Source organism: Pelophylax lessonae (assembly GCF_965119305.1).
Source record: "Pelophylax lessonae genome assembly, chromosome: 4".
Classification (NCBI taxonomy): Eukaryota; Metazoa; Chordata; class Amphibia; order Anura; family Ranidae; genus Pelophylax; species Pelophylax lessonae.
Window position 1 is genome coordinate 77,329,427 of NC_138771.1, and position 275,667 is coordinate 77,605,093.

The window sequence follows — 275,667 nt, forward strand, 5'->3', positions numbered from 1 at the left end:
TTTTTTCTCTGAGCTCAAAGTCCCCAACATGTCCAAAAGAGTCCTGTTAAATCTTTCTGGCTGGGGATCCCCTTCTGGATGGTAGGGAGTAGTTCTAGTCTTTTGGATGCCTAACAGATCTAACAGTCTCTTGATCAGTCTGCTTTCAAAGTCTCTTCCCTGATCTGAATGGAGGCGTTGTGGTAACCCATAGTGTACAAAGAACTTTTCTACAAGAACTTTGGCTACTGTAGAGGCCTTCTGATCCCTTGTTGGGAATGCTTGGGCGTATCTGGTAAAATGGTCTGTTACCACAAGGACACTCCCTTGGCCACTCAGATCAGGCTCTAGGCAAAGGAAATCAATGCACACCAGTTCCATGGGTCCCTGGCTTTGCAGATGGCCCATTGGGGCTGCTTGACGTGGCAGAGTCTTCCTTTGTATACATCGGACACAAGAATGACAGTATCCTTCAACTTCGGCCCTCATACAGGGCCAGTAGAACCTGTCTCTGACAAGCTGAAAAGTTCTTTCAGGTCCCAGATGGCCATGATTATCATGAAGAGCAGCCAGAACTCTCTCCCTGTATTTAGCTGGTAAGAACAGTTGCCACTTCTCCTCCAGATCTTCAGATGGGCCTCTTCGGTAGGCCACCCCTTCTCGGATCTGTAACCGGGTCCACTCTCTATGCAACAGACGGGCCCCCTGAGGAGAGTCGGTGAGAAGCAACTCAGGGCGCTGGATCTCCAAGGCTTCCAAAAGAAGTTTTCCCAGAGGGTCTTCCAGCTGCTCCTTCCTCAAGTCCCTTTTGGACAGCCGGGGTAAATCTTCCCCTTCAACCTGGGTCACCCTGCAATAGTATTTGGGTACTCCGACAGCCGAAACCCCAATCTCTTCGGCTCTTGATCCTCCTCTGGATCGAAGTTCAGTTCCCTGATATAGGGCACGCACCCCTTCTGGAGCCAAATGGGTCCATTCTTCATCAGGTTCGTGTGGTGCATGCAACCTTCTGGATAGGGCATCTGCATCCCTGTTCCCGATTCCTGGCCGATACTTCAGGCTGAAGTTGAAGCTAGAGAGGGCAGCCAACCATCTGTGTCCTGTGGCATCCAGCTTGGCTGTAGTCAACAGATAGGTAAGGGGATTATTATCCGTCTTGACAATGAATTCAGCTCCGTACAGGTAATCTTTCAATTTGTCAACCACTGCCCACTTCAAGGCCAAGAATTCAAGTTTGTGGGTAGGATAATTCCTTTCAGCAGGTAGTAGACTCCTGCTCACGTAGGCTACGGGTCGCAGGTGGCCCTCATGTTCCTGGTAGAGTACCCCACCCAGCCCATCTCGGCTGGCATCGACATGTAGTTCATATGGTTTCGTGGGGTCTGCGTAGGCCAACACAGGGGCAGTGGTTAGATTCTTTTTCAACTGAATGAAAGCCCCTTCACATTCTGGGGTCCACTGATCCTGGATGGACTCCTTGGCCTTCCGGGTCCCATGGTGGACTTCATTGGCTTGACCAGTTCAGGAACGTCATCTTCTTCGTTCTTTAGTAACTCATTGAGGGGTCGGGCAATCTTGGCGAACCCCTCTACAAACCTCCTGTAATAGGAGCAAAAACCCAGGAACGACCGAAGTTCGGTCACATTTGTAGGTCTCGGCCAGGAGGCGACAGCATCCAGCTTGTCCGGGTCGGTGGCCACCCCTTCTTCAGACACGATGTGGCCCAGGTAATGGACCGAGGACTGATAGAATTGGCACTTCTCAGGAGAAAGTTTCAGGCCTTCTTCATGTAGCCTCTTCAGGACCTTTTCCAACCTCTCCTCGTGTTCTTCCAAAGTTCTGCCAAACACGATAACATCATCCAAGTATACCAGTACCTCTATCAAATTCATATCTCCAACGGTCCTTTCCATCAGCCTTTGGAAGGTAGCAGGGGCCCCTGACAACCCCTGAGGCATGCGATTGAACTCAAAGAACCCCACAGGGGTGATGAAGGCTGTCTTCTCCCGATCTTCAGGGTGCATGGGGATCTGATAATACCCACTCTTTAAGTCCATCACACTGAAACACTTCGCCCCTGACAGGCTCTGTAGGGCGTCTTCGATTCGAGGAGTGGTATACTGGTCTGGGATGGTTCTTCTGTTCAGGGTTCGGTAGTCGATACAAAGCCTCAGAGATCCGTTTTTCTTCCGGACTACCACTATCGGAGAAGCATATGGGCTCCTGGATTCTCGAATAACCCCAGTCTTCTTGAGTTCCGCCAGCTGCTGACGTAGATCTTCTAAGTCACCTAAGGGAACTCGCCGGACTCTTTCTCGGAAAGGTTTGTCCTCACTCAGGCGGATCTTATGAGTGGCACTCCTGGCGCATCCCACGTCGAACTCATCCCTAGAAAATATTCCTCGCCATCGAGCAAGTTGTGCCTTGGCCCTCTTCACCCATTCTGGTGGGAGGGCAGCGTTTCCAGAGCAGAGCTCTTCTATAACATCTTCACCCCTTTCCTCCTCTTTAAGATCAGATGGGACAACTGGGGTAGCCGGGTTAACTTGGCCCAACAGCACTCTGGCCGGTACCTTCACCGGTGTAGTAGAGGTGTTTCTGACACTCACTAAAACCCTTCCATGGTTTTTCTGTAACACCTTCAAAGGGATCACTTCAGGGATTACTTCTATCCCTCTCTCCTCTTCCTGTGGACCTGATTCAAAGATGATAAAAGGGCCCGGCTGTTTCCATGTGAGTTTAACGGAAGCTTTCAGACAAGCCACCTCTCCTGGCTGCAAGACCTTTTCCGTTCTGTCCAACTTCCAGAGTCTTCCAACTCCTTCTGCAGGAGTCTCTTGCTCCAATACTAATCGTTGATAGGCCTGCCGTAGCATGGGGTGAATCCTTGGCGCTGGAGCATCCTGTCCCTGGACCAGTTGTGTCAGGAGGCGCCTTACTAGGTCAGTGTTGGTCCCTACGATGAGAGAGCTTTTGTTGGCCCCTGGCGGACGAGGACAGACCACCGCTAGGGTGTCGAAGGTTTCAGCTTCACCAGCCACTGATGGGTCAAAGGTCAACTTGATTGGCAGATACCCGTCATAGGGAAAACTTTGAGTCCCGATACCCCATATCTCCAGATCTTCCAACTTCTGCAGAGGTAGATGGGTAAGGTGTTTATCATAGAAGTCTCTATACAGAAGAGTCACTTGGGCCCCAGTGTCAAGGAGGGCTCTTGTGTAAATTCCTTCTACCTGGACAGAGACTACAGGGGAAGGCCCGACCAAGTTAGTTGGGAATTCTCTTGAAGTGGCCTTGTTGTCTGATTCAGTTCTCTGCACCCAGGCTCTTTTCTTTTTTTTTCTTCTGGACTTCAGTCCCCTCTGGGCCCAGTGTGCATTGATTTTCCTTCTCTCAGTAGCCTGGAGTATAGAACTAGGGGCGTTGTACCTGGATCTGACTCCCTGACTCAGATTCCCTGAATCATTGAGTCTCTTGGATTCCCTTGAAACTGGCGGGCACCCGGTCGACTCCTTCACGGGTGCCCTCTGAAGTTTTTCCGCTGGCTTGCGAGGTTCTGAGGCGACATTTCCTGGGCTGGGACATACTCCTCTAACATGTCCTACTCCCCCACAGTTGAAACAAGTTAGCGATCTCCTAGGTCTCGGTTCCGGGTCTACTCTAAGGTTAGAAGGTTTATCCGGCTTCTCTGACACGTTCCCATCAGGTAGAGTAGATGCCTGACTAGTCAGGATGGACACCATTTCTATCAACTGGGACACCTGGGTCTTTAGGAGTTCAACTTGCGAGTCACTTTCTTTTGCACTTATCACTCTGACACGAGCAGTTGAGTCAAACTGCCGACTCTTCCTTTTCTTGTCCAACATGACCTCTTCTTCTCTGACCATTCGGATCAGGTCAGGGTATTCCAGAATGCCACCATCTTGGCGAGTTCGCAACAGTATGGCAATGGGATCTAAGGGTTGAGCCCCTCTCAGCACCTGCCGTGCACGAGTCTCATCTACCTTCCGGGGGTCTATCCCTTTCTTTAACAAGATCTGGTGGATGATCTTATCTAGGCGTCTAATAAATTCGGACAACTTCTCTTCCTCTTCTTGGTAACAGTGGTCTAACTGGTAAAGAAGTTCAGCCACGTTCTCCGTCCGACCAAATACATCTTGTAGAATGTCTAGATAATCCTGTGCAGTACAGTTCTTTTTGCTTAGCTTGAGATTACGTACGGCCTCTAGTGCAGGTCCCTTTAAACTTTCTGTGATTCTCTGTTTCTTGTGCTGTTCTGGTACCTCCCACTCTTCCAAAGCCTGAGTGGCGGTATCTAACCACTCTTCAAACCCATCTTCTGTCGAAGGCACAGGCTGTTTCCCAGAGAATGTCCTGAGCTTCCTATATTCAGTCATCAGATAGTTTGGGGAGTCCTTACTACATTTTGCTACGATTTCCCCGAGAACAGCACACAATTCTGAGCTAAAGGTAGACAAAGGTGGTGACTCTGGACTCCCTTCTTGGACACCTTTTTCTTTGCTGGAGACCCCAGGAGTGGTGGATGAGGGACCTTCAGTAAGGACTTCTGGATGTATTAAGAAAAGTTCTGTTTGGTCAGTAGTCTTTACACTGGTTCCCTTAAAGTAATCAGGGACCCCCTTCCTCCACTCACACAATGCATACGTGTGTGGAACGGTGGTGTCTGTCTTTATGTCAGTCACCCAGAATTTCCTGTCTGTGGACAGTGCCCTTAAAACTGGGAGGAGTTTTTCCTCAGTCCAGACCTCTCCCTTGATTTCAACCACCAGGCCATTTTCCACTACGACATTCTCTTCCCTGCACCACTCGGCTGCAGCGGTAGGATCCATTTCTGCGTTGAGGGGGATTCTGTGGCTGGGAGGGTTGTGTTGCAGGACTGTAGATGATCCCGGACGAGCCCCCACGTGTAGCACCACCCCCGCAGGAGCTGCTGATTAGATTATTGGGTCTACGTCCTGCCTAACAACCCACAGAATTGGCTCGAACCCTCCCTAGGCACAACTGACCCAGAATAGGACTGGAATACCAAATGGCTACACAGATTGGAATATAACACTTCAATAAATAATAATGACCTGTTACCTCTTTCCAGCTGCAGTCCTTCTGGGTAATACAAGGTGACCACACACAAGCTTGCTTTTAAACAGGAAAGTTATTTACTGTAAATCAAATAAACAGTTTCGATACAGTAAAATATGACTTTGTAAAAGGATATACTAATTAATTAATCAAAGATAAGATAAATACTGTGATATCACTCCTCAAGGGCACATTAATTGTTTCAGGAAATGTCTCAGAGCCTATAGGACCACCATCTTAATCACTATTATACTTTTGGAGATAAGGCTCAGCATTCAGTTAGACACAGTATCAGAATGTCAGACCTATCTGAGTCCGCTGTTTCTTCTCTATATCTTCGCTAGCAACGTTGGTGCACTCGCAATTTGTAATCCACATTGAGGATGGGTGATCAATAGAGAGAATGGCAGCAAACAGTTAGTAATCACCGCGGGTTGTCTGTGCAGGATTGCCGGTAAAACTTCTGTGAGAGATGTACTGGGCCACCTGGTATATTGCCTTCTACTACTCTAAGGCTAATCCTGACTAAAGTTACTTCTTTGATAGATAGAGTCAGTTTTTTTGGGCAGGTGCCCTCTCACCAACAGGACTGTCTCCCAGGAAGCCTCCGCTGCTGTCTCAGTCTCCGGCCTCTGTCACCAGCCGCGCTAGGTATTTGGGGTGGATGAGTCTGGTCTCTGTAGAACATCGATGGGACCTCCAGGAGGGATCCTCTACTGGAGATGAAACACTGCAACTTAGTCACTTAAGGCCCAGGAGTTTCGGCCTAGCATACAGCATCAGCCCACAGCACTGGCATCCTGCTTGTCTCACTGTGTCTTTCCCAAGAGAGTGAGCCTGGCTCCTCCCTTCCTTTATAAAGCTTCCCCCAGAAGGCTGTGCGGTGAAGCAGTGCATCCTGGTAGTCCAAGAGCACTATGGATGATGAAGTCTCTCAACTTCCTGAAAGGAAAATCACATCACAAGAAATTCCATAGTAGCTGCAGTGTGTCGTTTTGGCCACTAGATGGAGCCGAGTTCCTCTCAAATGTCAAACAATCATCTTTCAGGCATATTAAACACCGCTACACATAGAAAACCTCCACTCTTTCCATAGCTGAAACTAATTCCAGAATTACCTATTCCTGCAATTATGCTGCATGAGTAAGCAGAAGCCAGGTTGTCTGAAGCAATGCAAAAATATACTTCTATTTAGTACCCCTGGGTTACCTATTTCCTCCCCTCTTGAACTGAGCTGACGCAGGCCTGCTATGCCTTCAAGTTCCATCAATCCCCTCCCCCCCAGGTATCTTACGTGCCGTCATAAATTCCCCCCACCCCTTCTTCGATTGAGCCTGTATCAATAATCTTAACAGTAACAACTAATGTTTAATTATGACCCACTTTTCAGTAGGTTGGATTGCTTCTTTACATTGTGAAATGTTCCAACCACAGAGGTTAGTAAATGAGGGGAAGCTCTGCTGACTTCCATCATCCAATCATGTGCAAACAAAAATTATGTTTTTTATTTTACTTGCACATGATTGGGTATTTATTGCAAAGTGAAACTTCACCACTTTCGCTAAGCTCTCGCTAAACTCTAATTATCGTAATCTCAAAGCCGACCAAAAGGAGCAATGAGTGATAGCATGCATACATACAAAGCTTTTAGGGACAGGGAGGTTATTCATGTTCAGAATAAGCAGCTGTTGTCGTAAAGTGTTGCCAACAGTACCAAGTTTGTGTAAATTTAGATATCTTTTCCTGAGAGATACTACGGAGTTCCATATTGTTGAGTCTATGGACCCATTCTTTTTTTGTTGGAATATTTGGTGAACACCAGTGGCATGGTATGCAGTGTCTAGCCGCATTTATCATAAACATCGCTAATGATTTGAGATATAGTTTCTTTGAAATGTATGTATGATGAAGCAGGTATTGAGCAGGAGAAAATTCAATGTTTTCTGAGGTAAGTTCTAGGATAGTGTCATGTACAGATTTACAGAATGATTGAATTGAGGCAGGACCACCATACATAGAGCATTGACCCATCTGGTGCATCACAGCGCCGGCATCTATTAGGAATCGAGTTGGAGAGGGGTTCTATACCATCTAGTGAGGATTTTGAAACCACATTCTTGTGAACCGACGTTTAGGGAGCCTCTATGTACAGTATCTCACAAAAGTGAGTACACCCCTCACATTTTTGTAAAGATTTTATTATATCTTTTCATGTGACAACACTGAAGAAATGACACTTTGCTACAATGTAAAGTAGTGAGTGTACAGCTTGTATAAATTTGCTGTCCCCTTTAAAATAACTCAAAACACAGAGCCATTAATTTCTAATGTCTAACCCTGCTCTACGGCGCTCCTGAAGAAGCATGTGGCACGAAACAGAGCAAGGTTATATGCCAGAGGTCCAGAAGCCACCATTCTTTTCAGTCTGGTGGATTTATATGTAAGTGCTATATATGTGTTGTTGCACTGTAAGGATCTCCATTTGTTTTTTTGAACATTGTTTTTATTATTTTGGTAATTTTAATAAATACTACACCATGAGGAGATCTTTTTTTCTCTCTTGCCTGTTAATTCGCCATACTGGTTTTCTGGATTTAACATCTGGGGAAAGTATGTCTGGTGAAGTATGTCTGGTGTCTGGAGGAGGGATAAGAAGATCGTTCCCCGCTTGATTTCTCTGGCTTCATCCTACACGCTTTCAGCTGTCCTGATAAGACAGCTAATTGGTCTGGTAAGTTTTCACTTTTTACTTTGGTGGAGGAACCCTAGCTGGTGTCGGTATTGAATTATATTGACACAGAATATCGTCATCCGTTTGGATTTATGGTTCGATTTGACTTTTTTGTTTCATTGATGGACTGGTTTTTCACACACTTTTCATAATATTGTTTTAGCGCTGCAACCTTTATTTTATTATTTTTATGTGATAATAGTAAAATAGTATTTTTGATGTTCTTTTTTGTTAAATTCAAGTTTATAGTTCTATGCTTCTTATGCTTTGGAAAATGCATGGCTTGGGGAGGGGGTGTTTAAATAACTTAACCGCTTGTCGACCGCCGCACGACTATTTACTGCGGCAGTCAGCCCCGTACAGGCAAAACGACGTAGGGCTACGTCGCTCACCCACGAGCCTCTAGGGGGGGAGCGCGCGCCGCCGAAGGTGCGCTCCCGCCCCCCGCTCGTTCCCTGCCTTCCCCGCTCCGATGTCCGCCGATCACTCGCGATCTCCCTCTGGAGAGGGAAAAAGGCAGGCTGCTAATATAAACAAAGCCGCCTGTCATTCTCCCTGGTGTAACAGCAGAGATCATCCGATCCTGCTATGTAGGATCATATGTCTCTGTGGTTACATCACAAGCCACGCCTAGGGATACATTTAACCCACGGGGCTAGTCGGCAAGTGGTTAAAAAGCTGCATTGATGTTCTTTGATGGTTTATATGAAATGTCTGCTATATTAAATGTTTTTTTTTTTTATTTTTATTTTTTTTTAATATACTTTTTTGTGTTGGCACCATTAAAATTCAATCTCCCTTTACTTCTATTTTGAATATCCTTTGAGGCTGTTTCTCTGCTAAAGGTACAGGCTGACTTTGCTGCATTGAGAGGCCAATGGATGGGGCCATGTATTGTAAAATCTTGGATAAGAACCTTCTTCCCTCAGCCTGAACACTGAAGATGAGTCATGCATGGGTCTTCCAGACAATGACCCAAAACATCCCGCCAAGGCAACAAAGGAGTGGCTCGAGATGAAGCACATTAAGGTCATGGAGTGGCCTAGCCAGTCTTTAAGCCTTAATCCTATAGAAAATTTATGTAGGGAGCTGAAACTTAGAATTGCCAAATGACAGCCAAGAAACCATAATGATTTAGAGAAGATCTGTAAAGAATAGTGGACCAAAATCCCTCCTGAGATACTGTATGTGCAAAAAAACATCTTACCTCTGTGCTTGCCAACCAGGGTTTCTCCACCAAGTACTAGGTCATGTTTTGCTTGGAGATCAAATATTTATTTTTCACTACATATCTTATTTTAGACCCAGTAATGTTATCATTGGATCTCCGTGCTCCTCTTTGCAAAGTAGGTTGATTGTGGCTGAAGGAAGGGCCCAGCAGGGCGCTTTCTTAAAACATCACAGCACCCTGACTCAGTACTCTTCTCATCAGCCCTCAACCCTGGTACAAACAGTTGGCTGGCTCTTGGGAGGAGTTATGTATATATCAAAATGCCTTGACGGGTGGATATCAGTTTGGGGGATTGTGTGCTCCTAGGCAGGCTGCATTCAGGACATTTTTCTGCGGCAGGGAGGCAGCTGCAGGCACAGCGATGTACTGGTACATTGTTGAGCTTATGTGCACACTGGCGTGCCACCGATGTGCGTAGTGGCGTGATCCTGTGACTGCTTTGAGCAGCCCGGGGTATTGTGATTGCTATGATTAGTCATAGCGATACCATGATTACAATGTAACCAAAACAGTCATAAATGGCTTTCATTCATGACTGTTTTGCTTACTATTGTGATGCTGTGATTGTCAAACAGCTATCACATGGTACCTGGGCCAATTACAGCACCCTGTACCAGGTGATTAGCTGTAACCAATCACTGATCACAGGCTGTCATGAATGAAAGCCATTTATGACAGCTAAAACTATTGCTTACACAGTGATCCTCCCCTTCCAAGGGCAGTACAGTGCCACTATGGCGACACAGAATAATTCTGATGACAGGATGTAAAACATACATTTTAGATAAAGAAAACAAAATCTTTAAAAAGTTTAAAGTGGTTGTAAACCTCAGTCATATGATTTGAGCAAAGCTCATATAGTTGCAGTGTTTACCTATAGTTACATAGTTACATAGTAGTTGAGGTTGAATAAAGACAATAGTCCATCCAGTTCAACCTGTGTAGGTGTGTGTGGCCGTAATCATCTATCATACCCCGAATGTTCTGATCATTGAGATGTACGTCCAAGAGTCTTTTGAAAGCAACCATACTTCCCGCAGAAACCACCTCCTGTGGTAGAGAATTCCACAATCCTGTAGCCCTAACAGTAAAGAACCCCCTGTGTTGCCTGAGGTTAAAACGCTTCTCCTCTAATTGCATTGTATGCCCTCGAGTCCTCATGCAATCCTTTTCGACTGAATAGCTTTTTTTCTATGCTGAGATCACCATTAAGGTATTTATAAATTGCTATCATGTCCCCTCTCAGGCGTCTCTTCTCCAAGGAGAATAAATCAAGCGATTGCAGACGCTCTTCATACAGTAATTAAGGTCCTCCAATCCCCTAATTAGTTTAGTTGCCCTTCTCTGGACTCTCTCCAGCTCCAACACATCCCTCCTGAGGACTGGCGACCAGAACTGGACAGAATACTCCAGATGCGGTTGGACCAGAGTTTTATAAAGTGGAAGGATTATAGTTTTATCTCTGGAATACATCCCTTTCTTTATGCATGCTAATATTCTGCCGACTTTGGCAGCTGCCGATTGACATTGCATGCTATTGCTTAGTCTATCCTCTACCAAGACTCCCAGATCTTTCTCCATTTTTGATTCCCCCAAAGGTCCCCCCCCCCCCCAAAGTGTATTGTACTTTTATGTTTTTTGTCCCCAAGTGCAAAACCTTACACTTCTCCACATTAAACCTCATTTGCCATGTATTTGCCCACTCTGTTATTTTGTCCAGGTCATTCTGTAGGATATCTGCTTCATGCCGTTCAGTTATTGCCCTGCTCAATTTTGTGTCATCTGCAAAAACTGATATAGAACTACTAATCCCATCCTCAATGCTGTTTTAGAATAAATTGAACAGGGTTGGTCCCAGGACTGAGCCTTGGGGGACCCCACTTACCACCTCAGACAAGCCTGAGTATGCGCTATTTATTACCACCTATCTCTCTCCACAGCTCATTTCTCTTTGGTGCTTCATTCCTGTTTTCAGCATGAATCTCTTCTGAGAAGTTTTCCTGACATACAGTATGAGATAAATTTGTATCGGGAGGGAGAGCTACAAAGGGAGCTTGTCTATTCACAACACTGTTCTTCTGCTGTGTGGAGGGGGGTGTGTTTCTTTCCTCCAATCAGCTCCCACACAGTGTAACTGTGTCTCTCCACCCTCTCCTCTGTGCTGCTGACAGATGAAGAAAGAGTTTTATTACAATCTGCACTTTGGAAAGGGTGAACTGAAGGGAAGAGTGCAGATATACAAGTAAAACTTATGTAGGGAGATTTCTTTCATCTCTGTGTATCATCTGCGGCTGTTCACTTCACTGGGTATATGTGAGGGTTTACAACCACTTTAAAAAACGTAAATAAAACCTACATATATCTATATCTATAGATATATATATATATATATATATATATAGATATAGATATATATATAGATATATAAATATATATATATATAGATATATTTATTTATGAGTTGGGCGGACAGTTTGAGCCAAACAAAAGTTTGGCCCGAACATCCCCTGTTTGCCTGTTTGGTGAACACCTGAATTTGCGGGGCGCTTGGCGGGATGTTCACCCATTGAGTGCCCCACAATGCACTGCGCACTGCACAGTGCATTCTAAGCCCTGATTGGGCAAAGCTTTGAACAATCAGGGCACAGTGAATAGCTGGTTGTTAAGGAACGGGCCTGGAAGCCAGGCTGCTGCATCCTTAACAACAGATGACTGGGGGCTTATCGGAATCTGGAAGTAATGAATGTCATCAGGGTAACCAAGTACCTGTCATCAGAATACCTGTCTTCAGAGTACCTGTCTGCAGCCCATCAGAGTATCTGACTACCTGTCTCCAGCCCATCAGGGTACCTGAGTACCTATCTGCAGACCAATAGAGTACCCGAGTACCTGTCTCCAGCCCATCAGGGTACCTGAGTACCTATCTGCAGCCCAATAGAGTACCCGAGTACCTGTCTCCAGCCCATCATAGTACCTGAGTACCTGTCTACAGCCCATCAAAGTACCCGAGTACTTGTCTACAGCCCATCAAAGTACCCGAGTACCTGTCTCCAGCCCATCAGAGTACCTGAATACCTCTCTGCAGCCCATCAGAGTACCTGAATACCTCTCTTCAGCCCATCATAGTACACGAGTACCTCTCTGTAGCCCATCAGAGTACCTGAGTACCTATCTGCAGCCCAGAGTACCCGAGTACCTATCTGCAAACTATCAGAGTACCAAGTACCTGTCTCTAGCCCATCAAAGTACCCAAGTACATCTCTGCAGCCTATCAGAGTACCCGAGTACCTTTCTGAAGCTGATCAGTGTACTTAACCACTTCTGGACCGGAAGGATTTGCCCCCTTAATGACCAGGCCGTTTTTTACGATTTGGCACTGCTTTACTTTAACGGACAATTGCGCGGTCGTGCGATGCTGTACCCAAATACAATTGATGTCCTTTTCTCCCACAAATAGAGCTTTCTTTTGGTGGTATTTAGTCACCTGTGTGGTTTTTAGATTTTGCACTATAAACAAAAAAAGAGCGACAATTTTGAAAAAAACGCCATATTTTTTTACTTTCTGCTATAAAACATTCCCAATAAAAAAAATTAAAAATTTTTATTTTTTTATCAGTTTAGGCCAATTTGTATTCTGCTACATATTTTTTTTATTAGTAATGGCGGCGATCTGCGATTTCTAGCGGAACTGCGACATTGCGGCGGACAGATCGGATCCCTAACTGACATTTTTGACACTTTTTGGGGTCCAGTGACACTAATACAGTAATCAGTGCTAAATAATATGCACTGTTACTGTATAAATGACAGTGGCAGGGAAGGGGTTAATACTGGGGGTGATCAAAGGGGTTAAATGTATGCCTGTGTGCTTACTGACTGTGTGTGTGTGTGTGTGTGTGTGTGTGTGGGGGGGGGGGGTTCTGTGACAGGCACAGACAGATCGCAGTTTCAGCTTAGCTGAAACTGCTGATCTGTCCCTGCCTGTCTGATCTGAGAGAAGATCCACCTGCTTTGTTTACATAAGCAGGCGGGTCTTCTCTTGGTTTCCTGGACTATCGGGGGAGAGCAGCGGCAATCGCTGCCGCTCCTCCCACGGCCCGCCTCCCGCTTTGTCTAATCACAGCGGGAGCGCGGCTCCGGCGGCGCATTAGCACCGCCGAAACCACAAGCACTCCAGTAACGTTGTACTACGTGACTGGACGAAGCCGAGCCGCCCTGCCGCAGTAAAAATGCGGCGGGCGGTCAGCAAGTGGTTGAGTACCTGTCTGCAGCCCATCAGAGTACCTGAGTACCTATCTGCTGCCCATGCCTCATAGATTATATGTTGGGGTGTTTGCTTTCCAAAATGGAGTAATTTTGAGGGGGTTTCCATTGTCCTGGTGCTCCAGGGCCTTCAAAATTGAGATAGGTTGTAATGAAATTAGATGTATAATTTATGCTCCTAGAACGCCTGAAGGTGCTACTTGGATGTTGGGTCTCTGTATGTGACCAGGCTGTGTAAAAGTCTCACACATGTGGTATCGGCGAGTAGCAGAATGTATTTTGGGGTGCAATTTTTGCTATGTACAAGCTATGTGTTAGAAATCTTATAAAAAAAATCTTATAAAAAAAAGTGTGGAAAAAATGACATGTTCAAAAGACTTAATATGCCTCATAGAATATACATTGGGGTGTTTGCTTTCCAAAATGGGGTCGTTTTGTGGTTAATTCCCTTGTCCTGGTGCTCTAGGGCCTTTAAAACTGTGATAGGTCATTAGGAAATTATATGTGTAAGGGTCCTTTCACACGGAGCAGACCGTTTTTTGATCCGCTCCGGCACTTTTTTTTTGTTTTTTACGGACACGGATGAAACCAAGAGAAGACCCGCCTGCTTATGTGGTATCGCCATACTCAGGAGGAGTAGCAGAATGTATTTTGGGGTGTAATTGCAAGTATGCATATACTGCGTGTGAGAAATAACCTGTTATTTTGACAATTTTGTGTAGAAAAAATAATAATTTCTTAATTTTTGCAAGAATTGTGGGAAAAAAATTACAACTTTAAAAAACTCACCATGCCTCCTACTAAATACCCTGGAATATCTACTTTCCAAAAAGGGCTCATTTGTACTGTCCTGGCATTTCAGGGCCTCAAGAAATGAGATAGGCCGTCGGTACATCAGGTGTGATCAATTTTCATTGATTGGCACCATAGCTTGTAGAGTCTATAACCTTCACACAGACTTAGGCCCCTTTCACACATGCGGACCATTCAGATCCGCCTGTCAGTTTTTCGGGCGGATCTGAACCGATGCCCCATGCATCTCTATGGGGCAGCGGATGTCAGCGGAGACATGTCCGCTGACATCCGATCCAATCCTGTCCGTCAAATCCGGACGGATGGAAACCCTATTTTCCATCCGTCTGGCGGATCGGATCGGATGAGAACGGACAGGCGGTCTGTTCTCATTCGATTCCCCCATAGAGGACAGCGGGGATCTGACACCTCCGTCTCTGCACACAGAGCGGAGACGGAGCTGTCATCCGCCTGCTCAGCGGGGATTGGCGGATCGATCCCCCGTTGAGCAGAAAACGGAACGGACAGGTGTGAAAGGGGCCTAAATAATATCCACTAATTTGGGTTATTTTTACCAAAGAAATGTAGCAGTATAAATTTTGGCCCAAATTTATAAAAAAAAAAAAATGACTCAAAATTTTATAATATAAACTAACACAAAATGTTTTTTTTTTTCAAAACGTTTGCTATTTTTTCACTTTTTTTTTCAAAATTTTTGCTATTTTTTCACTTATATCGCAAAAAATAAAAAACCCAGTGGTGATTAAATACCACCAAAAGAAAGCTCTATTTGTGTGGACAAAAATGATAAAAAAATGTGATTTGATACAGCATTGCATGCCTGAGTAATTATCATTCAAAGTGTGACAGCGCTAAAAGATAAAAATTGGTCTGGGAAGAAAGGGAGTGAAAGTGCCCTGTATCAAAGTGATTAAAGATTGTGCCGCAGTTCCATGCAGTTTGGTGGCTGAAAATTTGCTGTGTTTGTTGAGATGAGTTTGGGGTGCCGTTAACAATTAATGGTACCCGTATACACCTAGCAAGGGCAACCATTTCCTGTGTAATGTGGGAAACATGCATGGAATTGAGCATTTACTGAGCTGGCATGAACAGACCCCAGCTGAGGATCACACTGTAGCGGGTCCAGGAACATATGTAAATCGCAAGCATTCCCCAACCCACAGGCAAAATGTGCTGCTCTTTTGTGGATGCAAGGGGGTGCAAATAGTTCTTAATGGCACCCCTACACATCTAAAACGTGGTGCGTTTTTGGGTGTGTGGCTGCAATACTATGCGGTTCTGTGTGGTTGTACATTTATAACCGGATTGTGGCCTTTTTCCCTGCGTTCTTGGCAGGCACAGCAGCTGCTGTAGCCATAGGACTCGCTGCATTGTGATCCAAGCCTTAGACCGCCCATAGATGGTTTGAATCTAGGCCGGTTCAGCTGGAACCATATATGGGCAGGCTGAATGTACCACCCAAATTGATCAATCAATCAACTTAGGTACAACCAGCCTGTTGGATTTTACATGCATTTATTGCAGCGGCTGTTATAGCCACTAGCAACAACCACTGTGCTCTCCTGGTAGGTGCTAGGTAAATGTATACTGGGCCTTGCCTGCCTAACAGCAGGGCCATGATTTCTGTTAGCTAGGGTGTCATGGGTTCCAGATGTGTTTGCTGAAGGGGAAGTCTCCCCACTGGCTCCTATGGGAGGCTTCTCATAGGGTAGTGGAGGAAGCCCAATCAGGAGACACATTCTAGCTTGTAGCTACCCCAGGAGGCAGATTATGCCACAAAGGATTCTTGGAGTGGATATAAGTTTGGGGAAAGAGCGTGACACGGTGCCTTTGGCGGGAGTAAAGTCCCAGGAGGGAGAGAATGGCTGTCTCTCCTCCTGTCTGAGGAAGGTGGATGTCTCGGGGTGTCGCCTGGGAATCCAGAGAGTGCTGAGTTCAGCTGAGGGGATCCCGTGTGCCAGGAAGCTGCGGAGAGCAAGAGGGGTCCAGTCCCAGGAAAGCCTACACAGGTCGGGAGTACTGAGGATTGCCCCTGGGGGTCTGCCAAGAGTCAGAGGGGATCACTCCGGAAGAGGTTCTAGGATCCAGTGTCAGCTAGCTGAGGAAAGGGGGTACCTAGGTTGAGGACCCTGAAGTTACAGAGGGGGGTACCGAGTCAGTGAACCCCGAAGAGTTCAAGGTTAAAGGGGGCACCTGCAGTTTGGGCCCTGAATTGTACAGAGTGTCAGTTGAGAGTTGCAGCCATACAGGAATCTACATCAATCTACCTCAAGCCAGTGCAAGGCTGGGGGGGGGGGGGGTAGTCATTGACTTTGCAGTACCGCAGTGTCCATAGTTCTACAATCCACAGTCCTGTATCTTCTGGACTTAAAGTCGAGGATTCAGCACTTCTATCAAGTAACAGTGTGTTCTGAGAGTCAGGGAGCGTCGGCTGGCGTCAAAGCAGCATTAACAGACATTTTTGCTGGTTAAAGTCCCAAGTGTATTTAGTTGAGCCTAAGGAGTATCCCGCTCGTTCCCTTCTCCCATCCTCTTAAACAATACAATAAAACCACAAAACCAAGATCCTGGAGTTGTCAATGTCTCAGTCCTCACACCCAGGGTCAGAGCTCACATGGGCTGGAGAGGTAACTGGTAACAATGGCAGACCCACATCTGGCCACAGGCCTAGAAACCTTGCTACAATTAAAAATGAAAAAAATCCCATATACAGTACATAAGTATTAACAGCCTTTGCTCAATACTTTGTTGAAGCACCTTTGGCACCAATTACAGCCTCGAGTATTTTTAAGTATGATGCTACAAGCTTGGCAAACCTATTGTTTTAGCAGTTTCTCCCATTCTTCCTTGCAGGACCTCTTAAGCTCCATCAGGTTGGATGGGAAGCGTCGGTGTACAGCCATTTTCAGATTTCTTAAGAGATGTTTAATTGGGTTCAAGTCTGGGGTCTGGCTGGGCCACTCAAGGATATCCACAGAGCTGTCCTGTAGCCACTCCTTTGTTATCTTGGCTGTGTGCTTAAGGTCGTTGTCCTATTGGAAGATGAACCTTCACCCCAGTGTGAGGTCCAGAGCGCTCTGGAGCAGGTTTTCATCAAGGATGTCTCTGTACATTGCTGCATTCATCTTTGCCTCCATCCTGACTAGTCTCCCAGTTCCCGCCGCTGAAAAAATTCCCACAGCATGATACTGCCACCACCATGCTTCACTGTAGGGATGGTATTGGCCAGGTGATGAGTGGTGCCTGGTTTCCTCCAGACATGACTCTTGCCATTGAAACCAAAGATTTCAATCTTTGTTTTATCAGACCAGAGAATTTTGTTTCTGATGGTTTGAGAATCTTTCAGTTGCCTTTTGGCAAAATCCAGACGGCTGTCATGTGTCTTTTACTAAGGTGTGGCTTCTATCTGGCACTCTACCATACAGGCAGTGGCGTAGCGTGGGGTGTGCAGGGGGGGCCAGCCGCACCGGGCGCAACATCTGGGGGGGCGCATCCGCAGTGTCACTCTGTCTGTCTGACTCTGACATACACAGTTCACACACTGTCTGCGGCTGCCTCCATCTTTAGGCTGGGAGATGTCCAGCGCGGCCGCCCTATGGATGAAAATGGCAGGTCGGGACAGGGCTGGACTGTGCCTCACCTGTCCATTGGTGTAGGGTGGGGTGGCGTTGCAAGCCAAGCCCCGCCTATGCCCCCTCTCCTCACTGCTCAGTCAGTTTAGCAGCGAGTGAGTCAGCAGCCTGGCGCTGTCACAGAGTGTTTTTTTTTTTTTAATCGCCCGATTAGAGCCAGAGGCTCTAATAGGCTTCAAAAAAGGGTGGACCAGTGCGCCCCGAGCCCACCCATTGTGTGACAATAGCAAATTAAAATTTGCTATTGTCACACGGATCCTCCTCCTGGCCAATCAGGAAGCGGGTCCGAGACCCGCTTCCTGATTGGCCGAAAGGCGAACTCATGCCATTGGCCGAGGAGGAGGAGGGAGGACTCGAGGAGACGCGGAGGACTCGAGAAGATGTGGGGAACTGAGGAGAAGCCGCCGCTGCATGTAAGTCTCTCTGCAATGAAAGGGGGCACGCTGGTCTCTCTGCATTGAAGGGGGACACGCTGGTCTGTCTGCATTGAAAGGGGGCACACTGGTCATTCTGCATTGAAAGGGGGCACACTGGTCATTCTGCATTGAAAGGGGGCACGCTGGTCTCTCTGCATTGAAAGGGGGCACGCTGGTCATTCTGCATTGAAAGGGGGCACGCTGGTCATTCTGCATTGAAAGGGGGCACACTGGTCATTCTGCATTGAAAGGGGGCACGCTGGTCTCTCTGCATTGAAAGGGGGCACGCTGGTCATTCTGCATTGAAAGGGGGCACGCTGGTCATTCTGCATTGAAAGGGGGCACGCTGGTCATTCTGCATTGAAAGGGGGCACACTGGTCATTCTGCATTGAAAGGGGGCATGCTGGTCATTCAAACTTGTATTTAGATGCATTTTTACTTTAATTACATAAGTATTTTCATACATGTGCTTAGGGCGTAAGGGTTTCTTTAACTAATCTAGTGGAAGAGACTCGAGTGCTAAAATCCCGCGGCTTAGGGGCGCAAATTACTTGCCTTGCCCTGGGTGCTGACAACCCACACTACACGACACTGCATACAGGCCTGATTGGTGGAGTGCTGCAGAGATGGTTGTTCTTCTGGGAGGTTCTCCTCTCTCCACAGAGAATTGCTGGAGCTCTGTCAGAGTGACCGTCGTGTTCTTGGTCTCCTCCCTGACCAAGGCCCTTCTCCCCCGATCGCTCAGTTTGCCTGGACAGCCCGCTCTAGGAAGAGTCCTGGTGGTTCTAAACTTCTTCTATTAACAAATGATGGAGGCCATTGTGCTTATTGGGACCTTCAATGCTGCAGACATTTTTCTGTACCTTTCCCCAGATCTGTGCCTCCATACAATCCTGTCTTGGAGGTCTACAGACAATTCCTTGGATGTCCTGGCTTGGTTTGTGCTCTGACATGCACTGTTAACCTTATATAGACAGGTGTGCCTTTCCAAATCATGTTCAATCAACGGAATTTACCACAGGTGGACTCCAATCAAGTTGTAGAAACATCTCAAGGATGATCAGTGGAAACGGGATGCACCTGAGCTCAAATTTGAGTGTCATGGCAAAGTCTGTGAATAATTATGTACATGGGATTTTTCGATTTTTATTTTAAATGAATATGCAAATATTTCAAACAAACTTCTTTCACGTTGTCATTATGGGGTTATGTTTGTAGACTTTTTAGGAAAATAATGAATTTATTCCATTTTGGAATAAGGCTGTAACATAACAAAATGTGGAAAAAGTGAAGCGCAGTGAATACTTTGTGGATGCGCTGTAGGCTCCATTCACCCCATTATGTTTTGGGAAATGTGTAAAGAAAAGGCGCCGTAATGCACATTGCAAAAATGCGCAAGGCTCACTACTAAAAACAATACAAGGAACAGGAGCTGGTTTGGTGCCTATGGAGTGCAGAGGTCAGACCATTCATGTCAACTGACCGCTCTATGCTGTTGTGCGATGTAAAAAAAAAAACGCAAAAAAAAAGTTACATTGTGTTGCACAGGTGTGACTGCATCCTTCCTGTCTACACGGCTTTTTTCTTCTTCCCTGCCCTATAGTAATTATGTATGTTGGGGAGAATAGACTGTAAGCTCCATTGTCACAGTTACTGATGTGTTCTGCTGGTACCCTGCGGATGAGCTCTGATGAGGTGTTTATAAGCACCCCTGTTTTGGTTCGTACGTTAAGGAATCTCCGCCAACCAACAGATCCACCAGCAGAGGCAGCGAAGCACCGCGCGCCGTAAGGCTACCTAGCTGGATAGTTAGTGTGCGGTCCCCGCCCGCACCGGTGTAGGGGAAGTCCTGTGTTGTTCCTCGCAGCGCCATAGAGCTGGCGGTCGGTGTGACAGGAGAAGGCGGGGAAGGAGAGGGAGAAGAAGGGGTTTGGTCGGTACAGTGAGGGGGGAAGGGCCTGCGGTGAAGGACACCTCCTGCTTCGTGTAAACGGGGGGCTCTGCTTAGGGGAGTTCATCCGCTGAGGGGCCTTTCTGGTACTCCCGTCCTCCTCTTCCTCCTCCTCCTCCTACATCTCCATCACCATAGCGGCTGCCGCAGGGCGGAAGGTTGGTGTGTCAGGGCTGGACGAGGACACAATGGCTCGGCCCAGGCCCCGGGACTACAAGGCGGGAGAGCTGGTCTTCGCCAAGATGAAGGGTTACCCGCACTGGCCGGCCCGGGTGAGTGTGCCCGCTGAGGGGCGGGGCTCAGGACACACCGGGCACAGGGGGAGGGGCGGCGGGGGACAGGTGAGGGGGAGGGGAGCACTGGCCTTCCATCAGTCAGCATCCTTCCCATCATCATCTTCATCCTCCTCATCATCTTCATCATCATCCTTATCCTCTTCCTTCTCCTTATCGTCTTCATCATCACCATCCTCATCATCTTCATCATCCTTCTTCACCTCCTCATCATCTTCATCATCCTTCTTCACCTCCTCATCATCTTCATCATCCTTCTTCTCATCCTCATCATCTTCATCATCCTTCTTCTCATCATCTTCATCATCCTCCTCCTCATCATCTTCATCATCCTTCTTCTCCTCATCATCTTCATCATCCTTCTTCTCATCCTCATCATCTTCATCATCCTTCTTCTCATCCTCATCGTCTTCATCAACCTTCTTCTCCTCATCATCTTCATTATCCTTCTCCTCACCATCCTTCTTCTACTCATCATCTTCATTATCCTTCTCCTCACCATCCTTCTTCTACTCATCATCTTCATCATCCTCCTCCTCATTATCTTTATCATCCTTCTTCTCCTTCCCATCATCTTCATCCTCCTCACTTTCCTCCTCATCATACTCCTCGCCATCATCATCTTCATCATCATCCCCCTCCTCCAGGGACCCATCCTCCACCTCACATCACCAAGGTACACCCACCATGGGGCCACCATCACATGATACAAGGGCCCCCATCACCAGGGATGACATGATATGAGGGGCCCCTATCACCGGGGTTTACATGACTTGAAGAGTCTCCATCCCCAGAGATCACATGACATGAGGGGCCCCTATCACCGGGATCACATTACATGAGGGGCCCCTATCACTGGGATCACATTACATGAGGGGCCCCTATCACCAGGGATCACATGACATGAGGGGCCCCTATCACCGGGATCACATTACATGAGGGGCCCCTATCACCGGGATCACGTTACATGAGGGGCCCCTATCACCGGGATCACATTACATGAGGGGCCCCTATCACCGGGGATCACATGACATGAGGGGCCCCTATCACCGGGGATCACATGACATGAGGGGCCCCTATCACCGGGGATCACATGACATGAGGGACCCCCATCACCGGGATCACATGACATGAGGGGCCCCCATCACTGGGATCACATGACATGAGGGGCCCCATCACTGGGATCACATGACATAAGGGGCCCCTGTCACCGGGATCACATGACATGAGGGGCCCCCATCACCGGGGATCACATGACATGAAGGACCCCTATCACCTGGGATCACATGATACGAGGGGCCCCATCACGGAGGATCACGTGACACGAGGGGCCCTCATACACTGGAGATCACATGACATGAGGGGCCCCCCATCACCGGGGATCACATAACATGAGTGATTGTTATTGAGCCATTGTTCTCACATTTGTAACCCTCCTCCATGTTATGTATTGGAGGTATTTCTATGTCGGTGTCAGCGGGGTCCTCATTGTCCCGCACAGAGGAAGGTGTTTATGTCCCGGGTGATGGGGGTCTGTGTAGAAATCAGTGTCAGGCTGTAGACGTGTGTCACCTGCTGCTATCAGAGTGTTTACATGAGTAGAGGAGGGATGAGCGGCTCCAGACACAACTCACTAAAGTGACGAGGACACTTTTCTAGCAGAATGGCCCCTTTAACTTCTTTCCGGCCATGGAACTCGGGGAAGGGCTAACACAGCACATACCGTATGTGTCCATGGCGGCCAAGGTGGCCGAGCTGTCACAGACATACATGTCTCTAGTTAAAATCAGAAGCCAGCGGATTGGGCCCCTGATTTTGTGACCGCTGTGACAGCCAATTGCAGTGGTCACATGATCTGGAAGTCTGCCCTGCCCCCCTCCCCTTCTCCCCTTAATTCAGATCTAAAATCTGCGATACTTACCTTAAACCCCCAACGTTCCTGCACAAGTTATTTACCCGCGATGGCAGCTTCTGCTCAGTCTCTCCAGGGTGACGGTTTTCTGCCATCTTGTTTGGCCTGCACAGGATGGCGTAATTCCTGCATTCAATCATTCCAGCAGACAGGCACCAGGCATGGGGGGAAGGAAGGGCTGCCTAATCATATGACCTCTGTAATTGGCTGTCATAGGGGGGTCACATGATTGGGAGCCAGTAACACAGGTTCCCAATCATTAGTATGGGCTGAGAGCTGTCTTGAAGAAATTAATGGTTTTTAATTGTTATTGTAGGTGTATTTTAAGTTTTAGAAACAAAATATCAACCAAAAATCCAGAAAAAACACAATACAAATGTTATTATTGAGTTGCAGTTCAGTGAGTAAAATAAGTATTTGATCCCCTACCAACCAACAATAATTCTGGCTCCCATATACTGGCTACAGTATGTGCTCATGTGGTACACAGATTAGTCCTGTCAATCTAAGAAGGCACACCCAAGGACAACTCCTTATGTGAATAAAAGACACCTGTCTACAGAATCTCTTTCTTCCATTCAAACCTCACCATCATGGGCAAAACCAAAGATTTGTCAAAGGACATCAGGGACAAGATTGTAGACCTGCACAAGGCTGGAATGGACTGCAAGACAATCTGCAAGAAGCTTGGTGAGAAGAAGACAACTGTTGGAGCGATTATTCACAAATGGAAGAAATACAAAATAACCATCAATCGCCCTTGGCCTGAAGCTCCATGAAAGATTTCGCCTCATATGGTAAGGATGATTATGAGAAAAGTGAGGGATCAGCCCAGAACTACGCAGGAGGAGCTTGTGAATGATCTCAAGGCAGTTGGGACCACAGTCACCAAACAAACCATTGGTAACACAATACGCTGCCATGGATTAAAAACCTGCAGCGTCCGCAAGGCCCCCCTCCTTAAGAAGGCACATGTACAGTCATGCCAATGAACATCTAAATGATTCAGAGAGGGATTGGGAGAAAGTGCTGTGGTCAGATGAGACCAAAATTGAGCTCCTTGGCATTAACTCGACTTGCCGTGTTTGGAGGAAGAAAAATGCTGACTATGACCCTAAGAACACCATCTCTACAGTCAAGCACTGAGGTGAAAACATTATATTTTTGGGCTGTTGCTCTGCTAAAAGACCGACTTTGCCGCATTGAGGGGCCTATGGGCAGGGCCATGTATTGTAAAATCTTGGATGAGAACCTTCTTCCCAGAACACTAAAGATGAGTCATGGATAGCTCTTCTAGCATGACAATGACCCAAAACATACCACCAAGGCAACAAAGGAATGGCTCAAGAAGAAGCACATTAAGGTCATGAAGTGGACTAGTCAGACTCCAAAGAAACATGAATTGCCCGATTCTAGGACAATATCCCCCCGGACAATATCCCCCGGACAATATCCCCTGGGAAACCTCCCCCCTGGACAACATCCCCCCGGACAATATCCTCCCTGGACAATATCCCCCCTCTAACCCTATGTCCAGGGGGATGTTTTCCGGGGGATATTGTCCCATGGGATATTGTCCTGATACCGAATTGGCCGTTGGACTTTAGATGAGGCACAACACACTCAATGATAAACTCAATAAAGTAAAGAATTATTGGTAAATACAATTTCCAACAGATCAACAGTGACATAATTGCCATATGATCAGATTGGTCAACATATACATATTACTTCCGTAGCCAGTGTTTCAAAGATCAATCCATAATAGGTGTGAATGTGCATCTATGTAACCTGACATGTTTCGTGTAGGGGTCGACCGATTATCGGAGGGGTCAATAAGCGGAGGCAGATATTCATTTTTTTTTTAAGTATCGGCCACAGACTTGCCGATATGACCGATATCTCTTCAAATGGTTGTACCAGAGTGAGGCCTGCAGCTAGAGTTATAACCCCGGTACCATTGTTTAGAGCCGACGGTCGGCTTTCTGGTAATGACAACCGATGTGGCTGAGCATCCGCTTGATTGTCATTACAAGGAGCGGGAGGGGACGTCTCCCCTCCAGCCGCCTTATACATCTCACCCGGGTCTCCTGTCCCACCGGGAGACCTGACCAACCAGCCGGCACGTCCGCAGGCTGGCCAAAGACCCAAACAAAGCCGCATTCGGCTCTGATCAGGTCTCCGATGAAAAAACCCGGAAGCAATGTCATTACATCACTTCCAGGTACTGAAACCTTAAAGGCACTAGATTTAAAAAACAAAATTACAGCATTCAAAACAGCCAAACTTGGTGTTTTGAATGCAATTAAGTGTAGAGGAGGGGTGTGGTGTCTTTTAGACCCCAGGTCTCTCCATAAAGAGTATCTCTCACTGCCTATTACTGTCACAAGGGATGTTATAAAAAAAATATATATTTTTTTAAAAGGACATTAAAAATAAAAACTTTAAATGTGCAGAATATTGGGACCTAATATTGGCTATCGGCCTGAAGAGTGGCCAGAAAATCGGTATCAGTATCGGCCCTGAAAAAAGATATCGGTCGATTCCTAGTTTTGTGACATAGCGTCACTTCCTCCGGGGGTTGATGCACACACAATTGTCTATAAAGTAGAAATAGTTTAGGAATATATGAGACACATGTATTCTGTTATTGCAAACATTGGGTATCAACCAAAAGGGGGACCCATACTTACAAATCTGCAAGACATCACATGCTCATGACCTAATGGTAAGCCTCGTACACACGTACCGATCGTCGGCCGAACGATCGGCCGTCTTTTGTCCAGGGCTGTCGTGTCTGTTGAAAACTGCAAAAGACTGCACACGAATTTTGTCGGCCAACAACAGCCGACTGCAGAAGTGATGTCATGTGATGGTTAACTTTCCGTGTGTTTTTTCTTTTCTGAGCATGCCCAGTCTTGCTAATCTGCTGTTTTGTCGGCCGAATTCTGTACTGACTGGCGAACAATCGGCCGTTCTGGTGTTGGCCAACAAAAATTTTAATGCTTGCACGACAGATTCTATTCGGCCGAAAATGCGCTGTCGGCTGTCGGAAGCATCATACTAACAAGCCTACAATCGGCCGATCGGTCGTCGGCCGAATATTTACGGCGGACAATCGGTACGTGTGTACGGGGCATTAGTCTCCTGGAAATGTCTGACCCAGGAACTGTGGGTGGGGGATTCGAGGGCCCAGCAGTGCAAACAGGATCTGTTTGTCCTGTTGGAAATTGTATTTACCAATAAATCTTTACGTTATTTAGTTTATCATTGAGTGTGTTGCGCCTCATCTAAAGTCCTACGGGCAATTCATGTTTCTTTGTATATTGTATGAGGATGGAGGCATCTCACGGGGCACATCCAACCATACTTCTTTAGTTAGTCAGTCTCCAGGCCTTAATTCTTTAGAAATTTATGGAGGAAGCTGAAACTTCGAGTTGCCAAGCGACAGCCAAGAAACCTTAAAATGGATGTAAATCCCATTCATGAAACTTGACCTGGGCACATCTATCTGTAGTATTTACCGTATTTTTCGCCATATAAGACACACTTTTTCTTCCCCAAAACTGGGGGGGAAAAGTTGGTGCGTCTTATACGAGAAATACACATTTTGCCTGTCAGTGGCAGAGCCAGAGGGCTAGCTGGGGTGGCAATTGCCACCCCAGACGAAGTCCTTGCCACCCCTGTTGACACCCCGGCCCTGCTCGTGCCTCGCGCTCTCTAAAAATATACGCTCAGTCATAAATAACATTAGCTGCCCTGAAGTTGAACGAGTGGGCGCCTGCAGCGCCTAGTTCTCCTGACTCGGACTGGCTGACTGTGACTGTCTGAGCCGAGCGCGGTGAGCAGCAGCAGCGGGTGGCGCCGTGAGCCGCTGCACAGCTAACCAATCACGCGTGCCTGCACACCTGATTGGTTCGCTGTGCCGCTACTCACAACGTGATTGGTTCGCCTGTGCTCACCGCTCGGTCAAGAGAAGAACTAGCTGCGGGCCAGGGATGGATGTCACTGTGTCAGGCTGTGTTCTTCACTTCATCTTCTACCTGTAACCGTTACCTTAGGTAAGTCTCTCTGCCTCTGGTGGTCTCTGCATGATTGAACTCTTCTAATAGATTAGTCACCAGGTGACTGTCACCTCACACTTCCCAGCTCATGGTTCTGTAGAGCAACTCCCCCCCTAATTTCAATGAAAGGGGTACCTATTTGGTACTGTGGTCCCTACACTCACCAGTGCCCAGCCTGTTCAGAATCTTTTTTTTCTAGTTTTTCCTCCTTTAAAATTGGGTGCGTCTTATACGCCGGTGCGTCTTATACGGCGAAAAATACGGTACTTATCTCTCTTCAAAGCCCTAAGTACCGCTCTCTCCCACTCAGTTCCTCTGTTATCAGCATGGTAACCTCTGACAAGTTCTCTGTCAACTGAGATAAAACCAGGCTGAATTTTGTGTCGGGGTGTGTGCCATAAAAAGATTGGCAGACAGCTGGTCTATTCACAGCACAGCTCTTCATGTTTCTGCCTAGGTGGAGAGGGTGTGTGCCTTTCCTCCAATCGGCTGGCTTACAGTGTATGGCAAACCTTCCCTCCCATTGGTGAATCAGGAAGAGAAAATTCTAACTGGACTCACACTTTCTAAAGAGTGTAGAAAGCTGAAGACAGAACACATATAAGTAAACCTTATATAGGGAGATTTGTTTCATCTCTGTATATCATCAGAGGCGGTTCACTTCACTGGGTATATGTGAGGGTTTACCTCAACTTTAAGGATTTAGAGATCTGTAAAGAAGAGTGGACCAAAATCCCTCCTGAGATGTGAGCCAACCTGGCAACCTACTTCAAGAAACGTCCTACCTCTGTGCTTGTCAACAAGGGATTCTCCACCAAGTATTAAGTTATGTTTTGCTAGGGGATCAAATACTTATTTTACTCACTGAACTGCAACTCAATTTATAACACTTGTATCAGGTTTTTTTCTAGATTTGTGGTTGATATTCTGTCCCTATCATTTATCACCTATAATACAAATTATAGACCCTTTATTTCTTTGTTAGTGGGCAAACTTACACAATTTGCCAAGGATCAAATATTTTTTCCCCACTGTAGGCAGTGTGTGGATTTTAAAGGCCAGCCACTTCTCTGCCCCAAAAATGCATTACATGGGTGGCAAGACGGTAAAGAAGACCGCAAGCAGGCAGGTAGGTTTATTTTATTGCAGAAGAGACAGTTGCATGTCTCTTCTGTTTTTAAACGATTCCTGCTGGCTATATGCATATATGCGGTCTCTCAGCTAGTGGGCTTTAACGCAAAGAGGCCATATATACAGTCAGGTCCATAAATATTGGGACATCGACACAATTCTTTTTTTTTTGGCTCTATACACCACCACAATGGATTTGGAATGAAACAAACAAGATGTGCTTTAACTGCAGACTTTCAGCTTTAATTTGAGGGTATTTACATCCAAATCAGGTGAACGGTGTAGGAATAACAACAGTTTGTATATGTGCCTCCCACTTTTTAGGGGACCAAAAGTAATGGGACAGATTAACAATCATAAATCAAACTTTCACTTTTTAATACTTGGTTGCAAATCCTTTGCAGTGAATTACAGCCTGAAGTCTGGAACGCATAGACATCACCAGACGCTGGGTTTCATCCCTGGTGATGCTCTGCCAGGCCTCTACTTCAACTGTCTTCAGTTCCTGCTTGTTCTTGGGGCATTTTCTCTTCAGTTTTGTCTTCAGCAAGTGAAATGCATGCTCGATCGGATTCAGGTCAGGTGATTGACTTGGCCATTGCATAACATTCCACTTCTTTCTCTTCAAAAACTCTTTGGTTGCTTTCGCAGTGTGCTTCGGGTCATTGTCCATCTGCTCTGTGAAGCACCGTACAATGAGTTCTGAAGCATTTGGCTGAATATGAGCAGATAATATTGCCCGCAACACTTCAGAATTCATCCTGCTGCTCTTGTCAGCAGTCACATCATCAATAAATACAAGAGAACCAGTACCATTGGCAGACATACATGCCCACGCCATGACACCACCATGCTTCACTGATGAGGTGGTATGCTTTGGATCATGAGCCGTTCCTTTCCTTCTCCATACTCTTCTCTTCCCATCGCTCTGGTACAAGTTGATCTTGGTCTCATCTGTCCATAGGATGTTGTTCCAGAACTGTGAAGGCTTTTTTAGATGTTGTTTGGCAAACTCTAATCTGGCCTTCCTGTTTTTGAGGCTCACCAATGGTTTACATCTTGTGGTGAACCCTCTATATTCACTCTGGTGAAATCTTCTCTTGATTGTTGACATTGACACACACATATACCTACCTCCTGGAGAGTGTTCTTGATCTGGCCAACTGTTGTGAAGGGTGTTTTCTTTACCAGGGAAAGAATTCTTCGGCCATCCACCACAGTTGTTTTCCATGGTCTTCCGGGTCTTTTGGTGTTGCTGAGCTCACCGGTGCGTTCTTTCTTTTTAAGGATGTTCCAAACAGTTGATTTGGCCACACCTAATGTTTTTGCTATCTCTCTGATGGGTTTGTTTTGTTTTTTCAGCCTAATGATGGCTTGCTTCACTGATGGTGACAGCTCTTTGGATCTCATCTTGAGAGTTGACAGCAGCAGATTCCAAATGCAAATAGCACACTTGAAATGAACTCTGGACCTTTTATCTGCTCCTTGTAAATGGGATAATGAGGGAATAACACACACCTGGCCATGGAACAACTGAGCAGCCAATTGTCCCATCACTTTTGGTCTTTTAAAAAGTGGGAAGCACATATACAAACTGTTGTAATTCCTACACCGTTCACCTGATTTGGATGTAAATACCCTCAAATTAAAGCTGAAGTCTGCAGTAAAAGCACATCTTGTTTGTTTCATTTCAAATCTATTGTGGTGGTGTATAGAGCCAAAAAGATTAGAATTGTGTCGATGTCCCAATATTTATGGACCTGACTGTATATATATATATGTGTGTGTCCACATGTGTACATCTTTCTGTGCTGAGAGCGCCTGTCCTGCACTTTTCCAGCTCAGAGACCGGCAGGTAATCGAAAGTTATCAATGTCTATTTGTGTTTGGGAGCTTTCCAATCATGTGACAGCCAATCGCTATGGTCAGGTGATCAGATCGTCCGCCTCCTGACATTTAAAACCTCTTAAAGGGCCAGGAGGCGGTGGTAGGAAGGGGTGAAAGTTAGATGTTAGTTTTATTTTAGGATCCAGGACACACCTTCACATTTTAACGTGTGCATTGTAAAGTAATAGGATGTATGTGTCATAAGCTGTGTCCTTCAATGAGGCCATTCCGATCTCGGCAGTGCATTGCTCTGTGATTTCAGAAAATGAGGCTTGTCCCTTTCTTTCTGCTTTTTTATGCACTGAGAGTCCCATCAGATTAATGAAAATGTATGTAAACGCACTACAATGCAATTTAGGAAACCGATAACAGCAGACAGGGATAGATATGAATGTAGCCTGAGACCCAGTAAAAAGGCCACACTGGATAAGAAGGGGTTAACGTGGCCTGTGCCTTATTCATGAAAGTTGTGTGCCGGTTTGGGTACCAGTATCGGTTTGTGCTCCTTATTCTAGTACTTCTTACTATTGCCGCTTTTAGAATATATTGCTATGGCTGCAACACATTTAAAGTGGTTGTAAACCCAATTTAAAGTCTTTTGCCTATCCTATATTAAGGCTTACCTATAGGTGCTATAAATATCTCCTAAACTTGCACAGTTTAGGATATATTTACAGTGCATGCAGCCGATGACATCATCGGCGCATGCGCTCTGAAGGAACGGCCACCCGTGCCATTCCTTCAGAGCCCTGTGCTGTGAACGGCGGCTCCCTCGCACATGCGTGGGAGTGATGTAATCGCACCGCCGACCAATCAAATGGCCGGAGGACGTGAACAATGAAGCAGGACGGCCGGACTTGTCGGTCGTCCTGTCGCTGAACGGGCGGCACTGAGAGGGCTTCGTTTTAAGGTAAGTATTTCATAATGAGCCAGTATGCGATGCATACTAGCTCATTATGTCTTTGTCTTTACAGGTTTTTTTTTTTTTCTCATTTTTTTTTATGAGGGTTTACTTCCTCTTTAAAAAGAATTATGGGCAGTTCACAGATGAGGAAGCTTGTTATGATGATTAGGACCAATCCTGGGTTGGAGTACAGAGACACCAATGCACAGAGTGCGGCATATGTGCTGGGGATCTCCTATAGATGTGACAACTTCCTGCTCGTGGTTTGCTAGGATTCCAGTGGTCGCCGGTGTGATAGCAGCCAGTGATGCATCCCCAGCCACATTCAGCTGACCACAGGAATATGCCTTGGCCAGCAGCTGAAACTAAACAAAGGGGAGAGGAAGATGGCTGACATCATTGTCCAAATGTGGCCATATTTGGGTAATGAGATCCTTTTTGTTTACTTTCAGCTGTCAGCCAGGGATGAGCCATTGGCTGTAATGAAGCTGTCAGTTGCAGAGAAGATGGTGTTCTAGTTGGGATGGGGATGAACATGCACTGAGGATGGAGTGCTTGCATTATGGATACTCTAGAGTCAGTGCCGCGCCCCCTCCGTGCAACAGATTCACAGATGTACCTGTCCCCGACAGCTAAAAAAATGTGTTCCCTACAATGACATTTGTTGTACAGAGGAGTGACAGAATTCTAAAGAGTGTCTAATTTCCCCAGAAACCGTCTGCATCCATCCCTGTACACATGCAAATGCTCAGATGTGAGGTTACCAGCATACAACCACAGCTTGACCAAAAATTGCCATGGTAGGTGAATGACATAATCGGCATCCCAGTCCATTTGCAGCTGCTGAGAATGTTCTGGCCACAGGTCCTGCGGTACTGGGTTTTGGACCAAACCCAGCTCCCCCATGGCTGTCATGCCTTGGTTACATAAACACACACCACTTTAACTGTTTGAATGAGGCCTTACACAGTGCTTTACATATTGTATACATATTTAAATGTCATTTTTATTACAGGTATTTATAGTACTGACAGCTTACACAGAACTTTGCATACTGTACATTCATATAAGGCTCTGCCCTCAAGGAGCTTACAGTCTAAGGTCCTTTCATCTACATTTGGAGGGTGGGAGGAAACCTACATAAGCACATGAAAAACAGGCAAACTCCATGCAGATATTGTCCTGACCAGGATTCAAATCAGGGAACTCAATCCTAATCAATAACCACTATGCTGGCCATCTAAATGAAGAGTGACAACATTAAGGGGTGGCAGTTTTATTTTCTGAAACACTTTTTCTTTTAACCACTTGCCGATTTCCTACCGTACATTTACCGCGGCAGGTCAGCTCTTTTGCGTGAAATCACATACCTGTGCGTCATTTGGTGCAATGGCCACTAGGGGCCGGAGGCGCGATTGCACGCTGATTGGACAGAGGGGGAGCCGGCCACCTGCGACAATTCCTGAGAGAGGCAGAACGGAGGTCTGCCTATGTAAACAAGGCATATCGCTGTTCTGACAGGGGAGAAGATAGAGATCTTGTGTTTCTGCTAAGCAGGAACATGGATCTCTATCTTCCCCCAGTCAGTGCAACCCCCCCACACAGCAAGCACCCCCTAAGGAGACATTTAACCCTTTGATCGTCCCTTATGTTAACCCCTTCTCTGTCAGTATATTAACAATGGATATTTTTTGCACTGATGGCATCTGATTTGTCCGCAATGTCGCAGTCCCACTAAAAATCGCTGATCGACGCCATTACTAGTAAAAAAAAAAATGCCATAAAAATATTCCATAGTTTGTAGACACAATAACTTTTGTGCAAACCAGTCAATATACGTTTATTGGGATTTTTTTTTACCAAAAATTTGTTTTAGAATACATATTGGCCTAAATTGATGTTAGATATAAAACAAAGAAAAGGGCGCACCAGCCTAGCGCATTATCCTCAGCGAGTTTATTTAAAATATCAAGATAAAAATCGGCTACTCACAAACATACGTAGAAAACAAGCATATCAGTTCCATAAAGCCGCCTCATTAAAGGAGTCCAATATCTCATAGAAGCAGAGGGCTGACGCGTTTTGAGGCTGTGCCTCTTCCTCAGAGGCTCTGAGGAAGAGGCACAGCCTCAAAACGCGTCAGCCCTCTGCTTCTATGAGATATTGGACTCCTTTAATGAGGCGGCTTTATGGAACTGATATGCTTGTTTTCTACGTATGTTTGTGAGTAGCCGATTTTTATCTTGATATTTTAAATAAACTCGCTGAGGATAATGCGCTAGGCTGGTGCGCCCTTTTCTTTGTTTTATATCTACAGTGTCTGGTCGACCGCCCCGGTCGTAAGGGGCAGCAAAGCCTAGCCATATTGGATGCCAAGTGTAAGTACGAGTTCCGGGATTGAGGCAGCCTGAGGACCGGGTTCTGAGCGCAGGAGTGAGGTGCTGAATAGCGCTCATTTTCTTTTCTGCTAAATTGATGTTAGATTTAATTTGATTTTTTACATTTTTTTATTCAATGTGTTTTATAGCAGAAAGAAAAAAAAATAGTTTTCTTTTTCAAAATTGTCGTTCTTTTTTTGTTTATAGCGCAAAACTTAAAAAATGCAGAGGTGATCAAATAACGCAGTGCTGTATCGTAAAACATGGCCTGGTTATTAAGGGGGTAAAACCTTCCCGGGGGTGAAGTGGTTAAACCTGCCAAAAGCGTGGGAAATCCTGAGTATGTAATGAAAATATGTATCATCAGTGAACAGCGCACGTCATAACTACCAGCAGCAGCTAAGGATATGCAGTTAGCTGGAAGTGGGCTTTCCATGCCAAACAGAGATTCAGCTTTATTTGCAAGCCTCATGTCCCCTCAACACAAATGCCTTTTAAAAGCCATTTGTAAACAAATTGCCCAGGAACAAGAAAAAAAATGACTTGCAACATTAACAGGAGGAGTGGGAGACACCACTGCCACCTGGGATAGCTGGAAATCCAGTCCAGCTTATCGCATAAAGGGCATTTTCACCATAATTCTGCCTCCCAGCTCTGCACGAAGTTAGGTAACACCACCTGAAAGCCTCAGGGGCCCAGGCCAAGGTGAGTTCTTTTCCCCCTTTGTTCCTTTGTTTACAAAGGTGTAATAAATATATTTTTGATATTGGGGTGCGGGGCAGAGGGCTAGCAAAAATGTGTAACTTTTGTTTGGCATGGAAAGTCTTCTTCAAGGCCCCGTTCATACCAAAACACAGTGTGGAAACCCATATTACTTGCGCAGTTCAAAACGCACTGCAGTTGCGATCTGCAATAGGTGCCCATGTTGAGTTAGGATAGGCTTGGTACGCACCACTCAAGAGGCATCCTGCAAGATTCTATGCTGCTGTGAGCTAGGGATCGACCGATTATCGGCAAAGGTATTTTGAGGGCCGATATGCACTTTTCCCCATATATTGGAATCGGCCCCGGAGGTTACCGATATTGCTAATATTTCGGGAAAGTGCATGTACCTGAGTGATGCCTGCAGCTAGAGGCATCACCCCGGTACCGGCATCCATAGCCGACGGTCGGCTGTCTTGTAATGACAACGGATGCCGCTCGGCTGTCATTACAAGGAGCGGGAGGGGACGTCCCCCTTCCGCGGCTCGCCCGGAACTTCGGTCCCACAGGGAGACCCGGGCAATCAGCCTGCATGTCCGCCGAAGACCCGATCAAAGCCGCATGAGTGACATCACTTCCGGGTACTGTCCGGCGCCAGATTAAAAAAAATGACAGCATTCAAAACAGCCAAACTTGGCGTTTTGAAAGCTTTTAGGTGCAGAGGAGGGGTTTGGGGTCTTCTAGACCCCATGATCCCTCCACAAAAGTACCTGTCAAAATAACAAAATTAAAAACTTTTTTTTTAAATGTACAAAAATATCAGCCAATATCAGCCGATACCGATATGCATTGGCCAAAATATCGGTATCGGAAACAGGAAACTGATATCGGTCGATCACTACTGTAAACACCTGGATGCCGGCCTGGTCCAAGGCCAAATCCATGAATGTATAATAGAAGAAAAGCAGTGGAACTTCCAAAAAAAAAAAAACTTTTCTTTATTGAAAATACGTTAAAAGTGAAGACATGCCGCACGATTAATCCTTAAAAATTTGCAATTTCGATTCCACCCCCCTCACGATCTTAATCCGGCATTTCCAATATTCTTGTAAACAAGTGCACAGCTCTCTGCTCAGAACTGTCAAAAAAAAAAAAAAAGGCAGCCTATAAAGTTTATCACAACATTGGTTAGGGCTTAGAAAATGTAACATTGTATCAATTGTTTTTTCTTTAGATCAAAGGGATGCAAATGAGGGCACTTATCCACTTTAACCTCTTAAAGACTAAGCCTTTTTCGGAAACTTGATGCTTACAAGTACAAAATCTGTATTTTTTGTTAGAAAATTACTTAGAACCCCCAAACATTATAAATATTTTTTTAGCAGAGACCCTAGAAAATAAATTGGCGACCCTGGTATTTTTTACTGGGCGGGCGGGCGGTCTTCTTTCTCACAAGTGGTCCCAGTGGCATATTCGCTGCGGAACCATGCCCCCCCCCCCTCCTGCCGATTCCCGGTCATTTTCCCCGCTTACAGGAGCCGTCGGTAGCAGGGAAAACGATCCGATACTCTCCCCTTCTAGGCAGGAAGTCAAATGAGGGCAAGCTGGCCCCCACTCGACTATATGGTCTTGGAGGACCAGAGCGACGTCATACGTCGCTTGCTCCCAACGCCCTTAACCACTTACATACCGCCCGCCGCAGTTTTACGGCGGTACTTACTATGGCAGATATATTTTTTTTTAAACTGCGCGCTGTCTGCTTGAACATAAAGGTGGTCCCAGTGGCAGATTCGCCACGGGATCCCCCTAATGGGTGGCGGGAGAGGTGCCCCCCACCCTCCTGCCGCTTCGTGGTCCTTTTCCCCGCTTACCGCCACCTGTCGGTAGCAGGGAAAACTATCCGGTCTGCTGTCCCCTCAGGCAGGAAGTCGAGTGAGGGCAATGCCTCTGCTGGGGCTGTGTGGGTGGTCTTGTTTTCCGACTACTGAGGTGGGGGCAGGGGACTGTGCTGGCGATGAGGGCCGGGGGGTGTGCTGCCGCGGGCGACCGGACGATCGGCTGTGCAGGGGCAGGTTGTACCTGATGGGGGCTCCTGCTAGGGCCCCCCGTCCTGCCTGGGTCTGTCCTTGAGGCCTAGGGATCCCTCCTGGGTCCCTGGGAGCCTTGTGGTGTCATGAGGGCCGCCATTTTGCTGTAGCCTGTGTGTTTCTATGCATGGCGAGCATGTTGGTTTAGTCCGGTGGCCATTTTGCGGTGGTTTACCATTGACATGACAGTGGAGCCCTGTGGGTGGCGATTTCGGCGTTGGAAGCCCCTCCCCATCCACTGGTCTTGACTCCTGGATCTTTTCACTTCCTGATCGCCGCACATGGAGTGCAGACTATCCTGGTGGCTGCAGGTGCCTGTTTCTGCTGGGTGGTTAGTCTGGTGGGGTTCTCTCCCTCTCTGCTGAGGATCGCTTAGTGCTTGTTCCTGGTGACCGGGTGGTTCTGCCAGCGCAGGGGGGGCTGTCCCTTTGCAGTGTTTTACACTTTTTGTGGGATCCCCCCCTGGTGACTCATGGAGTGTTTGGAGCACATCTCCCAACCTGACCTCCTCTCTGATGCTGCGGAGCCCTCCGGGTCCCAATTATCCATTGATGCACTGATGGCAGTTCTGGAGTCCTTTTTGTCCCGGGTGGAGGTGGTTTTCGAGCGACAGGCTAGCAAAAAGTGCCCCCCGCCTTCCCCTGCCTCATCTGTCTCATCAGATCCTGAATCTGATTAGACCGCTGCAGGCGTGGGTCACCCTGCTGGGTCTGCGACCACGCACCCAGAATCCTCAGATAGTGGGGATGATTCCTCCACATCTGCAACTGCGCATGAAGAGTCTCTGGTGGAAGCGCTGATTGTATCTGTGCGTGAGACCTTGAGGACGCAGCCGCGGGTACCCTTTGGCACTGGCACTGACAAGCCATCCAGAGCAGCTAAGGTGTTTTTCTTTCCTCGCCTATTTTGACTGCATTGTCGCTAAAGAGTGGGCTGGTTGCCCGGGTCTCCCAGTGGGATGGAAGTGATTTACTAGGCATTACCCCTATGAGGAGAAGTTGACTGTTCCACCTGTGGTGGACTCTCCGGTTTCCAGATTGAGCAAGGCAACCATGATTCCGGTTGAAGAGTCCCCGGCCCTTAAGGATCCGACTGACATGAAGGCAGGGGCTGTGGCCTGCAATGTACACCCTGGCTGGTTCGGCACTGAGGCCGGTATTCACCATTGACCTGGTGTCGCAAACTCTGACGGAGTGGGCTAAGCTTTTACACTGTGACCTAGAGGGAGAACAGCTCCCCCCTGCCTTTGCTGAGCTGACGGACCAGCTGGTCCAGGGGCTGCAGATCTGTGATGCCTCTTTGAATGCGGCTCCCCTAGTGGCTCGGCAGTGGTCCTTCAGTATGTCTTTTAGCTTAAATGCAAGCCTTGAATGATCTCCCCTTTCAAGGGGATCGCCTGTTTGGGGTTACCCTGGATGACATCATTAAAGGTCTCACAGGGGGAAAGATTCCTTTTCTTTCAAAGGCTACTAAGGGCAAGGAACCTCTTCGTAGACCTGGGCCCTCATTCTCAGCTCTTAAGAAGTTTTTTGTTCCTCAGGGTCGACTGACAAGGGCTTATAGCCTTTCAGGGCCTCTTCTGGAGGATCCAAGTGAACCAGGTCTGGCAAGCCGAGGAGAGCGGGCTTCTCCAGACCTGCGGACAAGGCTCCTTCAGCATATGCGTCCTCACCCATATATATATTTGGGGGTGGGTGGTCATCTTCGTTGGTTTCCGGTCCTGGGGACTTCCCTGGTACAAGATAAGTGGGTCCATGAGATCATTCGGTCCAGCTGTAAGATCGAGTTTCACTCTTGTCCCCAGCAAGGTTCTTTCCTTCCAACTTGCGCCTGTCCCCAGACTGCTTACAGGGTCTGTTTGGGGCAGTACAAGACCTGTTGCTTCAAGGAGGGATTTCCAGTTCCCATGAAGGATGGCAAGATGCGTCCAATCCTGGACCTCAAGGCACTGAACTGCTTTGTGCGGGTGCAGAAGTTCAGAATGGAGTCCATTCACATGGTGGTGGCATCCCTTCATCAGGTGGATTTTCTTGCCTCTATCGACATCAAGGATGCTTACCTTCACTTTCCAATATGTGCCGGTCACCAGCGCTTCCTCCGCTTTGCCGTGGGAGGGGAGCATTATCAGTTTGTGGCGTTACACTTTGGTCTCACCTCTGCTCCTTGGGTCTTCACAAAAGTGTTAGCCCCGGTGCTAGCGTTGTTATGCCAATGGGGGATCGCGGTACTGGGCTACTTGGATGACCTCCTTCTGCAAGCGGAGTCCCCTACCGCTTTGGTGGTAAACCTGGAAATCACCAAATGAACTGAAGTCTGCTCTGGTTCCGTCCACAAAAGCTGGATTATCTGGGTCTAACTCTGGACTCGGCCTTAGCCAGAGTGCTCCTTCCTCTGGACAAACTCCAAAATTTGCAGGCTGCAATTCGTCTCCTGCTGTCCAGCAGATGGTCATCCCTTCGGACTTGCATGCAGGTGCTGGGACGGATGGTGTCTACCTTCAAAGGCGGTTCCATTTGCACAGTTCCATACACTGCAAAGGGAAATGCCAACCAAATGGGATAAGAGTCCGCAGTCTCTGGACAATCAGATCCGGCTGAGTCGGGGCACAAAGGAGTCTCTGATATGGTGGCTTCATTCTCTGGCGCTTTGGCTGGGAAGATCCTTCCTCCCCTTGTATTGGATAGTGGTCACCACGGATGCCAGCCTGTCCGGCTGGGGAGGCATCCTCAGCAAGCATTCTGCCCAGGGGATATGAACGCTGGAAGAGTCCAGACTTCCAATCAGTGTCTTGGAACTCCTAGCGATCAGACTGTGTCTGGATCATTTGACGGATATGTCCAATGGGAATTCAATCAGACAATGCCACAGCCGTAGCATATCTCAATCACCAAGAGGGCACAAGAAGTGTTCTGGCAGCTCTGGAGGTAGCCCATTCTAAGGTGGGCAGAATGGTTTGTTCCAGCCCTCTCCACCGTACACATTCCCGGGGTGGAAAATTGGCAGGCGTATTACCTCAGTCAGCAGGCGTTGAACCACGGGGAATGGTGTCTTCATCCGGAGGTGTTTCATCAACTGTGCCTCCGGTGTGGCACCCCGGAGGTGGATCTGTTGGTGTCTCGGCTCAACAGAAAGGTGCAGAGATTTGTGGCTTGGTCAAGGGATCCTCTGGCAGACGCCACAGACGTGCTGGTGGCCCCGTGGGTTCAGTATCGTCTAATTTACGCCTTACCTCCTATTAAGCTTCTGCAAAGACTTCTACACAGGATCAAGGCAGAAGGGATTCCATTCATCTTAGTGGCTCTGGACTGCCCTCGCTGGGCTTGGTACGCTGATCTGGTGGGGCTGGTCGCCAACGTTCCTTGGCAGCTTTCTCTCAGGGAGGATCTGCTGTCCCAAGGACTGATCTTCCATCCTGCTTTACAGTCGCTGGCTTTGACGGCTTTGCTGTTGAACGCCAGAGGCTGAAGGATAGGGGTTTAGTCGATGATTCCTACACTTTAAAAAGCTAGGAAATCTACCTCTAGGAAGATTTACCATCGTACGTGGAAGACGCACATTGCGTGGTGTGAGTCTCTTGGGGTTCTCCCTTGCTTCTTTTTGGTGGCTAGGATTTTGGCTTCCCTCCAACGCGGGGGGGGGGGGGGGGGGGGACGGAGTTGAGCCCCTGGCCTTGAGTACCATCAAATGCCAGGTTTCGGCCTTGGAGGTTTTCTTTCAACGTCCATTGGCCACACATTCCTTGGTGCGCACATTGCGTGGTGTGAGTCTTTTGGGGTTTTTCCTCGCTCCTTCTCTGTGGCCCGGATCTTGACCTTCCTTCATTGGGGGGTTGAACAGAAATTGGCCTTGAGTCCCATCAAGGGCCAGGTGTTGGCTTTGGCGGTCTTCTTACAAAGACCTTTGGCCACACACTCCCTGGTGCGTACCTTTCTTCAGGGTGCTTGACATTTGGTTCCTCCAGTTCGGCCTCCGTTGCTGCCTTGGGATCTAAATTTGGTGCTTTCAACTCTACAGAAGCCTCCCTTTGAGAATCCTCTTGAGATTCCCCTGCTTACGCTGTTCCAGAAGGTGGTCTTTTTAGTGGCTATCACCTCTGCATACAGGGTGTCGGAACTGGCGGCGTTATCCTGTCATTTACCTTACCTGGTGATTCACAGGGATAAGGTGGTTCTTCGTCCCTGTCCGGCATTCCTTCCAAAGGATGTCTTTGATTTTCATTTGAATGAAGACATTGTGTTGCCTCCCCTGTGTCCCAGGCTGAAACATCCAAAGGAAATTGCCTTGCATGCCTTGGAAGTCCGGCAATTAGGGTGTACCTGGCAGCTAGGGAGTCTTTCAGGAAGTTAGACTCTCTTTGTGCTCACGGATAAACCTCAAAATAGGTTGTCCGCTTCCTCTGCAACCATTTCCATATGGATCAGACAGACGGTGGTTCAGGCCTATTCCATCAGGGATCAGGTTCCTCCTTTCCCTGTCAAGGCGCACTCTACTACGGCGCTTAGTGCTTCCTGGGCCTTCCGTCATCAGGCGTCAGTGACGCAGGTTTGCAAGGCAGCCACCTGGTCTTGGTGCACACTTTTACAAAGTTTAATATAGTGAATGTGTTGGCATCTACAGATGCTTCTTTTGGCTGCAAGGTTTTGCAGGCTGCTGTTTAAGAGGACCTGATTGTCTTTGACAGTGTTTTGTTTTTTTCAGGTGGGCTCCAGTTCTTTCGTTGAGCTCCTGTTGCCTGGTTGGCTAATGTTTAGCCATGGGAATTTTTTTGTTGTTCCCACCCCTCATGTTTAACACTGCTTTGGGACATCCCAATGGTTTTGAAGATCAGGAGTTGTGTCCGTCAATGAACAAAAGAGAAAATGAATTTTTTGACTTACCGTAAAATCCATTTCTCTGATGTTCATTGACGGACACAGCACTCACCCTTCTGTGGCTATAGCAGAGATAGGGAGTATACCCCTTGGACTGCCCAAGAATTATATTCTGCCTAGTGTTCTACTCCTGTAGGGGGCAGTATACCCCAATAGTTATGAAAATCAGGAGATGTGTCCGTCAATGAACATCAGAGAAATGGATTTTACAGTAAGTCGAAATCCCAATATTTTCTTTAGTGAATGTTTTAAACGAGTGTGTGTTTGCTATGAAAAAGGCTGTAAAATTGTGAAATTATTTTAATCACATCTATAAAGATAAAGCAGCAACTCATAAAACTGTACCCTAGTGTGTACCAGGGCATCTGTAAACAGTGTTTGCAAGCTGAGCCTGACTTCTGCTGATGTCACTGCTCACACCCCCAGTCCGTAAATATTTATTGTAAATACAACTGTTGCTGGTCATAAACACACAGGAGTCTATTTATAAACCATTCAGCTGATGGATATTAAAAGCATTTGTGCAGGCTGCAGGAAATTTCCCCATATTTATTTTGTATTAGAATAATTCCTGTATCAGCGCTACCTAGTGGCCAAAGTTCAGTTTTCTGAAATACATCAGTGAGAACGTATCCTGCATTTTGGCCACAAGATGGAGCTGATGATATAGGAATGAATCTATTATAAATATATGGGGAGCTTTCAGCATGCACAAATGCTTCTACTTTATAAATATACAACATAAGATTTGTCTTGTTTAGCCCATGGTCTGAAAACAAAAAAATTCCTCTGTCCGCGCTAAACAGTGGATGGACAAATCTTCCCTGCCAGCTATTGTATTCTGACAGCAGGCACCCACAGCTTGTGATTGCCTGGACAGTGACTGCATTTGATGGGAAGCAGTCATTGTTCAGCTAACAATTTTCCACCTGACTTTGATTTTTCAGTTGAGTTTTGTTGACCTTAGGCTCCGTTCACATCTAGGCGTTTTGGGGCGTTTTTGGGGCGTTTTTCTGCTCTAGGATCAGCTCTCAAAACGCCCAACAAGACAAATCCTATTCATTTCAATGGCCCCTGTTCACATCTGAGCGTTTTGACGCTGTATACAAAACGCCCAACGCTCAAAAAAGTACATGAGCTTCTTTTTGGGCAGATTACAGGCGTTTTCCATTGATCTCTATTCAATCTAAAAACGCCTGCACAAAAATCGCGGTAAAAAACGCCGCAAAAATCGCGGTAAAATCGCGGTAAAAAACGCGCGAAAAACGCTACGCTCAGGTGTGAATGTAGCCTTAGTGGTGTCAACAGGGCCACCTACAGTTCAAGTTTTGACTGATTCAGCAGAAACCAGAGGACATTGTATGAGCTGTGTATGACCAGCTTAGCAAAGAGGTTGCCCCCCTGTCCTCACTGTGACAGTTTGTGATGTCAGCAGCACCAGGCTTAATATACAGACTGGCTGCATTCAGTCTTATCTGTAATATTTATTTGTATGTATAGATGTTTGGAACATCATTTTACTTTTATACCATTTTTTCTTTACAAAAATGTGCATATTATTAACGGTATCAAGTTCACTGTTTTAGAAGTTGTGTGTTGTCTGCATAGTATTTATGGTTTACAAGGCACTGGACCTTAAACCCTTGGAGCCTAAGCCTTTTTCTGACATATGATGCTTACAAGTTAAAATCAGTATTTTTTGCTAGTAAATTACTTAGAACCCACAAACATTATATATATATATATATATATATATATATATATATATATATATTTAGCAGAGACCCTAGAGATTAAAATGGTGATTGTTGCAATATTTTATGTCACACAGCGGTCCTTCAAATGCAATTTTTTGGGAAGAAATACACTTTCATGAAATAAAAAAAAAAAACAGGAAAAATAGCCCAATTTTTTGTATAATGTGAAAGATGATGTTACGCCGAGTAAGTAGATACCTAACGTGTCATGCTTTAAAATTGAACACACTCATGGAATGGCAACAAACGGTACTTAAAATGCTCCATAGGCGAAGCTTTAAAAAAATTTAACGTTTACCTGTTTAGAGTTACAGAGGAGGTTTTGTGATAAAATTATTGCTCTCGCTCTAACAATCACAGCGATACCTCACATGTGTGCTTTGAACACCCTTTACATATGCGGGCGCGACTTGCATATGCGTTCACTTCTGTGCGCGAGCACGGAGGGACGGGGCGATTTAAATTATTTTTTTTCCTTAATTATTTTATTTATTTTTTTTTGTTTTTACACTGTCCATTCAAAAAAATGTTTTTGATCACATTTATTGCTGTCACAAGGAATGTAAACATCCCTTGTAACAGTAATAGGCAGTGAGAGGCACTCTTTAGGGAGGGATCTGGGGTCTAAAAGATCTCAAACCCCTCTTCTGCACTTAAAAGCATTCAAAACACCAAGTTCGGCTGTTTTGAATGCTGCCATTTTTTTTTTTTAAATCTGGCATCTTTAAAGCTTCAGTACCCGGAAGTGATGTCATGACATCACTCCCGGGTTTTTGCATCGGAGACCCAGTCAGGGCCAAATGCGGCTTTGTTCGGGTCTATGGCCAGCAGGCATAAGTGACGGCTGGTTGCTCGGGTCTCCCGGTGGGACAGGAGACCCAGGCGAGCCGCGGAAGGAGGCAGAAGTGGGAGGGGGGACGCCACCATCTTGGTTTCTCTGGAACCAGCTGTCACTTTCTGATGACTCACAGCTGACTGCTTAGTGCATATTCGTGGGGCAAGACCTGTTGTAAGACTGGTTCTGCAGTCTCCTGGGATGCGTGGCATTATTTTAGGAGGCTATGGGTGGGAGGGACCAAAGTGATTTCATCCTTTCAGCTTCACAACCGGTTTCTTATTGCGCATGCACAAAGTGCGCTGTGCATTCTAATTGGCTTTGCGGCGCGGAAGGAGGAGGGGGGCTGAACTTCCGAGGGACGACGCCACGGCGTTGTCTCCCATGTGGCACTGGAGGGGGGAGAGGAAGCAGATCAGCGGAAGTTCCACTTTTAGGTGGAACTCCGCTTTAAGTGTTACTCACCACCAGTTGTCCCACCCAACCCTTACTCTGCCCAGCCCCTAATTATGCCCCCAAACACGCCCTCATAAATTATCTTATGAAAGGACACTGTTAAATGTTTTATACAGAATTAAGTTACAAAAATAAATATTAAAAACAACTTTAACAATATTAACATAAAGCAATGTAAACATAGAGAAATTATTGTTCTTACTGTGGTAAGCCCTGTAAAAATAAAATGTGATTGGTTGTTAAGGGTTACTTTATTACTGCCTTGTTAAGTAGATATTTTAATGTTATTTAATATAGGATTAAAATATTTACTTAACAAGGCAGTAATGATGTCTACAGTGCCTATAGTAGCCAATCATATTTTACCCTTTTTTATTTATCACAGTCAGATCAATGAAATATGATTGCCGATTGCTGGTATTGGTTATTTTATTTTATTTTTTTACCTTATTCAGTGTAAAAATTACACTGAATAAGGAAAAAAATAAAAACAACCAATACCAGCAATCAGATTTCCTTGATCTGACTGTGATAAATAAAATAAGGATAAAATATGATTTTCCCACTGGGATCAGTGGGAAGGGCCTGGCAGGGAAAACAGGAGGGGGGGGTTTTCTGCCCTCTTTAGCGATCTTTCGTGGGGACAACTTAACAGCTTCAGGATCGCTAAAGAGGGTCATAATGGCCTTGCCCAGCTGGGAAATGTGACCTGACAGCATTTCCATGGTGATGCCATGGAAACAGTTGGGGGTTTCTCTGCCCTCTTTGGGGATCTGTGGCTGGGGACAGCGTGACAAGTTCCTAACACCTAACACTTCCCTCCTGCTGTCCTGTTCATGACATTCCAGGAGATGAAAAGAGAACCTGTCGCAGCAAGGTGCCCATGTGAGAAGCTTCAGGTGACAGTTGTCATTCTCACAGTTATATGACTAAGTTAACCCAAGAAATGTAATTTCTCTAGAAGAAGCAGGGATCAGCAGCAGCAGCTTCCACCGGAGGCTTTTCACACAAGCGTATTGCTCTTTCGTCCCCTTTGACACTTGCTGTCATGCTCACCATGCTTTCCTGGCACCACCTTCACGGCAGACTCATTGGCCCTGTTCTCCACCAGGTTGTTGGTCTCCTCTCAATCCAGAGCTGCCCCCTCTCCAGCCGATTTCTCTCCTGGCTCCAGTTCTTCTCTCGTATCTGTGCCCTTCTCTTCCGCGCGATGGTGATGGTGTCCAGCTCTGGCGCTGTCCTTGAACCTACACATGCTGGTCACTATAACGAACAGCACGCTGGTCCAACCTCCATCACCACCAGCCTCTGCTTGATGGCCTGTGGCACGATAAAATGTTCAATGGCTGACTTTTGCAGCCAAAACTGTCTTTCCCACACGGAGCGAGCTGAGGAACTCTGCTACCGATGCCTGTCTGCCACTAGCAAAGCTGGGGAGGGGGTGTGATGGAGTGCATGCACAGCCTGAGGGAAGGGGCGCGGCCTTTGTATGGGACATTAGTTAGACAGTAGTTATCGTATATGTCGTGTATATATATATATATATATATATAAGCCAAGTTTTTCAGCATGTTTTTTCCCCCTCGGCTTATACTCGTGTCACGGTCTCACTTACCTTTTCCCCGGTCAGTGCGCATGCGCCGCCACCGCTCAGGAAAGCCCATACACGTTCGGCTATTCCCAGGCAGACGACGCATGCGCAGTGATGTGTTAGCGCCGGGCGGCGCCATTTCTAAATGTAAGGCGGAAAGGTAAGTGAGACTCCTCCGCAGCACTGCAGGTAAAGGTAAGTGAGACTCCTGTACCATGCCCGCAGCACTGCATCACCTGTACCATCAGTGGCATATGTGTGCCATGCCTGTACCATTTGTGCCATGCCTGAACCATCTCCTGTGCCATGCCTGAACCATCTCCTGTGCCATGCTTGTACCCTCTCCTGTGCCATGCCCGTACCATCTCCTGTACCATGCCTGTACCATCTCCTGTACCATGCCCATAGCCCTGCATCTCCTGTACCATGTCCGCAGCCCCTGCACCATGCCCGCAGCCCCTTTTTAGGGTCTTGTGGTGGTCCAGTTGGGTCAAGTAGCTGCTGCATTTCCCAACCTAGGCTTATACTCGAGTCAATACGTTTTCCCAGTTTTTTGTAGTAAAATTAAGTGCCTCTGCTTATATTCGGGTTGGCTTATACCCGAGTATATACGGTGTATTTAAATATTCAAATAATATCTAATATTTACAACTTGCTATTTTCAATTATATTCGCTGCATTACTTCGCCATCAGCAACAGTAGAGATATGAATAGAATAAATATATTTGATATATATATATATATGTATATATATAAATATATATGATAGTAATATTATTAAATTTTTTAGTTAGACGCACAGTTCTAAAAGTGGCATAATAAGGGCTGAAACTTGTTGTAAAGGCTGAAACGCTTAAATGCTGAAACACGTTGTAATAATGCATTGGGCTGAAATGCGTTGTAATTGCATCACACTGCCCCAATGCAAAGTAGACCAGCTCACACTAAACCGCTTGTGTGCTGAGGTACATTGTGTAGGGGCAGAGAAGTCTGACATGATTCGGCAAGTGTGTGGCGATGCTGCAATGAGTCGTTCGAGGTGTTATGAGTGGCATGTGCGATTGTTCTCCAATGATCATCATGCACAAGTTGGCAAATGGTTTTGACATTTTCGGGGGTTGAGCTTGTTGAAGGTCATCCTGATCTCTCGTCGTCTTCCAGTGATTTTCTTCTGCTTTCGAAACTTGCCCAGTTTCACGCAGAATTTCACTTTTGTTCTAACTTGTCCATGATGAAATTGTAGACGTGGTAACACATGTGGTCAGAATAGCACCAGTTGCACAGCTCCCAATGTACACAGGATGATGTCTTTTGGCACACTGACATAAGAAGGTTGGTGCTCCCTGTGACTGTGTGTGCAGCTTTGCTCTGCCATCTGTTGGTGTGTTACAAACATGTTATACTTACCTTTTCTCTGCAACGGTTTTGCTCAGAGCAGCTCCGATCCTCCTCTTCTCGGGTCTCCCACCGGCGCTCCTGGCCCCTCCTCTTCTCTGCTTGCTATGGGGGCACTCTTGGATGCTCACTCCCGAGCCCCACTCTATGTGTCCATAAGACACACAGAACAAGGCTCGGCCCTGCCCCCTTCCCTCCTCACTGGTTGTGAGCTGTGACTGACAGCTGCTGTCTCTTGGGCAATCAAGAGGCAGAGATTTGGGAGAGCAACCGCTCTCATGCTCAGGTAAATATTAGGATTGGGCTCAGGTAAATATTGTGGGGGGGGGGGGGTGGCTTTGGGGCGAGCTGCATACTGAAGGTTTTTTTACCTTAATGCACAGAATGTATGAGGGTAAAATACCTTCAGCCTTTAGAACCACTTTATTGGCAGAGAAGATTTTCTAGGTTGTTATATTATGAATGTAACATGGGAAGATTTCCTTAACACGTTTGTCATTCACTTGCAATCCCATCTTTTTGTTTTATTACTGTTAACAGTGGTGACATTTTCTAGTCTAAAAAATAAGGAGAGTCCAATTTGTGCAATGATACGTGTTCTAGAAGAAATGCCACTTTTTTAACTGAATCTCAAAATATTATATAGCTAATTTTACAGTTCTGGTCTGGCACACTTTTGTATGTTTGATGTTTTTAGGTTTAGCAATACCTTCTTTAAGTTATGAGTCTATGGGTTCTTTAAGACAGGCGATAAGCATGCAGCCCTCTAAAAAACAATCCACGGTGGATCACTTTTTAGTAATGTCTGATTTATTTATTTTTTTACATTGCAGTACAGTGACACAACTGCGAACTTGCAGTTGCAGTGAGGCACTATTGATCTGAATGGGTGTGTTTGACAGGCGGTGCCGCTTGTCAAACTCTGCAGTGTTATTTAAAGCGGTTGTTCAGCTTTTTCTGAAAAAAGTCAGCAGCTACAAATACTATAGCTGCAGACGTTTAATAATGGACACTCACCCGCCCAGGGGTCTAGCGCCATTATCGCTGGAACCACTACTTCACTGGTCTTCAGGTCCTGGGCTGGCATGTTTACTGTGAGCAGCCGGCTGCGATTCCTTGCGGGTTCACAGCCAGCTATGCATGCCCGAACTGCTCTGTGCTTTGTGAATGGTCCCGCAGCCTTCTGGGACCTGTGACGTGTCCCGGAAGGTAGAGGGATTGAGAACTTCTGGTCAGGTTGCCGCAGGAGAACCAGGCATCTGCTCCCCACCCCAAAAAAAGTGCCAAAAAGACGAGGGGAGGACATAAAATGGAACTTCCCCTTTAGGGTGAAGTCCTGCTTTAAAAATACCAGGAAGAAAAACATCCGAGCCATGATGGCTCAGCTGTTTTTATTGACCCCCCCCAGATGCCCTGTGAAGAGCCCTATGCTCTAGCAACAACACAAATGATCCTAGACAATCTTGTAATCAATAAACATCTTACAAGTGGGCAAATGTTAAGGCCCCTTTTACACTTGTGGAGTCCGCCAGCGGATCCACCTGCTCAGCAGGGTATCTCCCTGCTGATCCCCGCTGATGCAGAGCGGACACAGACAAAGCCCGCTGTCCTTTATGGGCTGTTGGATGGAAACGGATCAATTGTCCATTTTCATCCAATGTCATCCAATCCGCCAGACGAATGGGGAATGGATTCCCATCTGTATATTTTAAGCGAACAGGATCGGATTGGATGTCAGTAGGTGTCAATAGACACATGTCCGTTGACATCTGCCACTCCTTAGAAAGCAATGGATGGTCCGATTGGGTCTGCCTGAAAAACTGACAGGCGGACCTTATCGGTCTATCCGTGTGAAAGGGGAGGTAAGTATAAGTTCACCTTTGCAATTAAAAATAATAAATTCACATTTCTTTTACAGGTAAAAAAAATATGCATTTATTTATTTTGTTAGGAGATGGAAAGCATTGCACCCATGATCAGCAGAATGTGGATATAATGCCACGCTCTTGCAGACTGTCAGTGTAGCTGTCTGTCCGTACCTCCGATATGGACAGGTAGTTACACAATGACAGTAATTATCAAAGGCTGTCGGAACTTGAAGTTCATTGATTCACAGGGATCTGTGAATCAATGGCTCAGCCGTGTGGGCATGGCTGTGCTGTCTTTAAATTCTGACAGCGAGTGCGGGGAAATGATCCCCGGCCTGCTGTCACCAGGAGGGTGGGGGGTTTGGAGGGAAAGGAGTCAGATGTTGAACATGTTACACCCTAAACATAGGTGTAACATGTTCAGAAAGGTAAAATTATCCTTTAAAAGTTTTTATTAATGAAAAGTGATTATCTGATTGGTTAGCATGGATAACAAAACATAATTATTCTTTGCATTTTATGTATCAATGGTGTTCTTTTGTTAAATAAATTTAGCCTCCAATATGATAGAAGTCCTCTGAGAGGCTCGTTGGAGCTCCGGCAGACTGGCAGTAGAATGAACTGGGCTGAGTACCCGACCCAGTGCGGCAGCTTGCAGGCTGAACCTCCCTCCCCAAGGTGCAAGTAATTAAAAAAGACTGATTACTTCATATTCGAGTAAGGCTGTATTATACCATTCAAACTCGTCTGCAGTGATTTTTCGCTGAACAATGTGAGTTGGATAAAACAAGTTTTAGGGCTTACATTTACTTATGGGAACCCAAAGCTCCAAATCCCATTTAAACGATGGATTGTGGTTTATAGTTCTTAGTTCTCCTTAGCATTTCTGCTCTTCTATGTAAGACAGGGGTGCTCAACCTGTGGCCCTCATAGTTCTCTGATGTGGCCCCCGAACTCTGGCTTCTCCTCTCCCATCTGCTGGCATTCAGCGGCTACAGGAGGAAAATGTTAATTATGCCATTCAAAATAAAAAATTCAAAATAAAAAATTCAAAATTCTGAATGATTTTATTTCATTGTGGCCCACGGCCGGTTATGAAATCTTTTAAGTGGCCTTGCTCTTCAAAAGGTTGAACACCCCTGATATAAGGTATAAGGAATAAAGAAGTAACAACAATATATAACCAGTTTTTCATTAAGTATCCACAATATCAATTTTTTTTTGGGGTTATAAGTAGCATTTTCCCATTATTTATAATGTGTAGCAACCATCTTATTTAGCAAATGTTATCATTAAAGCAGGGCTCGACAAACCCCGGGCGCCAGGTCGCATTGGCGACTAGAATCAGCGACCTGGCGCCTGGTGTGCACTGCAGGAGGTGTCCTGTCCCTTTTGCGCCCCCCCATACCTTCCCCGTCCCCGAGTGCACGGACTTCCGCGCCATCCGATAATTGAGGCCGCGGCTTTTCGGCGAGAGACGCTTCCAACTGGCGCCCTCTTTTGGTGGCCGGGAGTTTGACAAGCAGTCACTAATGGCTCTTTTTCCCCTGCCTGTTCTCAATGCCTGCCCATTGTCCTTCCCAAAAGGGGATGAGATGGAAGTTTTTGCAGGCTTCATCTCCCTGTCCACTTACCTTTGCTTAAAGTTAAGTGGACAGGGAGCGTGGTTATTATTATTATTTTTTTTTTTTTAATTTAAAAAAAAAATAATAATAATAAAAATAATTATTTTTCTTTCTTTTTTTTTAATTATTTAAAAAAAATATATATTTTTCATCATCTCCCTGCCATGCCACAGCCACATAGCCGAAGGCCCCTTTCATACAGGCTGTCTGATCAGGACCACCTGACAGTTTCTCAGGCAGACCTGATCGGACCCTTTAGTCTCCTCTATGGAGCGGTAATCTGCCGCCATCTGATCCTGTCCCCCAAAAACAGACGGATGGTGGTTCTATTTTCTATCCATACCGTGGATCGGATCAGATGGCATTGGATGGAAACAGACAGACGGTCTGTTTCCATCCGATTGCCCTATAGAGAGCGGGGTTCTAGTCGTCTTTATGTGTAAATTTAGTATTAGTTATTTTTTTTTAAATAAAGCTTGGTTGTTAGTAAAAAAAAAAAAAACTGGCTCCTAACTTTTTTAGCTGGCTCCTAGATTTCAGGCACATTTGTCAAGCCCTGCATTAAAGAATAAAAAGTGATGCCTTAAACAATGCACTGCAAATTCATTACAAATGCATAAAGATGTTCATATAGAAGTACACACTGGATACAGCCTTCAATTTGAATAAGAGTTTGCTTAAAGTAAAGGCTTGTTTACACCACAATCCCTGCATGCAGTGTTTAGTTCTGCATACGCTTTTACATGCATTTGTTTGCAGTGCATCCATGGTGCATTTTTTAAACATTATTTATATATGTATGTATATATATATATATATATATAATATGTATATATACTGTGTGTGTGTGTGTGTGTGTATATATATATATATATATATATATTCTTTTTTTGCTGAGTTGCATATTCTCTGTTTAACCACTTCACCTCTGGAAGATTTACAGTACCGCCCTTCTTGACTAGGCCATTTTGTGCTATAGAGCACTGCGTAACTTCAACTGACAATTGCACGGTCATACAACACTGTACCCAAATGAAATTTATAAAAAGAAATTCCCACAAATAGAGCTTTCTTTTGGTGCTATTTGATCACCTCTGGGTTTTTTATTTTTTTATACTTCAAACAAAAAAAGACCCACAGTTCTGACGAAAAAACAATACTATATACTTTCTGCTATAAAACATCTAATAAAAAAATGTAAAAAATCACATTTTTTCAAAAATGTAGGCAAAAATTTATTCTGCTACGTATTTTTGGTAAACTAAATCCCAATAAGCATATATTGATTGACTTGCACAAAAGTACAATAGTGTCTACAAACTATGGTATATATACTAGACTTTTTATTTATTTCTGTTTTTTTTATACTAATAATAGCGGCGCTCAGCAACTTATAGTGGGAATGCGATATTGCAGCGGACAATCAGACACTAAATGACACTTTAGTGACATTAATATAGTGATCAGTGCTAAAAATATGCAGTCACTGTACTAATGACACTGACTAGGAAGGGGTTAAACATCTAGGGCAATTAAAGGGTTAACTGTGTGCCTAGCCAGTGTTTTCATGTTTACTTTTAGGTGCTTTTACTTAGGGATGTGCTGGATTTTATTCCCTGCTTTGCAGGAAAAGAAAATCCAGCACATCCCCGCTGACATGACAGAGCTCTTGTTTGTTTATATAGGCAGAGCTTCATCCAGTGTGTCTCTTCACTGATCAGGGGGTGCAGGTGGTCGTCATCCATTAGGCAGCATCCGCTAATCGGCTTTTGCTGTGACTAATCACAGCAGAAGCGGCCCGGCGGCGCACATGCACCCCTTACCACGAAGTGCAGAATCACGTACAGTGCCTTGAAAAAGTATTCACACCCTTAGTATTTTCCACATTTTGTCATGTTACAACCAAAAACGGAAATGTATTTTATTGGTATTTCATTTGAAAGACCAACACAAAGTGGCACATAATTGTGAAGTGGAAGGAAAATGATAAACGGTTTTCCACATTTTTTACAAAGAAATATGTGAAAAGTGTGGCGTGCATTTGTATTCAGCCCCCCTGAGTCAATACTTTGTAGAACCGCCTTTCTCTGCAATTACAGCTGCAAGTCTTTTTGGGGATGTCTCTAATAGATTTGCACATCTATAGAGTGAACATTTTGTCCATTCTTTGCAAAATAGCTCAAGCTCTGTCAGAGTGGATGGAGAGCATCTGTGAACAGCAATTTTATAGTCTTGCCACAGATTCTCAATTGGATTTAGGTCTGGACTTTGACTGGGCCATTCTAACACATGAATATGCTTTGATCTAAACCATTCTATTGTACCTCTGGCTGTATGTTTAGAGTCTTTGTCCTGTTGGAAGGAGAACCTCTGCCCCAGTCTCAAGTCTTTTGCAGTCTCTAACAGGTTTTCTTCTAATATTACCCTGTATTTGTCTCCATCCATCTTCCCATCAACTCTCACCTGCTTCCCTGTCCCTGCTGAAGAAAAGCATACCCATAACATGATGCTGCCACCACCATGTTTCACGGTGGGGATGGTGTGTTCAGGGTGATGTGTAGTGTTCGATTTCCGCCACACATAGCTTTTTGCTTTTTATGCCAAAAAGTTAAATTTTGGTCTCATCTGACCAGAGGACCTTCTTCCACATGTTTGCTGTGTACCCCACATGGCTTCCCGCAAACTGAAAACAGGACTTCTTATGGCTTTCTTCTTGCCACTTCTCCATAAAGGCCAGATTTGTGGAGTGCACAACTAATGGTTGTCCTGTGGACAGATTCTCTGACCTAAAATGTGGATCTCTGCAGCTCCTCCAGATTTACCATGGGCCTCTTGGCTCCTTCTCTGATTAATGCTCTCCTTGCCTGGCCTGTCAGTTTAGGTGGGCGGCCATGTCTTGGTAGGTTTGCAGTTGTGCCATACTCTTTCTATTTTCAGATGATGGATTGAACATCCGTGAGATGTTCAAAGCTTGGGATATTTTTTTATAACTTTACTCCCTGCTTTAAACTTTTCCACAACTTTATCCCTGACCTGTCCGGTGTGTTCCTTGGCCTTCATGGTGCTGTTTGTTCGCTAAGATTCTCTAACAAACCTTCACAGAACAGCTGTATTTCTACTGAGATTAAATTACACACAGGTGGACTCTATTTACTAATAAGGTGACTTCTGAAAGCAATTGGTTCCACTAGATGTTAGTTAGGGGTATCGGAGTTAAGGGGGCTGAATACAAATGCACGCCACACTTTTCACATTTTTATTTGTAAAACATTTTGAAAAACATTTTTCTCTTTCATTCATTGACGGACACAGCTCCTGGTATTCACAACTATTGGATTATACTGCAATCTACAGGAGTAGGACACTAGGCAGAAAAAAATTCTGGCTACACCCATGGGCAGTCCCAGGGGGCATACTCCCTCTCTCTGCTATAGACACTCAGTTTTTTTCTGTCTAGTCAGGAGTAAGGACCTAGTTCCTTGCTGGGATCTTTGATCCTGGTAACATTTTTCAAATAGAAAATGATTTCCTCCTAGATTTTTCCTGTGAGATCTACAATCAACTGCCTGACTGGGTGACATCTGGATAATCTAGATGCAGTGGTCACCCCAGTCTGGCCAGCGCCCGCGCAGATCTCAGCTCCGCGCTAGGTTGGCCACGACATAGCCTTACTGGACGGGGGCTGGCCTGCGAGGTAAATGCCTCACAAGGTCACATACGACCATGTCTCGGCCCGAGTCGCAGTGTTCCTCCTGGCCAATAGCCCCCCCCCCCATTTAGATGGAGAGGGGTTCTGCCTGGTTCCTGGTATGGTGAATAGCTGTCCCCCCTCTCCCCCTGGAGGTCAGACCCCCCGGTTTCCCTCCTTCCTGCAGGCACCCCCCCTTGCCGAGTCCCTCATTCTGCCACCCCCTTTCCACATACACTGGGGCTGTTTGGGTGGTCTGGCCTGCTTCCTGCAGTGGGGGCAGGGTGCTGACTGGCAATGGGGGCCGGGGGGTGCGCCGCCAGCGGACCGGAAGATCGACTGTGCAGGGGTGGTTGTACCTTGTAGGAACTCCTGCCAGGGCCAGCCGTCTTGCCTGGATCTGTCCTTGAGGCCTGGTCTCCCAATCCTGGGTCCCGTACACCTCGTGGTGCCACACGGGGCTGCCATTTTGTTGTAGCCTGTGTGTTCTATACACGGCAGCAATGTTTGTCCATTTGTAGGCTATATTTGCTGTGGTTTGCCAATGAAAATAGCGACAGCCATGACAGTTGAGCCCTGTGGGCAGAGATTTCGGCCGTGGGAGCCCCTCTTCATCCCCTGGTGCTGACTCCTGGATCATTTTACTTCCTGACCAGGATGATTATCCTGGTGGCTGCAGGTGCTTGTCTCTGCGGGTGGTGAGTCTGGTGGGGTCCTCTCCCTCTCTGCTGAACATCACTTGGTGCTTTGTGCCTGGCGACCGGGTGGTGCTGCCAGCGCAGTGGGGGTTGTTCCTTAGCAGTGTTTTACACTTTTTTGTGAGGTCCTCCTGGTGACTCATGAAGTCTTTGGAGCAGATTTCTTCACCTGATCCCCTCTCTGAGGCTGCGGGGCCCTCCAGGTTCCAACCATCTATCCATGCACTGACGGCGGTCCTGGAGTCCTTTGTGTGGAGGTGGCTTGCAGGCTATGGGCTAGCAAAAAGTGCCCCCCCCCACCTTCCCCTGCCTCATCTGTCTCATAAGTTCCTGAATCTGATTCGGCCGCCGCAGACCTGGGTCACCCTGCTGGGTCTGCAACCATGTGCCTGGAATCCTCTGATAGTGGGTATGATTCCTCCATGTTTGCGACCGCGCATGAAAAGGAGCTGGTGGATGCACTGATTGTATCTGTGCGTGAGACCCTGAAGATGGAGGACGCAGCTGAAGCTGCGACAGAGGTGCAGGTACCCTTTGGCACCCACAAGCCATCCAGAGCGGCAAAGGTTTTTCCTTTCCCTGCCTATTTTGACAGAATTCTCGCTAAAGAATGGGGAAGACCAAAACGTCTTAAGAAGTGGACTGTGCCACCGGTGGGGGACCCTCTGGTTCCCAGATTAAACAAGGCAACCATGATTCCGGTTGAAGAGTCCCCTACCTTTAAGGATCCGGCTGACCGAAAGGCGGAGGCTGTGGCCCACCATATGTACACTCTGGATGGTTCGGCAATGAGGCCGGTATTCACCATTACCCTAGAGCCGCAAACTCTGACCGAGTGGGCTAAGCTTTTACGCCGTGACGTGGAGGGGTAACAGCTCCCCCCAGGCTTTGCCAAAGGTTGTCTCTGATTTTCATTTGAATGAAGACATTGTGTTGTCTTCCCTGTGTCTCAGGCCTAAACATCCGAAGGAAATTGCCTTGCATGGCTTGTATGTCACCAATTAGGGTGTACCTGGCAGCTATGGAGTCTTTCAGGAAGTCAGACTCTCTATTTGTGCTCACGGATGCACCTCAAAAAGGGTTGTCCTCTTCCTCTGCGACCATTTCCATATGGATCAGACAGACGGTGGATCAGGCCTATTCCATCAGGGGTCAGGTTCCTCCTTTCCCTGTCAAGGCGCACTCTGCTAGGGCGCTTAGTGCCTCCTGGGTCTTCGGTCATCAGGCGTCAGTGACGCAGGTTTGCAAGGCGGCCACCTGGTTATCAATGCATACTTTCACAAAGTTTTATAACATGGATGTGTTGGCATCTGCGGATGCTTCGTTTGGCCGCAAGGTTTTGCAGGCTGCTCTTTAAGAGAACCTGATCCTCTTTGAGAGTGTGTTGTTTTTTGCAGGTGGGCTCCAGTTGTTTGGTTAAGCCCTGTTGCCTGGTTGGCTAATGTCTAGCCTTGGTAATTTTTTGGTTGTTCCCACCCCTCATGTTTATTATGTAGCAAAAAAAGGAGGGGGAAGGTTTGGGACTTTGAGTGAGATGCACGAAGGGGCCTTTTATCGTGCATCTCCATCCCTATTCATTAAAAGAAAAAAATTGAGAAGTTTGGGACTTTAAATGAGAGACATTGCAAGGCTGGTTGGACAAAAGATAAAAACATTTATTGATACATACATACATGAATAGTAATATAAAATACAAGATAATAAGGAAACTGGTAAGTAGCCCCCAGATCCAGGTACATCTCAATCAACAAGGCAAAGATTCCAGAAGGTAAAAAGTATTATGATACAAATCATGACATCATGAGACTCAACGCGTTTCGTGGACTGTGTATGCCACTTCTTCAGGAAAGATGTGTGATATGTATCTAAAAAATAAATGAATATAAGGAAAATGCAACTATGGTGATGAAGGGAACTGGAAAGGGGAAGGAGGGAGAGGGGGAGGGACAAAACCCCCCAAAAAAAACCCAGAAACCCAAACTTACATGAGAGTTCTCATGGCACCAGCACTGGATGTGAAGACACGACCATGAGTGCCTCCCATGGGAGCTGAGGGCACACAGGGCAGGCAGGCAGGGTGAGATGCCACATATGTGGTGAGTCTGGGTGATTCAAGAGTGTTGGCAGTAACAGCATCATGATATCTAATAGTAATGAGGTATATGAGATATATAGAGTGCATGTAAGTAAAATACATGATGTTGCTTTCTATATGAAGTGAAAGAGATCAAAAATAGAATAGGTGATAAGGGAGAATGTGGTGTGAAAGAAAGAAGATGGAAAAGTCTAGCCCAATCCAAAGAGAGTGAATGAAAGCCCATGTGGTGAAATCATGAGCCACTCATGATTGGGAAACCAGAAAAGAAAAATGGGGGGGGGGGGAAGAGATAAGAGAGTAGGACTTAGAGTGAACCAGAGTCCAAGTATCCCCAGGGAGAATAACCAGTGGGGCATAACCATAGTGAAAAATGCAAGGCAAGTTACCAAAGAAAGTGTTGATCCCAGAACTCAGGCCACACAGTGTCCAAAACATCGCAAACGGCCTCCAATCACTGTGTTCCCAGCGTCACGTCGGTGTAACATGGTAGGAAAGCCGCGGGAACGGAGGAGACAATAGCAGCACCGTCCCATGGGCCACCTATTATACACTGTGATGGACAAACAGCCGTCGACGCTTGGCGCCAAAATGACGTCAAGCGTCATTTTGGCGTCTCATGTTTATTATGTTTGAGATGTCCCAATGGTTATGAATTTCAGGAGCTGTGTCCGTCAATGAACGGAAGAGAAAATGGGATTTTTGACTTACAGTAAAATCCATTTCTCTGATGTTCATTAATGGACGCAGTACCCGCCCCTCTGCTGAGTTATTATTCTCCTGGCACTGCTTATTACAAAACTGAGTGGATATAGCAGAGATTGGTAGTATACCCCCTCGGACTGCCAATGGATGTAGGCAGAATTTTTTTCTGCCTAGTGTGCTACTCCTGTAGGGTGCAGTATAACCCAATGGTTATACCAGGAGCTGTGTCCGTTAACGAACATCAGAGAAATGGATTTTACGGTAATCAAAAATCCCATTATCATTTTCCTCCCACTTCACAATTATGTTCTACTTTGTGTTGGTCTATCACGTAAAATCCCAAGAAAGTACAATTACGCTTTTAGTTGTAACATTGGAAAATGTGTAAAATTTCAGAGGGTATGAATACTTTTTCAAGGCACTGTATATACTGTATATGTGATTCTGCACAGAGTGGCTGCCCCGTAGCAGTAAAGCTGCTGGAGGGCGGTCGTTAAGTGGTTAAACAAGTATGAGAGCACTGCAATAGTGTGAACAAGGCTCATTGAAATACATTATTTTTCTTGTATATGCATGTATACTGGGTTTAAAATGTGTTTGACAGTATCTGGTGTGAGTGAGCCCTAAATAAAGCAAAATACAGTCTTCTGAACAGGGGATGTGCTATTTTTTGGCTCTCTTTGAGTCTTTGAAACAAACTGCTAACCAGAGAAAGAAATGTTTTTTAAAATGATTGAATGAAATCTATAAGGTCTGGTATAAAGGGGATATTACATGGCTCCAGTGTTATTCTTCATTGAAAATAGATGGGGATGGCTGAAAGGTTGTTTGCCTGAGAGAGCTGTTTGTGATAATGGAGGTTGAGCAGAAATCCGGCTGCACACATGATTTTACAAGGATCACCACACCTCTGTGGCTTCTGCCGTGTTTTCTTCATTCACTGTCTTCGCTAGAATTGTAAAAAGGAAAACGATCTCCATGTTTTCTCTAGCCTCCCAGAGCTGGATCTATTGGGAAAACACAATTTTGACTCCAGTCCAGGCTCATTTTAATAGAAATCGCATGTCTGGTTCCTTTTATATTAGTATTGGCAGAGGCTCTGAAATTTTCATGTGATTTCAATTTGATTCTACTGATGTTAACATACATGTTTAAATATTTCTGGGTTTGTCAAAATACAATAGGCTGATGACCAGATTAATGAAATGTATGTGACTTCTTCACTTACAATGTAGGCGTTTTATACATGCAGCTTCTTTGTTATCAGTGAATGTTGTTTGGTCATGGACTATATGTTTCATTTTGTCTTTACTGAAAGCTTTAACTGTCCATATCTCCATTTAAATATAATATTATTGCAATTGTGTTTGCCAAGTGGATAATTGTACTAGATTAGTCAGACAAAGGTAATGTGAGTCTTGTGTGAATGCAATATTAATTGTTAGCCTGTACATGTCAGTGTATGTGATTAATCAAAGAAAGGTATGTTTTATGATTACAGTTGCAGAACTGTGTATTTAACTGGTGTGCTTACAGTGCCTTGAAAAAGTATTCATACCCTCTGAAATATTCAACATTTTATCATGTTACAACCAAAAACGTAAATGTTTTTTATTGGGATTGTAAGTGATAGACCGACACAAAGGGACACATAATTGTGAAGTGAATGAAGAATGACAAATGGTTTTCAACTTTTTTTTACAAATAAATATCTGAAAAGTGTGGTGTGCATTTGTATTTAGCCCCCTTTACTCTGATACTCCTAACTAAAATCTAGTGGAACACATTACCTTCAGAAGTCCCACCTGTGTGTAATTTAATCTCATTATAAATACAGCTGTTCTGTGAAGCCCTCAGACCCCGTTCACACTGGGGCGACCTGTCGCCGTAGGTCGCCTGGCATAGAGAAGCTGTGGACCCGTTCTAATAGGAGCGACACAAGTCGCTCCGACTTAGAAAAAGGGTCCGGAGCTTCTTTGGGGCGACCTGGAGCGACCTGCATTGACTTCAATGTTATGAAGTCCGTGCCGGCCGCTCCGAGGTCGCGGTGCGAGCAGCGCGCCGCGTCCTATGAGGTCGCCCCGGGAAGTCGGATCGCCCCAGTGTGAACGGGGCCTCTGGGGTTTGTCAAAGAACCTTAGTGAACAAACAGCATCATGAAGACCAAGCTTTGAACATCTCACCAGGCACTGTTCAATCTATCATTCGAAAATGGAAAGAGAATGACACAACTGGAAACCTACCAAGACCTGGCCATCCACCTAAACTGACAGGCCGGGCAATTAATCAGAGAAGCAGCCAAGATGCCCAAGGTAACTCTGGAGGAGCTGCAGAGATCCACAGCTCAGGTGGGAAAATCTGTCAACAGGACAACTATTAGTTATGCACTCCACAAATCTGGAAGAGTGGCAAAAAGAAAGCCATACGAAGTCCTGTTTGCAGTGTGTGAGAAGCCATGTGGGTGACACCGTAAACATGTTGAAAACAGTGCTCTGGTCAGATGAGACCAAATATGTGTGGCAAAAAACTAACACTGCACATCACCCTGAACACACCATCCCCACTGTGAAACATGGTGGTGACAGCATCATGTTGTGGAGATGCTTTTCTTCAGCAGGGACAGGGAATCTGGTGAGAGTTAATGGGAGGATGGATGGAGCCAAATACAGGTAATCTTAAGACTGGTGCAGAGGTTCACCTTCCAGCAGGACAACAACCCAAAACATACAGCCAGAGCTACAATGGAATGGTTAAGATCAAAGCATATTAATGTGTTAGATAGGCCCAGTCAAGGGCCAGACATAAATACAATTGATAATATGTGGCAAGACTTGAAAATTGCTGTTCACAGACGCTTCCCATCCAGTCTGACCCATTCTCTATGGAGAGGCGGATGTCAGAGAAGATGTGTCCACTGACACCCGTTTGTCATCCGATCAGACAAGATCCGCTTAAAACAGACAAATGGCGATACATTCGTCATCCGTCCAGCGGGTCGGATCCAATATGATCGGATGAAATTGGACATGCTGTCCGTTTTCATCCAATCTCCCTATAGAGGAGAGCGGGACTCTAACAGGTCCGTCTCTGCACAGTGAGCTGAGCTAGCGGAGCTTGCCAAGCAGATCCAGTGAATGAGGTATTTTGTGCAACGTTGTGTTGGTCTATCACAAAAAATCCCAATAAAATACATTTACGTTTTTAGTTGTAACATGGCAAAATGTGGAAAATGTCAAGGGGGTATGAATACTTTTTCTAGGCACTGTATGTGTGTATTTAAATAAAATATTGTGTATGCATGTGTGGTGTAAAAGTCTGTTTAAAGAAAACCTGTCATGATTGGCATTTACAGTATGTCACAAAAGTGAGTACAACCCTCACATTTTTGTAAATATTTTATCTTCATGTGACAACACTGAAGAAATGACACTTTGCTACAATGTAAAGTAGTGAGTGTACAGCTTGTATAACAGTGTAAATTTGCTGTCCCCTCAAAATAACTCAACACACAGCCATTATTGTCTAAACTGCTGGCAACAAAAGTGAGTACACTCCTAAGTGAAAATGTCCAAATTGGGCCCAAAGTTTCAATATTTTGTGTGGCCACCATTATTTTCCAGCACTGTCTTAACCCTCTTGGGCATGGAGTTCCCCAGAGCTTCACAGGTTGCTACTGGAGTCCTCTTCCACTCCTTATGACGATATAACGGAGCTGGTGGATGTTAGAGACCTTGCCCTCTTCCACATTCCATTTGAGGATGCCCCACAGATGCTCAATATGGTTTAGGTCTGGAGACATGCTTGGCCAGTCCATCACCTTTACCCTCAGCTTCTTTAGCAAGGCATTGGTAATCTTGGAGGTGTGTTTGGGGTCATTATCATGTTGCAATACTGCCCTGCGGGCCAGTCTCTGAAGGGAGGGGATCATGCTCTGTTTCAGTATGTCACAGTACATGTTGGCATTCATGGTTCCCTCAATGAACTGTAGCTCCCTAGTGCTGGCAGCACTCATGCAGCCCCAGACCATGACACTCCCACCACCACACTTGTCTTTGTACTCCTAACCTGGTTGCCGCCACACGCGCTTGACACCATCTGAACCAAATAAGTTTATCTTCGTCTCATCAGACCACAAGACATGGTTGCAGTAATCCATGTTCTTAGTCTGCTTGTCTTCAGCAAACTGTCGGCTTTCTTGTGCATCATCTTTAGAAGAAGCTTCCTTCTGGGATGACAGGCATGCAGACTGATTTGATGCAGTGTGCGGCATATGATCGGAGCATTGACAGGCTGACTCCCCCCACCCCTTCAACCTCTGCAGCAATGCTGGCAGCAGTCATACCTCTATTTCCCAGAGACAACCTCTGGATATGACGCTGAGCATGTTCACTCAACTTCTTTGGCCGACCATGGCGAGTCCTGTTCTGAGTGGAACCTGTCCTGTTAAACTGCTGTATGGTCTTGGCCACCGTGCTGCAGCTCATTTTTAGGGTCTTGCCAATCTTCTTATAGCCTAGGGGAGGATGGTGAGCGCTAAGATCAAAAACACAGCCAATGAGAAGAAAAAAAAAATGATTAGAATTTGGGGAGCAATGTGACATCAATAAACAAATGTCTCCAAGTGACAATCAGTGTAAAGGTTCAAGGTAAAGGTCAAAGATAAGTTCAAATGGCAGAGTCCTTGATGCTGGTGCAAATAGCACTAGATGCACTTAGAAGGTCTGTAGCCAGCTCGCAGAGTGTGAAGCAGCTCTGTATTGAACAGACAGGGGGCAAGAGTGAGCGGCGCCAATCTGAGTGCAGCATGTAAGTAACAAGAAATTTATTAGAATAAAAACGCTCACATTAGTGAAGTAAGGTACAGGCATGGAAACATGTATGGCACGCTGCGGTGGTTAAATCCGGGTGGCAAGCAGATATCCTGTGTCTCCCTGTATTCTGGCAGTGCCGGTGGAGTCCGGGGCCCCAGGATTGGGAAGGTGAAGAGGAGGGCTGTCCTCACCTGGTTAACTCGAGTTACTCGAGTTACTCACTCATGTCCGCCGGTCACTCGGCGATCGGCGGGGGAGAGGGAGAATGTCAGGCAGCTTGTGTAAACAAGCCACCTGTCATTCTCCTCGCTGTAAAAACACTGATCACATGGATCTACTATGTAGATCCGTTGATCAGTGTCCTTACAGCTCAAGCCACAGCCAATCACAGTAGAAAGCACGCCCCTAGGGACACACACAGCCCCTCCCTCCCAAATAAAGTTAACCCCTTCACTACCAGTGTATTTTTACAGTAACAGTGCATATATATAGCACTGATTACTGTAGAAATGTCACTGGTAACCCCAAAAATGTCAGTCAAGGGTCCGATCTGTCCGCCCCAATGTCGCAGTACCGCAAAAAAAATCGCAGATCGCCGCCATTACACGTTAAAAAAAAAACACCAAAAATGACAGAAATCTTTCCCTTTGTTAGTAAACGCGATAACTTTTGCGCAAACCAATCAAAATACGCTTTTTGCAATTTTTTTTACCAAACATAGGTAGCATAAAACAAATTGGCCGAAAATTTTAAAAAATTTTGATTTTTACATTTTTTTTGGGGGGAATTTCAAATAAAAAAATGTGAAAAATATTGTTATTTTTGCAAAATGTACGCTCTTTTTTTGTTTATAGCGCAAAAAGTAAAAAGCGCACAGGTGATCAAATACCACCAAAAGAAAGCTCTGTTTGTGGGAAAAAAAGGACGCCAAATTCGTTTAGATACAGCGTTGCATGACCGCGCAATTGTCTGTTAAAGTCACGCAGTGCCGAATCGCAAAATACCCCCTGGTCGTTTAGCAGGAAAATCCTCCGGGGCTTAAGTGGTTAATGGCTGTGTGTTGAGTTATTTTGATGGGACAGCAAATATACACTGTTATACAAAGTGTACACTCACTACTTTACATTGTAGCAAAGCGTCATTTCTTCAGTGTTGTCACATGAAAAGATATGATTAAATATTTACAAAAATGTGAGGGCTGTACTCACTTTTGTGAGATACTGTATATTCCAAAAAGATCCAGCGCCCTTGCTGTGGTTGTAACCAATTGGGTATACTGGCAACTGTGGTGTATACCCAATATCCAATATCAAAATATCAACTATCCCACAGGAGAGGCGCCAGCAAACAAAACTTGGGGTTAAATGGCAATTTGAAGTGGTCAATGTATGTCAAATGACTCACCTCGGCTAGTCACCCTCGCAAAGAATAGGAATATGAAAAAGCCAAAAAATTACCAATCTTCCCTAAAAATGGCAATGCCAGTGGCCCCTCAAGGCATCTGGAGTGTTGGTTACTCTCCTACAAAACCATGTTGTGCCCCCCAACAAAATGTAAGGAATGCTAAAAAGTGCAACCAAAAACTGAGTCAAAATATTTTGCTTCTCTATGGAGTAAAGGAGTAAATTAGTGATCAGAAATAACCTAACCTATTTGTGCACCAAACAAACTAAAAAAGCATGTGCATGACATGATTGGCATTAAAGCTGGCCATACATGGATCGAAATTTGCCCAGTCGCTGCTCAACTTGCCGAATGTCGATCCATTTGTGGCCACTATGAATGAACAGAAGTCAATATTCCAGTCGACTTCTGTTCAAGCGCACTGTTGGTATATTTTCGCTTAATCAGAGCTGCAGGCAATAAATTGCAGCACTGATCAGTGTATTCTGATGGCAGAGTAGTCTCCTTGCTGTCAGAATACAATGACACAGCAGGGAGGAATCCCCCATCCCCAGCAAATCAGATCAATACAGTCTCTGTTTAACTGATGCTTTGGTGGCCAGAAGAGACATCTGGGTCTAATAAAGTTGACCCGTCGCAGCCAGTTTTTTATTTATTTTTTTTAACACTTTTATTGCTGTCAGAAGGGATAAACAAAAACCATCCTAATAGCAATAAAAGAGATAAAAAAAAAAAAGCAAGTTACAGTGTAAAAAAAAAAAAAAAAAAAAATATATATATATATATGTATAATAAAATAAAAGCGTTAAAGCCCAATCCCACCATCAGTCCCACATGCTTATGTAAACAGTGATTGCACCACACATGTGAGGTATTACCATGAACATCAGAGCGAGAGCAATAATTCTAGCTCCAGACCTTCTGTCTAAACTGGTAATCTCTAAAGGCTTTTACAGCATTGTCTGTGGAGATTTTTAGATTCCATGGACGTACACAATTATCTATTTACTCAGCGTCATATCATCTTTACATTTTACCAAACATTTTGGGTATTATGTGTGTGTGTGTGTATATATATATATATATATATATATATATATATATATATATACACAGTATCTCACAAAAGTGAGTACACCCCTCGCATTTTCGTAAATATTTTATTATATTATATCTTTTTATTTGACAACACTGAAGAAATGACACTTTGCTACAATGTAAAGTAGTGAGTGTACAGCTTGTATAACAGTGTACATTTGCTGTCCCCTCAAAATAACTGAACACACAGCCATTAGTGTCTAACCAGCTGGTAATAAAAGTGAGTACACCCCTAAGTGAACATGTCCAAATTGGGCCCAATTAGCCATTTTCCCTCCCCGGTGTCATGTGACTCGTTAGTGTTACAAGGTCTCAGGTGTAAATGGGGAGCAGGTGTGCTAAATTTGGTGTTATCGCTCTCACTCTCTCATACTGGTCACTGGAAGTTTAACATGGCACCTCATGGCAAAGAACTCTCTGAGAATCTGAAAAAAATAATTGTTGCTCTACATAAAGATGGCCTAGGCTATAGGAAGATTGCCAAGACCCTGAAACTGAGCTTCAGCATGATGGCCAAGACCATACAGCGGTTTAACAGGACAGGTTCCACTCAGAACAGGCCTCGCTATTGTCGACCAAAGAGGAGTGCACGTGCTCAGCGTCATATCCAAACAGTTTGCTGAAGACAAGCAGACTAACTGCATGGATTACTAGAACCATGTCCTGTGGTCTGATGAGACCAAGATAAACTTATTTGGTTCAGATGGTGTCCAGCGTATGTGGCAGCAACCAGGTGAGGAGACAAGTGTGTCTTGTCTAAAATCAAGCTTGGTGGTGGGAGTGTCATGGTTTGGGGGCTGCATGAGTGCTGCTGGCACTGGGGAGTTACAGTTCATTGAGGAATCCATGAATGCCAACATGTACTGTGACATACTGACGTATGAGCATTATCCCCTCCCCTCAGAGACTGGGCCGCAGGGCAGTATTTCAACATTTTAACTAACCCCAAACACACCTCCAAGATGACCACTGCCTTGCTAAAGAAGCTGAGGGTAAAGGTGATGGACTGGCCGAGCATGCCTCCAGACCTAAACCCTATTAAGCATCTGTGGGACATCCTCAAACGGAATGTGGAAGAGGGCAAGGTCTCTAACATTCACTGCCCATGGTGGCTACACAAAATATTGACACTTTGGGCCCAATTTGGACATTTTCACTTAGGGTTGTACTCACTTTTGTTGCCAGCGGTTTAGACATTATTGGCTGTGTGTTAAGTTATTTTGAGGGGACGGCAAATTTACACTGTTATACAAGCTGTACACTCACTACACATTGTACCAAAGTGTCATTTCTTCAGTGTTGTCACATAAAAAAGATATAATAAAATATTTACAAAAATGTGAGGGGTGTACTCACTTTTGTGAGATACTGCATATATATATATATATATATTGATAAAAACCATCTATATATATATATATATATATATATATATATATATATATATATATATATATATATATGATGTTTGGGTGTTCTAAGTGGTTTTCTAGCAAAAAAAAATAATGGTTTTTACTGGAAGTGGTTAATAGAGTCCTCAAATGTTTGCTCCATTTATGCAATGGGGCTTTTTACAAATTTCCGTCACTAGTCAATGTGGCTGTGTCTGTTGATGCTTCTGTTTTTATAAATTCTTTGTTTAGAGCACTGCAGTACAAAGAACACATTACACAGTGAAGTGCAGCCAATCATAAAGTGCATAGAAGAGGTCATTGAGCTATATAAGGCAATGCATGATGACAACGCCATGACTGAACATATTGAAAAGTAGAAATCACAAACTATTCTAGTAGAAAACAACAAGCACAATTTTGGGATTATATTAAAGCTTAACTCCAGGTTTACTATGACTTTAAATAGTTTGGAGAAAACCGATCCAAGCAGACTATTTACTGTCCTAACAAATGCGCCAGCTGGAAATGCTACATAAATATTGTACAGCTCTGTGTTTTGGCAGCGGTACTGGGACTTCCTGTCTTATTATCGAGACAGAATTTGAGTTGGGCTAAGGACTACTCAGCCAGTCACAGGAAGTTTTGTGTTTTATGAGTAAATACAAAGTTTCTTATTGGCTGAGGTGGAGATCGTGACATCATCCACCCGCCTTTCCACCTCAGCCAATCAGAGGAAGCCTTGTATTCATTTGTAAAATACAAAGCTACATCTGAATGCCTGAGCAGCATTCTGGGAATGGGACGGTAAGTCCCCATACTGCTGCCACAACACAGCGTTGGATACTATATATAGCTGGTACTACATACAGTTTATATATCAATCATAGAGGGTGGATCCGTTAGTAAAGGACATTGTTTGTTTGGACCTGTTTGGCAAACACAACACAACACAAACTATTTCAAGTCATAGCAAACCTGTATTTAGGCTTTGTGGTTCTAAAGGCAGGACATTTTTTACTTTTAATTAATTCCCTGCATTGGGGTAAAAAATGTCCCAGTGCTTGTATCGCCCCCCCTCATCCTCCCTTATACTTGCCTATCTCCATCCAGTGCTGTGCCCGAGTGCAGCAGCTCTCTCTTCCTCTTCTCACAGTACTCAGTGAGAATAGTGGGAGCCATTGGCTTCTGATGCTGTCAATCAAATTCTGTGAGAAGGGATCGGGAGGCAGGACTGCACCACGCTGTGTGTGACTCGGAAATGAGGCCACAGTTGAACCCCATAGGAAGTGGCTTTCTTTGGTGGCACACAGAGAAGAGGAGGAGCTTAGAGCTCTGGTGGGCGACCTCAGAAGAGGAGGATCAGGGCTGCTCTGTGCAATTCCATTGCACAGAGCAGGTAAGTATAACATGTTTATTATTTAAATTAAAAAATAAGCTTTACAATCACTTTACCGTTAAAAGGATGAATATTGTGCCCTAAGGCAAAGTATACAGCACAGCTGAGTGCCAGATGACAGTGTATACTCCATGTGGCCCAGAAGAGAGGGAGCCTGTTGGCGATTTTCCTAAATCTCGCAGACATAAAATTATGAGTTTACACAAATGTTATTTTGTTCATATTCATAGTACATGCAGTTCTCTCCTTGATCCTTCTGTTACCTTAGGAAAGGGCTTTATTCAATACATCTGTGGGATAATGCCATTTCAAAAAGATGCATAATTTCAATCTGTGCATTAAAATCTTCAAAGCAATTACTCAATACAAATTTGAGAACTAATAACTTCTCGACTAAGTTTTTGGAATGTAAATCTAGTGTGAAAACTTTAATAAGTAGACCAGTGTGAATATAGTAGAACCACAGGAGCTAAATGCATTGTATTCACATTTGTCCATTGTGTAGGACAATTCCATTAAAAGTGTTCTAGGGTGATCAAGGGATTTACTAGACCAGGGATTGTCAAGCTGTCGATCCACCAGTCGATCACGGGCGGGCCAACAGGTGGATCGTGACCATGGCCTTGCCTCCCCTAACCTCCACTTCTCTCCTGGTAAATGCAGAGCGAGAGGCAGGAGCTGGATTGAGAGTGGGAGCTGCTCAGTAATTGGTGTCTAGGTGGTCCAAGCAACCAATCACCAGCTTGCCATTATGAACTCCCGCTCCCACCTTCCACCCAGCACTATGCTGTCTCCTTATCTCTGCACTGCTGTGTGCTACCTATACAGTGCTGTGTGTATGTGGGGAGGGGGGGGGGGTACACTGTTGGAGGGGAGAAAAAAGACACTACTGGGGGGGGGGGGGGCTTGATATGAAGAGGGTCAGATGACACTGTTTTTTATGAGGATGGATTGATGTGAAGAGGGCAGAACATTAAAGGTATCGGACACTACAGTGAGGGAAGGGTTGGTGTGAAGGAGGCAGAGGGCACAGCATTGGGGGGTACAGGACACTACTGTGGGGGGCAGAGGACATTGCATTGGGGGGGGGGTTACAGAACACTATTGTGGGGGGAGGGGTAGAGAACACTACAATGTGGGGGAGTGATGTGAAGGGGGCAGAGGACACTGCGTCTGGGGGGTACAGAACACTACTGTTGGGGGAGGGGGGCAGAGGACACTGCTTTGGGAGGGGGGTGGCAGACGACACTACAGTTGGGGGGGGGCTGAACGTAAAGGGGGTAGAGGACACTGCATTTGGGGACTACAGAACACTACTGTGGGGGGAGGGTGCAGAGGACACTACAGTGGTGGAGGAGTGACGTGAAGGGGGCAGAGGACACAGCATTGGGAGGTACAGGACACTACTGGGGGGGGGCTGACATGAAGGGGGCTGAGGACATTGCATTTGGGGATTACAGAACACTACTGTGGGGGGGGGGGGCAATGGGACACTACAGTGGGGGAGAAGTGATGTGAAGCAGGCAGAGGACACAGCATTGGGAGGTGCAGGACACTACTTTGGGGGGGGGGGGGGGGCAGACGGCAATACAGAGGGGGAGGGGTGACGTGAAGGGGCAGAGGACGCTGCATTTGGGGATTACAGAACACTACTATGGGAGGAGGGGGGCAGAGGATACTACATTGGGGGAGGGGGATGATGTGAAGGGTGCAGAGGACATTGCATTGAGGGGGGGTACAGAACACTATTGTGGGGGCAGAGGACACTACAGTGGGGGGATGATGTGAAGAGGACAGAGGACACTGCTGTGATGCTGTCTTTTTGGGGGGGAGCTTGATCGTTTTTTTTTTTTTTTTAAAGGGCCATGCGTAGTAGACCCCACCCCTCCCCGAGGATCTTTGCTTTCCTCCATGTTGTCCAGACAGATCTTAACCTCAAAAAAGTTGCCTACCCCTGTACTACATTTTATTTAGCAGTAAAGAATTGTCTTTTTCCTAGACTCTCTAGTTTTCATTCATAAAGACAAGTAAAGCTGGACAGCTCCTTCAGTTTATACAGTCAATGTTTGGGAGCCTCTGATCTCACTATACACACATGAACAAAGATGAATGAATAGACGTTAAGAGCGCTTTCTTAAATGGCATTTTTAGGCAGTATGTAAGAAAACTTTAAAGAACTAATAGTCTTTATACAATATGTATATACATAATTTTGGTTTCAGTAAAAAATATCTTATCTTTTGAAGATTTATTCAGAGATTTTTTTAGTAAAATATATATTTTATCTTTAACAGATTGATGAACTGCCGGAGGGAGCTGTGAAACCACCAGCAAATAAATTTCCAATCTTCTTTTTTGGCACTCATGAGACGTAAGTCATTTTTAATGGACCGATATATGTTGTATGCATACCACCCCTACTCTATGATATTACATAAGGAGATAAGATGAAGTGAAGACAAAAAGGGAAGAAGCACAAGATAAGCCAGTTGTAAGAAAGCTGCCTTGCATCTTTGGTATAATAACTCTTAATAACTTGTGTCCATTCAGACAAGGAGCCACAGCTCGTCCTCGCCCCCTATCTCTCCTCATTGGCTCACTGGCTGTGATTGATATCAGTGGGAGCCAATGGCTCCTGCTGCTGTCTCAGCCAATGAGGAGGGAGAGTCCCCGGAGAGCTGAGACAATCGTGCACATTACTGGATTGCAATGGAGCTCAGGTAAGTATTAGGGGGGCTGGGGGGCTGCTGTACACAGAAGGTTTTGTTACCTTAATGCAAAAAAATGTATGAAGGTAAAAAATGTTCAGCCTTTAGAACCACTTTAATTGGTTGCTAGACAATTATGACCACGTTTTGGTTGCCTGCCTATGTGTATCTACTGCCTAACAGGTTTGACTTTGGTTACATAGTACCACAACCTGTTGTTTCTTGCTTCAGCATGATGGTTTCTAAAGAACATTTGGTCAACTTAGGTTATTCTTCAGCAGGCACACAATAACAGATTTACAGTGCTGGAGTCTTTGTTTGCTTTGTTGCTTCTATTTTGAGATAATGGATTTGGTGTCTCATGATTATTTACAGTATGAATTGTAAATCTTTTATTTAATCTTTTATTATACACAGTATCTCACAAAAGTGAGTACACCCCTCACATTTTTTGTAAATATGTTATTATACCTTTTATGTGACAACACTGAAGAAATGACACTTTGCTACAATGCAAAGTAGTGAGTGTACAGCTTGTATAACAGTGTAAATTTGCTGTCCCCTCAAAATAACTCAACACACATTAATGTCTAAACCACTGGCAACAAAAGTGAGTACACCCTTAAATGAAAATGTCCAAATTGGGAACAAAGTATCAATATTTTGTGTGGCCACCATTATTTTCTAGCACTGCCTTAAACCTCTTGGGCATGGAGTTCACCAGAGCTTCACACGTTGCCACTGGAGTCCTCTTCCACTCCTCCATGAAGACATAACGGAGCTGGTGGATGTTAGAGACCTTGCACTCCTCCACCTTCCGTTTGAGGATTCCCCACAGATGCTCAATATGGTTTAGATCTAAAGACATGCTTGGCCAGTCCATCACTTTTATCCTCATATTCTTTAGCAAGGCGGTGGTCTTCTTGGGGTGTGTTTGGGGTCGTTATCATGATGGAATACTGCTCTGCGGCCCAGTCTCCGAAGGGAGGGGAATCATGCTCTGCTTCAGTATGTCACAGTACATGCTGGCATTCATGGTTCCCTCGATGAACTGTAGCTCCCCAGTGCCGACAGCACTCTTGCAGTCCCAGACCATAACACTCCCACCACCATGCTTGTAGGCAAGACACACTTGTCTTTGTACTCCTCACCTGGTTGCCACCACACACACTTGATACCATCTGAACCAAATAAGTTTATCTTGGTCTCATCAGACCACAGGACCTGGTTCCAGTAATCCATGTCCTTAGTCTGCTTGTCCTCAGCAAACTGTTTGCAGGCTTTCTTGTGCATCATCTTTAGAAGAGGCTTCTTCCTGGGACGACAGCCTTGCAGACCAATTTGATGCATTGTGCGGCGTATGGTCTGAGCACTGACAGGCTGACCCCCCATCCCTTCAACCTCTGCAGCAATGCTGGCAGCACTCATACGTCTCTTTTCCAAAGATATGATATGACGCTGAGCATGTGCCCTCAACTCCTTTGGTCGACCATGGCGAGGCCTGTTCTGAGTGGAACATGTACTGTTAAACCGCTGTATGGTCTTATTTTCTAACATTTTTTCTTCTATATGTTCACATTTTCAGTGTAAATTGCATTGTTAAAAAGGAAAATCTTGTCAGGGCATAGGCTGTAACTATTTACATACATGTATAACTTTTACTTTTGCTTTCTTTTTATTAAATTGATTTGTTATGCCTTTTCTCAAATTGTTCTTGGTCATTTCTCTTATATAAAGCATGTGTTGAAATATTAACAATTTGGTTCCACAGTTATTGTCTTTAAGAAGTCTCATATACAGTGAAAACTTAATTGCTGGTCTATTCATTTATTTGGAAATACTTATCTTTGCTTGTCACAAGAATTGCTAAACGATTCTCCTGTAATTCACATTTATGTTTGAGTTTGTCTGTCAGTTCTTTCCTGCCAGAAGTAAGATTTGTGGGAAGATCTTGCTTTACCAGACCCAGTGGTGTGATGTTAGCAACCATTCTGTGTGACAGAATGACTTCTGGTGACTTAGCCACAGTTTCCATCATTGCAGGGGGTCTAAGAATATCTAATAAGCATACCCCTGCCGCTATTCACCATGTAGTCCCTGGTATATCTACTCAGCTTCACCTCCATACAGCTGAAAACATTTCTGATTTGCTCATCGGGTGTTCTCTGGAGAATCTGCATCTTCTAAGACACCAGAATAGGTGGTTCCATCTACTACGTAGGATCCAGCCTTAGGCAGATCTTCTGCCCGGAATCTGTTGGACACCATCTGGGAATTGTTGAGTTGTCATCTCTGGAAAGGAATAGGAATTCTTCCTGCATCAGAGGAGATATTCTGCTTTCTGCGCTGTACAATATTGTGTATTTCCATCTCATATGTGCTGTTCTGGGTACGGGCAATCTCCGGGAATCCAGCTTCTGTTGACTGGTAGTTTCTGGGCATAGGAAGAGGTTCATGCCATTTTGTGTACCTTAGACTCTGTCTGTCTGGTCAAGCCCCAATTAAGAGTGTCCGGGTCTCATGAGTTTGTTGGTGCATAGGTCTTCTGCTTCAGGATCCCCCTGGCAGAAACAGGGAACACTTTAATGGCTGGTTATGGCACTAGACTATACCACAATTCTCAGTTTCCTATGTGCCATTCCTTGTGAGGGCAATCCCCAAGTTCTAGTTTATCTCTTCTGCTAGCCTCTTGCATAAAGGGAGGCACACATATTTTTCAAGGGTGCCATGAACCCTGGTTGGGAACCAATAGGCCATTATCTGCAGAGACCATGATGGAATGCATCCAAGTTTGAATGTTGGTTCACACTGATGTAATTTCTGATGCAACTTGAGTCGTATGACAAGGGAAATCACATTCTTTTCAATGGTGCCTGTTCTAATAATGTGACTGTGCAGTGTGATTTTTAAAAAGGTTCCAGATTCCTCAGGAGTGAGTGTCTATACACCGCTTAGAGATGTCATGCTCTTTCTGAATCAGGGGCCCCCTAAAAAGTCTTCTTGCCATTCCTAGTAGAAACATAGCTTTCATTTTTGATTCTTTTATACATGTCACCAAAGTGGAGGACAATATCCATTAGCATACAAAAATCTAAAATGTGGAAGACCATATAAGTTATGCCCTTTTCAGACTACTTCCAGACCCTGGACAACTGTGGCTCACCCTGTTTGGGTGATGTGGAATGACCCCATAATTAATGCAGCAGGCAAACATTTCTGTCCAAAGATCTGGTTCTCGGTGTATGATGGGGAAAAAAATAGGTTGGGCACCAGTCACTTTATTTTTTTTTTTTCCCTTTTATTGCTGAAATCAATTCTAAGAGAATTTGACAGTTCTTGACATTCTTGACATCACATTTAAATAATAAAAACACTAATTAGATTACCTGTATTAATGCAATACTTGTTGTTTACTTATTGTACCACTGATTCTGAAAGAGCACATTATTATTTTCCCATTGCAGTGCATTTTTGGGCCCAAAAGATCTGTTTCCATACAAGGAATTTAAGGACAAGTTTGGGAAGTCAAACAAAAGGAAAGGATTCAATGAAGGATTGTGGGAAATAGAGAACAACCCCGGAGTAAAATTTACTGGGTATCAAGTAAGCAAATGTTATTGATTGCATAATATATAGTTTGAATTAATTAGTTGTAGTTTATGCTATGAAAATAGAAATTACTGTAGTATTTCTGTACATGTACTGCTTATCTTTGGGCTCCACTAAAATATAGGAGCCTATTCATAAAACATTTGTTGGATAAATGTCCAGGGTCGCTGATAGGGGGGGACCATCGGTCCTTCTGTAGGGGACTCGGGCACACAGGGGGGCCCAGAGAGCAGGAGAATCTCTGGATCAGAGAACGGAGGATGACAGAACAATGCCCTCTGTGTCTCTCACACAGCAAACAGAAAACCGTTTTTTCCCCCTCTTCCTCCTGCCTGCTCTCAGCTGCTGGATAAAAGACACACATGGCTGGATTTAGGGGGTGCTGGGGTGGGATGTGCCCACTCAGATATCAGTTCTGCCCCCCAGGCCGGCCCTCCCTTAAAAGTTGTGCCTGGCCGGCTGCCTCTGTGCTCCTTCCTCCACCCTTCCCCACCCGCACTCCGAACCGGGACTAGGAGACTGCAGCCTGGAGGCTGAAGCACTAAGATAAGTAGAGGCAGAGAGGAAAGAGACAGGAGGTGCACTGTGTTGTGCTCTCGCCTCCTGTCAGAAGAGCACTGGTCTATACAGCGCATGAGACAGGTTTGCTCTTACTGTAGATCGCATTGGACTGTACACATACACAGTCTGATTACCGTCCCCTATCCACATATCCTGCTGCTGGGAGGTGAGTGGCCCTTGGAGGAGATAGGGGGCGGCAATTCAACTGTGCATGTGTGCAGTTCAATGTGATCTACGGTAAGAGCGATCCGGCTGTATAGATGAATGGTCTTCTGACAGGAGAGAGCACAAGACAGCACACCTCCTCCTGGCTTTGTAGTGGCTCCCCCCTGTAAGTTGGGGGAGGGGGATGGGCGGCTATCTGTGCTGGGAAGTGTAATGGGGATTTGGGGAGGGGTGGTGGGGGATTTGGGGAGGGAGGAAGTATTTTTTGCTGGGCAGGGTAATTTAGAGGGAGTTGTGCTAGGAAGAGGGATGTGTGGGAATTTGTCCTAGGAGGGGGATTGAAGAAAGAAGATTTCTGTTGGGGGGGGGGCTTTTGTGCCAGGAGGGGGGATTTGGGGGAGAAGATTTGTGCTAGGAGAGAAAACTTGAAAAGAAAGAGGATGTGTGCTAGGCGGGTGATTTTTTTGGGGTGAGGGAAATTTGTGCTAGGAGGGGGAATTAGGGGATGGGATTTGAGCTGAGGGGCGGGATTGGGGGAGGGCAAAGATCTGTGCTGGGAGGGGGGATTGGAACTGGGAGTTGGGGGAGTATGTGCATTATTGCTTGGGGATAATTTTGATTTGAAGATGGAATTTATGTATAACGGAAAAAGGGGGGAGAGCTAGCCCAGGCGTGCCATAATCCAAGGGGAGAATGCAAGAAAAAAGGAGGGGTCTAGCAAGTGCCGACCTCAATTGCGGACTTTAGAGGCACATCATTGGATCTTCAATAAGTTGAATAAAATTCTCATTTTATTAATTCATTCCTAAAACAACGGTATAAACAAACACCGAAAGGTTAAAAGATTGAGGGGAAATACCCTCAATAAGGATTCGTAGTGTACACAGCATGGGGTAAAGTCATTGTCAATATACAATACATGCTATGATATAAAGTTGTTCAACAGTAGATTAGTCTGGATAAAGGTCAACGCATTTCGCGGCAAGCTTCATCAGGACCACAGACGGATATACATCTTCTTAATAAGAAAGACATGACAGTAATTAGTAACATGCATTTAACCTAGAAAAAGATACAATGAGAAATACAACAATGCATAACAATTGTAATTATTCAAATAGACCAACCTCATAAGGTGCAAATATGCATATGGTTCACGACAGGTATAAAGGGTAGTAATAGGACCCCCGCACACCAGTATGGAATACTAGGTGATAAAATAATTTATATAAGATACAGAAACAAAAAAGCTCATTGACATATAGGCCATATAAAAAAAGAGGAGTCATGGTTACCTAGGAATCTTGATATAAGATAAGGGACGGCAGCGTCACAGGTGTGTATGTACAGAAAAGACACTCTGTAATCAGCAAATATATAAAATAAACTACAATAAATGGTCTGAAACCCAGTTGGGTTGTGGTTTCTGTATCTGATGAATATACGCCTGTGGTCCTGATGAAGCTTGCCGTGAAACGCGTTGACCTTTATCCAGACTAATCTACTGTTGAACAACTTTATATCATAACATGTATTGTATATTGACAATAACTTTACCCAATGCTGTGTACACTACAAATCCTTATTGAGGGTATTTCCCCTCGATCTTTTAACCTTTCGGTGTTTGTTTATACCGTTGTTTTAAGAATGAATTAATAAAAAGAGAATTTTATTCAACTCATTGACTATCCAATGATGTGCCTCTAAAGTCCGCAATTGAGATCAGCACTTGCTAGACCCCTCCTTTTTTCTTGCATTATGTATGACGGAATGTTTGTCCACTATTAATGATTTTCACATATTTTTTGTGAAAATATAGTTTTGATATCTTCGTGCGGGGGGGGGGGAGGGGGAGGGGTGAGGTAGTTGTACAGGGCCTTGTGAATGTCACAAAGCTGCAATAATGTTGGCAGTTATTTCTGCCTAGATTTTGCATGTTCTCCCTGTACTTGCATGGGTTTCCTCTAGGTACTCTGGTTTCCTCGCACTCTCCAGAGACATGCTGGTAGGTTAGTTGGCTCCTGTTTAAACTGGCCCTAGTATATGTATGAATAAATGTGAGTTAGGGACTTTAGATTGTAAGCAGTGAATGTAATGTGAATGTACTATATATTTGTTTGTTTACAAAAGATTTTATTAGAAAGTCAATACAAGAAAACAATTTAACTTTTACACAGGTCAACAATGTAACATCGAATCTATATATAAAAATATATTGCATAGAAAAATACTCTGAAAACATAGCAAGTGTGCAATAAACGTTGGTCATAATATAGCAGAATATAAAGTAGTCAAATACACCTGAGGGGTCAGAACTGTCTAGTTAGACATACCATATAGGTTAAGAAGTACTAACTGGTCCAACACAATTGTCCCAAGAGTCCCATTTAGCATGGAATGTCATCATGGTGCTATGAAGGGAATGAAAGATTTTTTCTGTTAGTTTGATGCATTCCATCCTGGAGAGCACCTGAGACCATACTAGAGTATCTGATTTCCAATTACAAGCTATCATCCATTGAATGGAACACACCAAAGTATGAATCAGATTAGATGTAGATTTCGGGACACCAGGGACTTTTACAAAGAGCAAGCATATCTTAGGGGAGAGAGAAACCTCTGACCCAGCCAATCTGGTCACCAGTCTCTGTGCCTGATCCCATATGGGTCGCAAACATTTGCAGCTCCAAAAAATATGAAGTAAATTACCTTCTTCTGGACAGCCCCTGAAACAGAGGGGAGAGACTGAATCGTAGAAGGAGTGAATCAAGGAGGGAGTCAAATACCATCTTGTAACTACTTTTAGGGGTGTCTCCCTGCATGCACTAGAGCGTGAACATTTACGCATGTTTGAAATCATGTGTTGCCACTCCGGAATGGAGAAACTACAGCCTAGGTCTTGTTCCCATCCAGTCATATACTTATGTTTATCTGGGAGGGTACTAGTAACAATATGAGAATAAAGGCTAGATATAAGCCCTCGATCTCTAGGTGAGGTGGAGCAAATGTTTTCGAAAATGGTAAATGGAGGGTTTAGTGTGAGGAGGTCCTGTGATTGAAAAAATGCCCTCACTAGAGTATAGTGGTCCCTTTCAGAGCTGGGAAGACCGTATAAATCTACCAGTTGTTCAAATGTACAGAAAATATTGCCTATGGAGAGCTTTTTGAGGTTCACCAGGCCTCTGGTTATCCAAGGGGATAAGTCCTCTCTGCTTAGAGGGAGTAAACCTGAGTCAAAGTGTCCCAAAAAGGATGTTAGCGGAGAGACTCGCGACAACAGACCCAAGGGGGTTTTAAATTTCTGCCACAGCCTGTATAAATGAACAACAATTTTGTTCGCAATTGCGTTATAACTAGACGGCTGTGCACCATTCCAGAGACCCGCCGAGAGAAAGTTCGGAAAAACTGCGGCCTGTTCGAACGAAAGCCAGGGAATGCTCTCGGGGTCTGCATTCCATTGAGCCATTTGAATGAGTTTGGCGGAGAGATAATAGGACCATAAATCTGGAATGCCCAGGCCACCCTGGGATTGGGGGGCATAAAGTATATGACTGTTATATCTGGATCTCCTACCGTTCCATATGAATTTAGAAATCTCCCGCTGAAAAGAGCTAATATGAGATTTAGGGACATTAACGGGGAGGGCCCTAAAGAAGAACTATATATTTGTAAAGAGCTGTGTAATTTGAAGGCGCTGTATAAGTACCTGTAATAAAGAAATAATACATTTCTTTAATAGATTAACTCTTATGATCAGCATTGCCATCTAGTGGCCAAAATGTGGTGTGTTTTCTCATTGCGTTACTTCAGAAAACTATACCACAATATGGTCACTGATTAAACTGACAGGTATTGTAATTGATCTGTAACAGAAATTACTGTCCAAATACATGCTGCCCGCATTTGTCCAATGAATGTTTTATAAATACACCACATAGGGCTCCATTCACAACGTTTTTCAAAATACCGCATTGTTAGGGAGCTGGCGGCTGCAGGCATCCTTAACAACCAGTGACTGTCATGGTTGTTAAGGAACATGCGGCCGCCGCATCCTTAAATACCGATTAGTAATCGGTTGAAAGTAAAAAAAAAAGAATTGTCGGCAAGAAAAAAAGGGTATCTATAGCAGGCCCTTCGGTCTGATTTTGAGGGGAACCCCCAAGCCAAAATTAAAGAAAAACCAGACCCATGCAGCCCGGCAGGTCAGGATGGAGAGGGGGGGGGGGGGGTGACGAGCAGCAACCCCCCTTCCTCCTGTAAAAATACCAGGCCACATACCCTCAACATGGGAGGGGGGTACTTTGTGGCGGGGGGGCTCTGCCCATCAACATGTGGCCAAGGTGCTGCCCCAAAGCACCTTGTTCCCATGTTGAGGGCATGTGTCTTGGCATGGTTCAGGAGGAGGCACTCGCTTAACCCCCCCCCCCCTCCCCTTTCCTGACCTGCCGGGCTGCATGCTCAGATAAGGGTCTGGTATGGATTTTGTGGAGGACCCCACAACTTTTTTATAATTTTTTTATTGCCGGGAATTCTTTTTTTTTACGTTCAGCTGTCAGAGGTGAACCCCACTGATAGTTGATCACTCATCAGTTGTTACTGGTTACTAAGGACACCGCCGGCCACCAGCTCCTTAACAACCAGTACACATTCCTTAAAAACAGCATGCCTCAACCACTACTTAATTACCACATGCATTTAATTATTTATTTCCTTCTGTGAATTTAGTTTAACGCCTGTTTGTGCAGTATTTACACAGCGTTTTCAGAGCTTTGCAGTAAATACCGCAGAACAGTATAGTGAATTCAGGATTGCGTGCGGTATTTAGGGGAAATGTGTCTGGACACCTACATACCGCATGCGATCTGGATCTGTGAATGGAGCCCATAGTGTCTGCACTGATAGTTGCCCAGTACACTTCGAATTGATTGTGTTATTTATATAGGAAAATTGCTGAGAAATAACAGTATAGTTGTGCGAATTACTAGACCCTTTTCTGCAAAATTCCAGCCAGGGTGAATGCTTTTCCTGTGCATTTCTATTGCACACTATCCCTGGAATTCATAAACATTGTCGTAGATACTGTCTTGCGGTAGTGCAACAAATGGTGGAACTTGCAACAGATTCATGTACGTGCTGGTAAGGTGTATATAAATTGGAACTCTGATGGAACTGTTGCAGGCATCTCTTCTGCAAAGTGGGAAGAGTTTTACGGACAAAGAAGCTATATGGAGAAGTTGGGAGAATAATAGAAATGTATTGAATATCAGTTTCATAGAAACAAAAGTATAACTAAAGGCAAAACTTGTTTTTTTGTTTTGGATAGAGTGGAGAGTGATTGGAACACTTGTCAGTTTTTATTGCTGCCTGTGTCTCCATTAGGGGATTCATCCTCTCTATTTGTCCTGCTTACCATTATTGTTGAAAGTGAAAGTAAAAAAAAATCCCAAATTTTGAGTTGTCTCCAGAAAAGTAATTGATGGGAAATCTTCCAATGGGGACACAGATTTTGCAAAAGCGTCTCACATGTGTCCTAAAAGTGGCACAGCGTGTGCTTAATTGTTAAAAGCGCTAGACAGGTACATGAATTTGGCGCACACTGTGCCATGCATGCAAGACACTTTTGCAAAATCTCTGTGCATCGGTCTTCATGAATTCTAGGGAATATGTTAATTTGCAACAATTGTACCATTTCAGTCATTTTCTGTTTTATTTTTACTGGGTGGCTGAAATTCAGGAAACTATAAATAGTGTGTTGTTAGGACAGGTAGAATGCTGAAAAATGCCGCACATGCAATGGTAAAATAAAAATAGTAAAAGGTACCTTACCTATAAAACATAAAGTGTATTTTCAGTAGCACACACTCTGAATTTTTGTAATATTTCTCTAGAAGTTACTTTTGATGAGACTTCCCTATTTTTATTTATTGTATTTGCTTCCCCTAGCGGTCACCAATTTATCAATAAATGAGGCGAGCATTCCTGTTTAATAGGGATCCATACTGGGAGGTGTACACAGTACAAGCTGCTTTCACAAACCTCCTTTTGAACATGCTAGTGGTTGGTGCTGTTTCTGGCTTCGGTACTTTTTAAATCACAGGCCCACAACAAGAAATCCAGCAGATTTAGTGAAAACACCTACTTTGCATACTTGTTTGGCTTCAGTCACTGAGAACATTCTCAAACTGTAGGATTAACACCATGCTTGGACAATACATTCTTAGAAGGAGAGATCAGCAATGGCAACAAGTGTCCCTCTCTGGTTTCCTTTAGTAAGTGAAAATTACATAAATCTAAGAAGTTCCTAAAAATAATAACAGTGTTAAGGTATGGGCACCTTGTGCTGTCTGCAAGTACGTATGTTTGCCTTTAGCTTGATTCCTGTGTTCCAGTGGAGTGCATTGAATCCTAGGCTCAGGCTGTACACAGAGCCCAAGCTTTTGTGCCAAGTATCAGTAGGGGGTCTTGGCACTATGCTTCAACTCCTGTCATTAATGTATTTCATCCCATGACTAAGATCCAAAGAGCTCCATGTGGTTACAGGGATTCATTTAAAGGCTAACATGGATATTTGCAGCTGCCACTAAATGCCTGCATATGAACAGAAATTGCACTTTAGGCACATTTACATTGGTCCGATTTGACATGTTAAATCGTATGCCAAATTGGAGGCAATTGCCCGAAATGGCACTGTCTGAATTGGTACGACGCCGACTTTGTGGCGCCGCACTGATTCTCAAAAGTAGTTTCTGTACTACTTTTGGCGATTTGGGGGGGGGGGGGCAATTTCCATAGGCATCTGTGCAGGAACCCGCACAGATGTCTGTGAAATCGCCCCTGAAGTCGGACTGAAATGCCGGCCTGAAATTGTGCTGAAATCGCACGATTTTAAAACGGCCCCAGGGTGAACCCGGGCTTAGGACGATATCATGTGAGATCTGATATTACTGACATGTTCTCCACATATTTCTAGTCCATGCACTTTCTGCTTCCTTCTCCTTTTTCTTCGTATTTCCTTCTTTCTGATTTTTCTACACAGAATTAGTTGATGCAAATGGCCGTCCCTTAAACTTCTATTTTCAAAACTAATTGCATTAAAAATAGGGAAAGAAGGTATAAAGAAAGACCATGCAGATATGCAAAAAGAAAAAAAAAAAAAACACAAATTAATACACAAATTGTTTAAATGTGTTTCTAAAATGCAAATACTGAACTGAATTTGACTTGATTTCAGTTCTAGTACTCCGTGTACAACAGCAGGAAATCTGGCTACACATTATACAATCTTCTTGTTCAATTTCCTTTAGATTTACCTTCAACCATGTAGTGCAAGGGCCTGCCTAATTGTATACAAATTGAAAATTATTATTATTAAGGATTTCTATAGCGCCAGCAGTTTACGCAGCGCTTTACAATATTAGAGGCAGACAGTACATTTACAATACAATAAAATACAAGAGGATTAAGAGGGCCCTGCTCAGAAGAGCTTACAATCTAATGGGGTGGGGCAGGTGTTACAAGAGGTTGTTAAGAGTAGGGAATGAGATGATGGCAGATTAGTTGGCGGTGTGATAGGCTTCCCTGAAGAGATGGGTTTTCAGGGATCGCCTGAAAGCAGCTAGAGTAGGGGATAGCCGTACAGGTTGAGGTAGAGCGTTCCAGAGGATGGGAGAGGCCCTGGAGAAATCCTGGAGACGAGCATGAGAGGAGGAGACAAGGGAGCTTGAGAGTAGGAGGTCATGAGAGGAGCGGAGAGGACGGTTTGGGTGATATTTGGAGACAAGATTGGTGATGTAGCTCGGGGCAGAGTTGTAAATGGCTTTGCATGTTGTGGTTAGTATTTTGAATTTAATTCGCTGGGCAATCGGGAGCCAGTGTAGGGATTGGCAGAGAGGGGAGGCAGACGCTGAGCGGTTGGTAAGGTGGATAAGCCTGGCAGCAGCGTTCATGATAGATTGAAGAGGGGATAGCCTATGAAGTGGTAGGCCTATGAGAAGGGAGTTGCAATAGTCAAAAATGTTTAGGTTTGACCTCATATTATAGGGTTGTTGGTAAATCTAAAGGAAACTTGTACAAGAAACTTGTATAATGTGCAGCCAGCTTTAGACTGAAAGGGAGAGGCAATACTTAGGCCCAGTCAGGTGTTCTGCTTTCCACAGCTGTTGTGGTAGTCCATGCTTGTGTGAAATGTGGACGTGGGATTGGTGTGGTCAGGAACCGCAGCAGTTCGGTGTCAGACATTTTCAAGGAATGAGGTGTAATCAAATGCTGATACCAGAAAAACGGAATATATAACTAATAATAAGCCTTATTGATATACATATTTTAAGTGTATTTGTGTGCATTGTAAGGCCTATAAGTAAAACATATTTATATTTGTTTTTTAATAGATGCATCTGAAGGTGAGCATGAACTGCAGAAGCAGAATACAGTAGAAGAAAGTACAGTGAGAAATTGGTCATGTACCGTGGTGAAAGTTCTACTGGAAATATGCAATAAGTAATACACAGAAAAAATACAGAGGTGGAATATTGAAAGCTATAACAATGGATTCTTGGTTACAAAACAAGATGATGGAAATGGTATTGAGTCAGTAACCGGCTAGATGTTTGCTTTTTCTCTAACCTGTAGTAGGAAATCGAAACCTAGAGTCTGATTGGCTGAAAATGTAAACACCTCTACTTTGGACTTTTTTTGTTTTAGATGTCCATGTGGCAGATAAAGACATTTTAAGTATATAGTCAGTTTTAGAAACACAGGCATCTGGAGTCCAGTACTGGTCCAGCTCAAACTACTTCTTTCAGGATGTCTCCAACCTACAAGCTGACCTCAATGCACTGTTTAATTGGGCAACTATGTGGCAAATGAAGTTTAATGTTGATAAATGTAAAGTTATGCACTTGGAGGCTAAGATTATGCATGCATCATACATACTAGGGGGAGTATAACTGGGGGAATCAATAGTGGAGAAGGATCTGGGTGTTATGGTAGATTAAAAGCTCAATAATAGCATGTAATTCCAACCTGCGGTTTGCAAAGCGAGCAAAATCTTTTCTTGTAATAAGAGAGGTTTGGACTCCAGAGAGAGAGAGAGAGATCATTTTTCCCCATATAAATCATTAGTAAGACCTCATCTGGAATATGCAGTTCAGTTTTGGGCACCAGTTCACAAAAAAGATATTGGGGGACTGGAGAAAGTGCAGAGAATGACAACCAAGCTGATAAGAGGCATGGAGGAGCTCAGCTATAAGAAAAGATTAGAGGAACTGAATTTATTCTCTCTTGAGAAGAGATTAAGGGGGGATATGATCAACATGTATAAATACATAACTGGTCCATATAGTGAACTTGGTGTTGAGTTATTCACTTTAAGGTCATCACAGAGGACAAGGGGGAACTCTTTATGTCTGGAGGAAAAGAGATTTAATCTCCAAATACGGAAAGGTTTCTTCACAGTAAGAGCTGTGAAAATGTGGAATAGACTCCCTCGAGAACTGGTTCTGTCCAGCTCAGTAGATTGCCTTATAAAAGGCTTGGATTCTTTCCTAAATGTACATAATATAACTGGATACTAACATTTATAGGTAAAGTTGATCCAGGGAATATACGATTGCCTCTTGGGGGATCAGGAAGGAATTTTTTTATCCTGCTGGAGCAAATTGGATCATGCTTTGCTTGGGTTTTTGCCTTCCCCTGAATCAAATGTAGGTATAAGATTGTGTATATAGGGTTGTATTTTATTTCTCCCCTTTATTGGTTGAACTAGAGGGACTTGTCTTTTTTTTTTTTAATGTGTCTTTTTTCAACCAGCCTAACTATGTAACTATTATTCTAGACTTGGTCAGGTTGATGTGATGTTTGTTGGGATTAGGGGGGAGATTGGGCATAGACAGAGGAAATTAATATGATTTTACATTTGGGGGATTGTGATTTTTTTTCTAGACTGTTGAAGTGCTTTACAAATACTATAATACATGGAGGGATGCACATTCATTGCTGCTCAAACACGGCCAATGTCCACAGGCTTTCAAAAGCTTTTTTTAGTGGAAAGCTGAAAATGATGCTATTTGCTTCAAAGGTAATAGCAGGCCAGTAAAAAAAATGCACAGATTTGCAATGGTGTATCTAAACCATAATTTTGGTATCATGAATAATATTATTGAGGCAATATGGTGTTCAGATACTAAAAGGATGCAGTCATAATGTTTTTTCGTACACCTATGCAGCTATTTAGGCTTCTAAAAATCCACTGTTTTTAATTTTAATATAATAATGTATATTTTCCTTTTGGTTTGACCATATTTCCAGAATGTTATAATGCAAAGTCAGCCTGTACATTGGTGGTCAACTTGAAAATAACAGGCTTTAACGGCAGGCCCTGACACTTCCACGCACAATAGCAGTGTACTATGATGTGTTGAGGTGCATTGCATCAAGTTTTACAGCCCATTCAATATTAATGGGCATTTTTTTACTGCAATGCATGCTGTATAGAAAGTTTGGGTCATCGGTGGTGTTAGTGGATGCAATAATAACCTCCAGCATTGGTGTCAGTTACCGCAATACAACCACTCTGCACTGGTGTTGGTGATCATAATATTAACCCCCCAACACTGATAATGTATTTAGTTCTAAAAACCCCCAACATTGGTATCAATGACCAGCATAGATGTGATTGACTGCAATAATAAAATCCAAAATTGGTTTCAGTGGACACAGTTATAACCCCTGGCATTGGTGTCAGTGACTACAATGACAACCCTCAAACATTGGAGCCAGTGACTGCAGTAATAACCCCCAGCATTGGTGCCAGTGACCAAAGTAATAACCCCCATCGTGGGTGTCAGTAGTGGTGCTGTTTTTTTGTTTAATTTCTGTTTATTGAAAGACAAAGAAAAACAGAACATAGACCATACAATCCGACATGAAATACGGAAAGTGACCATGGAGCAGTATCAATGAGTGCAAGCACACCCAGTCATAAAATAAAAAAAAAATAAAAAAATCTGAAAAAACATAATAATAACATAACATCTTGCATCATAAAACCAATGTCGGAGAGAGCCCATAGGAAAGCGAGAGGATAGCAAAAAGTAGAAAAGAAAGAGAAAGCAGAGGAAAGAGAAGCCAGGAAAGAAAGGGGATAAGAGGTGAGGGAGGGGGTGGGGGGAAAATTAGGCCACGGGTGACTTATGTACCATTCATTAAAAACTTTAATCAGTTGGGATCATATTAGAAGGTGATAAACCAATGGAGGTGTCCTCAGTGAGCAGGGCCACATAGGATGAAGTGTTTTTAAAAGAAGACCAAGGTTGCCAGGTAGAGTGAAAACGGTCTAGTTTGTCACGGGCTATGAAAGTAAGTTCCTCTAATTGGTATGTCATATCAACTTTCCGTAGCCAATGACGTATCGTGGGAACGGTCGGTGAGCTCCAGAAGGTGGGAATCGGGGCTTTAAATGCATTAAGCATATGAGGGAGTGTTGATCTTTTGTACTTAGAGAGCGGCATGGTAGTTCCATGTAGCAGGACAACCCAGGGATCTAATGGAATAGCAACTTCCGTGATTACTTGGATAAGCCGGAGGACTTCCACCCAAAACGGTTGAATTACCGAACAATGCCACCAGATGTTTGCAGGAGATGCAGTCTCTCCGCATCCCCTCCAGCATAACGGGGAGATGGCCGGAGAAATAATGTGCATTTTTCGCGGAGTATAGTACCAACGAGACAATAGCTTGTAGTTGGATTCCGCCATCTTGGTGGAGAGAGAGGAAATGTGAGCCAATGCAAGAACTTTGTCCTTCCGAGCATCAGAGATTTGAGATCCAATATCCAGTTCTCATTTGTGTAGAAAATCTGGGTAGGGTTGGCCTTGCAAGGAGATAAGTGCCTTGTAAAACTGTGAGGTGGAGTGAAGAGGGGGGTCCCAGTAGTGGTGCTGTTAACCCCCCTGTACTGGTGCCCAGCAGTAGTGTAGCATTGGTGGTCAATGTAGTGGCCATAAAATATAACCCCCCTTCTCATCAGTGGCAGTGAGATTTTGAGGGCTATAGAGTATCCAGAGTTACATAAAAATAAATTGACATCTTTCATCATGACTACAAATAGGTTATGGTTGTTAGACAGTTTTGTACTGGATTATAGTCTCTTATATCAGTCACATTTCTGATTCATTTAAGGCAATGCAGCAACAAAGCTCCTCAGAAACTGAGGGGGAAGGAGGCAATGCTGCCGATGGCAGCAGTGAAGAGGAAGATGGAGATCAGGTAGAAGAGGATGGAAAAGGCAAGAGGAAGAATGAAAAAGCAGCTTCTAAGCGGAAGAAGTCCTACTCATCAAAGGTAAGATGTATCATGTTATGCTGTCTTATATCTTTAGTGTGATATTGTGGTGAAAGTTCGAATAATGCACAATATCCACAATATTTCTCACGCTTTGCAAATTAAATATTTGGTATTATAGCAAACTATTTCTACGTGGGATCTCTGACTCATGTGTATGTCAATGCAAAATAGAAACAAAAAATGTTTACTCTGCTTGAGATAAGATTGAGAATAGTGCACACAACACAGGAATAATTAACATATCTGTGCATGCATCTTATTACAGATAATAGGGTTTGTTGAACCCAAAATGTGACAGTGCTTTCCTAGATGCAAATGCACATATACAGTCTCACTGAAGTCTTCTTCCGTGGGGCTGCATATGTGCGTACCTGTGTTTGTGCTGGGAGAGCACTAAACAGCGCGTTCCCAACATAGACTGAAAGCTCTGGGTCACTTATTAACGATTAAGAGACGGGGGGACCAGTTCCAGATCACATGATTGCTGTGCCTAGCTATCATAGACATGAGTAGACATGAGTAGCTATAGAACCTGCCCCTGGAATGTTATAAAAAAAATGTGTGTAAATAAATACATAAATCAAATTAAGAGCAATAAAACAAGATCAGGTTTAGGGTCAAAGGACAAGGTTGGTGGTGAGTTTTAGACCCCGTTCACATTGGGGCGATCCGACTTGCCGGGGGGACCTCACAGGTCGCGGCGCGCAGCTCGCACCGCGACCTCGGAGTGGCCGGCACGGACTTCATAACATTGAAGTCTATGCAGGTCGCTCCGAGGTCGCCCCAAAGAAGCTCGGGCCCTTTTTCTAAGTCGGTGCGACTTGTGTCGCTCCTATTAGAACGGGTCCACAGCTTCTCTATGGCAGGCGACCTGTCAGGCGACCAGGTCGCCCCAGTGTGAATGGGGTCTAAGGGAAGATTTAAAAAAAAAAGGAAGCTGTTTATTTGGTGTTGGTATCAGTGTGTCTTAGATAGGATAAAAAAAGCAAAATACGCACTATTATTTTTCTGCCGTACTATAGACGCAAACAACAATTAACTTAAATATACATGGTATCGCTATGATTATCAGAAATAGAAGGTATATTCGACTTGGATACAGTAATGCAGGGTATACACGGACAGTTTTTTTTTTGCCCTGCGGGTCCACAAGTGATGTGGATGCAGGAATCTCCCCCACTGGGACATTGTATTCTGATAGCAGGGGTCCCCCTGACAGAATACACATATCAGAGCTGTAGCCATTGGCTGGTTTTCTAATAGGACCATTTGACAGAAACTGAACAGACAGCGGTACACATGTATTGATATTCATCCTATTCATGCTGAACCGGTCGAATTTTGGTGCCTGTATACTATGCTTAAGTCATTGCAAAGATATGTACATTTTTCTGTCACATGACAAATTTCAAACATTAGGATTTGTTTTACCTTTCTCCCCTAAAAATTAGTCAATTTTTCATATATCCATGGCTAGTTTATTCAGAGAATATGGTATTGATCTTAATTGCATTATCTCTGTGATAGTTTTTTTTCATTCTGGGCAAATAACACAGCCTTTCAAATTGTGATACTACAAATAGAAGTGAAAAATGTTATTTTATATTTATCATATTTTATAAGATGCTGGATCTGCTGCATGTGGTATAATAGTATTTAATCCAAATGATCTCATTAGTGCACCAAAGAAGTTTACAGAGTAAACAGACTGTTTAGGTCAATGCATATTCAGGGTACCTCAAATCTATTACTGATGTACCAGTGTCAGCGCATGCTTTCTACACTTCAGGTAGGAGCACATGTTGCTTACTATCCAAAAACCTAGGCAAATAGTTTGCTTTAAAGGTGATTGTGTCTATTCAAGGCAAAGTAGATGAGTCTCTAAAAAGGGCCCAACCCCCAACCTCTCTAGAGATCCTCCTCTGATCTTTCCTCTGTTACAGTTGCCACCAAAATTCCTAGTGTGGGCTTGTGTCAAAACCTAGAGGTGGGGGTGATGTCACCCCTCCATCATGTGAGAGTATTTGGCTACTAGGCCTGAGCACTCTCAAATGGGAGGTACATTATGGTCATCAGTCCGTGAATGGATGATACACAGCCCACTAATTTATCACGTTGTCCTGTCCTCTTGTAAGCACGTTTATAGTGTTAAGTGATGGAAACAAAACTCTGATTGGCTCACAGCACTGATCCTCCCATTCCCAGTGTGAATGCTGTGATTATCAGGACAGGTTCAAGCATTTATGCTTGTATTAAGTAGTTACATAAGTGGACTGTTTTTTTTTTTATGCTTTCAGTTTTGCTTTACTATATAAATACTGTGGCAGTTAGAATTCTTACATTAATTGCATGGTACGGAACACAAGAAGACATAAGCTAATTGGTTATATTCTGCTTTCTTCAGGTAATTGGAGACTGACAAAGTGTTTGTTGAGAAAACACCCCCAGTGCGCCCTCCCATAACTCCATCCCGTGTTCTTAGGTGATGGACATCTTTTATGGAGGAGTTTTCTAAATAATTATTTTTCTATTCTTTACTATTTCAACACTTCTACCAAGAGCCAATTTTTTTATTGCCTAGCAGTTTTAGGATTAGTCACTCTTGATGTACATCTTGGGAACCATACTCGGACCTTGCAATAGCAGGGCACCCCAGTCTAAAATGGAATCCCCTATCACATAAGAAGCCCCCCTCTTTGACATTAGAGTTTTCAGTCCTTCTCTTTCACATCAGGGTCCTCATTCCACACCCCCCATTTTACATCAGAGCTATTACCTCCCCCTCTTCACTCTTACAGCAGCTCAGGTGGTGATGTCGTTGCTCCATGCCTTCTGGCTGATGCTCTTACATCCCCCATTTCTGCTGAGAATGCAAGAAGCATGTATGCTGGCTTTCCTGATGACTGCTTTTCTAGAGACACAGCCGCAGGACATCATTCAGCACCTGGGTTATAATGGCTCCCTTTTTGGACACGCTAATAACCTCTCGTTCCTCACACCCAGTTTTTAAGTACCCCTCAGGGGATTCTCCCACTTAGCGAAGGCGGAGACAAGGCACAGTGAAGCTGAGAAAAAAAGGGCCTAATTGCATTTGTGTTACAGATGGCACGGAGGAAAGTCAGCAAATGCTCAAGCTGATAGCTGTTCCTCTGCATTGGAGCATGGTCCTACACTGACACAACTCCCTTACTATAATTTTAGCTCCCTCTCAAGCATGCAACAGACAGTCTATCTGATTAAGGCAGATTTTACTACAACCATGTCTGATTTCTTTGGGAACCTCTCTGCCCTTCTAGTCTAAAGGACTCAAAAACACTCTTGTGCCTCCCCACCACTGGAATCTATTTAGGCTGTGACCCCAAACCTCCTAACCTCTTTGAGGATGATATGGAAAAAAGTGAGGTGGACACAGAAGAGGATCCTGCAGAGGAATTTCTACCTTCTGCTATGGCTATGGCTTCCCATATATGTGCTTTCCCCTGTGAGCATATTAGCATATTAGCCTCCTTTGTCTAGCAGCACTGAAATCTCCTCAGCCTTTGGGCACAAAACAGCAGACGAAGTCTAGAAAGACTTTTCCTGTGTACAAACAAAATACCTGTGCCAAATCCTGAAAAGGTATTCCTATCTTCAAAACTTTGATTTATATCTTATAGAAATAATGGTCTGTCCCAGTAGTGGATCGTTTTCTCACTGTTCCTGTGGAGGATGTAAGGGTTCTGTTGATTAATACGGTTTGAAACCCTATTAAGGAAACCTTTGTTCTAGTTTGCTCTTACTAACAAGCAGCCACTGTGGCTATGTCCATTTTCAGACTATTGCTAACTAGACTGGGCAAGCTAATTGAGAACATTATCCTGGCTTGAAGTCCCTGTTCTGCTGGAACAACTGCAGCTCATGCCATTTGCGCTATTTTTTATTGATGTCCAAGAGAGAGTACTTCGCCTGGTGTTTTGAATGATACCGCTCTCTGCATATGTACAAAATTTTGAGGTTAAAGGCTTGGTCTGCTGAGTCTGTTTGCAAAAGGCGCCTTTTACACATGCCTATTGCATAAAGTTATCAAGGAAGTTATTGGGTTAAAGTTACTTTTGGCCCACAAGCAACAGCCTTAGCCTACTATTACTACAGCTGCTACCTCAGCCAACAGAAAGGGTTTTTTCCAGCTCCACCAAGCCAAAGGTGGGTCTATCCTTTTGTTGCAAACCTTGGACCCCAAACCCTTTCAAGTCTACCCAGAATGCCTTCTCTCAATGAAGGGGTGCCCTCAATATCCAGAGTGTGTGTTTGTGTGTGTGTGGGCGTCTAAAGGCATTTGCGCTAGTCAGGCTGAGAGACAGCTTGGACCAATCTGTCTTTTCCCTAAAATCCCTAAACCAGATATCCCCTAAATTTCATATGGAGTCCACAAGAGTTGAATCTCAGATGAAGGGAATTTCTGTCATAAATGGACATCCAGGATGACTATCTTCACATTCCCATCTTTACTGCATTCCAACGCTTTCTATGCTTTGCTGTGGGAGACTTTTAATTTTTTTAGAAAAAATAAATAATCAGGTGCCCAGGATACTAAAGGTGAAAAAAACAATTATTAGTGGGGTGAGGAAATGCTGCTAATTAATTACAGATGGTCTGCATATAAATACAATAAAAAATGGCAATCAGTGCAAATCCTTACTGAACCCCTGCTATTATAAATGGAAATTATATGTATAATATTTTGTAATGTGTTATAATTTGGTATGTCCAAATGTGGGGACAATACTATGTGTCTAAAGTGTCTATAAGTTAATTATACATAGAAAGTGCAATGTGCCATTGAATAAATAAATAAATATATGTACACAACCAAGTGCAAAATCAGTGCAAAATTAGTACAACATATTATTTAACATATGAAATGCTGAAGAACATTGACCAGTTTCCTGAAAAATGTACGTAAGGTGCCAAAAAAAACCTGTCTAATATAAATAAATATAAAAAAAATGTAATAAAAATTATGAAACCAGCTTGCTGGAGAATATATATAAAGTGCACTAGTGTATCAAAAATGGAGAAAGGTGAGTAAAAATTAATATGCAATAAAATAAATTTCATTTCATGATGACATATCTCAAAAATCCATACACTTTACAGATATCTATCCGTGAATAAATATTTCAAAATGAGTCCACAATTCATGAAAGGGGATCTTGATAAGGAATAAGGTTCCCATGCAGAATCGTGCAAAAAAGTGCCAAAAAGTTCACATATAATGAATGCCTTCAGTGCATATTTGTGAGCATCCCACCATCTACGTGTCAAAGGTCTCACTAAATGGACTCACCAGAGGATAAGCTGGTATTATCCAGCAATCACGCTTTTAGGGTTAAATATCCAACATGAGCATATTATTCCAAGGGTAACCACCAATCGCCATAATTGCCAGAGAGATAGAGTCCCAGACCATATGTAGATGAGGAAGAACGGTATCCAGACACTAGGGGTGCTGAACAGTATTACAATCACACGGACACCGCTCCGGCTGCTGCAGTGAAAGCCGCGAGCGTGTGTTTTCAATGCGGTGTAGCCTTCGGCATCCAGAAGCCCCGCCCTACTAGTTTCGTCTATTGACGTCTTCCCGGGGTGGCAGTACGCCGAAGGACACTGCGCCATGTTAAGTAGGGGAGCGCCGCCAGCTCCTCCTAAAATCTTTTCATATAACTAAAAACAAATCATAGCGAACTGTAAGCCTTCTATTCCCTCATGAGTTGTGTGCACATTAAAACAGATTGTATTACTATTTATCCAATAACTAGCTTCCATCCATGAAACTCAAAGATGGTTATGCAATAAATAAATATAAAATGACGTTAAAAAATTCCAAAACATTGCTTGTAAAAAAATATATCCTATTACCTACTGATCTTTTAAAACTGCCTATGACATGTGTCAAGTCGCACAACAAGTCGCACTAAGGAAACGGGGCCTTAGTCCTATTTTAGTCAAATAAAATAGTGTTAATTTAAGAAAATATTTTCGTCGACTAAATTAACACTGCCTACACGGTCACCCTGTCTGGGTGCAGTTGGACAATGCCACAGCTGTGTGCTACATAAACAATCCAGGGGAGTACTTGAAGTCAGACAGCCTTGAAAATAAGCAGACCTGGTACTCTTCTGGGCGGAAAGCCATATTGCAACTCTCTTAGCTATCCACTATAGAAAATTGGCAAGCAGACTTTCTGAGTTGCCAGCGTCTGGTCTCAGGGGAGTGGTTACTCCACCCCAAGATCCTCCTAAAGCTTTGTCTGGCGTCCAGATTCAACAAAAAGCTGGACACGTTTGTGGCCAGGTCCAGGGTTCCCCTGGCCTTCCTGAAGGATGTTCTTGTGATTCCTTGGTCCCTATTCAGACTGGTGTATGCATTCCCTCCAGTCGGCTGCTCCATGAGATAGAGGAAGAACAAATTTAATTGATCCTCTTCACTCCAAATTGGCCCAAGAAACGTGGTCCCTGGACATACACAGACTGCTGGTGGAAGAGCTTTGGCCTATTCCAAACAGGCCAAACCTCCTGTCACAGGGCCCTTTGTTCCAACCTGCTACTCGGTCACTGACTGAAAGCAGTCACCTCAACCCCCGAGAATACTCTAATCTTTTCATTCTATCCTTCCTCTAGTCTTTCCTAGACCAGCACCTAGCTATTGGTGCTCTGAAGGAACAGGTTTCTGCCTTATCCATTATATTTCAGAGGTCTGTGGCTTCATACTGTCTTGTCAATACCTTTCTTGTTCAATATGTTTATTATTTTAAAACAGGAATCCAAAACATTAATTGAAAACAGTGGGAGACATGGATCAAGATAGAATAACATAAAAATGAATTTTCTCTTTCAAGTGACACCAGAAAAAAATGGAAATTCCATATTATGGAGTACAGCACAGGACACAGGGTGGGAAGTCATAGACTGTGGGTTAAATGCGGCTACCTTCAGATGATTGGATGTCTCCCTTCCTTGTGTAAGTTTGTTTGCTGCTGTTTTCTATTTTGTTGCCTACCCCTTAATCTTTTGCTTGTGGACGTCTCCCAGTCTATGACTTCCTGTCTTGTGTCCTGTACCGTACAAGTAAGATAATTGAAATTTTGAGCTACCAGTAAATTCCATATATGGAAGTATGGTACATGACACATGACACATTACTCTCCCCTCTATCCTCTCCTGTTTCACCTTATTGCTTGCTACAAAAGTGGAATTCAATGGAGTGGGTGGGATTATGAGGGTGCACTAGGGGTGTTCCCAACAAAGCTTTTGCAAGCATCCAATCATCTGAAGGTAGCCGCATTTAACCCACAGTCTATGACTTCCCACCCTGTGTCCTGTGCTGTACTCCATAATATGGAATTTCCATTTTTTTCTGGTGTCACTTGGCATATCACTGTCAAAAAGCAGCAGTTTGTAATTACAACAAGAAAAGCTTACAACTTTTAAATTACCACATATTTTTACAAAAGCTAAGTATTAAACTTTTCATATGTGTGTTCACCTTTACTAACCACTCTAGAAACCGTCAAAGCTTTCTCGGAAATCTTCGGCAGACGAGGGAGAAAAAGACAGCAAAGATGAAGAAAATAAGAGCGGCTCAGAAGCTGGTGATGTGGACAATGACAAGAGGAATGCCTCAGAGGTGCAGAAAAGCAGCGCAGGGGTATGACTGTTTTAGTGTTGTGGTAAAGTAGTATTGTTGAGCAGCATTTTATGTCATAGCCCAGGCAGGTTTGAGAATATCTGTTATGTAATATTTTGGTATAACTTTAATTATATCATAGGGCAGTTTGGTATTTGCAGTCTCCTATTGCTGGACCTAATGGCAGTGCAACAGCAATAGTGTACAGTAATGTATTGCTGAACTAAATTCTGTTAGTGTGGTTAATGCATACATTATTGACTAAGGGCTGATTTGGGAAGAACAAAACACTGGTGAAGCTCATAGCAGCAGATTCCTTCTTTCATTGCTTTAAATACATTTTAATGGATTGGGATGAGAAATAGTTCCACAGTTTTCATAACTTGGCTGCACAGTTGTTAAAAAAGCCCATTGGTCTTGTTTGTTTCTCCTGTACAGCAAAAGTTTAAAAAGGGAGATAGATTTTCTGATTATCAGAAAACTGTATGGATCTTAAACTGTATGGACCATAAACAGTCCATATCATCTTATATGTTTTTAATAATACGCAAATACAGTACATTTACTGCTCACACAAAATGCTACTGTAAAGCCTTTTTTGGCATCTTTTGTAGCATGGTCACAAACATGGAGTATAAGCAATCAATTTTGTTCGGTGTTCATTTTTTTTTATTTTTTATTATTCACTTGAATCAGCATAGAAGGACAGATTTCCTCATTCTGTTATTTAGATATTATGTGATGTTTTATGTTTAATTACAAAAGCAGAGACATACTATGATGCATCTGTAATAGATTAATATCTAATAATATTGGAGTATTGGAGTGTTAGTATGTGGTTCAAAAATGAATTTCTCACTTTGAACACTGGACCAATGTAGAGACCTTCATTAAGCTAAAAGGCTCTTAAATGTGTTATTAGACCAGACACTAAGCCATGCACAAACCTACTACAGTTATTATAACATACAAATTTGTTAGAACTGACGATAAAAAAAAAATCAATTTTCTCTTTCATTCATTGATGAACACAGCTCCTGATATTCATAATCATTGGGTTATACTGCCCCCTACAGGAGTAGGACACTTGGCAGAAAGTAATTCTGGCTACACCCATGGGCAGTCCAAGGGGTATTCTTTTCTGCCTAGTCAGGAGTAAGGACCTATTTCCTTGCTGGGAATTATGTTCCTGGCAAGATTTTTTAGATAGAAATTTTTTTTCCTTCTGGATTTTTTCCTGTAAGATCTACAATCAACTGCTGTACTGGGGGATGAGCTGGATAATCTAGATCTAGTGGTCAACCCAGTCTGGTCAGCGAATGCACGCAGACCTCAGCTCTGCCCTAGGTCAGCCGCGACATAGCCCCACTGGACGGGTGCTGGCCTGCGAGTTAAACACCTCGCAAGAGTTGCAGCGTTCCTCCTGGCTGACAGCCCCCCCCCCCCATTTTAATGGAGAGGGGTTCTGTCTGGAGCGGTGCCCGCCTGGTTCCTGGTATGGTGAGTTATTGTCCCCCCCTCTCCTCCTAGAGGGTTTTGGGGTAGACGTGGGCCCTATTCGGTACGGTTGGACCCCCGGGTTCCCCCCCTTTCCACAGGCACCCCCCGCCAAGTCCCTCATCCTGCCTCCCCCCTCCATGCTGGGGCTGTTTCGGTGATCTGGCCACTTTCTTGGGATGGGGGCAGGGTGCTAACTGGTGATGGGGGCCAGGGAGGGAAATACACCGCCAGGGACCAGACGATCAACTGTGCAGGGGGGGTTGTACCTGGTGGGGGCTTCTGCCAGCCCCCCCCCCTGTCCTGCCTGGATCTGTGCTTGAGGCCTGGTATTCCTCCTGGGTCCCTGTAAGCCTTGTGGTGCCGCACAGGGCCGTCATTTTGTTGTAGCCTATGTGTTTCTATACACAGTGGCTATGTTTGTGTAGTCCGGCGGCCATTTTGTTGTGGTTTGCCATTGGAAATAGCGGTGGCCATGACAGCGGAGCCATTGACGGACACAGCACCCACCCCTCTGGGGAGTTGACTTTCTTCTGACACTGCTTGTAACAAAACTGAGTGCCTATAGCTGAGAGTAGGTGTATACCCCCTGGGACTGCCCATTGGCATAGTCAAGCTTTTTCCTGCCTTGTGTCCTACTCTTGTAGGAGGCAGTATAACCCAATTGTTAGAAGAAGAACCAGGAGCTGTGTCCGTCAATAAACATCAAAGAAATGGATTTTACGGTAAGTCAAAAATCCAATTTTTTGTGCACCAGTCTGGAAAATGATTCCTCAGATAGAATACAAAAGCTGCCAAAAGGCCAGGTAACTCTTCTGGATCATGTTAAGCTTTTTATCATAGACTGCAGAGCACGTATGTTTCTGTAGGCCTATTATTGCAATTTATATACTATAGTTGGTTTACTGCACTAGAAACACCCTCTTTGGCTTACATGTTACATATCTAAAGAGATATCAGGAGTGCATATTTCTGGTTGCAGCACTAACCCAAGTCATGTGTTTAGAGTAAGTGAAGAACCTCCTATTTTATGCTCTTAGTGAAAGATTTGAATGAATTTCTAGTGAAATACCTACAGGATGTAGCAGAATATGCTTGCTGTACTGTTGGCAGTGTATAGAGCTGACCTGGATGGGATTCTTTCCCAACAATACTAGGTGGAGATTTGTACGTTCTCAGACTAAAATTCAGCCCCAAACAACAAGTCAACCATTCCTAAGCCTTTGCCTTACACTTTTTACTCCCTCTGACGCACTAAACTCTTGTTAAGAAGATGATACTAAACTCTTGTTAAGTAGATGCTTTAAAGTAATATCTATCTGCACAGAACACATTAGAATTTCTAAAAACAAATTGAAAATCAGAATATGGGGTAAAGACATAACCAGCAAATAAACATCAGAATATGGGGTAAAGAAATAAACAGCATATAAACATGGGTGGGTGAGAAAGCTTATCATTGTGAAGGCCTGAGATCAGACATTTCTTTTAAGTTTCCACATCCTTTTATGTAGCCTGCCCCAGTTTCAGCTTCATTCAGTTAAAAAAAAGTCTGACAATTATATCTTTTTATTGATTTGAATACCGCTTAGATTTTTGATAGCATGTTTGTTAAAGGAAAAATCCCATAGGATTTATCAGAATGTAATTTGTATTACCTGAATTGTAATCTAAATAATACCAAAGTCTAATTTTGGTAAAAACATAAGTGAGCGTGAACATCTGTCCTTTTTTCGATTACAAGCCAGAGATGGGAAAACATGTTGTGGTAAATGAATTCCAAATGGATAGTTAATCCCTGTGGAACAACTGTGGGACCAATATGGAAGTTTCCCATTAGATGAATGGAGGTGCAAACAACTGAGAAACTTCCATTATGCAAAGCTGTAGACCTAATGACTCATTTTAATACCCTCATTGTAGGAAAACACTTTCTAAAGATCTCTTGTCCCTTTCGTATAAACTGATGCTACGATGCTACATGGACAACTGAGGGAGAGACTATAGTTTTCCAGGGAATGGGGCTTTACTTTTACAGACCCCCGGCAAGCTAAAAATTCCTTTCTAAACAAGGGGCCAATTTACTATCCTTCAGACTTGAGGGGGGATTGACTGTGACCATTGGTAATAGAAATGATCCCAATGTCAGTGGGAAAAAAACAATACCCCTTCTTTGGTGCCAGTGGGAGGAATTGTGCCCCATCGTTGATGTTATTGGGAGGAATTGTGCCCCATCCATAGTGTCATTGGGCCCCATCGTTGGTATCATTGGGAGGAATTGTGCCCCATCCATGGTGTCAGTGAGAGAATTGTGCCCCATTGTTGGTATTGGGCTCAGTTGTTGTGTCATTGGGAGGAATTGTGCCCCTTCACTGGGGTCAATGGATGAAATAGTGCCCCAATAGCAGGATAAAAGCAAGCAAAGGGCTTCATCTGTCCTCTGGGCCACAGTTTGGTGACCACTGTTCTAGGGGTTTGTGCCCAATGTAGCATGTTCCTCTAAATATAGTGGGAATGTCCTAAACCCCACTTAAACTCCAAACATCAACACATTTTTGGATATCACAGGGGAGCACTAATCGGATCACCACCTGGCTATTGTTTCCCCCCCCCCCCCATTCCTATTAAAGAATGCAGCCAGAGCACCACTCAGTCGATTAAACATTGCAAATGGATGAATCCCTTTTCACTGGAAACAGGATCAACCACCATCGATCTTTGTAAAGTCCAATAACAAGCTTATTTTGAGATGGATTGACATTTTTTTCTTCCAGAAAGTACAGCAAATCAGAACTAATAAGACAACTTGCTGCCTGGATAATAGGAATGACCAAATGGGATAGTGCATTGTTTTCTTACCCAACAACTTATCTAGGTCCCAATCTAGATGTCTGGGAGAATGATCATAATAACTGGAAGCTAAAGACATTTCATTATATTGTAAAAGCAGAAACATTTGTGTATATTATATCAAAGTTTTTGCAAATTAACAGTTTTACTCAATTAAATGTTTATTCAAAGGGGGCATTTATGTAATTTACCTTACAGAATATATGTTTTGTATACATCTGAATGTCCCTTATACATGTAGAAGAGAGAAAGTAGTTGTCTGCCTGGAATAAAAAGGAGCTGGAAAGTAGAGAATATTGTGGAGTCGCAGTAATATTAAGTTCCCATTTGTTAAAGAAAAACTGTGATTATTTGGGTTCCTTCGGCTCCTTCTCAACCTAGAAGAACAGGCGTCCAGGAGTTTATGAACTCAGATTGTACGTTAAGCGAGTTCTACTGTACAATAAATGAGAATCATTATCATTCATTCAGTATATATGAGGTAGATGAAAATGAATTGCCATGATTTGTACTGTATTTCCAAAAATTATCTGCATGTCACCTCTTTCTTATATATACATGAATCCATTGAGTCCCTTGTATGCTCTATGGCATCCAAACAAGAATGTCCAAAATACCCCCATTCCTGACCTTTATTAGCCTTTTATTTATCTACTGTAAAGCATAATATGCTAAAGCAATATAAAATTGTAGTTAATATTTAACAGATAATAAAGACCTGAGCAAACACACTTAATAATACTATAATGCGATATGTATATATAGCATCATTTATTAATAATATAATAATATTTTATAACTGCCTGTATACTGATATTTGTTTTGGTGACACTATTATCTGGCAGCGGGAAGTTAAGGGAAATTTCCCCAATAGGAACACATACAACAGTTAAACCATTACAGAGGCCCCACAACTGTCTCCATTCCACCCAAAAGAAAATAAAGGTTTTGTATGAAGCTGCATTTAAATTTTCACCTTAGAATGCCTCCCTATTTCCTCTTCCCTCTTCCCAAAGTCACTACTCTGTCCTGCATTGATGTGCTTGGCGAGAGGAACTGCAGTATACAGCACGGGGGACTAGCCAACACACAAAGAAGTCTGTCAAAAAAGTCAGGATTCCTCCTTTTCTTTTGCAGAGTTAAAGTGGTTGTAAACCCTTTCATATACTTAGTAAAGTGACTATCTTTGGGTGTGAAACAAATCTCCCTATGTAAGCACTACCTGTATATCTGCATTATTCTCTTCTCTACATCCATTTAAAGTAGAGACTTCATAAAGCTTGTCTGAGCTGTAAGAAAAAAGGGGGCGGAGACGTAAAATACACACTGCATAACTCCATAAGAACTCAGGAACAGAGCTTGGACTGTCAATCAGCTGGAGCTCCCTACCCTGTCACCATTTTTCTCTTGGTGTCAGGAAAACTTGTCAGAAGTGATTCATGCTGATAGCCGAGGAACAAAGCAGCAGTGACACTTAGTGCTCTGGATTTAGACAAGTACACACTATAGAGGGATATGCTTTGTTCATATTTCATGTCTGAGGTTTACAACCACTTTAATTTTCTGTAACTGCTGCCAGCTAGTGACAGGGTCTCTGTAATTCCAGCATGGAACACCTAAGAGCATAAGTATCCTTGGATCAATATTCAATAACATAGCACCAAGTTTAACATAATCATAATCTCATTTTCTGCATAGTATTGATTGCACCATTCAGATAAAAGTATGTGAAAAGATAAACAATTTAAAAGTGATCTGAATGTTTTCCTCATCTATTCTTCACAACGTAATCAGCAGTGAAGAGCACTTGTAACATGAAGAGTGAACTCTACAATTATTTTCATCATAACTTTTCAATCATCATGTTTAAATTTGCAGTTATAGGTTTTTTCACAACACAGAACCTTCACTTTTCTTGTCCAATTGTAGCTTTGGATACTTTGTTAAGATATCTTAACTATAATTGATCAGCACACAATGTTTATTACTTTCATATGCAACTTTTCTTATAAAGGCTCTCTTAATTTTTTATTTAAACAAACAGTTGCATAATACTTAGACCAACTTTAAATGTGTCTCTCAGCGTCCTTTGATGACAACTGTTTTATTCTGCTTCCTCTGATCCACTGACGTTTCTCTGGAACTAAGGCCATTTCCTCTGCAAACCTCATTCCCTACAGCCTGTGAAACCTGACCAACCCAAAGACTGGAAAGACGTGATTAAATATATAATAAATTCCAATAAGTCTATTTAAAACTGAATCCCTGATCTTCAATGAATAACTCCACGTTTGCAGGAAAAATTATAGCAAATAAAAGAAAAATAATAATATAGTGTATACAAATGCTACACAAGCCATATTGTAATTTAATATTATTAAAAATTTCCTTTTCAAATCAAATTCCTTAAAATTCAGTGCAATATGGTAACCTAGAGCCATTCTGTACACAGATGGGGTACGGATCACCTCCAAAAATATAATTCCCTTCTTGTGTGATTGGCTCATAAATTTCCCCAGAAGTCTACACTAAGATGCAAGTCCGATTTTATGCATCCTGTGCAAAAAAAATAATAATAATTTTTGTTGAGATACTCCCAAAGGGTTTATTACTTCAAAGAGATGCAGACACTACTTTCCTCATTAGTGTACTGCAAGTGTGTTGGCTGATTAATAATGAAAAAGTCACTCCCATTCAGATTCACTCTCCACATTGATACACTCCAACAAAGAGTGTATCCAGCAAAGCCGGAATCTGCAACAAAGTTTGTTAAAACCCCTGCAATGTACAAAGATCACCCAGAGGGGATTGTTGTTTTCTCAAAGAAATTGGAATTACTCTTTAGCAAGCAGTAATTTCAGTCCAGTGAAAAATGTGAACAGATTTCAGCTTTTTAATAGTTATGTAATTTAATTCTTAATTAGGTGTCAGTCAAAGCAAGGGTATTTTCAGAGAACTTTAAGGTAAATGCATGTATTATTATTATAATCATTGTTAATTATTATTATAAAAAAATTTTATAAGGCCATGCAAAAGACACAAAAAATGTCAATCCTTGTTATGATAAGACTTTCCGAACAATGCTTGAAGAGAAGGTTTTATTGGGTGTTCTGTGATTTTCCTGCAGAATGTTTATGCAAGAGGGGCCCGTAAGAAAGGCACAGATGCTAAAGAGAAATAATAAATCTTAGTGGCACACATGCAAGATTTGGTGAGCATACAATTACCTGTGTAACATGAAGCAAGGTGCTGCTAAATATTCTGTACCTGGATGTTCTTTAATGACGCAAACACATTTATAACACTACTGCTACCGCATTGTTATCCCTGACTGAAAAATCCATCCAGTGACCATGGCGAATCAATGGTTTCACAGCTATCTGTGTTTTACTGCACACATTAGCTTTTAATTTTAACAAATTATATAGCAGAAAAAGTCCAACTCAGAAGGTTTTATTCCATTTAGCTTATTTATGCCTGGTCAATGATTATATTTTCATAAGTCAAATGTCTTGCTCTCATGAAGAAATGTGTATAGGATATGTAATATTTTTTTAGTCATCAGTATTAGTTTGTTTGCATTTTATTTATATAGACCGATCAGCCATAACATTATCACTGACAGGTAAAGTTAATAATATAAATTATCTCATTACAATGGCATCTAAAAGTGGGTGAATATATTTGTCAGCAAGTGTACTTGTTGTCCCTCAAATGAATGTATTAAAAGCAGAAAAAATGGGCAAGTATAAGGATTTTAGTGACTTTGACATGTGCCAAATTGTAATGGCTAGACAACTGGGTCAGAGCATTTCCAAAAGTGCAGCTCTTGTGGGATGGTCCCAGTCTGCAGTAGTCAGAAGTGGTCCTAGGAAGGAAAACTGGCAACAGGGCCATGGGCTGCCAAGACTTATTGATGCACGTGGGGAGCCCAGGCCCGTGTAGTCCAGTCCTATAGAACCTTAAATGGCTGAAAAAGTTAATGCTGGTTCCAATAAACAGGTGTAAGAACACAGTGCATCACAGTTTGTTGTGTATGGAGTTGCATAGCCATAGACTGATCAGGGAACCCATGCAGACCCGTGTCCACAGCAAATAGAACCTTATAATGGGCACATGAGCATTAGAAATGGACCACTGAGCAATGGTAGAAGGTGTACTGGTCTGGCAAATCGTATTTTCTTTTACGTCATGTGGATGGCTGGGTGCGTGTGTGTCACCTACCTGGGGAAGAGATTACACTAGGATGCAGTATGTAGTATTTCAGGAAGGCAGTGTGATGCTTTGGGAAATGTTCTGCTGGGATACTTTGGGTCCTGCCATTCCTGTGGATGTTACTTTGGTGTCCATTACTCATTGGTTGGGCCCTATTGGTGGCAAAAGGGGGACCAACTCATTACTAGGTGGGTGGTCACAATGTTATGGATGATCAGTGTATATCAGATGATAGATTTGTATACTCCATTAAAGTATTAATTAACATGTTACACGTTATAAGATTTTGGTGTGCCCCATGTAACATAGTCATTGCATTACAATAAAGAAAAAGAAGATGAGGCTACTTAATGTTGATTCTTCTTTCCCAGCATTCCTTTCTAACCCCTCGGGCATGCTGGGTAGTGTTAGTTCAGACAGTTATAATCACATCTGCCATATATAACTGCACCTGTAGGACTCATCTGTTGTAATGTACCAATATTGAAGGTCAAAATGATTTATTGTCTTTACATACCAACTTTGCTGTTAGTGTTCACGTTAACTTGTTTTTTTCTTTTTTCCATCGTCACATTTTCCCTATGTAAATATTTAGTTACCCTTCATTTATATTAATTTGTACAAATATTAAATGGCTTGAAATAATAAGGTATGAAGACAATATTTATATAAAAGAAGGGAAGCATTAGATATTATTTCTGAAACTAACATGTCAATTGTTTTTATTTTTCATTTTTTTCAGACTTAACAAAGTACAGATTACCATGGGAAGCGGTCCACATTTTGCTGTACTCCACACATTTAATTGTTGCCATCAAGAGATTGTCAGTTTGTATACATAATATCATGTTCTATTTGTTGTGTTTGCTGGCATCAAAAAAGTATAAGCTCTGGGGGGGGCAGCCTATAATTTTACATTATTTTGTTGCATGAAGTTGCCATCCAAACAGATTTTACAGCCTTCAACGTATGCACTTACATTTCTAACCCTGGAAACATTTAACTGCAGATTTGTTTTTCATACCAATGGACTTGGTTTGTCTTTACTACATTGACTGTATGGTAAAGCATCCAATATTTACAAAGTGTCCAAATTATAACAAGTTTAAGCAGTGATTGCTGATGCTCGAATCACACAGTCTGATATGTGCTGAGCTACATTGCCCCTTTGTAATCATTTAATAGCCTGCAAATGCTTAATGCCACAACTTCAGTCTGAATATCCAACAAATGACTCACTTTAGTATAATGGATTATGAGATTGCTCAGCCAGTTGAAGATGTGAAGTCAGTGCAGAATCAAGACATGCATTGGTACTTTAAAATGTTTCCATGTACAGTATTGATTCCAGCATTAGAATTCATCATTTTAGACCTTCTAAAACCCACAGTCCTAAATCACACTACCACACATGCTACTATGATGAAACACTGGGGTTGATTTACTAAAACTGGAAAGTCCAAAATCTGATGCAGCTCTGCATAAAAACCAGCTTCCATTTTTATTTTTTTTGTCAAAGCTTTATTGAACAAGCTGAAGTTAGAAGCTGATTGGTTTCTATGCAGAACTGCACCAGATTTTGCACTCTCCAGTTTTAGTTAATCAACCTCATTGTGTTTTCATCATAGTACTGATTATGTAGCATTCATGAGCACTGTTGCAAATCTCAGATAACAATGGAACATGTCTCTTACAGACTGTGCCCACTAAGATGAACTACAACTCGAGCCTACACTATGATTATATTACAGCTTGCCTTTACCATTGAACGTGGTGATGCATGTGGTGCTGTGATTGTGGACAGTGGGAAATTAAATGTGGAAGATGCTGTAATTCTTCCAACCACATGAGCCAATAAAGCATGAAGCTTTTTACCAAACCATTGTTGGGGAAAGTTGGCTGCCATCTAAAAGAGCTAACGTATAAAAATCAAATTATACCACCTAGCTTTCCCACCTCACCTATGTAAATATTAGATGCATTTTACGGTTTAGTACAGAATACCTTTTGTGCATTCCAAGGCTAGTGAATTGGCAGCTTTAAAACATTGCTTTGTTGATAGAACTGTATTAATTACTCTAAAAACTCTTATATTGAAGAGGTAAAGGTTGATAAAGGGAATAATAATATGAATGTATTTTTTTTCTGTAACTGTAAACTGCTATTATTATTTAGCACTTTCCTTAGCACTGTATTAGAAAAATGTAAAGGATTTCCAGAAATTATTTGAATCTGTGTCTTGACATGAAGCAAATGGGACTATGACAGGTTTAATTCTCTGTTTTTAATTTTGAGCATATGTTGTTTAAAGTCAATGCAATGTATTAACAGGTACATTATCTGTATTTTAATTCATTGTTTCAAATCTAGAGAAAGTGATAATTATGATAAACCAGGGGTGCTCAAACCAAAGCCTTCTGATATAGCCCACAAACTCCTGCGCTGGGATGGTTGGTCGGCAAGCTCAGATCGCGAGTTGCCAACTCGCCATCCCAGAGCATCAAAGTGGATGGAACCAGCGCTGGAGGGAGCAGGAGCTGTATAAGCTGATCCTTCCTGTATAGCACCGACTGCTGTCCCAGGCGAAGTGCATTTGGTATCACTCTGCCGGGAATCGGAACCAGTGATGCCAGTAGAAACTGAAAGATAAAAGTTCAGTGTATTTAACATCATAATCTTGCAATGAGCATATTATGTATAAAACATCATAGTTTTGCAATGGGCATATACAGTATGAGCAAAAAAAAAGGGTCATTAGACTGCTTTCACATTGATCCGCATGTGCAGCACAGTGCGCCTGCTGCTTCTTCTGCGGGTTGGCCTCAGTAGCCCTAGGCCTCAGTCTGATCGAGTCCTTCTTTCCGTTTTCTTTATTTTGTGATTGTGATTAAACAGTTTGTAAACATCCAACAGGGATTGGTCCCACGGAAAATCATGATCCTGATTGTTGTTGAAAATCTTCAATATGCTATTCAAAATAAAAAATGGGGAATTCTGAACCATTTCATTTCATTGTGGCCTGTGACCGGTTACCAAATCACTTAAGTGGCTCTCGTTTTTTAAAAGGTTGAGCACCCCTGATGAACACTTCTAGATAATAGACTTATATGACCAGAGATGCCTGTTTATATTAATGATTTGCACCCTTAAACCCACACCAAAACCATGTTTTTATACTGGGGAAGGCATTGAAAGGGTCATGTTCTACAAATTGCAAATATGTCCCATTGTACAGATACCTTTGAATCAGGGTTCATGTTTCCTGCCCCCAGCCTTTACTGGAAAGTAGCAGCATTCACAGTGGTACAGGATGGTGAGAATACTAGCGAGTTTCCAACCTAACTGTCAGATAGATGTATGCCCAACCTTAGATTTCAACCTCATAGGGTGCAACCTTTCTGAACATGTTACACCTGTATTTAGCCACCTATGGAAAATTTAGGGTACTGAAATTTATTAACATTTCATGGGCCCACACAATTTTAAGGTTTGACGTGTTGGGTGTCTATCTACTCAACACAACCTCTTCTTTTAAATTTAACTAAATAATCGTGACCTAAATTAACTTTAGTGTATTTTCTATTAAAATTTTGGTTTGATAAACTTTCACCAATATCGTGTGACATAAAATTATGAAACTACAATAATATTAAACTTTACAGTGTCTGCTTTCAGAAAAAAAAACACACACATATATATATATATATATATATATATATTTTTTTTTTTTTCGGGGGGGGGGGGGAATTTAAGTAATCTTCAGGCCTAAAATGATTTTTCAACATGTGCAAAACACTCTAGCAATGAAAGTGTTCATGTTTATTCAGCCCCATGCTTCTTTCTTTACCTGTATATATTTCCTTGTGTATATTCACAAGCCAGTGGTTCTCCATGAAATTTTATTTACAATAGCTTTTATCCACCAGAACCGACCTGTTCTCCACACAAATGGATACAGAAGGAAGAGACACAAGTGTTTGAATAAAGCTGTCGCATGCAAACCATGTTTTAAGGTAGCCTCTTGCTGGCAGTATTAATAAAGGCATAAGCATGCAAAAGAAAAATGATTGCTTTTAAAAATGTTTTAATGAAGCTTTTTTACAGTTTGCTTTACACTTAAATTCACAAACCAGCAATCTGATGTCTAATTTTAAATTGGCAAGTTTTATCTATGGCTTGCACATCCATTCAAAACAATGTTTATCTTTATAAATCAACCAGGTTTATAAAATATATTGTCCAACATGCTGTTTTTTAAAGTAACATTTTTTTTGCACTTAAAAATTTGCAGTAATATCTTAAATTAACAATTAATAGTTTAAAGTGGTTGTAAAGGTAGAAGGTATTTTTTACCCTAATGCATTATATGCATTAAGGTAAAAAAAATCTTCTGTGTGCAGCTTCTCCCTATACTTACCTGAGCATGATCTCAGTCCAGCGCTGTGCCCGAGAGCAGCAGCTCTCTCCACTCTCTCTCCCTCACTCCTCACTGGCAATGGAGGCAGCAGTGGGAGCCATTGGTTCCTGCTGCTGTCAATCACAGCCTGTGAAGAGAGAGCAGGGGCGGGGCTGAGCCATGCTCTGTATGTCTGTGGTCACACAGAACATGTCTCGGGACTGAGCCCACATAAGATAGCAAGCGGTTTGCTATGGGTGCACTAGGCAGGGGGGAGGGGCCAGGAGCGCAGGCCAGAGACCCCGTAAGAGCCGATCAGGACTGCTCTGTGCAAAAAAATTTGCAGAGAGCAGGTAAGTGTAACGCATTTGTTATTTCAAAAAATCACTTTAAGTTATTCGTTAGGAAAGTAACATGTTCACTTTATAGCATGCCGTACTTGCCTGCACTTCACCCGCTGCCCCGATTCAGCACCAGAGCCCTTAGGCAGCCCATGTAGTTAAAAAAATTGACCAAATTCCCCCATCACCACATTCAAGCTATTTTATTCTGACAGCGGGGAGAATTTCCGGCCATCAGAATACACTGATCAGAGTTACAGGCTATAGCCTGCAATATGGATTGAGCAGGGAAAACCCGACAGGGCTTGCTATAATCGCCTTCTGTACAACCACATACATGGATCCCTTCTGAACTAGCCGAATTTCAATGCTTGTATGGCCAGCTAAAGAAATACTTGATGCTTGCAGGTATGGGGGAACAAAGGCACTCCATGCTTTGTCTTATAATACAACCCTCAGTGAGTAACCAGTCTGCAGATCAGAACCCTGTCACACGAGTCCTTTGAAAGTTTCACCTCATCTCTTAGGGATTATAGGGAAGTATAGGGGACCATGACTACCGTGCCTGCTATTCTGTAAACCAGTTACTTTGCCTACTTTGAACAAAGTACAGGATTACTTTAACACACAGACGTATTAGCGACCTGATGATAATACATAATAACACTTCTATATTGTGGAACTTCTTTGGAGAATCACAATACCAGGTAAAACCTAGAATAACTGAGATAATTCTGCCTTTGCTTCATGTCAATTCCCTGTTTCAGATTATTTTTTAGAGTTCCAGTCTTGACAGCAGCCTTTACATTGTTACCTAAAATTACAACAGATATAAGCAGCTTAAAGCCACTGGGTGGCCAGTGAATCCATGGGGATTGTATGGGAGATATAGTTCAACATCAGTAGTAGGTTCATGCAAAACATTTTGGTCTTGGACCCAGGGACAAAGCAACCCAACACCTCCCACAAATCTTCACAATCCATCCATTTCACTCAAGGGTAGCCCCCAAAGTCATCAGAATATGGGGCAGTCTGAAGAATGTCAAGTATGTAAGCACCCACAATGAAGAACAGCCACCCTCCATGTAAACTATGGTAACACATTTTGTCATGTACGATCTGTTAATATAGAGATTCAAGAGGAAGATAGGATTATTTTCTACCTAGGTAAAAACGACAATACTAATAAATAATCATTCCAGAATGTCTTTTCTTGTGAACGATGCTGTTGCTGTTGTGATAATTGATTTTATTTATTTTATTGCATTTTTCTAGTGAAAGCCTTTTATTTTCTCTATATTTGTTCTGCCCGTTCTTGCATCTTTTGCATTTCCAGTGTTTGTAGTTGAAACACATCACATATAAAGATGTATAGCTGTTTTTACAAAATAAACACTCTGGATGTGTGTCAAAAGTAAGGTTAAAGATGGTTAAGAGTGAATTAGGTCACACTTGACTTTATTTACAGTATGTGTAATGCAGATATTAAAACAGAACTTCTGTAAACGGTGGTTTCGGCTATGATTGTATTGGTGGTTGGGGGTTATTGTTTTGTACATTGTGGGTTTTAGCAGATGTAGGTCATGTGTAGTACAATAAAAAAAAAGGTACAAGACATATGTACTAAATGTTTTTTTGTATAAAACCTCACGTATCATATATGTCTGACTTCTTACAATATGGTCACATCAACTGTTTCATTACAAAATAAGAACCCCCATGTTCCTAGTATAATATTCATCATTTCTCACAAAGTTGGCCCATTTTCGGCCCGCCCTTTAATAAAGGTCTTGTGGACTTGTATAGGCCACATAGGTGGGTGGGAATAATGGGAGGTATCATCATCTGCACTCTGACACCCATCAATTTTTATGACATATGTCACTGCTGGTATTCAATGCAGAGTTTTACAGGCACTTTATTAATGTGGCCAATAGTGAAACAGCTTTCACCCAGATCCTTTTTTTTACCTTTATATTATTCTCCCCCTCCCAACACCTAACCTTCCACTTTGCATCTCTGCTCTAAATATCCTTATCAGCACATCCGGGGCCACCCTTGAAGAAGATCCCCAATACTAGATTTCTGTAATAAAATAAAATGGCACAGACCTCTGATGGATTGTAAAGGATGGCTTCTGTTTGTCTCTGATCGGTTCCTATATAGTCTTGGTATACGTATAGCAAGCTTGGGCTCTTTTAAGGGGTGGCAGCTCTTGTATGAGTTTTCAGTTTATTGGGGCAAAGAAATATCTTGAAATAATTAAAAGCGATTAGTCACAAATTAATATCAAATTGTTCTGTTTAAAATTATTACAACTGTGAAAGATAAACCTGTTTCCTGGCTCTGGGGGTAGTAATAGGCTGCATTCACACCTGCATATTAGCCCAACATGCAAGAACACCAGCAGGGAGTCCCAGAGATTAGCTGCAGGAGGCTGCAAAAGTAATGGGAGGGTGTTGGCTCCTGCAGCTAATTGCAGCTGCTTGCATGTAATGACTATGCAGCAATCACCTGCAAGTGATCAGTCCTGGACGCAGACCCCCTCCTTAGTGGGAGAGTGGTCCTAAGTGATCTCAGAGTAGCCCCCCTGTGTTGTGTGTTGTCAGTATGAAAACAGGCAGCTGGCAAAGCAGAAACTTTCTTAGCATAGAGGCCTCTCACATCCCTATCAGAGCCACGGAGACAAATCTGCCATAGGTAATTTTGCACATTTATAAAAATTGTATTCTGATTATTTAGAGTGTTCAAAAAACCCAATAGTGATCTGTTCTCTAAATGCAGCAATCAGGACCGCTATCATTGTCACTCTTGATAACGGCTGCCTGTGTGTGGTGAAAACATCCTATACTGTGTTTATATTAAAGTACAACCCAAGTTCCAAAAAAGTTGGGATGCTGCGTTTCAACATAAAACAAAATGCAATGATTTGAAAATCTCATAAACCCATATTTTATTCACAATGGAAAATAGAAAACATATCAAGTGTTTAAATTGAGAAAACTTACATTTTAGGAAAAACATTTAGGTAATTTTAAATAATGGCAGGAACACATCTCAAAAAAGTTGGAACACGGCCATGTTTACCACAGTGTTGCATCGCTTCTTCTTTTAACAACACTCTGTAAATGTGTGGGAACTGAAGGGGCCGGTCCTGGAGTTTTGGGAGAAGAATGTTGTCCCATTCTTGCCTGATATAGGATTCTAACTGCTCAAAAGTCTTGGTTCTTTGTTGTATTTTACATTTTAAGATGTGCCAAGTATTTTTTGGTAAAAGGTCTGCACTGCTAAGCAGGCCAATCTAGCACCTGGATTATTTTACTATGAAGCCATGCTGTTGTCACAGATGCAGTACGCAGTTTAGCATTGTCTTGCTGAAATATGCAAGGCCTTCCCTGAAAAAGACATCTGGATAGGAGCATATGCTGCTCTAAAACCTGGATATATCTTTCAGCACTGGTGATACCTTTCCAGATGTGCAAGCTGCCCATTCCATATGTACTAATACTCCCCTCTACCACCAGAAATGCAGACTTCTTATCTTAGTACTGATAACAAGCCAGAAGATCCCCTCTCTCTTTAGTCTAAAGGAAGCAGCACCCATTAATTAATCTGCCCACAGAACAGTTTTTAACTTTGCAACAGACCATTTTAAATGAGCTTTGGCCCAGAGGAGACAGGGGCTTTCTGGATAATGTTCAGATATGAAAGGACAAATTTGGAAGTACCATCATAAGAAGGCGCATAAGGAACTGGTTTTGTGAAAGAATCAGTTCTTAAAGCTTCCAGGTCCAAATATTCTAGCTGTAGGGGACGGTGTGGAAATTGAGCAGTGAAGGCGTGAGCAACCTGCAGAGGTCTAAAAGTATAATAGGACAGGATGTTATAATCAGAGTAAAAGGAAACAAAGGGCTTTAGTACCCAGTTATTGACAATGTGAGAAATAGATTTAATTCAATAATATAAATAATAATAAATTGCCAATATATCTTTTGGCCACAAGATGGCGTTTTATAGTACTGATAGCTATTTTGTTTATATAGCCCGGTTTTTTATATTCCTGTGCTGCTACTTTACAATATTGTTAAAGTGGCTTAAGTTTTATACATTAATAGCATAATCGGAGATGGCTGAGTAGTTTTTATTTCGGGCCTTTGGCTTCTCTTTAATTGTACCTGTATTATAGCGACTTCCGCCCTCAATGGCCAGATAGCGGATGCGTCACTTCCGCCCTTTCTCGTCCTTGATTGGACGATGTTCCCGATGTGAGGAGTAAACGGGGTATATGTTAGGCGTCACCGCGATGCCCAGTAACCACGCCCCTGACGACGTCACCCTGACGAAACCGGTAGGGAGGTTCCGGACATCGCGATTGTCACGCCCCTAGGACGCCGGCTTTGTGTTCACCATAGCGGGACGCCGCTTTTTACATTTATCTGCATGTGTTTGTCTACTATCATGTAAGTAGAACTTTAATAAAGCTGATTATTTTACCATACGGGATTACGCTATGATTTCCTCTATCCCTTGTATATTGCCACACATACTGGAGTCATATCTGGATTTGTGACTGAGCGAGGTGTAGATGCATTTGGAATCAACCCTGGTCTGTCGAAGCAGAGGAGAAAGTCCATCCCATAAGGGTTTACATCTCATGCTTACATCTCAAGCTTACATCTCAGGAGAAAGTCCATCCCATAAGGGTTTACATCTCATGCTTACATCTCAAGCTTACATCTCAGGAGAAAGTCCATCCCATAAGGGTTTACATCTCATGCTTTAAGTGGCCCATCCATTAATTTGGAGGCCCACGTGTTGCGGTAAGCTGCCACCTTGTCTAAACACACGGGTGTCTTTCCATCTCTGCTCTTCGCATCTTGAGATTTTCATTCTTAATTGGACTTTCTACCACCCCTACATGCTGAATGATTTTTTTTTGATGCAATGGACTCATGATTTTATGCACTCTTTTTATCATATTGCACTGTTAATCTTTTAAGCACAATTTATTTTGATGTTCCTAGCGCTGCACTACCTGAAACATATTTTGAATGGGATTTCTATGAATCCAGTGTTCTAGCTGCTATTTTGCTTATGTCATTGTTTTACGTTTTATTTGTCATATCGAACTCATTTATCATTAAGTGCAGGATTCCCCCCCTTGATTTTATATATCACATATACACAAAGAAATATATATATATATATATCATGTGCAGTTTGTGTAATAAGGTGACAGGTGATGAGTAAATAAATATATATAGGATGAATTGTACTAGTAATAAATATCAAAGTGGTTTCAAGGTGCTAGGTGATGGTGAAGAATTATACTGACAAAGGTCAAATAATACAATTATTTAGAATAATAAAGGAGATTAAAGTGAAAAATCAGTGTCATTGGATCAAGATACATAAAGTGCATAATGCTGAAGCATAATGTTGCTGAAGTGACAGGTATAAACAGTGGCAACAAATAGCCACAGATAATGGTAGAAAATACCCGAAAAATATATATAAAGTGACACTAGTGAAAGAGTGGTGACTCAGTATGGAAAATAAAAATAAAAAAGTGTAAAATCAATAATTACTAAAAGCTAAAAATTTTAAAAATATATAGAAAATGAAGATTAGTAAAAACCATAAACAGCTGATAGGTGCGGGATACAAAAATTATATATAAAATATATATATATATATATGTGCAAAGTCCACAAAAAATTAATATAAGGTGCTCTCTTGAGGTGATTCGGAGTGGATGTGCGGGTGAGGAATCCTGTGCTCCCCTCTCAATATGACCCGCGCTTACCAGAGTTAAGTACCCCTACAGGGGTGAACAGCTTTTCGATATTGGGGATCGCTCCCATGTAGCAGGGCTTCCGCACCCTGGTCACCTTAGCTATGGTCCTCCTCTCCATAATCAGCAACAGGCATCAATATTCCAAGGGTAATAAAGATAATCCCAGGACATGTGTGAAGGAAGAATGCTTCATATAGTGAAGTATTGCTAATAAGAAATTCATTTATTATATAAAAACACCAAGTACTCTCATTGGTAGTAAATCAACATACAGATCTGTCATAGGAGCCGCAACTTCCTCCTGTGGTGGCGTGTGTCTGGAACGCCGTGCGCTCCAGCCGCCGGATGTGCGTTCCAGACCAACAAGCGGAAATGACGTGGTTATGCTCTCGACGCGTTTCGTCACAATGACGTCATCAGGAGTAGCTGATATATGGATATATAGGATATATGCTTGGCAATTGGTTGTTTGTACCACATTAATATCATGTTACGATTTTATTATATTACCCTACTTACCAAGCTGATTGCCCTATGTACCCTTATTATCATTTTTATTCCCTTTCCCCCTTTTTTTGCATGACCAGGGATGGAGGCATTTAGCCATAATTGGGCAGTGCCTCGAATAAACTCCCAACTTTTTGTTTTTGTCTTTGACAATCAGAGAACAAGTAACCCAGCTAAGCCTAGAGTTGAGTAATTTAGGTAAAATCTTAAGATCACAATTGAGGAGAGCAATGAGTCCATATGAGGAGCAAAAAGCAGGGTCTTTTGGGCTCTTATGAATTAAGCTTATGTAGGCAGCTTGCAAGGAGGGAGGCAATGAGTTCTGCTCAGGGCACTACGTGTACATAGAGACTTATCTAGGGGCTAGGAGTGCCCTGAACATCTTGTAAAAGTCTATGGGGGCACTATCTGGACCAGAGGCCTTCCCATTTGAAAAGTAATGGATGAGAGAACATCCTCCACCGTAATGGGTCGCATTAGGGACTCCCACTCACTATCTGGCAACCTGCCTAGTTCAAGTAGGTTTAGAAAACCTGCAAGGCGTGATGGTTCAATATCAGGGAGCAGGGAAGAGGCATACGACTGACAATAGAAGTTGGTAAATTCTTGCAGTATCCTCTCAGGAGAGGAGACCATAGACCTATCAGATGCACGGATTTTGAATATAGAAGTGAGGGGATATAGAATATATTGTGTTGAGAAAGCACGGCCAAAAATCTGCATCTTTTGCCCTCCTGTACAAAAAAAAAGTTGCCTGCTACTATGTAAATCTAACCTTGCGACCTCAGCCATGTGTAATTGCAGGTCTCTCTTAGAAAACAGCAACCTTTCAAAGTCTTCTGAGGTGTGTTGTAGAATACTGCTAGGTCCGTTCGTCGACCTCCCACTAAAGATCCATGAGGTCCGAGGCCTGTTCAGTGCGTATAGCAGATATAAGGGAGATGTATTGTCCCTTAATATAGGCCCTAAAGGCATCTCAAGCTGATCCCGGAAAAGTGGACACCTTGTTCGCGACCTGAAATGTTTGACATCACCTGGTATTTCTCCATTTTGGGATGAGAGATCCAGTGAGGACCCTGCCTCCATAAGGATGAGTGACAATTGGAAGAAGATCATATTGTTAGTGTCAGTGGAGAGTGATCAGACAACCTACTAGGGAGATACACTGCCTTTTGAACATCCGCCAACAAGTGGTTAGCAAACGCCAGAGCAATACGAGATGCTGTCTTTTGAGAAGCATGTGTAAACCCTAGAGGAGGAGTTTTTCCACCTCCAAATCTCTGGCAAATCAGCAGCCTGATCCCAGACCTCAAGGTCTCCAGGGGAGGGCCGGGGGGGGGGGGGGTTGTTCCACACAGGGGATAGAATGACGATTGAGTCTTCCATAATCAAGAGTCTAGCCAGGTAATAGGCGGATATTTTGTCCAATATTGTGTAAAGCACAGTATCAGAAAAGTGAGGGGGGACATAAACATTCACAATGATGTATTTTTTGCCCCTCAAGCTAAAAAAACACTATAACAAAACTTACCCAAGGGGTCAGTATGGATTGCATTAACTACGCAAGGAAGCAATTTATTTATTGGCACAGAAACACCTCTAGAATAGTTGGAAAATGTAGCATTAAATGCTTTTTGAACCAAGGGTTTTTTAAGTGCCAGGATTTTGCTTCCCATACGATGTGTTTCTTGCAGAAAAAGTATATGTGAAGCATGATTGGGGAGTAGGAACCCAGTGGGCAGCAAAAGATCAACACACCATGAAAAACAGATCAAAGAGCATATGTACTGTAAAACACTGCAAAACTAAAAAACAATTATCTCTAAAAAGACTAGCCTGCCAAAGCACCTCTAGACAACAAAAAATAACAAAATCAAGGCCAGAGGGGCAGAGGCTTTGACCCTTAACTGAACTACAGTCCAGCAAAACTAACAGCCATATAGGGAGTCCAAAAAAAAAGGGCCAACAAGGCCCGAAAATGTTCAAACACTCAGAAGGTTAAAAAAAGTTTTAGATATGGCAGACTGGCAATAGAACTAGTAAAATAAGTCAACGACTTACAGTAAACTTGGAACTGGCCAAAAGCTCAGATCGAAAGGTGCATAGCTCAGATCGAAAGGTGCCATAGCCAGACCAGAAACGAAAGGTGGCACAACCCTTATTAACCGATTGCCGGCAGCTGCACGATTCGCCATACCTGTACAGCAGTTCACAGAAACGCTCCTCGAGGCGAGCGGGCGCCCGCCCCCACTAGGCAGCGGGGATGCCGATCCACGAGACCGGCGGCACTGATTGCCTCCAAGCACCCGCAATCGCTCCCCGCTGAGAGAGAGGTACGGTCTGCTTTTGTAAACACAGCAGACCATTGTTCTCTCTGAAATGATCACAGAGCGCCTGTGATCCTTTTATATAGGATCACAGGTCTCTATGATAATTTCATAAGTTCCTCTACATACAGTTAGAAAACACTCTCCTAGTCTCACACTTAACCTTTTGATCACTTCTGAGTTAACCCCTTCCCTGCAAGTGTCATTATTACAGTAACAGTGCATATGTATAGCACTGATTACTGTAGCAATGTCACTGGTCCCCCCAAAGTTGTAACAAATGTCAATTATGTGCCGATCTGTCAACCGCAATGTCGCAGTCCCACTAAAAATCGCAGATCGCCGCCATTACTAGTAAATAAAAAATAAAAATGACAAATCTTTCCCCTAGTTTGTAACTAAATTGGGATTTTTTTTTACCAAAAATATGTAGCAGAATACAAATTGGCCTAAAAGGATGAAAAAAATAGATTTTTTTTTATGAATTGTCGCTCTTTTTGCTTATAGCGCAAAAAATAAAAATCCCACAGATGATCAAATATCACCAAAAGAAAGCTCTATTTGTGGGAAAAAAAATCGAAATTTTATTTAGGTACAGCGTCGTACGACCGCGCAATTGTCAGTTAAAGTAATGTAGGGCCGAATCACAAAAAATGGCCTGGTCATTAAGGGGGCAAATTCTTCCAGTACAGAAGTGGTTAAGGAGCATGACAGTAGGAGAGTCTGAAAAAAAAGATATATCAGTAATTTCCAAGAAGGATAGTAGGTCGATCTGATAGGAAAAGATCATCCTGTAGGTAGAACACTGGAGTAGTATTGCGGGTTTCCACCATTGATCGATCATCTGGAATCTAGCCACGAGGAGGCGTCTTCCACGGTGTCGAAGAACCTAGTGGAGGACCCATCCACTACCCGCAGCTTGCTGGGGAATAAAAGGCTGTGTTTGAGACCCTTATCTCTAAGCCGTTTGCGGACGTCCATAAAAGAGCATCATCGTTGTACTTCAAGAGAGTAGTCAGGAAAGATGGAGATCTTGACATTGTCATGTTTGAGATCTGGGTTATTCCTAGCGGTCGCAAAGATTATGTCACTGTCCCTGCAATTGAGCAACCAAAGGAGTAACGGTCTTGATGGAGCTCCAGGTATTGGAGGAGTAAGGAGAAACCTCTCCCCATCTTTACATCTGAGTCACTCAGACTCTCTAAGATGCTCTTTTTATGCCCAATCATGTTAGTGACCTCTTTCCAATTAACCTTATTAGTTGCAAAATTTTCTTCCAGCTTTTCCTTGTTAGTACAACTTACTTTGGAAGCTTTTTGTTGTCTTGTCCCAACTTTTTTGAGACGTGTTGCTGCCATCAATTTCGAAATGACTTTTTTTTTCTTAAAATGGTACATTTTCTTAGTTTACGCATTTGATATTTTTTCTATTGTGAATTAAATATAGGTTTATAAAGTTTGCAAGTCATTGCATTCTGTTTTTATGTAGATTTTATACAGTGGCCCAACTTTTTTGGAATTGGGGTCGTATATCTATGGTCAAAATTTAAAATCACCTATTCATTTCCACATTATATTTCAATTATTTATAGCCTATCTCGAATATGAACGATCTTAAAGTTTGTAAACCATGTGAAGCTCCCCAAACATTTACTTCTTTCAATTCTGTGACACGTATTCACTATGCCCTGTAAGTAGGTACTGCTGTGTCATGGAATTCAGAAGCTGCCTTCTGAACTACAGAGGTGCTAAGAGGAGGGGTTTCAGGATGCGGAGCCAGTACTGGAATCACTGCTTGAAGGCAGCAAGGTACCATGGGATATGTAGTCCTTAGATATTGAACATAAACAGCAGGAAAGCTGCAAAGCATGGAATCCAGGAATGCAGACAGGCAGAACTCACATCATGACAGAAGATTTTTCAAGTAAGTTTATATTAGATTGTCAAATATATCTATTTATATTGTTATTACAATGATGATGTTAAAAAATAAAAGTGTATGCTGTGACCATAGACCTCCTTTAAGGCATTTGTTCAAATTTCCGGTAAGTAAAGTATATTTCTACCTACTTCATCCATCATGAAGTAGAGGCTTTCAAAACAGTCAAGTCAAGGGATGCCCCTTAGTTTTTCAAAATGGCAAAATATACAGTGAAGCACATCTTGCTGGAAGGAGAGTTCCACATGGAGCCTAATTCTATTCAGATTTGACCCCTGTTTTTACTTTCACAAAAAATTCTGGTTCACTGATACACCGATGAGCCAGTAGCTGTGGGACAGATGCAAATAGTATATTTGTGAAAAAAAATAAAAGCCTGGCATCATCAGGAACTCTGTGGATGTAAGGAGTCCGAGCATGAAGAGAAGCACCGATGTGGGTGAACTGGGCCTGTACAGCAAGAGAAAATGATTTATCACCTTTTTATTCACATAAGACATAGAAACTATAATCAATGTACTAATGTATATGGTGCTGAAAAAAATATTTTTTTTAACTGCGTATCTAAGAGGATTACTATGTGCTATAGTGGAAGATTATACATATTGTTTTCAGCAGTTTCTATACAGTTAAGTGCAGGTTCACACTGATGCGGCTGCGGCGATCGCATGTAATGTCGGAGCGCACTGCTCCTTCATTACATGCGATCGGCTGTGCGGTGCGAGTTTAGCCATACACTTTGTATGGCTAAATTCGCAACGCACCCGCAGCAAAGACGCACAGGACCCTTTTTTGCCGCCGCATCAGGATCGGATCGCACAGCAGTTTACACTTGTGCGATCCGATCCTGTGCGACCTGCAAGATCGCACTGCGATATGCGATCAAACTGGGGGTGTCGTTAAGAATACATTGACACCCCCAGCGTATCGCATATGGCAGTGTGAACTGCCAGGGGTGCGTTTGCGATGCGGGAACAGGCTGCGAATTCGCAGCCTTCCTGCATCACATAAGCGTGAACCGGGGCTAAAACCTATTTCTTGGGTCAGGTTTGTGCATTTAGATTTGAAAAAGATCATAAACCTCATGGAGCGTTTCTGCATTGATAGTGCATGTTCATGCATTTTATCATGTTTCTAAATATGTTTTAAATGTGTGTAAACCATAAAGATTCTTTTTTCATGTAATTTGCATATTTTTCCAGTCACTTCTAAGTGCTTTGTTTGGAATTCTAAGTGCAATATAAATGCAACATTCAGGACTTTTTAAAAATAATGGGATTTTGGTACTTATCGTAAAATCCATTTCTCTGCGTTCATCAACAGAAACAGCGCTCCATAAATCATAACTAGTGGGTTATATTGCCTCCTCCAGGAGTAGGAGTAGGCAGAGCAAAAAAACACATGGCTACTACGCCCATGGGCCTTCCTCAGCTGGTATAACCCCCTCCTCTGCTCTAGGTAATCAGTTTAGTAGCAAGCAGTATTAGAAGTATCAGAACTCCACAGAGGGTTGGGCGCTGTGTCTGTCAATTAAATGTTTTTTACAGTAGGTACAAAAATCCCATTTTCTCTTTCGTTCATCGACGGACACAGCGCTCCATAAATCATAACTAGTGGGACGTCCAAAAGCAGTGCCAAAGGGAAAATGAGGGGTGGGGAAAAGGCTAAACATAGGAGCCCTTAACCAGGACAAAGGAGCCCTAACCGGGTCACAGGAACCATGTCTGAAAAATAAAAGTTTAAAGAGAAAACACCCCTCAAGAGGGAACAGCCCCTCTTAAACAGCAGCCTTCAAAACTTTGCAGCCAAAAGAAACATCCACAGATGCCAAAGTATTTACCTTATAAAATTTTGTAAAGGTATGCACGGACGACCAAGTGGCCACCTTGCAAACTTGCGATATTGTAGCCTGATGACGGAAGGCCCAAGAAGCACTCAGCGCCCGAGTAGAATGCGCCGTGACAGGGAAAGGTGGAACCTAACCTTTAATGGAATAGGCCAGAGTCCCCGTCTGTCTGATCCGTCTAGAGAAGAAGCAGCCAGCTCTTTTCTTGGTCCGTCCGTAACCACAAAAAGCGAGTCTGACCGCCGAAAGGACTCAGTAGCTGCCAGATACACCCAAATCGCATGAACCACATCCAAGGTATGCAAGGCAAATTTGTTGGGATGAGCCAGCTTGGGACACAAGGAAGGCAACACACTGTCCTCATTTAAATGGAAGTCAGAGACAACTTTGGGCAGGAATGATGGACAGGGACAAAGAACCACTTTATCCCTATGGAACACTAAATAGGGACTGCGACAGGATAATGCCGCCAATTCCGATACCCTGCGGGCCAAGGTAAAAGCCACCAAGAATGTCACCTTCTGGAATAATGTAGGCAAGAGAAACTCCTGAATATTCTCAAATAGAGGTTTCTGGAAAACCAAAAGTACTAAATTTAAATCCCATGGCGGAAAAAGAGACCGTACAGGTGGAGCTACATGTCAAACCCCCTGAATAAAGGTACGAACTAAAGAGTGCGTGGCTAGGGGTTGCTGATAGAAGATTGCCAGGGCAGACACCTGGCCCTTGATGGTGCTCAAGGCCAACTTCTGATCAATGCCCCGTTGAAGAAAGGTTAAGATCTGAGCCACAGAAAAGGATCAAGGATAAGTTATAAGAACTTCTAAAGCGCAGGCAGAAGAAAAACTAGCTCAGTCTATGAAAAAGGGGGATAAGACATTCTTCAGATATATAAATGAAAAAAGGAAATTAAAACAAGGAATAACTAAATTAAAAACAAAGGACGGAAGGTATGTAGAAGAGAATAAAGGGCTAGCCGACTGCCTTAATGAATACTTCTGTTCAGTTTTTACAGAAGAAAAAGGAGAAGGACCTCCACTTGAAAGGATGACTAATGAATCGTTTGATGCATGTGTCTTTACAGAGGAAGACGTTCTAAGATTGCTGTCTAAAGTGAAGACAAATAAGTCACAGGGTCCTGATGAGATACACCCAAAATTATTAAAAGAGCTTAGTGGTGAGCTGGCAAAACCATTAACAGATTTATTTAACCAATCATTAGTAACAGGAGTCGTCCCGGAAGATTGGAAATTGGCAAATGTCGTGCCCATTCACAAGAAAGGTAGTAGGGAGGAATCGAGCAACTATAGACCAGTGAGTCTGACATCAATAGTAGGCAAATTAATGGAAACCCTATTAAAGGATAGGATTGTGGAACATCTTAAATCCCATGGATTGCAAGATGAAAAACAACATGGGTTTACTTCAGGGAGATCACGTCAAACAAATCTTATAGATTTTTTTGACTGGGTGACTAAAATAATAGACGGTGGAGGTGCAGTAGACATTGCATATCTAGATTTTAGTAAGGCTTTTGACACTGTCCCACATAGAAGACTTATCAATAAACTGCAGTCATTGAGCATGGACTCCCTGTCATGGTCTTACCTTCTTGCTGTTCTCCTTCGTTTGACATGTGCTGGCGGCCATCTTGGTTTCTGGGTTTCTTGTAGCCTCCCACCCTGCGGCTCCTCCTTCCCACTGGGAGGAGCTGGATGCCTAGCTCATATATATAGGAGGTCTGTGGCTTCAGTTCCTTGCTTGGTCCTCCTGTGTTCACATGCTTCTAAGACTGCTGCTGCTTCTGGTTCCTGATCCTGGCTTCGTCTGACTACCCTGCTGGTTCCTGATCCTGGCTTCGTCTGACTACCCTGCTGGTTCCCGATCCTGGCTTCGTCTGACTACCCTGCTGGTTCCTGATCCCGGCTTCGTCTGACTACCCTCCTGGTTCCTGACCTCTGGCTTCGCAAGGACTCTGCTTCGGTTTCGCCATCTGTTTGGACTTTTGCTTTACAGCTTGATTTTCAATAAAGCCTTCTTATTTTCACTTATCTGTTGTTGTACGTTTGGTTCATGGTTCCGTGACATTAGGACCAAGCCATGAATTCTGACGGTACAGGGCCATCCTCGCTACTCACGCTGGTTGCCAGACTTGATCAGCAGGATTACCTGTTGGGTCAGTTCGCCGTGGCGTTGCAAACCCTGCTTGAACGCACGGCTCATTTCGCTCCCGTTGCCGATGGGTCAGTTGTCGCTCCTGGGTCCGCTCCTACTGCCGCTCCGGTTGTTGCGCCAGAGTCTACCCCGACACCTGTTGTTGCGCCTGCGGTGTTTCGGGGTATGACCGGTTCTGCCCCCCTTCCACAGCGCTTTGGGGGAGAGCCAACTCAGTGCCGAGGTTTCCTTAACCAGGTGGGCATTTATTTCGAGTTGCTGCCACATGCCTTTCCTACTGAGAGATCAAAGGTGGGCTTCTTAATTTCGCTGCTCTCGGACAAGGCCTTGGCCTGGGCCAGCCCTTTATGGGAGAACAACAATCCGGTGGTTGCCGAGTTTTCCGGTTTTGTTGCTTCTCTTCGGAGGGTATTCGATGTGCCGGCTCGTGCTGCCTCTGCTGCGAAGCTCCTTATGTCCATCAGGCAGGGTTCACGATCCGTAGCTGAATACGCCATTGAGTTTCGTACCCTGGCAGCAGAGGTGGTCTCGAATAATGAGGCTCTGGTCGCTGCTTTCTCTCATGGTCTCTCGGATGCCTTGAAGGATGAGGTTGCAGCTAAGGACCTACCAGTGGAGCTCGAGTCTCTTATTTCTTTCCTGATTTTGATTGACACCAGACTCAGGGAGAGACCTTCCTTTAAGGAGAGTCTGCGGAGGCCTCCTAACAGATTGGCGCCTACCTTTGCTGTCCCACCCGTGCCTCCCTCTCCTCCCACGCCTCCTGGGGATGACTTGGCTGGGGGTGAACCCATGCAGCTGGGGTTTGCTCGCCTGTCCGAGGGGGAGAGGGTACTCCGGAGACGCGAGGGCCGATGCATGTACTGTGGTCTCGGTGGGCATTTTCGGTTGGCATGTCTGAACCGTCCGGGAAACGCTCGCACCTGAGATCCTGTCGGGGGCAGATCTTGGGTGGAGTCTCCTCGTCCCCGGTTTCCCGTGTTGACAAACCACTGATCACTGTTGTCCTCTCCTGGGTCGGGGGCTCGGTGACGACCCAGGCGTTGGTGGACTCTGGTGCTGGTGGTTTGTTCATTGATAGTGTGTTCGCTGCCGCCAATTCCATTCCTCTGCAGGCTCGAGGTTCTCCACTGGCTCTTGAGGCGATAGACGGCAGACCCCTTCTGCCGCCACACGTGACTCATGAGACCCTTCCAGTGGGGATAGCCATTGGTGCCGTTCACAGAGAGTCGGTCTGCTTCCAGGTTATTTCGTCTCCACACTACTCGGTGGTCTTGGGGTACCCCTGGCTCCAGAAGCATAATCCGACTTTCGATTGGAGATCGGCCGAGATCCTCTCGTGGTCACCGCAGTGTGGGGCTAGTTGCATCCATGGGCCTGTCAAGTTGCTGTGTACTTCCTCTGACTCTCTGTTGCCTCCTGAATACGAGGAGTACCGGGATGTATTCGATAAGGTGCGCGCGGTTGCCCTACCTCCGCACCGCCCATACGATTGTGCCATCGAGTTACAACCTGGTGCCGTTCCTCCTCGTGGCAGTCTATCCACTGTCGGTAGCGGAGAATGAGGCCATGGAGGAGTACGTGAAGGAGGCGCTTTCACGCGGACACATTCGCAAATCCTCGTCCCCGGCAGGGGCTGGATTTTTCTTTGTGAAAAAGAAGGTCGGTGAGTTGAGGCCTTGCATCGATTACAGGGGTCTCAATCGCATCACGATCAAGAACGCTTACCCAATACCCTTGATTTCCGAGCTGTTCGATCGCCTTAAAGGGGTCACGGTCTTTACCAAACTCGACCTGAGGGCGGCATATAACCTCGTAAGGATCAAGGCGGGCGATGAGTGGAAGACCGCGTTTAACACCAGGACCGGTCATTATGAATCCTTGGTTATGCCCTTTGGGTTGTGCAATGCGCCCGCAGTCTTTCAGGAATTCATCAACGATGTTTTCCGTGACCTGTTGCAGCAGTGTGTGGTGGTCTATTTGGATGACATCTTGGTATATTCTGAATCCATGGAGACCCACATTCTGGATGTCAGACGAGTGTTGCAACGGTTACGAGAGAACAAGCTGTACGGTAAGCTTGAGAAATGTGAATTTCACCGATCCCAGGTAACCTTCTTAGGTTACATCATTTCCGCTGAGGGGTTCTCCATGGATCCTGAGAAGGTTTCGGCTGTCTTACAGTGGCCCCAGCCCAGTGGTCTTCGCTCCCTGCAGCGCTTTTTGGGCTTCGCCAATTATTATCGGAAGTTCATCAGGGACTTTTCCATGCTAGCCAAGCCTCTCACGGATCTGACCAGGAAGGGCAGTAATTCCCAGGTCTGGCCGCTCGAGGCCATCCGAGCTTTTGAGGCTCTAAAGTCCGCCTTTGTGTCGGCTCCGATTCTGTCGCATCCCAACCCTGAGTTGCCCTTTGTCCTCGAGGTGGACGCGTCTGAGACGGGAGTAGGCGCCCTTCTGTCTCAGCGTAGAACACCAGAGGGTCCTCTGCTTCCTTGTGGGTTTTACTCCCGGAAACGGTCTTCCGCGGAATGCAACTATCAGATTGGTGACAGGGAGTTATTGGCCATCGTGCAGGCCCTTAAAGAATGGAGGCACTTGCTCGAGGGTTCGGTGGTTCCGGTCCTCATCCTGACGGACCACAAGAATCTGACCTACCTTTCTGAGGCCAAGAGATTGACACCACGTCAGGCCAGATGGGCTCTGTTCTTGTCACGTTTTAATTACGTGGTCTCCTACCTACCCGGTTCCAAGAACATCAGGGCGGATGCCTTATCACGGCAGTACTCCGATCTGTCCAGGGAGGAGTCAATTCCGACTTCGGTCATACCTCCGAATCAGATCCTGGCCGCCATTCGCACCAGCCTGACCTCTCCCCTGGGTGAGCAGATTTTGGCGGCTCAATCTGGTGCTCCCTCTGGGAGACCCAACGGCAGATGTTTTGTGCCTGAGGAGTTGCGCACTCGGTTGCTGCGAACCTACCATAACTCCAAGACCGCGGGGCATCCTGGAAAGAATCAGCTGTCCTGGGCTGTTTCACGTCTGTTCTGGTGGCCTTCCCTACGTTCCGACATCGCCGCATATGTAGCGGCATGCTCCGTTTGTGCCCAGAGTAAGTCCCCTCGGCACCTTCCGTTGGGCCTTCTGCAACCCATAGCCACCGGGGAGCGCCCATGGTCACACCTGGGGATGGATTTCATTGTGGACCTCCCTGCATCCCGAGGCCATACGGTCATTCTCATGATTGTGGATCGGTTTTCCAAAATGTGCCACTGTGTTCCTCTCAAGAAGTTACCCTCTGCACAGGAGTTGGCCACGATTTTTGCCAGGGAGGTCTTCCGGTTGCACGGTTTGCCCAAGGAGATTGTGTCGGATCGGGGGAGTCAGTTTGTGTCCAGGTTCTGGCGCGCCTTTTGCTCCCAGTTGGGGATTCATCTCTCCTTCTCCTCGGCCTACCACCCTCAGTCTAATGGGGCCGCAGAACGATCCAATCAGGCCTTGGAGCAATTCCTTCGTTGCTATGTCTCCGATCACCAAGACAATTGGGTTGACCTCCTGCCTTGGGCTGAGTTTGCCAGGAACACGGCGGTGAACTCTTCCTCTGGGACGTCTCCCTTCATGGCCAATTATGGGTTCCAACCTGCCGTGTTACCGGAGGTATTCTCTCCCCAGGATATTCCGGCTGTGGAGGATCATCTTTCCGTCCTACGTGCTTCTTGGGTTCAGATCCAGAAGTCCCTTGAGGTCTCTGCGCAGCGCCAGAGACTCCAGGCTGATCGCAGACGAGCGCCTGCTCCTTCCTACCAGGACGGAGACCGTGTATGGTTGTCCACCCGCAACCTCAACCTTCGAGTGCCCACTCCCAAGCTGGCGCCTCGCTTTGTTGGTCCCTTCCGAGTGCTTCGCAGGGTAAACCCGGTAGCCTATGCCCTTGCGCTTCCTCCTGGCATGCGGATCTCCAACGTGTTTCATGTCTCCCTGTTGAAGCCACTGGTGTGTAATCGTTTCACTTCCTCGGCCTCGTCCGGTCCAGGTGGGCAATCGTGAGGAGTATGAGGTGAGCAATATCCTGGACTCACGCCTGGTCCGCGGTCGGGTGCAGTTTTTGGTTCATTGGCGTGGTTATGGTCCAGAGGAGCGTTCCTGGGTTCCCTCCGCAGATGTCCATGCTCCTGCCTTGCTCCGAGCCTTCCACGCACGCTTCCCTCAGAAACCGTTCTTTACTCCGCGGAGGAGGGGCCCTTGAGGGGGAGGTACTATCATGGTCTTACCTTCTTGCTGTTCTCCTTCGTTTGACATGTGCTGGCGGCCATCTTGGTTTCTGGGTTTCTTGTAGCCTCCCACCCTGCGGCTCCTCCTTCCCACTGGGAGGAGCTGGATGCCTAGCTCATATATATAGGAGGTCTGTGGCTTCAGTTCCTTGCTTGGTCCTCCTGTGTTCACATGCTTCTAAGACTGCTGCTGCTTCTGGTTCCTGATCCTGGCTTCGTCTGACTACCCTGCTGGTTCCTGATCCTGGCTTCGTCTGACTACCCTGCTGGTTCCCGATCCTGGCTTCGTCTGACTACCCTGCTGGTTCCTGATCCCGGCTTCGTCTGACTACCCTCCTGGTTCCTGACCTCTGGCTTCACAAGGACTCTGCTTCGGTTTCGCCATCTGTTTGGACTTTTGCTTTACAGCTTGATTTTCAATAAAGCCTTCTTATTTTCACTTATCTGTTGTTGTACGTTTGGTTCATGGTTCCGTGACACTCCCATATTGTTGAGTGGATTAGGCAGTGGCTGAGTGACAGACAACAGAGGGTTGTAGTCAATGGAGAACATTCAGAACAAGGTCATGTTACCAGTGGGGTACCTCAGGGATCTGTACTGGGACCAATTTTGTTTAATATCTTCATAAGTGATATTGCAAAAGGCCTCAATGGTAAGGTTTGTCTTTTTGCTGATGACACAAAGATATGTAACAGGGTTGATGTTCCTGGAGGGAAACGCCAAATGGAAAAGGATTTAGGAAAACTAGAAGAATGATCAGAACTCTGGCAACTGAAATTTAATGTGGATAAGTGCAAGATAATGCACCTGGGACGTAAAAACCCAAGGGCAGAATATAGAATATTTGACACAGTTCTGACCTCAGTATCTGAGGAAATGTAACGCTCCTGCGTTTCTTATATGGTGTGGATTTTCAGCTGCAGAAATAGATCCACGTCAGTAGTCATGTAAGAGATATGCTGAGATACCATTCCCAACCTCAATGACTCATCATGTGTGGAAGGTCTTATTTCAGCCAGTAAATACACACAGTTAGCAAGCTGGTTCCTAGAATGACTTTATGTATGTGGTAACACAATGATGAAGGTTGAGGGATAGGTTGAGTGGAGGTGATAGGTGATAGACACTTGAAGGTGAGACAGTAGCAGATGGATGCAGGAAGGTTTAGCAATGTTGTATGATAGCAGATGATAGAATAGCAGGTGGACATACAAAAGAGATCAACCCAGTGCAGAAAAGTAGCAGTAGTCTCAAGAGCTAGCAATCTAGTTTATGCAGATGTAATAAACAGTCTTTACTATGCAGAGCTAGATAGTGTAAGCTTAGTATAAGTTTATAGAGAATTCCCCTGCGGGGTACTTATCACTATTAGCGATACAGCCGAAGGGTGGTTCAGGAGAGGCGGATGATCCAGTAGCGGGATAAAGGGATCAGCGCAGCGAGGTTCCGTCAGCGAAGTAAGCTTGCAAGCATGGAAGCTTCAAGCAAGGTTAGCATCCAAGTAAGGGTGTTTGAACGAACACATGTGAGTGAGAACCGACGCCTTAAATAGCCATCTAGTCCGGCGCTGAGTGATGACAGCTCCAGTCTTAAAGGTGTATGCGCACCTTTCCAAAAGTAAATGGTAGGGCGCATACACTTGTGGAAAGTGTAATTTAGGGTACCAAAGGTACCGGAACATTACAGGAAAGGGATTTAGGAGTAATTATTTCAGAAGACTTAAAGGTGGGAAGACAATGTAATAGAGCAGCACGAAATGCCAGCAGAATGCTTGGATGTATAGGGAGAGGTATAAGCAGTAGAAAGAGAGAAGTGCTTATGCCGCTGTACAGAACACTGGTGAGACCTCACTTGGAGTATTGTGCGCAGTACTGGAGGCCATATCTCCAGAAGGATATAGATACTCTAGAGAGAGTTCAGAGAAGAGCTACTAAACTAGTACATGGATTGCAGGAAAAAACTTACCAGGAAAGGTTAAAGGACCTTAACATGTATAGCTTGGAAGAAAGAAGAGACAGAGGGGATATGATAGAAACTTTTAAATACATAAAGGGAATCAACTCGGTAAAGGAGGAGAGCATATTTAAAAGAAGAAAAACTACCACAAGAGGACACAGTTTTAAATTAGAGGGGCAAAGGTTTAAAAGTAATATGAGGAAGTATTACTTTACTGAGAGAGTAGTGGATGCATGGAATAACCTTCCTGCAGAAGTGGTAGCTGCAAATACAGTGAAGGAGTTTAAGCATGCATGGGATAGGCATAAGGCTATCCTTCATATAAGATAGGGCCAGGGACTATTCATAGGATTCAGATATATTGGGCAGACTAGATGGGCCAAATGGTTCTTATCTGCCGACACATTCTATGTTTCTATAAGCGCTAATTGACTCACACCAAGAAATGTGCGCTTACCATGTATGATGGTATATCTTGCTGGAAGATGACTTCATCACCTTCACCATAGTAGAGATCACTGATCCAGACAGAGCTATAACGCTCAATACCTGGCTTTCAATAGCTAACCCATTAAAACTAGTGACTGTAAAGCAGGATGGTAGATTAGCCCTTGGGACAACTTGTCTTCTCTGAGCGGAAGCCCCCAAGAGACGTTTACAGCCACCAAGATGATTGGAAGATCCTTGCTCTTTATTCCTCGCACGAACTGCGGAACAAGCCTTACACGAGGATGATACTGGCCTTACCGTGGACCTTGGTCATCTGTGGCATCTGTCAGAGGACCCTATGACCTTGTCACAAACTTCGGTGTTCTCCTGTGGAGCCCAACCATCTAAAGGAGCTGCTTGTAAGACTGTACAAACAGAACTGTCTTAAAGGTAGATACCATCAGACTCAGAACCTGTATGCAAAATGGGAGAGATAACTATCTGTGTGACAGAAGCCGGTGAATCACTGCCTTTGGTCCCTGAAGTTTGTGCAGAGGAAGAACCACCCTGGTCAGAAATAGAATCAGATCTAGTTAAATTATTTCCCTGGACAGGGATAGGGGGGGGCCTTAGGTAGTTCATACATCACCTGAACCTTTGCAGGAATTAAAGGAGACTCACTACCTAAAAAACCTGAAAAGGACAAGCTTTGTCCCCCTTTCTGGGTACCCCCAAAAGAAACATTTTGCGGATCTCCTTGACTCTCACCAAAGAAGTCCACAGAGCTGGAAATCAGTGAAGATGTCCCCCCACCCCAATAATGGGTGAAGGCAGACCTTCATGCTGAAGGAGTCTTGTCTGCTGGTCCAGGTGAGCTAGCTCTAGGCTAACCCAACCAAGGTTACTTGGAACCTCCTGGGGAAGATTTAGAAGATCTATTTCCCTTATTCTCTGTCCCAGGAGCACAAAATAATTTTCTATGGGCTGTGAAGAAGCGCCCCGTCTTCAACGAGGCTTCTTCCCTTTCCATGACTGTGGCAGGAAGGTACTCTTCCCCCACGTGATACCGTTAATGATGTCATCCAGGGTAGCCTGAAACAAGAGCATTAAGATAATACTTCTGACTTTATAATTCCTTTAAGCTGCCCCCAAGTCCCCATTGTTAAGCTAGAGACACATGGGAAGTTCTTTCTCCTTCAACCCAGCAGACTGAATGACACAAAAAACTTAGAGGTCGCTGTACTAAGCAATGTTAGTGCCACAATCTCTACCACTGAGCTATCATGTTCCCTGCCAGAACACACGGATCAGCGCTCACAGCCATTGACTGTGAGCACTGATCTGATGCTAGTTTTCCAGCATTCTCATTCAACATATGTTGACTTCTGTTGGACAGGCTGCTGTACACACTGGCTAAATGTTGTTTGGTTCTGTTGAACCAGCATGAACAGCCCATGTGTACCAGCCTCACAGCTCAAATGCCAGGCCTTCAGACAAGCAAGGCTCTGACTCCTGGTAGTATTGAAGCTTGCCTGTTCCCTCCCACACATTTCTGTTAACCTATTACTATGATGTCCTGGACACAGATAAGCTTTTACTCTACCTGGAAATGCTGAAGCTTTGTTTGTCAGAATGCCTTTACATTCAAGCATAATGTTGGGGTCTTTAAAGGTATATTAAATCTTCGCTTTTGAAAAAAAAAAAACTAAAATAACAAACATGGTATACTTACTTGCTCTGTGTAATGGGTTTGCATAGAGCAGCACGATCCTCCTTTTCTGTGGTCATCTCCGGGACTCCAGGCCCCTTATCTTCGGTGAGTGACTTTCCATGGGGGCATCCATGCGTGCTCGTTCCCGAGCCGTCCAGTTTGTGTCTATTGGCACAGATCAGGTGGGGCTGAATCATCACAGACTGTGGAAAATGTTGCATTTCATTTGGAAATCAAGGTTCCAGAGTCTGGAGGAAGAGTGGGGAGGCACAGAATCCAAGTTGCATGAGGTTTAGTGTGAAGTTTCCACAGTCCGTGATGATTTGGGGAGCCATGTCATCTGCTGGAGTTGGTCCACTGTGTTTTATCAAGTCCAAAGTCAGCACAGCCCTCTACCAAGAAATACTAGAGCACTTCATGCTTCCCTCTGCATACCAGCTTTATGGAGATGCTGATTTCATTGGAGCAGGACTTGGCACCTGCCCACACTGCCAAAAGTACCAATCCCTGGTTTAATGATCTTGTTATTAATTGGCCAGCAAACTCACCTAGAAGAGAGAATCTGTGGGGTATTGTCAAGAGGAAGATAAGAGACACTAGAGACCTAACAATGCAGATGAGCTGAAGTCTGCTGTCAAAGCAACCTGGGCTTCCATAACACCTCAGCAATGCCACAGGCTTATCACCTCCATGCCAGGCCGCATTGATGCAGTAATTCATGCAAAAGGAGCCCCGACCAAGAATTGAATGCATACTATACTGTACATAGATATACCTTTCAGTAAACCAACATTTCTGTATTAAAATTCCTTTTTTATTGATTTTATGTAATATTCAAATTTTCTGAGATACTGAATTTTGGGTTTTAACTAGCTGTAAACCATAACCATAATCATCCAAATTTAAAGAAAGAAATGCTTGAAATATATCACTCTGTGTGTAATGAATCTATATAAAATATATGAGTTTCACTTTTTGAATTGAATTACTGAAATAAATTAAACTTTTTGATGAAATTTTAGCAGATTCACCTGTAGTTTGCTAGGACACCCAAAACTACAAAGTAGACAGAAAGAGAGTTAGAAATTATAGCAGGAAATCTTGCTGTAGTAGTATCGAAGACATAAGAAAAACCAGGGGCTGACTAAAAGTGCAGTTCTTTGAAAAATCAATATTTTATGGGTTCAAATATGTGCGAATTGAATGCGAATTTCACTGCATCCAATTCACATGACATGCAAATGTGACTGGCTCTCAATGGAGCCGGTTCACAGAGGTCCGGGTCAGACGCAGTGCAAATTCCAAAAGGGTCCTGTGCGTTTTTGGGTTCAGTTTAGGTGCGAATTCAGGCTAAAATTCAAACTTAATTGCACCTGAACCGGTGAACAGAAATGCACTGGACCCCAGGCTGGAACCCACGGCAACATATATGTGAACCTGTCCTCACATGAGAAACATGGTGAGCTTGGGCCCACGTTCACAATGGTCTGATTTGACATGCGATTTGACTTGTCAAACCGCATGTCAAATTGGAGCCAATTGCCAGCAAACGCACCGTCCGAATGGGTGCCACGCCGACTTTGCAGCGCCGCACTGACTCCCAAAAGTAGTTTTTGCACTACTTTTGGCGACTTCGGGGATGATTCCCTTAGATGTATGTGTGGTAACCCGCACAGATGTCTGTGAAATTGCCCCCGAAGTCAAACTGAAATGTCGGCTTGAAATCGTGCGAGTTCAAAACAGCCTCAATGTGAACCTGGGCTTAATTACCTTAAAGCAATGCACACAGTAAGTTTCTAGGACTTGCACTAGGCACACGAGTAATAGAAAACAGCTTACATCCTCCCCTGACTATCCTTTCCGATAAAAAAAAAGACTTACCTGTAACTCTGTTTCTAGGTGTCGTCCAGGACAGTACAGGAGATATAGGCTCCACCTCCGGAGACAGTAAACACAAAGGATCAGGTGAATAAAGGGGCGGACACCCACCATCTTCCCCAGTCTTTATCCGAGAACTCCCCGGACATGGCATCTGCAACAAGACAAAAACACTCGCACATAGTTATAACAGCATTATAGGGAGGGAATCCCTGCTGTCCTGGACGACTCCTAGAAACAGAGTTACCGGTAAGTCTAACTCTGGTTTTTCTCCAGTCGTCTGTCCAGGACAGCACAGGAGAGATCAACGAGAACTTACCAGATTAGGGTGGGACTACCGCCTGGAAGACCTTCCTCCCAAACGCTTGATCTTGCGCAGAGAGAAGGTACAGTCTGTAGTGCTTGATAAATGTCGAGAAGCTAGACCAGGTGGCTGCTTTGCAAATTTGTTCTGGTGTCGCCCCTGCCCGCTCCACCCAAGAAGCAGATAACGCCCTCGTGGAGTGGGCCAACAGAGAAAAAGGGCACTATTTGCCTAAACTTCTATAAGCTTCTACTATCGCCTGTTTAATCCACCTGGCTATAGTATTTTTTGAAGCCTGCTGCCCCTGAATACACTACAAATAAAGCATTGGATTTTCTAAAGCTCTTAGACAACTCTAAATAGCTTAACACACAGGCCCTGACATCTAAGAGATTAAACTCTGCTTCCCTTGGATTGGAAGGGGAGGAACAGAAGGATGGTAACACCATTTCTTGGGCCCTGTGGAACCTGGAAGCCACTTTAGGTAGGAATCCTGGATCTGTACGTACCACCAACCTGTCTTCAAAAATTTGAAGAAAAGGTTCCCTAACTGAAAGCGCCTGTAACTCACTAATGCGCCTGGCTGTAGAAATTGCCACCAGAAAGGCTGTCTTAAGGGTAATATACTTTAACGACAGGTCTACGTCCTGCAAAAGTTTTATCCAACCCTGTAGTACTATTGACAAGTCCCATTTAGGAAGAACCTTAAATGGAATTGGTCTCATTCTGGATAATCCCTTGAAGAACCTCACCACTAAAGGTTCTAAAGCCAGGGATTTTTCCAGAAACACTGATAATGCCGCTACCTGCACTTTTAAAGTGCTAACGGCCAGTCCCTTGTCTGCACCTTCCTGCAGAAATTCAAGAATGGCTGGAATACCGACCTCCCGGTTATCGGTTTTTAGCCAAAAACAAAAAATTTTCCAATACTTAAAATAAATTGTCTGTGTGACCTTCTTTCTACTAGAAACAATTGTGTGGATCACTTTATCTGAAAGTCCTTTTGACTTCAAAAGACCTTCTTCAGATACCAGGCTGCCAACTTCATTCTCTGGATCTTTGGCAGTTGTATCGGTCCCTGGGATAGCAGGTCTTCCCTCTCTGGGAACATGAGAGGGGAACCTACTGCTAGATGCCACAGGGATGAAAACCAAGGCCTGTTTGGCCAAAACGGGGCTATCAGGATTAAGGTGGTATCCTCCTGGATGAACTTCTTTAGAACGAGAGGAATCAGCTTTAACGGGGGAAAGGCATAACTCAGCTGAAACGTCCACTCCTGAGCTAAGGCATCCAGCCCTATGGCTCCTCTGCCTTTCTCCAAGGAAAAGTACCTTGGGACTTTGTTGTTCGTTCTGCTGGCGAACAGATCTATGTCTGGAAGGCCCCATCTCTGGGTCACCAACTGGAAGACTTCCCTGTTTAGGGACCATTCCGATACCCGATGGCGAGTTAGAAAATCTGCCATCTCGTTGTCCACACCCCTTAGGTGGACTGCGGAAATAGAGCTCAGGTTTGCTTCTGCCCAGGAAAAATGGTTCGCTGTCAGCTGCATCAGGGACGGGCACCGTGTCCCTCCTTGTTTGTTAACATAAGCGACCGCCACCACGTTGTCCGATAGGACTTGTACATGGTGTCCGTTCAGGTCTTTAGAAAAAAACTCTTAGGGCTTCCCAGATTGCCCGCAGTTCTCTCCAATTGGCCGATTCCCGAGATTCCCTCCTGGGCCATGCTCCCTGGGCCATCCTCGTTCCCCAGTGGGCTCCCCAGCCCTAGGTACTGGCGTCTGTAGTTATCCGGATGGATATTGGGAAGGACCACTGAATGCCCCCCCAGAGGTTCTCTTCTTTCCTCCACCACCAGAGCGATTGCTTGGCTTTTGGGGATAAATGGATGGTCTTGTCCAGGGATTGTTGTCTCCCGTCCCAAACTCTCAGGATGTTGGCCTGGAGACACTGAAAGTGGGCCCTTGCCCAAGGAACAGCTGGGATTGTTGCCGCCAGGAACCCTAGGCCTGACATAGCTGTCCTGATGGGCAGTGACTTGTTGGTTTGCAGGGCGGCCGCTGTCACTTTTACCTTTTCCCCCTTTTCTAGAGTGAGAAAAACTTTCTGCTCTATCGAATTTATCCTGTACCCCAGATAGCACAACTCTTGTGTTGGGATCAGGTTGGATTTGTCCTTGTTGATTAACCAACCCAGGTCCTCCAAGAACCGGGTGGCTACCCGTAAGTCTTCTTGCAACTGGGGAAAGGAGTGGGCAAAAAATAAAAGGTCATCCAGATAAGGAATGACCGAGATTCCGCTTAGTCTTAAGGGAGCCAGTGCTTCTGCCAGAACTTTGGTGAAAATCCTGGGAGAAGAACCCAGCCCGAATGGCAGGGCTCTGAACTGCAGATGGACGAAAAGCACTCCCCCAGCTTATCGCTATTCTTAAAAGTTTTTGAGACTTTGACATGGCCTCGTCGACCACCGGGGGCCCCCACCACTGACCTCCTTCACCAAGACAGGTACAGCAGAGCTCCACACCTGCCTCCTCCAGGGAGGAAACACAAAAGACTGGGGAAGATGGTGGGTGTCCGCCCCTTTATTCACCTGATCCTTTGTGTTTCCTGTCTCCGGAGGTGGAGCCTATATCTCCTGTGCTGTCCTGGACAGACGACTGGAGAAAAAAGGGTTAACGTTAAGATCCTGAATTTAGTATGGCTTATGAGCAAAACAAACATTTTTTTGACCGAAATGTACGGTTACACGGTTATGTTGATTTCATGCATTTATTTTGCCCTTTGACTGTCATTGCTATGTTCTTGATTATCTACTTTATATGCCCATATGATATGCACTCTGTAAACTACATTTAACTTTCAATAAAAAGTTTTCATGGAAAAAAAAGAAAAGAAAAAGAAAACAGCAATTAATATGTAAAAGCATATCAAATGAACAAAAACAGATTTACCTTAGTAGAGCCCTACCTGTGCTAATCCTCCAGCGTGAATAAGAGTAAGATCTGGCATCCAAGTACATCCAGGAACCAGCAAACCATACAAAGTAATGAGATTGCATGGAACTGAATAGAACATATATACCAACATCTGCAAAACATAAAGCAGAGGCAATAATATTTTAGCTCCTAAAAAAGCACCAGGAATGTGGGGGGAAAGGAAGGAGCCTTATTAGGCCCCCTTTACCTCATGGGGCCATGGCGTTGATGCGTTAACTATTTTCTTAGGTGATTTGTATAGGGCTTTCTCATAGGTCAATTGAGGTCACATGACTTTGAAGACTCTGGAAGGTTAGAAGGGTCAAGCGTGGATTGGTCAGATAGGGGTCACTTGACCTCAGAACCTTCTGGAATAGCTTTAGGGGGCCTACTTAGGCAGCCTCTCTGACAGGATTTTTGCCAGCTACCTCAGAGGATTCATCGCTAAAAATTCCCCTCCCAATCACCCCCCCCCCCCCCGTTATGGCCGGTTTTGTGGTGGGTCCCTTTGGTTTTGAAAATATAATTAAAGGGGACATGTGAGATTATGTTTAAACTAAATGCTGGATCAGCCCGAGTCTTAGTGGCTGGGTTGAGTGTTAATGATTTATAGATAAGTTTCATGTTGAAGATATTTATAACGGAGTTCCACCCTAAAATGGAACTTCCGCTTTAGGTAGTCCTTACCCCCTGACATGCCACCTTTGGCATGTCATTTTTTTGGGGGGGGAGCTGGTACCTAGTTTTGAGAGGTACCCGCTCCCACTTCCGCTCAGAGCGCCGCGGCGCCCTGAGTGGAAGTTCTCCTCTCCTCCTCCCTCCCTGCAATCTTCTGGGACATGTCAGAGGTCCCAGAAGATTGCCGGCCAACCAAGACATGCAGCGCAGCTCGCGCATGCGCAGTGCGTACCCAGCTGTGAAGCCGCAACCTGTCACAGCTGGATGCCCACACCAGTGATGCCGGCGCCGCCGAGACCAGAGGGAGAGGATCGAGGCTTCAGGCGGCCGCATCGCTGGACCGTGGGACAGGTGTGTGTTTATTAAAAGTCAGCAGATACACTTTTTGTAGCTACTGACTTTTAATAAACACAGAAAAGGCTGGAACTCCGCTTTAAGTTTAATAAAGTTTGATGGTTATAATAAAATTTTAATTAAACCAATAAACCAGGCCGTGGCCTATTTGGATCCAAATTGCTGTGTGTGGTTTGTTTATTTGTGCATGTTTGCAGGTTTTTTGGCCTGACGCCTACGGCCCCATGAATGATGCTCAACTACACTAGTTTTATATTAATTAGGGCAAGTTTATGAGAATTTGATCATTTTTCTGATGTTACTGCATTCACATGAACATTACTGTCCATACAGTAGGGATGATTTATGAAAGCTATGGAGAATTAGCAACCACTACTACATCTAGTTTCATTTCCCAGTAAAGTGGTGTTTCAATTTGAAACACTTGGCTATAAATCTATGAGTAACCTGCTCGTCCTAACAACTGGATATGAACGATTTGAATTTAGCAAGTTGATCTTAATCGGGGAAAACTTTTGATAAGAAACTCTGTTCCGTTTTGTATCATAGACTGACAAATGTATATATATACACACACACACAGTGTATGTTCTAGGTAAATATATTTCTAAAGGTGCTATTGACATTACATTTTCACCACATGTTGGTAACAACCCATGCAATCCATACATACAAAGAAACCAAAACAAATAAGTTCAGAATTTAAGTTATGTGTAATAAAATGGGATGACACAGGGAAAGAGTATTAAACACATGAAGAAAGGGAGGTGCAAAAAGGAATGGAATGCCAAGACACCAGCTGAAATGTACCAGTAATAAGAAAGCAATCCTGCCCCCTATCAGGGCAAATTAATATCAGCTGGTTCAGTCTCAACTGATGGCCTATAAAAAGTGATGGCCTATAAGGTGCATCATTACAAAGGTGTCAAACAAGAAACATCTCATGATGGGTAAAAGCAAAGAGCTCTCTCAATACCTTTGCATTATTCCTGCAAAACATACTGAATGGCATTGGTTACAGAAGGATTTCTAAACTTCTAAATGTTCCAGTGAGCACTGTTCGGGAAGTGGACAGAACATCATTTCACCATAAATCATCCAGGTCCAGGTGCTCCTCTCAAGATTTCTGAGATTGAAAAGAATTATCAGAAGAGTTGTCCAAGAGCCAATGACCAGCTGTGGAAAGCTTCAGAAAGAATTAGCAGGTACAATTGTTTTAAAGAAAACAATAAGTAATGTACTCACCCGCCATGGCCTGTATACACGCTCACCATGCAAGACTCCATTGCTTAAGAAAAAGCATGTTGAAGCTTGTTTAAAGTTTGCTACACAACATTTGAAACCAAAACAAATAAGTTTAAAAATTAAGTTCTGTGTAACAAAATGGAATGACACAGGGAAAAAGTTTTGAACACGCTAACTGAAATGTACATATTTATCCACATCCCCCCCAGCCTAAAGCAGAATGACGGCCGGATGGGGGATCAGTTATCCTGACTGAGCATCATATGGCGTCAAGCAGGATAAGCTTGATGCCATGGCCCCCCAAGGGTGCTCAGCAATCGGTAGTGCGGTGTGTCGCTCTGACACACCAGGGATGCCACTCAGTGCCCATCAGATATGCCTGTCAGTGCCTCCTCATCAGTGCCATCTATCAGTGCAGCCTATCAGTGCCTCATCATCAGTGCAGCCTCATCAGTGGTGTCCGTCAGTGAAGGAGAAAACGTATTTACAACATTTTAGAACAAAAAGAAAAAACGAATTTGGATAAAAAACCCAGTTGTGATCAAATACCACCAAAAGAAAGCTCTATTTGTGAGGGAAAAAAATAATTTTTACATACATAAAGTTTAATATGGGTACAGTGTTGCATGACTGCGCAATTGTCATTCAAAATGAGACTGAAAATTGGCCTGTGCAGGAAGGGGGTAAAAGTGCCCTGTATTGAAGTGGTTAATACCTCGTATAAAATCCATTACTGGTAATGACAGCTTCAAGACCACTCCTGTATGGAGAAACTAGTCGCATGCATTGCTCAGGTGTGATTTTGGCCCATTCTTCCACACAAACAGCCTTCAAACCTTGAAGGTTCTGTAGGCCTCTTCTATGAACTCTGATCTTTAGTTCTTTCCATAGATTTTCTGTTGAATTTAAGTTAGGTGATTGGCTGGGCCATTCTAGCAGCTTTATATTCTTTCTTTGAAACCAATTAGAGTTTCCTTGGCTTTGTGTTTGGGATCATTGTCATGCTGAAATGTCCACCCTCATTTCATCTTCAGCATCCTGGTAGATGGCATAAGATTTTTATCAAGAATGTCCTGGTACATTTTTCTACTCATCCTTCCTTCAATGACATGAAGTTTGCCAGTACTGTATAATGAAAAAACATGTATACCAAGGGAATGGGGGGGAGGGATACTGGACCTTAGAAAACCCACTCAAAACCCTAACGGGGTGTGGGGGTGTGATATATATATATATGAAATATATTACCTCAAACCCAGCAGCATATAGCCTGTGTGCCAAGCAACTCAAAAATATCAAGAAAAACAGAAATGAAAGAAAAGCAGTTGCAAAGTATGGCTACAACGAGGGTGAGGTAAATTGAATCACATAGAGCTTTATTGAATGAAAAATTATTAGATAGAAATTAAAACAACAGCATCAACATTGCACAGAATGTAGTGAGAGAATAACCAATCGACATGAAGATGAAACACTGTAAAAGGTCCTGTCTGATGAAAATGGCGCCACTACGCTACAGACTCCACCCACCACCCCAATGGCACATAGAAAAATCCAACATTCACTTGAAAATCAAAAGATATTCATGATAAAAATAAAGTTAATTGTAGTACTCTTGGAGTATGAACATTATATGTATGGATAGAACCACCTCCAGGTTTGTAGAAATACCCAGTTGGGGATATTTGAGCAAGTTTTTGATGTAGAAGTTTTAGTTGGTGGTTATCAAACGTCTCCGTATATGACCGTTAGATGCAGGGTCCTCACACCTATATGGTATACAAGGGCAATTGATGGCTCTACCACAAACTTTCTCTGGCAAATGGACATGTATTGAATGGCTGCACTTTCCAGATGAATCTTTAAACACAGAGCACAGCAGCAGACACCATGTAAAGCGGCATGGACATATGACTTAAGCGGACAGACAGGCAAGCGAAGCAGGCAGACAAACAGATGGCTTTAAACAGTGATTTGCATACCCGACCTGATATTCAACCAGTATATGTGTCTGAGCAGTCAGAGCGCTCTGCAGCTAAATGTCCTCTGGTCTGTAGATATTGCAGTCCGGGATACAAGATTATGCTCACTGATGGACACACGTGGTATGTCTCAGACCGTTCAGTTAGCCTTCCATTTCTATAAATTTCGCCAGGACAGACATGTTTGCAAACATTTAGTCACAGGGACAGAGCCGGTTACTGACCGTATGGATAGTATGGATCCGTGTGATGTCTGCTATGTACCGTCCGTCAGTATGGAAGAGTCAGTCCAGTTGCATGTCCGGCCGTGGTGAGTCTGTTGAGGGGGCAAGCCTTAGTGTCCGCCAGATAGCGTGTGAGCTTTTCCGTCCACCAAATAGGGCTTGAGCACCGAGCAGCCGATCTGTGTACGCGGTCAATGTTTCAAGCAGGGTGGAGGGTGGAGTCCGTAGGCGCAGTAGCGTATGACGTCGACGCGTTTCGCGTGACGCAGCACGCTTCTTCAGGACGTAATTAGCATCCATTACGTCAGTCCTTTAATACTAGGAGCTCAGCGATCATTGGGTAAAGACAGTCAGGCTCCCTGCTGACGTATTATCACCTAAACAGTGACCCCTAGTGGACTCGGGAGGGATCAACACTAAAAAGAAGCACATAGATTGTTACAAACAGAATATATAGCAACGTAATCAATACTTATCATATATGGTTGTGGATAAACAACATCCCAGGTGATTAGGAGTTTATCTATGGATAGAGGGGGCAGAGGAATCCAGTTATCATTCTTACGATGTAATAAAGATAAGGAGAAGCATATAAAGATCGGGGATTGCAGTCATCTCCAGAAAAGAGGTATCAAGTGTGATGTAGGGAGGCAGTTCTTATCACGTTTATTCCCTAGACCATAATCCAGGGATATTTAAAAGGCCTTAATACTCTTACATCATATCCACACTACCATACAGGAAGTATACAATGGACATATACAACCCATATAGTATATAACAGTATGTGTTACATTGGTGATCTATTATATAAGAAAACACAACAGGGTTAATGTATATGTCCAAGTATAACTATTCCAAAATTGTTGTTATTGATTCAAGAATATTTTCAGACTACACTCGGTGTTAAGGCCTTTAGGTATAAGAGTACCAAGACGAAAAATCCAGGCTTTCTCCCTTTGAAGGAGAATCCTGTCATAGTCACCTCGTCTGGGTGAAAGATCAAGGGAAAAAAAACCCTTTACTTTTAGGCCTTTAGGGTCACTATTGTGTAGTTCTTTAAAATGAAGGGCAAGGGGAGTGTCTTCATTGAGTCTAATACTTTTGATGTGTTCGTTAATTCTTATGCGGAGCTGAAGCTTTGTTTTCCCCACATAGAATTTATTGCATGGGCATTGGATAGAGTAGAGGACTTTGCTAGTTCCACAGTTGATGAACCGCTGGATGAGAAAGGTTCTGGTACCTTCTGAGTTCGTAAAGATATTAGTTTTCTCCACAAACCTGCAAATGCCACAATGGCCACAGGGGAACATTCCTTTAAGTGGAGGAAGGTCTGTCAGCCAGGTATGTTTAGTGTTTTTTTGGAATTCTGAGTGAACCAGGTGGTCGCCCAGATTACTTGCTCGTTTTGCCACCAACAAGGGCCTGGGTCCTACTATCTCTCCTATTTTCCCCGCTCTTCTAAGAATGTGCCAATGATTTTCTAGAATGGTTTTTACTTCATTCCATTGCCCACCAAATTTGGTGATCAATCTAGGGCAATTATCCTGTTTTGATTTTTGTTTCTTTATGGGATTAAGAATTTCTTGGCGTGTACGTTTACCTGCCAGTTTTTTCGCACGTCTGAGGGTTCTGTGAGAGTATCCTCTCTCACGGAACCTAGAGTAGAGCTTAGCAGCCTCCCGGTGGTATTCAACAGGGTCAGAACAAATCCGTTTGACCCTGATGAATTGCCCTACCGGGATTCCGCGAATCAGGGATCCAGGATGGTAACTGTCTGCACGTAATAACGTGTTTGCAGCAGTTTCCTTTCGAAATGTGGAAGTTGAGAGGCGACCTTGGTTTATCTTGATTTTAAGATCAAGGAAAGAAATTTCAAGGGGATCTGCTATATATGTAAGTTTTATGTTTCTAGGGTTAGAGTTGAGCTCAGTCATGAACTCATCCAGTTCACCCCTAGAGCCAGTCCATAAAACCAATACATCATCAATGTACCTCAGCCATGTTTTTACATGGCTGAGGTACATCAAGGAAGTGTATATGGTTTCCTCCTCCCATAGGCCTAGGTGGAGGCAGGCGTATGATGGGGCCCAAGGGGCTCCCATCGCGGTCCCTTGTATTTGCTGGAAATTACTTCCGAGAAACTGAAAAAAGTTGTTAGTTAGTGCAAAGTCTAAGATTTCGATCAGGAATTCATTTTGGGCCCCAAATTTATAATGTTTTTGTTCAAGGAAATGATAAACGGCTAGTATTCCCCATTCATTGGGAATTGATGTGTATAATGATTCAACATCTATTCCCACCAGTAGAGCTCCACTAGGGACCTCAATATCACTGATTTTCTGTAAGACATCACCAGTGTCCCTGACGTATGAGGGCAAGTCCATCACCAAGTCTTTAATGAATGAATCAAGATATCTACCGAGTTTTTCAAGGGGTCCCCCGATTGCCGAAACAATAGGACGGCCCGGGGGGTTCAAGAAATTTTTATGAAGTTTCGGAAGAATATAAAAAGTCGGTAGATTGTAATTGGGAATTTCAAGATATTCCTTCTCGGACTTGGTGATTTGGTTGGCCTCATACGCCAGGGATAGTTTGATGTGGATCTCAGCCGCCAATTGTGGGAAAGGGTTGAAAGCCAACTTTCTATAGGTACTGCTGTCCGAGAGCAGCCGGGAGACCTCGGCCTCATAGCTGGTCTCGGACAGCAGTACCACATTGCCGCCCTTATCACTCCTTTTTATGACAATGCCCTCTGCTTTCTTCAGCTCTTCCAGAGCTAGTCTCTCATCAGCAGAGAGATTATCAGAAACTGGAAGACTCCAATCAATCTTGGTTAAGTCTTCTTCCACAAGCATCAGAAAGGTGTTAAGCCATTTGTTGGTAGTAAATTTAGGCATAATAGTAGACCTAATTAGGAGCTTACATTTCCTACCATAGGCACCAGAAATCAATTCCTCATCCAGCGGTTATACATATAATGTTCATACTCCAAGAGTACTACAATTAACTTTATTTTTATCATGAATATCTTTTGATTTTCAAGTGAATGTTGGATTTTTCTATGTGCCATTGGGGTGGTGGGTGGAGTCTGTAGCGTAGTGGCGCCATTTTCATCAGACAGGACCTTTTACAGTGTTTCATCTTCATGTCGATTGGTTATTCTCTCACTACATTCTGTGCAATGTTGATGCTGTTGTTTTAATTTCTATCTAATAATTTTTCATTCAATAAAGCTCTATGTGATTCAATTTACCTCACCCTCGTTGTAGCCATACTTTGCAACTGCTTTTCTTTCATTTCTGTTTTTCTTGATAATGAAAAAACAGCCTTACACCATGATGTTCCCACCTTCAAACTTCACTGTTGGTATAGGGGTGTTTGTGGGTAGATGTGCAGTGACATTTGACCTCTAAACATGGTGTGTATTATGGCATGCGTGGTGAGCATGCATACAGGCCATGTCGGTTGAGTGTATTACTTATTGTTTTCTTTGAATTAATTGTACCTACTAGGTTCAGGTCTTTCTGAAGCTCTCCACAAGTAGTCATTGGCTCTTGAACAACTCTTCTGATAATTCTTTTCACTCCTCTGTCAGAAATCTTGCGAAGATCACATGGTCGTGGCCGGTTTATGGTGAAATAATGTTCTTTCCACTTACGGTTAATGGCCCCAACAGTACTCACTGGAACATTCAGAAGTTTAAAAATCCTTCTGTAACCAATTACATTAGTATGTTTTGCAACAATAGGGTTTTGAAAGTCTTGAGAGAGCTCTTTGCTTTTACTCATCATGAGATGTTTCTTGTGTGACATCTTGGTAATGAGACACCTTTTTATAGGCCATCAATTGAGACTGAAGCAGCTGATAATAATTTGCACTGACAAGGGGCAGGATTGCTTTCTAGTTACTGATAAAATTCAGCTGGTGTCTTGGCTTTCAATGCCTTTTTGCACCTCCCTTTCTTCATGTGTTCAATACTTTTTCCATGTGTCATTCCATTTTATTACACATTACTTAATTTCTGAACTTATTTGTTTTGTTTCTTTGTATGTATGGTTTGCATGGGTTGTTACTGACGTGGTGAACATTTCATTTCAATAGCACCTTTAGAAACATATTTACTTAGAAAAATGGTGACATGTTATTATATCTTTTCATGTGACAACACTGAAGAAATGACACTTTGCTACAATGTTAAGTAGTGAGTGTGCAGCTGGTATAACAGTGTAAATTTGTAGCCCCCTCAAAATAACTGAACACACAGACATTAATGTCTAAACCGGTGGCAACAAAAGTGAGTACATCACTAATTTAAAATGTCCAAATTGGGCCCAATTAGCCATTTTCCCTACCCAGCATCATGTGACTCGTTAGTGTTACAATATCTTGGGTGTGAATGGGCAACAGGTGTGTTAAATTTGGTGTTATCCCTCTCATACTTGTCACTGGAAGTTCAACATGGCACCTCATGGCAAAGAACTCTCTGAGGATCTGATAAAAAGAATTGTTGCTCTACATAAAGATGGCCTAGGCTATAGGAAGATTGCCAAGACCCTAAACTGAGCCACAGCATGGTGGCCAAGGCTATACAGCGGTTTAACAGGACAGGTTCCACTCAGAACAGGCCTCGTCATGGTCGACCAAAGATGTTGAGTGCAAATGCTCAGCGTCATATTCAGGAGTTGTCTTTGGGAAATAGAAGTATGAGGGCTGTCAGAATTGTTGCAGAGGTTATAGGGGTGGGGGGTCAGCCTGTCAGTGCTCAGACCATATGCCGCACACTGCATCAGATTGGTCTGCATGGCTGTAGTCCTACAAGGAAGCCTCTTCTAAAGATGATGCATGAGAAAGCCTACAAACTGTTTGCTGAGGACAAGCAGACTAAGGATATGGATTACTGGATCCATGTCCTGTGGTCTGATGAGACCAAGATAAACGTATTTGGTTCAGATGGTGTCAAGTGTGTGTGGCGGCAACCAGGCAAGGAGTACAAAAGACAAGTGTGTATTGCCTACAGTCAAGCATGGTGGTGGGAGTGTCATGGTCTGGGGCTGCATGAGTGCTGCCAGCACTGGGGAGGTACAGAACCATGAATGCCAACTTGAACTGTGACATACTGAAGCAGAGCATGATCCCCTCCCTTCAGAGACTGGCCACAGGGCAGTATTCCAACATGATAACCACCCCAAAACACACCCCCAAGACGACCACTGCCTTGCTAAAGAAGCTGAGGGTAAAGGTGATGGACTGTCCAAGCATGTCTTCAGACCTAATGTCAGGTAAACAGTTTGGCTAATCAGCGAAAACGCGCATTGGCGCGAATACGCATGCGCGGCCAACTCCGGGCAAGATCAGCTAAGAACGTGCGTGCGCCAATTCGCACACACGCACGCGGGACGTGACGGCGCTCGGCGCCAAGCGGCCTATTTAAACTCAGCAGTGACAGGTACTAGTTGCTGGATGATCTTCAGCTCCCTGTGTCCCTTGAGCCTTGTTTGCCTTTACCTTGGATTCCCTGTTGCCGACCCGGATTGCTTGACCATCGTCTCTTCTTGTTACCTCTGGCTTTTGATCCTTTGGCTTGTCCCTGGACTTTCCCAGTTTTCTCCAGTGTCTGACCCGGCTTGGCTATTTGACTCCACTTCCCGTGAACCTTGCAGCACACCTGCCTGGCTTATCAAGTCTTCCAGATCCACCCTGGACCTACCATCCATTGGCCTCAGCCACCACTTGGCCATCCCAGCCGGCAACCCGTGCTACTTCGGGCACAGCACTCCCTGTCTCACCTCCAGGGGTGTTCTGCACCTAGCCGCAAGGGGAGCCCTCTCTACACTCCGGCTTCGGATCAGGTACGTGACAGTATCATCCAGCCATGTCAGAAGCCGAGAGAGGTGCCTCCCCGCTGGAAGCCTTATGCTAACAAGTTGCAGCTTTAACCCAGGCTGTGAAGAATCTTCAGGAGGGCTACTTCCAACTGGAAGGTCGCCTGCAGTATCTGTCTACACCGCCTCCGGCGGGCCCTGCAGATCCATCTACTGCAGCCTCTAACCCTGCTCCTTCAGCTTCAGGACCACCAGCTGCTATCCCCACCATGATGGCTCCTTCTCCTGAACCCAGAGTACCTCTGCCTGAACGTTTCTCTGGTGATCGCAGGAAGTTTAAATCCTTTAAAAACGCCTGCTCATTATATCTGGCTCTGCAACCCAGAACTTTTTCCTTGGAAACAGTCAAAGTAGGGTTTATCATCTCCCTGCTGTCTGATGAACCCCAGTCCTGGGCCCACCATTTGCTGGAACAGAAGGATCCTGCTCTGGACTCTGTTGAGGACTTCTTTAAAGCAATGGCCCAGCTATATGACGACCCACAACGCACAGCCACTGCCGAGTCAACACTTCATAAGTTACAGCAAGGCCGACGCCCCGTGGAAGATTACACCGTAGACTTCCGTAGGTGGTCCGCAGACACAGGCTGGAACGAGGCCGCCCTCAAACATCAATATCGGCTAGGCCTGTCGGAAACTCTCAAGGATGAGTTAGCATGGGTTGAAACCCCCACTACTTTAGAGGAGCTCATTCAACTGGCCATCCAGTTAGACAGACGTTTTCGGGAACGCCGATCTGAACGTGCTCAGTCTTTTCGGCCTGCTTGGATGCTACCCAGGGTGCCACCACCTCCTACACCTTTACCGACTGCTGCCAGCCCAATGCCACCCGAGGAGCCTATGCAGATCGGGGTGGTTCGTTCAGCCTTAACCCCTGCAGAAAGACTTCGTCGCAGGCAACAGAACTTATGTCTGTACTGTGGGGACAATGGACATTTCCTTCGTGACTGCCCAGTCAGACCAAGTAAGTCTTTCATTTCCCGTCATATGCATCTTCAAACCCCTGGGTCTTCCCCCACTCACCTGGTCCTCCTTGTTTCGTTGCAGGTGGCAGGAGGGGAGATCAGGCTGCCAGCCATTATTGACTCTGGAGCCTGCAGTTGTTTCCTGGATATCTCACTGGCAAGAGAACATCACTTACCTCTCCAGACCAAGAACCGTAAGCTTGAAATCCACCTTGCAGATGGCACAACTCCCAGATCCGGGCCCATCATCCAGGAGACCTTACCTATTCTTACAACAACCGGCCCTGGCCATCACGAACTTCTTCACTTTGACGTTCTTCCTTCACCCATGTTCCCTGTTATTTTGGGAATCCCCTGGCTCCGGGCACACAACCCATTAATAGACTGGTCAACAGGGGAAGTATCCTTTAAGTCAGCATACTGCTTACAACATTGTGTGGCTCCTGAGACCCCGTCTCCTGCTGGTTGTTTCTCTATTCAGCCGGTTTCCAACACCAGCCAAGATGTTCCTTCTGTATACCACAACTTCCTTGATGTCTTTGATAAAAAGAAAGCGGACTCATTACCACCTCATCGTCCCTACGATTGCCCGATAGAGCTGCTACCTGGGGCTGAAATCCCTTTCGGCCGTATCTACCCGCTCTCAGAGACTGAGCTTGAAGCCCTACGGCAATACATTGACGAGAACCTCAAAAAAGGGTTCATTCGTCCCTCTTCCTCTCCGGCCGGAGCCGGCATCTTTTTCGTAGAGAAAAAGGACCATACCCTAAGGCCTTGTGTGGATTACAGAGACTTAAATAAAATCACTATAAAGAACCGGTACCCACTCCCTCTTGTGCCTGAGCTCTTCCAGAGGTTCCGCTCCGCTCAAGTCTTCACCAAATTAGACCTACGAGGTGCTTATAACTTGGTACGGATCCGTGAAGGCGACGAATGGAAAACTGCTTTTCGAACCCGTTTCGGGCACTTCGAGTATCTGGTTATGCCCTTTGGGCTCTGCAATGCCCCTGCCACCTTCCAACATCTAGTAAACGACATTTTCAGAGAATTCCTGGACAATTTCCTTATTGTTTACTTAGATGATATTTTGATTTTTTCTGCCAACTTGGAGTCCCACAGAATACACGTGCAAAAAGTATTGGCCACTCTCAGAAAACACGGGCTTTATGCAAAGGCGGAAAAGTGTGAATTTGAGAAGTCATCAATACAGTTTCTAGGTCTGATCATTTCCACGAATGGAATAGCTATGGACCCTCAAAAAGTGTCTGCCATCCTGGAGTGGCCTGCTCCCACGGACAAGAAGGGTATCCAGAGGTTTGTGGGTTTTGCGAATTTTTATCGCAGATTTATTAAAGACTTTTCCCGCATCATTGCCCCCATTACTCAGATGACCCGGCAACACACTCTCTTCCTCTGGTCTTCAGAGGCTCAAGAAGCGTTTGACAGACTTAAGGCTGTATTCACCAGTGCCCCCGTGCTACAACATCTGGACCCGGCCTTGCCTTATGTCCTTGAAGTTGATGCCTCGGAAGTAGCCACGGGAGCAATCCTCTCGCAACGCCAGGGACCTAAAGCGCTGCTCCACCCAGTAGCTTTTTTCTCCCGATAACTCACTCAGCCTGAAAGAAATTATGATGTAGGGGACCGAGAACTGCTGGCCATCAAAGCAGCACTTGAGGAGTGGCGGTACTTGTTGGAAGGCGCAGCCCATCCAATTATGATCTTTACCGATCATAAAAATCTCGAGTATCTCAGATCTGCCAGACGCTTGAGACCACGACAAGCCAGATGGGCTCTGTTCTTTTCTAGATTCAATTTTCACCTTACGTACCGGCCAGGATCCAAGAACGGGAAGGCAGACGCCCTCTCAGGGTTGTTCCCGGAAACTCCTATTGATGTCACCCCTAGCACAATCTTGTCTGCCCAAAATTTTTTGTTGATCCAGCCGGATCTCAGGACTACCCTTGAACGGGCCTCTGCCCAATGCACTGCCTCTGAGACTTCTTCACTCCAGAAACAGGGTAATTTTTTTTTACATAAAAATAAAATTTTTGTTCCCCAGGAAGCCAGACTCACGGTCCTTAAAGCATGCCACGACCATCAATTAGCCGGTCACTTTGGGGTCCGTAAGACCCTGGAACTCATCCAGCGGTCCTATTGGTGGCCGAATGTCAGACAAGACTGTAAGGAGTATGTGAGTTCCTGCACAACCTGCCTTCGGAGTAAGGGCAGCCATGTCCAAGCCTGGGGTCTATTGAGACCACTTCCTGTTCCTAAGCAACCTTGGGAGATGCTATCCATGGACTTTATAGTGGATCTACCTTCTCCAGAGGGATTTTCTACAATTATGGTGGTAGTAGACCGCCTATCTAAAATGGCTCACTTTGTGCCCATGGTTGGCACTCCTTCGGCCGTAGACACGGCGCATACCTTTATCAAGGAAATTGTGAGGTTACATGGTTTGCCCAGCAGCATCGTGTCCGACCGAGGAGTACAATTTACCTCCAGATTCTGGAGGGCTCTTTGCAAGATCTTCAATATCGAGGTCTGTCTATCATCAGCGTACCATCCGAAAAGTAACGGCCAGACAGAGAGGACAAATCAAACCCTTGAACAATACCTCCGCTGTTTCTCCACATTCTCACAGGACAATTGGGTAGCTTTGCTCCCGTGTGCCGAGTTCGCATACAATAACTCCATTCACGCTTCTACACATCAGTCTCCGTTTTTTGCGAATTATGGGTTTCATCCATCTTTTCTGTCCAGTCCGATGCCTGAATCTACGGTACCTGCTGTGCAAGATAGGATAACATTCCTCCAAGAAAATTTCCTACTCCTACAAAGGACTATGCAGAAGGCACAAGAAGACTACAAGCAGTTTTATGACAAAAGGAAGAAGGACAGTCCTGCTTTGAAGGTAGGAGATAAGGTGTGGCTGTCCACCCTTAACCTCAAGTTGCCCTGCCCTTCTAAGAAGTTGGGGCCAAGGTTCATTGGTCCCTTCCCTATCAAGAAAATAATTAACCCTGTGGCCTTTGAACTATGCCTCCCTAATACGTACAAGATCCATCCAGTGTTCCATGTATCCCTGCTCAAACCAGCCAATCCTGGTCCCTTTCCAAATAGAGACGATTTGCCTCCACCTCCAGTCCTAGTTCATGGCGAAATGGAGTATGAGGTTGAATCCATTCTGGATTGCCGTAGAAGGGGAAGACAAACCCAATATCTGGTAAAATGGAAAGGCTACCCTCCGGAGGAAAGTTCTTGGGAACCTGCCCAAAGCATACATGCTCCCAGGTTGTTACGGGACTTTTTTAAAAGATTTCCTGGAAAACAAGCCCTCTTGGGCATCCGGAGGCTGCCCCTCAGGGGGGGGCACTGTCAGGTAAACAGTTTGGCTAATCAGCGAAATCACGCATTGGCGCGAATACGCATGCGTGGCCAACTCCGGGCAAGATCAGCTAAGAACATGCGTGCGCCAATTCGCACACACGCACGCGGGACGTGATGGCGCTCGGCGCCAAGCGGCCTATTTAAACTCAGCAGTGACAGGTACTAGTTGCTGGATGATCTTCAGCTCCCTGTGTCCCTTGAGCCTTGTTTGCCTTTACCTTGGATTCCCTGTTGCCGACCCGGATTGCTTGACCATCGTCTCTTCTTGTTACCTCTGGCTTTTGATCTTTTGGCTTGTCCCTGGACTTTCCCAGTTTTCTCCAGTGTCTGACCCGGCTTGGCTATTCGACTCCGCTTCCCGTGAACCTTGCAGCACACCTGCCTGGCTTATCAAGTCTTCCAGATCCACCCTGGACCTACCATCCATTGGCCTCAGCCACCACTTGGCCATCCCAGCCGGCAACCCGTGCTACTTCGGGCACAGCACTCCCTGTCTCACCTCCAGGGGTGTTCTGCACCTAGCCGCAAGGGGAGCCCTCTCTACACTCCGGCTTCGGATCAGGTACGTGACACCTAAACTCTATTGAGCATCTGTGGGGCATCCTCAAACGGAAGGTGGAGGAGTGCAAGGTCTCTAACATCAGCCAGCTCCATGTTGACGTCATGGAGTGGAAGAGGACTCCAGTGGCAATCTGTGAAGCTCTGGTGAACTCCATTCCCAGTAGGGTTAAGGCAGTGCTGGAAAATAACAGTTGCCACACAAAATATTGACACTTTGGGCCCAATTTGGACATTTTAACTTAGGGGTGTACTCACTTTTGTTGCCAGCGGTTTAGACAATAATGGCTGTGTGTTGAGTTATTTTGAGGGGACAGCAAATTTACACTGTTATATAAGCTTTACTCTCACTACTTTACATTGTAGCAAAGTGTCATTTCTTCAGTGTTGTCACATGAAAAGATATAAAATATTACAAAAATGTGAGGGGTGTACTCACTTTTGTGAGCTAATATATATACACTGCTTGATCTGGTCAGTTAAGTGGCAGAGGGGGTTGGTAATCAGTTTCAGCTGCTTTGGTGTAAATGAAAGTAACAACAGGTGCACTAGATGGGCAACAATGAGATGACCTCCAAAACAGGAATGGTTTTTCAGGTTGAGGCCACTGACATTTTTTTTACCTACTCATCTTTTTGACTTTTTTTCACTAGTTTTGCATTTGGCTAAGGTCAGTGTCACTACTGGTAGCATTAGGCGACACCTGGACCCTATAGATGTTGCACGGGCTATCCAACTCCAATCCACCACATCAATACCTGCCATTGCCAGAAGGTTTGCTGTGTTTCCCAGCAAAGTCTCAAGAGCATGGAGGAGATTCCAGGAGACAGGCAGTTACTCTAGGAGAGTTGGGCAGGGCTGTAGAAGATCCTTAACCCATCAGCGGGACCGGTATCTGCTCCTTTGTGCAAGGATGAACAGGATGAGCACTGCCAGAGCCCTACAAAACGACCTCAAGCAGGTCACTGGTGTCAATGTCTCTGACCAAACAATCAGAAACAGACTTCATGAGAGTGACCTGAGGGCCCGACATCCTCTAGTGGGCCCTGTGCTCACTGCTATGGAGCTCAATTGTCATTTGCCATTGAACACCAGAATTGGCAGGTCCACCACTGGCGCCCTGTGCTTTTCACAGATGAGAGCAGGCTCACTCTGAGCACATATGACAGATGTGAAACGGTCTAGAGAAGCCATGGAGAACGTTATGCTGCCTGTAACATCATTAAGCATGACCTGTTTGGTATGCGGTCAGTGATGGTCTGGGTAGGCATGTCCATGGAGGGATGCACAGACCTCTGCAGGCTAGACAGTGGCAACCTGACTGCCATTAGGTATCGGGATTAAATCCTTGGACCCATTGTCAGTTCCTATGCTGGTGTAGTGGGTCCTGGGTTCCTCCTGGTGCATGACAATGCCAGGCCTCATGTGGCGAGAGTATGCAGCCAGTTCCTGGAGAATTAATGAATTGATACCATTGAATAGCCCCCACGCTCGCCTGACCTAAATCCATGCATGTGGGAGCCATCGAAACGACTGAGTACCATTTTGAGTTGCTGCAATGAAATTTCAGCAAAATGGACTAGCCTGCTGCATCATTTTTCACTTTGATTTTCGGGGTGTCTGAATCTAGCCCTCTGTAGGTTGATCATTTTCATTTCAAACCAATAATGTGGCATCCTTTCATTCCTAACACCATATCAGTATAGATATCCAGCATGAAAGTTTTCCCCATTGAAACCTGACGTGTTTTCAAAGTGTTCCTTTAATTATTTTGAGCAGTGTATATAATCTTTTTACCATTTATTTAAAAGATTTTAACCACTTCCATACCGAGTCATGTAAAATGACGTCGGCAAAGTGGTTGTCTAGATCCGGGCCGCCGTCATATGACGTCGGCCCGTTCTAGCTGCTACTGCGCGCCCCCGGCGGCGCGCAGCGGCGCGATCAGGGATGAGGCTCTTCCCTCGGACATAGCCCATCACTGATCAAGGTAAACAGCCAATAGAAATTGGCTGTTTACCACGTGATCGGCTGTGTCAATCACAGCCGATCACATGAGCGGCTCCAGCACGAGCCGCTCGTTCTCTCTGCAATGCGCGCCCCCGGGGGCGCGCAGAGCAGCGATCGGGGACGAGGCTCGTCCCTCGGACAGAGTCGATCCCCGATCTAGGTAAAGAGCCAATGAAATTGGCTCTTTACCACGTGACCGGCTGTGTCCAATCACAGCCGGTCACAAATGTCAACAGAGAACACGGTAACTAGCTGTCACCGTGTTCTCCTCCTCACACACTGATCCTGTGTGAGGAGGAGATTGTGGTAACAGCTAGTTACCAACTACAGTGCACCCTAAACACACTGATTGCCCCCCCCCAATAAAGAGCACCTGTCACTAGCCCATCAAAGTACCCGAGTACCTGTCATCAGGTACTCAGATGACAGGTACTCGGGTACTCTGATGGGCTGGTGACAGGTATTCGGGTACTCTGATGACAGGTACTCAGGTACTCTGATGACGGATACTCTGATGACAGGTACTCGGGTACTCTGATGACAGGTACTCGGGTACTCTGACGGGTACTCTGATGATGGGTACTCGGGTACTCTGATGACAGGTACTCGGGTACTCTGATGACAGGTACTCGGGTACTCTGATGACGGGTACTCGGGTACTCTGATGACGGGTACTCGGGTACTCTGATGACGGGTACTCGGGTACTCTGATGACGGGTACTCGGGTACTCTGACAGGTACTCGGGTATTTTGATGACAGGTACTCGGGTACTCTGATGACGGGTACTCGGGTACTCTGATGACAGGTACTCGGGTACTCTGATGACAGGTACTCGGGTACTTTGAGTACCTGTCAACGGAGTACCCGTCATCAGAGTACCTGAGTACCTGTCACCTACCCATCAGAGTACCCGAGTACCTTCCACCTGCTCATCAGAGTACCTGACGCCTGAAGTACCCAAGTACTTGCCGCCTGCTCATCAGTACCCATCACTACTCATCAGTACTCATCAGTACCTATCACGTATCAGTACTGATCATCAGTACCCATCAGTACAGTATCACCTATCACCTATCAGTCAGTGAGTACTACTCATCAGTACCTATCACCTGCCTGTCACCTGCCCATCAGAGTACCCGAGTACCTGTCACCTGCCTATCGGAGTACCCGAGTACCTGCCACCTGCTCATCAGTACCAGAGTACCTGTCACCTGCCCAACAAAGTACCCGAGTACCTGTCACCCTTCATACAGCCACCATGTCCAAGTCCAAAAAGGTTTATATACGTCGTCCGTTTAAACCTAAATACCGGTGTTATGGCAGCAGATAGCTGCCATAACCCTGGTATTTTTTTAAACGGTGGATGGTTGGCTTTCCGATAAGGGTGGTCCCAGCGGCGGATTCGCCGTGGGATCACCCTTCCGGGATGGCGGAAGAGGAGCCCCCCCCCCCCTCCCGACGCGTTCCGGTCCTTTTCCCCGCTTACCGGACCCGCCAGCAGCGGGGAAAACGATCCGGTCCCAAATCCTCACAGACAGGATGTCGAGTGAGGGCAAGCTTGCCCTCACTTGACTCTATGGTCTTGGAGGACCGGAGCTACGGAAAATGTTGTTGCCTAGCAACCGGTTTAAAGGTCCTTTTTTTTTTTTTTTTCATTTTATATTATAATTATTTTTTTTTTTTCTATCTTTTAGTGTACTTGTGAGATCTGAGGACTTTTTGACCCCAGATCTCACAAAAAAGAGGTCCTGTCGTGCCTATTTCTATTACGAGGAATATTTACATTTCTTTTAATAGAAATAAAAATGATCAATTTTTTTTTTTTTTTAAACGGTGTAAAAAATAATAAATAAAATAAATAGTAAAAATCCATGCATGTGGGAGCCATCGAAACGACTGAGTACCATTTTGAGTTGCTGCAATGAAATTTCAGCAAAATGGACTAGCCTGCTGCATCATTTTTCACTTTGATTTTCGGGGTGTCTGAATCTAGCCCTCTGTAGGTTGATCATTTTCATTTCAAACCAATAATGTGGCATCCTTTCATTCCTAACACCATATCAGTATAGATATCCAGCATGAAAGTTTTCCCCATTGAAACCTGACGTGTTTTCAAAGTGTTCCTTTAATTATTTTGAGCAGTGTATATAATCTTTTTACCATTTATTTAAAAGATTTTAACCACTTCCATACCGAGTCATGTAAAATGACGTCGGCAAAGTGGTTGTCTAGATCCGGGCCGCCGTCATATGACGTCGGCCCGTTCTAGCTGCTACTGCGCGCCCCCGGCGGCGCGCAGCGGCGCGATCAGGGATGAGGCTCTTCCCTCGGACATAGCCCATCACTGATCAAGGTAAACAGCCAATAGAAATTGGCTGTTTACCACGTGATCGGCTGTGTCAATCACAGCCGATCACATGAGCGGCTCCAGCACGAGCCGCTCGTTCTCTCTGCAATGCGCGCCCCCGGGGGCGCGCAGAGCAGCGATCGGGGACGAGGCTCGTCCCTCGGACAGAGTCGATCCCCGATCTAGGTAAAGAGCCAATGAAATTGGCTCTTTACCACGTGACCGGCTGTGTCCAATCACAGCCGGTCACAAATGTCAATAGAGAACACGGTAACTAGCTGTCACCGTGTTCTCCTCCTCACACACTGATCCTGTGTGAGGAGGAGATTGTGGTAACAGCTAGTTACCAACTACAGTGCACCCTAAACACACTGATTGCCCCCCCCCAATAAAGAGCACCTGTCACTAGCCCATCAAAGTACCCGAGTACCTGTCATCAGGTACTCAGATGACAGGTACTCGGGTACTCTGATGGGCTGGTGACAGGTATTCGGGTACTCTGATGACAGGTACTCAGGTACTCTGATGACGGATACTCTGATGACAGGTACTCGGGTACTCTGATGACAGGTACTCGGGTACTCTGACGGGTACTCGGGTACTCTGATGATGGGTACTCGGGTACTCTGATGACAGGTACTCGGGTACTCTGATGACAGGTACTCGGGTACTCTGATGACGGGTACTCGGGTACTCTGATGACGGGTACTCGGGTACTCTGATGACGGGTACTCGGGTACTCTGACAGGTACTCGGGTATTTTGATGACAGGTACTCGGGTACTCTGATGACGGGTACTCGGGTACTCTGATGACAGGTACTCGGGTACTCTGATGACAGGTACTCGGGTACTTTGAGTACCTGTCAACGGAGTACCCGTCATCAGAGTACCTGAGTACCTGTCACCTACCCATCAGAGTACCCGAGTACCTTCCACCTGCTCATCAGAGTACCTGACGCCTGAAGTACCCAAGTACTTGCCGCCTGCTCATCAGTACCCATCACTACTCATCAGTACTCATCAGTACCTATCACGTATCAGTACTGATCATCAGTACCCATCAGTACAGTATCACCTATCACCTATCAGTCAGTGAGTACTACTCATCAGTACCTATCACCTGCCTGTCACCTGCCCATCAGAGTACCCGAGTACCTGTCACCTGCCTATCGGAGTACCCGAGTACCTGCCACCTGCTCATCAGTACCAGAGTACCTGTCACCTGCCCAACAAAGTACCCGAGTACCTGTCACCCTTCATACAGCCACCATGTCCAAGTCCAAAAAGGTTTATATACGTCGTCCGTTTAAACCTAAATACCGGTGTTATGGCAGCAGATAGCTGCCATAACCCTGGTATTTTTTTAAACGGTGGATGGTTGGCTTTCCGATAAGGGTGGTCCCAGCGGCGGATTCGCCGTGGGATCACCCTTCCGGGATGGCGGAAGAGGAGCCCCCCCCCCCTCCCGACGCGTTCCGGTCCTTTTCCCCGCTTACCGGACCCGCCAGCAGCGGGGAAAACGATCCGGTCCCAAATCCTCACAGACAGGATGTCGAGTGAGGGCAAGCTTGCCCTCACTTGACTCTATGGTCTTGGAGGACCGGAGCTACGGAAAATGTTGTTGCCTAGCAACCGGTTTAAAGGTCCTTTTTTTTTTTTTTTTCATTTTATATTATAATTATTTTTTTTTTTTCTATCTTTTAGTGTACTTGTGAGATCTGAGGACTTTTTGACCCCAGATCTCACAAAAAAGAGGTCCTGTCGTGCCTATTTCTATTACGAGGAATATTTACATTTCTTTTAATAGAAATAAAAATGATCAATTTTTTTTTTTTTTTAAACGGTGTAAAAAATAATAAATAAAATAAATAGTAAAAAAAAAAAAAAAAAAAATTAAAGCGCCCTGTCCCCGTTAGCTCGCGCGCAGAAGCGAATGCATACAGAAACCCCGCCCACATATGTAAACGGTGTTCAAACCACACATGTGAGGTATCGCCGCGATCGTTAGAGCAAGGGGAATAATTTGAGCCCTAGACCTCCTCTGTAACTCAAAGATGGCAACCTGTAGAAATTTTTAAATTGTCGCCTATGGGGATTTTTAAGTACCAAAGTTTGTCACCATTCCGTGAGCGTGCGCAATTTTGAAACATGACATGTTGGGTATCTATTTACTCGGCTTAACATTATCTTTCACATTATGGAAAAAAATTGGGCTAACTTTACTGGTTTCTTATTTTTTAATTAAAAAAAGTGAATTTTTTCCAAAAAAATTGCGTTTGGAAGACCGCTACGCAAATACGGTGTGATAAAAAATATTGCAATAATCTCCATTTTATTCTCCAGGGTCTCTGCTAAAAAAAAATATATAATGTTTGGGGGTTCTAAGCAGTTTTCTAGCAAAACAACTGATTTTAGCTTGTAAACACCAAATGTCAAAAATAGGCCTAGGCAAGTGGCTAGGATGCATGATGATGCTCCTTGGATGTTCGGCCCCTCTATATGGCTAGGCTGTGAAAAAGTCTCACACATGTGGTATTTCCATACTCAGGAGGAGTGGCAGAATGTATTTTGGGGTGTCATTTTTGCTGTGTACATGCTATGTGTTAGGAATATCCTATAAATTGACAACTGTACAAAAAAAGGGGCAAAAAAAGAAAAGTTAAATGTTAGGAATTACATATACTTTAAGTAAATAATGTTGATGTAAATTATTCGGCCTGTGTGTATGCCAGCCATTCTGCCGGTTTCTGTCGGACGTGCATGCTGGAAAACCAGCAGCCGTCTGTCTCCCGATCAGCGATCTCAGCGAATGGCTGAGAGCGCTGATCGGAGTGTTCTGGTGGGGCTCTGATCGGCTCTGACCGCAGCTGACAATTTAGAACTCACTGCGTGTACCAGGCTTAAGGCTCCTTTCACATGGAGGGGAGTCTGCTATGCTCAGTAAGGGATTTGCTCACAGATCCCCTGCTGAATCATAGCCGAAGGGGACAGATGTCAGTTTTTTTACATCCGTGCCCATTCAGTTTCTGCCTGGCAGACACAGGTGGACCTGTGCTAGCTCTATGGGCAGCCAGGTGTACACGGACTCTGCTGTCCATTTACATCAGGCTACCTCTGATCCAGTTTGCAAAAACAGAAAAGGTCTGCTGGATGCTGTCCTTTTCTGTTTCTTTTTCAGGATCTGGGCAGACCCGGAGGTATGCACATGTAAACAGACACAAGTCCATTTACATCCGCCTGTTCAAAGTGCTGCATGGACCCTCTTATCACGTCTTCCTGAAAAACTGACAGGGGTACCTGATCAAAATGCCTGCATGAAAACCTATAAGATCAGTTTGTAAATGGATAGAAATTGGCTAAACAATAGAATTCAGAGAGTAGTGGTTAATGATTCTTACTCTGAATGGTCTAAGGTTATCAGTGGCGTACCCCAAGGTTCAGAGTCGGGACCCTTACTTTTTAATATCTTTATAAAGGATATAGGGTCTGGGATTAATAGTAGCATTTCAGTCTTTGCAGATGACACCAAGCTATGCAGTGGAATAACTTCTTTACAGGATGTCTCCAATTTACAAGCTGACCTCAATGCACTGTTTCATTGGGCAACTATGTGGCAAATGAGGTTTAATGTTGATAAATGTAAAGTTATGCACTTGGGGGCTAAGAGTATGCAAGCAGCATACATACTAGGGGGAGTAGAACTGGGGGACACCATAGCGGAGAAGGATCTGGGTGTTCTGGTAGATTCTAAGCTTAATAATAGCATGCAATGCCAAGCTGCAGTTTACAAAGCAAGCAAAGTCCTTTCTTGTATTAACAGAGGCATGGACTCCAGAGAGAGAGAGAGATATAATTTTACCCCTGTACAAATCATTAGTAAGACCTCATCTGGAATATGCTGTTCAGTTTTGGGCACCAGTTCTTAAAAAGGATATCGGGGAACTGGAGGAAGTGCAGAGAAGGGCAACCAAACTGATAAGAGGCATGAAGGAGGCTCAGCTATGAGAAAATATTAGAGGAACTGAATTTATTCTCTCTTGAGAAGAGGAGATTAAGGGGGGGGGGGGGATATGATCAACATGTATAAATACATAAGGGGTCCATATAGTCAACTTGGTGTTGAGTTATTTACTTTAAGGTCAACACAGAGGACAAGGGCGCACTCTTTACGTCTAGAGGGAAAAAAAAATTAGTCTCCAAATACGGAAAGGTTTCTTCACCATAAGAGCTGTGAAAATGTGGAATAGACTCCCTTCAGAGGTGGTTCTGGCTAGATCACCAGATTGCTTTAAAAAAGTCCTGGACTCTTTCCTGGGTATACATAATATAAATGGATACTAATATTTATAGGTAAAGTTGATGCAGGGAATATCCAATCGCCTCTCGGGGGATCAGGGAGGAATTTTTTCCCCTACTGTAGCAAATTGGATCATGCTTTGGTGGGTTTTTTCACCTTCCTCTGGATCAACTGTGGGTATAGGATTGTGTATATGGGATTGTATGGTTGGGTTTTCTTTACTGTTTTTTTTTTGTTTTTTTTTTATTGGTTGAGCCAGATGGACTTGTGTCTTTTTTCAACCTGATAAACTATGTAACTATGTGAAAGGGTCCTTACTAATCCCCTTCCCACCCTGTGACTGGACATTGAAAGGAAAAGTAGCATGCTGATGAGCTCACTGCAACACTGCTGATTGGCTTGTTGGGCTGCTTCTTTCCCCTCCTCTCTGAACTCTGCTGTACAGACTAAACAATAGACTGCAAGAGGCTGAGTTTGAGTAAAATTGAGGTACCTACACTGTTTGCATTTACAAAATATGGATTTTTTTCTACAGCTTACCTGTAAAATCTATTTCTTTGAGTACATCACGGGACCCAGAGCCATATTCATTACTATATGGGTTATAGGCCACCTTCAGGTGAATGGCCACTGGCAACCAATCAGAAAGGAAGTCCCCCTATATACCCCTCCTACACAGGAAGTACCTCAGTTTTGTAGCAAGCAATAAATACCCCATACAAGAGGGGAGGGACCTCCAAAAAAATTGATTTTACAGGTAAGCTGTAGAAAAAATACATATTTCTTTATCGTACATCACGGGACACAGAGCCATATTCATTACTATATGGGACGTCCCATAGCAATGCATCTGAGGGGAGGGGAACACCATAAATACCGCCATCAGACCACAAAAGATCTACATAGCTGAACGCAGAACACTGCAGCCAAATGCAGACTCCTCCTGGGTCCCAACATCCACTTGATTGAATCTAGTGAATTTATGCACCGACAACTAAGTCGCGGGTTTGCAAATCTGAGCCATAGAAGCTTGATGGTGAACTTCCCAAGAGGCAACAACTCCTTTGGTAGAGTGTGCCTTTACCGGAAAAGGTGGAACCTTCCCTTTCAAACCATACGCTCAGATAATAACCTGGCGAATCCAAGGAGAAATCATAGGCAGCATAAACAAAAGATCGGTCTCATGAGCCTGAGCCAATCTTTTCAAGTAAAACTTAAGTGCACGTACTACATCAAGAGAATGTAATAACTTTTGAGGATCTGGAAAAAAGGAAGGCAGTATACTGTCCTGATTTGAATGAAAGGCAAACACCACCTTGGGCAAAAAACCTGGCTGTGGAAATACAGTCACCCTATCTTGATGTGAAATCAAGAATGGATCTTTACAAGAAAGAGCTGCTAGTTCTGATACTCTTCTGGCTGAAGTTATCGCAATTAAAAAGACCAATTTTCTGGTCAAAAGAGCCAGGGGAATATGCCCCATGGGCTCAAAAGGCTGTTTCTGTAAAACTGCCAACACCAAACTTAAATCCCAAGGACACAATGGTGGCTGCACTGGTGGAAGCATACGAAATAGGAATGTGAACCTGTAAAAACCGACAAGGCTGAAATTTGACCCTTAATAGTGCCTAAGGCTAATTTCATATCTACCCCTGCTTGCAAGAAGGCTAGAATTCTCCCGATTATATATTTGGGGGGATGCCATTTCCTGGCCTTACACCAGGTAATGGAAGATTTCTAGACTCTGTATTAAATGCCTCTAGAAACTGGTTTTCCAGCATTTATCAGGGTAGAAATTGCAGGGCCAGATATACCCCACTCCTTCAAAATCAAGGCTTCAAAGGCCAAGCCATCAAATTTAGAGACTGTATAACAGGGTAGAATATCGGACCTTGAGAGAGTAGGTCCAGACGCAGTGGAAGAACCCAAGGCTTTGTCACTGCCTAATTTTGATATTGTGCATACCAAAACCTTCTCGGCCATGGATTACCAGCTACCAGGATTACTGGTTTCCCCTCTAGCTGGATTCTGTGTAACAGATGTGGCAGCAGCTGAACCAGAGGAAAGGCATAGATCAAGGAAAACTCCTCCCAAGGAGTCACCAAGGCATCCACTCTGACTGTGAGTTGATCTCTGGTCCTGGACACAAAGCTTTTCATCTTGTTGTTGAACCTAGATGCTAGAGATAGACTTGGTAAATCTCTGGGCCCAGGGTTTCTTCTTCCCTTGCCCTGAAAGCTTGGTTCTGGATCGAGAATGGCTGAGGCCGTCGCAACGGCTTGGGGATAGCAGCACTGGGGGTCTGAGTGCTGGGTATCTTAAAAGAAGGACACTTGCTTTTCCTCTTAACAGGTAGCAATGTACTTTTACCCCCCAAAATCTTTTGCATATACTTATCCAGATCAACACCAAATAGGCGTTCTCCGTGAAAGGGAAAGCCAGCCAGCAACTTTTTACTTAAAATTCCTGCAGTCCAGCTTTTTAGCCATAGGATTCTGCGCATATGCACTGCCAAAAGAGCAAACCGTGTCATTTTCTGTATGGAGTCTTTAAGAGCATCCACTGCAAAACATAAAGTGCGAGGTAGATCTGTCAAATCTTCCACAGACTCTCCTTGAGAAGAAACCATCCTGGAAACTCACTTAATACGGTCATTTAAAGACTGACAAAGTCATATAGCTGCTACTGCTGGTTGTATCACAGACCCTGCAACAGCAAAGGAAGCTTTTAGCCAAGATTACAACTTCTTATCAGCTGGATATTTAAAAACCTGGGCATTATCCACGGGACAAGTAAACTTTTGTTAACTGAAGAAATGGCAGCTTCCACAGTAGGTATACTCCGTTTTCTCGTAAATTTTTCCTCCATAGGACACAATAGTGAAAACCTTTTGGGAGGAACAAAAATCCATTCAGGAAGATCCCAAACTATAAGAGCAGATGTAAAGGCCCGTACACACGTGCAGATTGTCGGCCGAAAAGATTCGGCCGACGACCGATCGGCTGATTTTCGGCTTGTTAGTATGATGCTTCCGACAGCGCACTTTCGGCCGAACAGAATCTGTCGTGCAAGCATTAAAATTTTTGTATGCCGACACCAGAACGGCCGATTGTTCGCCAGTCAGTACAGATTTCGGCCGACAGACAGCAGATTTGCAAGACTGGGCATGCTCAGAAAAGAAAAAAGACAGGGAAAGTTAACCATCACATGACATCACTTCTGCAGTCGGCTGTTGTTGGCGGACAAAATTCGTGTGCAGTCTTTTGCACTTTTCAGCGGACACGACAGCCCGGGGACAAAAGACGGACGATCGTTCGGCCGACAATCTGCACGTGTGTACGGGGCTTAAGGGAAAAACCTGAGGACTATGAGGAGGGCGCAATGAGCCTAGTGAGGAAAAAGACTTCAGACATCTCTAAGGGAGATTCAAACTGGACCATTTCAGTAAGAGACTGAATCAACAATCTCGGATTGAGAGGCCGAGTATGACTCCTCAGATCCTGACTTTCCAGAAGTGGAAACCTCAGCTTGACCTTCTACAGGGTCATCTACAGCTACTTCTTCCACATCTTCTGCCCAATCCTGAACTAAATCAGGGGGTGGCTCAGGTGAGGGGGATCTATCCTGATTCCTCCCTCTTTGCGATGCTGCAATCATGCCAGCAATCTTACCCTCAAGGCCGGATAATGCTGATGCCAAATTGTCCTTAGTGACGTAGGTTGCAACAGAAGTACCAGATGTAGCTACTATGCCTGACAACCGTAATGGCTCAGATTGGCTAGTCGCCTCTGCCTATCAGGGGAGAGGAAGCACGACTAGGATCTTCAAGTCCTGACCATGGCACCACAGTGCCCCTTCCAGCTGTGCCCCCCCCACTCCTCTTTCGGGAGGACATTGCTCTGAGGCAAGACAAACAAGAGGTACTACCTTTAGCATACTCAAGGCATGCTCCAAGCTACACAGCTTGTCACACACAGCACTGATTATCTCCAAGATACAGAACCTGTCTGTGCCTGTAAACATGCACCCACAGTGACTCACGCAACCCAGCTGCTGCTGCTCTGTGTCCCTCCAGCCTTCTGACAGAGTTTGTGGTAGTACTGCGCATGCTCAGCATGCATGTGGCATCCACATGCACGCCATTCGTGTCATGACACCCCCCTCCTGCTCCAAGCATGCGCTTGTGCTTAAATGGCGAATCTTTGCGCGCAGGCGATTTCTTCACCACAGACACGCCACTGAAAGCGTTGCTTGATCCGGAGCTTTTGAGGAGACAAATGCGCGGGCGCTTTCGCGCCACGGCACAAAACTACAAACCAAACAACATGGGGTGAGAGCAGCATAAGCAAACAAGTGCGCTTTGTCACAACTCATACCTTTCAGGGAATCAGCATAGGATAAAACTAAATATTTAAACAAACAAGGTGTGCTTAACCATAGCTAATACACCTATTGCCTCTTGTAGAGACCAACATGGCACTTGATAACAGTCCCGCCGCAGGATTCTGTCTTGTAACAAGAATCCAATCTTCACCCATCAGGGGGAGTTTTTTGTCACTTGCTGACCTTCAAGGACTGGGTCCCCTTGTTTTGAGGGGCCACTCCCTTGGACCTGTAGTGGACTGTTTTGAGGGGCCACTCCCTTGGACTCCCTTGGAGCGCCTTTGGTAGTGGTTTTACCAAGGGTCCAGATCCCAGGGTCCAGTACCTAAAAAGGACAATGTTACAGACAAAACCTTGTATCTCCTATCCCGAGGCACAGGTAGCATCCTTTTAGTCTTGGACTTTTTTGGATGGATCTGATTGCTAACCCTCTAGATTCAGAGATCTTTGATCGGGGTTTGTAGCATAATCTTCTTTCTTCTTCTTGGAAAAAAACATAGAAATGTGGAGAGATTCTCCACAGTAACCATAACCTTTAAGACACTGGGGAAAAAAATGAGGTACTTTCTGTGTAGGAGGGGTTATATATGAGGACTTCCTCTCTGAATGGACCAGTGTCCATTCACCTGAAGGTGGCCTATAACCCATATAGTAATGAATATGGCTCTGTGTCCAATGATGTACTATAAATACATTTAATGTTGTAAAGCATTAATGTTTGGTGCAGTCATTTGTTTTCTTTATACCTTGATCCCAAAAACAGTGTAGCGCAACTTATTACAGTGCCTTGCAAAAGTATTCATACCCCTTGAAATTTTCCACTTTGTCATATTACACCCGAAAACGTAAATGTATTTTATTGGAATTTTATGTAATAGACCAGCAAAAAGTGGCACATAATTGTGAAGTGGAAGGAAAATGATAAATGGTTTTCAAATTTTTTTACAAATATGACGTGCGTTGTGCATTTGTATTCAGCCCCCCGAGTCAATACTTTGTAGAACCATCTTTCGCTGCAATTACAGCTGCAAGTCTTTTTGGGGATGTCTCTACCAACTTTGCACATCTAGAGTCAAATTGTTGCCCATTTTTCTTTGTAAAATAGCTCAAGCTCTGTCAGATTGGATGGAGGGCGTCTGTGAACAGCAATTTTCAAGTCTTACCACAAATTCTTAATTGGATTTAGGTCTGGGCTTTGACTGGGCCATTCTAACACATGAATATGCTTTGATCTAAACCATTCCATTGTAGCTCTGGGTGTATGTTTAGGGTCATTGTCCTGCTGGAAGGTGAACCTCCACCTAGTCTCAAGTCTTTTGCAGACTCTAACAGGTTTTCTTCTAAGATTGCCCTGTATTTGCCCTCATCCATCTTCCCATTAACTCTGATCAGCTTCCTTGTCCCTGGTGAAGAAAAGCATCCCCACAACATGATGCCGCCACCACCATGTTTCACAGTGGGGATGGTGTGTTCGGGGTGATGTGCAGTGTTAGTTCTCCGCCACACATAGCATTTAGCTTTTAGGCCAAAAAGTAACATTTTGGTCTCATCTGACAACATCTTCTTTCACATGTTTGCTGTGTCCCCCACCTGGCTTCTTAAAGCTTTCTTTCAACAATGGCTTTTTTCTTACCACTCTTCCATAAAGGCCAGATTTGTAGAGTGCACGACTAATAGTTGTCCTGTGGACAGATTCTCCCACCTGAGTTGTGGATCTCTGCAGCTCCTCTAGAGTTACGATGGGTCTCTTGGCAGCTTCTCTGATTAAGGCTCTCCTTGCCATTAAGGCTCTCCTTGCCCGGCCTGTCAGTTTAGGTGGACGGCCATGTCTTGGTAGGTTTTCATTTGTGCCATACTCTTTCCATTTTCAGATGATGGGTTGAACAGTGCTCCATGTGCTGTTCAAAGCTTGGGATATTTATTTTTAAAACCTAACCCTGCTTTAAACTTCTCCACAACTATAGCCCTGACCTGTCTGGTGTGTTCCTTGGCCTTCATGATGCTGTTTGTTCACTAAGGTTCTCTAACAAACCTCTGAGGGCTTCACAGAACAGCTGTATTTATACTGAGGTTAAAGTACACACAGGTGGACTCTATTTACTAATTAGGTGACTTCTGAAGGCAATTGGCTCCAGTAGATTTTAGTTAGGGGTATCAGAGTAAAGGGGGCTGAATACAAATGCACGCTACACTTTTCAGGTATTCATTTGTAAAAAAAATTTTGAAAATCATTTATTATTTTCCTTCCACTTCACAATTATGTGCCACTTTGTGTTGTGTATCACATAAAATCCTAATAAAATACATTTACGTTTTTGATGGTTACATGACAAAATGTTACCTCACTATAACCACTGTGCAGGGGTCATAATCTTAAATAAACATATTCAATAAACATAAAAAATTATTAAGGTGCTGTTTGCAAAAGTACAAAAATATGATCCAAAAAAAAAGATCTTTTATACCTGCCTGAAGTTCAGCTTTAATTGTCATTTCAGAAAAGATTTACCTGAAGTTTTGAATAGGCAGCAGGATCTTTAATATATGGTTCTTGCAATTGCAAATAAAATCGACAGATATCAGAAGGACAGTCTAAGGCGATCTGTAAACCAGTAAAAAAAATTCACATTATTAGTGTATTTTCACTTTCCTGCACAGCTATTCTCAGAATCACAAACAAGATAGCTAACTAAATCCAATTATCACTTAAAGTGGAGATCCACCCAAAAATGGAACTTCTGCTTTAAGGCCTCCTGACCGCCTGACGTGCCACATTTGGCATGTCATTTTTTTTTCGGGTGGGGTGGGGGGGGGGGGAACAGGTACCTAGATTTGACAGGTACCCGCTCCTTCTTCCGCTCGGGCCATATAGGCAGCTCGAGCAGAAGTTCTCCCTCCCTGCAATCTTCTGGGACACGTCACAGGTCCCAGAAAATTGCCCAACTTTTCAGGACCCGCAGTCGGCTGCAAGCTGTCACAGCCGGGTGCCCACACTAGAGATGCCAGCGCCGTGGGGAGTAGAGGGGGAGAACCGAGGCTCCAGCCGGCCGCATCGCTAGATCGTGGGATAGGTGAGTGTGTGTTTATTAAAAGTCAGCAGCTACACTTATTGAAGCTGCTGACTTTTAAAAACGTAAAATCGGGTTTAAACATATAAATTGCAAAGAGCCAGTGACTGAGAGGACATGTACAGCCTGACCAGTCAGGTTTTGATGTCAGTTATAAAAGGTAGATGTTGTCCACTTTGATCATAGTTGTATAGAAGAATTAAACAGAACTGTACTCCCCTTTCTCAAAAGGACTGCTGGATATTGACTTTGCGAGCTCCCCTGGTTACCAGCACATCTTTACTTGGACAAGTCTCTTAATCTCTCCTTGTTCTCAATGGCTCGTCACATCAATGAACAGTCTAGGGGTGTTGTTTGTTTTGTTGTTTATTAATAATTTGGGATAGGAGAAGGGGATAGTGGAATACTCTAATTGAACTATTTACATTTGGTTGAGGACTTCTATCTTCAAAACTCTGCTTGAAAAGATATGGAACAGCCAGGCTGTTAATCCACACTGTCACTTGTGTGGATGGGATTAAGTCTCTTTGCTCTCTAACAAGATGACTTGATGGACGATAATCTATCTTCAGGATACTCTCTCTCTCTTGCTCTAGTATCCTCTTCCCGTTGACACCCGTCCACTGACTATCCTAGGAGCAGGGGTGGCCCCTCTCAAGTCAGGCCCCTTGACACGTGTTTCTGTACTCACTGTACTGCAGAGACAGATCCCACAGACGGATTTTAACCACTTGAGCTTAGGAAGATGTAACACCCCTTCATGACCACGCCATTTTTTGCCATTTAGCACTGCACTACTTTAACTGGTAATTGCGCCGTCATGCAATGCTGTACGCAAACAAAATTTGTATAATTTTTTTTTCAGACAAATTTATTTTTTTTAGTGGTATTTGATCACCACTAGGTTTTTTCTTTTTTCCAAATAAACGGAAAAAAAATTAACATTTAACAAAAAAAAAAAAAAATAATAATTTTCTGCTAACAAACATTCAATAAAAAAAATAAAAAAATCACATTTCTTCATAAATTTTGGCTAAAATGTTTTCTGCTACATATCTTTGATAAAAAAAAATCCCAGTAAAGGCCCGTACACACGTACCGATCGTCGGCATACAAACGTCGGTGGACGAAGGATCTGCCGATTGTACGCGTGTTAGTATGGTGCCTCCGACAGATGTCTGCGCACAATCCGCGGACAAAAGTCTTTCTTGCAAACATGAAAATTTTTGTCTGCGGACACCAGAACGGACGATTGTTCGCCTGTCAGTACAGAATTCGGCCGACAGACCGCAGATTTGCAAGACTGGGCATGCTCAGAAAATTAAAAACACAGGGAAAGTTAACCATTACATGACATCACTTCTGCAGTCAGCTGAAGTCTGCAGACAAAATTCTTGTGCTGTCCTTGTGCTGTCTTTGCACTTTTCAACAGACACCGACATCCCGGGGAGAAAAGAGGAACATTTGTATGCCGACCATCGGTACGTGTGTACGGGGCTTAAGTGTATGCTTGTTGCGCCTAAAAACGATATATACACTGGAAAAAAATTTTTCTACTAATGGCGGTGATCAGCGATTTAGAAATCGGACTGCGATCGATAGTGTGGCGAGCAATGATGCTGGGGGGGGGGGGGGGGGGGGAAACTGACTAACTGCCACTGACATCAGTGACATTAATACAGTGATCAGTGATAATATACTCTGTCACTGTACTAATGACACTGGCTGGGAAGGGGTTAACAACTAGGGCGATCAAGGGGTTAAATGTGTGCTTAACTATGTGTAATGTGTGCTGATTTTACTAATAGATCACTAAGTTGATAAACAGGCAGACCATTCTCTCTGTACAGAGCTATGTGTTGATTGTCAACACAGAGCTCTGGGCTGTAAATGTACACAGCAGATCCCAGCCATGGATCATTACACATCATCAAGCACAAAACTGTAAAAAAAGAAATGTTTTTCTTGTGCTCCCATTAAAGTCTATGGGGCCAGAAACACTCTGGTTGATTTACCAAAATTAGAGTGCAAAACCTGGTGCAGCTGTGCATGCTAGCCAATTCACTTCTAACTTCAGCTTGTTCAATTAAGCTTCATCAAAACAAAAACCTGGTTACTATGTACAGCTGCACCAGATTTTGCACTCTCCAGTTTTAGTAAATCAACAGCACTGTGTAGCACCAAAAGAGACAACTGCACCTTTTCAAAATTTGCCCTGCACCATGTTGCATTAATAGGAATGGGCACCTTAGAGAATAATGTGGTTTCCATTGTCACGCATTGCAGACTCATGACTAATTGCACTAGTGTGAATGGGGGCTTAGTATTTGTAAGGAAGGGAGATGAAGGGGTTATATGGATGTTAGAGAGGAGGTGAAGATAATATTTGGGGGAATAATAACAGGGTTAGAGGGATGGAAGCTTTGGATCAATGTATGGTAAGGAAGTACATGTATGGGGACTGAATGTGCTCTGGTTCACCTTTTGCACTAGGGCCCGGGAACTATAACTGCACATGAACTACCTTTTGGGGTTGATTTATAAAGCCAAATAGGCTGTTCACTTTGCAGACTTTTGTTTTGCAATGGAATTTATCCTTAGCTTAGTGAATGTGGTGAAAATTCACTTTGCAAAGAATAGCCAGTCATATGTGTGGAAAGTTATTGGAAGATAGGAGTCAGCAGAGCTTCACCTTGCTCACTAAGCTAAGGGAAACTTTCCTTGTGAAATGCAAATTCTCTTGAAAATTGTAGAGCATATTTGACTTAAGTAGATAAATCCCCTTGTGTCAAAGTGATCTATACATATTTCCTGGCCATAACATCACTAAATACTGTAACTATGGGCTCCACAAATGCCAGGCACCCAGTAGCTAACATGTTTAAGAATAACTACTGGCATGTAACATTTTGGGGATCTTCTGTTGGGAATGATAACATATGTTCCTTGGCACGGTGACTACTGTCATCTAGACCAGTGTTTCTTAACTCCGGTCCTCAGGGCACAATAACAGGCCAGATTTTAGGTATTACCTTGGGGAGATGCAGACTAGAATACTGCAATCACTGAGCAGCAAATTATATCACCTGTGATGTATTTCAGTTTTCTTGCAAACCTGGCCTGTTAGTGTGCCCAGAGGACCGGAGTTGAGAAACACTGCCTAGACTAGAATGACTGGCCCCTCAGCCCTATGTTAGTCCACACTTTTTGTTGGATATACACAGTTTACTTCTAAATATTCATGTATTTATTAATACACATGTATGCTTGTGTATTACTAGTTATTTACTGCCATGAGCCTGCTCATTGTGCTGCTGTGGATTGTTTTTCTACATTTAGCCTTTAGTAAATTGTACACATGCTTGTGATCCTGATTATTCTTGGAACTTGGTTAGGGATTGTTATGAAAGTAATCAGAGTTTAGGGGTGGACCTGGATCAATACAGTCTGCTCTGACCAGAGTAGTGTGTAATAACACTGCGGTATTGTTTGCTGATAACAGGTATGTATTGGCTCTGACAGATCACATGACACAAGGACCGTACTAAATAAAATCAAAAATGTTGGCTGCGCCAATCCTTACTTACTAACCAAAACCTTACTTTCAAACCACAAGGGCTGTACTGACTTCTCTATACACCCTCTTCACGCTTTAGATCAGGGGTAGGGAACCTATGGCTTGCGAGCCAGACGTGGCTCTTTTGATGGCTGCATCTGGCTCGCAGACAAATCTTTAATAAAGGGGGGTATGTCTGGACGTGAGCCACGCTGGACGTGTAGTCCCAGAGCTCCGCCTCGTCTACCACTCAATCCAGTGCCATCCGCATAGCTGTGCCCGGTGCCAAGGCTCATAGAATAAAAAGGAGTGTAGAGCCTTTAAACAAAAATCAATCAGTGTTCAAGCATAAAAACATGCAGGCACATAAAAAGTGTATTACAAATTAAACAAAGAGTTCAATAAAATGATTCCATAGAACAAAAAATAGTCCATAGTAAAATCACCTATTCAGCAAACAGCAAGGCAATGGTGTCCAATCAAATGGAAAGGTTGCAAACTCACCGGATAAAGCCGCTGCTGTTACAGCAACAAGTAAGCCTCAAACACATATCCCACTCTCAGTCATAGTTTTGTTAGGGAGTATTGCTACAAGCCCCGCAGGGTGGGCCATGTCTGCAGCAACAGAGCCAGATTCAGGATCTGACGAGGCAGATGATGCAGGGGAGGGCAGGGGCGCTTTCTGCCAGCCCGCCGGTCGAAGGGCACCTCCACCCGGGAAACAAAGGACTCCAGGACCGCCATTCAGTGTGTCAATGGAAGGCTGGGACCCTGTGGAACCCACTGCCTCCGAGAGGGGGCCAGGTGGGGAAACATGCTCCTGAGACTCCATGTAGGAAAAAAGGACCCACCAGCAAAAGTATTTTGCCCACCATGAGGTACTGCACCCGCACTATCACAGGGGCACCCAGAAGCAACGCACCCTGAACCTGCAGCAGAGAGAGGGAGGGATCCTAGCAGGACTCACAATTCACCGGAGGAGCGCTGGTCTGCACAGGAGATAGCTAGGAATCTACGTGTGGCATCCAGGGGAAAAGGAAACCCAGGAGTTAACACCAGGGGAAAGAGGAGGGGCCCCCATCACAGCATTCACCTCCCTCTTCAGGCTCCACTGTCATGGCTTCCACTCTTGGGTGCGGGACCAACCAAAAAGGCAAGGGTGGCCCACAGGGAATTCCCACACAACGCAGATGGTAGCTGGGGAAAAGGAGGGTCCGACCATCCCGGGGGGTGCCCACGTCTGCCCCCACCACATCCAGGAGGAGGAGGGGGGACATCATACTTGCCAAACCCACAGAAACCAGGCGGGCACCATTTCAGACAGAACCCCTCACCACCGCAATGGGGGAGCTATCGGCCAGAAGGAATGCTGCGACTCGGTCCAGGACCTGGTCGTATGTGACCTCACGAGGCATTTAACTTGCAGGCCAGCCCCTGTCCAGTGGAGCTATGTTGCAGCCAACCTAGCGCAGAGCTCTGGTCTGCACGCGCTCTATGGCTGGGGGGGACCAATGGATCTAGTTATCCAGCCCATCGACCAGCCCAGCAGTTGATTGCAGATTTCACAAGAAAAAACACCAGGAGAAGAAAAAAATGCCATTTAAAAAGGAAAGAATTGCCAGAACTAAAGGTCCCAGTAGAGAGCCCGTCTAGGCTACTGCCTAGCCTGCCTACTCCTGACTACGCAGAAAAAACTGAAGGCCTATAGCACAGAGGGAGGTATACCAGCTAGGACTGCCCATAGGTGTAGCCAAAGTGTTTTTTCTGCCTACTGTCCTACTCCTGTATGGGGCAAAATTACCCTATGGTTCTGAATATGAAGCGCTGTGTCCGTCGATAAACAAAAGAGAAAACAAAATTTCAAATGAAATTCTACTGATGTATGGCCAAATTAAAGTGGAATTACACCCAAAAGTAAACATTTAATATATTGCAGCTTAACTCTCCTTTGATGTGTTGGCTGCATTTTTTAAGCAGTCCTGAAGATGCAGCATTTCATGGGTTGAGACATTTACCACTGACAGGGGTGCTTATCCCAAAAGAAAAAAACTGTTTGCTATAACTGCCTAAAAGTTGTTACCTGGAGCTTGGCTTCAATCTGTTAGTGTATCTAAAGGCCAGTACACACAATAAGAAAATCGGAAGTAAAATTCCGTCCGACGAACAATCTGCCAATTATCGGATCGTTAGTATGGTGCTTTCGACAGCCGATTACGAATTTTCAGGAGACAAAAACTGGATGTGCAGGCTATAAAATTTTTATCGTACAATAACACAACATCCGATTTTCGTTTAATTAGTACAGTTTTCGTCCAACAAAAATCATAAGAGCAAGACTAGGCATGCTCAGAAACTAAAGAATACATACAAAACAATTCAACACATGATGTCACTTGTGAAGTTGAATTCTGTCATATGAGAATTTTCGTATGAAAGTAACCTCTTCACTTTCCATATGAGACTAGCATGCAACAAAAAACTAAAGAAAATTTGTCCGATAATCTGATCGTGTGTACGAGGCTTTACTCTGCTAGCATAGATAGTGGTGCCTTCATCCAGAGTGTGGCACCCTAATACAAGAGGTGTTTTACCGGCCAAAACAGAGGGCAAAAAGCCTAAAAGTAAAGAAAACAAATGAAGTCACCATTGGTGTGCACACAGGGTGTGCCAGGTGTGCCTGGGTACACACTAATTACCCCGTGTGTGGAGTAGATTCCCCCTTTTTAAACCCCTGGTATTTCAGCAAAGCCTCCTATCAGGGCTCATAAGTAATTTGTAAAAAAATAAAAATAAAATTGTAAAAATTATATAATAAAAATAAAAAGACTACTGACACTATCCACTGCTCAACTGACACCGTCAGTACATGCATGTGTTTGAGCTCAGGCCCCCGTACACTCATATTACAATGATTACATATTGTAATGATTACATGACTCACCATTCCACGGAATACACAAAAGATACTTGCAGCAATAAGATAGGAAGCTAGCAGCAAGTCAAATGGTCTCTGGAATATATTTTTCTTCTGAATATTTTGTGCGTCCTACAAAAAACAAACAACGTAGACTAATGTAAAGTGAAGCTTTACTTAAAAAAATAAATCGAGAACAGGCAGGATTTTTATTGCATTTTTAATGTCTTCTGTATTACATTTACCTGCCTGTCTGCACTGCAGCTCAGTGTAATAATTTTGGCAATACAGAAATAACTGAATTCCCATGCATGCGTGGGACTGACATCATCTCAGCCTGGGCAATGGAAACAGCTGGGGATCAATACCCGAATGCCACTGAGCTGAAAATGTCAGAAGCCAGTGGGGAGCTCTGGGGGATCACAGCACTGGCGTACAGGTTAGTATAGTCCTGCTTTAACAAATAACTAGACCTTCAATTTGCATATTTCAAATAAAAGTACATGTGAAATAACATTTGCTAAAGCACTGTGTATCATAAACATTAGCCCTTTGTAATCAAATACTTCTTTTAACCACTTCAATACCGGGCACGTTCACCCCCTTCCTGCCCAGGCTAGTTTTCAGCTTTCAGTGCTCTCACACATTGAATGACAATTTCACGGTCATGCAACACTGTACCCATATGACATTTTTATCATTTTTTGAGACCGATAGAGCTTTCTTTTAGGGGTATTTAATCACCACTGGGTTTTTATCTTTTGCTAAAAAAATGTTTGATTGCAGGCACAACGTGGTGATGGTCTGTGCAGCCCCTGATCAGTAGAGACTGCTTTTGGTGGGCATAAGGAAAACACAACACGCTTCCTCTTTTAATGCCTGTGTGAACCTTTCATAAAGATTACACTCCAAAAATGTTATACATAAAAAGCATTAGCATCATTACAGAAAGATGCAGAAGTTGTTTTACATGCCTTACCTTTTTCCTCACTAAAGTTTTAGATCAAACTGTCTAATTTGCAAAGTATAAATATTGCATTTGTGTTAAATTTACATTTTTCTACAAGAAATTAACATTTAAATGTTTAACACTTTGTTATCTCAAGGATCAGTTTTTGTTTCTTGTGAATCAATATTTTATCATCACCTTAAATGGCTCCTTCTTCTGATCTCCCCAACAAACACCTTCATTCACTGTTAGTGATAGGCAGAAGCTAGCAATATTTTTTATAAAGATTTTTTATGACATTCACCATTAAACTGTTCCTATAAAACTCAAAGTTGCCTCTAGTCATTCATTGATACATTATTATCTCAGCAAGAACCAATAATACAAGATGAGGATTGCTTGTGCCACTTACATACACTTTATGTCATAACTTTATGACCATTGACATGTAAAGTCCATTAACATTGATTATCATGTTACAAAGGCTTCTGAAAGTTAGCGGGATATATTAGACAATAAATATGTTGTCCCTGAAGTTTATGCATTGAAAACAGAAAAATGGGTATCGAGTTTGTTGGGTATGGGGATGTGTAGCTGCAGAACAGTCAGGATGCTAATTCTGACCCATTTCCACAGCCAAAAGCACCTACAATGGGCATGTGAACATCAAAACTGGACCACAAAGCAATGTACCAGGTGGCATGATCTGAGGATTCATGTTTTCTTTTACATCAAATGGATGGATGGGTGCGTGTGCATTACTTACCTGGGAAAGAGATGGCACCAGAATGCAGCATGTGAAGAAAGCAAGGAGGCGGTCTGATGCTTTGGGCAATATTCTGCTGAGAAACCTTAGGTCTTGCTATTCTTGTAGATGTTACTTGACATGTACCACCTACTTTAAAATTTTTGTTGACCAATTACACCCCTTATTGCAGGGATGGGGAACTTTTTTCTGCCAAGGGCCTTTTGGATATTTATAACATCATTCAGGGGCCACACAAAATTATCAACTTAAAAATGTGCCTGTTATATTTGGTCAAATATTTAATTAACTCACCCCTAATGTCATGGCTGGAACGGTTTCTCTATGGGGATGTGTGTGATGTTAGCTGGTATTGATGATGTTGCTACTCGCAGCTGGTTTTCCAGGTTTGCGTCGGTCAGTCTGGAGCGCAGTCGACTCTTTGCAGTGGTAAGTTTGGAAAAGAACTGCTGGTGGGTACAGCTGGTGGGTACTGCTGGCTGGTACTGCTGGCAGGTACTCCTGGCAGGTACAGCTGGTGGGTACAGCTGGCTGGTAATGCTAGTGGTTATTGCTGGCTGGTACTGCTGGTGGTTACTGCTGGCTGGTACTCCTGGCTTAGGCTGATACTGCTGGCTGGTACTGCTGTTGGTACTGCTGGCTGGTACTGCTGTGGGTACTGCTGGCTAGTACTGCTGTGGGTACTGCTGGCTCAGCCTTGTACTGCTGGCTGGTACTGTGCTGTAGGTACTGCTGGCTGGTACTGCTGTGGGTACAGCTGGCTGGTACCGCTGGTGGGTACAGCTGGCTGGTACTGCTGGTGGGTACAGCTGGCTGGTATTGCTGTGGGTACTGCTGGCTCAGGCTGGTACTGCTGGCTGGTCCTGCTGTGGGTATTGCTGGCTGGTACTGCTGTGGGTACTGCTGTGCATACTGCTGGCTCAGGATGGTACTGCTAGCTGGTACTGCTGTGGGTACTGCTGGCTGGTACTGCTGTGGGTATTGCTGCTGGTACTGCTGGTGGGTAAAGTTGGTTGGTACTGCTGGTGGGAAATTCTGGCTGGTACTGCTGGTGGGAAATGCTGGCTGGTACTGCTATGGGTACTGCTGTGGTACTGCTGGCTGGTACTGATGTGGGTACTGCTGGCTCAGGCTGGTACTGTTGGCTGGTCCTGCTAGCTGGTACTGCTGGTTGATACTGCTGGCTGGTACTGCTGTGGGTACTGCTGGCTCAGGCTGGTACTGCTGTGGTCACTGCTGACTGGTACTGCTGTCTCAGGCTGGTACTGCTATGGGTACTGCTGGCTGGTACTGCTGGCTCAGGCTGGTCATGCTGGCTGGTACTGCTGTGGGCACTGTTGGCTGGTACTGCTGGTGGGAAATGCTGGCTGGCACTGCTGTGGGTACTGCTGGCTGGTACTGCTGTGGGTACTGCTGGCTCTGACTGGTACTGCTGTGGGTACTGCTGGCTCTGGCTGATATTGCTGTGGGTACTGCTGGCTCTGGCTGGTACTGCTATGGGTACTGTTTCGCTCTGACTGGTACTGCTGTGGGTACTGCTGGCTCTGGCTGAAAACTGCTGTGGGTACTGCTAGCTCTGGCTGGCACTGCTTTGGGTACTGCTGGCTCTGGCTGGTACTGCTGTGGGTACTACTGGTGGGAAATGCTGGCTAGGAGCGGCGTCGCATTGGAGGAAGAGGCAATGCTTCCTGTATTGGTCACAGGCGGAGTGCATTTGATATCACTCTGCCTGTGACTCACTCAGACTGTCAGGACGGAGCCAGAACTATACAGGAAACATCGGTTCCATTCTGACAGCCCAGCTGAGAGACACAGACTCAGCAGCAAGGGGAGCCGTAGGTTCCCCACCCCTGCCTTAATGGAAATGGTATTCCTAATGCCAGTGGCCTCTTTCAGCAGGATATTACACTCTGCCACACTGCAAAAATAGTTCAAGAATAGTTTGAGAAACATAACAAGTTCAAAGTGTTGACTTGGATGTCCAAGTTCTCCAGATTTCAATCCAATTGAGCATCTGTGGGATGTGCTGGAAAAGCAAGGAGGCCCCACCTCGCAACTTACAGGACTTTGAAGGTATGCTTCCACCAAGCCATCAGTAGCAGATCCTGTGAGGTTTAGTGGCATCCATGCCTCAATGGGTAAGAGCTGTTTTGGAAGTAAAATGGGATGTTTTGGCAGCAAAAGAGGGATATTATTATTAGATGGGTGGTCCAAAAGTTATGGCTGATAGGTGTATAGTGCTTCTGATAAAGAACACAAGGTGTTTGGCAACATTCTTTTGGAAGAAGCCATGGACCCCATATTTTTTTGAAAAGGCTGAGGATTACATCTGAGCCTGTATGTCAGTTTGAATAGTTGAAGGGCAGTGTTATACGTTGTCCCCATTCTGAAAGGGATGGAGTAGAGTTTCTCAGGAGTATCATCTTTCTAGAATAAAAATACAGTATACATACCAAAGTATTTAATGTACCTTACACAAGTAGTTTATAGTATAGTAGTTTATAGGTCACCCAGGACACCAAGAAGGCAATTTTAGTTCAATCTTATTTTATTGAAAGAGTAAGCAATACAGTCTTGCATATATATACTGAACAAAATTATAAACGCAACACTTTTGTTTTTGCCCCCATTTTTCATGAGCTGAACTCAAAGTTCTAAGACTTTTTCTATGTACACAAAAGGCCTATTTCTCTCAAATATTGTTCACAAATCTGTCTAAATCTCTGTTAGTGAGCACTTCTCCTTTGCCAAGATAATCTATCCACCTCAAAAATCCCAATGTATTCAATTGAGCTACCTAAATAAAATATACAACCATCAATTTAATAATCATCAATTTAAAAGTCCATAATAATGACAAAATCTTTGAATCACCAAAAGTGACAAGTGCTCTGTAATCTTATATAAGGTGCTTGCAAGTGGTGCTCCTCCACCTGCGTAAAAAAGGGCCACTCACCAAATGGCTGAGGGCCTCCACGACCCAGCCTGCTTGTCTCTAAGATCAGCTGAGATAACCTCCAGTAACAAATAGCCAAAACTCTGAATTGCATCTATACCATCTTGTCACCAGCTTGAACCCTTTTTACTGAGTCTTAGTTGCAACAGAGAGCTTATGTGTCAAAATAAAGCGTTTTTGCCAATCCGCAAGGGATATTGAGTGACGTAATTCTAATTCCCAGGACTGCGTGTATGGCGGAAGGTCAGGGGAAGAAGCATTAAGCAATAGGGAGTAAAGCTGGGAAACCACATGTGTTTAAGGGTCTGCCTGCAAAAGCATATCCTCAAAATCTGTTGGCTCAGCTAGAATGTCCAGTATAGATGGGAGGGTACGAATATAAGAAGTTACTTGCTGTCTCTGGAGCCACTATGTAGGGTGTCGAGAAAGTGACCCGGAAGGGGTGTCTGTCCTTAAAGATGGGTCTGCTCCAAGAACTTGGGCAAGTCTCCTATGATCATCTTTTCACCATGATCTGAAACTCACCACATGCAAAGCCGGTGGAAAGGCCAGGGATCCAAAAAAGGGGTCATAGGCCCTAAAAAATTTGTTATGCCCCCTTGGGAATTCAAGCGGTCCCAGATTCGGATCGTCTGACGAGTAAGATCACTAGGGAGAGACGAATCCCTAAGGTGCATAGACGAGGTCCATGGAAGGGCACAGAGATCAATTGGGTTCATATGACTTTCCAGCTGAACCCAGAGCTTAGTTGAGGAGTGATGTAACCAGTCCAGCAAGCAAGTAATTACTGCTAGAAAGAAACAAAAATAACAGCGCAAACAGTGAAAAAAAAATAGTCACTCTAGAGTGAACCTCTTTGTGCTCAAAAAACTACTATGAGTGATATATCATTCACGCAAATATGACCAGAAAAATATAAAGAAAAAACAATAAAAAAACATAAATGAAAAGTTCGCTCTATATGGACTTATTAGTGCTCAAATAAATTAATCAGTGTGATATGGCTAGACAAATAACATTTTCCTGTGTAATATTACTAGCCAGTAAATGTTCCCCAGAAAATGGTGAAAAACAAACCAAAATGGATGACAAGCATGTGTCCAGTGAAAGTTTTGTGCCAAAAAATCTATATATTAAACACAAGTACTAAATGTCCAAAAATATCCAAAAAGGAAATAAATTCCATGCTAACATGTTCTCTTCTAATGAATAGTGCCAATCCGTGACTCTTCATGCAAGCCTTCTGTGATCTACACCCCACCAGTGAGTGCACTTACCAGAGACTGTGCACCCCCTAACAATACTGCATATGGGCCAATAGGGCTCAGACTGGTAAGTATAGGCACTTCATAGGATTCCTCTTGAAATGTCACGCAGGGCAGGATTAAATGTTGGTGGTTTATAGGTTCCCCCTCTATGTTTCACTCAGGGCAAGGAAGATGGAGAAAACTCATAGTGTAATACATTCCAACATTTATTTAATTAAAAGCATAATAGCAACTTACAAGGCATCAGATATACAATTGCGTGTCTTTTATATCAGGCCAGTGCAGAGTATTCTAAATGCCCGTGTCCCGTGATAACGCTGCGGTGGATGCTTTCCTGTTTGCGTTCCACGCCGGACCGGAAATTACGTTCTGCCGTTACGGTCAGCTGGAAATAGCGTTGACGCGTTTCGCCCCTCCCAGTGGGCGTTTTCACAGATGGAAAATTGGACACTAACGGCTGTGCGTGGAGTTATTTTGAGGGGACAGCAAAGTTACACTGTTATACCAGCTGTACACTCACTACTTTACATTGTAGCAAAGTGTCATTTCTTCAGTGTTGTCACATGAAAAGATATAATAAAATATTTACAAAAATGTGAGGGGTGTACTCACTTTTGTGAGATACTGTATATTTATATACAGTATCTCACAAAAGTGAGTACACCCCTCACATTTTTGTAAATATTTTATTATATCTTTTCATGTGACAACACTGAAGAAATGACACTTTGCTACAATGTAAAGTAGTGAGTGTACAGCTTGTATAACAGTGTAACTTTGCTGTCCCCTCAAAATAACTCCAATATATATATATATATTAACGTGCAGGCCGAGGGCCGTGGTAGAATCATGAGCACTTCTGCGCAGTCAAATGCAGAGTGATTATACCAACTATAACAACCATAACAATAACCCCTGAGATATTATAGCTCATATCCCAGTTCTAAGCGCCCAGGGGCTGTCCTGAGAAAGTCTGCAAGTCCCAGGCTGCGTAGGGATTTAGACACGGATCTGAAGAGAGACTCAAAAGCCCCCAAATAAGCAGCATGTTAATACCCAGCGAACAGTGCAGTGCAAATACAGCGCAAAGATCAGTGATGAACTAAAATAACACGATGTCAATGATAAAAACCGAAATGCAGCTGTTCATGAATTGTGGTGAACCCAAAATCCTCAAGTGCAAGAATATATATATACACAGCGCAAAACGATATTGAATGCGAATCATAAAAATATATACATAGAATTCTACAATATAAAACTCTTAAAGTGCACCGTGCAGTATTGCAAAAATGTGCAAAAAGGCTGAAGTGTAAAAAGCATATAAATAATAAACAATAATAAGTGCCAGTCCAGATAAAATTAGTTCATTAAGATCTCCATAGATGAATAGATGTAAACAGTCCCAACAAATGGGTCCCACGAAAGTGCTGGAGTGCCAGGAATAAAGTGCACAATCATGCAATCTTTTCGGTGCAGTGAGCAAGTGCCGGTCCTCCCCCTTAAGGTATTCACTTACCGGACACCGATGACCCCTATGCTGTATAGCTATAAAGGTCGACAGAGCTTATGTCCTGGTAAGGAACCGACTGCCAAACTCCTCCAAGCTAGGTATATCTCCAAAGATGTGAATACCCCGATACATAAATTGGAGAAAAGGATGCTCACATAGCGTAAATCCGATTAAAAAGTATTTATTGTGCAAATGCTAAATTCAAACTCACATTTCGTAGCTGTTAGTAAGGCATATAATAACAAAGTCTCGTCCTTCCTAGTGTCTGGTGCTGCTTGGACGCTCCGTGGTTACGGCGTGCGTTCCACCACACCGGAAGTGACGTTTCGCTAAGGCGTAGACCGGAAATTGCTTTGACGCGTTTCGCCCTCCTCTTCCGGGCGTTTTCAAAGACTTATTTATTTTTTTCTTGCACTTGAGAATACCCAGCGAACATTGAGCCAGTCCGTAGGTCCAATGGCCAGCAGCAGAACAAGGCACAATGGCAACAGGGAAGATCCCGTGTACGAAACAGTAGGCTCCGTTCGGACCCAGACCACACCATTCACAAGAGAATTCAAAGTTGATATAGAATCGAGTGGGAGAAAAGAGTTACCAAGTGTGGTGAGGCATAAACAACAGTCATACCATCAACTGTACACTAAATAAGAGGGACAGTATACGGTGAAGGCTAGGGCGGTCTAGTGCCAAACGGAGCCCATAAAAATCAGTAAAGATCAGCAAAATTTCTACTATCCTTCCTAGGTCCCTGTCAGGTATATAGTAATTGCACTAGCAATCAATAAAACCAACTAAATGGTATGATTAGCATGCATCAGTGGGAGGAAAACAGTTCCAAGGCAAACCTGGCAGGGTCCAAGTCAGTAGATAGGACCCCACTGGCCACTGGGTAGAGAGAAAAAAAAAAAAGGAGAACCAGTTCAGGGTTCACTAGGGAAAAGCCAGATCAATCTCCTGGTGACAGAGGCCGACGTGATCTAGGACCTGAGGATGTGGATCTAGATCTTGGACGTCTGTAGCATTGTGAGAAAGGACCAAGACCCGGCAGTCTTAGGCGGTCATCTGGAGGGCAGATGGTCCAGCCAGTTCAGAACGCTTATAGGGTCTTGCTCAAGGAATAGGAAAAAGGCAGGAAGTTGGTCAGGACCCAACAAAACAAATTTGTTGTTACCTCGGGTAACTTTGACACTGAAGGGGTTGCCCCAGGTAAAAGTAGCACTGGCTTGACGAATCAAATCAAGCAGGGGGAAGACCGCTCGCCTCATGTATAAGGTGTCGCAGGAGAGATCTGGGTATAGGTGAATTAAGGATCCATCAAAGTCCACCATGCCTAAGTGCCAAGCCTTACGCATGATCTCTTCCTTCAGGGTGTAGTAATGAACCCGGCAGAGGACATCACAAAGGCGGTAACTTTAGTCTCCCCCTATGCAACCAACTCTATGTACTCTGTCCAGTTCAATAGGGGATGTAGCCTCCCTACTCAGGAGCTGCTTGAGAATAGATATGACAGTGGGTCTTAGATCAGTACCTGAGGTTGCTTCTAGGGTATAGCTGCTATATTGCAGATATAGTGTTTATTATCTACTTTTCATTTTGTATCATATACAACTATTTTTTTTTTTTTTTTTTTTGGTATTTTGGTAGTGCATTGGTTCATTATTCCCTTGCAAAGTGTAACTTCCCTTACAAAGTGAACATTCTATTTGCTTTGGGTAAATCAATACCATTGCACACTGGGTTTAGGTCAATGACTCAGAAAATACATTGAAACTGTTTTAGCCAAGCTCAGCATTTCCAACAGGCAAGTAAATTAGATTAGCAATACAGTAGTAGTTTAAATGCTTGACTCACTACAGGTTAAGCTTTAAACAGTGTATCATTCTATGCAGTTGGAGTGCTGGTACAAGGTGTGTCTTTTATGTTTGTCCCTTTTCTTATACTGTTCCTCTTTCAAGACCAAGCCTGTACATCATTCTGTACTAACATGTACAGTATATGTTCATGTCACATGTAAGATTCTGCCATTATCCCCTATGGTAAATGGAAGTTATCAATCATGTGCACATGGAAATGCATTTTGGTATATAACATCCTAAATTAAACATATGTCAATGTAAGTCATGATCAGCAGTTTAAACTTGCAAAGTTTGCCTTTTGCATGAAACTTCATGACTTCCTATGATCTTCCTATATAGAATATGGGCATTACTCTCCAAATACACAACACTAGCATCCCCCTAGAGCCAGATCATCCACAAGACTACCCTAATCAGCAACCTAGTGCCCAGTGGATGTCAGGGGGTCCCATCTATAATCTTCATGCTCTTTCACCAAACTAGCAGGATTAAGCAATTGGTCATAGCTTTGCACCTGCCTCAAAATTCACAAAGATGAACATATGTGCAGTTTGTGTCTGATGGGGCCATGCCAATACAGAAAGTGCAAATGGGGCACCTTCCTTATGCAATCCATTTCAACGCTTGTCAGAGATGGGAGGTCAAAGCTAATACCTGCCTAGGGGCCCATTCTGCCGTAATCTGTCCCTGTTCGAGGGTAAAAACTTTATAAACCAGAAAAAAGATGAGGAAGGGTGAGAAAGGGCAAGGAGGTAAGGGGGCTGACTTCCCAGCTAAAAGTCAGGGTGCATTGTTAGAGTTTTCTTTTTTGTGTATATTCCACCTAAAATAAAAACTCAAAGCAGGTGTATGGCGCTGCCAATATACCAAATCTTCTGTATACTTAATCCTCCATACACATCTCCACAAGTGTAAAGTGCAAAATAAACAATCTTAAATGTAATAAATAGTGTTGGACTCGTAAAGTGCTAAGTGCAATGATCCTGTGCTATGTGTATTATAAATCAATAAATCCGTGATAAGTGACCCCTTTAGGGTAAACAATCACACTATCAATCCACTTAAAGTAACCATATGCCAACACAAATAGAAATATAAATATGTAAATAGTGATATACTGATGAAAAGTGGGTGTGGTATATAAAAAAGGTGATAAAAATCATAAAAAATATATGTTGAAAATATATAAAAATATATAAATATATATAAACACCTATATAAATCTGTAGGAGGAATGGCATAAACAACTTTAAAACACTGTAAAAATTAGCAGCAGATGTATAGAGACAACCATAAATTATAGCAGCATTAATCAAAGTAATATAAGAACCAATAGATCATAAACATTTAAAACAAAATGGATTATGAGTCCATAAATATAAGGTGCAAACAAAGTGACTTCAGTGCAGGTGCATTTAAATGCTGTTTTGAGGGTGCCCGGATTCCAGTGATCACTCTGTGCTCCCCGCACCCTTAGGACCACACTCACCGACAATAATCACCCCTGCAGGGGTATCAGGCCTTGGAAATATTGCCACTGTATCCCCTCTGCTCTCCCTGGGTGGTCTTATAAGTAGGGGTATGGTCCCGACCTGCCCGAGTCCTCTGTCGCACTGTCCTTGGAAACTGGGGTATCCTCGGGTATGTGGGAAATAAGGCTCACATAGGGTAGTACCGTTTAACAAGGCTTTATTAGTATAAAAAAAGGTACTCACAAACATAAAGAGTCGATCGGCAGGTATACAACTATTGCGGTCGCGCACTTCCGGGACGCCGTGCGTTCCACAGACCGGAAGTGCGTTCCACCAGGCGGATGTGACGCGATGACGCTCTACGCGTTTCGTCAGAATGACGTCTTCAGGACGTCATTCTGACGAAACGCGTAGAGCGTCATCGCGTCACATCCGCCTGGTGGAACGCACTTCCGGTCTGTGGAACGCACGGCGTCCCGGAAGTGCGCGACCGCAATAGTTGTACACCTGCCGATCGACTCTTTATGTTTGTGAGTACCTTTTTTTATACTAATAAAGCCTTGTTAAACGGTACTACCCTATGTGAGCCTTATTTCCCACATACCCGAGGATACCCCAGTTTCCAAGGACAGTGCGACAGAGGACTCGGGCAGGTCGGGACCATACCCCTACTTATAAGACCACCCAGGGAGAGCAGAGGGGATACAGTGGCAATATTTCCAAGGCCTGATACCCCTGCAGGGGTGATTATTGTCGGTGAGTGTGGTCCTAAGGGTGCGGGGAGCACAGAGTGATCACTGGAATCCGGGCACCCTCAAAACAGCATTTAAATGCACCTGCACTGAAGTCACTTTGTTTGCACCTTATATTTATGGACTCATAATCCATTTTGTTTTAAATGTTTATGATCTATTGGTTCTTATATTATTTTGATTAATGCTGCTATAATTTATGGTTGTCTCTATACATCTGCTGCTAGTTTTTACAGTGTTTTAAAGTTGTTTATGCCATTCCTCCTACAGATTTATATAGGTGTTTATATATATTTATATATTTTTATATATTTTCAACATATATTTTTTATGATTTTTATCACCTTTTTTATATACCACACCCACTTTTCATCAGTATATCACTATTTACATATTTATATTTCTATTTGTGTTGGCATATGGTTACTTTAAGTGGATTGATAGTGTGATTGTTTACCCTAAAGGGGTCACTTATCACGGATTTATTGATTTATAATACACATAGCACAGGATCATTGCACTTAGCACTTTACGAGTCCAACACTATTTATTACATTTAAGATTGTTTATTTTGCACTTTACACTTGTGGAGATGTGTATGGAGGATTAAGTATACAGAAGATTTGGTATATTGGCAGCGCCATACACCTACTTTGAGTTTTTATTTTCATACTATATATCTTCGGAAATATAGTTTAACAGGTGGGCAGCAGCCATTACGAATAAGGAATCTATTAATATCCTAAGCGCGGATTTATATATATCATATATATTCCACCTAGGTCACACACAGCTAAGGCAGCTATAATGGCAATAATTTTAAAGGCAAGTTCCTTGGCATAACAATATCAATGGCCTTCAACTTCATTCTTTAGATCATTTAGAATCTAGATTAGTCAATGTTAAATACATTACCTCTATAGATGGGTTATGAATGACAGATGGCTGATTGTAGATCCTGCATGCAGCCCAAAGTGGAAGGCAAAAATATGGAAAGTTTAGGAGAATCGTCGAAGAAATCCGTGTTCCATATTTCCCTGTAGAACAAAAGAAGCTTTTTTATGTTCAGAATATGCTGCAATATATTTGTGAAGTGACTGCAATGACATAAATCCTAGGGTTTTGCTATAAGTAGTGTGATCATGTGCAAGTGTTACATGGATGGTGTAAGTCAGGCATCACTAAATGGCAGACCGGGGTCCGGATCCGGACCCAGTTAATGTCTCATCCGGACCCCTGTGGTCCCACCCTTTAGAGTTGTTCTGCCCACAGCCATCACCACTGCCAGTCTCACAGAGCCAACAGCTGGAGGCAGGACAGCTATAGACAGAGGATGGGGGCTATCCAAGTTAACAAGCAAGTGATTGGTTGTGAGGATACAGGGTGGTCATCGCACAAACATGTGATTCGGACCTCTGCTGGAAGAATATTTTATTGACTGGACCTTTGTAAATTTTAATTAAATACCCCTGGTGTAAGTGAACACTGGCAGGGATGTGTCACCCATCATATCAAATTAGTGGATATTATTTGGTCTGTGTGAAAAGTATAGATTCTACAAGCTATGGTACCAATCATTGAAAATTGATCACACCTGATGTACTGATCTCATTTCTTGAGGCCCTGACATGTCAGGACAGTACATCAGCCAAATGACCCTTTTTGGAAAGTAGATAGTCCAAGGTATTTTGTAAGAGGCATTGTGAGTTTTTTTGATATTGTAATTTTTTTCCCACAGTTCTTAGGAAAATAAAGACATTATTTATTTTTCTTTTACATAAAATGGTCATATGAATAAGTTATTTCTTACACACGGTATAAGCATATTTGCAATGACACACTAAAACACATTCTGCTGCTCATCCTAGGTTTGGTGATACCACATGTGTGAGACTTTCACAGCCTGGCCACATATAGAGACCCAACATCCAAGTAGCACCTCCAGGTGTTCTAGAGGCATAAATTACACATCTAATTTCCCGAGTACCTATCACACTTTTGAAGACCCTGGAGCACCAGGACAGTGGAATTACCACAAAATGACCCCATTTTGGAAAGCAAACACTCCAAGTTTTTGGAAAATGTGGAAAGAAAATGAAAACTTGTTTTATTTTACATTAAGTTACACCCCAAAACACATTCTGCTACTACTCCTGAATATACAACATGTGAGAGGCTTTTACACAGCCTGGCCACATAAAGGGGTCCAACATGCAAGTAGCACCTCCAGGTGTTCTAGGAGCATAAATTATACATCTAATTTTATGACTACCTATTACACCTATGAAGGCCCTGGAGCACCAGAACAATGGAAACACGCACAAAATATCCCCACAAGACAGGTACTCGGGTACTCTGATGGGCTGCAGACTGGTACTCGGGGGTACTCTGATGGGCTGGAGGCAAGTACTCGGTTACTGTGATGGGCTGGAGTCAGGCACTCGGTTACCCTGATGGGCTGGAGGCAGGTACTCGGGTACTCTAATAGGCTGGAGGGCAGGTACTCTGATGGGCTTATAGACAGGTCCTCTTTATTTTGGGGGCAATCTAGGGACTGTGTATTACTATTGTAATCGGTAACTCTGTCACCGTAATCTCCACCTCACACTAGTTCGGTGTGTGAGGAGGAGAACCCGGCAAGGGTGAGTTACCACCGTTTGTTGACATTTGTGATTGGTTGTGATTGAACACAACCGGTCATGTGGTAAAGAGGGATGAGCCGAGGGATATGCCTCATACCCTATTACCGCACTGCGCGCCCCCTAAGGTGTGAACAAGAAGCGAGTTTGAGGACAACAGCCAGTCATGTAGTAAAGAGCCATTTTCATTGGCTCTTTACCCTGATAAGTGATAGGCTGTGTCCCCCTGGGGATACGCAGGAGTGTCAAGAACGGGCGGATTTCATATGGCGCCCGTCCAGAGGGATGAAAGGTTCCTGCCGATGTCATTTTACTATAAGCCGGTAGGGAAGTGGTTAAGGTGCATTCATTTGAACAAGCTACCTAATGCACCAAAAAAAGTTTCAGCAGCATGACAGTATGTACGGGGCCTTTGTGTTGCACAATTATATTACATTTGACTGCTTATTATGTACCAGTAATATTTACCAGCAAAGCTTCCAGGAATAAAGACAACCATACTCGTTATAATAGATCCAATCCAATAAAGGCCAATTGTCCTGTAATTTTGACTGTAGAAGAAAACAGTAATGAGCATTAGCAATGTCTGTGTTGCTGAAAAAAGTGTGTGTGTGTGTGTGTTTTAACCCCATACAAACATTATCCTTAGTATTCCCTATATAGGCAGAAATAATGGACACAATGACTTTAGGAGCCTAATAATGAATGAGAACCTATACTGCTGCATTTGAAATCATTACTTCTCAATTAAGTTGATAACAATTTGGGTTTAGATACTATACACGTTAACTCTTATATTTAGTAACTGATGGCCCTTCCTTTAATAGCAAATGATTCTTGTACTTAGGGTTGACTTAGTGTTGTACCTCGGCTTGTAATGGAGGTATTTTGATCCAGTTACATAGTAACATATTTAGTCAGGTTGAAAAAAAGACACAAGACCGTCTGGTTCAACAAATAAACAAACAAAAAACAGTAAAGAAAACCCAACCATACAATCCCATATACACAATCCTATACCCACATCCAGGGGAAGGCGAAAAAATCCCAGCAAAGCATGATCCAATTTGCTACAGCAGGGGAAAAACAATTCCTTCCTGATCCCCCGAGAAGCAATCGGATATTCCCTGAATCAACTTTAATTATAAATATTAGTACCCATTTATATTATGTACACCTAGGATAGAATCCAGGCCTTTTTTAAAGCAATCTAGTGAGCTGGCCAGAACCACCTCTGGAGGGAGTCTAATCCACATTTTCCCAGCTCTTACGGGGAAGAAACCTTTCCGTATTTGGAGACGAAATCTGTTTTCCTCTAGACGCAAGGAGTGCCCCCTTGTCTTCTGTGTTGACCTTAAAGTGAATAACTCAACTCCAAGTTCACTATATGGACTTGGACCCCTTATGTATTTATACATGCTGATCATATCCCCCCTTAATCTCCTCTTCTCAAGAGAGAATACATTTAGTTCCTCTAATCTTTCCTCATAGCTGAGCTCATCCATGCCTCTTATCAGTTTGGTTGCCCTTCTCTGTACTTTCTCCAGTTCCCCAATATCCTTTTTGAGAACTGGAGTCCAAAACTGAACTGTATATTCCAGATGAGGTCTTAGACAACTGTTTCAGCTACTAAATGTTTTAGTAGTCTTGTCTAAATTACTTCAAATCATGTAATACTGATGTTGTGTTAAACTTAGAGTCATGATTTAACTCTCTAAACCAGAAATTCTTATTCTTTAACATGACACTAAACTCTATAGAAATTAATTTTTTATTCAAATAGGTTTTCTTAGCACAAAAAAAGTCCCTTCTATTGCTCTCAGCCTCTTCCAAATCTCCAAATTCCTTGTTTGCTTCTGTGATTTTCCTTCCAATTCTAGGGTGACTATGTTCATTCTCCATGGCCCCACTGTATGTAGAAATGGTGCCACCCCTCTTGCTCGCTCCCAAAATGGACTATAAATTATGGGATTTGTAGAGTGTATATAGAGCACATAAGGATAAATAGAAAGGTCCGCCTCCTTCATCCAGAGAGGGCAGGAAAAGGCAGGAATAGTCAGCAGACTTGTTAAGAGCCTATGACAGGTCCAGTGGTTGTATTAATCCAACATAGAGATGGGCTTGGGTGCGTTCGAGTTCCCATGTGCCTGATCCCACCAGGAAGCCGACACTGCACTCCGCATATCCAGCATGTGGCAAACTAAAATTCCTCAGACCAATGAATGACTCAAAGGAGAGACACAGGCCTCCTTTATTCCTAACAGATAGGGGACCATCTGCTTTAGTCAGTTATTTGCATGCAGCCAGCAAGCACAGGCTTTCTTATTGATGTGCACACTAATCATTATAAATACATGCATCCTGTAGTAAATGTTTATTTTATTTTTATTCATGCCCAATATTGTCTATGAAAAATGAGTTAGTGTTAATTACAACTACAAAAATTGTATAGAATACACACATTGGTTATGCTAATGTTTGTATTCAACCACTTACTCCCAAGCAATTGCTGCCACCATCAGTAGGTACATCAGGTAATGAGCAGTGCCATCCCAGTAGCAGATCATGTGACCGTGGGCGGTGTTCAGATATGGCTCACTCTAGAAAATAATATTATGATAATTACTATTTAATACAAAATATTTTTTTTTTTTTGGTGGAAACTACATACAATTCCCTTTTACTTTCTTTATCTCTTTTTACTCCAACATACAGCATAACATTTGATTGGCTTGTACAATATTTTGTACTTGGCAGTCTTACACAATAAATTCTTCTCTTCCAGGTTAACACTCATTTATTTTTAGCATTATATAAAATAAATTCCATTCAGAATTCTTCATGCGTAACAATTTACTGAAATATACTTACCTAATAGTACTTACCTAATATTTAGAAATGTCTGGATTCTCTAGGTTCCAATACATCAGAGTTTCTCAATCCAGACCTCCGGGACCCCTAACAGGTTCTTTTTTCTGTATCAGTGTTTCTCAGCCAAGATACCATGGCAATCTGGGTTTCCCTGGGGTGCACAGGACCCTGTTTGCCTTGGATCAGCTTCATGAGTTGACATGGTGCAGAACCACAACAACCAACGATACTCTAGGGCAAGGATACATGGTGAAGCAGTATATATACTGTATGCAGGTATAGATCCCAAAGCAATTGGGGACAATTCCACTGAATTAAGGGTAACAAACTCTCCATATATGATTTAGCCCTCTATGTGCTTCATGGTTCGAGCCACTTCTCCAGAAGGTGGTGGGGGGGGGTATATTTTCTCTAAATAAACAGATTTATTTCTGGTCATTATTGCTTTGGGGTCTATACCTGCTTATATGTACTGATTAGGAGAAATACTCTCCATAATATGAGGGCATGTATTTTTTTATTTAAGAGTGGCTGCAAAGCCTAAACATTCCTTGCATTTAGGTAAACAATGTTTAGGTGTCAGCACTCCCCCTCACTCTGACTTTTACTTACCTGAGCCCTCATTCAATCCAGAGTGGTGCACATCTGCAGTTCTTCTCTTCCCTCGCTGGCTTTTCTGGGGCATTGGGAGTCATTGGCTCCCAGTGCTGTCAATCAAAGCCAGTGACGAGCAGAAGTGGGGGTGTAAGCACACACAAGTGCCTCCATGGGAAGCAGTTTCCCATGGGGGCACTGGGCAGAGGGGAGGGGCCAGGAGCAACAGCTGGGGACCCGAGAAGAGGTTTGTGGCCGCTCTGTGCAATTCAATGCAGGTAAGTATAGACATATTTGTAAATTTGCTGTCCCCTCAAAATAACTCAACACACAGCCATTATTGTCTACTCTAAACCACTGGCAACAAAAGTGAGTACACCCCTAAGTGAAATGTCCAAATTGGGCCCAAAGTGTCAATATTTTCTGTGGCTATCATTATTTTCCATCATCGGCTTAACCCTCTTGGGCATGGCGTTCACCAGAGATTCACAGGTTGCCACTGGAGTCCTCGTCCACTCCTCCATGACGACATCACTGAGCTGGTGGATGTTAGAGACCTTGCACTCCTCCACCTTCCATTTGAGGATGTCCCACAGATGCTCATTACGGTTTAGGTCTGGAGACATGCTTGGCCAGTCCGTCATCTTTACCCTCAGCTTCTTTAGCAAGGCAGTCGTCGTCTTGGAGGTGTGTTTGGGGTGGTTATCATATTGTAATTCTGCCCTGCGGTCCAGTTTCTGAAGGCATCATGCTGTGCTTCAGTATGTCACAGTACATGTTGGCATTCATGGTTCCCTTAATGAACTGTAGCTCCCCAGTGCCGGCAGCGCTCATGCAGCCCTGGGCCATGACACTCCCACCACCATGCTTGACTGTAGGCAAGACACACCTGTCTTTATACTCCTTACCGGGTTGTCGCCACACACTCTTGAGACCATCTGAACCAAATAATTTTATCTTGGTCTCATCAGACCACAGGAGATGGTTCCAGTAATCCATGTCCTTAGTCTGCTTGTCTTCAGCAAACTGTTTACAGGCTTTCTTGTGCATCATATTTAGAAAAGGCTTCCTTTTGGGACGACAGCCACGCAGACCGATTTGATGCAGTGTGCGGCGTATGGTCTGAGCACTGACAGGCTGACCTCCTACCCCTTCAACATCAGCAGCAATGCTGGCAGCGCTCATACGTCTATTTTCCAAAGACAACCTTGGGATATGACACTGAGCACGTGCACTCGACTTCTTTGGTCGACCATAGCAAGGCCTGTTCTGAGTGGAACCCAGTCCTGTTAAACCGCTGTATGTTCTTGGCCACCGTGTTGCAGCTCAGTTTCAGGGTATTGGCAATCTTCTTATAGCCTAGGCCATCTTTATGTAGAGCAACCATTCCTTTTTTTCAGATCCTCAGAGAGTTCTTTGCCATGAGGTGCCATGTTGAACTTCCAATGACCAGTATGAGAGAGTGAGAGCGATAACACCAAATTTAACACACCTGCTTCCCATTCACACCTTAAACCTTGTAACACTAACTAGTCACAAGACACCGCCAAGGAAAAATGGCTAATTGGGCATTTTTTTGGACATTTGCACTTAGGGGTGTACTCACTTTTGTTGCCAGCGGTTTAGACATTAATGGTTGTGTGTTGAGTTATTTTGAGGTAACAGCAAGCTGTACACTCACTACTTTACATTGTAGCAAAGTGTAATTTCTTCAGTGTTGTCACATGAAAAGATATAATAAAATATTTACAAAAATGTGAGGGGTGTACTCACTTTTGTGAGATACTTTATATGTCTTTTTTTAAACACCAGTCAAAGACTGTCAACTAAGAACATGAAACTGAGGCTATAATTCGCACAGGCTCACCAAAATTGGACAATAGAAGCTTGGAAAAATGTTGCCTGGTCTGATGAGTCTTGATTTCAGCTGCGACATTCAGATGGTAGGGTCCAAATTTGGCATAAACAACATGAAAGCATGGATCCATCCTGCCTTGTATCAACTTTTCAGGCTGGTGGTGTAATGGTGTGGGGCAGGGATACCAAACTCGATTTCATTGCGGGCCGCATCAGCATTATGATTGCCCTCAAAGGGCCAGCTGTATCTGTAAGACTATATAAATGTATCTACTGCAAGTCTGAAAAGGAGGGTTGCACACACCGCTGGTATCTTCCACAAGAAATTTTACTGGAGACTGGCCAGAGAGAACATGTTTGTTTTGTCTGAAGTCTCCAATAAAGTTTCTTGTGGAAGATACCAGCAGTGTGTTCGACCCTCCTTTTCAACTGGCATAGATTTGTAGTAGTCTCATAATACTTATAAGCAGATGTCCAGAACAACCCACCCCCTCTTTACATCAAATGTCAAGAGCCTCCCCACCATCAGAAGTCAAGAATCCTCCACCCTCCCTTACATCACAGTGCACCCCCTTACCGTGTTTTGCTGCTGGGAAGAAGCTGGGGGTGTGTGAGGGCCACATGAAATAGCCTGGAGGGCCACATTCGGCCCTTGGGCCTTATGTTTGACACATGTGGTGTGGAGGATATTTTCTTGGCACACTTTGGGTCCCTTAGTACCAATTGAGCATTGCTTAAACACCACAGCCTACCTGAGTATTGTTGCTGACCATGTCCATCCCTTTATGACTACAGTGTACCCATCTTCTGATGTCTACTTCCTGCAGGATAATGTCACAAAGCTCAAATCATCTCAAACTGGTTTCTTGAACATGACAATGAGTTCTCTGTACTCCAATGGCCTACACAATCACCAAATCCAATCCAATAAAGCGCTCTTGAGATGTGGTGGAATGGGAGATTGGCATCATGGATGTGCAGCCGACAAATCTGCAGCAACTGCTTGATGCGATCATGTCAATATGGATCAAAACTTCTGAGGAATGTTTCCAACAGCTTGTTGAATCTATGCCACGAAGAATTAAAGCAGTTTGAAAGGCAAAAGGGGGTCCAATCCAGTACTAGCAAGGTGTACCTAATAAAGTGGCCGGTGAATGTGTATAAGAGAAAATACAGTGATTTTTTTTTTCTAAATGTGAAGATATTTCTTGCATTTGCGCAAGGAATATTATTATATACAATGACCCAATAATGCGTCAATCATTTTTTTACAAAACCAACTGATTTTATTGAAATTATTCTCATTGGTCTAGGCAAAAAAGTAATTTGTTGGAAAGTAGGTAGATCGATATCAATTAAGTGTATGGTGCACTTAACAATCTTTTTGATCTTTCATTTGTATTTTTCTCCCAGACTGATCAACAATACAATCGTATATAAAGTTGTTCCGTACATGGCCACCATAGCTGTATGCCAGGGGAAAATTAATTAGTCAAATTTTCTGTTCTTCTCCCAGTGCAATGATAAGTCCAGAGGACAGATCACATTATTTTCTATACCTTTAAAAATCTTTAAGATAGCGGTTGGGAGACTTACAGCCACACCATCAGAACTGCTGGGAACGCAGGCTGCTTGCATTCTAGGCATTTGTCCGTGGGGGCACGCTGCCCAAAATATTAGTACCACCTGATGCATCACCCAGCCCTGTACAGTCGCAGCAGCTGTCAGCCTCTCGGTTTTACAGGTCGCCAGCAGCATGGCTGGACTATGTGCCTGTGCCTTCCACCTGCGCATAACCTCTGGAGTCTCATGCACAGGAGCTACACACTCAATGTGTATGGTAATTGTACACAAGCCAAAAGAGCATACCAACTCAACCAACAGATCCAAAGGGCAGAAAATAAACATAGGTTCATATGATTACATATTCCATAGAAGATGCAGTTTACCTTGAACGCAGATTTGCAGAATAGTTAACAGTTTGTAATAAATTGCTGCCTAACAAATATTGTTGCAGCATGTTATTATTTCTGAAAAACAATATTAATCTTTAATCTGCTCCAAATGTGCTAAAATATTTTCCATTCAGGATTTAGAAGTACAATTAAATTAAATTAATCCATAGAGAGACTGCAAGATTTTCTGAAAGGGCTTGCCAGTGAAAGCTGAAAGGTGGATTAAAATATTTTACATTTTTTATTTTTTATATAGTTCCCTATGAAAGAGGAGAGGGGAGATATACAAACTGTATGAAATAACTTCATAAGATACAGGTGACTTCCAAGACAATATTATCTAGTGCACAAGGCAAACGCTACAGTATTTTTATGATGTAGATGGAGAAGGAAGGCAAGTTAATAACACAAATTGTCTTTATAAACTTTTAATGGAAAAATCCACTCTTTGGTTTCGAGATTAAAATACTTATACATGCAATAGTTCCCACTTTCCTCAGACTTGTGGTTCCAACAGTAAAAACCCTCCTCTCTGTACTTTGATGGAATCAGATCTTAACATGGAAATACATGTACGCCAGTTTGCATGAAAAAACAACTGCATGGTTTGGTTGTGCTGCTATACCAAAATTCACCAGCAAGTGATGCTGCAAGTGAAATCTGTAATTACAGCTGTCTGCTCCTTCCAAGAACCACAGGGGTTGCCCTTCACTTTTGGTAGAAGCCTTCTACTTATGGATGGTTAACTGATACCGTACATCTTTATCCAGTAACATTTCCAGGGTGCGTAACCAAAACTTAAAGTAAAACTATAGGCAAAACTTTTTTTAAAAATTTAGATAGAGCAAGGGAAGGTTATAACCCCTGTCAGATTTTTTTTCCCCATTGTGTCCCATTGCAGAGATTAACCTTCACTTTCTGTCCCATAGACAAACAGGAAGTGAGAGGAAATCCCTGCAAATAAGGAAATTCCTTGGGGACCCCCAGGCCACCAGAACTAGTGTCCTTATTGGAAGATTTCGCCCTCTATTACTTTTCTGGGGACAACCCAAAATTTGGCATTTTCTTTACTTTCTCTCTAAATGATAATAGTAAACATGGGAAATGGAGATTCAGAGACATGTAAAAACCTGGAATATTGTTGCACTCCTTTAAATTTATTGAAGTATTAAAATCACATCACAGGTATGACAGGATCATAAATGGTAACGCGTTTCACGCTAAAGTCAGTGCTTACTCAAACCTCATAAATACATACATTGCATTAAATATATATACAGTATGTATGATACAAGTAAGCATTGTATGGAAATTAAGCAATTGAACAATTAACCAATAAATCAATTAAAGATGCACTCCCACTACACTACTGTGAGTCTATGCTTCTTGCCTTCACATACTAATGTAGCCCTGCCTTCTGGGGAGTGGCTAAGTACACACACATCCTCCTCACTTCTGTTGCCCTGAGTGTTGTCCAACCCACTTGACACTATCGGTTCTGACATTCTGAATGATTAGACACTTCCAGATTGCAGTAAAGAATCAGATTTATCTTTAGCTTGAGTTTAGTAAAATGCACAAACAGTTCAATAAAACATTCAATACAAGAAGATCAATGATAAAAGAGATCCTGAATCCTCAAACTAGGACTGGATGAGATTCAGCACTCAGGATCTAAAAGAACAATCCCAACATATATATATTATTATATAATGGAAGATTAATGTATTGGTAATCTGTCAATACAGTGCTTTTCAGATGCAATACGAGAGTGACCACAAATCAATGCTTTACAGTGATAAAATGTAACCCCAAACTTTTACTAACTTATCTCAGTGACTCTAATATACTAAAGCTAGACTATATATATATATATATATATATATCAGAGTGCACTCTGTATCCTATAGGGAGCCCCCTTTATGTTAGATTTAGAAGAGTCTCTTGAATGAGCAAGGCCTTGCTAGTCTTCGCAAAGGTATCTTTAACAAATCCAGGGAAAGTATTTGTAATCCACGGTAAAGGTAAATAATTAACTGTAATCCACCACAGTAATAACCATTAACTGTAATCCAAACAGAAAGGGAGGAGATAGGTTCCCGCACTCCACATCTGGTAGCCAATCTAGAACTGAAAAGGAGGGGTAAGGCCTTCTGATTGCGAAGACTAGCAAGGCCTTGCTCATTCAAGAGACTCTTCTAAATCTAACATAAAGGGGGCCCCCTATAGGATACATTCAGCACTGCAGTGTCCTGTGGCTACCGCTAAAACTAGTTTGGCCTTCTGCTAAACTGCTTTGCAGACCCGCCCTGCCTCAGTCTATTAGTACAGCAAATACTTTCGATCGGATCTCTCTCACCCAAATGTGATGAACTCTGTGTTCCCCAGTCTACACCACCAGCGTCCCGCTCTCCTCAGGAGTACTCGCAGCCTCTCCAGGCGTCCCTCCGCATGGTCAACCACCGAGATCTGTCCGCACACCGCTCTCTCTCTCTGGTGTCTGTCCACTAGGCCTCCGGTCTATCCTTCTCTGCGCTCCACAGCAGCTATTCCCCTTCCTCACAGTGCGCTGTCCTCGAGGCAAGAGCGTGAATTTTGGCCCGCCCCCTTTATAAAGACACTCCCAACTGCCCCTGCAAGTCCCAAGGCTCCCTGGGAGAATAGTTCAGTCACACAGACGATTCATAGTCTTCGCTCCTCCCAGAACTACATCTCCCATAATTTAAAGACTGATTACTTAGTAGAATCTTTAATAAAAGAACAAACAGTCTGAACAACTTCAGCTGGAACTTGCGACCAGGCTACATTAACGTCATATAACACATAAATCAAAAAAACAAAAAAAAAAATAACAAACAAAACAAGCCACAGAAATCTCCTCTAACTCATCGCCCACCAACACAGATCCAGCAGCCACTGCTGGATGACCGTGCAGGAGAGCACAGGGAAGATAGTGAGCCAACTACAGCAGGACACCCTCACAAACTAAGTGCACATAATGCCACAATGTGAGGGATACACATAATGTTGTTTCCTTCTCTGGCAGGCTGTGTGGCTCACAAGCCATTCACAGCACTTCAGAGGCAACTTCAAATGTGGTGCAAATGATTGTCAATGTGGTCCGAGAATTATTGAGGGGGACAAATTTAGATCTAGCACAAGTTGAAGAGAGTATGGTGTAAAATCTTTCATTAATTGTAATACAAAAAATGTGATATACCTCATCACTTGTGATAAATGTAATGTCCAGTATGTCGGGAGAACAACCAGGCATTTACGCGACACCATCAAACATCATGATACAAGTGTGGCATGTCACTTCTATGAACATCATATGGGGAACACAATGGCCATCCGTGTTCAGGCTGTAGAGAAGGTGAGTACTCCCAGACGTGGTGGTGACAGGTTTAGGTCTTTCTGTAAACGCAAGTTTTTTTGGATCTTTCTTTTGTGCACTAGAGTTCCACAAGGGTTAAACTATGAGTGGCACCTTACAAATTCTCACTCACTATCTCCTTCTCTGTGCTCTCCTGCACGGCCATCCAGCAGTGGCTACTGGATCTGTGTTGGTGAGCGATGGGTTGGAGGAGATTTCTGTGGCTTGTTTTGTTTGTGATTTTTTTTTTTTTTGTTTTTTGATTTATGTGTTATAGGACATGTTAGTATGGGTAGACAAGGAGCATTGACTCTCACTAGTGTAGTAAGAGTGCATTTTTTATTGATTTATTGGTTATTTGGTCAATTGCTTAATTGCCATACCATGCTTACTTGTATCATACATATATATTTCATGCAATTTATGTGTATATGAGGTTTGAATAAGCACTGACATTAGCGCGAAACGTGTTACCTTTTATGTTCCTGTCATAAATGTGATGTGAGTTTTTTATACTTTAATAAAGTTACCAAGGAGTGCAGTAATATTCCGGATTTTTGCATGTCTCTGAATCTCACAAATGAGCTGTGCAGCACCCTGGGTTCCTGTTCACAACGTGTGAGAGTCGGTCACTCACCCAGAGTGGCATTTCTTTGGCTTTACTGATGGGAAATGGAGAGGGTAAATCTTCTTAATGGGGTCACAGACAGCAATAAAATCTAACAATCATTCTAACACCTCTGAACTTGCTTTAGTTATACTTCAAATTGAAAGGGTACCAAAATATTCTCTTTTTTTAACCTTTAAACCATTTAAACCTCATTGTTGGATATGACTCTTGCAGGGTTATCTCACCGCAGTTTTATCATTGTAGAGCAGACTCTGCCATGTTACTATCATTTTCATGTAACTGTCATTCCATCGGAAATGCTTTCCGATGAGAAAAAAAAATGAAGTTCAGGTCACAGCTGGACCCTAACTGTTACATTACAACTGGAGGTTGGGGAAAATAAAAGATCCAGCAAGGGATCAAACTCAGAAGTAAAAAATGTTTTGTATTGAGTTCCTCTTTAATGTATAGGTTCACCTTCAGTGACATTTTCCAAAAAGCCCCCTATGCAATTCCATATCTTCTGAATAGTTTATACCAGCACTTCTCCTGTTTCAAATCCTCCTCACATTACACATGCAACTGTTGTGGAGCCTCCCTGGAAAAACTGCTGGCCCCTCAATCCCCTTCCATTCTGTCCTTCAAACTGTGCAATGCGCTCTCTCCTTCTCCATCTGAGCTCAACTGCTGCAGTGAAAGATGGACAGAACGCACTGCACACAAGAGCAGTTTGAATTGACTGGAGTGGCCGGCAGCAGGATGAAGTGGGATTGAGACCCCCCCACAGCTACATATGCATTTAGCACCCTTGTCTCAAACAGGGGCTACTGGTAAATTTAGCTGTGCTAGGTGGTAACTAACCTGGCTGATTTATAGTTTTTGTGATCATATGGGTTTTCTCCTAAGCATACTTGTGGTATCTCTCTTCTGTCAATAGGTTGCAATGTTACCTTTAGTATTAGTATGTGGAGCTGCAGTGAGACTGAGTTATGAATATGCATATCTCTTTCAGCCAATCAGTGGGAGTTTCAGGCCACAGAGCATGCTGGAAGAGAGTATATATTTGGACAAAGTCAGGTGATCGAGGTCCTCCCACCTAGACCTTGGTCTGGTGTGGATGAGTGAGGAACAGCTGCGTTGGGTGAGGCCTGGAGTCTATGTGAGTCCATGTGCTCAAGGCTCTGCCAGAGAGAGCCTGTTTGCTGCCCGGGGGAATGGGAAAGGCTCTGCCAGAGAAAGGGAGAGCCTCCTGTTGCCTGGGGCATGAAGAGAAGGATGGAGTTCTGAGATGAAGTACCAGAGGTTACTCTTCATGAGCTGGTGACAGTGGAGAGGCTGGGAAAGCATCAAGAGGGACTCCAGGGAAACCCTGCACAGTGTTGTGAGTTTGTGGTTGCTATAGGAGACCGCCGTTGATACGTAGGTACAGGAAATTGGGTGCAGGCCTAAGGCTCTTTGTTCTGTATTAAAAAAGTAATGTAATAAATACTAAAATTGAAAGATGTTCAGCATTGATTACACTCAGCAGCGCTCAATATGTACACCATATTGGAAATCAACCAGTCCTCATAAAAGGATAAAAACTATATTATAAAAGATCCAGTCCTCATAAAAGAATAAAACCCACACTCAATACAGTCTTTTTGTTAGAAAAACCACGTAAACTTCCATATAATTCTGGTACTCCCAGTGCTCAGTATTCAGTGTTCTGATCCGGCGTATACCTTCACCACACCAAAAAGTGATCCCCTTAGGAATGGACACTCACCAGAGTTACAATGATCATGCGCCTATAAGCATAGGTTGCTTGCACCCTTTGGGAGTCTGGACCACCTCTGCTGACACCAGGACGACCACTGTGCTTAGATATCCCTCAGGGACCCACCGGTACCAAAAAAATGGAATGGGAGGCACAATAGTGTAATACTGTCTTACAGTCTTTTATTCAACATAACACACCAAAGCCAACCCCCCAAATCAAATATGCTTACATCAGATAAAAATTCCCAAGCATAAAATGATAATCAGGACATAATGGCCAGCTCACCGCTGCTGAATAGTTCTCTTTCTGTCCAGTCAGATGGCGAGATCCGGATTCCAGCCAGAATGTCTATGACCATCAAGGAGACAGCGTGGTGTGTTATGTTGAATAAAAGACTGTAAGACAGTATTACCCTATTGTGCCTCCCATTCCATTTTTTTGGTACCGGTGGGTCCCTGAGGGATATCTAAGCACAGTGGTCATCCTGGTGTCAGCAGAGGTGGTCCAGACTCCCAAAGGGTGCAAGCAACCTATGCTTATAGGCGCATGATCATTGTAACTCTGGTGAGTGTCCATTCCTAAGGGGATCACTTTTTGGTGTGGTGAAGGTATACGCCGGATCAGAACACTGAGTACTGAGCACTGGGAGTACCAGAATTATATGGAAGTTTACGTGGTTTTTCTAACAAAAAGACTGTATTGAGTGTGGGTTTTATTCTTTTATGAGGACTGGATATTTTATAATATAGTTTTTATCCTTTTATGAGGACTGGTTGATTTCCAATATGGTTTACATATTGAGCGCTGCTGAGTGTAATCAATGCTGAACATCTTTCAATTTTAGTATTTATTACATTACTTTTTTAGACTGTTTTAATATTACAGTAGCTGCTATCAGGAAAATGTATGATATTTATGCATGATTTTAATATCCAACCGTATGTTATATCCCTCACAACAGTAAGCGCTGGGCGAGTGTTTGGAATTTTCTCTTTTTTCAACCACTTTTTTCACTTTGTTCTGTATTGCTGTCTACCTGGCTGTTTTGTTTATGGAGTCTGCTGACCTGTCTGCCTACTGTCCTAGGGTATACTGTGCCCTAACCCTCTCTCCTGCATTTTTCTGTTGTGAGCAATAAACTTGTTTTTGTTCATTCTAAAAGTGAGTGGCGCCCATCTTTTCTGCAACCATCAACACCCAGTATGGTGGGGGGGAGGCGCTAAATGTAATTATAGGAGATACAGCATTTGAAACAGAAGAAGTGCAGGTATGTACTATTCAGAAAATAATTAACTGCTTAGGGGGCTTCTTGGAAAAGATTGCTGAAGGTCAAATTACACTTTTGGGAAGAACTCAAAATAAAACGTTTTTCAGTTCTGGGTGCAGTGGTGCAGAGTTTGATCACCTGTTAGATTTAGATTTTTCCTTCGACCACACTTTAACCACTTTAGCCCCAGCCCTATTTCGGACACTTTTTGTTCACAAGTTAAAACCAGTATTTTTTCCTAGAAAACTACTTAGAACCCCCAAACATTATATATATTTTTTTAGCAAAGACTCTGGAGAATAAAATGTCGGTCATTGCAAAATTTTTTGTCACGCGGTATTTGCGCAGCGGTCTTTAAAACGCCATTTTTTTGGAAAAAATTTGAAAAATCACATTTCACTGCATTTAAAAAATACTAAACAGTAAAGTTAGCCCATTTTTTTTGTATATTGTGAAAGATGATGTCACGCCGAGTAAATAGATACCAAACATGTTACGGTTTAAAATTGCGCCCCCCCGTGGGATGGCGACAAACTACGGTCAATAGAGATCTCAATCTGCGACGCTTTAAATTTATTTAACGGTTACCAGTTTAGAGTTAGTGTGTAGCTCTTTTTTTTTAATTATTGCCCACGCTCTGGCGATCGCGGCGATACCTCACATGTGTGGTTTGAACAGCGATTTCATTTGCGGCTCGACTTGCGTATACGTTTTTTTTTGTGCGCGAGCTAACGGTGACGGGGACGGCTAAATTTTTTTTTTTTTTTTTCCTATTTATTTTTTCTTTTTTTTTAAACTTTATTACAGGTTTTTAAAAAAAAAAAAAAAATCTGATCACTTTTATTGCTGTCACAAGCAATGTAAACATCCCTGGTGACAGCAATATGTCGTGACAGGTACACTTTATGGAGGGATCGAGGGTCTAAAAGACCCTAGACCCCTCCACTACACTTCCCTGTATGCAAAACGCCGAAAACGGCATTTTTGCATACAGCCGTTTTTCAAATCTGCCGCCTTTTGCAGCACAGTAACCCGGAAGTGACGTCATGGACGCCGCCTCCGGGGTACGTCATCGGAGACCCGATCGATGCCGTTTCCGGCATTCATCGGGACTCCATCCAGCCGGCGGACGTGCCGGCTGGGTGCTCGGGGCTCCCGGTGGGACGGTAGCCCCGAGCAAAGCCGCGGAAGGCGGCGGGAGGGGGGGGACGTCCCCTCCCGCCCCCCCGGGTAACGATCGAGCGGCTCCCGAGCCGCATCGATCGTTACCGACGGAAAGCCGACCGTCGGCTTCAAACAACGGTACCGGGATGATGCCTATAGCTAGAGGCATCATCCCGGTATAACCCCGCAAAGTCTGCTGACGTAGAGGTTACGTGACTGGTAGTAAAGTGGTTAATATCAGGCTTTGATGCACTACGTTCTGATACTTGGTTATGCCACTATACAGTTTAAAGCTATAAGTAATGTGATACCAAGTATTAAAGATAATATCCTGATACCACTTTACAGAGACACCTATATATTTCATAGAGGCTGCCCCAAGAAACATGATAGAGTATTGGCCCGGGTGGCTGGCGGACTCCTCTACAGCCATGACTAGAGGCTGGCCTTTCCCTCTCCCCTAGGTCTGACGTCCCGGGGGCCCACAGCGCCATGGCCTTGGTTTCTATTGTCCTACAGCATTTCATTTTAAAGTCATGTACTTCTCTTGCCTTGTTTTACTGGCAGCCTGCCATATGTTGGCTTCCCTGACCCCTGTGTGGGTAACCTGTTATGCATTGTATGATGTTATGGTTATTGTATTAAAAACCAAGCACAGTTGTTTTATTATATGTGTTAAAAGCAAATAAAAAAGATTAAAAAAAAAAAAAAAAGATAATATCCTGGAAAGCAATAATGATTTATTCCCGGTTCTTCAATCTCTAAACTATGCTCATCCTGCTTCCTGAAAAAGCATTCATTGACGAACACAGGTCTCCAGTATTCAGAACCATAGGGTTATATTGCCCCCTACAGGAGTAGGACACTGGGCAGAAAAAAGCCTTGGCTATGCCTATGGGAAGTCTTAGGTGGTATACTCCCCCTCTCTGCTATAAGCCTTCAGATTTGTAACAGTTTCAGAAGTATTACAACTCCATAGAGGGGTGGGTGCGCTGCCCATCAATGAACTCAAAGAAATGGATTTTACGGTAAGTCACGAATCCCATTTACTCTTTCGTTTATTGACGGACACAGCTCTCCAGTATTTAGAACCATAGGGATGTCCCCATGCAGTGCCAAACATGAGGTGTGGAACAACAAAAAAGAAAACCCCAAGGCTAAATACAATAGCCAACCAGGAAAACAATACAAAAAACAACTGGAGCCCAATCTGAACAATACACCCCCAAAGAGGGAACAGACCCTGTAAACAGCAGCCTGCAAAACTTTGCGGCCAAAGGAAGCACCTGCAAATGCCAACACATCCACTTTGTAGAATTTTGTGAAAGTGTGCAACAGCGACCAAGTGGCCGTCTTGCAAACCTGCATCACTGATGCCTGATGACAGAAGGCCCAAGAAGCACTAAGTGCCTGAGTAAAATGCGCCGTGACAGGGAAAGGAGGAACCTGACCCTTAATAGAGTCCCCATCTGTCTGATCCATCTGGAAAGAAGCGGACACCCCTTTTTGGCCCATCCGTGATCACGAACAGTGAGTCTGACCTCCGAAAAGACTCAGTGGCTGTCAAATACACCCAAATTGCCGTAACCACATCCAGGGCATGCAAAGCAAATTCCTTAGGATGTTTGGGCCTGGGACACAGGGAAGGCAACACAATGTCTTCATTCAAATGGTAATTAGAGACCACCTTAGGAAGTAACGACAGACATGGGCGAAGAACCACTTTATCTTTGTGGATCACCAAATGGGGGGTACGGCAAGAGAACGCCCCTAGCTCTGACACCCTGCAAGCAGAGGTGATAGCCACCAAAAAGATCACCTTCTGGGACATCTAATATTTTCAAAGAGAGGCTTCTGGAGAACTGAAAGCACCAAGTTCAGATCCCAAGGCTGCAGAAGAGAGTCAGATGTCGAACCCCTTGAATAAAAGTCTGCACCGTGGCCAGGGTTCACTGAGAGAAGACCGCCAAGGCCGACATCTGGCCCTTGATTGTACTCAAGGCCAATTTCTGCTCAACACCTCATTGAAGAAAGGTCAGAATCCAAGCCACCGAAAAAGAATGGGGGTGAACACCAATCAACTCACACCATGAAATGTACGCTTTCCACGTATGATGGTAAATCTTCCTAGTGGTAGACTTCCTAGCCTTCAGCAGTGTCAAAGATTACCGACCCAGGAAAATCTCTATCCTTCAGCACCTGGCTTTCAACAGCCAGGCCGTAAAAGTTAGTGGCTGTAAAGCAGGGTGGAGGATCAGCCCCTGGGACAGTAGATCCTCCCTGAGAAGCAGTCTCCAAGGGATGTCGGCGACGAGCCGCACCAGATCGGCGATACAAGACAGATGAGGCCAGTCCAGGGCCACTAGAATGACCGTAATCCCCTCGCCCTCCATTCTGCACAAAAGCCGTGGCAGAAGCTTGGGAGGAGGAAAAGCGCAAAATCAGACGATACTGGCCCTATGGGGCCACCAGACTGTCTATGGCATCCGCCAGAGGATCCCGTGACCTTGCCACAAACCTTGGTACCTTTCTGCTGAGCTGGGACGCCGACAGATCCACCCCAGGGGTGCCCCACCAGAGACATATCTGATGAAACACATCCGGGTGAAGGGACCACTCCCCCTGGTCAAACACCTACCGACTGATATAGTCCGCCTGCAAGTTTTCCACTCCTTGAATGTGTATGGGGATGATGGCCATAACAAAGCGTTCTGCCCTCTGGAGAATGCTGGCTACTTCCAGGGCTGCCAAAACACTCTTTGTTCCACCCTGGGGATTGACATAAGCCACCGCCGTTGCATTTTCCGACTGAATCCGCATCGGAAGCCCGCAGTGTCGATCCATTCAGTGATCCAGGCACAGCCTGATCACCCAAAGTTCCAAGACATAGATCGGTTATCTGGACTCCTCCAGTGTCCAACAACCCTGAGCGGAGCTCAGTCCCAGGACGCCTCCTCACCCAGACAGACTGGCATCTATGGTGGCCACTGTCAAATACAAGAGGAGAAAGTATTTGCGCTGCCGAAGAGCCAGAGAGTGTAGCCACCAGACCAGAGACCCCCTGGTTTCCTGGCTCAGCTGGATCTGATTGTCCAGAGACTTTGAACACTTGTCCAATTTTACCGAGATCTCCTTTTGAAGGGACCTTGTATGAAACTATGCAAATGGAACCAACTCGAAGGTAGATACCATCAGGCCCAGCACCCAAATGCAAGGGGGAAGGAGGACTATCTGCTGGACAGCAGGGGATGAATCGCAGCATGCAAATTCTGGAGTTTTCCAGAGGAAGGAACACTCTGGCTAGAGCTGAGTCCAGAGTCAGACCCAGATAATCCACTTTTCTGGATGGAATCAGAGCAGACTTCTGGTAGTTTAAAGGCCAACTGTATTCCTTCAGGTTCTGTATAGTGATCTCCACGCCATCCATCAAGGCAGCAGAGGACTCCACTCGCGAGAAGAGGTCGTCCAGATAGCCCAGTATCGCAATCCCCCACTGATATAGCTACGCCAGAACCGGGGCCAACACTTTTGTGAAGAACTGAGGAGCGGTGGCGAAACCAAAGGGTAACGCCACAAACTGATAATGCTCTTCTCCTACAGCAAAATGGAGGAGCACTGGTGTCGGGCACATATTGGAATATGCAGGTAAGCATCCTTGATGTCGATAGTGGCAAGAAAATTCCTGATGTGGGGATGCCATCAGCGTGCAGATGCACTCCATTCTGAACTTCTTTACCCGCACAAAGAAGTTCAGGGCCTTGAGATCCTAAATCGGATGTGCCCTCCTTCTTTGGGACCATGAACAGATTTAAATAAAAACCCTGAAATTTTTCCAAAACAGAACCGGGACAATCACACCCTGTAACAGCAGGTCTTGCACTGCCCCAAAGAGAGCTTGGGTCGGTCCAGCGACAGACGAACATTGGAAGGGAAAAACCTTTCTGGAGGGCAAGAATGAAACTTGATCTTGTAACTTGGACTGTATGACTTCATGGACCCACTTGTTGTTTACCAAGGAGGTCCACAGGCCCGGAAACCAGGGAAGATGTCCCCCCACCCCAGGCATGGGTGAGGGCGCACCTTCATTCTGAAGGAGACTTGTCCGGAGGTCTAGAGAATCCAGCTCTCAGCTTGCAAGACCAGGGCTGCTTGGAGCCTCCTGAGGTAGACTTGAAAGGTTTCGAGCCCTTGTCAGTGGACCCCGAGGGACAAAAAACTGCTTGTGAGCCAAGAAAGACAGGCCACGTCTGCGACAAGGTTCTTTTAATAGGACTCCTAATGATGTTATCCAGGGTAGCCCCAAACAGGCGATCGCTCTGAAAAGGTAAATCAGTCAGGGCTTTTTTCCAGGATTAGCACTGTTTAGGCTGGTGGGTGCCAGATTTTTTCAGGGATAGCGGGGTGTGGGGTTGTTCATTGTGCAGGCTGCGGTCAAGGGGTTACTCCATTGTATATTACTGATCGCAAGAAGGGTTCTTTTGTTTCCACTTTTTCTTTCCTTTTTTTCTTACTTTTCTTTGGAAGATGAAGAAATACTTTACATGCCCAAAGTTCTGTGAATTTTATTTTACTAACATTGTTTTGGGTATGCAGGATTACACTTATAAGATAAACGTATGGTATTCTTTACTATTGTTTAGTTTGAAAGTCCTAATGAGTGAACATGCAATGCTTTGTATATGCCTATCACGAAATGTTTGCTGTACGTATTGTTCTTCATGCTTTTTGATTTGACCCAATAAAACTTCTCTTTCTGATTAAAAAAAAACAATATGTGACAGCATAAATAGAACTGAAGTGCAATGAAAGTGCAAATAAATGCGCAGAATAATGTTCCAAAAAAAAAAAAAAATCCAACATAGTCCAAATAGTGTATTTTTGAATAGTGCTAAGATCTTGTTCTTTCAAAGTGCTGCATGCATCACCACCGTGCTCAGAAAGCGAATTGGCTGCTTACCAGGCCCAGTGGGGTCAATAAGCGAGTAAACTGTTAGGGAATCAATCCATGGTACCGCAAACGGACACCATCCCTGAGGTCACAGATGAATATGTGAAGCAAAAAGGAGGACGAATAGTGCATTATCCCTTAAAAGTCATAGTTTTATATAGAAGTAAACACTTACAAACAGTTGTGGAGATATGGCACTGTTTTCGTGGTAGCACGGCCGCCTGCAGTGCGGTCCGTGGATGCTGAAATCACGGCTGTCTCCACTCGATGCGTTTCTCCTCAGAAGGCGTCAACTGGGATTGGAATGGTTAGGACTGGCCTAAGCGCCGAGCCAGCAACAGTGAGCATATTGTGGGCCACAGACTCCACCTTCTTGTCAACCAGATCTTTAAAAGCCGGAGATTCCTCTACAGGAATCATGGTTGCTTTGTTCAACATGGAAACCGGTGGTCCACCACCGAGGGAACAGTCCACTTCTTGAATAGGGACTCCGCAAAGGGGTACCGTACTGCAAAGCGTTTAGGAACCACAAAGGGATATTTAGGATGCTCCCACTCTTTTGCAACAATCTGTCAAAATAGGGGGATAAGGAAACACTTTTGCCACACGAGGCAGCCTGTGGGTGCCAAAGGGGACCTGCACCTCTGCCGCAGCTTCAGCTGCATCCTCCATTTTTAAAGTTTCCCTCACAGATGCAATCAGTGCGTCAACCAGCACCTTCTAATGCGATAAATCAGGGACTGCAGACCCTGCAGGGTGAGCAACGTCCGCGGCGGCCGAGTCAGATTCAGGATCTGATGAAACAGATGAGGCAGGGAAAGGTAGAGGATGCTTTTTGCTAGCACGCCGCCCAAAAGCCACCTCCACCTGGGAAACAAAGGATTCTAGGACTGCCTCAGTGCATCAATGGATGGCTAGGACCCAGAGGGACCTACAGCCTCTGAGAGGGGGTCAGGTGGGGAAGCTCCTGAGACTTCATCACTAAAGGAGGGGGACCCCCACAAAAAGTGTCTAGCACCTGCAAGGGACCCCCCCCCCACCATGCTGGTAGCACCACCAGGTCATCAGCAAGTAGAGCACCCCACAATCTGCAGCTGAGAGAGGGAGGGACCCTACCAGACTCACCACCCAACCAGTATAGCAACATCTGCACCAGGATGCACTGCTCCACGTGCGGTGTCCAAAAGGAAAGAGAAAACCCAGGAGTCAGCACCAGGGGAAAAGGAGGATCTCCCACAAACAAATTTGCCACCCAGAGGCTCCTCTGTCATGGCCGGCGCTCCATTAGCATTCTGGACCAACAAAAAATGGCCGCCGGACTACACAAACATGGCCACAGGCCATTTAAACACATAGACCATGGCAAAATGGCCTCCACATGTGGCTCCCAGGGACCCAGGAGGGATTCCTGGAGCCCTGACTGTCACAACAAGGAAAAGGGGACCGGGCACAGGGCACCCATAGCCGCCAGTACCCCCCCAGCTAAGAAGCCAAGCCGATGGCAGCGTGCTGCCCCCCCCCCCCCCCACCGGTACAGTACAGTACACCAGCCCCAGGCACTATCCCAAACCAACACGCTACCCCAGATGGGGAGGGGGGGAATGGGGGGGCCAGGTGACCCACAGTGGCTACCAACATTCAGGGGAGTCTGGGGAACCCACAGGTCTGACCGTCCCAAGGGCCTACGTTCACTCCAAAACTCTCCAGGGGGAAAGGGGGGCAGCTACTCACCATACCAGGAACCAGGCAGGCAACACTCCAGACAAAACCTCCTCGCCATCCAAATGGGGGGGTGGTCGGCCAGGAGGAACGCTGCGACTCAGGAGAGACCTGGTTGCATGCATCCTTATATGCTTGCGGCCGACCTAACGCAAAGCATTGGTCTTCGCGTGCTCTCTGGTCAGACTGGGGTGACCACTGGATCTAGATTATCCAGCCCGTCGCCCAGTCCGGCAGGAAAAAACCAGGAGAAAAAAAGCCATTTAAAAGGAAAATATTGCCAGGACCAGTGATCCTGGCAGGGAACTAGGTCCTTACTCCTGACTAGGCAGAAAAAAAGGCCTATAGCAGAGAGGGGAGTATAGCAACTAGGACTGCCCATAGCCATAGCCAAGTCTTTTTTCTGCCTAGTGTCCTACTCCTGTTGGGGGCAATATAACCCTATGGTTCTAAATACTGGAGAGCTGTGTCATGGATTTGCTACAAGGTCCTCTGACTTCTCAGCTTATTTCACATGGACAATCCATGCATTGGATTATAAATGTCCATATTCTCTTATAATCAGAGCACAATAACATACATTTTAACAATGTATTGTCTTGGCACTGCAGGAAATTATATGGTCATGCTGAGCACCATTATTCAACAGACACCACACAATACTGAATTTTTGATGTCGGCTGGTTTTCCTCTTTAATCCCCTTTTGTGCTATTAAGATCATCATTCAATATGAGGACATTCAATGGCAATCCACCAACGCATTAAGAAATCTGAAAACATTCAGTTTAATGGCACAAATGATTTGTCATATTCTCATGCACCTCAGTATGGTTTGTGATATGCACATATACCACATGAATTACTTTCTTACTCTCAGATTCATCACTTCAGCTTGATCATAAGCTGATTTATTAATTTGTAATTATGATGAGCTTTTAAAATGTATGTAAACATAAAATCTGTTTTCATGTATGTTTGCAATCACACCTCACTGTACACAGTTTTTTTAAGCAAATAATTTATTCTGAATCTGTTGCAAAGTTTCTTACTTGGAGATCCTGGCTGCAACGTCACTTCCTGTTCAGGCTTGCAAGGCTAAAGCTGGCCATACACGGTGCAAATTTCTTTCTGCAACAAAGAAACTTGCTTAATTCCCCCATCAACACAGACAGGGTTGATAGGGGAATCCCTCCTGCCGAGCAGTGTTAATTTTGGCAGCAAATTTCAATTTAGTTTTAGTCTTAGTCTTAGGACTAAAATGGCATTTTAGTTTTAGTCCCATTTTAGTCTTCTGCAAGTGTTTTAGTTTTAGTCGTATTTAGTCGACTAAAACGTCCTACATTTTAGTCGACTAAAACGTCCTACATTTTAGTCGACTAAAACGTCCTACATTTTAGTCGACTAAAACGTCCTCCATTTTAGTCGACTAAAACGTCCTCCATTTTAGTCGACTAAAACGTCCTACATTTTAGTCGACTAAAACGTCCTACATTTTAGTCGACTAAAATTAATTTTAGTCATCTATAATCGAATGGGTGTAGTTCAATTGTAATTTGTAATGCATTATTTAAGCATTTCTCTACAATTTCCAAACTCATTATATACTACTGCTGGTCCTGGAGTGAAAAATTGAATATGTTATTATTTATGGTATTAAGCTTTGAGCATGCACCAGTGTTAATTTTGGCAGCAAATTTCGATTTAGTTTTAGTTATAGTCTTTTGACTAAAATGCCATTTTAGTTTTAGTCGTATTTTAGTCTTAAGACTAAAATGCCATTTTAGTTTTAGTCATATTTTAGTCATCTGAATTGTTTTAGTTTTAGTCATATTTTAGTCGACTAAAATTGTGTTAATTTAGTAGACGAAAACGTTTTAGTCGGTTTTAGTCGACGAAATTAACACTGCTGCCGAGTCATTGTGTTCTCTTGGGGGGGGGGGGGAGCAGTGTTGGACTGGCCATGAGACTGTCAATCAGGTTTGCCCATCTTTACCAGGCAGGCAGAATTGCGCAACTGGAAGTGGCAGGATTTTCAGGTAAGGAACTTTGCAATAGATTGACAAAATAAATGGATACAGTAAGGCATGATGCAGTACATACTGATAAATTAATTTTGGGGTTTACAGCTTTAATATATTTTGTTTGAAAAAGGAACAGTTACAGTCATCATGTACCATACATGTATAGAACAGCTATGCATAAATCTAAACTCCCTGTTATTACCTCTTTTAAATATAGGGTCATAAAACTATCAATGATTCCATCTTGTTCCAGGCCAATGATAAGACCCACCACGCTGGTAAATGCAAACACTGCATATACTAGAAAAGCAAAAACAACTTGATGGTTACAATAAAGAAAACACATCATTAACATTATGAAGACAACTTTTTATATATGGGTAAAGAGATCACTTCGCTATCACACCATGCATGCACTTTACAATGACCAAATTGTCTAATATTCATGGATTATCTACATAAACATGCATGCTTGGATTGTCAATGAACAAGTCAACTTGAATGGTACCTCTGGTACAACAGTGATATACCATGAAAATCCAAATCAGATGATGAATTATTCTTTGCTAGATAGAGGCATAGATCAATTGCTAAATGGGACAATGTCTATCTTAATAATAGATAGTATCCTCATTTATTCTACAATTAATTTTCTGATTATTTTGTAACTTTTGTTTCTTATTTTAAATATTCAGGGGAATTATTAAGGAGCCAGCACAAACTGTAATTCAATCCTGGTTTTCAGACTTATAGCAGAACTATAGACAAAACTTTTTTTTTTAAATTTTGGATGGAGGAAGGGAGGGTTATAACCCTGGTCGGATTTTCTTTTGCCATGTGTGTCCCATTGCGGATATTTCCCGTCACTTACTGTCCCAGGAAGTTAAAGAAAATTTGTACAAACTAAGGGAATTCCTTGGGGACCCCCAGATCACCAAAACTAGTGTCCCCATCTGAAGATTTCCCCCCTATTATTTTTCTGGGGACAACCCAAAATTTGGGATTTTCTTTTACTTTCACGTTCAATGACAATAGTAAACAGGTCAAATTGAGACGGTAAATCTCCTTAACCTCCCTGGCGGTATGATTATTTAAGATTTTATGTGCTGAAAGCGGTACCATTATTTTGCATGTAATTCTTAAGGACGAGCAGCCCAAACCAACTATTTACATATGATTTTTCTTTACTGTTTGTTCTTCTTTATAACATCTCGGGTGTGATAAAGTTTGAAACACAAAATCTAATATAATAAATAATTATAAATAAGTATATATATATATATATATATATATATATATGTACATATATATTATATATATATATATATACACACGTACTATATACATATATATATACGTATAATGTGTGTATATATATTATATATATATATATACACGTACTGTATACATATATATATATATATATATATATATATATATATATATATATATACATATATATACATATATATATATATATATATATATATATATATATATATATATATATATAGATATATATAGATATATACAGTATATATATATATATATATATATATATACACACACATATACATTTATATATATATAAGTACAGTAAAACTGCAGGCAAGGGCACTGGGGGGCAAACTAAGGTCAATTTATCTTATTTAGTAATGTAATCCAATAGTACTACAATATATCAGTGTGTGTTACTTTTTGAATTTGCCGCCAGTTCCACCCCACTGCGGCGCGACGCTCGCAGGGAACGGAAGCCGAGGCACATAGCATCAGGTGGAAGATTCAGGCTGCCGTACACTGCCAGAATACATCGTGGGGTCCTGGGGACAAGGTAAGTAACCTCTTCCAGGATCCAGCGACTTCTCCCTGGCGGTACCCCGAGTGTGGCTCTGGGTTAATGCTAATGGAACTGAAATTCCACCCCGAGCCACAATCAGGAATACCGCCAGGGAGGTTAACAGGGGCACAGACAGCAATAAAAACTGATAGAGGTTCTAATCCCTCTCCACTCTATCCAAAACTAAACGAAAGATTTGCCTTTAGTTGTACTTTAGGATTATAAAAAGAATATAATTAAATAATTATAAAATAAAATGTATCTTAAACTTGCTCACTGTATTATACAGTATATAGTGGAGTGACAATAGGGAGGGATGGCAAATCCAAAAATTCCTGATAATGTCTGGAAAGACAAAATGTGTTGGGTGGGGGCAAGGTAATGTGATGAGACCATGCATGTACAGTAAAGGGCTGTTGTACGCACCAACAGAGCATACAGGAAGTGGTGTGGCGCCCTGTACATTTGAATACTGTTGACTTCCTATTGCTGGGTGGAGTATTTTCCTTGTGAGGATATTTGGTTTTACTTCTGGAGCTTTTAAAAAATTTAAATTTTCATGCTAATAGCCTCTGCTCTCTGTGCTTCTAATGGAGTATTTAGAACTATTTAGGGGACGAAGACACTGATGCACATTTGGCCATTTGAAATTAGCACTGTTTGATCATCTGTGTTTATTTAATAAGGGGTCAAATAAATTCATTGAGTAATTTAGAGCCACTGGGGTGCATCTTGGAGACTGTAGAGCACAAGCACTTTATTACAATAAAGAGTATTTATTGTAATATGTAATAAATGTTTGGCTATGGGACAATAAAGAGTAGAAACTTGTTTACTTGACACAAATGTAGTATGTATTAAATGGACAATGATATGGTGCATGAGCTTGCAATCAATGCGATTTAATGGTTAATATGAATTTCCACTATTATACGTATTTGCACTTTTTATTGATTTACACTTTTTTTTTAATTCTTATTAATTATTGATCATTGCATTTGTTTGGTCCAATGGGGGGGCTTAAATTTAGGGTATTTGTGAAGCCCAGCAGTAATTGTGTATATGTGATTTTGCTTAAGTGCAGAATTAAATAGTTTTTAATTAGAAATTAAGAACTTTGCTTCTTTGAAGAGCTACTGTGGTAGAAAGCTCTGTGACATTTCTATCTGGACATGGCAACAAGCGATACAGACATTTTTTTAAGGGACAGAATGGAAACCGGGGATGGTGTAAAGGGTACGTATTTTCATGATGGTGACAGAAACTGTGGGTATGTAAAGGGTTTACTACCAAACCTACCCCACTGATGATCATTCACAGCCTGCTGGTGCTTAGATTGTTGTCCTGCAAACTGGAACTTCTCTTTAAGGGCTCTTTCACACAGGCGGACCGTTCAGATCCGCCTGTTCGTTTTTTTGGCGGATCTGAACGGTCCCCCCATGCATCCCTATGGGGCATCGGATGTCAGCGGAGACATGTCCGCTGACATCCGATCCGATCCGTCAAATCTGGACTGATGGAAATCCTATTTTCCATCCGTCCAGCGGATCAAATCGGATGGAATCGGATGAGAACGGATTTTCCCCATAGAGATGCATGGGCAACTAACAGCTGTGTCTCCGCACACAGCACGGAGACACAGCTATCATCCTCCTGCTCAGCGGGGGATCGGCGGATCGATCCCACACATACGGTCCGTTCAGTTCAGTCACCTCAAAATGTATCAGTTTTCCATCAATTTTTCATCCATTTTTCATCCGTTTTTCATCAATTTTTTGTCAGTTGTTATCCATTTTTCGTCAGTTGTTATCTGTTTTCCATCCGTTGTCATCCGTTTTCATCCGTTGTCATACTTTTTTCATCCGTTGTCATCTGTTTTTCGTCCGATCCGTTTTTTTGATGGATGAAAAATAGGGCATTCATCCGTTCAAAAAAACGGACATTGACGGAAGCGGATGAAAACGGATGTTAACTGATGATCATCCGTTGTCATCCGTTTTTACATAGAGATACATTGATGTCAGTTTTTCATCCATCAACGGATGGATGAAAAACGGATAAACGGACAGCATGTGTGAAAGGGGCCTAAGTTTCATTCAGTTTGCGCAGGTTGGGGAATTATCCCAAATTGTTTATATATGGGCGGCACAGTGGTGTAGTGGTTAACACTTTCACCTAGCAGCAAGAGGGTCGCTGGTTCGAATCCCAACCACGACACTACCTGCCTTGAGTTTGCATGCTCTTTGTGCCTGCGTGGGTTTCCTCCGGGTACTCCGGTTTCCTCCCACACTCCAAAGACATGCTGGTAGGTTAATTGGATCCTGTAAAAAAGTGGCCCTACTGTGTATGTATGTGAGTTAGGGACCTTAGATTGTAAGCTCCTTGAGGGCAGGGACTGATGTGCAATGTACATGTAAAGCGCTGCGTAAATTGACAGCGCTATATAAGTACCTGAAATTATAATAATAATATATGAGCATGTTGCCATCCTGCCCATACAGACTGGGACTCAGGAGGTATATCTTTGGTACAACATTTGAAACAGAACACTAAGCAGCACACACTCTAGTATCCGATTGTATTATAGCTAGGTGATGGAGACTAATAATACAGCATCATATCTTGTGATTTGAACATAATACAAACAGTGTCTGGAAGGGGAACCCCTTGGCATCACTGACAATCAGCGGGGTCTGAAGAACAGCCATAAAATACGTTTTTTTTTTTTATATACTAGATTAATGCTTTACTATGTTAAGAAACATTAACAAAAAATAAGTAAAGAAGGTTTTGTACGTATACATACCATAAAACAAAGGATCCTTGGGTGGTTTCAGAATGACAAGTAGACGGGATAATAATGCTATGAACACTAAAACCACAGCACCAGCAACTGTAACTGGCCAGGAACTGGAAAATAGCAAAATATTTGACAGATAAATAGACATTTACACAGTTACCAAGATCGGTACTGTATAAAAAGAAATTATTTTATGTTATTGTTAATTTTTATATATTTTTGATATAAACATGACTCATAGAGGTAGATTGTTAAACCTTCCAAAAAATTTAGCACACACCGACACAAACCATCTGACACACTACAGATGTATCTCATAAAGTTAGAATATCATCAAAAAGTTAATTTATTTCAGTAATTCAATTCAAAAAGTGAAACTCGTAATTTATATAGATGTGTTACACAGAGTGATATATTTCAAACATTTATTTCTTTTAATTTTAAAGAATATGGCTTACAGCTAGTGAAAACCCAAAATTTAGTATCTCAGAAAATGAGAATATTACATGATACAAGACCAAAAAAAAAGGATTTTTTATTGCACAAATGTTGACTGAAAAGTATGGCAATGTACAGTATAGTATGCACTCAATACTTTGTCGGGGCTCCTTTTACATTAATTGCTGCATCAAAGCGGCATGTCATGCAGGCGATCAGCCTGTGGCACTGCTGAGGGGTTATGGAATCCCAGGTTGCTTTGATAGTGGCCTTCAGCTTGTCTGCATTGTTGGTTCTGGTGTCTCTCATCTTCCTCTTGACAATACCCCACAAATTCTCTATTGGATTAGGGCCAAGCGAGTTTACTGGCCAATCAAGCACAGTGATACCATGATCATTAAACCAGGTATTGGTATTTTTGGCAGTGTGGGCAGGAGCTAAATCCTGCTGGAAAATCAGCATCTCCATTAAGTTGGTCAGCAGAGGGAAGCATGAAGTGCTCTAGAATTTTCTTTGTAGGGGGCTGCACTGACTTTGTACTTGATAAAACACAGTGGACCAACACCAGTAGATGACATGGCTCCCCAAATCATCATGAACTGTGGAAAATACCGTATTTCATTTGGAAATCAAGGTTCCAGAGTCTGGCGGAAGAGTGGAAAGGCACAGAATCCAAGTTGCATGAGGTCCAGTGTGAAGTTTCCATAGTGATGATTTAGGGAGCCATGTCATCTGCTGGTGTTGTTCCACTGTGTTTTATAAAGTCTAAAGTCAGCGCAGCCCTCTACCAGGAAATTCTAGAGCACTTCATACTTCCCTCTGCTGACCAGCTTTATGGAGATGCGGATTTCATTTTCCAGCAGGACTTGGCACCTGCCCACACTGCCAAAAGTACCAATCCTTGTTTTAATGGTCATGGTATCACTGTGCTTAATTGGCCAGCAAACTCGCCTGACCTAAACCCCATAGCAAATCTGTGGGGTAATGTCAACAGGAAGATGAGAGACACCAGACCCAACAATGCAGATTAGCTGAAGGCCGATATCAAAGAAACCTGGGCTTTCATAATACCAGTGCCACAGGCTGATCGCCTCCATGTCACGCTGCATTGATGCAGTAATTCGTGCAAAAGGAGGCCCGACCAAGCATCGAGTGCATACTATACTGTACATGGATATACTATTCAGTAAGTCAACATTTCTGAGATACTGAATTTGGGGTTTTTACTAGCTGTAAGCCATAATCTTTAAAATTAAAAAGAAAGAAATGTACCACTCTGTGTGTAATAAATCTAGCTGAAATATATTAGTTTCACTTTTTGAATTGAATTACTGAAATAAATGAAGAAATTATATTCTCATTTTTTGAGATGCACCTGTAATTACCAAGTTTTCCTTTTTTTCATTTATTAAAGTAGGGCATACAGTCTGGGTGTGGGTCAGATGAGTGTTGCAAGCACTGGGCTCTAAATCATACCAAATCAATGGCTTACACACATCAGTTTACTGTAGTATAAATAAGGATTATTCTTGCTTCTGACTGAATGCAAGCCTTCATATCCTAGTCATATACTGTACATGACAATTTTCTCTTTGAACTACTCATAATCAGAGTTCCATCACAAAAAATGATCAAGAAGACCAGGACAACTTTATAAATATATAGTTACATAGTTTTTAAGGCTGAATAAGACCCCTTTCACAGGGGCTTGATGAGGTTTTGCTTGGCAGGGGATCAGTCCGCTGATCCCTTGCTGAGCTGAGAGGAGAGGCCGGATGACAGATCCTGTAGAGCATTATTTCTGGTTGGGGCTTCCGCCATTTGACTTATGAAATTATTGCACATCACATTAAAAAACGAGCCGTATTTCTGCCTCCATAATCAATATCAGCATAGTTGAAGGCCCCTACGATGATAACATTGCCCTGCCTTCCTGCCATTCTAACTGTGAACAAGATGGATCTTCTAATCATACTTAAGGTTAGGGGGTCTATAAGCATACATCCACAATAGGTTTATGGTTTGTTTTATCCAATAATGTATATATTTACATGTTATCATGATTTCTCCATGTTTGCGATTAATATCTAGTTGAAATTGCTATGAAATTGTGTATGGCCAGCAATTCTTTGTGATCAGCCAAGACTAGAATAATGATAGAAGTACAGCATCCATAATGCAGGTATATATCTCATCTGCCATGCTAAAATGGATCGCCTGCTAACTGTAATCAACCACTCTCGTAAAGTGGTATAGATGTGGCACTGTTTGGGATGTGTAGCGATGACTATGTATTTTTTACTAACAGTGTAGGTTAGGGGTACAGGATTGTCCAGTGTAGTTCTGCAATTTGCTTCCTAAGAATGTGGAGTTATCCTTTAGGATGACACTTCCAAGGATTGTGTAGTGGACTGAAGTAACATAATAAGACACAATGCAGGCTGATATCATAATCCAATACATTTACATTTTTATTTACCTCTGAACTCTAAATTTTTTACTTCTAATTTTTAAAAAATAAAACATTCTGGAATAATTTTCTTTGGATAGTTTTAAGTGCTTTCTTTTAGGTATATATAGTTACAAAGTCTGGCTGAAAAAAGACACAAGTCCATCTAGTTCAACCATATGTGTATGCTTATCTTGTACACAACTAAACTTAAAACACTTAAAGTCTTTTTTTTTTCTATTTAGGGGTGATTGGATGCAGAAGGTTTTTTCCAGAAAATGTATTAAATGTTCCTTAATGGATGCACATTAACCCTCGGAGCCGTCTGACCTTTGAGGTGTTGGTAAGTCTATGAATCGTGTTTGTCTTTATCTGTGCAGTAAACACAGCCTACTATGCACACAGTATGGATCAATGCACAGTGCATCTCAGTATGCCAATAGTCGTCTGTGTTCTCATGTGAAGACACAACTAAAACATTGGTGCCGTGTATGAAGATGCTTTTGTCTATGTTGAGGGTCACTCAAACGGGTGTGCATATGGACTTCTTGGTCATCTTTTATATATCCACAGTTCATGTATAAGCCGACTTTTTCAGCATACATTTTTTATGCTGAAAAAGCCCCCCCTCGGTTTATACTCGAGTGAGAAAAAATGAAAAATGGGGGAAATGTCTGGAACAAATATTGACCAGGATTTCCCCCCCCCTCGCACCCGCCACCGTGTTGGGATAACAGGCCTGCCACTAATGTACTGTAATGTACCACTGACCACTGGCTAAAGTACTGACCACAGTACTGACCACTGGCTAAAGTACTGATCCTGTTAGAAATGGATCCCAATACTTCTAATCCTGGACCAAAACAAAAAGCGCAAGTCATAAGAAGCTGGTTTCAAACTTAAGGTTGTGTCAAGAGCAGAAGAAAGCAATAACAGTATTGCAAGTAGGGAATTTTGTGTTGACGAAAAACAAGTGAGGGAGTGGCGGAAAATGAAAGCTAACTTGGAAAAGATTCTAAAGGCAAAAAAAGCTCAACATGATGAACATCTTCATGTGAAGCCTTAGAGACTGAATTCCATTAATGGGTTATGGAGTGTCGTCAAAACGGTTACTGCGTAACACGCATTGGAATTCGCTTACATACCCTTCAAATGGCTAAGGATGACTAATTAAAAGCACTAGGCATTGAAAATGTTGTTGCGTCAGCAGGATGGTGTACCCGCTTTATGAATAGGTTTGCCTTATGTTTGCGGCAAAGAACAAAGATTTCACAGAAGTTGCCAAAAGACCTTTATGAAACAGTGATGTCATTCCATTCATTCATCATAAAACAACGAAGGATCCATAACTACGACCTGGAAAATATTGGGAATATGGATAAAACACCTATGACCTTTGATACTCCAAGCAACAGAACTGTGGCAAGTTTGGGAGACAAAACTATATTACTCAGAACCACAGGAAATGAAAAAAAAAACATGTCACAGTCGTTCTGTCATGTTTGGCTAATGGAACTAAGCTGCAGCCTGTCATTATTTTTAAAAGAAAGACCTTGCCTAAAAAGGTCAAATTCCCACCACAAATTACAGTGTGTGCACATATTAAAGGCTGGATGGATGAAGACGAAACAAAAAATGGCTAGAAGAAATTTGGAATGGACGACCAGGAACAGTCCTAAAGAAAAAACCATCATTGCTAGTTTGGGATATGTTCAGAGGCCACACATCGGATAACATAAAAAAATTGGCAAAGTCTTAGTTACTTTGGCCATTATTCCATGTGGGCTTACATCTGTATTGCAGCCTCTAGATGTGTGTTTAAATAAATCTTTCAAAGACCGTGTGCGAAAGATGTGGCATGAATGGATGTCATCTGGTCAAGCCCGACTGACAAAAGTTGGAAATCTGATGAAGCCCGACATAGAATTGATAGCAAAGTGGGTTCGTGATTCATGGGAAGAGATTCCAGAGGACATGGTGCAACGCGCCTTCAAGAAATGTGGCATTAGTAATGCAATGGATGGCAGTGAAGACAGCGCTTTGTATGAGAACAACAGCAGTGATGGGGATGACTGCGAACACAGTGATGATGACAATGTCTATGCTGATAACTTCACACCAGCTAAAGTTGAAGCTGTGTTTGGACATACCGATGATGAGGAGGAATCCAGTTTTGAAGGATTTTAACTCTTGTGTTTTAGCTTGGTTGCTGATTGAGCTAAGGTTTTTGTACTTTTAAAGTTATTGCTGATACCATATTGTTTTTGTTGACCCTCTTTTTCACTTACAGAGCTAGTTTATTGTTTTTCTTTGAAATAAATATTCAAAAACATTTAACCTACTGATGCCTCAATTAATGTAATTTTATTTTTTAAATTTACCACCAGTAGCTGCTGCATTTCCCACCCTAGGCTTATACTGGAGGCAATACTTTTTCCCAGTTTTTTGTGGTAAAATTAGGTGCCTCGGCTTATATTCGGGTCGGCTTATACTCAAGCATATACGATAACCCAATACAAAAACCAATATACATTGTATCTAAAGTGGTTGTAAACCTCTTAAAATATGAACAAAGCATATTTTTATATAGTGTGTGCTTTGTCTCACTCCAGAGCACTAAGTGTCATTTCTGTCCGATACCTCGTTCCTCTGCTATCTGTACAAGTCACGTCTGATGAGTTTTCCTGACACTATGAAAAAAATGGTGACGGGGAGGGTACAACCTGTGATTGACTGCCTCCACTCTGTGCTTTGTGAAGGGGGTGTGTCCCTTCCCTCCAATCGGCTCTCAGATCTCTCCTCACTAACGTCAGCTGTCCGCTCCCTGCTTTTTTTTTTTTTACCGAAGAAACAAGTTTATTTGTGATTCGAAAAGGAAACAAGATACAAAAACACATAAACATATGGAATGCTTAAGCAGGTACACAATGAGTAACAACACATAAAATAAGGAAATACATACATTATGCAGTATGCGAGAAAATGAAACATAACTACAGACCCAATCTAAGAAAACAAAGTGGCGTGGCATGCAAATAAGTATAATATTTCGTACGAGTCCACCAAAGACAGGGGGTGTAGGCCTATAACCAAACCCCAGTTACACCATGGCATCCAGCCCCCGAAAGGCCAAAGGGACAGGTCAGTAGACAGCCTAGGCATTGCACGTCCGATTGTTCTCCAACCACCGACTCCAAATTTTGTCAAACTTATTTGGGCACCCTCTATGTTTGTACAGCAACCGCTTATATCTAAGGGTAGAATTGACCTCAGCGATCCAGTACTGAAGAGAAGGAGTAGGAACTCGCATCCACATTCTGGCTATAATTTTACGGGCGCTAAAAAGGGTCTCATGGAGGAAAGTAGTGAAGAATTTGTCAATGTCATCGTCGGGTAAAAGACCCAACACACAGGGTAGAACGTTGAACTGTAAGGGGGAGCCCATGTGGTTGTGCAGAAATTTAATGACTTGTGCCCAGTATGACTGAATGTCCGGGCAAGACCAGATGTGATGTAGGAAAGTACCCGGTTGTAAAGGGCAGCGGGGGCAGCAGGAGTTATAAGACCGCCATTATCTCGAAATTCTAAGTGGGGTGAGATATGCTCTGTGCAAGATGTACAGCTGGGTCACACGGTCCGAGAGTTTAGGTGAGGACAGCCTGGGGCCATCTAAAATATCATCCCAGTCTGTCTCATCCAGGGGGCCTGCATCGGACAGCCACCGAGACTGCAGACTCACCACCTGACGGTCAACCTCAGCACTGCGCAATTCAGTGTAAATCATTGAGATGAGACCCTCGTGTGTGTCACCCATCAGCACCTCCAGCAGAGGGATATCTTGCAAAGTGGGGAGCTGTGCCTGGAACTGTGTACGTAGCGCGTGGCGCAATTGCATATATCGGAAAAACATGTGAGGGGGGAGATCGTATTCACATTTGAGCGAATGGAAGGAGCGGATACCTGAATCACAGAGCACCTGGCCTAAATACAATACACCCCTGTCCACCCATAGATGACAATCTGGGATAGAGAGCAACTCTCCTAGGCAGGGATTATGCCAAAGAGGGGTCTTAGAATGTACCTGAGGGCATTGCAGTTTTTTGGCAGCTAGTTCCCAAATCTTCCTGTGATGCATCAGTAGGCTACTCCCGGTAGGGGCTTGGGGTAAAGGTCCGCCTCCCCGCAGGAGCACCTGCATGGGGGTGAAGGCAGGATGGGGCGAACCCCGACAGACCAGTGTTTGATATCTAGGTGCCTCCACTTTATGAAAGTAATAAAAATGTGAGAGTTGCGACGCTAGGTAATAAGATTGGAAATCTGGAACAGCCACCCCCCCCTCTCTCGTCGTTGGATTTTTAAGCGTGGTCCAGGGCAACTTGTGACGCGCAGACCCCCATACAAAGGAATTCAGGATCTGATTGATGACTTTAAATAGCTTCAGAGGAATCGGGACAGGGGAGTGCCAGAAGACATAGAGAAACTTGGGCAGCAGAAACATTTTAATTAGGATCACCCTGCCCATAAGTCCCAATGGCAGTCTAGCCCACGTTTGAGTGCATTATTTAAGCATAGCAACAAGCGGGTCAATATTATCTTTCAAGTAATCCGAGGGAAATTTAGTAATTGTGACTCCCAGATAACGAATCGCTGCGACTCGCTGTAGTGGAAGGGAAATGGAAGCGCTGGAAGGGGGGGACGGATCGAGGGGCAATATTTGGGACTTAGACCAATTTATTTTTAAACCCGAGTGAGACCCAAACTGTTCTATGGTACGCAACGCAGTGTGAAGAGAGTCATCTGTATCCTCCAGATACAAGAGCATATCATCTGCATAAAGACCTACTGTTTCGGTCAAGGCCGAGTGACCCAGACCGTGGATGCCAGGATGATCCCGAAGCAACGACACCAAGAGCTCAACAGCAAGAGAATATAACAGGGGGGACAGAGGGCATCCCTGTCTAGTTCCACGATCCAGGGGAAAGGGTTACGACACTCTGGCCACAGGTTTATAGTAGGGTGCCCGGACCCAGCCGATAAAGTTTGGACCAAACCCAAAAGCCTGTAGGCACTCCCACAGATTCCACAGATTAGAAAGCCTTAGCGGCATCCAGCGCCACCACTGCTCTGGTACCAACTCTGTCATGGTTAGCCTGTAGATTCATATACATACGTTGTATATTCATGGCAGTGTTCTTGCCCGGCATGAAATAAGTCTGATCGGGGTGAATTAACGAGAGAATAATCCTATTTAGACGGAGTGCAAGGAGTTTAGCCAAAATTTTTATGTCTGCTTGGAGTAGTGAGATGGGACGATATGATTCCGGATAGAGGGGGTCTTTACCGGGCTTAGAAATAATTATAATAGTAGCCTCTCTCATAGAATCCAGTAGCTGGCCGGATTCATGAATGCGGGTATACAGGGACAACAATTCTGGGGAAAGGGCGCCAGAGAAGGTCGCATAAAAATCTAAAGGTAAACCGTCGGATCCGGGGGCCTTAGCCATGGCCAGGGAGGCAATGGCGGCGGCAATTTCATCAACCGACAGAGGGGCATCCAATTCCGCCCGCTGAGCATCTGACAGCTGAGGAAGGGACACGGTAGACAAAGTCGTGAGTCTCCTGGGCAGTGACTGACGTCTGAGAGGCATACAGCTGGGTATAGAAGGAGCGAAATTCAGCGGCCAACGGAGGTTCAGAAATAACAGTCCCACCAGAACCCCGGAGCTGAACCACCACCGGAGGTTTGGTATCCTGATGGGCTAGGTAAGCCAGCAGTCTGCCCGCCCGTTCGCCCTGTTCAAATACCCGCTGTTTGCAAAAGAACAGTTTTTGTTTAGCCTTCTCATAGAGCAATTGATTGACTATTCTGGTCTGCGATTTAAGTGCTAGGACATTGTCGGGTGAAGGGTCATTGGAGCAACTATCAGTCAGGGAAGTCAGATGTGCCTGTGCAGTGGCTAGAACAGAACCGGAGGACTACTTTAGTCGATTGATGCGTCTGGTGAGGGTAGCCCGAGCGTGAAGCTTGAAAGTCTCCCACACCAACGCCACATCCGCCGAGCCCCTGTTAGCAGTGAAAAAATATGACCATTCCCGAGTCAAACCCTCCTGGTCCGCTATAGCAGTGAGCCAGGGGTGGAGGCGCCATGGGCGAGGGATCGCCTGCGGGGCTATACAAAATGAAGCCCAGCAGGGGGGCGCGTGATCCATTAGGGAACGGGGTTCAAAGCCAGAGTCCTGAAGTAGGGGAAGTAGAGGGTCTGAGACTATAATGAAATCTATGCACGACATTGTAGAGTGAGTGGCCGAGAAACAAGATTCGGAACGTAAGTGTGGGTGTTGATATCGCCAGGTATCCGTCAGGGCAAAGTCACGAAACAGGCGGCCCAGTCGGGTAAAAGGTTGGGACCCATGGGATGTCGGGGAGGTTTGACGGTCAAGAGCCGGAGCCAGGACCATATTAAAGTCCCCCATCCAGACAGCCGGGACGCCAGGGTTCTGAGCCATAAAGGACACGCCCTCCTGGATCACCTCCGAGCTGTACGGAGGGGGGACACCGCCCCCTGCTTTTTAAGGGCCGAGAGATCCTGTGTAAATTCTGAACTTTGAATGGCTGTAGGGGAAAGACAGTTACACAGGTACAACTTACATAGAAAGGATTTTGTTAATCTCTGTGTATCACACCTGAGGCCAATCACTACACTGGGCATATGTAAGGCTTTACAACCACTTTAAAGTAATATGGATGCACCTCTGTTTCACCTTTTTGGCCTATCTGTCTTGTTCTCTCCATTCCATTTCTGAGTTACATCCCTGAAATTCATAAGGGCCCATTCACACTACTGTACCACTGTACTGCATGTTCTGTGCTTTGGTGAGTGATGTGGTGTCATTCATTTTGATTGGCACCCAAGTGCACCTACCAATGGACGTGCATTGCTGAATGGAGATTGCAAGAGGCTGATCCAAATCGAATCGTGTGCTATTAAATAATACATTTAGGAATGTATTAATGAATACAGAGTTGCATTAATCTGCCACTTCATATCTGCCTGAAATTCAGCTTTAATTCATCCTTCTTACACATTGATTAATAGGTGCAGTTGAATAATGTGAATTTTCATTATTATTTAGTTAGTGGATTATTTATAGCTTTATATTTTGTGTTTAGCACTGTTTTTTAAATATATTTTTATATTATTTTAATATATTTTTATATTATTATGTATTATTTTATATTAAAAATATTTTGTGATATTGTTTTCTATTATTTATTATTTTATTTATGTATATATGTCAATTCCTGTATTTTGCCCAGAGACCCTATTGCACTTTATAAAAACTTAGGTGTATGGGTGAATTGCTGTCCTTTGTGGGTACTTACATCCATGTATATATTGCTATTGGCCTAGATACTAAGGCTGGCCATACACTATACAATTTTCTTGTTCAACTTTCCTTCAGATTTACCAAAACCATGTAATATAGGGTCAAACCTAAACACTTTCAATTTGTATGCAGTCAGGCAGGCCCTTGCACTACATAGTTTAAGGTAAATCTAAAGGAAATTGAATAAGAAAATTGTATAGTGTATGGCCAGCCTAACCAAAATAATTAAAAATGACAAAAAAAGCCTTATTTAGTGAAAATATCCCTGGGGTCTTTTCTCCTTAGCTCATACGCCATTAAAGCAGTACTAAATCAAAAAAGAAAAATGAATTATATTGCAGCTTACCAATTCTCCGATGTGGTGGCTGCATTCGTTTTTTTTTTTACTTTATTTTCACTTGGTGGTCCAGCCAGTAAGTCTGTTATTCAGCTACCTTTAGCAGGCCACGGTGTCCAGCAAAAGTAGCAGAGAGTTGGAACAATTTATTTAACAATGTGAAGTGTGCTTACAATGATCAGCTTATATTCATTTATGAAAAGTCTTGACCCCAAAAGGAAAAAATGTTGCTGTAACTGCTTTAAAAAGTGTTAGCTAGAGTTCAGCTTTAATTTGTTAATCTAGTCCATCTAAATCTACTAGTACATCTAACACTACCCTCTCCCCAGACTGACTATGCTGCTGTTCAAATGCTCCTCCATCCAGAGTGCAGACACCCTATGACAGGAAGTGTGTAACTGGTCAGATAAAAGGAAAAAAGTTTAAAAAAGAAAACGAATGCAGCCATCACATTTAAGAACTGAAAGTGTGATATAATATATTTTTGTTTTGGGGTTTTACACTGCTTTAAAGGAGAAGTTCACCTTTTAACAAAAAATAATAAATGCTAATTTTTTTGCAGATAAAAAAAAATTTTCATTTACCATTTTTTGTTTTGGGAGCCTGGAAAGCATTGCACCAGCGATCAGCGAATCGCGGATGCCATGCAGGTCTCCTGCAGACCTGTCAATATATCGGCTTGCTCATACAAGGAAGCAGATACATTCTAACAGGAAGAATCGATGAACTACCACAGCGCTCACAGCACCATGGTAGTCAGGGCTGCCGCTAGAAATCCTAGGGCCCCATACAGCCTACCTGACAGGCCCCCCCCCCCCCTCCACCAAAAATATCAAAATTATTTTATCACCCCCTCCCCCAATCCCTCTTCCTAGCAGAAATCCCTCCCAATCACCTCTCACAGTGCAACCCCCCAAATCCCTCCACAAATTCACAACCCCATCCCTGTACAGAGTGCAGGGGTCAGGAATACATTCAGGAGAATGCTAAAAACAGAATGCAGGGTTCTGGAGTGCATTATGCACAGGGTTCTGGAGAGTGCTAGATAGAGAGTAGTGCCTTACTAAACTGACCAAGATTTCCCATAGATGCAAATGTTAGACAGGGAGCAGTGCCATGCCAAGTTGACCAAGATTCTCCATTGAGGCCAATGTTATAAATCGGGAGTAGTGCTATACCAAGGTGACCAAGATTCTCCATTGAGGACAATGTTAAAAATCGGGAGTAGTGCCATACCAAGGTGACCAAGATTCTCCATTGAGGACAATGTTAAAAATTGGGAGTAGTGCTGTACCAAGGTGACCAAGATTTCCCATTGAGGCCAATGTTAAAAATCGGGAGTAGTGCCATACCAAGCTGTACATAGTAGCGAATGTACGTAAATGCCTCTGTACTGCACCTCTTCCCAGCTGCTACAACCTCTGCAACACACACACCTCTCCTCTGCCCTTATCTTCCCCAAAGGTCCCCCATCTTCCACAGGATTTCCTTTCTAAAATACCTTTCTGTTGCTGGCTGCCATATCTTCCTTCTCCTTCTTCCCTATGCACGTGTTGCTTGACACAGGGGGCGGGTCTGAGTAGCAGTCCCACCCATTACCGACATCACAGCATGAATTTGACAGGTGCAGTCTCTCATTGTGGCTGCATAGTGCACACCCAGCTGGTGTGTTAGCCAATCCCTGGCTGTTCTAAATGTTCCCACTGCTGCAGGTCCTTCTGAGCTAGAAGGTAACATTTATCACCAGAATTATGCCGGACAAAGCCTCTGTACAGCGGGAAAGTTCTGCCCAGGTTGGGAGGTATGCTGTCATCCTACCGATCTTCCTGCTATCCGAGCCCCCCTATGTGCCGGGGCCCCATACAGGAGTACTGGCTGTACCCCCCTGATGGCGGCCCTGATGGTAGTTCATTGAAAACTACAAGCTGACAGCCACTAAGACTGTTGGGACTTGTAGTTTCCCATTCATAGAGGATTGTGAATAATAACGCTACCCGGCGGGGGAGCCCCACGCGGCCACATTTTTTTCAAAGTGTAACAGCGGGTGCCTGGAGAAGATGCCCGCCCACTGTCACTGGGGAGGGGGATGGGGTAGGGGTGTGAGAGGCTGCAGCATTGGGAACATGTTACATGTTCCACCCTAAAAACAGGTGGAACATATATAACGTTTCCAAAGGTGAACTTATCCATTACGTTTATAAAAAATCTTACAAAAATATCACCTGCAAGTTATTTGCAACCTAAATTACGTGACAGGTTTCATTTTAAGGAGATTATTTAAAATCAGTTTTTATGCACCTATTTGTTCATAAGTTCATTTCCAAAGAAGAAGATAAGAAAGCCTTTCCAAAAACCAGCTGTGGGCATTCCTTATGGTCCTTGGACAACGCAAATTGAAGTACATTAGTGCTTAGTAATAAAAAAAAAATCCATCTTTAATGGAGCTTTATAAATATCCTCTAGTTTCATTGCTCTTTAATGGAGTGATCAGTTGTGCTTGAAGACTGTAAGCCACTGTGCAATGGGGATTTCCAAGAATTGTGCGCAAATAAGCATTAAAATTAAATGTATTAGAACATTTGGCTTGGCCTTATATAATATGACCTTTGCAAGTCTCCCTTTTAGCCATTTAGATTTTTTAAGCCTAGTTGACAACCGTGTCCCTGTTTAACTTTGTCAGTGTCAAACACAATGTTATTCTATCCCTAACTCAGGCAGCTGATGACAGATGAGTAGGAATTCACAGTGACTCCTCTACAGAAGATGAATATATGAATGAAAGATCATACAAATGGGGTATAAGGTACCACCAAATGATTCTAAAGCCTAGTACACATGCAACGATTATCAGCCGACCGATCGTCCGTCTTTTGTCCAGAGTGGTGTTTTGTTGGTTAGAATGTGCCTAGACTGCACACGAATTTTCTCGCCCGACAAAATTCTACTTCAGAAGTGATGTCATGTGTTGGTTTGCTTTCTTTGTGTTCTTTCTTCTCTGAGCATGCCCAGACTTGCTCATTAAATTATTCCCTGTCGAAATCTGTACTGACTGCACGAAAATCGGCCGTGTTTTGACGGCGGACAAACATTTTATAGCCTGCACATCAGATTTTTTTCGGCTGAAAAGTCGGAGTTGGTTGTCAGAAGCATCATACTAACAAGCCAAAAATCGGCAGATCGGTCGTCAGACGAAAATTCCCTGCCGATTTTCGACGTGTGTGTACGAGGCTTAAAACAATATATTTTTATGCATTATTCTACTGTGATAAAATACAATTAAAACCAACTTCTGTATATTCAGTGAGGTTCTTTTAGCTAATATTACTACACTTCATGCAATAGGTGTGTTCTACTTACCCGTTAACTGTAGACACATAGTTGAAAAGGTAAGTTACAGGAATGGCAGTTAAGGATAATATAAATACACAGGTTGCAGCAGGTGCGCTCATTATGGTAAAACTTGTCCCTCCTTCAGGAAAGCAGCATCTCCAGCTCAGAAAATGGTGGAGTTCAAAATGTGGTGCACCTCCAGAAACAGCTGCTCCATGACACTGCAGGCAACTTGCTATGCTTTCTGCAATATAACAAACCCCCTAGAAAATCTTCTCAGTTCTCTTCTTTTGGATGCAATGCTTGGTGTTAAGCACATGCAGGACACCCGAGCCTCCCCTTGTTCTGTGCAGTGACACAGCTGACTGCTGTTTTCAGAACAGAAGCTGCTTCGAATTCCTACAGCGAGTGGCTGGCTCCGGCCAGTGCCAGTACAACAGATTCAGAAAGCTGTGACCTCATCTGATTGAGTAAACCTGGAGCAAATCAGCAGATGAATCAACATGACATCATACAACTATGTGCAGTCTTTCAGCAAAACGTTCATTTTCTTTTTAAATTTAATTTTCAATTAATGGAAAGAGGACTATAACTGAAAAATAAAAGGTGAATTTAGTCAGCCTTGGAAATTAATGCCCGGTACACAGCAGGCTGAAAAAAAAACAAAAACTGAGGAGCTCACGAGCAGCCGCTGTACTAACTATGTGATGTTAGTACAGCAATCTCCCTGCTGAGCTATTGTGTTCTGACATTCCGTGCTACAAGTCCCCTATCTCCTGACCGCACATGCACAGTTAAAAGAGAAGTATGGGAATCTGGGTTTTTGCAAATTCCTACTTACCTGGCTGGATGTAGAATCAGACCGATGCTGCGTCTGTCCCCCACTGGCTCCAACACTGAGAACCAAGCGATCAAACACCACCGATCGCTCGGTTCTCAGAGCTCCCTGAACAGAGAGTTGGTGACTGTCAGTCAGCAGCTCTCTGTTCTGCCCCCCACATGCACACTGGATCACTGAGCTGTGGATGGTGCGGGAGCAGCCGGCTCAACCTTTCAGCGGCTCACTGAGAGGCTGAGCCAGGTGCCGGTCCAGGCATGTGGGCAGATCCCGACCAAATGTTTGTGATCTTGCCTGAGCTTTGACCGGCTCTGTGACGTCAGCCGACGTCTGCTGAAAATGGGTCATGGGAGTGCAGAACGAACTGCACTCCTGTGATCCACAGGAGAAGTACAGCCAAACGAGCTTCGGCTGTGCTTCTCCTTTAAGCCCCATAGAAGTCCATGGAGATGGAGGTAGATGGGCTCCATAGTAAAAGCACTATAAGTGAATGATAAAGTTGCATTTACTGAACCCTGGAAATGAAAGGACAAGCCCACTTTCAGAGGAACTGCACTTACCCTGTTTGCCCCTTCAAGCTGACCAAACAGATCCCACCTTCCCCTCCAGAGATGAATTTTGACCTCGATCTGATTGCTGTGTCCTCCAGGGATTGTTTACATTTTGCACCACAAGTCCCTTGTCTCCTGCATAGTTAAGCCCCACAGAAGTCTAAGGAGACATAGATAGACAATCCACATAGACTTCTTTGAGGCTCTACAATGTAAGCAGGGTCAGAAGACAATAGACTTGTGGAGCGAGACGTAAACAATAGCTGGAGGTCATGACCAAGAATTTCATATATCACAACACCATTTCTCCTATTACCTTCAAGTGATCAACTATGTAAAATTCTGCTATCATGATAGACAAAAAGATTTTATATTGAATGTTATCGACAAACTGTTACATATTCACACTAACCTGTCTCTGATCTTTATACGCCATTGAACCTTCAATTCACAAAAGCGGGCTTCACCAGAAATATTGGAATAAAGACTTTGCTGATACTGATCTGATGGATAAGATATTATGACCTATGCTCCATTCCTAACAATAATGTAACACCAACAAACTGTCCAAAATGTGATATTCATCAACCGACTTTAGCACACCTATAACGCCACTGTCCTAATATCTCTATCTTTTGGGATCAATAAGTGAACTTTATCTATGGTATAACTGAGAGAACTATAAATGGCCCTCTATTATTTAGCTATGAACCTCAGTCTCCTATCCCACAATCTATACCACAATAATCTTTTCTGCACTGGAAACACATATTTCTTCTGATTGCAAGAATGGCCATCATGTGACAATGGACTTCATCTATTTCACCAATGATAGTGAAAATTTTTATATACTGTAGAAACAATTTCTATATACTGTAGAAACAAACTGGATGTTGACCTATATAGTTCTATGCATACCAATTCTTCTTCAAAATAAGCTTCATTGAAAATGTGCTCAGCCCTTCAGAGCCTGTACACTTATGTCCGAATTCCAATATATGTAATGGTATGCAAAAGCTGATCTAACAGACACTGGGCATACTAAAACTTTGTCCTTGACCTATCATTGGGGGTGAGAATCACCATAAAAATACTCTCTATTTTAATTATGGTAGACTCTCTGTACACGCTCTCAGGATGATACATGTTCTATACTTGTGTCTAACAAGTTTGCTTTCTGGGGTAATGGCCAGTCTAATTCCCCTAGGTCAATGTTCCTCAACTCCAGTTCTTAGGTACACCCAACAGGTCATGTTTTCAGGCTTTCCATTTTTTTCATGGTTTTCATGTTCATGGTGGTTAATTCTGTCTATGGACTGCCTATAATGTAGATTACTTGTTTACTGATAACTCAATTTCTACTGACTTTGTACCATGCAAAAAAATTGAAAATATAAAAAAAAAAATAAAAAACGAAGAACGTATACAGGTTTCCATTGCTTAACTTCCCAGCTTGAAAATACTGGTTCCCTGGCCTTTATACTGGTCCACTGACAAAGAGCAAGTATGCAGATTAGATGTTCTGGTCTCATTCTGACTTTCCTGATCTGCATACTTGTTTGGGACCAGTGTTTCAAAACCAGCAAGAATTTGTGACAGCATTTTTCCCAAAGACATAGGCTGCACAGGATTGCCAGATCCCATCTTAAATTATACACGAGTACCAATACTTTTTTTTTTTTGAGTACTCGCTGATACCAATTACTGATTCTTATCGGCAACTGTTTTGTTTACACTTGGTACAAACAATTGAAAAGTTATTTACAAATGAAATAAATGCATTTTTTTAAATTTTGTGCTTTTTTCAACGTGAAATGTGTAAATATATGTAAAAGGTATAAAATATTAATAATTTAGTTTATAAAATAGAAGTGAAAAAAAATCTGCAGAAAAATAGTTAAATGTAGAAGGAGAATAAGGAGTTAATTGGGGCTGATCAATGTAAATTAAGGGTTAATAAGGCGTTAAACTAAAGAGGAACATTTAATTAAAAAACAAAAAAATTAAAATACTTTTTCTTACCTCCCTCCTTCATGACCAGGCTATTTTTTGCGATATGGCACTGCGGTACTTTAACTAACAATTGCGCACTGGTGTGACACTGTACCCAAATAAAATTTATGTCCTTTTTTCCCACAAATAGAACTTTCTTTTGGTGGAAAAAAAACTATATTTTTTATTAGTATTGGTTATTTACAAATGAAATAAATTCATTTTTTTAAATTTTGCGCTTTTTTTAATGTGAAATGTGTAAATATATGTTAAAGGTGTAAAAATATTAATGAAGAAAGCAAACGAAAAAAGTTTTAAATATTAATAATTTAGTTCATAATATAGAAGTGAACAAAAAAAAAATCTGCAGAAAAATAATTAAATGTAGAAGGAGAATACGGAGTTAATTGGGGCTGATTCGAGTAAATTAAGGGTTAATAAGGTGTTAAACTAAGGAGGAACATTTAATTTAAAAAAAAAAATAAAAATCATTTTTCTTACTTGAAAGGCTGCTTTAACCACTTGACCTCCCTCCTTCATGACCAGGCTATTTTTTGCAATATGGCACTGCGTTACTTTAACAATTGCGCATGCGTGTGACACTGTACCCAAATAAAATGTATGTCCTTTTGTCCCACAAATAGAGCTTTCTTTTGGTGGAAAAAAAACTATATTTTTTACTTTCTGCTATAAAACATGTAAAAAAAAAAACAATTTGAAAGAATCTAATTTCTTCATACATTTAGGCCAATATGTATTCTGCTACATATTTATTGTAAAAATAAAAACCCAATAAGCGTACAGTATATTGATTGGTTTGTGCAAAAGTTATAGTGTCTACATTCTATGGGATATTATTTCTTTCTTTTTTTTACTAGTAATGAATCAGCGACTTATAGCGGGACTGCAATATTGCGGCGGGCATTCTGACAATAACTAACACTTTTTGGGGACCAGTCACACTAATACAGAGATTAGTGCTAAAACAGACACTAGCTGAGAAGGGGTTAACATCAGGGGGCGATCAAAGGGCTAACTGTGTGCCCAACCAGTGTTTTACTACACTATGTGTGCTGCTTTTACTAGGAGAGGAGATAGAATGTATTACCTTCCCACCTGTCAGAACAGCGATCTGCTTTGTTTACATAGTCCCTCTGCCTGATGATCGGCGGGAGAAGGACATTAAGTACCCAACACCCGTCTATCGGCTTTGCGCTCCCAACCTGGAATGAAGGGTCACGTATATATACATGATCCAGCACACAGCTACCACCCTGTAGCAGTAAAACTGCTATAGGGCGGTTGGCGAGCGGTTAAACTCACTTCATCTGCAGATCGAAGTTCATCCCTTTGATCTGTAGCTGAATAAACAGTAGGATACAAAATGAAACCATGTTTCTTTTTATCATTCTGTTTCAGTGGCTGAGCAAGGTTGTTGAAAAACATTGCCCGGCTGCTTTTGTCAGGACTTTGTTTACACTTCAGTTGTCAAGAGGGAAACTCCTTGACAGCTGAATGAGTCACTGGTTTTAAAGGAAGCGGCGGCCCCGCTCCTTAACAACCAGTAATTGCCTGCTTTTTTTTTTTTAAATTTCAGCTCTCAGTGGGGGAATGCCGCTGACAGCTGAAAAAGCCAAGCCTGAAAGTATTGGTTTCAGGTATTGGAGCATTTGCGCGAGTACCGATACTTGTGCAAATGCTTAGTATTGGCACCGATACCGGTATTGGTGCAACCCTAGCTAGATTCATAGACCGGTGTAGATACAGTATGTATATCATAATCTATGGGTATCTATAGAACTTCTTCTAAAGAATTCTCTCTTTTTCCACCAAGGTATATTAACCTTCCTAGCGGTATTCCCGAGTGTGGCTCGGGGTTAAATTTCAGAGCCAAAAGCGGTAACCCCGAGCCACACTTGAGGTACCGCTAGAAAGATCGCTGGATCCTGAAAGCGGGGGTTACTTACCTTGTCACTGGGATCCAGCGATGTATCCGGGCGGAGTCTGCCGGCAGATCTTCCTCCCGATCCTCTCCGTGCCCCGGCTTCCGTCTCCTGCGACGTGACATTACATACATACATACTTTAACTTATTTATAGTTTTTTATTATATTATAATTTATGATTTTGTGTTTCAAACTTTATCATACCCGAGATGTTATAAAGAAGAACGCACAGTAAAAAAAAAAAATCATTTGTAAATAGTTGGTTTGGGCTGCTCATTCTTAAGAATTACATGCAAAATAATGGTACCGCTTTCAGCACCTAAAATCCGAAAGAATCATACCGCCGGGGAGGTTAAGAGTTTCGGTCATACAAAATCTCCTCCTTTCACTTAAAATATACAGCCATCCTAAAAATTAAGTACACCCCATGGAAATTGCTTGACTCAACATATATGAACAAGAAAACATTAGATCTTTGTTAAAGCAGTGCCTAAAGATAAAGTATTTCTTTCAAAGGGACTTTGAGAGCCCTGATGATCTTGGCATGATGACACCAGACATATGTTAATAGCAAAGAGAACACCAGACTCTAGATATTTGAGGTTTAAATGAGATAGGGTCCACTTGCATACTCCCTAAGGAGGTTCTAATCATTGCTGCCTAATCTGGAGCACCCTATTCTAGTTTCCTGGATTTGAAGTGATGGTAAATGTAGGGGAGTACTTTACATTTTCCATATGACGAATCGGCATTTGTCATCCATTTAGATCATTTATGCATAAAAATGAATACATAATGTCAATTCTATTTGTCGTTTGTTCACGTATATCATCTTTTCCTGTAGGCACTATGTGACTCAAATCTAATGTTTGCCTGGTCATATATGAGGAAAGCATCAATAATTTCTATTGACTGTATTTATTTTTACATGATTGTATATGTAAGAACCCACTTTCCTCCCAACCGGTTTTACTGTTTAACTTGTTTTGAAGTGCAAAATTCTGAAAAAATAATTGATTTCTTTGGATTTCCATACATTCTTATCAACCATGCAAACACACACACACGTTAACATACTAAAATGTTGCCTTTTTTTTTTTTTTTACAAAATACTAATAATTGTATGTGACTGCAACCTGAGTATACCCTACAAACGTGTACAAATCTGTAGAAATTATGAATAAATTCAAAATGAAAAAAAAAACAAACTCAAAACAAATTTAATTGAATTTAATTCAATGCCAAATGATACCGTACATCCATTGTGTAAGAGCAGTACTGAAAAATGCTTAGTTATTAATTTTCTGCAGATTTTTCTAATATTTTTTTCACCATTAATACTTACATTGTTTTTTGCTTTTGTTAGTTTTGTTTGTTAATTTTTCCAGTGTTGCATAAAAAAAAATGTATTTACAGTAAAAATATTGGATGGACGTACTACAGATTCAAATTGTACCACAGAGACGTCCATTTATAGATGGACAAACTACATATTATACTCTAAATCTGATCATCTAAAAATCCTAAGATTTATTGGCTAGACAACCTAGCCCTAAATGTTATACTTTTACTGTCCTCACAAAACAAGGGATAGATCTTAAAGAAAATCCCCATGCAGTCTTACAGGAATCTAATTCCATCAACCCCCCTGTAATAGAGACAAACAAAGGTAGACAAGTCCAGCCTGGGTGGCAACAATGGCGAACAAAGGAGAAATGAGAATAGACATAAAGGGACAAGAAAGTCTGTTATTTGCAGAATTACCTGGTAGAAAGAAAAAACATGTGGACATAGATACTCCTTAAAGTGGTTCCTAAAGCCTAAAGGTTTTTTCACCTTAATGCATTCTCTATTATAAGGTACAAAACCTTCAGTATGCAGGTCCTCCTTATACTTACCTGAGCCTGATCTTGATCCAGTGATGTACACGAGAGCAGCAGCTCTCTCCCTCCTCATCGGCTCAGACACAGCAGCTGGAGCCATTGGCTCCCACTACTGTCAATCACAGCCAGTGAGAAGGGAGTGGGGGAGGGCTGAGTTACCCGGCTTGCTATAGAAATACTTATTTTTTTAAATCTTTCGCCTAATGTAAAAGACTTGAAAAAACTGTAAGTAAATCAGTAACAAACACAAAAAAGCATTTTGAATGAGTAAAAATACCGAAAGTAGAACTAAAGGCATTTAGTATAACGCAAGGGACCCTTTACAACCCCTGTCAGTTTTATTTGCGTAATCTGTGTCCCATTTGGGAGATTTCCCTTCACTTCCTGTCCAATAGCCAAAACCCATCCACTGTACCAACTGTTTGCTACCCCTGTCTGCCAATCCTTCTATTGCCTTCTGTTCGCCCAACAAATAAAATACTAACAAAAATACTAACAGCAACCTACAAGGAAATCCACAAATCTGCCCTAGCTGCATCATTAGCCTTGTCACAAAATATCGACCAAATCATTATCTTTGCTTCCTTCTGCTCTCTAGCCTCCTTGTTACCTCCTCTCATGCTCGCCTTCAGGACTTCTCCAGAGCCACTCCCATCCTTTGGAACTCTTTATCTCTATACTTACTCTATCCACCTTTAGGCTCCCTCGTCACCTCCTCTCATGCTTGCCTTCAGGACTTCTCCAGAGCCACTCCCATCCTATGGAACTCTTTATCTCTATTACTTACTCTTTCCACCTTTAGGCTCCCTCATCACCTCCTCTCGTGCTTGCCTTCAGGACTTCTCCAGAGCCACTCCCATCCTATGGAACTCTTTATCTCTATTACTTACTCTTTCCACCTTTAGGCTCCCTCATCACCTCCTCTCGTGCTTGCCTTCAGGACTTCTCCAGAGCCACTCCCATCCTATGGAACTCTTTATCTCTATTACTTACTCTTTCCACCTTTAGGCTCCCTCATCACCTCCTCTCGTGCTTGCCTTCAGGGCTTCTCCAGAGAAACTCCCATCCTATGAAACTCTTTATCTTTTAATATATCCACCTTTAGGCAATCCCTGAAAACCCATCTCTTTAGAGAGATCTATGCTGCCTTTAACTAATAAAACTGAACTTTTCATTTCTCCATTAGCTCATGCCCCTGAGTTATTACTTTTTGTATAACTTATTTCTTTTAGATTGTAAACTCTAACAAACAGCTCTCTGATTCCTCTTATATTTAATTGTAGTACCAGTAGTTACAATAGTAACTGTACTGTCTGCCTCCATTTTTCAAAGCACTGCACAAACTGTTTCCCAGATAGCAGGGATAACTTGCCACAAATTTGTGGCAGTGTTGAACTGTAAGGCTATATAAATCCTAAATAGTAAAAATGATGATAATAATACAGTTAAGACCCCGTTCACACTGGGGCAACCCGACTTTGCCGGGCGACCTGTGAAGTCGGGGTGCGCAGCTCGCACCGCGACCTCGGAGCGGCCAGCACGGACTTCATATCATTGAAGTCAATGCAGGTCGTTCTAGGTCGCCCCAAAGAAGCTCCGGACCCTTTTTCTAAGTCAGAGCGACTTGTGTCGCTCCTATTAGAACGGGTCCTGTGCTGCTCTATGGCAGGCGACTTGTCAGGCGACCAGGTCGCCTGACAGGTCGCCCCAGTGTGAACGGGGTCTAAATGTTTCTGTTTATACCATAATGTTATGTTCAGAAAATAAGCTGGTTGAATAACATCAAATAAGTTGAACTATTTTATTGCTTTACCAAACTTTCACTCCTTTTTTTAGTTACTAGCAAGATCTGGCTTTAGATGTGTTTTCTGAAACCTCATGTTCCTTTTCCAGTGTTGGAAGAACCTTCCACCAGACAGAATACTATTTATTTTGTTTAGAAATTAAGCTATTTATATGCACAGACATTTTTGGTGCATGAATTACTTTCAAACAGGCATGTCTATTTTGTTAATCATAGGATTATGGGCCCAAACTATAGCACTGGGAAAATAGGACAAAGGTCAGATGTTGGCATGAAACTCAATTTGCTCAGCTTTTCAGACTTCAGTATTAATAAATAAAGTATATTTGCTAATGACATGGTAGCTTGCTTTAGAATTAAAAAAAATAAGGGATATTTAAAAGCTTAAAGTGGTTGTAAAGTCAGAAGGTTTTTTATCTTATTGCATTCTATGCATTAAGGAAAAAATCCGTCTGTGTGCAGCAGCCCCCCCTCAACCCCCTTATACTTACCTGATCCCCATCTCGATCCAGCAATGTTGCACAAGAGACTCAGCTGCCCGAGACTCTCCCTCTTGATTGGCTGAGACACAGCAGTGGGTACCATTGGCTCCTGCTGCTGTCAATCAAAGTCAGTGAGCCAATGAGAAGAGGGAAGGGGTGGGGCTGGACTGCAGCTCCCTGTCTGAATGGGCACACAGAGCAGTAGCTCAGCTTGGATGCCCCCATAGAAAGCTGCATGCTGTGGGGGTGCTCAGCAAGAGGGAGGGGCCAGGAGCTCCGGCGAGGGAACTGAGAAGAGGATCTGGGCTGCTCTGTAAAAACCACTGCACAGAACAGGTAAGTATAACATGTTGGTTATTTTTATACAAAAAAAAAAAACTAAGACTTTAGTATCACTTTAAAGTAGTAATAAATTCTCAGCGTTTTTTTAGCACATTGAGCACACTAAAATAAAAACATTCCCCTGTAAACTATTTAAAATTCTTACTCTGGCACTTGCACTGTAACACTTGCAAACCTGCTGATTGCTAGCCTCAGTGTTGCTTCCATGAACATCTACTCTTCGCAGGAAAGGTGGAAGCTTTCAGGTGGAAGCGTCTGCTTCCATAGATCCCTGATGTATTTTGCCCTGTGCCCCCCCGCTGTGTTTCTTTGGCTCCACCATCCCACCTGTGGACCCGGGACCCACGTGACAGGTGTTGCTTGGTAGAGGGGAGGGAGACCTGTGAGCGTTAATTTACTGATCTCCCTAAGCTATTAGAAACCCGGTAGTGATGAGGATTTCCTTATTTCCGGTTTCTGATCCCACAGTAACTAGGGAAGTAGATAATAGGAGTACATTTTTTTAGGAGCTAATAGGAGTACATCATTTTTCTTCTACTTCACAATTATGTGCCACTTTGTGTTGGTCTATCACATAAAATCCCAATAAAATACATTTACGTTCTTGGTTGTAACATGACAAAATGTGGAAAGTTTCAAGGGGTATAAATGCCTTTTCAAGGCACTGTATATCAGCAGAGCAGTTAGCGGTGTCAGTAGAGCAAAGATTGGTATCAGTAGGGCAGTGGACGGTGTCAGTCGTTTTCTATTTTTAATATTTTTTCACAATTTTATTTTATTAATTATCTTTTACAGTATTATAATTTTTTTTTTAGGAGCCCTGGTGGGGGCTTTGGTGAAATAGCAGGGGTCTAACTGAACAAACCTCTGATGTCTCACTTTTGAGACGGAGAAAGGGACTGAGGACAGAGATTTCCCAGTCTCTTTCTCTGCAACTTCAGCTGCAGTGGACCGTGAATGAATGAGAAGTGCTTTGTGATGAGCGGCTTCCTGTTCATTCACAAACTGAAGCATAGTAAACATAGTTTACTATGCTTCAGTTAGGAATGAACACAGAAGTGATTGGTACAGATCACTCACTGTGTTCATTCAGAAAAGGAAGGGGTCAGGAAATGAAATATTTACTGGCCTCTTCCCAACGTTCTCTATACTGAAACAGTTCCCACAGCAGCCAGCAGGAGAGGAGGCAATCTGGCAGCACTGCAGGGGGAAAAGGAGGTGTCAGGAAGCAGGGGGAATAAGTACTGAACAAGCTAATTAGGGTGTGCCAGTCACATCCGGCACACCCTGTACACACGCCTATGTTGTGCGCTAAATTAGTGTGCACCAGAACACAAATTTACCCTCCCTTTTGCTATAGCTTCCATTAAAATTTATATAATCCCCTTTATTTTAAAGATTGTCAGTTAGCCCCAAAATACAAGGTTCTGCCAAAGGAGGTGGTAAGGGACGGGCACGTTCTGCTGGGCAAAACAGTAGTCGGCCACACCATCTAGGGTGTGGGAACATCTGCCCTTGCTATATAGCCACAGCATGTGCAGGAGATAGTCAAGTGGCTGACAAACCTCATCTGAATCCTCCCAGACACTGAACAGCCAATTGCCTCCTCCTCCTTAGTGCAGAGCTGCTAATGCACCCATTAGTCTCACTAATTTGCTATGGGTTGTCAGCAGAATTAGAGGCCACTGCTATCCCAAGAGCCAATCTATCCCCATGCTCAGCATCCAAATGCCATCTTGGCATTAGATTGCTCAGCATTGGGATCGATCTGCATGTGCTTCCATTTCAGTCATTCAGATCACCCCTTTCTAGTCGTTTTTGACATGTGCTACAGCACAGTGCCAGGTACACTGCCCCCATTCATTTTCATAGAACGCAGAGTAGGAAATGGAGCAGGAGGTGGAAACCTATGGCCATAGGCTGTCAGCAATTACACAACACAGAAGGAAGGGAAGTCGGCAGAAAATCCTCCTTCAATGAGTAAACATATATGAGAGGCATTCTGAGTCATGACATCTGTTGTCACAGGCTGGTGATTGTGTTCTGATTGGGGAAAGTAGATACAACTTTATGCACACATTTTATTGTGACTGCAATTAAACACTGACGGGAGTCACTTTGGTTGGGGGGGGTCTGTGGAACCCAGCTTACCTTAGAGAGGTTGGGAAATCCCTGTCTCTGCCCCCTAGGCCCCTCTTATGTGTAAGTCACCCTGTGTCTATTAGGGACACAGGGTGACCAAGGAAATGATAGACAGGTACTCAATGGACACTGAGAATATGGTTTGAATTACTTCAAATGGGACAGTAATATTTATCAACCATAAATCTCAGAAATATATGAAGACTATTCCTGGCCTGTTTGATTCTGAACATGTTCATTGAAAGAGCTAATCACATTGGCATCTGTTCCATGTACAGTACTTCAATGTAGGAGATGGACAGTCTGTCACTAGTGGTCTCTTCCTATTGTCTGTGTATTGAGGTGTGATGTGTATTCTGTTAAGCCTGTCTGTCCCATTGTAAATTGTTAATGAACTCACATATTGTTTCTGTCCAGATGGCTAGATAATTAGTTCAGGTTAATTCTATTTCTGTATACAATTTCATCTGCATATGATAATGTAATCAGGCACGTGAACTGATGGGGTATTTTTATCAGGAGGGGGATGTCCTCATGTGTGTGTGTATATATTATGGGAGACTGTTCAATATAGTAGTTGTTGTTTTCAGATACATACAAGCCAAGTTGTCGGCTAGTTTTGCACGTAGGGGGGCTGGAATATCTGATATCTATGTTCAAGATTGGAGGAAGCCGTATACTGACGGAAGCCCACAAACACAGTGTGGGTCGCGGTTCGGTTACATTGGTTGGCAGTGGCGGGAGGCTTCCTACAGTCTGGAACATCCAAACAGCCACTGGGATCCAAGGTCTGTATAGCAGAAGATGAGAGGTACAGATACCAGCTGCCATGGAAGAGGAATCCAGAAGGAGGTGCGAGAGATGCGGATACAGCACAGGGGTCTAGTGTCAGAGCAGGTCCTGCTAGGATGATGATGATTTAATCCGCTTGAAACTCTGGAAGGAAATGCTAGCCCGTGAGCAGTGACACAAGGGCAAAATCCTCCCCTCCATCCAGGAAAGGTACTGGTTGCAGTATGAATTGTAGGTGCGGGTTTTGGGAAATAAACCACACAAGGAATGGAAAGCTGAGTTAAGCAGGCTTGTCTAGGAGGAGATACGGTTGGACGAGAGCTACAGAGCTCCCCGCTGGTATGTAACCCAAGTGTGCCCATGGACAGCGGACGACAGCCCAACGGAAGGCTTTGGCTACGGCGGCTTGGGGCTGTGATTGGAGAAGTGGTCAGAGGACCCTAACTTTGGGAGCGATCTGGAGTGGAGGTTAGAGGAAATTATGTAGATGTGTGTAATTCTCGCGCTGTCAGGTATAGGTATCTGAAAACCTCTAATGCCGCCGGTACTATTATTGTGAACCACACAATTCTGATAAATAAGGGGGGGGGGAGTACTGCACTTTAAAGGTGCATCTGTGCTCTTGTAAATAAATATATAAAAATCATAAAAATATTATGCTAATTTATGTAGAAAGTGTCTCATTATTAATATATAAATAAATAAATATGTGCTTATTATAAACAATTCATGTGTATCATACCTTCCTTGTGATAATATGTAAAATCATAAACATATACTGTATATTCAATAAAACCAAATCTTATAAAATTCATACAAAAATTCATACAATAAGTGTTTTGTGCTAATAATATTTCGACTGTTCCTTTAAATCTCTGTATAAGTCCACAAGTGGTTCAATCCAATTTATATATATAAAGTGCTCAAGTATCCCAAAACAGTGTCGATAGTGCTCAAAAACAAACTTTCTTCGAAATATGCACGCAGGTGCTCTTCAGTGCTGTGACCACTAGGTGTCCTATGCGCTCACCTCCATTTCTTTAATTTTAGGCCTTATATCACAAATGTGTGTTTCTTGCTCCTCTACGCCTCCAAGGTACAATAGATCAGTTAGATATCACCTTCTCCTTATAAATAGGATCGATGTAGCCAGGTCTCTGAAAGGACCTCTTGATCTCCAAAAAATAGAACGGGCTCAAATGGTGAAGTACCGCCAGGTTTTTTTATTAAAATAATAGAGTAACACTTACAGTACATTAAACTTTCTTGGTTAAAAGCATATAACAAATGCGGGACCCGCATTTGTTATATGCTTTTAGCCAAGAAAGTTTCATGTAAGTGTTACTCTATTATTTTAATAAAAAACCTGGTGGTACTTCACCATTTGAGCCCGTTCTATTTTTTGGAGATCAAGAGGTCCTTTCAGAGACCTGGCTACATCGATCCCATTTATAAGGAGAAGGTGATATCTAACTGATCTATTGTACCTTGGAGGCGTAGAGGAGCAAGAAACACACATTTGTGATATAAGGCCTAAAATTAAAGAAATGGAGGTGAGCGCATAGGACACCTAGTGGTCACAGCACTGAAGAGCACCTGCATGCATATTTAGAAGAAAGTTTGTTTTTGAGCACTATCGACACTGTTTTGGGACACTTGAGCACTTAAAATATATATATATATATAAATTGGATTGAACCACTTGTGGATTTATACAGAGATTTAAAGGAACAGTCGAAATATTATTAGCACAAGACACTTATTGTATGAATTTTTGTATGAATTTTATAAGATTTGGTTTTATTGAATATATATGTTTATGATTTTACAAATTATCACAAGGAAGGTATGATACACATGAATTGTTTATAATAAGCACATATTTATTTATTTATATATTAATAATGAGACACTTTCTACATAAATTAGCATAATATTTTTAGGATTTTTATATATTTATTTCCAAGAGCACAAATGCACCTTTAAAGCGCGGTACTCCTCCTCCCCCCCCCCCCCCTTATTAGAGGAAATTATGGATTCCAGAGAAGAGATCCTGAACATCTCAGAAGTGCTCTGGCACTGGAAGATATGGAGTTTCTGGCCGTTAAGGAATGGGAGCTGGAGATCGCCTACAAACTGCTGCGACTCTGCTCAGCACCAGCCAGTGTTACTGGGAGAGGAGATTGTAGGTCCCTCGTCCCAGCAGCAGCCAACAGCACTGGGGGTAGAGATGGTTGGACCCATTACCCAGCGCCAGCCAGCGTTACCGGTAGAGGAGATTGTAGGTCCCTCATCCCAGCATCAGCCAACAGCACTGGGAGTGGAGACGGTCGGTCCCACTACCCAGCACCAGCCAGCGCTACCGGGAGAGGAGATCGTAGGTCCCTCATCCCAGCAACCACCAACAGTACTGGGGGGTGGAGAAGGTTGGTCCCACTACCCAGCCCCGGAATACAGATTTAATTTACTTTTCATCGGAGGATGATATGGATGATAAATCACCTGCCAAAGTGTTGGCACTGGGCCCGAGTGCCACAAGCCTGTGCCCTGGACTTTCAGCAATTTCAGAGCCTGGGGACTTAATAGACTTTTCTGCTGAGGAGGAACGTCCCAGTGAGCTTACAGCAGAAGAGCGGGCATCCAGGCATAGCGCTGCTAACCTCTGCTTGCAACAATTGGTGACCCAGGAAGATTTGTGCAAGGCCATTGACTTTTCAGATTACTTCCCTGGGGAACAGCTGGCATCAGGGCCTAATATCACTGAGCTCTGCCCAACATCAACAGCAGCTTCAGCCTCCCTGAGAGAAGAGGCAGCTGACCTTTCTGCTACACCACTGACAGGGACATGGGATTTCCTGCCAGTAGCATCTGTGGCGTTACAAGAAACATCTACAGCAGAAGCGCATACAACTGGACAGAGTGTCGAAGACCTCTGCCCCACACCTGTGGTAGTTCCGGAGGCCCAGGGTGAGAAGGTGGCGGTCGTTTCCCCAGCAGCAGATCAGTATCCAGGGGAAGAAGGGGGAGAAGGTTGTCGTCCTCCCTCCCCAACAGTCAGTCAGAGCAGAGGAAATTGTCTTCCCTCCCCAGCCAGGGTCTGTGCACCTGGGAGACGGTACCAGAGAAAGGTTGTCCCAACAGCCAGATGAGGGTAAGGAAGATGGGGCAGCTGATTCCTCTTCCCAGCAGCAGACGGCGCCCCAGAATGATGACACCAACCCAGAAGAAGAGCTGGCAACAGGGCAGAGTGCTGCTGGCCTCTGCCCCCAACTAACAAAGGATGGGTTTCCTGAGAAAGTGGATGGGACGACAGTCTTCACTTGTATACCCCAGGGATGCTGGGCAGTCGGGCCCACATCCCCAACAGCCTGACAAAGTGACCCCCGCCACCCTGTCTTCTCTCCAGCAGCTGAAAGGACTCCCAGGAGAAGGGCTAGTCCACGCTTCTCCCCAGCAGTGGGTATGTTCTATGAGAGAGGCAGAGGTTGGCTGGGTGAGTAACGCTGTCTTCCAGACAATTTGTTTGGGGTACTATGTGGGTACAGACATTGGGGGATGGGAACTATGGACTAACTTCGAAGTCAACCCGTTTGGGGTCTCCTCCTGTGTTAGTCTCCTTCAGAAAGGGGAGAGATGTGACGGGAGTCACTTTGGTTGGGGGGGCCTGTGGAACCCAGCTTACCTTAGAGGTTGGGAAATCTCTGTCTCAGCCCCCTAGGCCCCTCTTATGTGTAATCACCCCTGTGTCTATTAGGGACACAGGGTGACCAAGGACATTATAGACAGGTACCTAATGGACACTGAAATTATGGTTTGAATTACTTCAAATGGGACAGTAATATTTAACAACCATATAGCTCAAGAAATATATGAAGACTATTCCTGGCCTGTTTGATTCTGAACATGTTCATTGAAAGAGCTAATCACATTGGCATCTGTTCCATGTACTTCAATGTAGGAGACGGACAGTCTGTCCCTGGTGGTCGCTTCCTTTTGTCTGTGTATTGAGGTGTGATGTGTATTCTGTTAAGCCTGTCTGTCCCATTGTTAATGAACTCACATATTGTTTCTGTCCAGATGGCTAGATAATTAGTTCAGGTTAATTCTATTTCTGTATACAATTTCATCTGTATATGATAATGTAATCAGGCAAATGACCTGATGGGGTAATTTATTCAGGAGGGGGGATATCCTCATGTGTGTGTATATATTGTGTGAGACTGTTCAATAAAGTAGTTGTTGTTGTTTTCAGATACATACAAGCTAAGTTGTCGGCTAGTTTTCTATGTAGGGCGGCTGGAATATCTGGTATCAAGGCTGGAGGAAGCCGTATACTGACGGAAGCCCACAAGCACAGTGTGGGTCGCGATTCCGTTACAAACACTATATAACATATCAGTATACAAATATAATATTTGTTATTAGGTGTTCAGGTGATCACTGTTACATTGGGGAGACTACACAAAAATTTAAGAACTGCATTGCAAGACATAAGTATGACATTAATGATAAGCAGGTGGCATTAGAATTGGTAAGACATTCTGTGGAGGAGGGTCACATTGTTTCCCGAGTCAAATCAGGTATATGGCTATTAATCACATTCCTAAATGGAGGAGAAGTGGAGATGGGGAATTTATGCACATTGAAAAAGAGAGAGGTAAAGTTGATCCATGATTTAAATACTTTACAACCACTCAGTTTTAATCTAGAACTTGATCTACATTTATTTTTGTGAACATGGAGGTGGTATTTATTGTTGTTATATTTAAACTTTACAGGAATCTATATGGGGAAACACCTTCCGAATCGACAGTATTCTGTGAATAAAATGTAAAAGAATATGCTAACGGTTAGTGTTAGAGATTCTTTTTTTTTTTTTTTACAGTTTTTCTCCTTGTAAAGCTGTCCCTGCCCTAGTAAAGCAAACACTAACAGGGACAACAAGACTCTAGTGAAAATATTTACAAGCAATTATATGCATGGACTACTGATTGTGAAGGATGTACTACTAGCTGGAGCAATATGAGTCAGAGGTACTAGCCTACCCCGCTGCATGTGTCATGTCAGCGAGGGCCTTCAGTGCAGCAGGGGGGATTTTTGACTCAGAAGATGACGTTTAATACATTTAAAGTGGTTCGTAGGGCCACTATTTCCTAGCCCCCCCCCCCCCTATTTAAAAACACTTACTTGAGCCTGTGAGCGATCCAGTGCTGTGCTCAGCTGCAGTATTCTCTCCCTTCTCTTCCTCTTCTCACAGAGAATCAGCAGGAGTCATTAGCTCCTGCTTCTGTCAATTAAATAGTGTAAAGTCGGGGGGGGGGGGGGCAAGTCACACTGTCTGCGTCAATGGACACAGTCAGGGTGGCTTGGGAACAAGCCCGCAGGCCCATAGAAAAGAGGAGGAGCCTGGAGTGCCAGTGGGAACTGAGAAGAGGAGTATCGGCGCTGCTCTGTGCAAAACCAAGTAGGCAAACAGGTTTGTTATTTTCATTTTTTTTAAATGTGACAATCACTTTAAATCAGACCTGGATTGTAGAGAAGTACCAAACACCAACTGCAGATGTTACTGATAAAATCAATACATTTGTTTTATATACGCTTAACAAAGGACTAAACACTTTTTGTGTAAAGTGGGATACAACAGGGGGTTGTGGTGCTTTAGGGTGAGAATGTGTGGTGTGTACAGCGTGTTTACTTTTTTTTTTTTTTTTAAAGTGCAGTGAGATACTGGAAAAAAAGCTTTTGAACAGACTATCAGTAACAACTGCCTGATGTGCCCTAATGACCCTAGCATGACAGTTACAATCTTAAAAAAAAGGGGAAAACATTCTAAATAATAGAAAAAAATAACTAAGATGTTGACAGTTGAAAAGCTAGATATCAATCTGTTACAGACATGTATTAGCCCTTGTGTGATGGGGTGACAATGCTCTACCCAGGTCTCCCACAATCTTCTGCTTGTCATATGCTTTCCTAAGGCCCCTTTCACACATGGGAGTCCGTCGGCAGACTCTGTTTTTCTCAGCGGGAGATCGATCCACCGATCCCCCGCTGAGCAGGCGGATGGCAGCTCTGTCTCCATGCTGTGTGCGGAGACACAGCTGTCAGGTCCCCGCTCTTCTCTATGGGGGAATCGGATGAGAACGGACCACCTGTCCCTTCTCATCTGATCCCATCCGATCCGATCCACTGAACAGATGGAAAATAGGGTTTCCATCCGTCCAGATTTGATGGACCGCATCGGATGTCAGCGGACATGTCTCCGCTGACATCCGATGCCCCATAGAGATGCATGGGGCATCCGTTCAGATCTGCTTGAAAAACTGACAGGCGGATCTGAACGGTACGCTTGTGTTAAAGGGGCCTAAAGGAAATTATAATCGTCTGGGCACATTACTCAGACATTTTACACTGTGGTCACTGTTAAAGTGGGAGTAAACTCCCATGCATGATTTTTACCTATAGGTAAGCCTATAATAAGGCTTGCCTATAGGTACAGTAAATATCTCCTAAACATGTACCGTTTAGGAGAGATTTACCTTAGATGCAGCCGGTGACATCACCAGTGCGTGCGCTCTGAAGGAATGGCATACCCGTGCCATAAACAGTAACAAGTAAAGGAGCAAGCGCTCTGGTACAGGCTGGATGGGATGGTGGCAGTGTACAAAAAAAGGGGAACAATATATGGGGACAAACCACTGGACTGTAATAGAATTACAAAAAAAGTCCCTAGATAAAGTCCAAAAGTAAAGTCCCAAATGACAAAGTATTCAATAGTGCAATAGATGGTAATTGCTGCTGTAAGGGCTAGCTCCAGGAGACACAGTGAAGTCAACGATGTGGATGCATGTAGAAAAAAAGAGAGACAGAGCGCCTCTAAGTGCAGCAATTTATTGTAAACTTGACATCACTATATGTTAGCAACTCACTAGATTAAAGTAGAATCTCGGCTTGTACACTCCGGTGGTGGGTCAGAAGGTGGATGTAGCCCCAGGGGTCCCGCATAGTAGAATGCTCCGCACTGGTCGGATAGACGACAGGACGATAGGCAAAGGATCCTCACGTCTTCCAGGTTCCAGGTACGGATGGGCGGCAAAGGACCACACTGGAACGCAGCACACGCTGCGTGACGTCACCGGAAATAGAAGATGACACGACGCGTTTCAGAGCTCGCGCACCACTCAGTGGGCGTGCGCGCTCTTTTTTCAAGTGCAGGATAGAGGAAAGTTCCGGGAACAAGCCGTATATATGCAGGGCAGAAGTTAACAAGGGGGAGGTGGCTACAGAAAGGTCTAGCATTGCCATTGAACAGCTAAAAATGGAGCAATACACTAAACCATACTAGAAACATTTTACAAGGCTAAAAAATACAAATCGATGTAGATAGCCATACATATGCATAATGATAATAAATGATAAAAAATGGATGTTATATGTCGTGAAAACCATGAACTATACCATATTAAAGAATATATGTAAACAATATATATATATATGTATAAAAAGACACATATATATATATATAAAATATATATAAAAAACTAAAAAGGGGGGGGTCACACTGAGAGCGTGTGTATAACTAGGACCAAGTATTTATATGTATATGGTGTAATAGAAGAGGATGGATAACAAAAGAAGTAATGTAGAAAAGAAAGATAGAGTGTGTACCAACCACACACACAGGCAGACACACACATATATATGCGCGCATACATGCTATGCATGCACCACATATGTGCACACCCGCATGAGCAATGTGTCCATATATACGCTTCTCTATCGTCAGACACCAAATGTTATGATGTCATAACTATGCAAAGCATAAAGAAGAATAAAAGTAAAAGGTATGTGCATGTACATATACGTACACTCACACACATACATACATATACGCACATATATGCATATGTGTGAGAGGGTGACAGTCATAGGCAGGACCATATCGGCCTAAGTTGAAGAGGTCTACAAGATAGTGCTGATTTCCAACTCCTCGTTTAAGCCAACCTCTCCTCCCATGCTCTGACCTCTGACCTTACTTGGTAAAGGCTTGTCCTTCTCCCCCACGTATCTACCCAATTATTATTATTTAAAGACCTTAATAAGTTTATACGTAACCTTACTCTCAAACGACATTTTCATATCCAATCTTTTAAAAAACTGGATTCTTCCCTCATACCATCTAATTGCCCCAATCCCCCTGACAACAGCACCCTGCCGTCTGATAATCTGTCTCTATCAGAGAGTTTTTTTTAGTACATACGAAGAATCATCTTCTATGTGCGTTTTTGATGAAGAATTCCTTCCATCCTCCATCAGTCTTTTATCCTTCTCAGTCCAAGGGACCGTATCTAGAAGCGTTCTACCGGGTAGTTTTTTCTGAATTTAAGAAACTATGTGCGTCCTCTGTCCCTAATCAAATATATACAACACAATCTTAGTGCAGGAGAGAGATCTTCCCTCAAATCATTCACGGATAACTCTTCCTTGATTATTAAGCCAGCTGATAAAGGCGGGGGCATAGTCATTCAGGATCGAAGTGACTACCTGCTTGAAGCCCATAGATTACTGTCAGATACTAATACATATACTAAGCTTACCAAAGACCCACTTCCTTTGTTTAAATCGGAAGCTGAAAGCCTCATTCACACAGCCACCAGCAATACTATTATCAACAAAAAGGAAGCATCTTTTCTGTTTAAAAAATTCTACAATACTCCTTATTTTTATCACCTCCCTAAAATCCACAAGAATCAACTTACCCCTCCAGGCCGTCCCATAATCGCATCTATGGATAGCATTACTGGTGGTTTTTCCATATATGTTGATTCATTCTTACAACCACTAGCCCAAGGTCTACACTCTTATATTAGAGATGGGGCACATCTCTTACAGATGTTAGAACCATACTCATGGGAAGATAGTTATTGTTGGTTGTCACTTGATGTAAATTCATTATATACATCAATCCCGCACAATGTCGGTATGGTTGCCATCCAACACTTCCTATTACAAGATCCCCTCCTCCATCCATCACAAGCATCTTTTATTTTGGATTCCACTCATTTTTGCCTTACTCACAATTACTTTTTGTTTGATGGCGAATTCTACCTCCAAAAAAACGGGACAGCTATGGGCGTCAATTTTGCGCCGTCATATGCAAATTTGACCATGGGTCATTGGGAGGAGCTCCACATTTGGAACCATAACCCCTTTGCCAAAACTCTGGTGTTTTTCGGGAGGTATATAGATGACATCTTGATCATTTGGGATGGCCCTGCCACTGACATAGAAGCCTTTGTCAACCACTGCAACAACAATACACTAGGTCTTTCTTTTACCTTTGAATTTCATCCGGACACCCTCCCATTTTTAGATCTGGAGTTATGTCACGACCATAAAAACATTTTCGCCCGAAATTATACAAAACCAACAGCAGGAAACTCTTATCTGCACTATAAGAGCTGTCATCACCCAGCTTGGGTGAATAACATTCCCAAAGGTCAATTATGTAGTTTGAGACATAATTGCATACGAAAAGAGGACTATATCGCACAAAGTTTGCATCTCAAACAAAAATTCCGTGATAAAGGATATCCTCCTACTCTGATTGATCAGGCTTATGATACGTATCTTGTTGATCATCCCACTACATCCACAAAATCCAACAATAATGTACCAGCCAGATTCATAACTCGTTTCCACAATAAATATAAAAAAATGGAAGGAATCCTACAGAAACATTGGAGTATACTTCTACAGGATCCCCATCTTCAACCCATTCTGGCCTCTAAACCCACTGTCACCTACCGGCGAGCTCCAACTCTTAAAAATAAAATTGCTCCAAGTAAATTACCTGAGAAAAACATTCCTCATCCTCTTAAACTTATTCCATTTAAAGGCATGTATCCATGTCGGAAAAAATTATGTAAGACATGTGACTTTATCACTTATGGACAGAAGTCCTTTACACATAATGGCAAGACTTACCCATTAGAGCATTTTTACAATTGCTCTACAGACTATGTAGTCTATTGACTCACTTGCCCATGCAAGCTTCTATATGTAGGCCGCACCATTTGCCCACTTAGGCAAAGGTTCGGCAAACACCGTCGTTTTATAGAAGAAGGCACAGACTTGCATAGTGTCCCGAGGCATTTCCTAGAGGCTCACCACAAATCCACCGAAGGTCTTCGCATTTGGGTAATAGAATCTATACCACCTCATTATTCTGAAGCAGAACGTTTTTCCAGACTATGCCAACGTGATACCTTCTGGATCTCCACCCTCGGAACTCTCAAGCCTTTTGGCTTAAACGAGGAGTTGAAAATCAGCACTATCTAGTAGACCTCTTCAACTTAGGGCGATATGGTCCTGCCTATGACTGTCACCCTCTCAAACATATGCATATATGTGCGTATATGTATGTATGTGTGTGAGTGTACGTATATGTACATGCACATACCTTTTACTTTTATTCTTCTTTATGCTTTGCACAGTTATAATATCATTACATTTGGTGTCTGACGATAGAGAAGCGTATATATGGACACATTGTTCATGCGGGTGTGCACATATGTGGTGCATGCATAGCATGTATGCGCGCATATACTGTATACCGTATATACTCGAGTATAAGCCGAGTTTTTCAGCACATTTTTTTGTGCAGAAAACGTCCCCCTCGGCTTATACTCGAGTCAAGAAAAAAAAAAAGTCCCTGGCCGCTCCGACGTGTTTAAGCTTTACATGTCACCGCGCATGCGCCGCCGCCGCTCGGGAGAGGCCGGGAATAGCCGAAAGTATACGAGCGGCGGTGGCGCATGCGCAATGATGTGTCGGCGCCGGGCAGCGCCATTTTTTAAATGAAGGCGCCTCTTTAACAGGTAAGTGACACTACCTGCCATTATGCAGGGCTGCGGGCATACTACAAGGGATGCAGTGCTGCGGGAATGGTCCACCTGTACCATGCCCACAGCACTGCATTTCCTGTAGTATGCCCACAACCCCAGATCCTCTTGTACCATGCCAGTACCCTGCATTCTCCTGTACCATGCCAGTACCCTGCATTCTCCTGCACCATGCCAGTACCCTGCATTCTCCTGTACCATGCCAGGACCCTGCATTCTCCTGCACCATGCCAGTACCCTGCATTCTCATGCACCATGCCAGTACCCTGCATTCTCCTGCACCATGCCAGTCACCCTGCATTCTCCTGTGCCATGCCAGTACCCTGCATTCTCCTGCACCATGCCCGCCGCCCTGCATTCTCACCCTAGGCTTATACTCGAGTCAATGAGTTTTCCCATCTTTTTGTGGTGAAAGACGGGGCCTCGGCTTATACTCGGGTCGGCTTATACTCGAGTATATACGGTATGTGTTTGTCCGCCTGTGTGTGCGGTTGGTACACACTCTATCTTTCTTTTCTACATTACTTCTTTTGTTATCCATCCTCTTCTATTACACCATATACATATAAATACTTGGTCCTAGTTATACACACACTCTCAGTGTGACCCCCCCTTTTTAGTTTTGTATATATATTTTATATATATATATGTGTCTTTTTATACATATATATTGTTTACATATATTCTTTAATATGGTATAGTTCATGGTTTTCACTACATATAACATCCATTTTTTATCATTTATTATCATTATGCATATGTATGGCTATCTACATCGATTTGTAGTTTTTTAGCCTTGTAAAATGTATCTAGTATGGTTTAGTGTATTGTTCCATTTTTAGATGTTCAATGGCAATGCTAGACCTTCCTGTAGCCACCTCCCCCTTGTTAACCTTCTGCCCTGCATATATACGGCTTCTTCCCGGAACTTTCCTCTATCCTGCACTTGAAAAAAGAGCGCGCACGCCCAATAAGTCGTTTCGCGAGCTCTGAAACGCGTCGTGTCATCTTCTATCTCCGGTGGCTTCACGCAGCGTGCGCTGCGTTCCAGTGTGGTCCTTTGCCGCCCATCCGTACCTGGAACCCGGAAGACGTGAGGATCCTTTGCCTATCGTCCTGTCGTGACCCCTGGGGCTACATCCACCTTCTGACCCACCACCGGAGTGTACAAGCCGAGATTCTACTTTAATCTAGTGAGTTGCTAACATATAGTGATGTCAAGTTTACAATAAATTGCTGCACTAAGAGGCGCTCTGTCTCTCCTTTTTTCTACGTGCCATAAACAGGGGCTGGCTTCCATGCGCATTCACGGGAGTGACATCATCGCAGCACTGGCCACTTGCACAGCCGGTGTCCGCAAACCAGGAAGAAAGACTGTGTGAAGATGGAAGCACCTTCAGCAGTGACAGCGCGCCACTGGAGGGCTTAGTTCTAAGGAAAGTTTTACATAATGTGTTCGTATGTGATGCATGCTAACACATTAGGACATTGCCTTGCAGGTTTAAAAAAAAAAAAAGAAAAAAAAACCAAGAGGTTTACTACCGGTTTAAAAAAAAGGCCTGTGAAAAAACACATGCAGCCTGTTATCACCATAGTACATGTAGACAGGAACAGGCTGTAAAGAGGTTGCATGACATCAGCAGCATAAAAACATAAATAATGAAATAAGGTAAAAACACTTTGCTCTTCCACACCTAAATTATCCACAGATATACAGCATTTCACTACCTACAGGACATTCAGTAAGGGTTTATATCTACTCTTGGAAAACAGTTGATACCGAAGTCTCCACCCCCAGTGGGTTTTTAGGCAGCACAATAAATGGTAGATAGGTGATAGAATGGTAGACACACAGACAGTGTGTGTTTGGGGTTGTGCACCCGCTATTGCATGGCTCTCAACCTTTGACTTGTGGCCTGGTCCATACAGCTGCTGCATCTACCTGCATAGACTGCCTGCACGTAGCTGGGGATGGATGCGAGCCTCCTGCACACTGTATGGATGCCAATGCCTGTCTGGATGAGGCCAAATTTGTAAATTTATATGTGCTCATAAATGTATAACGCACAGCAGAAGGCAAGCCTGGCACTTTGCTATCTGTGTGTGACTGTCAGTGTTAGATGTGACACTGCAGCTGCCTTTGGAAAAGTATTGTATTTGGCATCTCTCCTGACTCTCTTCCCTTTATGATATTCGCTATGGAAAGATATGATCCATTGTTGAATTGTGATGATTTAAAGCATCATGTAGCAGCAGAGTAACCTTCATGCAGGTCACTTGACAGCAATTGTTAATGTGTCATTGGAGGTAACAAAACGTGTAATGACAGACTGTAGGAGACAGCTGTTATCTTGAGCTATGGGTCAAAAATAGAAACAATATGGATCATAGGAGGAATAACATGAGACTGTAAATATGAACTATTCCTGAGAGACAGGCAGCATATTTCCATTGTCACAAAATGTCACAACTCGGTTTTTAAAAGGGAACACATACCTGTTTTTTAAGTACATTTTTTATGTATAGATATATAGAAAATGGCAGAGATAATGTACTGTATATCTATAGTGATGTATGGGGATGGAATACAAATGTATTTTTGGGTTTGACCAAAAGTAACCTGGGTTACTTACCTCCATTATCTGCTATAACTTATTAGTAGAACTACAGTGGAGGGAAAAAAAAATATTTGATCCCTTGCTCCTTTTGTACGTTTTCCCAATGACAAAGAAATGATCAGTCTATAATTTTAATGATTTTTTTAATTTTTGATAATTTTAAAAATAAAACAAAAACGCATTTTAAAAAAAGTTATAAATTGATTTGCATTTTAAATGAGTGAAATAAGTATTTGATCCCTCTATCAATCAGCAAGATTTCTGACTCCCAGGTGTCTTCTATACAGGCAACGAGCTGAGATTAGGAGCACCCTCTTAAAGGGAGTGCTCCTTATCTCAGCTTGCTACCTGTAAAAAGACACCTGTCCACAAAAGCAATCAATCAGATTCCAATCTCTCCACTTTAGCCAAGACCAAAGAGCTGTCCAAGGATGTCAGGGACAAGATTGTAGACCTACACAAGGCTGGAATGGGCTACAAGACTATCGCCAACCAGCTTGGTGAGAGGGTGACAACAGTTGGTGTGATTATTCCCAAATGGAAGAAACAAAAATACTGTCAATCTCCCTCAGTCTGGGGCTCCATGCAAGATCTCATCTCGTGGAGTTTTAATGATCATGAGAATGGTGAGGAATCAGCCCAGAACTACATGGGAGAATCTTGTCAAATATCCCAAGCCAGCTGGGACCATACTGCGCTAACCAGAAATAGCTATGAGGACCTTTTTATTTGCTACAATGATGTTGAATGCTGTAATACTCTCACTTGCCTTAAACCAAAAAATTGTGCATATTACAGTGCATGTTATGCAAATGTAATAAATGTGCAATATTAAATGTTAAACCTGTTAAAGTATTCTAGTTATTATAAATACTCCGATTGCTCACAGTGCATGTTATGCAAATATAATAAATGTGCAATATTAAGTGTTAAACCTATTAAAGTGCTCTAGTGATTATAAATGCTGCGATTGCTCACATACATCATACCTTAATAAAATACATTGTACATTACAATACATCAATGTGCAATAATATAAAATACCAATAAAACGTGCTGTATGACATGTGCAGTAATAAAAATAGTGAAATAGCTGTAATAAAAATAAGCAATAAAAGTCCGTAATGGTGCTGAAAAAAGTGCAAATAGTGCTATAGTCTTATAAGTGCAAGTATTGTTGGTAGGTGATGTCTGCGCCCCTCCACTCCACCGCAAAGTGATATTGGTAAGGTAGCTCACTTACCAGATGGCGTGGATTCCTTTGGTGTACGCCAACAGGAATCAAACTGCGCTTGTACCCCGCTCCAAATGGTGGGTATGTGGAATCCTTGGAGGAATGGTGAAGGCTCAAGATGAAATATAAAAGAAGAAGCTCCTCATCGTATAGAACATGGGTGTCCAACCTTTTGGCTTCTCTGGGTGTAGAGAAATTTTCTTGGGCCGCATATAAAATTATACTATAGTTAAGGTATATAAGTAATAAAATGCAGACGCGCACTTCCCGCGTGGCCGCACCCCCCGCAATAATTTAACACAACTAGAGGATGATCAAATGAAATGGAATCAGTATACGGAGGTTTACTTCTTCTGAGAGATATTAAAGGAACACTCTAACCACTTCAGTGATTGGAAGTGGTCATGGTGGTAGGAGTCAGAAACACTGCACATGCTCACATCCCCCCCCCCCCCTCCCCTCCGAGGCAGCCTCTGCCTACCTTTAGTTGGAAGCCGCTGTGGCTGTGCCCCCGACCCGACTTCCTTCCTCCCCAGCAAGAAAAAAAAATTGTCAGGGGGCAGTGGGCCGCATTGCCTGGGGTTCAGGGCCGCATGTGGCCCCCGGGCCTGCAGGTTGGACATGCCTGGTATAGAAGGTTTAACAACCTTTATTTAAAACACTTCACACGATCATCCAAAAAAAACTTTTTTTTCCCATAAAAACTTCCATAAAACACTGCAGTGATAAAAGACTGTTCACTCCAAAAGAATCATCAAAGGTGTCGCGGCAAACTGAAAATTGCAAACCGTCTGATAATAAACTATTTTGGCTGAGTCCTTGCTCTAGCCACTTCTAAGTGCCGGTGTAGCCTCGCGGCTGGGTAATTCAGGACGCTGCTGTATAGACTACCGCGAGGTGTGCCGTTCCAGGAAGCGACTCCTCGGCGTGCGGTCCAGCAGACTACTCAGAACAAGGCAACGTGCGTACCAACTTGACGCGTTTCATCAGAGATGTGACGTCTTCAGAAGTGGAACGCACGTTGCGTGTCAAGAGATATTTATACGGAAGAGGAGAGCCATATCCGTCTATTTACCCGCCAATTATTGGCAGCAACCTTATTCGAACCGGAAGTATTTCACGATATCTATAATTCCGGACTGGCCTCCATTGTAGGCTCATTATATTTAACCCTATGTATATATCATAATTATAATTAGGTTACAGATGTCGCTATTTGTATACCACATAATCATTTGAGTGGGACATATTATTAAATTACTGTTTAAATATAAATAACATAACTTACCCCTATTTAAATCAATATTATAGTATATAGAGAGCGTAATATACTTCCATTTTGCATACATATCCTGTATATAATATAATTTCAAATAATATACTTATATGGGTATTTTTTATGAGGTCACTTTTTTTTTTAAACAATGTACACCACATCTCAACCTAGTGTCTAAGGGATTATAAATGATTTAATAAAAATGTTTTAAAAAAATTTAATAAAAATTTATTATAATTTACTTTCATTTATTTAAAGTTAAAAATTACTAATTAAAAATACACATACTCTCTGGATTGCGCAATAGCTAATTAATGGTAATCCTTATTGTCTGTATATTCTCTGGGTTGCGCAATGACTAATTAGTAGTTGGAAATGAAACAATTTAAGTCAAGATCCTTGTTCAATCCTCACGGCTTTAAAGTACTGAGTTCGTATATCCAATACGTTTCATTTTTTGATATTGCTATACGCATGTCTCCTCCTCGCCAGTGGGTGTCTACTTTATCTATCCCACAAATTTTTAGCAATGTGGGGTCTCTGTTGTGATAAATTCTGAAATGCATGGAGACACTATGTTTTTTGTAGCCCTTTCTGATGTTATTAAGATGTTCCCCTATTCTTATACTTAGTTTGCGTGTAGTGCGGCCTACATACTGCAGGCCGCATGGGCAGGTCAATAAATAAGTTACATGAGTGCTGGAACATGTAATTAATTTTTTAATTTGATATTCTTTAGCAGTTTTGTGGGATATAAAATTAGTTTGTTTTCTTACTCTGGTCTTAACCGTACTGCATGCTTTGCATTTACCACATGAATAAAAACCCTGAAAATCCAAGAAGGTACACATCCTTTTCGGAGGGTCTGGGACATTATGTGCCAATTTGTCTCGCAAATTGGGTACTCTACGATAAACAAATTGTGGCCTAGGTGGTAGTATTGTTTTGAGGGTTGTGTCCCTCATTAATATTGGCCAATGTTGCTTAATTATATTTTCAAGTTGCCTATGATTTCTGTGAAATTGTGTAATAAAAGCAACGTTATAATGGGAATTGTTGTTATTATTGTTTTTTGTCTTATCCTCTAATAGTATTTTCCTATCCATGGTTCCAATATTGTCTCTAAGTGTTGCGAGTTGTTGTGGGTTATAACCCTTATCCGCAAACCTTTTAATTAGTACATTAGCTTGCTGATTATAGTCTGCGTCATCCTTACAATTTCTCCGCATTCTCAACAGCTGTCCCTTGGGGATTCCTTTGATCCACCGCGGGTGGTGGCAACTGTGGGTGGGAATATACCCGTTGCGGTCAGTTGCTTTAAAATATGTTTTGGTATAAAATTTCCCTTGTTTAAAATAAATAGTTAAATCTAAAAAGTTTACCTCAGTTTTATCATAAATACCAGTAAAATTTATCTTATAATTATTGATATTCATGTTATCCATAAAATCCTTGAGTGCTTCCTCTGTACCTGACCAGACAATAAAAATGTCATCGATATACCTTTTATAAATTAGGAGGTTCTTAATATTCTTCTCAAAAATGTCCTCCTGCTCCCATTTACTGAGAAAAATATTGGCAACACTGGGGGCATACTTTGCTCCCATAGCTACGCCTCTGTGTTGCCTATAATATTGGCCCTCGTGCCAAAAGTAATTGCTCCCCATTGCTAGGTCAAGCATTTCGCCTATTAGGACCTGTTGTTCATGTTTCAGATCAGTTTTTTCTTTTAAGGCCCACATGACTGCTCGTAGGGCATCATTTTGGTCTATATTGGTATACAATGATTCTACGTCAACTGTTTCCATAATTATATTTGAAAGATCCTTTAATTCATCTAAAATGTTGATCAACTGCTTACTATCCCTAAGGTAAGCCGGGTATGATTGTGCTAATGGTTGTAAGTGGAAATCTATATACTCTCCCATTCTTGAAAAGATGGAGTCGATTCTACTTATAATGGGTCTTCCAGGTGGCTCTGTAGGGTTCTTATGCACTTTTGGAACTTGGTATATGATAGGGAGTCTAGGGTGGTCTGGAATCAGGTATCTATATTCTTTGTTGTCTAATATTCCTCTTTTATGTGCTTTTTTTAGAAGTAATTTACATTTACTTCTATATTTGCTGGTAGGGTTACTCTTCAGTTTTTCATATGTTGATATATCCTGTACCAATCTATTTAATTCCTTTTTATACATTTCTTTACTTAAAACAACAATTCCCCCCCCCTTTGTCCGCCGGGCGGATGGCTATATTTTTCCTTTTTTCAATTTGTTTAATACCTTCCCATATATCTTTTTTGTTTCTGCCTTTGTACTTAGTCACATCCTTAAGATCTTGAGCAACCATATTTTTAAAAGTTTCCGTAAAATGATTATTCAGGGGTTTCGGATTAAAAGTAGATTTATTTTTAAAATTACTATGTTTGAACTCTGTACTGTTGGATAAAATCAAATTAGTATCTAAAACCGTGTCCCCATCCTTGAGGTAGTAGTGTTTTTTAATATTAATACTCTTTATAAACTTTTGAAGGTCTATAAAGGTTAGGAACTCATTGAACTTTTGATCGGGGGCATACTTTAGTCCTTTGTTCTAATACTGTGAGTTCTTCCTCTGAAAAAGTTTCTGTAGTTAAATTATATATTCCCTGACCTAATGGTTTCGTTTTTATTTTTGAGGCGGCCCCCTCTGCACCCCCTTCTTCTCTTTCTCCTCTTTCGTATTCTGGTTGTGGGCGTGGTGATGGTGGTGGTGGGGGTTGAGCATAATGTGGTGGTGGAGGTTGATGTTGGTAGGGGTAGGGTTGGTACAATGGTTTACCCCTCCCTCCTCTGCCTCTTCCTCGGTTTGGTTGATTCCACCCCCTGTTCCCCCTGGGGTAGTGCGGGGGTCCTGGTGGGTTGCCATACTCTCTGTTGTGAAAATCCCGTTTATAATATTGATTAGGGGGGTTTGGTTGGTAGTAGTCTCCCTGTTCATAATCCCTATAATGAGGGCTGTTATAGTATGGTCTGGGTGGCTGTCTAGGTGTCCCTGTAGGGTGGGAACTCACCGGTGTGTTATTGTTCTTAAGTTTTGTAATTGGCTGTGGAGATCTTATGGGAGTTTGGTTATTATGACTTTCTTGGTAATCTTGAACCTCTCTAACTGGGGATGAGTTTCTAGATGTAGTGTCAGGTTCCTCCTGTAATTCCTGCCACTTGTAGACTAATTTACTTTGATAGTCCTTGATGTCCCTCTGGTATTTTTTTATTTTTTTGTTTTGTGTGTCTCTGTCTAATTTATCTAGGAATTCTTTCAAATATTTGTATCTTTCCTTATATTCCGTGGATTGTACATAAGGTTCTAGCTGGCTTTAATAGTTTTAATCTTCTCCTTAATGGCTCCAAGTTTCTTCTTCCTTCTAGACACTATCAATTCAAGAAGTCTTTTTTCACTATTTTTATAAAACTTATATTATTCATCTTCCAGTTTTTTATCTTCTATCCCATCATTAGGCTCTAAGTCCCACCTTAACCTTCTTGGTGTAATGTCCTCCCTGATGTACTTCTCCAGGGTAGTGATGTCCCACCAGGTACGTATCTGTTTGTCCATATTGTTTATTAATGTTTTAAACATTTGTTCCAAATTGGGGGTATTTGTATCAGTATGTCCTCCTGAAAACAATAAATCTACATCTATTTTCTTGTTTTCGGCATATTCAAAAATATCATATAAATCCATGGCTGCGTGTATCAAATAGCCACCTAGGTGGACTATATGTCACTGTATGGGTCAATATTTTACTCGCGCCTAGGTAAAAAATGTGTGAGATAAGGAGAGCAGCAGTTATTCAAGTCCACTATATGTAATATAGTGGACTAAGCAATTGGTGTATAGGGTATACTGCGCTAACCAGAAATAGCTATGAGGACCTTTTTATGTGCTACAATGATGTTGAATGCTGTAATACTCTCACTTGCCTTAAACCAAAAAAAAAAAAAAAAAAAGTGACCTCATAAAAATACCCATATAAGTATATTATTTGAAATTATATACAGGATATGTATGCAAAATGGAAGTATATTACGCTCTCTATATACTATAATATTGATTTAAATAGGGGTAAGTTATGTTATTTATATTTAAACAGTAATTTAATAATATGTCCCACTCAAATGATTATGTGGTATACAAATAGCAACATCTGTAACCTAATTATAATTATGATATATACATAGGGTTAAATATAATGAGCCTACAATGGAGGCCAGTCCGGAATTATAGATATTGTGAAATACTTCCGGTTCGAATAAGGTTGCTGCCAATAATTGGCGGGGGGGTAAATAGACGGATATGGCTCTGCTCTTCCGTATAAATATCTCTTGACACGCAACGTGCGTTCCACTTCCGAAGACGTCACATCTCTGACGAAACGCGTCAAGTTGGTACGCACGTTGCCTCGTTCTGAGTAGTCTGCTGGACCGCACGCCGAGGAGTCGCTTCCGGGAACGGCACACCTTGCGGTAGTCTATACAGCAGCGTCCTGAATTACCCAGCCGCGAGGCTACACAGGCACTCAGAAGTGGCTAGAGCAAGGACTCAGTCAAAATAGTTTATTATCAGACGGTTTGCAATTTTCAGTTTGCCGTGACACCTTTGATGATTCTTTTGGAGTGAACAGTCTTTTATCACTGCAGTGTTTTATGGAAGTTTTTATGGGAAAAAACATTTTTTTTGGATGATCATGTGAAGTGTTTTAAATAAAGGTTGTTAAACCTTCTATACGATGAGGAGCTTCTTCTTTTATCTTTCATCTTGAGCCTTCACCAGTCCTCCAAGGATTCCACATACCCACCATTTGGAGCGGGGTACAAGCGCAGTTTGATTCCTGTTGGCGTACGCCAAAGGAATCCACGCCATCTGGTAAGTGAGCTACCTTACCAATATCACTTTGCGGTGGAGTGGAGGGGCGCAGACATCACCTACCAACAATACTTGCACTTATAAGACTATAGCACTATTTGCACTTTTTTCAGCACCATTACGGACTTTTATTGCTTATTTTTATTACAGCTATTTCACTATTTTTATTACTGCACATGTCATACAGCACGTTTTATTGGTATTTTATATTATTGCACATTGATGTATTGTAATGTACAATGTATTTTATTAAGGTATGATGTATGTGAGAAATCGCAGCATTTATAATCACTAGAGCACTTTAATAGGTTTAACACTTAATATTGCACATTTATTATATGTGCATAACATGCACTGTGAGCAATCGCAGTATTTATAATCACTAGAATACTTTAACAGGTTTAACATTTAATATTGCACATTTATTACATTTGCATAACATGCTATGTAATATGCACAATTTTTTGGTTTAAGGCAAGTGAGTGTATTACAGCATTCAACATCATTGTAGCACGTAAAAAGGTCCTCATAGCTATTTCTGGTTAGCGCAGTATACCCTATACACCAATTGCTTAGTCCACTATATTACATATAGTGGACTTGAATAACTGCTGCTCTCCTTATCTCACACATTTTTTACCTAGGCGCGAGTAGAATATTGACCCATACAGCTGGGACCATAGTCACCAAGAAAACAATTGGTAACACACTTTGCCGCAAAGGACTGAAATCCTGAAATCCTGCAGCACCCGCAAAGTCCCCCTGCTCAAGAAAGCACATGTACATGCCCAGTTGAAGTTTGCTAATGAACATCTGAATGATTCAGAGGAGAACTGGGTGAAAGTGTTGTGGTAAGAGGAGACCAAAATAGAGCTCTTTGGCATAAACTCAACTCGCCGTGTTTGGAGGAGGAATGCTGCCTATGACTCCAAGAACACCATCCCCACCGTCGAACATGGAGGTGGAAACATTATGCTTTGGGGGTGTTTTCCTGCAAAGGGACAGGACAACTTCACAACATCAAAGGGACGATGGACAGGGCCATGCACCGTCAAATCTTGGTTGAGAAGCTCCTTCCCTCAGCCACGGAATTGAAAATTGGTTTGTGGATGGGTATTCCAGCATGATAATGGCCCAAAGCACACGACCAAGGCAACAAAGGAGTGGCTCAAGAAGAAGCACATTAAGGTCCTGGAGTGACCTAGCCACTCTCCAGACCTTAATGCCATAAAAAATATGTGGAGGGAACTGAAGGTTCGAATTACCAAACATCAGCCTCGAAACCCTAATGACTTGAACAGAATCTACAGGAGGAGTGGGACAAAATCCCTCCTGAGATGTGTGCAAACCAGGTGGCCAACTACAAGAAACGTCTGACCTCTTTGATTGCCAACAAGAGTTTTGCCACCAAGTATTAAGTCGTGTTTTGCGAAAATTCACTCATTAAAATGCAAATCAATTTATACATTTCTTGAAATGCCTTTTTTCTGGATTTTTTTGTTTTTGTTCTGTCTCTCCCTGTTAACCACTTCTGGACTGGAAGGTTTTACTCCCTTAATGACCAGGCCATTTTTTTTTTTTTTTTTTGCAATTTGGCCCTGCATGACTTTAACTGGTAATTGTAACGCTCCTGCGTTTTTATTATAGGCTGGATTTGCAGCTGCAAAATCTCCACTCAGTAGTCATGTAGAGATGTGTTGAATACCAGATCCAACTCTCCAGGACTCATCACCGTGGGCCTGTCAGCTTCAACATACAGATATATACACACTCAATGAGATGTTCCTGGAGTGATAGGATGTATATGATAGTATGAAGGTGATGTGCTGAAGGGACAGGTGTGAACAGTGACAAGGATGGTAATCACTTGATAGGTTTTGTATAGGAGAGTTCAAGATGGTATTTAGGAATGCAGATAGGTTAGTATCGAGTATGCTAACAGGTGGTGAGGACAGCAGATGACAAATACAGGATAGACTAACCCAGTGCAAGGATAGATAGTAATAGACAGGAGAGCTAGCAATCTATGCAGCAGTGCAGATGATAGATGGTAGTAGGCTGAAGAGCTAGCAATCTATGTAACAGTGCAGATGATAGGATAGTATAGATAGGTAGTAACAGTCCTTAATGTGCATAGGTAGATAGTGCAATAAGGTTATGGAGGGTTCCCCTGCGGGGTACTTATCACTTGTAATGTTAGTAGTTTAGAGAGGTCCAGTAGATGAGGAATGATCCGGTAGCGAGATACAGGGATCAGTAGTGAGGTTCCGGTCTGCTCCAGGTAAAGGGAATGGCTGGAGGTTCCGATCGAGAGACTGTAACGCTCCTGCGTTTTATGTATAATGTGGATTTACAGCTGCAGAAATATTCCGCTTCAGTAGTCATGTAGAGAAACGCTGAGACACCAATCCCAACTCCCAAGACTCATGTGTGGATAGTCTCAATTCAGCAAGTAGATACACACACTCAATAAGATGTTCCTAGAGTGACTTATATGTATAGTAATATAGTGATGATAGGCTGAAGAGACAGGTTGGGTAGAGATGGTAGATGACAGACACTTGAAAGGAATGTTCTTGAAAGTAAGATAGTAGCAGATGGGATGCAGATAGGTTAAGCAATCATGTATGGTAGCAGATGATAGAGTAGCAGGTGAACATACAGGATAGACCAACCCAGTGCAAGAGCAGATGGTATTAGGCTCAAGAGCTAGCAATCTTAGTTAATGCAGATGTAGTAATAGTCCTTAGTATGCAGAGCTAGATAGTGTAAGCTTTAGTATGAAGGTTATAGAGGTTTCCCCTGTGGGGTACATATCACTAGTAGCAATGTAGTAGAGGAGAGGTTCGGCAAGAGCGGATGATCCGGTAGCGGGATACAGGGATCAGCAGCGTGGTTCCGATAGCGAGGTATGCTTGCAAGCATGAGAGCTTCAAGGCAGATTATGCGGCGTTGAACGAACATGTGAGTGAGACCGCCAGAGGTTGAAATAGCCGCTCCAGCGGCGCTCAGTGATGACAGCATCGGTCTTAAAGGTGTATGCGCACCTTACCAAAAGAGAATGGTGAGGCGCATACACTTAGGAAAAGTGGAATTAGGGTACCAAAGGTACCAGAACATTACAGTACCCCCCCCTTAAGGCCGGCTCCTGAAGGCCTCTGGAGCTGGTTTGTCTGGGTACTTCGCATGAAAGTTGCGGATTAATCTAGGGGCATGTATGTCAGAGGTGTTTAGCCAGGTGTCGTCTTGGGGCCCATAGTTCTTCCATCGAACTAAGTATTGAAGTTTTCTTCTGTGGATACGAGAATCCAGAATCTCTTTTATCTCATATTCTTCTCCACCTTCAACTTGTACAGGAGGAGGAAGTGGGATAGTAGGCCTTATTCCTTGGTCAGGAACATGGGGCTTCAGTAGCGACACATGGAAAATGGGATGTATTTTGAGGTCTATTGGCAATGTAAGCTGTACTGCAGCTTTTCCAATAAGTTTCTTGATTGGGAAAGGTCCCAAGAAGAGAGGTCCAAGCTTTTTGCTAGGGATTTTCAGTCTTAAATTTTTTGTTGAGAGCCAAACGAGGTCCCCAATAGCATACTGAGGAGAAGGTCTTCTGCAAAGATCATAGTACTTCTTTTGTTGACTATGAGCGGGTGCAATGGTAGTATTAAGCAAACCCAGAGAGTCCTTTATTTGGGTAAGATAGTCTGAGGCTACTGGGTTATTTGAAGGAAGGATGCGTGGTGGAAGAATAGAGGGATGAAACCCATAGTTCAAGTAGAACGGACTCTGCTTGGTCGTACTGTGGGTTGCGTTGTTGTAGGCAAATTCTGCCAGAGGGAGAAGATCCACCCAATCATCCTGTTGGTAAGAAGTGTAACAACGTAAATATTGCTCGATGCATTGGTTGACTCTTTCAGTCTGTCCGTTGGTCTGCGGATGGTAAGGAGAAGTGAGCTTCCGCTCAATTCGTAGTATGTGACATAGTTCTTGCCAGAACTTGGAAATAAATTGTGATCCACGGTCAGACAGAAGAGTTTTTGGGATACCATGTAAATTAAAGACATGTTTCATCAGGAGTTCTGCCGTTTGTTTGGACGAAGGTAGTCTGCGAATAGCAATGAAATGTGCCATCTTTGTCAGATGGTCCACTGACACCAAGATGGTATTAAATCCTTTGGAAGGAGGTAGTTCTACTATAAAGTCCAAGGACACAACTTCCCATGGAGTTTGGGGTATTGGTAGACTGCATAGTAGACCGGATGGTCTCGTAGTGTCAATTTTGGACCTGGCACAGACATTGCATGAAGAGACGAATTTTTGTATAGATGTTTTCATGTCAGGCCACCAGAATTGTCTGGTAATCAGATTAAGAGTCTTTGTCATACCCATATGTCCTGCCATAGGCACATCATGCGATAATTCCAAGATCTTGGTGCGCATGGTAGGTGGTATGTAGAGTTTGTCATTGTAATAGAGGAAGCCTTCTGCATCAGTACTTAGTTGTGGTGGAGGTGAATCCATTCTTATACTGTGCAAAATCTCTTCCTTCAAGGAACGGACAACACCAATAATGCGTTTATAGGGTATTATGGGGATGGAAGGGATTTGGCGCAGTTATCTTCGGTTAATCGTGATAGCGCATCCGCTTTTTATTTTTGTCTGCAGGCGTGTAGGTCACTAGGAAATTAAATCTTAAAAAGAATAATGACCATCGTACCTGCCGGTGGGAGAGAGTCTTGTTAGTCTGGAGGTATTGAAGGTTTTTATGATCTGTATATATGAGTATTGGTAACTGGGTACCTTCGAGCAGATGTCGCCAATTCTCCAGTGCCAGTTTTATGGCAAGCAACTCCTTTTCACCCACTGGGTAATTCACCTCTGGGCTGCTTAGTGATTTTGAAAAGAAAGCAACTGGGTGAAGTGATGAAGTGTCTGTTGGTCGTTGGGAGAGAACTGCTCCTACTGCCATATTTGATGCATCTACCTCTAGAATATATTGGAGGGATGGGTCTGGATGGCGTAGTATGGGAGCAGAAGTAAAGCTTGATTTTAACAAGCAGAAAGCTTGATTTGCTTCTTCTGACCATTTGAATGTTTTTTTTTATACTTGTCAGTTGTGTGAGAGGTCTAACAATAGCGGAAAAGTTCTTGATGAACTTCCTATAGAAGTTCGAGAATCCAAGGAATCGCTGTAGGGCCTTACGAGTTGTTGGTATAGGCCAGTCTTGAATACAGGATATCTTACTCATATCCATCTTAATTCCAGTTTTGGATATGAAGTATCCTAGAAATAATATTTCTTCTTTATGAAATAGACATTTTTTTAATTTCACATATAGTCTGTGTGAGAGCAGTCTGGACAACACAAGTCTTACATGTTTTATGGGTTCAGACATAGATCGAGAATAAATAAGTATATTGTCTAGGTATACTACAACACAGACATCAAGTAAGTCTCTAAAGATGTCATTTATGAATCTTTGGAAAGCTGCGGGAGCATTACATAGCCCGAATGGCATCACAAGGTATTCGAATAGTCCGTATCTGGTTCTGAATGCTGTTTTCCACTCATCCCCGTCACGGATTCGGATTAGGTTGTATGCCCCTTTCAGGTCTAATTTGGTGAAATAAGTAGCCCCACGCACCTGTTCAATAAGTTCAGGGATGAGCGGCAAAGGATAGCGATCCTTTATCGTAATCGTGTTTAATTGCCTATAATCGATAATAGGCCTGAGACTGGAATCCTTATTGCGGACAAAGAAAAGTCCTGCAGCAGTGGAAGAAGTAGAGGGTCTAATGAACCCTTTTGTCAAATTCTCATCCAAGTATTCCTTGAGATGAGAAAGTTCATCCTGTGAAAGGGGATAAACATGACCGAAAGGCAATTTGCTGTTAGGGAGTAGATCGATAGTGCAATCGTAATCCCTATGGGGAGGCAACACTTGAGCATTTTTCTCAAGGAACACTTCGGACAGATCCTGATAGCATAGTGGTGCAATTTCATCAGACACCACAGACAGAATCTTCCCATAAGATGGGAGGTTACACGTATTCTCACAATAGTGAGAAGGGAAAACCAAAGTCCGTTTTTTCCAATCTATGATTGGTTGGTGTGTGTGTAACCAGGGAAGTCCCAAAATAATAGGAAAATGGGGTGAGGATAGTATGTCAAAGGTGATGGTCTCCACATGTGATTCGTTGGTAGTGGCAAGGAGTGCCTGAGTCTGGTTGGTGATTGGACCAGAAGACAGTGGAATACCATTAATGAAACTAACAGAAACAGGCTTAGATTTTGAAATAATAGGTATTTTATTTAAGGTAACAAAGCGTGTATCAATATAGTTTCCACAAGATCCAGTGTCGACCATAGCCTTGGTGGTGATCCTAGTTTGGTCCCACTGTAATATTAAATGAACAAAAAGATAGGGGTTAGAGAAGGAGGTTGTTAATCCTCCCAGCAAGACATGTGAACACTCACCCTCTTTTTTGCGGACAAGGGGACAGGTGTTTATCAAATGATCCGAGGATGCACAGTACATGCAGAGATTTCTGGATGTTCTTCTAGCTCGTTCAGTAGTCGTTAAAGGTGGGCGTATGGTTCCTACATCCATGGGAGTAGGGTCAACGGCCGAAATCTGAGAAGGACTAGACAATGGCATTCCCATCTTTTCAGCCCTTCTTTCTCGCAGTCGTCTGTCGATGTTGATACTAAGTTGTATCAAGGCCTCCAAGGTGCCAGGTAAATCCGCTCGGGCGAGCTCGTCTTTAACAGTTTCCGATAACCCGAGTCTGAATTGAGTTCGCAAAGATGTGTCATTCCACCCTGAATCAAGGGTCCATCTTTTGAACTCAGATACAAAGTCTTCTACAGGTCTCCTTCCTTGTTTTAAGGCCCTCAACTGAATATCAGCAGTACTCTGCCTATTGGGGTCATCGTATAAACTAGCGAGTTCCGCTAGGAATAAGGAATAGGTGTTGAGAATCTGATCATTACTCTCAAAGAGAGAGTCTGCCCAGGCCCGTGGATCACCCGTCAGGTATGAAATAACGGTACAGACTTTTATTTGATCAGTGGGGTATGTACGAGGTTTTAACAAAAAAAGCAATTGACATGCATTTTTGAATTCACAAAATTTTTTCCGATCACTTGTAAACACTAGAGGAGGGTTTATTTTAGGTTCAGGAGGCTGAATAGCAGTAAGCCGTGAGAGCTGGGTTACCTGCTGTGTCAGAGTCTGATTCTTTTCTTGTACGTCAGTCAGAGCAAGTATTAACGCTTTTACTTGTTGTGTTAATTGTGTCACTTGAGTGGGTAATTCTGCTGAATCCATTTTTAAGGTTCGTTCAATCTGTAACGCTCCTGCGTTTTTATTATAGGCTGGATTTGCAGCTGCAAAATCTCCACTCAGTAGTCATGTAGAGATGTGTTGAATACCAGATCCAACTCTCCAGGACTCATCACCGTGGGCCTGTCAGCTTCAACATACAGATATATACACACTCAATGAGATGTTCCTGGAGTGATAGGATGTATATGATAGTATGAAGGTGATGTGCTGAAGGGACAGGTGTGAACAGTGACAAGGATGGTAATCACTTGATAGGTTTTGTATAGGAGAGTTCAAGATGGTATTTAGGAATGCAGATAGGTTAGTATCGAGTATGCTAACAGGTGGTGAGGACAGCAGATGACAAATACAGGATAGACTAACCCAGTGCAAGGATAGATAGTAGTAGACAGGAGAGCTAGCAATCTATGCAGCAGTGCAGATGATAGATGGTAGTAGGCTGAAGAGCTAGCAATCTATGTAACAGTGCAGATGATAGGATAGTATAGATAGGTAGTAACAGTCCTTAATGTGCATAGGTAGATAGTGCAATAAGGTTATGGAGGGTTCCCCTGCGGGGTACTTATCACTTGTAATGTTAGTAGTTTAGAGAGGTCCAGTAGATGAGGAATGATCCGGTAGCGAGATACAGGGATCAGTAGTGAGGTTTCCGGTCTGCTCCAGGTAAAGGGAATGGCTGGAGGTTCCGATCGAGAGACAGGCTTGAAAGCATGTGGGTAACAAGGCAGGTTGAACGAACAATGTGAGTGAGACCGCCGGCGGTTGAAATAGCCGCTCTGCGGCGCTCAGCAGTGACATCATCGTTCTTAAAGGTATATGCGTACCACCTGAAGAGAAAGGTGGGACGCATTACAGAGGAAAGTGGTGATTAAGGGTACCGGAGGTACCAGAATCTTACAGTAATTGGGCAGTGATATGAATGGCTGAGCTGGGGATGATGTCACTTCCAGGCATGGAAGCGTGAGTCGCTGTTTACGGCAGGGCTCTGAAGGAACGGCACGGGTATTCTGTTCCTACAGTGCGTATGCGCCTGTGACGTCACCGGCTGCATCTTAACAGTGCACATTTAGGAGATATTTACTGTACCTCTAGCCTTATTCTAGGTCTACCTATAGGTAAACATCATACATGGGAATTTACTACCACTTTAATTTTGCCATCAAATTTTGATTTAGTTTTAGTCATAATCTTCTGAATTAAAACCAAATTTTATTTTCATTTAGTTTTCATCACTGAAAACATGCAGCTGATGTAAACTTTGATGAAAATATTTTTGTTGACTAGATTAAAAACCCTAGACCCTGCCCATTTTCCCACAGGCTCTCCATGTAAAATGCTATACTTTTGCCAAACACCAACTACAGTGAAGATGAGTGCTGTTGGTACATATCCCACACAGGGCAGGTACAATTGTGATGGGATTATTCATGCACATTCAACCTCCCTCTAATCTCTGTGGCTGGCTAAACATGCTTAGGAGGGAGGGAGGGAGGACTGGCCACACACTACAAGATTCAACATTTTACACAAGTACATGGTATCTTTCTGGCTGAGCATTGTGGCAGTGGTATGTATTTAGCCATTTTCCCAGAGTTCCAAGTAATTTGCAATTTTTATAATCAGTATTTACAATTGGTACGTTTATATAAATTGTCATATCTATGTTTTCTATTCATATTAATTTCTTTTGAAACCATGTTTTACAACCACTCAAATCCTTTCCATTTAACCATTTATATTACAGTGCAAAAAAAGGTTTCCCCTTAGGCAACAGCAATCTAAGATAGAGGAACACCGTTTTTTTTCTTCTATGGTCACTTGCTATCACATTTGTCACATTCTTGCTATTTAATGACTGCTGACTTCGATGACAAGTTGTGAATTGTGGCGTGTTCTTGATATATAGTTTTTCAGTTAGCAGCATGTTAATGAGGGCGTCAAGCCAAACTACAATCTCTACAGTCAAACAGATAGAAACACATTACAAAAAAAAATACTTCACATGTACCCCTTGACCTATAAAAACGTTACAAAAAAAATAAAAAATACTTCACATGTACCCCTTGACCTATATGTTAATCTTAGAAGTTAGAGTACTCATTGGAGTAGTCTGGGAAATGTTGTTAATAAGGAAACATCTCAATGAACCTGCGCTATGCAATGCAGAGCAAAACAACTAGGGTTATTGTTTCGAACCCCAACCATGACACTACCTGCCTGGGGTTTGTCTGTGTGGGTTTCCTCCAGGTACTCTGGTTTCCTCTCAAACTCCACAAGAATGTATAGGCGCTTGAGGATATAGGTGGTGATATAAAACATAAATAATAATAAATTAATATAACAGCAAATTAGTATAAATGCAGTTTGCTGGTTACAGGGGGAGGGGAAAGCACAGGGGGTATTTTAAGTCCATGTGCATATGATAGAGTGTGGGGGAGAAGATAAATCTTTGGGAAGGTCCGTAGGCAGGATCAAGACCAGTACCTTGGATGGATGACAGCAGCTCAGGGCCAGCTCTCAAGAAGAGGGAAGTCAGCTCTAGACAACAGATGAAGAAAGAGGGAAGAGCGCATCGATAAAAACTTACATAGCAGGACACATGCAAATAACCTTACTGCTATGCAAGTTTGTATCCCTGCAATAAATCATTATTCTGCACTCAGAGGCGCTCTTCCCTCTTTCTTCCTCTCAAACTCCACAAACATGCTGGTAGGTTAATTGGATCGTGTCTAAATTGACCTTAGTATATGAATGAGAGTTAGGCCAGCCATAATCGGAGCAAATTTCTTTCCTGCAACCACGGCTATAACAGCCGCTAGCAATAATCGCATGTAAAATCCGGCAGGCTACTTGTACCCAAGTCTATTGATCAACTTAGGTACATTCAGCCTGCCCATACATGGTTCAAAATGGTTCCTGCTGAACCAGCTGAGATTCAAACTGTCTATGGCCAGCTTTAGGGACCTTAGATTTAGGGCAGGGACTGATGTGAATGTACAATATATACCACAGGTGCATCTCAAAAAATTTGAATTTCAAATAGATCATTTATTTCAGTAATTCAATTAAAAAAGTGAAACTCATTATATAGATTCATTACATACAGAGTGATATATTTAAAGCATTTCTTTTTAATTTTGATAAGTATAGCTTACAGCTAGTTAAAACCCCAAATTCAGTATCTCAGAAAATTAGAATATCAATATTGTAGACTCATGGTATCACACTCTAGTCAGCTAATTAACTCAAAACGCCTGTAAAGGTTTCCTGAGCCTTTAAATGGTCTCTCAGTCTGGTTCAGTAGGTTATACAATCACGGGGAAGACTGCTAACTTGACAGTTGTCCATAAGACAGTCATTGGCACCCTAAGTCACAAAAAGGCATTGCTTTAGAAGTTTGCTGTTCACAGAGTGCTATATCCAAGTATATTAATGGAAAGTTGAGTGGAAAGAAAAAATGTGGTAGAAAAAGGTGCACAAGCATCAGGGATAACCACAGCCTTGAGAGAGGATTGTGAAGCAAAGGCCATTCAAGAACTTGGGGGAGATTCACAAGGAGTGGACTACAGCTAGTGTCAGTGCTTCAAGAGCCATCACACACATACGTATCCAGGACATGAGCTACAACTGTCGCATTCCTTGTGTCAAACCACTCCTGAACCAGAGACATCAGAAATATCCTACTTGGACTAAGGAGAAAAAAGACCGGACTGTTGCTCAGTGGTCCAAATTCCTCTTTTCGGATGAAAGTAAATCTTACATTTAATTTGGAAATCAAAGTCCCAGAGTCTGGAGGAAGAGTAGAGAGGCACAGAATCCAAGTTGCATGAGGTCCAATGTTCCACAGTCAGTGATGATTTCGGGAGCCAGGTCATCTGAAGGTTTTGGTCCTCTGTGTTTTATCAAGTCCAAAATCAGCCCAGCCCTCTACCAAGAAAATTTTAGAGCACTTCATGCTTCCCTCTGCTGACCAGCTTGGAGATGCAGATTTCATTTTCCAGCAGGATTTAGAACCTGCCAACACTGCCAAAAGTACCAATACCTGGTTTAATAATCATGGTATCACTGTGCTTGATTGGCCAGCGAACTCGCCTAACCTAAACCCCATAGAGAATCTGTGGGGTATTGTCAAAAGGAAGATGAGAGACACTTGTCCCAACAATGCAGATGAGCTGAAGGCCGCTATCAAAGCAACTTGGGCTTCCATACCACCTCAGCAGTGCCATAGGC

The 275,667-nt window shown here is 43.4% G+C and overlaps 2 protein-coding genes across 2 annotated transcripts; one reads left to right on the forward strand and one right to left on the reverse strand.

Moving 5' to 3' along the window:
• The first annotated feature begins 19,975 nt into the window (after positions 1-19,975).
• On the forward strand, positions 19,976-104,170 carry HDGFL3 (HDGF like 3). The gene is made up of 7 exons (XM_082252749.1): positions 19,976-20,389; positions 69,458-69,534; positions 73,336-73,474; positions 86,384-86,545; positions 94,091-94,234; positions 101,688-101,771; positions 103,518-104,170. Exons 1-6 carry the CDS (start codon positions 20,306-20,308, stop codon positions 101,739-101,741), a joined length of 660 nt encoding a protein of 219 aa, XP_082108875.1. The 5' UTR covers positions 19,976-20,305; the 3' UTR covers positions 101,742-101,771; positions 103,518-104,170.
• Positions 104,171-118,271: 14,101 nt separating this feature from the next.
• Positions 118,272-230,695, reverse strand: TM6SF1 (transmembrane 6 superfamily member 1). The gene is made up of 10 exons (XM_082254027.1): positions 230,411-230,695; positions 216,447-216,550; positions 212,006-212,103; positions 190,155-190,258; positions 188,127-188,209; positions 185,935-186,056; positions 173,515-173,619; positions 166,459-166,551; positions 135,620-135,739; positions 118,272-118,531 (listed from the first exon to the last, which is right to left on the reverse strand). The coding sequence occupies exons 1-10, from the start codon at positions 230,500-230,502 to the stop codon at positions 118,340-118,342; spliced, it is 1,113 nt and encodes a 370-aa protein (XP_082110153.1). The 5' UTR covers positions 230,503-230,695; the 3' UTR covers positions 118,272-118,339.
• Positions 230,696-275,667: the final 44,972 nt, after the last annotated feature.

Coding starts and splice junctions, on each gene's coding strand:
- HDGFL3 (XM_082252749.1), top strand. CDS start 20,306: ATGGCTCGGCCCAGGCCCCGGGACTACAAGGCGGGAGAGCTGGTCTTC. Junction 69,535..73,335: donor TTTTTTGGCACTCATGAGAC/GTAAGTCATTTT, acceptor TTCCCATTGCAG/TGCATTTTTGGGCCCAAAAG. Junction 73,475..86,383: donor TAAAATTTACTGGGTATCAA/GTAAGCAAATGT, acceptor GATTCATTTAAG/GCAATGCAGCAACAAAGCTC.
- TM6SF1 (XM_082254027.1), bottom strand. CDS start 230,502: ATGAGCGCACCTGCTGCAACCTGTGTATTTATATTATCCTTAACTGCC. Junction 216,551..230,410: donor TATGTGTCTACAGTTAACGG/GTAAGTAGAACA, acceptor GCTATTTTCCAG/TTCCTGGCCAGTTACAGTTG. Junction 166,552..173,514: donor TTTGTGTATTCCGTGGAATG/GTGAGTCATGTA, acceptor ACTGGTTTACAG/ATCGCCTTAGACTGTCCTTC.